We start from the raw sequence: 288,358 nt of genomic DNA, 5'->3' as shown, positions 1-288,358 counted from the left end.
TTAAGGCTCTCACAGAAGAGAGATATACATACCACGATAACGTGTACATTCTCTAACAGGCGAGAGTTACAAATAGCGAGATGATGTGTACATTCTCTCAGAGTAGATAGGTATATTTACCGTGAAGTTGTGTTCAGTCTCTCACAGGAGAGAGTGTTACATACCGAGAAGATGTGTTATGGCTCTCACGCGAGAGGGTTATACATACCGTGATACTGTGTTCAGCCTCTCGAGAAAAGAGTTATATATAGCGAGATGATGTGTTCATACTATCGCAGGAGAGGGATATATATGTATACCATGATGACGTGTTCAGTCTCTCACAGTGGAGAGTTAAAAATATCGAGATGATGTGTTCTTTCTCTAAGAGAAAAGAGATATAAATAGCGAGATGTTCAGTCTCTTACAAGAGAGAGATATACATGCCATGATGATGTGTTCAGCCTCTCACACAAAAGAGGTGTAAATAGCGATGTTGTGTTCATTCTCCAACAGGAGAGAGATATACATGCAATTCTGATGTGTTCAGTCTCTCACAAGAAAGATATATACACTCAGAGATGATGTGTTCAGCCTCTCACAGGAGAGAGATATGCATACAATTATGATGAGTTCAGTCTCTCATAGTGGAGAGACATACAGAACATGATGACGTGTTCAGTCTCTCGCATTAGGTAGTTATAAATACCGATAAGATGTGTATCGTCTCTCATGGAAAAGAGATATATATATAGCGGTATGATGTGTTCAGTCTCTCACACGGGAGATATATACATACCGTGTTAATGTGTTCAGCCTCTCACAGAAAAGAGATATACACACCATGAAGGTGTGTTCAATATCTCACAGGAGAGAGATGTACATACCGAGATGGTGTGTTGAGTCTGTCACAGAAAAGACACATAAATAGCGAGTTGATGTGCTCATTCACTCACAAGAGAGAGATATACATACCATGATGATGTGTTCAGTCTCTCACAAGAGAGAGATATACATACCATGATGATGTGTTCAGTCTCTCACAAGAGAGAGATATACATACCATGATGATGTGTTCAGTCTCTCACAAGAGAGAGATATACATACCATGATGATGTGTTCAGTCTCTCACAAGAGAGAGATATACATACCATGATGATGTGTTCAGTCTCTCACAGAGAAGATATATACATAACATGATGAAATGTTCAGTCTCTCACATAAAAGAGATAGAAATAGCGAGATGATATGTTCAATATCTCACAAGAGAGAGATATGCATACCGTGATGACGTGTTCATTTTCTCACGGAGAAGGATGTACATACCATGATAATGCGTTCAGTCTCTAACAGGAGAGAGATATAAATACCATGATGATTGTTTTAGGCTCTCACAGGAGCGAGATATACATACCATGATGATGTGTTCAGTCTCTCACGGAGAGGGATATACATACCGATATGATGTATTCAGTCTCTCACAGAGAGGGATATACATTCCATGATGATGTGTTCAGTCTCTCACGGAGAGGGATATACATACCATGATGATGTGTTCAGACATTCAGGGAAACGGGATGGCCTAGGGAGCGGTGATAAGGGAACAGGGAACTGGAAATCAAGTAGGGATGACATAAAATTGTTAGTGTTGAACTGTAGAAGTATTGTAAAGAAAGGAATAGAATTAAGTAATTTAATAGATATATATTTACCAGATATTGTAATAGGAGTTGAATCATGGCTGAGAAATGATATAATGGATGCAGAAATTTTCCCACGGCACTGGAGTGTGTATCGTAGAGATAGGATAGGAATGGTGGGAGGGGGAGTGTTCATTCTGGTGAAAGAAGAATTTGTAAGCTACGAAAAAGTTAAAGATGAGACACATGAAATTCTAGGTGTAAAGCTCATTTCTAAAGATAATAGGCAACTTGATATATTTGGAGTGTACAGATCGGGAAAGGGTAGCACTGACGCGGATTCAGAATTATCTGATAGGATAGTCAGCTATGTGGGAAACGACATGGAAAGAAATGTGATTGTAGCGGGAGATCTTAATTTGCCAGATGTAAATTGGGAAGGAAATGCGAACGACAGGAAGCATGACCAACAAATGGCAAATAAGTTAATATGGGAAGGACAGCTGATTCAGAAAGTGATGGAACCAACCAGAGGGAAAAATATCCTGGATGTGGTGCTGATAAAACCAGATGAGCTCTATAGGGAAACTGAAGTAATAGATGGTATTAGTGATCATGAAGCTGTTTTTATGGTAGTTAAAAATAAATGTGATAGAAAGGAAGGAAGGTCTTAAAAGTAGGACTGTTATGCAGTACCATATGGCTGATAAAGCAGGCATGAGGCAGTTTCTAAAAAGTAACTATGATCGGTGGAAAACGGTAAATAAAAATGTAAACAGATTTTGGGATGGGTTTAAAGAAATTGTTGAGGAATGCGAAAACAGGTTTGTACCTTTAAGGGTGGTAAGGAATGGTAAAGACCCCACCTTATTATAATAGAGAAATAAAGAGACTAAGAAGGAGGTGCAGACTGGAAAGAAATAGAGTTAGAAATGGCTGTGGAAGTAAGGAGAAATTGAAGGAACTTACTAGAAAATTGAATCTAGCAAAGAAGGCAGCTAAGGATAACATGATGGCAAGCATAATTGGTAGTCATACAAATTTTAGTGAAAAATGGAAGGGTATGTGTAGGTATTTTAGGCAGAAATGGGTTCCAAGAAGGGCATTCCAGGAATAATTAGTGAACAAGGGGAGTGTGTATGTGAGGATCTTCAAAAGGCAGAAGTATTCAGTCAGCAGTATGTAAAGATTGTTGGTTACAAGGATAATGTCGAGATAGAGGAGGAGATTAAGGGCAAAGAAGTAATAAAATTTTCATATGATAACAATGACATTTACAATAAGATGCAAAAGTTGAAAACTAGAAAAGCGGCTGGAATTGATCAGATTTCTTGGGATATACTAAAGACAATGGGTTGGGATATAGTACCATATCTGAAGTACTTATTTGATTATTGTTTGGTTGGAGGAGCTATACCAGATGAATGGAGAGTTGGTATAGTAGCCCCTGTGTATAAAGGAAAGGGTGATAAACATAAAGCTGAAAATAACAGGCCAGTAATTTTGACATGCATTGTATGTAAGCTTTGGGAAGGCATTCTTTCTGATTATATAAGACATGTTTGTGAAATTAATAACTGGTTCGATAGAAGGCAATTCGGTTTTAGGAAAGGTTATTCCACTGAAGCTCAACTTGTAGGATTCCAGCAAGATATAGCAAAAAATGAGTGCAATTGGACTAGACAAAAGAGTGACTGAATGGGTTGCTATATTTCTAGAAAATAGATCTCAGAGAGTTAGAGTAGGTGAAGCTTTGTCTGACCCTGTAATAGTTGAGAGGGGACTTCCTCAGGGCAGTGTTATCGGACCTTTATGTTTTCTTATATATCACGTTGAGTGCCGAGCCGATTGTAGCACACTATTCCACTGGTGCCAGGCATGTTTTTGAATTGCATTCCGCTGGTGCCAAAGCAATTGTACGCGTTGTAGACTGTTTATATAATCTTGGGATGTATTTATATGATGTACTAAGTAAATTTTATCTCACCATACCATGGTCATGCGTGACGCCATATGGTGTCACATCAATTTTTAGGAAAGATAAAATATAGCGTGACGCCATATGGTGTCACAGAATTTTTTGACATGGAATGTTCAATACGAATTTCCAATACGGGATATTTATTTCCTAATTCAAATTAACGCAATATTTATGAAAACCTAGTAAAATGCAAAACAAGTACTTATATTGCATTACATATTGTTGTGAACAGTTTTCTGATAACTCTAAACAATGAAAATATGCGTCTCGGCATGCCCGAGTTCTTGTTACTCGTTGTAATTTTTCAAACATTATTGGCGTCGTTGTTCAAACATCGTCCTTTGTACACTTGTTTCATGTGCTGTTTTCATATTTACGTTTTGCACATCTGATCGGGAAGTTAAGGGAAACGCGCTAACTGTACGCTACCTGGCTGCTGGCGCAGCTCGACGCAGCCCGGTTGGTTCACGTCCGATGCTTCGCTCCTCCCTACCTCTCCGCCACACCCCGATACTCCCGTGGTACTTCTAATTTTATGACTATTTATTTGCTCAATTTTGGCGTTTAAACTTGCGCTGGGTACATGCAGTTTTCACCTTGGCATTCTACTGCCTCCCACGAATATTCCTACCAAATTTCAACCGAATCCGAGTGTAACACATGTATGTGTTCCCTCGTAAGATTATTACCAATATCTTCCATTTTTTTATATTTGTGCACAACTATATAAACTGAGTGATAATACGTACGTAAACGAGGAATAAACAAAGCCTGGCGCGCTTTCACCTGTGACAATGACCACTGGCCAGACAGTGGCTTCGGAAGAATACTGTGGCGCCACATGGTGGCATACAGTAAAAATACATAGCTGGAATAGACCCTGAAGTTCGCCCTTCACGTAGTACCAATTTTACGCGCATAGATGTCACAGCTGATTATCTACGGCGCATCGCCTGAAACTCAACTGTGCCGCCATATGGCGTCACGCCAACTCTGATTTCAAGAACGGTGTGCCGCCATATGGCGTCACGCCATCTCAAATTTGTAGACCACCGTGACGCCGAATGGCGGCACGTGGCACCCAACGTGATATATAAATGATATGAGTAAAAGAGTGGAATCGGAGGTAAGGCTTTTCGCGGATGATGTTATTCTCTATAGAGTGATAAATAAGTTACAAGATTGTGAGCAACTGCAACGTGACCTCGAAAATGTTGTGAGATGGACAGCAGGCAATGGTATGTTCACTGGCGTAGCCAGGGGGGGGCCCAGGGGGGCCGGGCCCCCCCCAAAATATTTCCTGAAACTAGAGCGAGGATTAGCCGTTGTTTTACGTACGGTACGAACAACTTAAAATCGTACGCCGAAATGATAAATTAACGTAGCGACAAGAATCTATTAGTAGGGCTCAATAGGGACATACATAATTCTCCATATTTGTACTACTTGAATGAAAGGAAGACACTTAGGATTGTGATGCGCGAGGATATTTTCCTGTAGAGGCCTCAGTATTGGGAATGAAACCGTGTATTAACAAATGTCAAGACATGAAGAAAGGGCCAGTTAGCAAGGGATTACTCAGTAGGGGGCCGGAACGTGACCACCGAGATAACGGGGGCCACGTCCAGAAACAGCTGCAAGCTTACAACATCGTGTCAGCTTTTGCAGATCGGTTCCAGGAAACAACAATGTCCTAGGGATCCTCGGGTTGTACCGTGGTTGAGAGGTGTGCTGTATTTGAGTTGCAGCGTTGGGAAGACTGTGACAGGATTGTGATCTGCACGTTAGTTCCTCATTTTGTGCCATATAAGTAACATTTTTTGAAGAAGGGACCGTTTTGTCACTGAAAAGCCAACACTATGTGCATCCTCGGTAAGTTATGAATTTTTTTTTTTTTTAATTCTTACAGTGCCAAGACAATCGCGGATGCGTGCCTAAGTTCGATAGGTAGGCCTATATACTTTGTCAAATGCCCGGGGAATGATTGGAACCTCAAATGGCACCATCAAAAGTGCGGGTAAATACTTTATAATTGGCGGGCATGATAACTCAGTTCCAATGCTTCTATCTTCTCATCAGGACGGCCCAGGCTTGAATCGCAGTCGATACATGAAACACGTTTAAAATGGGAAGTCACGTTCTATTGATACGGATTCTACTTAAAAACTAGATCCCGTCCCTTACCTTTCCTTATACTTTTGAGTCAGAACCGCATCATTTATGGTGATGTATTTTGAGTATCCAACCATTCTTCGGACTTACCTTGTACCTTAAATGGTGAGTGGATGCAGTGGCGTACCCACAAAATAATTTCAGTGGGTGGGGTGTAAGTCCAGGCCAGTAGTGTGGATACAACTTTCCCTTGGAAGGGGTTGTGAAAAGATTTTTTATTTTTTATTTAGAATTTGCTTTACGTCGCGCCGTAGGTCTTCAATGGCGACGATGGGAAAGGAAAGGGCTGAGAGTGGGAAGAAGCGGCCGTGGCCTTAATTAAGGCACAGCCCCAGCATTTTCCTGGTGTGAAAATAGGAAACCACAGAAAACCATATTTAGGGCTGCCGACAGAGGTGTTTGAACCCACTATCTCCCGGATGCAAGCACACAGCTGTGCGCCCCTAACTGCACGGCCAACTCGCCCGGTGAATATGAAAAGAAAGCCGGTCCTACCGAGTGCGGTGACGGATCTTCAGTAGATATTGTTGGTTTTGATTGTTACCATGTACAATCATAGCTTTTGTACTTTTAACATAAACCGGCTGCATTATTGATAATATCGTTCTTCGTTTGTGAGGAAGTAGAATCTTCATTTAATTTGTCTTCTTAAAAAAAAAGGAACCACTTTGGTACTACACCCCGTGAAGGTGACTGCCTTCCAGGCCGTATATATTTCGATTACGAGAGACTCAAGGAAAACTCTACTGCACCCAAAAACAAGGCTGTATCCTCCCCATCCCATGCCTTTCTTAACTCTGTCAGTGCCGGGAATCGAATGCAGGATGTCTTAAGTCAAATTCGAAAATAAGGAGACCTAAAAGTACCAGCCGGCCCCACAGTGTACGGGTAGCGTGCCTGCCTCTTACCGGAGGCCCCGGGTTCTATTCCCAGCCAGGTCAGGGACTTTTACCTGGATCTGAGGGCTGGTTCGAGGTACACTCAGCCCACGTGTTTATAATTGAGGAGCTATCTAACGGTGAGATGGCGGCCCCGGTCTAGAAAGCCAGGAATAACAGCGGAGAGGATTCGTCGTGCTGACCACACAACACCTCGTAATCTGCAGGCCTCCGGGCTGAACAGCCGTCGCTTGGTAGGCGATGGCGCTTCGAGGCTGTTACGTCATGGAGTTTAATTTGTAAAAGTGAACAGAGAAGGAAGCGACACCCCTGCAAGGTTCCTTAGCTTCCAGCTAGTTCTTCTGTCCGGCCTCGTGCGTTTAGGATAGTAAGAAAACGTACGCCTTAATAAATGCTCCTCATAAAACCTTTGTAAAAATACTAGCTGCATCTATTTATAACAATAATCACAAACGCCTCCTTTTCATGTGGCTCAGTTGGTTGAGTCGCTGTCCTTCTGTGTCTGAGTTCGCAGGTTCAAATCCCGGATTGGATCGGTAACCCTTAAAACGGTGTTGAAATGGCAACAGCTCAGTGTCGTTGATTTCTGGCACGTTAATAAAAATTATAGATACGAATATTAGCGTCACGAAACTCTAACCTTATACTACTATATTCTGTATCCCAGACTTGCGTGGAAAAGTAATTAACAATTTACTTTACGTCACACAGACACAGATAGGTCTTATGGCGACGTCGGGATAGGAAATGCCTAGGAGTGGGAAGGAAGCGGCCGTGGCCTTAATTAAGGTACGGCCCCAGCATTTGCTTGGTGTGAAAATGGGGAACCACGGGAAAACATTTTCAGGGCAGCCGACAGTGGGGTTCGAATCCACTATCTCCCGGATGCAAGCTCACAGCTGCGTGGCCCTAACCGCGTTGGAAACTAACAGGACAAGGTAAACCCTACATAGCATTTGTTGTAAATTGTAGTTTTCTTTACCAACTAAACAAAATATCTATACCCATACGCTTTACATTATTTATTTATTTATTTATTTATTTATTTATTTATTTATTTATTTATTTATTTATTTATTTGTCTGTTTATTAGTGCCTTCAGTACAGTGGCGAAGTTAGGGCTCCAGGCCCTCTTGTACACTTAACCACACACTAATCAAAATCTTAAATAATTCTTAAAATCGTTAAAACTACATAAGAATTTAAAATAAATTTAAATAAATTACTTACTAAATATTCGGTGGTGGGGTCATGTGAGCCGAATGGAGGAGGATAGGTTACCTAGGAGAATAATGGACTCTGCTATGGAGGGTAAAAGAAGAAGAGGTAGACCAAGACGACGATGGTTAGACTCGGTTTCTAACGATTTAAAGATAAGAGGTATAGAACTAAATGAGGCCACAACACTAGTTGCAAATCGAGGATTGTGGCGACGTTTAGTAAATTCTCAGAGGCTTGCAGACTGAACGCTGAAAGGCATAACAGTCTATAATGATAATGTATGTATGTATGTAAATTAATATTAGAACTAATTAATATTAAAAACTCTTAAACATGGCTATTCCTCAGGAACGCACACATTCATATTTCAACCATTCAGTCAGCTGTCCTCAGCAGGTAGTCTCGGCAGGTGACCTTAAATCGTGATTTTAAAAAGCTAGTTTCTCTGACCTGAACTGGCAGGGAATTCCATAATCTGGCGACAGTCACCACAAATGATCTAATAATTTTATTTGTGCGGTGCAGTGGAATAGAAAGAATGGATCTAGAACGTGTATTAATGTTGTGAAATGATGATAAAAAGACGAATTTAGAAGAAATATACATTGGCTGACTTTCAGCTACCACTCTGATCACCATCGTTAAAGTGTGCAGCTGCCGACGTTTATCAGACATCAGCCATGAGACAGCCTGATAGTATGGGGTGATATGAAAATCGTACGGTACTCGATATTGTAAATAAATCGCAGGCAGGAATTCAGTGCTCGTTGAAGTTTAAGTGTTTCTTCTCTCGTCATATCAACTAAAACAACGTCACAATAATCAAGGATAGGGAGAATGAGTGTCTGTATTAGTTTGGCCTGTAGCTCAAATGGAAATGCATTCCTCTATCGTTTAAGAGGGTGAAGTACTCCAAAAATCTTTTTACGTATTTCTTTCGTTTGATCAGACCAATCAACTGTTACATTCATCATTACGCCGGGATTTTTAACCGTTTTACTGTAGGGAATAATGTTACCATTCAGTACGATAGGCGGGATTGCGACATTGTTTGAGAAGCTCAGTAATTTTCGTGATACAATTATAATTGTCTGAGTTTTTTTGCAGTTTAGTATAAGATAGCTTCGTTGTGCATATACACTGAGTCGTCGGAGGTCCCTGTTAATATCTTGTCTTGCAGTGTCGATATAGCCTATTTAAAGATCGTCAGCACAGAGGTCATGTGTGTTATTTCCTGTCACAGATGGTATGTCATTGATATAAATACAGAAACTTAGGGGCCGTAGAATACTGCCCTGTGGGGCAACACTAAGTTTCATTTTCCATTTAGAGGCCTTGTCGTTTACTGTTACACGCTGTTGACGGTTACTCATAATGTTATGTATAAAAGTAATAGGAATATCATATACACGTGTAGTCTTTGATTTAATCGAGTACAAAGCCTTTTAACCTGATTTTCTGTGACACTGTGAAATGTGAATGGCGGATTGGCTGGAGGGGAGGGCGGTGAGTCGGTGCAGTTAATTTGGGTAGGTTGAATATTTATTCTACTAAAGTAATCGTTCAGTTCGTCAAGTGGAATGCCAGGAGTTGTCTATCTCTGTTGATGTTTTCCTATTCCCAGAGCTCTAAGTTGGTCCCATGCGCGATTAGAATTTAAGTTGTTAGCTGAAATCCGAAAATATATGCATTTTTTAAATTTCTGATTAACTGCTTTGTGCGATTTCTTAAGATGCGATTAGATTCGAAGTCTGTGTCATCTAGGGTTTGTTTATAATGTCGAAATAACGAGTCACGGTGGGCCATCATTCTCTTGCCTTCATCATCTAGCCATGGACAAGAAGGACGAGAAACCTGTATTCGACGCGCGCGCAAGCGCGCGCGTGTGTGTTTGTGTGTGTATCTTTGCCGCATTATTTGTATAAAATGTCACTTCTTTATTGCTTACCACATGACCATTATTATTATAACATTACCGTATTTGTTCTAAACCAGAATATTGCATCCTTACTCAAAGTGTTTATTCTTGCATTCATTTCACTTCTACGCGGAATATATGAAATGCTGCAGTTATGTTGGGATGGGAGTAACGGAGGTAGCCGGGGGACGGGGTTGTCGTCCAAGGAGTCCAGACACCCCAGGAGTTTTAACGAAAGTTCTTTTATTGAGCATTTTATATATAATGTGCATTAATATTAGTTTCCGGAGTCCGACTCCTTGGCTGAATTATCAGTGTTGAGGCCTTCGGTTCAGACGGTTCCGGGTTCGATTCCCGGCTGGGTCGGGGATTTTAATCGCGTCTGAATAATTCTTCTGGCTTGGGACTGGGTGTTTGTCCCAACATATTCATATTCAGACAACATACTACATTACCAACCACCAAATAAACACACAACACTGATTACATCCCTCTATATGGGGTTGGCGTCGGGAAGGACATCCGGCCGTAAAACAGGGCCAAATCACATGTGCGACACATTTCGCACCCGCGACCCCACAGATGTGGGAAAAGTGGGGAAGAAGAAGAAGGAAATTACTATTAGCTTCCGGAATCCGCACGAATCCACCACTCTTACTTGGATCCAAGGACACTCATTTCCTTTTTCGGTATTCTACACCACCTAAACTATGGAAGTTTGGACACCTATCAAAATAAAATTCTGGATGAACGGGCCCCCCCCAAACTGAAATCCTGGCTACGCTACTGGGTATGTTGATAAACGGGGTTAAAAGTCAGGTTGTGAGTTTCACAAATAGGAAAAGTCCCCTGAGTTTTAATTACTGCGTTGATGGGGTGAAAGTTCCTTTTGGGGATCATTGTAAGTATCTAGGTGTTAATATAAGGAAAGATCTTCATTGGGGTAATCACATAAATGGGTTTGTAAATAAAGGGTACCGATCTCTGCACATGGTTATGAGGGTGATTAGGGGTTGTAGTAAGGATGTAAAGGACAGTGCATATAAGTCTCTGGTAAGACCCCAACTAGAGTATGGTTCCAGTGTATGGGACCCTCACCAGGATTACCTGATTCAAGAACTGGAAAAAATCCAAAGAAAAGCAGCTCGATTTGTTCTGAGTGATTTCCGACAAAAGAGTAGCGTTACAAAAATGTTGCAATGTTTGGGTTGGGAAGAATTGAGAGAAAGAAGAAGAGCTGCTCGACTAAGTGGTATGTTCCGAGCTGTCAGCGGAGAAATGGCGTGGAATGACATTAGTAGACGAATAAGTTTGAATGGCGTTTATAAAAGTAGGAAAGATCACAATATGAAGATAAAGTTGGAATTCAAGAGGACAAACTGGGGTAAATATTCATTTATAGGAAGGGGAGTTAGGGATTGGAATAACTTACCAAGGGATATGTTCTTAAATTTCCAATTTCTTTGAAATCATTTAGGAAAAGGCTAGGAAAGCAACAGATAGGGAATCTGCCACCTGGGCGACTGATTGATATAACTCTGACAGAGAGGGATATACATACCATGATGCTGTGTTCAGTCTCTCACGGAGAGGGATATACATACCACGATGATGTGTTCAGTCTCTCACGGAGAGGGATATACATTCCATGATGATGTGTTCAGTCACTCGCACAGAGGGATATACATTCCATGATGATGGGTTCAGTATCTCGCAGAAAAGAGATATAAGTATCGAGGTGATGTGTTCATTCACTCACAGGATGGAGATATACATACCATGATGATGTGTTCTGTCTGTAAGAGGAGAGAGATATAAGTACCATGATGATGTGTTCAGTCTCTCACAGGAGAGAGGTATTCACACGATGATGACGTGTTCAGCCTCTGACGGAAAAGAGATGTAAATAGCGAGATGAACGGTTGCTTCTCTCACAGGGGAGAGATATACAAACCATGATGATGCGTTCCTTCTCTCAAAGGAGAGAGTTATACGTACCGAGATGATGTGCTCAATCTCTGACAGAAAGAGATGTACGAACCGAGATTATATGTTCAGTCTCCACAGAAGTGAGATATACATTCCGAGTTCCGGTGTACATTCTCGCACAGAAAATAGATATACTTATCATGATGATGTGTTCAGTCTCTCACAGAAAAGAAATATAAATAGCTAGATGATGTGTTCTACCTCTCACAGGAGAGAAATATACATACCATTTTGATGTGTTCAGTCTCTCACAGAAGAGAGATATTCATACCATGATGATGTTTCAGTTTCTCACAGGAGAAGGTTATGCACACCGAGATGATGTGTTCACACTCACAGGAGATAGATATACATATCGCGGTGATGCGTTCAGTTTCACATAAAAATGAGTCATAAATAGCGGATGACGTGTTCAGTCTCTCACAAAAACGAGATGTACACACCATGATGATGTGTGCAGTCTTCCTCAGGAACGAGATATAAATAGCGAGATGAGGTGTTCAATTTCTCACAAGAGATAGATATACATACCATAATGATGTGTTCTGCCTCTCACAGAAAAGGCATATAAATAGCGAGATGTTATGTTCAGTCGCTCACAGGGGAGATATACATACCACGATAAAGTGTTCAGCCTCTCACGGAAAATAGATTTACATACCATGATGATTTGTTCTGTCTCTCACAGGAGAGAGAGATGCATACCGATATTGTGTGTTCAGTCTCTCACGGCAGAGAGAAATAAATAGCGAGATGATATATTCAGTCTCTCACAGGAGAGAGATATGCATACCATGATTATGTGTTCAGCCTCTCACAGAAAAGATATATATATATATACCATGATGATGTGTTCAGTCTGTCACAGGAGAGAGATATACATACCGAGATGATATGTTCTGCCTCTCACAGAAAAGATGTAATTGCTGGATGATTTGTTCATTCTCTCACAGGTGAGAGTTGAACGTACCATGATGATGCGGAATTCAAAACTGGTTTCAGTGACATTCCCTCATAGTCTAACTGAATGAATTCAACACTGGTTACAGTGACATACTCTCATGGAATCTTATTGAATGAATTCAACATTGGATTCAGTAACACACTCTCATGGAATTTTGCTGAATGTATCAACACTGGTTTTAGTGACAATCTCATGAAGTCTAGCTGAGTACATTCAAGACTGTTTCAGTGACATACTCTCCGAGGGGGGATAATACTCAACATGGCTTAGCTATGTTGGTACTGCTACACGGCTGAAAGCAACGGGAAACTACAGCCGTAACCAACTCCTGAGGACGTGCAGCTCTCTCTGTATGGATGATGTACTGATGATGGCTTCCTCCCGGGTAAAATATTCCGGATGAAATTTAGTCCCCCGGTTCGGATCTCTGGGTGGGGACTACACGAGAGGCTGCGATCATGAGGAAGATGGATACTGACATTCTGCGAGTCGGAGCGTGGAATGTTAGAAGTTTGAATCGTTGTGGTAGGTTAGAGAATCTGAAAAGGGAGATGAACAGACCAAGGTTAGATGTAGTTGGAATAAGTGATATACGTTGGAAGGCAGAAGGGTATTTTTGGTCAGGCGGCTACCGAATAATCAACACAAAATCAAACTAGAGGAAATGCAGAAGTTGGTTTAATAATGACTATGAAAATAGGTCAGCGGTTAAGCTACTACGACCAGCATAGTGAAAGAAATATTGTCGTCAACATAGACACCAGACCAATGCCTACTAACTCAGCGGATGGTGAGGAAATAGAAAGAACGTATGAAGAGATAGAAGATTTAATACAATATGAAATAGGTGATGAGAATCTAATTGTGATCGGAGACTGGAATGCAGTGGTAGGCCAAGGAAGAGAAGATAATACAGTAGGAGAATTCGGATTGGTACAAAGGAAAGATAGAGGAAGTCGGTTGGTTGAATTCTGCACTGATCATAATTTAGTCCTTGTCAATACTTCGCTCAAACACCACAAACGACGGCTGTATTCGTGGACGAAACCTGGAGACACTATAAGGTATCAAACAGACTTCATTATGATTAGGCAGAGATTCAGAAACCAGGTGTTGGATAGCAAAACTTTCACAGAATGAGACGTGGACTCCGACCACAACTTGTTTGTCATGAAATGCCATCTGACGCTACAGAAATTGAAGAAGGGAAAGAATGCAAAAGATGGGATCTAGAAAAGTTGAAAGAAAAGTGCGAGAGAGATTGTTTCAAGGAACATGTTGGACAAGGACTAAATGAAAAGGCTGAAGGAAACACAATAGAGGAAGAGTGGATAGTCATGAAAAATGAAGTCAGCAAAGCTGCTGAAGAAATGTTAGGAAGGAAGAAAAGATCAACTAAGGGTCAGTGGATAACTCAGGAGATACTAGACCTGATTGATGAACGACGAAAATACAAGAATGCTAGAAATGAAGAGGGAAGAAAGGAATACAGGCGATTAAAGAATTAAGTGGATAGAAAGTGCAAGGTGGCTAAGGAAGACTGGATGAAGGAGAAGTGCAAGGAAGTCGAATGTTGTATGTTCCTAGGAAAGGTCGATGCTGCATACAGGAAAATCAAGGAAACCTTCGTAGAAAGGAAATCTAGGTGTATAAATATTAATAGCTCAGATGGAAAGCCACTTCTAGGGAAAGAAGACAAAGCAGAGAGATGGCAGGAACATATCCAACAGTTGTATCAAGGTGAAGATGTAGATAATTTGGTTTGGAACAAGAAGAGGCTGTTGATGCTGAAGAAATGGAAGACCCAATTTTGAGGTCAGAGTTTGACAGAGCTGTGAGTGACCTAAACAAGAAGAAGGCACCTGGAATTGATCACATTCCCTCTGAATTACTGACTGCCTTAGGACAAACCAGCATGGCAAGGCTATTCCATTTAGTGTGTAAGATGTATGGGACAGGAGAAGTCCCATACGATGTTCTGAAGAATGTTGTTATACCTGTTCCCAAGAAAGCCGGTGCTGACAGGTGTGAAAACTATCGCACCATTAGTTCAGTGTCTCATGTCTGCAAAACTCTAACACGTATTATTTACAGAAGAATGGAAAAATAAGTTGAAGCTGTGTTGGGAGAAGATAAATTTAGCTTCAGAAGAAATGTATTAACACTTGAAGCAATCCTGACTTTACGTCTGATCTTAGAGGATCGAATCAAGGAGGACAATCCCACGTACATGGCATTCGTAGATCTAGAAAAGGCATTCGATAATGTTGATTGGACCAGGCTATTTAAGATTATGAAGGTGATTGGGATCAGATACTGAGAACGAAGAATTATCCACAATCTGTATAAAAATCAGTCCGCAGTGATAAGAATCGAGGGCTTCGAAAAAGAAGCAGGAATCCAGAAAGGAGTGACGCAAGACTGCAGTTTGTCGCCCTCCCTTTCAATGTTTACATAGAACAAGCAGTAAAGAAATCAAAGAGAAATTTGGAAAGGGAATCACAATCCAAGGAGAAGAAATCAAAACCTTGAGATTTGCCGATGACATTGTTATTTTATCTGAGCCTGCAGAAGATCTCGAGCAGCTGCTGAATGGTATGGACGAAGTATTGGGTAAGAAGTACAAGATGAAAATAAATAAGTCCAAAACAAAAGTAATGGAGTGCAGTCGAACGAAGGCAAGTGATGCAGGATATTTAAATTACGAAATGAAGTCATAAAGGAAGTAGATGAATATTGTTACTTGGGTAGTAAAATAACTAAGGATGGCAGAAGTAAGGAGGACATAAAATGCAGATTAGCAGAGGCAAGGAAGAGCTTTCTTAAGAAAAGAAATTTGGTCACTTCAAACATTGATATAGGAATTAGAAAACTGTTTTTGAAGACTTTCGTGTGGAACGTGGCATTGTATGGAAGTGAAACATGGACGATAACTAGCTCAGAAAGAAAGAGAATAGAAGCTTTCGAAATGTGCTGTTACAGAAGAATGCTGATGGTGAGATGGATAGATCGAATCACAAATGAAGAGATACCGTACTGAATCATAACGGCGAGAGGAGATCGATTTGGCTAAATTTGACGAGAAGAAAAGATAGAATGATAGGACACATCTTAAGATACCCAGGACTTGTTCAGTTGGTTTTTGAAGGAAGTGCAGTTTGTAAGAACGCTAAGGGTAGATCAAGGTATGAACATGACAAGCAGATTAGAGCACATGTAGGAAGCAGTAGTTGCGTTGTAATGAAAAGGTTAGCACAGGATTGGGTGGCTTGCAGATCTGCATCAAACCAGTCTATGGACTGATGACTCAAACAACACAACTCTCCTTGTCTAACTGAATGTCTTCAACACTGGTTTTAGTGACATACTCTCCTAGACTAACTGAATGAATTAAATACTGGTTTCAGAGACATAATCTCATAGTCTAACTGAACGAATTCAACACAGGTTTCAATGACATACTCTCCTAGTCTAACGGAAAAAATTCAACACTGGTTTCAATGATATAATCTCATAGTCTAACTGAATGAATTCAACACTGGTTTCAGAGACATACTCTCATAGTCTAATGGAATGTATTCAACACTGCTTTCAGTGACATACTCTCATAGTCTAACTGAATGAATTCAACACTGGTCTCAGTGACATACTCTCATAGTCTAACTGAATGAATTCAACACTGGTCTCAGTGACATATTTTCATGGAGTCTAACTGAATGAGTTCAACACTGCTTTCAGTGACATACTCTATAGTCTAACTGAATGAGTTCAACACTGGTTTCAGTGACATACTCTATAGTCTAGCTTAATGAGTTCAACAGTGGTTTCAGTGACATACTCTATAGTCTAACTGAATGAGTTCAACACTGGTTTCAGTGACATACTCTATAGTCTAGCTTAATGAGTTCAACAGTGGTTTCAGTGACATACTCTATAGTCTAACTGAATGAGTTCAACACTGGTTTCAGTGACATACTCTATAGTCTAGCTTAATGAGTTCAACAGTGGTTTCAGTGACATACTCTCATAGTCTAACTGAATGAGTTCATCACTGGTTTTAGTGACATACTCTGATAGTCTAGCGTAATGAGTTCAACAGTGGTTTCAGTGACATACTCTATAGTCTAACTGAATGAGTTCAACAGTGGTTTCAGTGACATACTCTATAGTCTAGCTTAATGAGTTCAACAGTGGTTTCAGTGACATACTCTATAGTCTAACTGAATGAGTTCAACACTGGTTTCAGTGACATACTCTATAGTCTAGCTTAATGAGTTCAACAGTGGTTTCAGTGACATACTCTCATAGTCTAACTGAATGAGTTCATCACTGGTTTTAGTGACATACTCTGATAGTCTAGCTTAATGAGTTCAACAGTGGTTTCAGTGACATACTCTCATAGTTTAACTGAATGAGTTCATCACTGGTTTTAGTGACATACTCTGATAGTCTAGCGTAATGAGTTCAACAGTGGTTTCAGTGACATACTCTGATAGTCTAGCTTAATGAGTTCAACAGTGGTTTCAGTGACTTACTCTATAGTCTAGCTTAATGAGTTCAACAGTGGTTTCAGTGACATACTCTGATAGTCTAGCTTAATGAGTTCAACAGTGGTTTCAGTGACATACTCTCATAGTCTAACTGAATGAGTTCAACAGTGGTTTCAGTGACTTACTCTATAGTCTAGCTTAATGAGTTCAACAGTGGTTTCAGTGACATACTCTCATAGTCTAACTGAATGAGTTCATCACTGGTTTTAGTGACATACTCTGATAGTCTAGCGTAATGAGTTCAACAGTGGTTTCAGTGACATACTCTCATAGTCTAACTGAATGAGTTCATCACTGGTTTTAGTGACATACTCTGATAATCTAGCGTAATGAGTTCAACAGTGGTTTCAGTGACATACTCTGATAGTCTAGCTTAATGAGTTCAACAGTGGTTTCAGTGACATACTCTGATAGTCTAGCTTAATGAGTTCAACAGTGGTTTCAGTGACATACTCTCATAGTCTAACTGAATGAGTTCAACAGTGGTTTCAGTGACTTACTCTATAGTCTAGCTTAATGAGTTCAACAGTGGTTTCAGTGACATACTCTCATAGTCTAACTGAATGAGTTCATCACTGGTTTTAGTGACATACTCTGATAGTCTAGCGTAATGAGTTCAACAGTGGTTTCAGTGACATACTCTCATAGTCTAACTGAATGAGTTCATCACTGGTTTCAGTGACATACTCTGATAGTCTAGCGTAATGAGTTCAACAGTGGTTTCAGTGACATACTCTATAGTCTAGCTTAATGAGTTCAACACTGGTTTCAGTGAAGGGAAAGGACTGTTGTCGAATTCCAGGCAGCGCAGAGTTTGCAATTTCCGGGATGACCCCTTCACTGTCAATTGATTGCATAAGAGAGTTGACACCTTGCACAGCAAAAGATAGAGAGAAAGAGAGAGAGATCTCGACGAAGTTAGGAGGTGCCGCGACCTTGTCTCGACCAACCGTTTTTGTGGCTGAGTCAATTTTAATAAGAGCAATGGAGCGCTGCTACCTGCGGGAATGCAGTACATGAGACATATGGCTGGTTTTGAGCAGTAATTGGTACGGTAACCCAGTCGCCCTCCGCCGGAAATTGCGGTTTGGCTTCACCTGGCAACGTTTCCACCTAAATATTGACTCAAGACGGAGTGAGGACCAAACAAACAAAGGCTGGTCAGGTTATTACAGAATTAAGAAGTGAGAGAAGGAAGGAAGGAAGCCATCTCGTCATCGTCACCGCCAAAAGCTGTACTACATGCTGAGGGTGGCTATTAATTCGGCAAGTGTGCAGTGGCATGGTGCGCGCGGAATGGGTTGGGGGACGGTATACACGGACCAATGGGTGTTGGCTGTGCTCCTCCCCTGCTCCTCTCCGCTACGCAAGGCGGGCTGGTCGACTGACAAGCGGCACTCACTGTTCTGCTCACGGGATGGACTCGCGAACACGGACGTGGCTCTTGTGCGCCCTCATAGGCCTGCTGGCCTCCAACACGACTCCTGTGCTCGCGGTCGCGCCGGCCTGGTGGTAAGTCTCAAACTCAAACTTTAAATACCTTTAACATTTGCACTTAAAGAAAATTATTATTATTATTATTATTATTATTATTATTATTATTATTATTATTATTATTATTATTATTATTATTATTTGTCTCTATTGATTAAAAACAGAGACCCACCTGGAGGCAGGGGATTAAACCATTCTCAAAGGCTCATTCTTCCCCTAAAACAGGAGACAAAGGCTGTGGTACTTAAGGGTCACAGTGATGCAGTTCCTGGGTGACTACCCATCTCCTCGTAGGCAGTTCCTGCACCAGTTCTCACGACACTTTTCCATGTCATTCCACAGATCAGGAAGGAGTGAAAATGGTGCATTCTATAACTGTAGTTTTGTTCAGATGTGCTTTTGCGAGCTCGTACACTTCCTCAGAAACCAAACTGATCTTCTTCCAACTTAAACTTGTCTTCTGTAAATAGTTTGTGTTCAAATTTTACACGCGTGAGATATTAAACAGATGGTGCAGTAGTTCAAACGTACCGACAAGTGTTGGACCAGATGAATTTCAATGGAACTTGGTTCAAGGATCAGCTAGCAAATCCTAAATTGAAAGTGAACTGCTGAAAACTAGGAGCTGGCTCAGCCTAAAATGTGACATACCGTATCAAAACACGTAACGCACTTCCCGCCAGCTTTCTGCATTCTATTTAAAATAAATAAATAGCTGTGACTGAGGTGTACACTTGAGTGTGACACTGAGAAATGTTAAAGTAGACTTCATTAACGCTAAACAAAATAGGACAAGTTTAGAGCAGATGGAACATTAGTTGAATATTGAAAGTACCTCTTTGTCAAATGAGATCTACCACCCTGAGTCATCATCCTTGGGTTTTTAGAACTGATCCGATCAGCTTGGAGTGTACTTTTATTATTATTATTATTATTATTATTATTATTATTATTATTATTATTATTATTGCCATCACTTAACTGTCCATTAAGGGGATCTCACGACCATAAATAACTGCTCTCTGTGTTATCCTTTGTGAGAGAAAGTGCCTGATTCCCAAAATACTCAGAGGATTTTACAAACAACGATTAAACTATTTCTTTTGATTTAGCCACATTGGAACCGTGTCTCTATTTTATTGACCGTTTTTAAATATTTGAATGGGATGCTGCATGAAAATATGAATAGACTTGTAAATATTGAAGGGAAACTTTCGGGATTGTGTTAAAAATAAACAACTTAATATTCTAAATAGTATGGAGATAGTGCAGCCTGATCGTTAGTTGCCGACAACTTGAAAAGATCTATCTTCCTGTAAAACTGTTGTAATCCCGAGCACCTCAGTCAAACATTATCAGATAATGAGGTGTCTAGTTATTTGAGAGGAAAGCACAAACTAAATATTTCTTCCCTTACATTTTTGCATGAAATCATTCAGATTATCTCGGAAGTTCTTTTCTAAGCTGTAACGAAAATGAAAATCCACAGCCTGTTTGTGACCGGGTCAGGAATGGAATGAAAGAAGCCCCCATCTAGCGGCGAGGATAGGAATTGTGCCTGTCGCCCTCCTTTGGGGAAATGATTAATGAATGATAGGTGGAGAGTGTTGCTGGAATGAAATGCGACAGGGAGAACCGCAGTACCCGGAGAAAAACCTGTCTTGCCTCCGCTTGGTCTAGCAAAAATCTCACATGGAGTGACCGGGATTTGAACCACGGAACCCAGCGGTGAGAGGCCTGAGCCACGGAGGCTATTCTAAGATGTAATATTCAGTAGAAATTATTCGATGACGACCCTTAGGAAGTTTTAATTGAATTCAGCAGAAGCACTTGTTAACATGAGAAACACAGTGCCACAGCCTATTCATGCATAACTGTCGTATTTTCAGTTAAACAGTTTTTCCACTTAATAATGAAATATTTCTTAGGTTCTTAGGTTTAAACTGTCTTTTGTGAACCCCGAATCGTATGCGTGTACTTCATCAATCAAAAAATCACTACTGATCTGCATATAGGCCTGTTGCCCAAGTGGCAGCTTTCATATCTGTTGTTTTCATAGCCTTTCGTTAAATGGCTGCAATTCAACATCTCCCTAGGTTATTTCAATCCCTAACTCCCCTTCCCATAAACGAATATTTCGTCCAATTCGTCCTCTCGATTTCCAACTTTATCTTCAAATTGTGATCTTTCCTACTTTTAAAGACACCACTCAAACTTATTTGTCTACTGATGTCATTCCACGTCATCCCTCCACTGACAGCTCGGAACATACCACTTAATCGATCAGCTCATCTCCTTTCTCCCAAGCCTTTCCAGCCCAAACTTCGCAACATTTTTGTAACACTACTCTTTTGTCGGAAATCACGCAGAACAAATCGAGCTACTTTTCTTTGGATTCTTTCCAGTTTTTAATCGAGTAATCCTGGTGAAGTTCCCATGCAATGGAACTACTTATACTAACACCTAGGTACTTAAGTAGCGGTGTTGGAAGCACTTCTCGTGTTACGGCACTTGTATTGTCTCATTCCACAGCTTTCTGGAATACTCCAAGGAGCTTCTTGCTCCGGTAGGTCGTAGAGATCTAGTCCAATAGATTTCCGAGGCCTTCACTATTTGCAGTAATTTTCCTAAGAGCTTAGTTCGGTGGTAATTGTAGTGTGGCGACTTTTAATTATTATCGTACGCCAGTTGTTACTGTAAGTTGTGTGAATGGAATAGCACATTAAATGTAGATATTATCGAACAACTTGGAAGTAAGTTTTAATTCTTTCATTAACAATTAGTTGCTTGGTATCTAATATAAGGTCGTTTTTAGCAGGCGGGACCTATTGATGTTCACGCGACGGGCCTGGTCTTCTTCAAATAAATGGTGTTAGTGGTCAATTTAAAAATAATCAGGCAGAAGAACCAAAATCACTTATCATTTTGTGGGTTCGAGCCCCACTGTCGGCAGCCCTGAAGATGGTTTTCCGTGGTTTCCCATTTTCACACCAGGCAAATGCCGGGGCTGTACCTTAATTAAGGCCACGGCCGCTTCCTTCCACTTCCTAGGCCTTTCCTGTACCATCGTCAGTGCGACGTAAAGCAAATAGCAAAGTATCCTTTCAGTATTCTAAACAGTTCTTTGTTGACCGATAAGTCCGTGTCTCTCACGTGCTAGGAGGCTTAACTACGTTTTAATTTAACTAACCAACAATTTTTGGAAACCAATATTGTTACAAACACAAGCATTAAGAATTTTTCATTTTATTTAGCAATTTAATTTATGATATTAAACGACATTTATTGAATATTAGGCGCATTAAATCATATTACTGAATATCTATAGATATAAAATAAGAGTTTTGTCTGTACATTGCTCAGAATTTGCAAAGAATGGTATTTCTGTATCGGTCATGTTCACAGTAACAAGAAAATGCATTTTATACTTTTCCGTAATGTCTGTCTGTCTGTCTGTCTGTCTGTCTGTCTGTCTGTCTGTCTGTCTGTCTGTCTGTCTGTCTGTCTGTACACGCGTCACGAGAAAACGGCTGAAGAGAATTTGATGAAAATGGGAATGTAAAGTCGGGTGATGAACCGCTACAATCTAGGCTGTAAATTATTTTAATCACGCTGAGTGAAATGGTAGTTTAGGGGAAGGCCTGAAATTTAATTCTCAAATATTTATGTTATTAGTGATCGTGTCTTAATGAAAATCGTTAGACAAAGATGGGAAACAAGTCGCTACAATATAGGCTATACACGCTGAGAAAAATGGTAGTTTAGGGGAAGGCATAAAATTGCATTGTCAAATATTTATTTTATTAGTGGTTGTATCTTCACGAAAATTGGTATGCAAAGTCCGGGAATAGGTCGCTATAATCTAGGCTATCAAAAATGTTATTCACACTGAGTGAAATGGTAGTTTAGGGGAAGGCCTGAAATGTAATCTATATATAAAGTAAGTGTTTTGCCTGTATATTGCTCAGAATTTGAAATTAATGGTATTTCTGTATCTGTCATGTCCACAGTAACAAGGAAATGCATTTTTTACTTTTCCGTAATTTCTGTCTGTCTGTCTGTCTGTATGTATGTATGTATGATTGTACACGCATCAATAGAAAACGGCTGAAGGTAATTTAATAATATCGGTATGTAATGACGGGCGATGAACCACTACAAGCTGGGCTATAAATTATTTTATTCACGCTGAGTGAAATGGTAAGTTAGGGGAAGGTCTGAAATGTAATTCTCAAAAAAGTTATTTATGTTCTTAGTGGTCGTATCGATAAATACTACATAACTAAGTTAGCAGTAGTTATTACATTTCCGCATATAATCGGAGATATTCATGAGTTTCGATTTTTGTTACTACGTCCATATCAGCGCCGAGTCACGAGAAAATGGGTAAACAGAATTTAGTGAAAATCGGTTTGTAAAGTCTGAGAATAAGGAACTACAGTCTACGATATAAATAATTTTCTAAGACACCCTAATATCACAGCGTCGAAAGAAAACTAATGTGAAGGCCTGCAATATAGAAAGCTCATAAACTTTATCAACAATAACATTACATTGACCATTGTTTGTTGTGATGTGCTTTTTGTCTACTGTTCTCCCTCATCCCCGATAGATAGGATTACTGCAGCGCACCGAGGTTTTTTTAAAATTTGCTTGACGTCGCACCGACACAGGTATGTCTTATGGCGACGATGGGACAGGAAATGAATAGTGGTGTGAAGGAAGCGGCCGTGGCTTTTATTAAGGTACGGTCCCGGCATTTGCCTGCTGTGAAACCATCGTCAGGGCTGCCGACAGTGGGGCTCGAACCCACTATCTCCCGAATACCATCTTCAGGGTTGCCGGCAGTAGGGTTCGAATCCACTATCTCCCGGATGCAAGCTCACAGCTGCGCGCTCCTAACCACACGGCCAACTCGCCTGGTCGTACCGACTGTAACAGCCTGCCTGTATATTGGTGGGAAGTTTCTCCTTTAGCATGCCATTCCTCTGGTTCATACATTTTCTGATATATCTGGTACGTAACACACTGGTTCATCATAGTATTCGAGCCATTCAAACCCTACTCTGAGCTACTGATTGGAATGAGCAGTGTGCATATTTAACGGAATAATGTCAGAGGAGTGTTGATGGCAGTCTGCGACCTGGTTATTCCAGCTCTGGAACTTTGATCGGCACCGTAGTACTGTTCGTTGAAAGTGAGAAAGTGTGCGGTTTTTCATTTGATCGAGTATTTTATATGATAACATTTCTTTCAATCGCTATATTTCTAGTGACGTTTTTGTGATGACGTATGTTGAATTCAGTTAGGAAAACCACCAAGTCAGTCTTTCTGAGAAGCCCGTAGCGAAGCATGGGTACATCAGCTAGATACAAAATAAAATTGAATAGTACGTTTTAATTAATAAAAACTTTCACGAGTCACGTTAATAAAAATCATGTTAATGAAATATTTCAGGATATCCACAACCTGCCGTAGTCTTCTTCTTCTTCTTCTCTACCGCTTTTCCCACACCTGTGCGAACTATGTTGCACATGTGGATTTGTCCATGTTTTACGGCAGGATGCCCTTCCTGTCGCCAACCCTATTTGGAGGGATGTAATCTCTATTCCGTAGTGTGTTGTCTGAATAAGAAGAGCAAAGTTTTGGGACAGAAACAAACCCCAGTCCCCGGGCCAGAATAATTAATCACAGGCGATTAAAATCCCCGACCCGGTCGGGAATCGAGTCTGGGTCCCACTAAACCGTGACTATTCATCCATTGAGTCGGACCATATCCTGTGTTCTTATCAACTGTTATCGAGGAGGAACAATGTAAGCTGGATTTCCTCCGAGAGGGCCGATCGGTCATGACCGTGTCTAGTGCCTCTCAAATCATTTGTCGAGACGAGCACACCTTTACATTATGCTGCATGGGTCATCAGTCCATTGACTGGTTTGATGCGGCTCTCCACCCTTGCGTACTGAACAAGTCCTGGCTGTTCACTATAAATATTACACAACGAATCAACATCACGTGACTTTGTTTTGACTTGTACTTCTTCCCCAAGACTCCGCCCATACCACTGAGGACTTCTCCAGATCTTCTACAGTCCCAGAGTTTTGATTTCCTCTCCAAATTCCTTTACCGCCTGAAGACTTGCCTCACTCCTTTCTGGATCGGTTCTTATGACTGCAGAATGATTTGTGTACAGATTGTAAATGGCCCTTCTATCTCAGTATCCCTTTCAGAATCTCAAATAGCTTGGTCAAATGAACGTTATCGAATGCCTTTTCTTGTTCTACGAAAGCGATTTACGTGGACTTGTCTTCCTTAATTGGATGGTCAAAGATCAGACGTAAGTCAGGATTGTTTCAATTTGATCTTTTTCCATCTCAGCTTCAACTTGTCTTTCCATTCTTCTGCAAATAATACGTGTTAAAATTTGGATGGTGCGGTAGTTTTCACACTTGTCAGCCCCTGCTTTCTCGGGAATAGGTATAACAACATTTTGTCTAAAATCGGATGGCACTTACACACTAAACAGAACAACCGTTTCTCCTAAGGCAGTCGAAGCTCTGTCTGTCTTCACTGAGCTCGAAGCACACTATCGACAGCCCTCCGTGGTTCCCATTTCCATACCAGGCAAATGCTGGGGCTCTACTTCCCATTCCTGTCACCATAAGACACCTAGCTTTACTTTCTGAAGACAACATCTACCTTTCCTATGACTATGAAATATTAACACTCTCTAATATTTGCTTGGTGTTGCTGAGAGGAGTGACTGGTGTAGTGTGCCCTAATACAACTTATTGGAATCAAACTTGATTTCCCAGCAAAACGACTTACTGAGCTCTAGAGTGAAAAGGTGACTAGAAATACTGCTCGTGTGTGTAGCTGAGGCGATATCATAACAAAAACATTGAGCTAGATGCTCTTCTCATATACCACAAAATAAAATCAATTTTAATGAAAGGCAACATAAAAAATGGAGGAAAAGCAACCATCTTTACATGTCAGTTGGCTCGGGGACTTACATCCGAGCTTTAAGGAGGGAAACACTAAACTTGAAGCGCTTGTTACGGAGAAACTGAAGTTCGCTAATGCTGTGCAGGAAGTACTATAGTCCAGTTTTACGCTGAGTTGAGGAGTTGTAATGCTTACGTCACACTAAAGTTTTAAAACTCTCAAAACCTTGAGCTAGTTAAAACGACTTTCGAAAGCCTTCCTAGTCCTAGCGCACGTACCCACTCGGCAACAATTGTTTCCTTTATGGTTACCTAACTAGCACAAGAGTTAGCAGGAATTTCACTTCTAGGGTTAAAATGTTCGTGTTAGAACCGACAAGTCCTATGACAAATGTTTTATGTTCCTTACTATTTATTTCTCAGACAAGCACAACGTAATGTTATCTATCAATCACTGCTGATCTGCATTTAGGGCAGTCACGCAGGTGACAGATTACCTATCTGTTGTTTCCTAGCCTTTTCTTCAATGATTTCAAAGAAATTGGAAATTTATTGAACATCTCCCTTGATCAGTTATTCCAACCCCTAATTCCCCTTCCTATAAAATAATATTTTCCCCAATTTGTCCTCTTGAATTCCAACTCCATCGTCATATTATACGATTTTTCCTACTTTAGAATACACCACTCCCATCTCTCCGCTGAGAGCTCGGAACATACCACTTAGTCTCCTTTCTCCCAATTCTTCCCACCCCAACCTTCGCAACATTTTTTAAACGCTACTCTTTTGTCGGAAATCACCCAGAACAACTCGAGCTGCTTTTCTTTGGATTTTTTCAACTCTCGAATTAGGTAATCCTGGTGAGGGTCCCATACACTGGAACCACACTCTAGTTGGGGTCTTACCAGAGAATTACATGCCCTCTCCTTTACATCCTTACTACAACCCCCAAATAACGTCATAACCATGTGCAGACATCTGTACCCTTTATTCACAATCATACTTACGTGATTACCTCAAGAAAGATCTTTCCTTATATTAACACCTAGATACCTACAATGATCCTCAAAAGGAACTTTCACCCCATCAACGCAGTAATTAAAACTGAGAGGACTTTTCCTATTTGTGAAACTCACAACCTGACTTTTAACCCCGGTTATCACCAAACCATTGCCTACTGTCCATCTCACAACATTATCGGGGTCATTTTGCAGTTGCTCACAATCTTAACTTATTTATTACTCTGTACAGAATAACATCATCCGCAAAACGCCTTACCTCTGATTTCACTTGTTTACTCATATCATTTTTATATATTTAAGAAAACATAAAGGTCCAATAATACTGCCTTGAGGAATTACCCTCTTAATTATTACAGGGTCAGATAAAACTTCACCTACTCTAATTCTCTGAGATCTATTTTCTAGAAATATAGCAACCCATTCAGTCACTCTTTTGTCTAGTCCAATTACACTCATGTTTGCCAGTAGTCTCCCATGATTTACCCTATCAAATGCTTTAGACAGGTCTATCGCGATATAGTCCATTTGACCTCCTGAACGCAGGATATCTGCTATATCTTGCTGGAATCCCACAAGTTGAGCTTCAGTGGCATAATCTTTTCTAAAACCGAACTGCCTTCTATCGAACCACTTATTAATTTCGCAAACATTTCTAGTATAATAAGAAAGAATGCCTTCCCGAAGCTTACATGCAACTCATGTCAAACTTACTGGCTTCTAATTTTCAGGTTTATGTCTATCGTCCTTTCCTTTATACACAGGGTCTACTATAGAAACTCTCCATTCATTTGGTATAGCTCCTTTATGTAAAAAATAATCAAATAAGTACTTCAGATATGGTACTATATCCTAACCCATTGTCTTAAGTATATCCGCAGAAATCTTATCAATTTCAGCCGCTAATTTAGTTTTCAAATTTTGTATCTTATTGTAAACGTCGTAGTTATCATATGTAAATTTCAATACGTCTTTAGCATCAGTCACCTCCTCTATCTCGACATTTTCCTTGTAACCAACAATCTGTACACACTGCTCACTGAATACTTCAGCCTTTTGAAGATCCTCGCATACACACTCCCCTCGTTCATTACTTATTCCTGGAATGTCCTTCTTGGAACCTGTTTCTGCCTTAAAATACTTATAATTCAACTTCAATTTTTCACTAAAATTTGTATGACTGCTAATTATACTTGCCATCATGTTATCCTTAGCTGCCTTCTTTGCTAGATACAATTTCCTAGGAAGTTCTTTCAATTTCTCCTTACTTCCACAGCCATTTCTAACTTTATTGCTTTCCAATTTGTACCTCTTTCTTAGTCTCTTTATTTCTCTATTATAATAAGGTGGGTCCTTACCATTCCTTACCACCTTTAAAGGTACAAACCTGTTTTCACATTCCTAAACAATTGCTTTAAACCCATGTCGGTTTACATTTTTATTTAAAATTTTCCACCGATCATATCACATTTATTTTTATCTACGACAAAAACAGCTTTGTAATCACTAATACCATCTATTACTTCGGTTTCTCTATAGAGCTCGTCTGGTTTTACCAGCACCACGTCCAGGATATTTTCTCCGGCACCTCGGCGTGTCCTAGAACCGTAAGAATAGTTAGTGGGTCGTAAGGCCAATAACATGATTTAACTTTTTCGTAGCTTACACATTCTTCTTTAACCAGAATGAAAACTCCCCCTCCTACCATTCCTACCCTTCTTCTTTCTTTCTTTCTTCTTTTCCTGCCGCTATTCCCACACCTGTGGGGTCGCGGGTGCGAACTGCGTCGCACATGTGGATTTGGCCCTGTTTTACGGCCGGATGCCGTTCCTGACGCCAACCCTCCATGGAGGGATGTAAGCACTATTGCGTGTTTCTGTGGTGGTTGGTAGCACTGGCGTAGCCAAGGGGGGGGCCCACTGGGGCCGGGCCCCCCCCAAATATTTCCTGAAACTAGAGCGATGATCACCCGTTGTTTTACGTACGGTACGAACAACTTAAAAACGTACGCCGAAATGTTAATTTAACGTAGCGACAAGAATCTACTAGCAGGGCTCAATAGGGCCATACATAAGTCTCCACATTTGTACTGCTTGAATGAAAGGAAGACACTTAGGATTGTGATGCGCGGGGATATTTACCTGTAGAGGCCTCAGTATTGAGAATGTAACAGTGTGTTGACAAATGTCAAGACATGGAGAAAGGGGCAATTAGGAAGGGATTACTCAGTAGGGGGCCGGAACGTGACCACCGAGATAACAACATCGTGTCAGCTTTTGCATATCGGTTCAAGGAAACAACAATGTCCTAGGGATCCTCGGGTTGTACCGTGGTTGAGAGATGTGCTGTGTTTAAGTTGCAGAGCTGGGAAGACTGTGACAGGATTGTGAGCTGCACGTTAGTTCCTCATTTTGTGCCATATAAGTAACTTTTTTTTAAGAGGGACCGCTCTATCACTGAGAAGCCAACACCATGTGCATCCTCGGTTAGTTATGAAAATGTTTTTTTACTTTTAAAATAACAAGACAATCGCGGAGTCGTGCCTAAGTTCGATAGGTAGGCCTATATATTTTATCAAATGCCCGGGGACTGATTGGAACCTCAAATGGCACCATCAAAAGTGCGGGTAACTATTTTGTAATTGGCGGGCGTGATAACTCAGTTCCAATGGTTCTATCTTCTCATCAGGACGGCCCAGGCTTGAATCGCAGTCGATACATGAAACATTTTTAAAATGGGAAGTCACGTTCTATTGATACGGTTTCTACTTAAAACACAGATCCCGTCTCTTACATTTCCTTACACTTTTGAGCCAGAACCGCATCATTTATGGTGGCGTATTTTGTGTGTGGATACAACTTTTCCTTGGAAGGGGGTGTGAAAAGATTTTTTATTTTTTATTTAGAATTTACTTTACGTCGCACCGTAGGTCTTATGTCGACGATGGGAAAGGAAAGGGCTGAGAGTGGGAAGAAGCGGCCGTGGCCTTTATTAAGGTACAGCCCCAGCAATTGCCTGGTATGAAAATGGGAAACCACAGAAAACCATCTTTAGGGCTGCCGATAGTGGTGTTTGAACCCACTATCTTCCGGATGCAAGCACACAGCTGTGCGCCCCTAACCGCACGGCCAACTCGCCCGGTGGATATAAAAAGAAAGCTTGTCCTACCGAGTGCGGTGACGGATCTTCAGTAGACATTGTTGGTTTTGATTGTTACCATGTACAATCATAGCTTCTGTACTCTTAACAGTGGGTGGGGTTACTGTTCGTAAAATTGATAATATCATTCTTCATTTGTGAGGAAGTAGAATCTTTATTTAATTTCTCTTCTTAAAAAAGGAACCACTTTGGTACTACACTCCGTGAAGGTTACTACCGTCCAGGCCGTAGATATTTCGATTTCGGGAGACTCAAGGAAAACTCTACTGCACCCCAAAACAAGGTTGTATCCTCCCGATCCCATGCCTTTCTTAACTCTGTCAGTGCCGGGAATCGAATGCAGAATACTTTAAGTCAAATTCGTAAATAAGGAGACCTAAAAGTAACCAGCCGGCCCCACGGTGTAGGGGTAGCGTGCCTGCCTCTTACCAGAGGCCCCGGGTTAGATTACCGGCCAGGTCAAGGACTTTTACCTGGATCTGAGGGCTGGTTCGAGGTACACTCAGCCCACGTGTTTATAATTGAGGAGCTATCTGACGGTGAGATGGCGGCCCCGGTCTAGATCCCCCTGTGGGTTGGGGCGGTAGAATAACACCCACGGTATTCCCTGCCTGTCGTAAGAGGCGACTAAAAGGGGCCCCAGGGGCTCTGAACTTTGGAGCGTGGGTTGGCGACCACGGGGCCCTCGGCTGAGTCCCTACAATGCTTCCACTTACTTGTGCCAGGCTCCTCACTTTCATTGATCCTATCCGACCTCCCTTGGTCAACTCTTGTTTTTTTTCGACCCCGACGCTATTAGGTTTGCGAGGGCTAGGGAATCTTTCATTTTCACGCCCTCCGTGGCCCTTGTCTTTCTTTGGCCGAAACCTTCATTTTCGAAGTGTCGGACCCCTTCCATATTTTCCCTCTGATTAGTGTTATATAGAGGATGGTTGCCTATTTGTACTTCCCCTTAACACAATAATCACCACCACCACCATCCCGGTCTAGAAAGCCAAGAATAACGGTGGAGAGGATTCGTCGTGCTGACCACACGACACCACGTAATCTGCAGGCCTCCGGGCTGAACAGCCGTCGCTTGGTAGGCGATGGCGCTTCGGGGCTGTTACGTCATGGAGTTTGGTTTGGAAAAGTGAACAGAGAAGGAAGCGACACCCCTGCAAGGCTCCTTAGCTTCCAGCTAGTTCTTCTGCCCGGCCTCGTGCATTTAGGACAGTAAGAAAACGTACGACTTAATAAATGCTACTCATAAAACCTTTGTAAAAATACTAACTACATCTATTTATAACAATAATCACAAACGCCTTTTCATGTGGCTCAGTTGGTTGTGTCTCTGTCCTTCTGAGTCCGAGTTCGCAGGTTCAAATCCCGGCTTGGATCGGTAACCCTTAAAACGGTGTTGAAATGGCAACAGCTCAATGTCGTTTCTGACACGTTAATAAAAATTATACATACGAATATTAACGTCACAAAACTCTAACTTTATACTACTATATTCTGTATCCCAGGCTTGCGAGGAAAGTAATTAACAATTTACTTTACGTCGCACCGACACAGATAGGTCTTATGGTGACGGTGGGATAGGAAATGCTTAGGAGTGGGAAGGAAGCGGCCGTGGCCTTAATTAAGGTACAGCTCCAGCATTTGCCTGGTGTGAAAATTGGAAACCACGGGAAAACATTTTCAGGGCTGCCGACAGTGGGGTTCGAATCCACTATCTCCCGGATGCAAGCTCACAGGTGCGTGGCCCTAACCGCGTTGGAACTAACAGGACAAGGCAAACCCTACATAGCATATGTTGTAACGCGTGTTTTTCTTTACCAACTAACAAAATATCTATACCCACACGCTTTACATTATTTATTTATTTATTTATTTATTTATTTATTTATTAGTGCCTTCAGTACAGTGGCGAAGTTAGGGTTTCAGGCCCTCTCGTACACTTAAGCACATACTAATCAGAATCTTAAATAAAATACTGAGATACTTAAAATAGTTAAAACTACATAAATAAATAGAATTGAAAATACATTTAAATAAATTACTTACTAAATTAATATTAGAACTAATTAATATTTAAAACTCTTAGAAATGGCTAATCCTCAAGAACACACACATTCATACTTCAACCATTCAGTCAGCTGTCCTCAACAGGTAGTCTCGGCAGGTGACCTTAAATCGTGATTTAAAAAAGCTAGTTTTTCTGACCTGAACTGGCAGGGAATTACATAATCTGGCGACAGTCACCACAAATTGTCTATTAATTTTATTTGTGCGGTGCAATGAAATAGAAAGAATGAATCTAGAACGTGTATTTAAGTTGTGAAATTGTGATAAAAAGATGAATTTAGAAGACCTGTACATTGGCTGACTTTCAGCTACCACTCTGATCACCATCGTTAAAGTGTGTAGCTGCCGACGTTTAACAAACATCAGCCATGAGACAGCCTGATAGTATGGGGTGATATGAACATCATACGTGATATTGTAAATAAATCGCAGGCAGGAATTCAGTGCTCGTTGAAGTTTAAGTGTTTCTTCTCTCGTCATGTCAACTAAAACAACGTCACAATAACCAAGAATAGGGAGAATGAGTGTCTGTATTCGTTTGACCTGTAGCTCAAATGGAAATATATCCCTCTGCCGTTTAAGAGGGTGAAAAACTCCAAAAATCTCTTTACGCATTTGTTTCGTCTGATCAGACCAATAAGCTGCTTCATTCATCTATACGCTGGGATTTTAAACCGTTTTACTCTAGGGAATAATTCAGTAGGATTGGCGGGATTGCGACATTGTTTGAGCAGCTCAGTAATTCTCGTGATCCAATTATAATTGTCTGAGTTTTCTTGCAGTTTAGTATAAGAGAGCTTCGTTGTGCATATACAGTACACTGAGTCGTCGGAGGTCCCTGTTAATATCTTGTCCTGCAGTGTCGATATATTTGAAGATCGTCAGCACAGAGGTCATGTGTGTTATTTCCTGTCAGAGAAGGTATGTCACTGATAAAAATACGGAAAATTTGGGGCCGCAGAATACTGCCCTGTGGGGCAACACTAAGTTTCATTTTCCATTTAGAGGCCTTGTCGTTTACTGTTACACGCTGTTGACGGTTACTCAAATAAGAACTAAAAACCTTAAGCGTAGCCAGGTCGAAATTTAGCTGTTCCATTTTCTTTGTAGTCGGAATTACTATAGTATCAAAGGCGCTACTGAAGTCAAGAAGGATACGTATAGTGAGCAGTCGTTTGTCCCTAGTGTTTCTATTGTCTTCAGTAACCTTCAAAAGTGCTGTCGCGGTACTGTGACCTTCTCAAATCCAGACTGTAAAGGGTACAAAAGAGCATTTTATTTAGGTATTCCAGAACTTCCTCGTATACTGAACGTTCAAAGTCTTTAGAAAGCGCAGGGAGTAAGGACATAGGACGATAGTCAGAGGGTGATTGTGGGTCTAAACTCTTAGGTACCGATATAATATTCTCTGTTTTCCAGACAGTAGGGAAAGTTCCGTTTAGTAAACAGTAGTTCAGTATGTGCGTCAGTATAGGCGAGATAGCACCCATAATGTTATGTAAAACGTAATAGGAATATCATCTACACTTGTAGTCTTTGATTTAATCGAATACAAAACCTTTTAACCTGATTTTCTGTGACACTGTGAAATGTGAATGGTGGATTGGTTGGAGGAGAGGGCGGTGAGTCGGTGCAGTTAATTTGGGTAGGTTGATTATTTATTCTACTAAAGTAATCGTTCAGTTTGTCAAGTGGAATGTCAGGAGTTGTCTGTCTCTGTTGATGTTTTCCTATTCCCAGAGCTCTAAGCTGGTCCCGTGCGCGATTAGAATTTAAGTTGTTAGCTAAACTCCGAAAATATATACATTTTTTAAAATTTCTGATTAACTGCTTTGTGCGATTTCTTAAGATGCGGTAAGATTCGAAGTTTGTGTCATCTAGGGTTTGTTTATAATGTCGAAATAACGAGTCACGGTGGGCCATCATTTTCTTGCCTTCATCATCTAGCCATGGACAAGAAGGAGGAGAAACCTGTATTCGACGAGTGTGTGTGTATATCTTTGCCGCATTATTTGTATAAAATGTCACTTCTTTATTGCTTATCACATGGCCATTATTATAATAACATTACCGTATTTATTCTAAACCAGAATATTGCATCCTTACTCAAACTGTTTATTCTTGCATTCATTTCACTTGTACTCGGAATATATGAAATGCTGCAGTTATGTTGGGATGGGAGTAACAAAGGTAGCCGTGGGACGGGGGTGGGGGGGTTGTCGCCCAAGAAGTCCAGACACCCCAGGAGTTTTAACGAATGTACTTTTATTGAGCATTTTATATATAATGTACATTAATATTAGCTTACGGAGTCCGACTCATTGGCTGAATGATCAGTGTTGAGGCCTACGGTTAAGACGGTCCCGGGTTCGATTCTCGGCTCCGTCGGGGATTTCAATCGCGTCTGATTAATTCTTCTGGCTTAGGACTAGGTGTTTGTCCCAACATATTCATATTCAGACAACATACTACACCACCAACCACCAAAGAAACACACAACACTGATTACATCCCTCTATAGAGAGCTGGCGTCGGGAAGGAAATCCGGCCGTAAAACAGGTCCAAATCTACATGTGCGACACAGCACCCGCGACCCCACAGACATGGAAAAAGCTGGGGAAGAAGAAGAATAAGAAGAAGAAGAAGAAAACTACTATTAGCTTTCGGAATCCGCACGAATCCACCACTCTTACATGGATCCAAGCACACCCATTTCCTTTTTCGGTATTCTACACCACCTAAACTATGGAAGTTTGGACACCTATCAAAATAAAATTCTGGATGAACGGGCCCCCCCCAAACTGAAATCCTGGCTACGCTACTGGTTGGTAGTGTAGTATGTTGTCTGAATATGATGAGGAGAGTGTTGGGACGGACATATACACCCAGTCCCCAAGCCAGAAGAATTAATCAGAAGCGATTAAAATCCCCGACCCGGCCGGGAATCGAACCCGGGACCCTCTGAACCGAAGGCCAGTACGCTGACCGTTCAGCCAACGAGTCGGACCCTACCATTCCTACCCTATTTGTACGATACACCCTCCAGTTCCGCGAAAAAATTTCTGCATCCATTATATCATTTCTCAGCCATGATTCAACTCCTATTACAATATATGGCAAGTATAGGGTTATTACAAATGATTGAAGCGACTTCATAAATTCACTGTACCGAGCTCGATAGCTGCAGTTGCTTAAGTGCGGCCAGTATCCAGTATTCGGGAGATAGTAGGTTCGAACCCCACTGTCGGCAGCCCTGAAAATGGTTTTCTGTGGTTTCCCATTTTCACACCAGGCTGTACCTTAATTAAGGCCACGGCCGCTTCCTTCCCACTCCTAGCCCTTCCTTGTCCCATCGTCGCCATAAGATCTATCTGTGTCGGCTTGACGTAAAGCAAATAGAAAAAAAAATTCACTGTAGCTCCGTGGTCACGAAACTCAACAGCCCTGTAGAAAAGCTCAAAAGGTTTTGGTCTGGTGAAGTCGCACTTCAGATTTCTGCCACGAGACAGCAGTAGCAGTGAGACAAGATGGCGACAGGAGACGAGAAAGCGTTTGTTGTGCTTGAAATGCACTCGCAAGTGTGTAACGACACTTCAGCACATCCAACAACTGCTCACTCCATTCGGCGATGGTGTGTACAGTTTACAGCTTCAGGATGACTCTGTAAGGGCCTACAGTGACTGAAGAAACTGTTGATCGCGTACGGACAAGTTTCACGCGTAGCCCACAGAAGTCGACGGAGAGAGCAAGCAGAGAGCTGAACATACCACAGCCGACCGTTTGGAAAATCTTACGGAAACAACTCAAGCAGAAGCCTTACCGCTTATAATTGCTACAAGCCCTGACTCTCGATGACAAAGTCAAACGCCTTGAATTTTCGACGCGGTTGCAACAGTGTATGAAAGAGGATGAGTTTAGTACGAAACTTGTCTTCAGTGATGAAACAAAATATTTTGTTCGTAGTGCAGTGAACAGACACAATGTGGCAGAGAATCCTCACGCTAATGTGCTGCACATTTTAAATTCGCCGAATGTTAATGTGTTCTGTGCAGTCTCACGGTTTAAAGTGTACGGCCACTTTTTCTTCTGCAAAAGATGCGTTACAGGACATGTGTATCTGGACATGCTGGAAAATTGGCTCATGCCGCAACTGTAGGACAGCGTGGACTTCATCTTCCAACAGGATGGTGCTCCACACCACTTCCATGCTGATGTTCGTAAATTTTTAAACAGGAAATTGCCAAACCGATGGATCGGTCGTGGTGGAGCTGATGATCAGCAATTCATGTCATGGCATCCACGCCGCATACGATTGTGGTGTTACGTGAAAGACTCAGTGCTTACACCTCCTCTCCCAAAAACCTGCCAGAACTCTGAGCTCACATCAAACGTGCTTTCGAATCCATTTATAGCGACATGCTGCACCGAGTGTGGGACGAACTTGATTATAGGTTGATGTCTGCAGAATCACTAAATTGGCTCATATCGAACATGTGTAACCGTAAAAAAAAAAAAAGAGTTTCTTCTATGTGTGTGCAAAGACTTGTGACAATATGTCAAATAATAAAATTATTGTAGAGCTCGGAAGTCGCTCAGATCATTTGTAATAACACTGTATATATCTATTTATTCCTTTCTTTACATACTTCTACAATTAAACACTACTACTTGACTTCCAGATCCCTGTACTCTTATCACCGCTCACTAGACCACCCCGTTTCCCTGAATGTACCTCCCTATTAAACTTTTAAATAAATTTCCTAACTTATACGTGCCACTGTGATTTAAATGAAGGCCATCTGAGCGCAGATCCCTATCTCCTTCCTAGCCATTAGTATCTAGAAGTCTCACACCCAGTTTCCCACATACCCACTCCATAGTCTCTTTAGGATCCCCAATCACCTTCCAGTCAGTATGCCTTCTGCACAGTATTCCACTGATAACAGTCTCCGCTTCCTTAAACTTCCCCGTGCTGCATTCACCAGATCTCACACATCCCCAAGTATGTTGGTACTTATACCTGCTTGCCTTACATAGTTGGTAGCAACGTGAAACACTACCACCTTCTCCTTTCCCTCCCCCTTCTCCTCTACATTCTTCAATATCTGCCTCAACCTAATTCCTGGATAACACTCTACCCTGGTTCCTTTTTCTCCACACACTTTCCCCACATGTCTAACAATGGAATACCCAATGACCAGAGCCTCAACCCTACCCACCTCATTTGATCCCTTCCTCTCCAGCTCAGCCCTATCTTTCCTGACAGCTGCAGAAGCTACTTCCTCGTCCCTTTTCTCCCTCCTATGACCCTGTTCCGCCTGTCTTTTCCTTTCCTCTATTCTACATTTCCCTTTCCGAACTTTTCCCTTCCTCCGACTTCCACACTTCTCAGCAACAGTTCCCCATTCCTCATCATCCCTCTGTTGCTCTACCTGCAGTTACTAGAACTGATTTCTCACAGACACTTGTCCTGAATTCTGATCCTGAATACAGGCCTTAGCCTGCAATCTCCTTCCTCGCAGAATGTTAGACCACCTGTCTTCTGCAATCCCTGTTTTACCCCTACTGTAGCCTGTATATTGTTTGAGGGAGGGCTACCTTCTTTCCTGTCTTCTGAGAGAATACTAATTACCTCCCTCAAACTCTCCAACTCCTCCCTCACACTCGTTAATGCCTGGCCACACTCAGAGTTCCTACACTTGCACTCCTTAGCCATTCTTTATGGAAAAATGAAAATAAAATAAAACATGCAATAACTTATTATGTGCAAAAGAATGAAAGGAAAGAAATATTGTCTAGGATGGTGCACAAATGTCACACGACAATAATGTGACTAATATATTGCTACACTACAATACTACTTTGTCGTAACTTATTTTTATCCTACAACACCCGAACAGAACAAAAATTGCTGGCTTGTAAGAATATAACAAAATCTTTCTACTAAGCATTTACTTTTAACTAGCTTCCTGTTGTAATTTGTAATTATAATTAGCATCACGTACTCTAATAAGATACGTATTTCTCAGACTTACTGTATCATAAAGTAATATTTGTCTAGTAGAGTTAAAATCGCTCTTCTGTTGGCGCGATTAAATATCAAATATTTAGTTTAGCAGTTCTTCCAAATTTCAACTTTTAACGCAAATTTTAACTTTTGTTAGCCCTTAGCAGGCCTAATGAATTTTTGTAATTTTGATACGTCTGAAAGCAGTTTAAAATTATTGTAGTGTAGTTATCTGATTACAATTTAGCGTACGGAAAATTTGTGTACTAGGGGAAATATTGCTCTAGAAATTTGGCTCTTACTAAAATTCTGTTTTAATTAGGATAGGCTTAGCAACAGTTTAGAATTGTTACGTAACTTATTAAACAGTAACTTGTTTGCCTTTTCTGTTTGCAAATACTACTACTACTACTACTACTACTAATAATAATAGTAATAATAATCATGATTTGTACATAACTATAGGTATTTAGTGTATTTCTATTTCTATATTTAACATCTTATTCCTAGTATTTTATAATCAGCATACGTTCAACTAGTATTGTTGTTGGTTGTAGACACTTTGATTATAACAACGCTACCTTATGCTCATGCTCATACACACGCGACGCCACCGAATGACGCTAGTTCAAGAAGCTGTACACCCTGATGCAATGTTGTATCCTGCTCAAGGGTGCGTTCTGTATGTGGGGCGAGTTCATTCTTCCCGACGCCGCCACATGTATTTCCTTCGTCTGAAATATAAACTGTTCATAGAATACGCTATTTTTTTCTGTTTATATTTCCATGTTATTACACAATTCTTTTAAGAGGTAAAGGAATGTCTGAGGAGTGGGGAAGAGAGAAGAAGTAGCGAGTTTGAGGAAGATATTTTTACTTGTATTGAGATAGGTCTCTCTCAGTCACTGTAGAGGATAGCGTTGGTAGGCGAGAGGGAGGGGTCTGATGTCTTAAGGTTAAGGGATTTCCTCAGGCCCAGGAGATGTAAGAGTCACTGCAGAGTGAAGATGGTGATCAGGGAAGTGTTAAAGAGGAGGGGCGGGGCAAGAGGAAAGGTAAACGTAGAGTAGAGGCCAGGAAGAGGGAGGTGGAATAGAGTAATGAGAGGGAGGAACTGAGTTCTGCAGGCATCAGGGAGACCAGGAGTGGAGGATACGGTCATGGGTAACTCAATTGTCAGCCGTGTGAGGAAAGTATGCGGAGAAAAAGGAAATTTACGATCACAAAGATGTTTATAAAAATGTACAACATTTGGAAACTAGAGAGGCAACTGGATTTGATAAGATTTCTGGGGATATATTAAAGGCTATGTGTTGCGATATAGTGCCATATCTGAAATACTTATTTTATCACTGTTTGCATGAAGCAGCTATACCAAATGAATGGAGAGGTTCAATAGTAGCCCCACTGCAGAAGGGAAAGGGTGGCAGACAAAAAGTGTATAATTACAGGCCAGTCATTTTGACACGTGTCGTTTGTAAGTTCTGCGAAATAATTCTTTCTGAGTATATTAGATGCGATTGAGGAATTACCAACTGTTTGATAGAAGGCAGTTCGGGTTTAGGAAATGTTATTCAAGTGAAGTTCAACTTATAGGAGTCGAGAAAGTTATGGCAAATAGTTTAGATTTACCCTCGAATGGTCGCGTCCAAAACACTTACGTGATGGGTCGTGCACGGTCATTTTGACCGTGGAGTATAAAATACCAGTTTTGGTAGCAAAAAGCATTCTATTTTTAAGGAAAACAGGCCCACGAAACGAAATACCAGTTCTTACAGCAAAACGCATTGTACTATTAATTAAAACTATACCCATGAAACAAAATACGTTATATTATTAAAGAAAAACATATGCGTGAAACCAAATAACAGTTTTTGTAGAAAACACATTGTATTCTTGAAGAGAAATGTATCCATAAAACACTTCTACACCGACAACAAAGACCGCGTACGGCGGTATTAGTGTTCACGAAGCTGTTTTTGTGGTAGTTAAAAACACATGTGTATTCAGGAGATAGTGGGTTCGAATCCCACTGTCGGCAGCCCTGAAGATGGTTTTCCGTGGTTTCCCATTTCCACATCAGGCAAATGCTGGGGCTGTACCTTAATTAAGGCCACGGACGCTTCCTTCCCAGTCCTAGCACTTTCCGGTCCACCGTCGCCGTAAGACCTATCTGTGTCGGTACGACGTACAGCAAATTGCAAATAATAATAATAATAAGAAGAAGAAGAAGAAGGAGAAGAAGAGAAGAAGAAGAAGAAGAAGAAGAAGAAGAAAGGAACAGATTAAAATTAGAACTGCTAGGCAGTACCATATGGCTGATAAAACAAGCATGAGGGAGTTTTTAAAAAGTAACTATGATCGGAGGAAAACGATAGAAAAAATGCAAACAGAATCTGGGTTGGGTTTAAAGCAATTGTTCAAGAATGTGAAAACAGGTTTGCACCTTTAAAGGTGATAAGGAATGGCAAAGATCCACTATATTATAACTGAAAAGTAATGAGACCAAGAAGGAGGTGCAGTCTGGAAAGAAATAGAGTTAGAAATGGCTGTGGAAGTAAGGGGGAAATTAAAGGAACTCATTATGAAATTGAATCCAGCAAAGAAGAAAGCTATGGATAACATTATGGCAAGCAAAATTGGCGGTCATACAAATTTTAGTGAAAATTGGAAGAGTATGCATAGGTACTTTAAGGCCAAAAGAGGTTCCAAGAAGGATATTCCAGGAATAATTAATGAACAAGGGGAGTGGGTATGTGAGGATCTTCAAAAGGCTGAAGTACTCGCAGTATGTAAAGATTGTTGGTTACAAGAATAATGTCCAGATAGAGAAGGTGACTAATGCTAAAGAAGTATTAAAATTTACCTATGATAAGAATATCATTTACAGTATGATAAAAAAGTTGAGAACTAGAAAAACAACTGGAATTCATAAGGTTTCGGGAATATACTAAAGACAATGGGTTGGGATATAGTACCATATCTGAAGTACTTAATTGATTATTGTTTGCATGAAGGAGTTATACCAAATGAATGGAGAGTTGCTATAGTAGCCCCTGTGTATAAAGGAAAGGGTCATAGATATAAAGCTGAAAATTACAAGCCAGTAAGTTTGACATGCATTGCATGTAATCTTTGCGAAGGTGTTCTTTCTGATTAGACATGTTTGCCAAATTAATAACTGGTTTGATAGAATGCAGTTTGGGTTTAGAAAGGGTTATTCCACTGAACCTCAACTTGTAGGATTCCAGCAAGTTATAGCAGATATCCTGCATTCAGGAGGTCAAATATACTGTATCGCGATTGACCTGTCTAAGCATTTGATAGGGTAGATCATGGGAGACTACTGGCAAAATTGAGTGCAGTTGGGGTATACAAAAGAGTGACTGAATGGGTTGCTATATTTCTAGAAAATAGATCTCAGAGAATTAGAGTAGGTGAAGCTTTATCTGACCCTGTAATAATTCAGAGGAGAATTCTCAATTCAGTTTTCTTATATATATCAGTGATATGTGTAAGGAAGTGGAATCAGAGATAAGGCTTCTTGCAGATGATGTTATTCTGTACAGAGTAACAAATAAGTTACAAGATTGTGAGCAACTGCAAGATGACCTTGATAATGTTGTGAGATGGACAGCAGGCAATGGTATGATGATAAATGGGGATAAAAGTCAGGTTGTGAGTTTCACAAATAGGAAAAGTCCTCTCAGTTTTAATTACTGCGTTGTTGGGATGAAAGTTCCCTTTGGGGATCATTGTAAGTACCTAGGTCTTAATATAAGGAAAGATCTTCATTGTGGTAATCACATAAATATGATTGTAAAAAAAATGTAGAGGTCTCTGCACATGGCATTTAGGGGTTGTAGAAAGGATATAAAGGAGAGGGCATGTAAGAGTCTGGTAAGACCCCATTTAGAGTATGGTTTCAGTGTATGGGACGCTCACCAGGATTACCTGATTCAAGAACTGGAAAAAATCCAAAGAAAAGCAGCTCGATATGATCTGGGTGATTTCCGACAAAAGAGTAGCGTTACAAAAATGTTACAAAGTTTGGGCTGGGAAGACTTGGGAGAAAGGAGACTAAGTGGTATGTTCCAAGCTGTCAGCGGAGAGATGGCGTGGAATGACATTAGTAGAAGAGTAAGTTTGAGTGACGTCTTTAAAAGTTGGAAAGATCACAATATGATGATAAAGTTAGAATTCAAGAGGACAAATTGTGGCAAATATTCATTTATAGGAAGGGGCGTTAGGGTTTGGAATAACTTACCAAGGGAGATGTTCAATAAATTTCCAAATTTTTTGCAATAATTTAAGAAAAGGCTAGGAAAACAACAGATTGGGAATCTGCCACCTGGACGACTGCCCTAAATGCAGATCAGTAGTGATTGATTAATTGAAGGTCAGGAGTCGCACAGTGGAAACGACCAGTCTTTCCAATGGCTGCCTGGTGATGAAAGTGGGCACGTGTAGTGGATGGGATGAAGCTTTATCTTCCACTAGATAAAACAGAGAATTACGGTAGGTGAAGCGTTATGATTATGAGCGGGTCCCTCAGGGCACTATTTTTGGAGCTTTTTCTTAAGTATGGTATGAGCAAAGACTGATTGACAAAGAAAACGGCAAAATGTAGAGATAGCAACAACTATTAACGAGGTTGGTTACACATGTCTCCAGTGTATTGACCGTCACGGGAGTAGTGTTGCGAGAATGTTGCAAACTTTGGGCTGAGAAGACTTAGGGGTAAGGAGACGACATGATATGAGATGGGGCGTGGAATGACGTTAGTTGACGTGTAAGCTTGAGTGGACCTTTTAAATTTAGGTAAGGTCATAATAATGATGATGAAGTTGCAATTCGAGAGGAAAAATTGTGGCAAAAATGCATATACAGGACGAAGAATTAAGGAATGGAATAATTTATCGAGTGAAATGCTCGATAAATGTCGAAGTTCTATGAAAATGTTCAAGAAAATGGTACGCAAGCAAAATTGGTAGCAATCTGCAATCATTGATGATTGATTGATTGATTGATTGATTGATTGATTGATTGATTGATTGATTGATTGATTGATTGATTGATTGATTGATTGATTGATTGATTGATTGATTGATTGAAGATATTTTGCGACTCGTCACGATGCAGCTATATTCTTACTGTTAGTTGACTTTAGGCTTTGCTTTCTTTCATAACATTTTAACTTTCTCGTAATAACGGGGAAATTTTGCATTCAGAATTTATTTTGAGCTCTGTCCGCGTTCCTTTATTAATTCTTTAATGCTCTGCTGGGAATCAGAAAAGTCGCTGCACTGAAGGAAACGTTCGCAAGGAAGTAGATCTTTCACACTTTCGACCACTGCTGTCTCTGTATGTATGTCATTCAAGAAAGAATTTAAATAATATAGGTTTATGTTGGCACGGAGAAGTAATTTTACCAGTTTCTACTATAAACTCTCGAGTTCCCTGAGAAGATTTTCGCATCGATAATATCACTCCTCAGCTATGATTCGAGTCAGAATTCAATCGCTGATTTATACTGAAAGTAATGGGAGGAGCTGCATGTAAGATACTAACTGCTTTCCTTGAAGGTAGGTGAGGCTCAACTTACAGGAGACATTTTAGATTCAATAGGTGAAATGTTGTATCCGAGGATTTTGACGACGTAGATCATTTCTATAACGTAGGGGGTTCCACAAGGCTCGTTTGTTTCTTTGATCTGAATAAAGAGCGGGAAATTTATGGGGATGATTTTACTGCATAGAGTAAAAATAAGTTGGAGAATTGTGAGCAACCGCACAAACACCACGGCAACGTTGTCAGATTGTATGCTTTACGAAGAGTTTTAACTATGCACGGGGATCAATGTAAATACAATGAAATGCCAAGGGATGGGAAGGAACGAAAGATCAACTAAGAAATAATGGATAACTCAAGAGATTCTAGACCTGACTGACGAACGATGAAAGTTCAAGAATGCATAAATTGAGGAGGGCAGAAAAGAATACGTGCAAATAAAGAATGAAGCAGATAGAAACCAGCATGTGGAGGTTGTTCCGTTAAGTGTGTAAGATGTGTGATGCAGAAGAAAGCCGGTGCTGACAAGTGTGAAAACGACCCCACCAATAGTTTAGTATCTCACGCCTGCAAAGTTTTAGGAAGACAAGTTGAAACGTAGATGGGAGAAGATCATTTTGGCTTCACAAGAAATGTAGGAACACGTGAAGCAATGCTGACTTTACGTCTGATCTTAGAGGATGGAACTAAGAAACACAAGCCAACGCAGGTTCAAATCCCGGTCACTCTATGTGAGATTTCTGCGGGAGAAAACGGAGGCGGGACAGGTTTTTCTCCGGGTACTCCGGTTTTGCCTGTCATATTTCATTCCTGCAACACACTCCAATATCGTTGCATATCGTCTGTCATTAATTAACCATTGCCCCAGAGGAGTGCGACAGGCTTCGGCAGCCGGCACAATTCCTCTCCTCTCCGCTAGATGGGGGCTTCATTCATTCCATTCTTGACCCGGTCACAAACAGGCTGTGGATTTTCAAGACAACGCACATGGCGTTCGTAGGTCTAGAAAAGGCATTCGATAATGTTGACTGGAGCAAGCTGTGGGGAGAAAGGAGAATTAACAACAATCAGTCTCCATTGTCCCCTCTCCTGTTTAATGTCTATATAGAACTGGCGATAAAGGAAACCAAAGAGGAATTTGGAAAGGGAATCAAAGTCCAAGGAGAGGAAATCAAAACCTTGAGATTTGCCGATGATATTGTTATTTTATCTGAGACTGGAGAAGATCTCGAGAAGTTGCTGAATGGTATGGACAGAGTCTTGCAGAAGTACAAGATGAAAACATATAAGTCAAAAACGAAAGTAATGGAGTGCAGTCGAACGAAGGCAGGTGATGCAGGAAATATTAGATTAGGAAATGAAGTCTTAAAGGAAGTAGACGAATGTGTTACTTGGGTAGTAAAATAACTAACGATGGCAGAAGTAAGGAGAACATAAAATGCAGACTAGCACAAGCAAGAAGGCCTTTCTTAGGAAAAGAAATTTGCTCACTTCAAACATTCATATAGGAATTAGAAAGATGTTTTTGAAGACTTCCGTGTGGAGCGTGGCATTGTATGGAAGTGAAACATGGACGATAACTGGCTCAGAAAGAAAGAGAATAGAAGCTTTTGAAATGTGGTGTTACAGAAGAATGCTGAAGGTGAGATGGATAGATCGAATCACAAATGAAGAGATACCGTACTGAATCATAACGGCGAGAGGAGATCGATTTGGCTAAATTTGACGAGAAGAAAAGATAGAATGATAGGACATATCTTAAGACACCCAGAAATTGTAGTGTTGGTTTTTGAAGGAATTGTAGGTGGGAAGAACTGTAGGGGCAGACTAAGATACGAATATGACAAGCGGATTAGGACAGATGCAGTATGTAGTAGTTGTGTAGAAATGAAAATGTTAGCCCAGGATAGGGTGGCATGGAGAGCTGTATCAAACCAGTCTATGGACTGATGACTCAAACAACAACACGGCATGAGGAACAGTTAACAGTCATGCTGGGAGCTAATATGACGGGAACCGAAAAACTAAAACTTGTAATGATCGCAAAATCGGCGAAGCCTCGCTCTTTCTCGAGTGTGAATTAAGGAACCCCCGAAGGCTGCGTTAACAGTATCACTATAAGCCTGTAGATACATGCTCGAAACGGTATTCTCTGTATCTCGATATTTCGATAACTCGAAAAAAAATTTGGCTGCCGAGGTGATTCGAGATATCGAGGTTTTGCCTCATTTCGGGCTCGTAACTTGAAGTTATAATTTACCAACTCGGATACAGAATTATGATAACTTCTATGATATTACTAAAACTGTTTAAGTGACTGTAAGATATCAGCATAAATATGAACCTATCACTTCTTTCTAGAAAATATGTAAATAAAAGAAACGTGCGGGAAATTATAAACATAATGCACTCTGCATAATTACATAATCATAATAATACATTTTCAACACATGAGAAGTGCAGTTGTGTGTTTCGCCACGAAACGAGGAACAGAGCCCGATTCTTAATAGACGGAAAACTACAGGCAATCAGCCTTTAATATTTCCGTATTGATTTGGCATTACGGGCTGTTCTCGATTACAGACAGAAAGATAATTTATTAGGGAGCATATGACGAGAACACTTTGTTGGTTCTTATTTGGAAAAACAAGCTCTAAGAATGGGATACGAGGAGTTTGAAAAGAAATGCCGTATCCACGTTAGCCAGGCAGTTTGGAAATAAGAATACTACCTTCTAATTCCACGGAGGTAAAAGAAAGTTCGCAATTACGATCCGTGGTATTCTGTAAAACGGAAGTATCTTTACACTTACCACCATGGCTGTAGGAATGGTTGGACACTGCGAACTCCTTATCTAATCCCTTGAGGTATTGCCTTTCGAATCTACATACAGTATACAGCATATGGAGAGTTAGTTCCAAAACCACACAAGTCCAATAAAATACATTTTCATCAACTGCTTAACCCATAACTAGAGTCGTGCGGTCCCAGGGACCGTACTACTTTTCACGCACCTAATTCTAGGGCCACTATTGGCATTCCAGTAGCTTTCTCGTTCTCACCATGGTAGTCAGTATCGTCTCTGGTATTGTTAAAGGACCGTACGACTGTGAGTGTGTAAGCCTGTGACACACTCAGCATTTCTTTGTCTTTATTTGTTTTCCATACCTGTTGATGACATGCCCATGATTGTGTCCTTCAATAAAGAAACTCGACTTACCAGAAAAACAGTTGATTGAACCTACACTGCGAGAATGAACGATGAACTCTCGGACGAGTTGTGGAAGCCGAAGTGACGAGTGGTGCGAGGAAGACATGTGTCCGTAGTGCGTGTAATGTCACGTTCAGTTTGGTCAATTTGAGTGGTCCAGATATTGTCTGTGTAATTTATTATACAGAACACTTCTTGCCTTCACTTATTTTGATTTGTGTCCATGTGTACAAATTTTGATGCGAATTTCGAGTGTAATATGAACTTTCACAACGGTGAAAATAATTTTTGTAATCCTGGTGTATTTTATGGTTTATTAACGAATAAATATGTAGTACAAAACCCAAAAAGTGGTGTTGCAAGGTGATTTACCCACCTTCCAACTGTGAGGCTGAGACTCGTATGATTGTTTAAAATAATATATTTCTATGAAATAAATATAAAACTTAAGGACTTGCCAAAACTGTTATTATGAAAATACAAGAAGTAAACCTAAGAGTTTGAATGTTAAATAACTTTTCTAGTCCTCACAGCAACATGAGAAATCACAAGAAGTATGTTTTTAGTTCATTCATGACTTTCTGTCTGGCGATGACACCGTAAAATGCACAGATAATGAAAATGACCACCTGCTCCCAACGTTGTTCAGTTGAGCATCGTGTGTGTGCCGAGTAAGACCTGTTTGACACAGTGCGTGTTCTGAACTGCGAACAGGAACATGAACGACTAAAAGATCAATGTAGTTTTGTTTTAAGCTTGGCAAGACATCGAAAGAAACGCATGCTATGCTGGTACGTGTTTATGAAGATCAAGCACTGTCCTTGAAGTGTGTGTACGAGTTGTTCACCCGTTTTCGAGGAGGCCGGGAAAGTGTTTCTGGCAACCCGTCAGTGACGAAAACATCAAGAAGGTGAGGACATTAATCACGAACGATCGGCGATTAACTGTGCGCATGATAGCAGATAAACTGCAGATTAACCGTGAATCCGTGCGACAAATCGTTAGGGAAGAGGAAAACGCGTTCTCGTTTTGTGCCATATCATTTGACTGACGATCAGAAGCAGGCACGTTTAGACGCTTCACATGATTTTTTCGAAACGGCAGGTGCGACACAAAATTTCTTGAACTGTATTGTCACTGAGGATGAAACCTGGTGTCTCAGGTACGTTCCTGAAACCAAACGGCAAAGCATGGAATGGCGTTCTCCGTGATCCCCTCTTCGGAGAAAGGTCAGAGCCGAAAAGTCATGCTTCAAACTCGCTTTGAAAGGAAAGAGATTTGACGATATTCCTGCCATCCAACGAAACGTGACGAGGCTTTTGAACACCATCCCATATGACACCTTCTTGCAAAGTTTCCAGGACTTGTATCGCTGATCTCAGCAGTGCATAGTTATAGGAGGGGACTATTTCGAAGGACAGTAAGGTCACCGTGCTTCATGTTGATAGTACAGGACTATTCACCGAACTTTATTGTCACAGGTTGCATCAAGAAGCATTTTTAAAGAAGCTAAGGACTGATGTTGTAGAATTGGGTACCTTATCTGATGGATACCTCGTGATATATTTCAGAGTATTTACGTCCAAGCTGAAGTTCTGAAAAAGTTAAATTGATGGTGTGCTAAGGAAATTGTCCGATCGATCTAAGTTGAAGCTTATTGGCTGAGGAACGGTAGACGGCTCTCTCTAGCCAGGAACTAACAGAAGTAGCGGTAGACGGCTCTCTCTAGCCAGGAACTAAGTAGCGGTAGACGGCTCTCTCTAGCCAGGAACTAACAGAAGTAGCGGTAGACGGCTCTCTCTAGCCAGGAACTAACAGAAGTAGCGGTAGACGGCTCTCTCTAGCCAGGAACTAACAGAAGTAGCGGTAGACGGCTCTCTCTAGCCAGGAACTAACAGAAGTAGCGGTAGACGGCTCTCTCTAGCCAGGAACTAACAGAAGTAGCGGTAGACGGCTCTCTCTAGCCAGGAACTAAGCAGCGGTAGACGGCTTTATGTAGCCACACTTCTGAAATGTTCATTTCCTTCTTTAACGAGGAGCTATTTATTTCTTCAGAAATCTTTTAAAATGAACTGAAGTTTTTTCATATTCAGAATACAATTGAGAAGTGGGATGGTCTCGAAAATTTCGGAGTGTGGATCGTCGTATTGCAACAGCATGCGAACATTCCATTGGACTACTGGCGTACGCCCATTTGCTTTGTTGTAGGGAATTGAACATGTGGCAGCCAGATTCATGGGGTCCATAACGCAGCGTAGTGATCTAGGGCCGTTGCACTCGTTCGGTAAAAGAATCCAATTAGCTTTGTTAATATTCCATTTATATGTGGGAACATAATTAGTGACTGTGCTAGTAGTGAGCTCTAGACTGATTAGGATTGGAAAATTGTTAGAGCTCATAATCCTTAACTGTAGTCCAATCTGACATCAGAGCTACTGAAGGTTGCTGTACGGCCAAAGTACCAGTGTAGGACAGTGGTCATTCAAAATAATAAGATTGTGTGCTTCTGTGACTTGCAGAAAATCGACTGCGTAATTGAATACAAATATCCCCAGGCTTAGCTGTGAGCGTTCAAATCATCGAATATTAAGTAGGGTGGAGTTAATTTGTTCAGAATGCTGTTTCATACGTCCGGCAGGATACGTGTGCATGGTTCACGGTATATCTACTGTAGAGACACGTGAATTCGAGATTTGGATGACGTATACAGGCACCTATCACTTGCATCGTTGGTGGGGGTTACAGCCGGAAGGAGAGAATAAGAAGAACTACTCCCCCTCTACTACCAGGACGATGAACTTGCGGAAGCATACTTTTTCACTATTGGGTACCGTGTCTTAGAAAGTATCCTTATAGAGCCTTTTTTTACGTGGAGTTGATGTTCGAGATTTTCCTTGTAGGCAATGGCCGATATAGCATTCCACTGTAGAATATTTAACATGTTATTACTAAAAACAAGAAAAAAGAATTAAAATAAAATACAAATTCTCAATTGGTTAACACTGAATTTAGAAACAACCATTAGCTGATGAAGAGTGTGAACATAAAGACGGGTATAACGAATGTTTCTAACATTGTCTATTGCACAGCTCCAGGTTCCGACTAAGAGGATCAAGTTGCAGAGTGCGGACTTCACATATCATATTCAAAACAAGTTGGATGATTTTCTCTGTTGTCCGTCTTGTGATGTAGATAGTTTTATTCTATCACGTGGATGAGCGGGATATGGATTATGGGTTGTCGGACTCACAAGAAGGTGCTTCGGAATGTACTATCGTTGATATGGTGGGAGGTATGAGGCTGGTGGAGGGCGAAAACTGAGCATTGGTATAGGTCTGGTGGAAATAGTTCCCCAGCAATTATTATACAAGATTTCTGGAGATGGGAGATTCATCTCATATACCTGCTGGTTGTCCTGGAATAATACCTCATCTTCCACAGTAATACGGCAGTAGAAGCCTGTTCGTGCCGTCTATTGGAGAGAAAGGTCGATTGCGCTCGTATCCTGAACTGTATTAAAGTAGACTGCTACATGTATACTGGACATGACAACAGGCTGCACCCCGGGTGCCGAGTGTCACCACATGGGACGGTAAACGCAGCGATCGAAAGGAATTGATATTCTATCTCGGTTGCTGTCACTCAGTGAAGTGTTCCACGAAGACGACTGGAAAATCACTCCGAATTTCAGTCCGTATTTCGTAGTGTCGTATCAAAGTTGCGAATGACACCATGTCTGTGAATCAGGAAATTAGGGATGTACTCTTCTACGTTCTTGTCCTTAAAACAGCTGACGTCACCAAAACATTAGCAGATGCCGCTGTATTATTTTAAATTGTTAGTCTGTAGCGGCCTATAGATGTAGTACATATATATAGTATAAGCTGGATTGTTGACGTAAACCCTTCTACCTATTGCCATAGGATGAATGTTTCCAACTCTAAGTTCTCCACAAGTACATAATAAGTGACCTCATCGGTATGTCTACATCTGTTGAGTTTACTGTTTTCTGGACCCCAGGAGTATTGGGAGCAGCCTTTTTGCAGATGTTGTTATTCTGTACAGAGTAATAAATAAATTACAAGATTGTGAACAAGCGCAAAATGTCCTCGATAATGTAACGAGACGGACAGCAGGCAATGTTATGATGATAAACAGGGTTAAAAGTCAGGTTGTGAGTTTCACAAGTAGGAAAAGTCCTCTCAGTTTTAATTACTACGTTGATGGGGTGAACGTTTCTTACGGGGTTCACTGTAACTACCTAGGTGTTAATATAAGGAAAGATCTTCATTGGGGTAATCACATAAATATGATTGTAAATAAAGGGTACATACCTATGCACATGGTTATGAGGATACATAGGGGTTGTAGTAATAATGTAAAAGAGAGGGCATAAAAGGCCCTGGTAAGTCCCCAACTAGAGTACGGTTCATGTATATGGGACCCTCACTTGATTCAAGAACTGGAAAAATTTCAAAGAAAAGCAGCTCGACTTGTTCTGGGCGATTTCCGACAAAAGAGTAGCGTTAAAAATGTGGCAAAGTTTGGGCTGGGAAGATTTGGGAGAAAGGAGACGACTGCTCGACTAAGTGGTATGTTCCGAGCCGTCAGCGGACAGATCGCGTGGAGTGACATTAGTAGACGAATAAGTTTGAGTGGTGTCTTTAAAAGTAAGGAAAATCGCAATATCAAGATAAAGTTGGAATTCAAGAGGAAAAATTGAGGCAAATACTCGTTTTTAGGAGGGGGAGTTAGGGATTGGAATAACTTACCAAGGGAGATGCGCATATAAATTTCCAATTTCTGCAATCATTTAAGAAACGGCTAGGAAACAACAGCTGGAGAATCTGCCACCTGGGCGACTGCACTTAATGCAGATCAGTATTGATTGATTGATTGATTGATTGATTGATTGATTGATTGATTGATTGATTGATTGATTGATTGATTGATTGATTGATTGATTGAATGACTGATTGAGAGAGAGGCACGTTCTGTGTTTTATATAGAAGCTAACAGCACGCTTACAGTACACCCCAAAACAAGAAAAAATATGCACCGAGGTGAATCGTTGATGAGCTAAGCCTGGGTGGAGAGTTCGTATATAGGATTATGTCTGGAGTGAGACATGAGGTGGCGTGTTCGGACACATGATGGATATTTCAAAGAAATACACTAATGGACATTAGATGTGCCAGGTAAGACTGTAAGCCGTGAACGATATACACTGACTGAGCAAATGTCAAGGGGTAGCGGTGCAACCTGCGCACCACACGCCCCTGTGCCAGCGGCAGTTGTATAGGAGACCTTGTTAGCAGTGGCTGTGCATGTAACAGGTGTAACATGGAACGTCGTCGTGAGCTGGCACCGTTCGAACGGGGTATGGTGGTCGGTGCCCGACGGATGGGAAGTGCGATTTCGGAAGTTGTGCGGGAATTCGGCTTCACACGATCAACCGTGTCCAGGGTGTATCGTGAATGGTTGAATGCGGTTGTCATCGTCCACAACAGACGAACGACCAGCCGCCCAGCCACTCTCGATGACCGTGACCAGCGACATCTGAGACGGATTGTCAATAGTGACAGACGGGCAACCGTGCAACGAATCATGGCTGAATTCAACACAGTCCCAGTGGACAGTCTGTAGGAACATGGGTTCTATGGGGTATGGGAGCCGGCGCCGCACACGGGTGCCACTGTTAACCCAACGTCATCGGGCACAAACACGCGCATTTGTGGCCATTCACCAGGGATGGGCACTGGAACAATGGCGTAACGTGATATAGTCGGATGAATCACGATTTCAACTGCACCATGCCGATGGGAGGCACCGTCTATGGCGCAGACCACGTGAAGCGATGGATCCCGCCTGCCTCGAAGTTGTGCTCCAGGGCACTGGTGTCCCTGTTATGGTCTGGGGTGCATTTTCTTGGTATGGAATGGGCCCCCTAGTTGTTCTGGAAGAGACTTTGAATGGTATGCGGTATGTTGAGCTACTGGGAGTCCATCTCCACCCCTTTTTGGGCTTCCAGCGCCCAGACGGTTCTGCGGTGTTTCAAAATGATAACGCGCCACCACATCGCTCCCACGTCGCGTCGCCCGGGAATGGTTGCAGGAACATGCAGCGGACGTCCAACGACTACCATGGGCAAGCAGGAGCCCCGATTTGAATCCTATCGAGCATAACTGGGATGTCCTGGAACGCAGGCTCCGTGCCATGGATCCTGCACCCATGAACAGACCAGCATTGGCGGCCACTCTGCATACGATTTGGAGTCAGCTACGTACAGAGAATTACCAGGGACTAGTCGACTCACTTCCACTACGTCTCACTACAGTTCGCAGGGCCAGAGGAGGCCCCACACGTTATTAGGTGACTATCCCATGATAATTGCTAAGTCAGTGTATACATCTATCTTGCTGCTGGAATCACAAAAATGTCCAGTGGCAGGCTGCTATGGTTCTTGGAATTCAGCCTTAACTTACACTTTCGTATTTTTGGCTCGAGTGAAAAAGTTCTCTGACGACGTAGAACATTGTGTTTTTGTTCACAGCCACATATTGCGTGACAATGTCGAGCTATTTATAGAAATACATAGCCAAAACAAATGTGACACTGTAGAACACTGTCCTGAGCTACACAGCAACATCTTGTGTAACACTGTAGAACTCTGTCCTGAGCTACACAGCCACAACATATGTGACACTGTAGAACTCCGTCCTGAGCTACACAGCCACAACATATGTGACACTGTAGAACTCTGTCCTGAGGTACACAGCAACAATATATGTAACACTGTAGAGCTGTGTCTTGAGCTACACAGCAACAATATACGTAACACTGTAGAGCTGTGTCTTGAGCTACACAGCGACAAATAATGTGACACTGTAGAGCTGTGTCTTGAGCTACACAGCGACAAATAATGTGACACTATAGAGCTATGTCTTGAGCTACACAGCAACAATATATGTAACACTGTAGAGCTGTGTCTTGAGCTACACAGCAAAAATTTATGTGACACTGTAGAGCTGTGTCTTGAGCTACACAGCGACAAATATTGTGACACTGTAGAGCTGTGTCTTGAGCTACACAGCGACAAATAATGTGACACTGTAGAGCTATGTCTTGAGCTACACAGCGACAAATAATGTGACACTGTAGAGCTGTGTCTTGAGCTACACAGCGACAAATAATGTGACACTGTAGAGCTATGTCTTGAGCTACACAGCGACAAATAATGTGACACTGTAGAGCTGTGTCTTGAGCTACACGGCGACAATATATGTAACACTGTAGAGCTATGTCTTGAGCTACACAGCGACAATATATGCAACACTGTAGAGCTATGTCTTGAGCTACACAGCAATAATATATGTAACACTGTAGAGCTAAGTCTTGAGCTACACAGCAACAATATAAGCAACACTGTAGAGCTATGTCTTGAGCTACACAGCAATAATATATGTAACACTGTAGAGCTGTGTCTTGAGCTACACAGCGACAATATATGTAACACTGTAGAGCTAAGTCTTGAGCTACACAGCAACAATATACGTAACACTGTAGAGCTGTGTCTTGAGCTACACAGCAACAATATACGTAACACTGTAGAGCTGTGTCTTGAGCTACACAGCAACAATATATGTAACACTGTAGAGCTAAGTCTTGAGCTACACAGCGACAAATAATGTGACACTGTAGAGCTATGTCTTGAGCTACACAGCGACAAATAATGTGACACTGTAGAGCTGTGTCTTGAGCTACACAGTGACAAATAATGTGACACTGTAGAGCTATGTCTTGAGCTACACAGCGACAAATAATGTGACACTGTAGAGCTGTGTCTTGAGCTACACGGCGACAATATATGTAACACTGTAGAGCTATGTCTTGAGCTACACAGCGACAATATATGCAACACTGTAGAGCTATGTCTTGAGCTACACAGCAATAATATATGTAACACTGTAGAGCTGTGTCTTGAGCTACACAGCAACAATATACGTAACACTGTAGAGCTGTGTCTTGAGCTACACAGCGACAAATAATGTGACACTGTAGAGCTATGTCTTGAGCTACACGGCGACAATATATGTAACACTGTAGAGCTATGTCTTGAGCTACACAGCAACAATATATGCAACACTGTAGAGCTATGTCTTGAGCTACACAGCAATAATATATGTAACACTGTAGAGCTAAGTCTTGAGCTACACAGCAACAATATAAGCAACACTGTAGAGCTGTGTCTTGAGCTACACAGCAACAATATACGTAACACTGTAGAGCTGTGTCTTGAGCTACACAGCGACAAATAATGTGACACTGTAGAGCTATGTCTTGAGCTACACGGCGACAGTATATGTAACACTGTAGAGCTGTGTATTGAGCTACACAGCGACAATATATGTAACACTGTAGAGCTATGTCTTGAGCTACACAGCAACAATATACGTAACACTGTAGAGCTGTGTCTTGAGCTACACGGCGACAATATACGTAACACTGTAGAGCTGTGTCTTGAGCTACACAGCAAAAATATATGTAACACTGTAGAGCTAAGTCTTGAGCTACACAGCGACAAATTTTTTGACAATGTAGGGCTATGTCTTGAGCTACACAGCGACAATATATGTAACACTGTAGAGTTGTGTCTTGAGCTACACAGCGACAAATAATGTGACACTATAGAGCTATGTCTTGAGCTACACAGCGACAAATAATGTGACACTGTAGAGCTATGTCTTGAGGTACACAGGGTCAATATATGTAACACTGTAGAGCTGTGTCTTGAGCTTCACAGCCGCAGCTTGTGTGACACTGTAGAGCTGTGTCTTGAGATACCCAGCGACATGTTTTTTGACGCGTTAGAGCTATGTCTTGAGCTACCCAGCGACAAATGTTTTGACAATGTAGAGCTATGTCTTGAGCTACACAGCGACAAATTTTGTGACAATGTAGAGCTATGTATTGAGCTACACAGCGAAAATCCTGAAATAATTCTCCGTGATCCTTAAACTTGAAAACCATTATTTACAAGTGAAAATGTTACAAACACTTTCCGAACAAAATCCACCAATTTACAACTTACGAACTACACGCTCCGTGATACACATATCTTAGAAGTTCTTTGATAATGGGCTTCACTACGAGTTTCAAACTTCAAACCAACTATACAACTAGTTACAAATCCAGTAGTACAATGCACGTTAGTAGGATAAAAGCAACGTAAGAACAATTACATTTTACAGTGAAGTGAACGTACTCCACTAAACTCTAGCATACATCAAGAGATACTGAACTGCCAGAGGCAAACCCCAAGGTAAATGTATTAAATTACAATGCACATATTTAATGAAATAAGAAATGGGAATGCCTCGAAAATCAACAGGGAACCCCTGCAGAAAAGCTAAGGCGAGGTAAATAATTAATTTGGCGAATCTAGGTTAGGTTAGGGCAGACTCCTATACGAAAATAGCAACCGAACACTTATCCAACAACTGAATTTGTGACGTACCCACTTGGCCCACAGATGTTTGATAAAATTATAACGTGGCGGGTCACTTTAATATTAAAATAAATAAATGATATGTCATTGTTTTTCCATAACCAGTATCCCAAGGGCGCCAGTCTTCAAGCTTATGGCTTGAAAACGAAAGTTGATAAATAATAATAATAATAATAATAATAATAATAATAATAATAATAATAATAATAATAATAATAATAGTACGTAATGAGACTCGAAAACTCCCAGGGGTGAGATGAACGGAACACAAATCGTTAAGTACACTAACTTGGACTTTAAGGATCATTAATAATCATTTCATAAAATACAAATTAAAACAGCTATTTATTAAGATGAAAAACGTGACGTAACGGTGTTTTAACGACATCTGAACTTACGGAAGCAAAAGAAAAATTGAATGAAATTAATTTTAAAAATGAACTGTTGCGCGAAGACTTGCAGTAACTTATGCCATAAGCTCACCATATGTAGAATCTGTTGTCTTGAAGCTGATGATGTGTGGATCTCGTACCGGCTGCCTTCTCTGTTGTTGGATTCCAGTCTTACTTCTACATTTCCTGTCCTCAACACTTCCTACTGTACTCCTTACATAAAGTCGTAATGAGTAGTAATTTTAAATGCAAAACCACCATGGGTTATGTTCATGGAGAGAATACACTTGTATTCTTCCGTATTACGGAACAGTAGCGTAGCTAAATTCATAATAAAAGCTCTCCTCCCCTATACTAGTCAGAACCGGTCTCCCGTTGACTACCTCTCTTCATTGAGATAACAATTCCCAATGAGAGGAACTTTTGAGTAGAATATACTCAGATGCGAAGTGAACTAAGTTAAAATCTTTTCCGACGTGCAGACGTAGAATCGTAGTAAGAATCTCTTCCAAGAGTGAGAATCAGAAACAGAATGTCCGAATACAAGTGACAATCTGCTCACGAGTAAGAATAAGAGTATGAATGTGAATCTCAATCTGAATAAGAATGCTAATGAGAATGCTAATGATCTCTCCAGCTCTTGTCGGTGGTATGTATCGGTTCAAAAGTCTCCTTCCATCAGCCATATCACATGGTCCAGTAAGATTCGAGGTCTCATCCCTTCTCCGATGTATTGCTGTGAATCCATCACGTTGCTTCATTACGTTCATTCACATTTCCCGCTGAAATAAAGCGTCCCGAAGCGGAGTTTGAAAAGTGGGTGTTAATAATGTATCAACTGTCTCTTCATGGAGTAGAGAGGGTAAGGTCTCTCGTAACCTAGATGACGTACTTTTCCTCGAATTGGGCTGAAATTAGCCTGCTGACTCTGGTCACCTCACAACGGCTATTGGAAAATTTACTGCAAGTTATAAATATGCATGATGTTGAAATACTTTACCCAATAATTTGTTCGTTCGGAATACGTTATAGCCGCGATACAAAGAAATGAAATGATGATTGAACTGGATGATAAAAACCCTATATATATATATATATATATATATATATATATATATATACATATACAGGGTGAAGCGTAATTCGCGCACTCGGGCGTCGCAGCGCGACTCCTCACATGCCAGCAATAAAAAAATGTCTCTTACAAAATTTCGTCTTGCGAGTATATCCGGTAGAAAACGGACGTTGAAGAGTAGCAAGCTGGCAACACTGTAACCATATGTAGGGTAACTACCGCTGTCAGCACGTGCTCGTCGTGCTGTACAGTTGGTGCAGTGGGTAGAGTTTTTGGTTGGCATGCAGGAGGTTGATGGTTCGATCCTGGGTTGAGGCGCATTTTTTATTTGCTAATTTCCATCTGACATTACCTACTGTAATACAGTAAGACACCGTTTCTGAGGTGACATGTATCCTACATTTACAACATTTTGTAACGCTTAAACAACAAATACCTGGTTAGACTAATAAGAAATAGACAGCTGAAACAAACAGGTTTCACATCTAGTAGATGAAGTGGTGCGAATAAATTCACCCTCACGACGTGGAAAGTGCGCCTTTGAAAGCTGACCAATGAAAACGATTGTTCGTCCTATTCTAGGATCGTAGTATGTAAGTGTAAATGGTTTCTAGAGGACCCGCTGCAATCGCTGTTGACGATTAAGATGCCAGATACCATACCACCTGTACTACATTTACGAAAGAAAAACATACGCCTGAACCCAGGATCGACCACTCGACCTCCTGCATGGTAACCCAAAACTCTATCCACTGCGCCAACTGTACAGTACGAGTAACTCCTGTTGACAGAGGTAGTTACCATACATGTGGTTACAGTGTTGCCAGATTGCTACTCTTCAACGTCATTTTTCTGCCGGATATACTCGCAAGACGAAATTTTGTAAGAGACATTCGAGACGACAACTTTTAGTAACAAATGTTACACGTTTTATTCGTAGTATTGACGGTCTCACTACACTCCTCAGCATAATGTTTTATTTAACAGCCAGCAAGATCTATTAGACGAGAGGACTTTGCACCTCAATGTGTTTTTAACTCACTTATCATGATCACTGTCACTTCACATCATTACGTTTTTTAATTTGTTTGTATATTATGTAATAATTGTTTTACTGCTGAAGATGGCCTTGAGATTAGGCTGAAACATGTATAGACTTTGCTTCATCTAACAGATGACTTGAATTGTATTGATAGGAGGATTTTATAAATATTTTCTTTTGTAAAGTGATAACCGTCAATACGGAATGAGATTCATAACTTGCAACTGTACATTCATTCATTACTGTATACAACATAACACTATTTTACAAAATTACAACTTGATGATTCCACCTACAACTTAATAACAAATAATATATAAAACTTCAAAATTTCCATTAAAACACAATATTACAACTTAGCGAGTTTCTGATGTCTCACTTTCTCAAATGTTCGTCATCTCTTGCTGATTTCATGAATCCAGTCTTTGCAACACTTGACAATTCAATTTATATCTGTACAAAATTTACACAAACAAAATGCAGCGTATTACTCTTTCAAGTGTTTATACGTTCTTGCTGTATGACTCCTTCACACACGCCAACACATTCACGTGGTTTTAGCCCAGGGTAAAATTATTGCAAGTCTTTATGATGACTTCTTATAGTCTACGGGGAATTTACAAATCTTAAACTGCAATATTAATGATCCTCGTTATATTAATCAAATACTATATTACCCATACATGGCATTACGTAAAGAGAACAGACGTAACCTTAGTAATGAACTCGTGTCAATCGTATACACATACATCGTGTAGCAAGCAAAAGAAAACTCGGGAAACTCCACCTACCAGAGAGCAGTCACTCCACGCTGCGACAGGTGTATATTATATAAGAGATAAGCGTGGCCTGGCTCACTGACCTATATATGAGCTCTACGGGAAGTCCACCGGACTCGTAATATATTTACGTAAACTCCGAATGTTGTATCCCTTTCAGACCTGGAAGAAAACTGGAGGTGTGAATTTTTGTTTGTACGTCAAGAACTGACTAAAATGCTCCTCAATACACATATTAATAGTTTATTTTACAAAATAAAAACTAACATCCGAAAAACAGGACCCACACAATTGTGCGTATCAAAATTCAAAACCTCGTTGTATCACGTACGATGGTGTAGCTTCAAATTTTACGTTCACTAACCAATGTACACACTTCATTGAATATATTCCAGTATTCAGTAAAGCTTCTAGATTAATATAAACGCAGTAAATAAATACTTACTTTCGGCACTACTGCTTCGTGCCATCTCGCCGATCAACTGTGCTTTTTAAACTCTTCTTCCTTCGCCCTGGCGGTCAAGCGCATACTAAAATCAATTGAAATACACGCCACGTGTCCTGCTCAATCACTGCAGTCCGGTGTAGCGCCGAAAAAACATGAAATACGGTCAGGGATAACTAAAATACGAACCCGCACAATTGTGCGTACTCGGTCTGAAAGGGATATGAACCCAATAAAATGCAATCACCGTCAGATAATTTATAAGCACAAGGTCCTAGTTTCTTATGTATACGATAAGGTCCTTGATATAAAAGGAAACACTTTTTTGTGACTCTATCTTCGCTGTTAGATAACATGGGAGCTCTCAAAAGAACAAGGTCACCTACCTCAAATTCATCCAGTATCTTACGTTTTTGCTGCTTCTTTCGAAGGTTGCCAGCTTTTACTAGGTTTTCTCTGGCCAATCTAACATAAAATTCAGCATTACGCTGCGGCACCTCAGTAATACCCAATACTCTCACCAATTCATTTTGTGACTTAGTACCGAAATGAACTTGCAAAGGTGTCAATCTAGTACTTTCGTGCTGTACGGCATTGATCCATGTCTCAATAAGGGATAATTTCGCTACCCAAGCGGAATACCTCTCGTGAACTAGCGACCTAAACATGCGCGCTAGTTCCTTCATCACCCGTTCACACATGTTCCCCTGAGGATTTCTGATGGATGAATGGACCTGAGTAATACCTAATTCACTAATTACGGCTTTCCACTTCTTCGATGTAACTTGTGGTCCACTGTCTGACTATATTCTCTGAGGAGTACCTAATTCAGGGACATACTTCTCTTGGATTATACGACTACAGGATTTTCCTGTTGCTTTCCTCATAGGGTATAATCTGACCAATTTAGAAAAAGCGTCTATCAAAACAAAAATATATTTAAAACCGTATTGGCCTTTTACAATAGGACCGAAAAGGTCGATACACACCAAGACACCAGATTTTTCTGCAATTACTGCCTAACGAGGTCCCTCTAAATAACGGTTCGGTATCTTGCTTCTCTGACATAGATCACAAGTGGCAAGAACCTTTCTGATTTCTCTTCCCATCTTGTCCCAGATAAAATTCTGTTAGATTTCAAACAGAACCTTATTAGCACCATAATGCCCTAATTCCCTGTGGATGAACCAAATTAACTCCACACGTAGCGATTTGGGTACACATAGAGCCCATTAATGTTCGCTACATTTTCTAGCTAAAAATCCGTCTAACAATTTAAAAACGTGTCTACCGCGAGTCACAGTAACCTGCTCACCTCCCTGAAGTACAGACAAAGGTTCCCTACATTCTTCGTCCACAGACTGTTCCACCAACAGGTTGCGTAATCTGTTTAGAGCAGGATTATTGTCCTTACAAAGGCATGCACAAATTAAAATGCCTTCCTGTGTTTTCAGGAAACTTCCTTCATCACACAATTTCTGATCTCTGGACAACAGATCAGCAAGGACATTATCTTTTCCTTTTATATGCACTACAGAAAAATCGTACTCCTGTAAGGCCAGTATCCACCTACTAACCCTATTGGATGATAGCTTACATGTAGGTATAAATGGTGATCAGTCCTAATCTCAAATTTTACACCTAAAACATACATCCTAAATTTACTTAAGGAATACACAATAGCTAAGAATTCAAGCTCCGTAATGGAATACCGTTTCTCCGGCCCACTTAAACCTCTAGACGCTAATGACACAATTCCTAAGTCTCCGTTGTCATCCTCTTGACATAATACTCCAGCCAGACCATAGTGAGATGCGTCAGTGAGTAACACATACTTTTTATTTGCCACGGGGTACTTAAGAACAACTGCTTGCCTGAAACCTTCCTTTAAATCATTAAAAGCTTTGTGGTGACCTTCTGTCCATTTCCACTTACTGCCGGCTTTTAACAAGTCTCTAAACGGCTCAAGTAAGTTTGCAAATCTTAGTACAAAGCGTCTAAAGAAATTGCATACTCCAATATAAGACCTTAATTCCTTGATATTTCTAGCTGTACTGGTATTCAATATTTTCTCAATCCTTGTACTCTCAGGCGTAACCCCTATCGCAGATACACGGTGTCCCAAAAATGTAACCTCCTGTCTACCAAAAACACACTTATCTAACTTCAAAGTAAAACCAGCCCGCTCTAACTTAGTAAACACCTTCTCTAAGTGACACAAGTGCTCTTCAAAGGTCCTAGACGCAATCACCAGATCATCAATATAAACCGTGGCGAAATCACCTGTATCATCACCTAATGCAATATTTAATGCTCTAATTAAGGCTGCAGAACTAGTCTTCGTCCCGTAGGGAACGCGCTGAAACTGATACAAGCTGTACTTATGACTAAATGCTGTCAGAGGCCGGTCCTCTACTCTCAAAGGAATCTGCCAAAAACTACTTCTTAAATCAACAGATGAAAACCATTTTTTACCCTCAAAGCCCTGAATTAACTCTTCAATAGTCTGTGATTTTAACTGGTCAGCACAAATACGTCTATTCATATCTCTCCCATCAATACAAATTCTGACGCTCCCATCACTCTTAGGCACAACGATTAAAGAATTTACATACTGGCTATTAGACACTTCAATTATCCCTTCAGCTAACATAGCTTGTATCTGATCGTCAACTGCCTTGGCATATTTGTGTGGGATAGCATACCGTGGCCCGCTGAAAGGACTGTCATCCAGCACTGTAAAAGAATGTTCATAAACATGTGTTTTACCGGGTTTCTTAGAAAAAATCTCAGCGTGTTCACATAACACGGCCAACAATTCGTCCCTCTGGACTTCCTCTAATTTACTGTTACTCGCAGCTCGGATCCTCTTTCAACCACAACTGGCATAAATTAAACCCCTCACTGGGTTTCTCCTTATATCTAGAAACCTCAATAACATTCCACATAGCACAAACATTCGTTTTCCTCTGAATTTCATTTCTCAGTTCGAGTTTGACATACTTATTATCCCACTTCAGATTTACTGTAGCATCATCGTAATCTAACTGAGCCGATTTTAAAGTCAGCCAGTCACATCCCAAGATGAGATCAAATACATGGTGAGGAATAACCAAACATACCTGTACTGAAATAAAACCCTCTATACAAATCGGCACCGCAACCTGCTTGCATATTTGTTTCGACTTTTTATCAACAGCTGTAATAATGAATGTAGACTTAACAGGCATCTCTTCTATCATAATACCCTGTTTAACTAAAGAGTCATACCGTTCTGAACTAATACATGATATCTGACTTCCAGTATCAATTAACGCGTTAACATACGCCCCCCAAACTTCTAATTGAACCACAGGATTAATCACTTCATCACCCGAATCTAAATAATTATTATCTGGTTCACACATAAGATCTTCCTTAACATCTAGGTCATATGGCAATAGTTTCATAACACAGTTCCTAACTACTTCCTGGTAAGGCTGGAATTCTGACCCATCATTACAGCCTGCATTTAGTTTAAAGGTTGCGATCGTGTACCTACACTTGGCTCGTTAGTAACTTGTCCTCTGACTTGTTGGGCATTTCCCGTTCTATTTTCAGGTGCGCCACCCCTACCGTTATGCCTTGGCTGAAACTGATTACGATTCTCGTAGTTTGGCTGTCTCCTATAGTCCCTTGGTTCACTATGAGGAACAAAATTATGTGAGTTTCCTGTTCTTTGCCCAATGTTTCCTAGTGCATCAAAACTCCCTAATAACTGCTCCATTTCCTGAATAGTTTTAATACTTTGCATACACGCTGCTTCGCGTACCCTGTCTGGAAAATGTCGTAACAGTAATCTGACTACATCTGAATCAGCCGTGATTCCGTCTAAATTCTGGCAAATCATAACATGTGACAAAAATACTCAGTCATAGAGACGCTTTCATTATGTTTGAACTTCCCAAATACTACCCTTTCTCTTTCACGGCATTGAACGTTTTCGTTCCAGTATTTGTCCGTGAACTTCGTCTTAAATTCCTTCAGACTTTTCATGTTACTTTTATAGACTGAAAACCAGGAACGCGTCTCTCCCACAAAAGCATGATCAATAATGTCGATCGCCTCTTCCCAGTCCATAAACCCTTCCTCAATCCGTCTCCCAAACCGTTTTTCTACTATTTTCAGAAATTCTAGTGGGTTAGTTTGTTTCCCATTGAACTTCAGTAATTCGATTTCCTTACTGTAAATCCCTCCATGACTTTGCCTCTCAGTGTTACCTTGCCTTTCTCTTACTTCTCGTCGTATGCGTGCTTCTGCCATCGCTATGCGGTTCTCTACGTCTTTATCTCTTCTTTCAATTTCATTCACTACAGTGTTCTGTTTTTCTTTCAATGTCTTAATTTCCACTGTATTGCCTTCTACCATCGCAAACTTTTCTTTTTGTTCCCTAGTGTTGTCTTCTATTATACACTTAACCGTATCTATATTGCTTTGTACCTGATCTTTAAATTCTTTTATTTCTTCCGTTTGGGTATCAACTTTATTATTAATACTTGTCACCTGTGTCTCTAACTCCTTTCTGGTGTTGTTGCTTTCTTTTTCAATTAATCCCAACAATATTCATTTATAGGAAGGGGAGTTAGGAATTGGAATAACTTACCAAGGGAGATGTTCAATAAATTTCCAATTTCTTTGAAATCATTTCGGAAAAGGCTAGGAAAGCAACAGATAGGGAATCTGCCACCTGGGCGACTGCCATAAATGCAGATCAGTATTGATTGATTGATTGTTGATTGATTGATTCACTCTTTTGTTCTACAAATTCCTTTTCTACCTCTTGTTTGTTTTGCTTAGTTGTCTCTTTCTGTTCCTCTATCTGCTTGTTAAAACTTTCATTTTGTTTAAATAATTCTTGTAACTGTTTGCTATGTTCGTCCATCCTTTTATTAGCTTCGACCTTGTGTTCATTCAATGCCTTACTTAATTCTCGTTTAGTTTGTTCTATTTCATTTTTAATTTCAGATTTAATTTGTTCCAATTCCTTTTTTATTTCAGATTTATTTTGTTCCATTTCATATTTTATTTCAGATTTACTATCCTCTATTTTACTTAACATTAACTGCATCATTTCAAGTAACTGATTATTATTACCCTCACTGTTAGGGCTAACCTCCGCCTCGCCCCCCATCGTACTATCGTCTGAATCTAACGCAACTTCGTCATTCCTACACTTATTCCCTTCGCTATCTTCGCTTCTAATATCAGTTTCTTCCTCTACACATTTATCTAACTCTTCCTTAGAATAACTTAAAGTACTACCCTTCAGCACGTGTCCACTACGCAGCGTCATATCTTTCTCCTCTTTCTCAGCCATGTTACCCCCAAAATCAAACACACAAGAAAACTATACTGTGGATACACAACAGTTACCCCCAAACTACTGGTTTTATCCTTCTATACCAGTACTTAATGATTTACGAGCCCCTCAGTTGTGGCGACAATATGTGGCGTACCCACTTGGCCCACAGATGTTTGATAAAATTATAACGTGGCGGGTCACTTTAATATTAAAATAAATAAATGATATGTCATTGTTTTTCCATAACCAGTATCCCAAGGGCGCCAGTCTTCAAGCTTACGGCTTGAAAACGAAAGTTGATAAATAATAATAATAATAATAATAATAATAATAATAATAATAATAATAATAATAATAATAATAATAATAATACGTAATGAGACTCGAAAACTCCCAGGGGTGAGGTGAACGGAACACAAATCGTTAAGTACACTAACTTGGACTTTAAGGATCATTAATAATCATTTCATAAAATACAAATTAAAACAGCTATTTATTAAGATGAAAAACGTGACGTAACGGTGTTTTAACGACATCTGAACTTACGGAAGCAAAAGAAAAATTGAATGAAATTAATTTTAAAAATGAACTGTTGCGCGAAGACTTGCAGTAACTTATGCCATAAGCTCACCATATGTAGACTCTGTTGTCTTGAAGCTGATGATGTGTGGATCTCGTACCGGCTGCCTTCTCTGTTGTTGGATTCCAGTCTTACTTCTACATTTCCTGTCCTCAACACTTCCTACTGTACTCCTTACATAAAGTCGTAATGAGTAGTAATTTTAAATGCAAAACCACCATGGGTTATGTTCATGGAGAGAATACACTTGTATTCTTCCGTATTACGGAACAGTAGCGTAGCTAAATTCATAATAAAAGCTCTTCTCCCCTATACTAGTCAGAACGGGTCTCCCGTTGACTACCTCTCTTCATTGAGTTAATAATTCCCAATGAGAGGAACTTTTGAGTAGAATATACTCAGATGCGAAGTGAACTAAGTTAAAATCTTCTCCGACGTGCAGACGTAGAATCGTAGTAAGAATCTCTTCCAAGAGTGAGAATCAGAAACAGAATGTCCGAATACAAGTGACAATCTGCTCACGAGTAAGAATAAGAGTATGAATGTGAATCTCAATCTGAATAAGAATGCTAATGAGAATGCTAATGATCTCTCCAGCTCTTGTCGGTGGTATGTATCGGTTCAAAAGTCTCCTTCCATCAGCCATATCACATGGTCCAGTAAGATTCGAGGTCTCATCCCTTCTCCGATGTATTGCTGTGAATCCATCACGTTGCTTCATTACGTTCATTCACATTTCCCGCTGAAATAAAGCGTCCCGAAGCGGAGTTTGAAAAGTGGGTGTTAATAATGTATCAACTGTCTCTTCATGGAGTAGAGAGGGTAAGGTCTCTCGTAACCTAGATGACGTACTTTTCCTCGAATTGGGCTGAAATTAGCCTGCTGACTCTAGTCACCACACAACGGCTATTGGAAAATTTACTGCAAGTTATAAATATGCATGATGTTGAAATACTTTACCCAATAATTTGTTCGTTCAGAATACGTTATAGCCGCGATACAAAGAAATGAAATGATGATTGAACTGGATGATAAAAACCCTATATATATATACATACATATTAATTTAAACATGACTCATCAGTGATTAAATATACACATCTTATCAATTAATTTCATAGTTCAATAATTAAAAACATGCAGTGATGTCCCAAACATAACAAATGGTGATTTAAAGTAACTCCCAAATTCATCAACTTTAGTTTTTCTGTATAATTTATTGTCTTGTGTGACCCTTTTATTGAGCATTTTTGGTACAATTCCTACATCCATTATTACAGCCTTATGGTCACCTATTCCTTCAATTACCTCAGTTTTATCAAGAATTTCCCATGGTAAACCAAGAATACATCTGGCAAGTTGTTGAGACGGGTCGGTTCTTGTACTACTTGTGTAAATCCTCCCTCCCAAATTAACTTATTTACACGTTTCTGTTCATGGGCTTCACTTGCAACTCCATTTCATTCAACTTCAGACATGTTTAGATCTCCCCCAATTATTACCATATCATTATTATTGTTTTTATGAGTATAATCTATTATTTTATCAAATATTTCCATGTCCCTTTCCTCCCTTCCAGGCCTATTTGTTCCTATAATTCCCGCCTCCTTCATATTATCACAACCTAATTTCATCCCTATACTTCATCCCTTTCATTGGTAAACCATTCATGTGAACAATAAGTTTCCTTCACCAGAATAAGAGCCCCCCCACACTTTTTACCTCCTCGGTCTCTACGATAGACTGTATACCCTTCTGGAAATACTTTTCTATTACCCATCCCTTCTCTCAACCATGATTCTACTCCTATCACCACATCAGTCTCATAAGTTTCCATCAATGTACTGAATTTTAATCGTTATTTACTACACTCTGACAGTTTACCAAGAGCAATCTCAGACCCCCTTCCTCCCTAAAACTTGACTCTTGTAATTGGGTAACATTTGACTGTGTCTTGAGATACACAGCGAAAAAATTTGTAACACAGTAGAGATGTGTCCTGAGCTGCACAGCGGCAGGTTTCGTGACACTGTAGAGCTATGTCTTGAACTACAAAGCGACAATATATGTAACAATGTAGATCTATGTCTTGAGCTACACAGCGACAATATATGTAACAATGTAGATCTATGTCTTGAGCTGTACTGCGACGAATTGTGTGACACTGTTGAGCTGTGTCATGAGCTACACAGCGAAAAAATATGTAACACTGTAGAGATGTGTCTTGAGCTATACTGCGACAACATGTGTAACACTGTAGAGCTGTGCCCTTAGCTACACAGCGACAAATTGTGTGACACTGTAGAGCTGTGTCTTGAGCTATACAGCGACAAATTGTGTGACACTGTAGAGGTGTGTCTTGAGCTACACAGCGACAAATTGTGTGACACTGTAGAGCTGTGTCTTGAGCTACACAGCCACATATTGTGTAACACTGTAGAGCTGTGACTTGAGCTACACAGCGACAAATTGTATGACACTGTAGAGCTGTGTCTTGAGCTACACAGCCACATATTGTGTGACACTGTAGAGATGTGTCTTGAGCTACACAGCCACATATTGTGTAACACTGTAGAGCTGTGTCTTGAGCTACACAGCGACAAATTGTGTGACATTGTAGAGCTGTGCCTTGAGCTACACAGCCACATATTGTGTAACACTGTAGAGCTGTGTCTTGAGTTACACAGCCACATATTGTGTACCGCTGTAGAGCTGTGTCTTGAGCTACACAGCCACATATTGTGTAACACTGTAGAGCTGTGTCTTGAGCTACACAGCCACATATTGTGTAACACTGTAGAGCTATGTCCTTAGCTACACAGCCACATATTGTGTAACAGTGTAGAGCTGTGTCTTGAGCTTCACAGCCACATATTGTGTAACACTGTAGAGCTGTGTCTTGAGTTACACAGCCACATATTGTGTAACACTGTAGAGCTGTGTCTTCAGCTGCACAGCCACATATTGTGTAACACTGTAGAGCTGTGTCTTGAGCTACACAGCCACATAATGTGTAACACTGTAGAGCTGTGTCTTGAGCTACACAGCCACATATTGTGTAACACTGTAGAGCTGTGTCTTGAGCTACACAGCCACATATTGTGTAACACTGTAGAGCTGTGTCTTGAGGTACACAGCCACATATTGTGTAACACTGTAGAGCTGTGTCTTGAGCTACACAGCCACAAATTTTGTAACACTGTAGAGCCGTGTCTTGAGCTACGCAGCCACATATTGTGTAACACTGTAGAGCTGTGTCTTGAGCTACACAGCCACATATTTTGTAACACTGTAGAGCCGTGTCTTGAGCTACACAGCCACATATTGTGTAACACTGTAGAGCTGTGTCTTGAGCTACACAGCCACATATTCTGTAAAACTGTAGAGCTGTGTCTTGAGCTACACAGCCACATATTGTGTAACACTGTAGAGCCCTGTCTTGAGTTACACAGCCACATATTGTGTAACACTGTAGAGCTGTGTCTTGAGCTACACAGCCACATATTCTGTTACACTGTAGAGCTGTGTCTTGAGCTACACAGCCACATATTGTGTAACACTGTAGAGCTGTGTCTTGAGCTGCACAGCCACATATTGTGTAACACTGTAGAGCTGTGTCTTGAGCTACACAGCCACATATTGTGTAACACTGTAGAGCTGTGTCTTGAGGTACACAGCCACATATTGTGTAACACTGTAGAGCTGTGTCTTGAGCTACACAGCCACAAATTTTGTAACACTGTAGAGCCGTGTCTTGAGCTACGCAGCCACATATTGTGTAACACTGTAGAGCTGTGTCTTGAGCTACACAGCCACATATTTTTTAACACTGTAGAGCTGTGTCTTGAGTTACACAGCCACATATTGTGTAACACTGTAGAGCTGTGTCTTGAGCTACGCAGCCACATATTGTGTAACACTGTAGAGCTGTGTCTTGAGCTACACAGCCACATATTTTTTAACACTGTAGAGCTGTATCTTGAGTTACACAGCCACATATTGTGTAACACTGTAGAGCTGTGTCTTGAGCTACACAGCCACATATTGTGTAACACTGTAGAGCTGTGTCTTGAGCTACACAGCCACATATTTTGTAACACTGTAGAGCCATGTCTTGAGCTACACAGCCACATATTGTGTAACACTGTAGAGCTGTGTCTTGAGCTACACAGCCACATATTGTGTAACACTGTAGAGCTGTGTCTTGAGCTACACAGCCACATATTGTGTAACACTGTAGAGCTGTGTCTTGAGCTTCACAGCCACATATTGTGTAACACTGTAGAGCTCTGTCTTGAGTTACACAGCCACATATTGTGTAACACTGTACAGCTGTGTCTTGAGCTAAACAGCCACATACTGTGTAACACTGTAGAGCTGTACCCTCCGAGATAAGTTAGGTTACAAGTAATAGGAATAATAAAAATAATATTAATGTTTGCTGCCGTTACACCCTAACACGAGACATGATAATATATACGAAATTAGAATCATAAGCACATTAAGCGCAGGAAATAATAGCAACAGGATAACCAACATGGGGCTTAAGAAAGGATGACAGGGAAGCGGCTGGGAACCATATCAAGGCGGAGAAGGTATTGGCAATGCTGAAGAAGCGAAGAACGGCACAGACGTGAGAGTGACAGCGACTGTACAGCGTAGCGGCACAGACTTGAGTTTGACAGTGACTGTACAGCGTAGCGGCACAGACTTGAGGGTGACAGTGACTGTACAGCGTAGCGGCACAGACTTGAGGGTGACAGTGTCTGTACAGCGTAGCGGCACAGACTTGAGGGTGACAGTGACTGTACAGCGTGGCGGCACAGACTTTCGACACAACGGGGATGACACTGATTATTATTATGAGGAAAGTGTGTTCTAAAACAATGGGTGCTGAGTAAACATTTCCCCACGCCAATTCAGCACAGGTTTTTCCTAGCAGTAAGAGTGGGGGGTTTCTAGGTCAATGACTTAGTAAGGGCAACGGCGGTTCAATAACCTCTAGGTGAGGTTGGACGTAAAATAACGTCATAACCTTACGTATGAGAGAAATCCTAAGCTCACATCCTCCCTTGGCGATGCCTAGTCGGCCAGGGCAACGACCTGGGGTGTTTCATACCCCTAAGTAAGGTTAAGACGTCATAAACCTACGTACTAGGGTCATGCTAACCTTTCGGGCCCGTTTGGAGGAGTCGAATATATCGGGCTTCCGTATAGTACCTGAATCAGTCACGAGACCTGAGGATAAGGTCAAGAAGTCATTATGACGAGTTAACCTAACCTAACCTCACACAGGCTCTTTAACGTCTCTCCTTGGAGGAGTGACGGAGCTGTGTCGTCACAGTGCGCGCGATTTCAAGTGCGGAATGTTGGCTGAGAGTGCATGCTTAACTTTACCTTACCTTGGCTACGTGTGTTGGTGTAACCATACAGGCGTCGGCTTCGATCCCTAAGAGCACAAGTAGACAGTAGACTAGGCAGTATTATTGGAACTTTATTGATTTCTTATGTATAACTATGATATGTGGAAGGAAGTGGGATCAGAGATAACGCTTTTGGAGGTGATGTTATTCCGTACAGAGTAATAAATAAGTTACAAGATTGTGAGCAACTGCAAAATGACCTCAATAATGTTGTGAGATGGACAGCAGGCAATTGTATGATGATAAACGGGGTTAAAAGTCAGGTTGTGAGTTTCACAAATAGGAAAAGTCCTCTCAGTTTTAATTACTGCGTTGATGGGGTGAAAGTTCCTTTTGGGGATCATTGTAAGTATCTAGGTGTTAATATAAGGATAGATCCGCATTGGGGTAATCACATAATTCTTAGTGTAGATAAAGGGTACAGATTACTGCACATGTTATGAGGGTATTTAGGAGTTGTAGAAAGAATGTAAATGAGAGGGCATATGAGACCCTTCTAAGACCCCAACTAGAGTATGGTTCCAGTGTATGGGACCCACACAAGGATTACCTGATTCATGAACTGGAAGAAAACCAAAGAAAAGCTGCTCGACTTGATCCGGGTGATTTCCGACTAAGGAGTAGCGTTACAAAAATGTTGCAAAGTTTGGGCTGGGAAGATTTGGAAGGAAGGAGACGAGCTGCTTGACTAAGTGGCATGTTCCGAGCTGTCAGTGGAGAGATGGCGTGGAATGGCATCAGTAGATGCATATATTTGAGTGGTGTCTTTAAAAAACCGAAAGATCACAATATGAATATAAAGTTGGAATTCAAGAGGACTAATTGGGGCAAATATTCGTTTATAGGAAGGGGAGTTAGGGATTGGAATAACTTACCAAGGGAGATGTTCAGTAAAGTTCCAATTTCTTTGCATTCATTTAAGGAATGTCTAGGAAAACAACAGATAGGGAATCTGCCACCTTAATGCAGATCAGTAGTGATATGGTGACTTTCGAGAGGTACCTTAGGTTGACGCTACCATTTGAGCCTATTTCAGTGTCTGGAACACGCAATTTTGGATTTTAATTTTAGAGCCTATAGTTCTGAAATCTACAGGTTTCTAGTAGCCTACAGAATTGTTTACATCACTCAGAGAGCAAACCCGAAACTTTAATTTAGTACGTCAGCTATGTCTAAATCCTGGGACAGCCTGGCGGGTCTGAGGATGTGCCGTATTAAGGTCGCGCTGCGTTGATAAACAGTGATCACGTGGACATGGTTATGCATGTATAGACTTGTTCGTCGACAGAATCTCTCTCCTACCTTGTGCAACGTTTCTTCTGCTGTGTTTGAAGAAATAAATTATTCGCTTCCTGGTTCGGGATTCGAAACTTACGCAGCATGCATGAAGTGACTAATGTTGTTACCTCTACTACAGTGGTAACACCAAACAAGGCACAAACGCAGTTAAAAGGGGAAGGTAAGAGTACAATACACAATACAAGAAAACACTACACACTCAGAAAAACAGTAGCTAGCATTAGGCGGATCTCCAACAAAACAAGTACGTAACTGTCAGTAGGGCCAACTAGTGAACGACAAAACGGGAAGATGGAAGGGCTAGGAACCTACCAAAGGCATGGACATGGCTTAGATAGCGGATTCCGAAATGAATCACCGTGATCCTTAGTTTTTAAAAATATTATTTACAAGTTAATTCTACAAATACATTCCAAGTTATGAGCTATAAGTTCAGTGATATACATAGGTTATTCGTAGCAGTGTAAATTCAAATTACAAACCAACTGTACATCTAGTTACCAATGCAGTAGTACAATGCAATTTACAGGTTATCCAAAATCTAGCGTACCTAAAGTGATACAGAACTATCAGAGGCAAACCCCAAGGGAAATACTATTAAACTACAATATACATATTTTAGTGAAACAAAACGGGAATGCCTCGGAAACGAACAGGTAAGTCTAACTGAAAAACTAAGGCGTGAAAAGTAACTAATTTGGTGAATCTAGGCGAAGTTAGGGCAGACTCCTGTATGAAAACCAAATCGGAACATTACGGAATTTTTAGCAGGAACGGAATTCAAGAGTGCTTACCCGAGGAGTGTGCCATCCAGAAAACCGGAGGGACGTCATCCAGATAGGCTGCTCACAGACAGATAGACCAAGACCGACAGATATCAGGATACAGAATTCATTCGAACACTGCCTCGCTCACTATATATAGGAATTACTGGCCTTGGAGGCAACCAATCAGCGTGCACGTGTTCCCTATCGCCATCTAGACTCACCAATCACAATCTTACTTTCGATCGAGAACATTGACTAACATTCTAGAATACGCATGATCGCGAAAGTCATATTTTTCCAGAATAGACAGAACACACTTTCTAGAACACATACCAACAAAGTAACACACCCTGTACAAAAGTTATGTAACTTTCTGGATCTTTCCAGGAACTATAGACAGAATTCTACTATTTACAAATGCCTATGTTACAACATTATACAGTACAGGTTAGGTCAATAAAAATAAAACATCATATCGTATTTTTCAAACAAGGTCTTCAAAAAAATACATTCCACTCACATTACATAGTTCACCTGTAACAAGTGTGACTACCGCTTCGTATTCAATTGAGCCAAGGAGGCGAACGACGGATAGGTGAAGAGGAGAGTGCAAGAAGCTCTTTAGGATGCGGTTACTGCTAGGAAAACATGTGATATGTGAGGAAGTGAGGGAAATGAATAAAGTACAACATTTTCAGTTTAACGAAGTATTTATTGTGTATTACCGGGTTTACGACAATGTCGTGGACAAGAGAAAACATGCCCGAAAAATGGTGAAGTCCCGGCAACATTGAAATTTAATGAAATATTTATTGTTTACGAAATTAATATTTAAAGATATCTTGTAGTATGCTCGTTAGGCTTTGCGATGAAGCTGTTCCTGTTCTTACAACGCATCCTACTTCTCTTCAGTCATCAACTACAGCAAGTATTGGGGCGCCGTGCCGTCCGACCCACCTCGGTGCTTGTAATGTCTGCATGCAGCATGACCCAGCGTACGCAGACAAAAATCCCCATCGTATATACCAAAGCAGGTGTATGTATGTATGTTAGGTCATCAGCCCAGAGGCTCAAATAGCACCACCAAGGGTTATGCGGTTATCAGGAAACCACAAAAACCAATGGTAGCACCAAAATGAGGCGTACTAGGCAAGATGAGGAGTGAGGTAGTTTGCCATTGCTTTCCTCACTGGGCCAGAAAGTACTATTGCAGCATGACTGACCCTATGAGCAACACCTTTCATAACATTCAGACGCACTAGTCGTGCTCTGAATGTCAGTACTTAGCACTACCCATACCCCAGCAGCTTCCATATTGTCACAGCCATGGATGTTGACTGGGACTTCGGTGGAAGCTACACTTGAATGTGGCCTGTGCCAAGAGATGGATGAAAAAGTACTGTATCCATCAAGAAATAACAGCAGGGAGAAAGCAGATGTAAGGTATTGAATTTAGAGTACATCTTAATACCCACATTTACTGACAGGGGTAAATAAGACGTAGCAAATCAGTCCCGCTTCCAGGCAAACAGGGTTCACATCCACAGTTTTGTTAAAAAGACGATAGTTTGTAACTGTACAGTCATTTCCTTCTTTCTGCTCCATAAACTCCGGTGTAGAAACACACACGGATAATAACGATGTTGACATATAGTCCTGTAACATTATTCCATAATAGATGGGAAGTATCATCAGTCATGTGTATAAAACCCAATAAATTGTAGGAACATTTTCAGACGAACGAAATTCTAAACGAATATCAACAGGATATTCTTTTATAGAATTTTCACGATAAGACAACACTATAACTACAATCGGTGCTTTACTTTTAAATTCTTCAGGAGAAAATAGCGGGTCATATACTTTCTGGAATACCACGATTGACATTTACAAACCATGTACTAGACAAAGCCAAATATAATCACAAAATAAATGTCCAAGTTTTCGTAGTTATTGGAAGGTCAATTGAGGTATAGTCCAACACTCCGTAACTGATTATCTACACAAGTAGCAATAGTCTGTGTGCTGCTATAAGCTACCAGTACGTACCCCAGTAGCAATAGTCTGTGTGCTGCTATAAGCTACCAGTACGTACCGCAGTAGCAATAGTCTGTGTGCTGCTATAAGCTACCAGTACGTACCCCAGTAGCAATAGTCTGTGTGCTGCTATAAGCTACCAGTACGTACCCCAGTAGCAATAGTCTGTGTGCTGCTATAAGCTACCAGTACGTACCGCAGTAGCAATAGTCTGTGTGCTGCTATAAGCTACCAGTACGTGCCCCAGTAGCAATAGTCTGTGTGCTGCTATAAGCTACCAGTACGTGCCCCAGTAGCAATAGTCTGTGTGCTGCTATAAGCTACCAGTACGTACCCCAGTAGCAATAGTCTGTGAGCAGCTAAAGCTACCAGTATCTACACCAGTAGCAATAGTCTGTGTGCTGCTATAAGCTACCAGTACGTACCCCAGTAGCAATAGTCTGTGTGCTGCTATAAGCTACCAGTACGTACCGCAGTAGCAATAGTCTGTGTGCTGCTATAAGCTACCAGTACGTAACCCAGTAGCAATAGTCTGTGTGCTGCTATAAGCTACCAGTACGTGCCCCAGTAGCAATAGTCTGTGTGCTGCTATAAGCTACCAGTACGTACCCCAGTAGCAATAGTCTGTGTGCTGCTATAAGCTACCAGTACGTACCCCAGTAGCAATAGTCTGTGTGCTGCTATAAGCTACCAGTACGTACCCCAGTAGCAATAGTCTGTGTGCTGCTATAAGCTACCAGTACGTACCCCAGTAGCAATAGTCTGTGTGCTGCTATCAGCTACCAGTACGTACCCCAGTAGCAATAGTCTGTGTGCTGCTATAAGCTACCAGTACGTACCCCAGTAGCAATAGTCTGTGAGCAGCTAAAGCTACCAGTATCTACACCAGTAGCAATAGTCTGTGTGCTGCTATAAGCTACCAGTACGTACCCCAGTAGCAATAGTCTGTGTGCTGCTATAAGCTACCAGTACGTACCGCAGTAGCAATAGTCTGTGAGCAGCTAAAGCTACCAGTACGTACCCCAGTAGCAATAGTCTGTGTGCTGCTATAAGCTACCAGTACGTACCCCAGTAGCAATAGTCTGTGTGCTGCTATAAGCTACCAGTACGTACCGCAGTAGCAATAGACTGTGTGCTGCTATAAGCTACCAGTACGTACCGCAGTAGCAATAGTCTGTGTGCTGCTATAAGCTACCAGTACGTACCGCAGTAGCAATGGTCTGTGTGCTGCTATAAGCTACCAGTATCTACACCAGTAGTAATAGTCTGTGTGCTGCTATAAGCTACCAGTTCGTACCCGAGTAGCAATAGTCTGTGTGCTCCTATAAGCTACCAGTACGTACCGCAGTAGCAATAGTCTGTGTGCTGCTATAAGCTACCAGTACGTACCGCAGTAGCAATAGTCTGTGTGCTGCTATAAGCTACCAGTACGTACCGCAGTAGCAATAGTCTGTGTGCTGCTATAAGCTACCAGTACGTACCGCAGTAGCAATAGTCTGTGTGCTGCTATAAGCTACCAGTACGTACCGCAGTAGCAATAGTCTGTGTGCTGCTATAAGCTACCAGTACGTACCCCAGTAGCAATAGTCTGTGTGCTGCTATAAGCTACCAGTACGTGCCCCAGTAGCAATAGTCTGTGTGCTGCTATAAGCTACCAGTACGTACCCCAGTAGTAATAGTCTGTGTGCTGCTATAAGCTACCAGTACGTACCGCAGTAGCAATAGTCTGTGAGCAGCTAAAGCTACCAGTACGTACCGCAGTAGCAATAGTCTGTGTGCTGCTATAAGCTACCAGTACGTACCGCAGTAGCAATAGTCTGTGTGCTGCTATAAGCTACCAGTACGTACCGCAGTAGCAATAGTCTGTGTGCTGCTATAAGCTACCAGTACGTACCCCAGTAGCACTATTCTGTGTGCTGCTATAAGCTACCAGTGCGTACCGCAGTAGCAATAGTCTGTGAGCAGCTATAAGCTACCAGTACGTACCGCAGTAGTAATAGTCTGTGTGCTGCTATAAGCTACCAGTGCGTACCGCAGTAGCAATAGTCTGTGTGCTGCTATAAGCTACCAGTGCGTACCGCAGTAGCAATAGTCTGTGTGCTGCTATAAGCTACCAGTACGTACCGCAGTAGCAATAGTCTGTGTGCTGCTATAAGCTACCAGTGCGTACCGCAGTAGCAATAGTCTGTGTGCTGCTATAAGCTACCAGTACGTACCGCAGTAGCAATAGTCTGTGTGCTGCTATAAGCTACCAGTGCGTACCGCAGTAGCAATAGTCTGTGTGCTGCTATAAGCTACCAGTACGTACCGCAGTAGTAATAGTCTGTGAGCAGCTATAAGCTACCAGTACGTACCCCAGTAGCAATATTCTGTGTGCTGCTATAAGCTACCAGTGCGTACCGCAGTAGCAATAGTCTGTGTGCTGCTATAAGCTACCAGTACGTACCCCAGTAGCAATAGTCTGTGTGCTGCTATAAGCTACCAGTACGTACCGCAGTAGTAATATTCTGTGTGCTGCTATAAGCTACCAGTACGTACCGCAGTAGCAATAGTCTGTGTGCTGCTATAAGCTACCAGTACGTACCCCAGTAGCAATAGTCTGTGTGCTGCTATAAGCTACCAGTACGTACCGCAGTAGCAATAGTCTGTGTGCTGCTATAAGCTACCAGTACGTACCGCAGTAGCAATAGTCTGTGTGCTGCTATAAGCTACCAGTGCGTACCGCAGTAGCAATAGTCTGTGTGCTGCTATAAGCTACCAGTACGTACCCCAGTAGCAATAGTCTGTGTGCTGCTATAAGCTACCAGTATCTACACCAGTAGTAATATTCTGTGTGCTGCTATAAGCTACCAGTACGTACCCCAGTAGCAATAGTCTGTGAGCAGCTATAAGCTACCATCACGTACCCCAGTAGCAATAGTCTGTGTGCTGCTATAAGCTACCAGTACGTACCGCAGTAGCAATTGTCTGTGTGCTGCTATAAGCTACCAGTACGTACCCCAGTAGCAATAGTCTGTGTGCTGCTATAAGCTACCAGTACGTACACCAGTAGCAATAGTCTGTGTGCTGCTATAAGCTACCAGTACGTACCCCAGTAGCAATAGTCTGTGTGCTGCTATAAGCTACCAGTACGTACCGCAGTAGCAATAGTCTGTGTGCTGCTATAAGCTACCAGTACGTACCCCAGTAGCAATAGTCTGTGTGCTGCTATAAGCTACCAGTGCGTACCGCAGTAGCAATAGTCTGTGTGCTGCTATAAGCTACCAGTATCTACACCAGTAGCAATAGTCTGTGTGCTGCTATAAGCTACCAGTACGTACCCCAGTAGCAATAGTCTGTGTGCTGCTATAAGCTACCAGTACGTACCGCAGTAGCAATAGTCTGTGTGCTGATATAAGCTACCAGTATCTACACCAGTAGTAATATTCTGTGTGCTGCTATAAGCTACCAGTACGTACCCCAGTAGCAATAGTCTGTGAGCAGCTATAAGCTACCAGTACGTACCCCAGTAGCAATAGTCTGTGAGCAGCTATAAGCTACCAGTACGTACCCCAGTAGCAATAGTCTGTGAGCAGCTATAAGCTACCAGTACGTACCCCAGTAGCAATAGTCTGTGTGCTGCTATAAGCTACCAGTACGTACCGCAGTAGCAATAGTCTGTGAGCAGCTATAAGCTACCAGTACGTACCGCAGTAGCAATAGTCTGTGTGCTGCTATAAGCTACCAGTACGTACCCCAGTAGCAATAGTCTGTGTGCTGCTATAAGCTACCAGTGCGTACCGCAGTAGCAATAGTCTGTGTGCTGCTATAAGCTACCAGTATCTACACCAGTAGCAATAGTCTGTGTGCTGCTATAAGCTACCAGTACGTACCGCAGTAGCAATAGTCTGTGTGCTGCTATAAGCTACCAGTACGTACCGCAGTAGCAATAGTCTGTGTGCTGCTATAAGCTACCAGTATCTACACCAGTAGCAATAGTCTGTGTGCTGCTATAAGCTACCAGTACGTACCCCAGTAGCAATAGTCTGTGTGCTGCTATAAGCTACCAGTATCTACACCAGTAGCAATAGTCTGTGTGCTGCTATAAGCTACCAGTACGTACCGCAGTAGCAATAGTCTGTGTGCTGCTATAAGCTACCAGTGCGTACCGCAGTAGCAATAGTCTGTGTGCTGCTATAAGCTACCAGTACGTACCCCAGTAGTAATAGTCTGTGTGCTGCTATAAGCTACCAGTACGTACCCCAGTAGCAATAGTCTGTGTGCTGCTATAAGCTACCAGTACGTACCCCAGTAGTAATAGTCTGTGTGCTGCTATAAGCTACCAGTACGTACCGCAGTAGCAATAGTCTGTGTGCTGCTATAAGCTACCAGTACGTACCCCAGTAGTAATAGTCTGTGTGCTGCTATAAGCTACCAGTACGTACCGCAGTAGCAATAGTCTGTGTGCTGCTATAAGCTACCAGTACGTACCGCAGTAGCAATAGTCTGTGTGCTGCTATAAGCTACCAGTACGTACCCCAGTAGCAATAGTCTGTGTGCTGCTATAAGCTACCAGTACGTACCGCAGTAGCAATAGTCTGTGTGCTGCTATAAGCTATCAGTACGTACCCCAGTAGCAATAGTCTGTGTGCTGCTATAAGCTACCAGTACGTACCCCAGTAGCAATAGTCTGTGAGCAGCTAAAGCTACCAGTACGTACCGCAGTAGCAATAGTCTGTGTGCTGCTATAAGCTACCAGTACGTACCGCAGTAGCAATAGTCTTTGTGCTGCTATAAGCTACCAGTACGTACCCCAGTAGCAATAGTCTGTGTGCTGCTATAAGCTACCAGTATCTATACCATTAACAATAATCTGTGTGCTGCCATAACCTACCAGTACCTACAACTAGTAGTAATAGTTTGTGTGCTGGTATAATCTACCAGTATCTACACCAGTAATAATAGTTTGTTTGCCTCTATAAGCTACCAGTATCTACACCAGTATCAATAATCTATGTGCTGCTATAAGCTACCAGTACGTACCCCAGTAGCAATAGTCTGTGTGCTGCTATAAGCTACCAGTACGTACCGCAGTAGCAATAGTCTGTGTGCTTCTAAAACCTATCAGTATCTACACCAGCAGTAATAGTCTGTGTGCTTCTAAAACCTACCAGTATCTACACCATTAACAATAATCTGTGTGCTGCCATAACCTACCAGTACCTACAACTAGTAGTAATAGTTTGTGTGCTGGTATAATCTACCAGTATCTACACCAGTAATAATAGTTTGTTTGCCTCTATAAGCTACCAGTATCTACACCAGTATCAATAATCTCTGTGCTGCTATAAGCTACCAGTATCTACACCACTGGCAATAGTTTGTGTTCTACGATAATATACCAGTATCTACACCACTAGCAATAGTCTGTGTGCTACTATAATGTACCAGTATCTACACCACTAGCAATAGTCTATGTGCTACTATAATATACCAGTATCTACACCACTAGCAATAGTCTCTGTGCTGCTATAAGCTACCAGTATCTACACCAGTAGCAATGGTCTGTGTGCTGCTGTAAGCTACCAGTGTCTATACCAGTAGCAATTGTCTGTGTGCTGCTATCATCTACCTGTTAGATGAGTGTCTGAACTAGTAGTACTTACGCTGATACAGGAGATACCATACTGCATGACAGCTGAAGTTTTTCTGATATATCATTGTGGCACGAATAACAAATAACTCTTTGGGAAGTTGGAGCTTTATATGGTGACTTAATGGCTTGGAATATTGGTATGTGACGCCCATTTAATAAAAGTTTCACGTTGTTTCAACACCACTTGACACGAGTCCTGGATACATTATATATGGGTCTGAGTAAGATAGCTTGTAGGATATGATAAATCTTGTTATTGCCTGACTTCGTCGCTTGACGGAGCTCATCCAATTAAATCTTGCAGAATGTGGAGGGAGGCGGGGTGCCGACCAGGAGGCCAGTGTTTCCTTGTCCACATGCCTCATACCCCGATGTGGGGGTAGCACGCACCAGGACCCTGGATTGGTTTGACGGCGCTGAATTCGATGATAACTCAAACCTAGAGTATTGTTGTTTGTATATCAATCACCAGTGTTCTGCGTTTAGGGCAAATCTCCTCTCTTTTGTTTAAATAGAAAGTCTTTGAAAATTTATTGAACATCTCCCTCGGTAAGTTGTTCCAATCCCCAAGTCGTCTACCTATAACGGAATATTTGCCTAAATTTTTCCTCTTGAAATCTAACTCCTACTTTCAAACACCTCTCGATCTTATACGTCTACTAATGACACTCGAAGTCATTTATCCACTGACAGCTCGGAACATACCACTTAGTCGAGCAGCTCGTCTCCTTTCTCCCAAGTCTTCTGAGCCCCAACTTTGCAACATTTTTGTAACGCTACTGTTCTGTTGCAAATCACCCAGAATAAATCGAGCTGCTTTTCTTTGTTTTTTTCCAGTTCTTGAATCAAGTAATCCTGGTGAGGGTGCCATACACTGGAAACATACTCTAGTTGGGGTCGTACTACGGACTTACATGTCCGCTCTTTACATCCTTACTACAACCCCTAAATGCCCTCATAACCATCTGCTGTACGCTTTATTTACAATCCCATTTATATAATTACCCAAGTGAAGTTCTTCCTCATATTAACAGTTAGGTGCCTACAGTGATCCCCATAAGGAGCTTCCACCCCATCAACGCAGTCATCCTGTAACGTATATATTACAGTATAACATCAACACAAGGAGCCTTGCTAGTTCTTTACTGATATCATTTAGCTATTGTACCCGCTCAAACCCTGAGTCCCAACCAGCATTTATCTCAGGGAGTGTTACGGTCCGAATCTATCGCAACTAATAAATAATAAAAAAATATATTTTGAGATATAAGATCTCAAACTAAATGTAAGGGCGCCATCCAATCAGTACTACAGGGTTGAACGGGACACTCTAATCTTTAACTTTAAGGCTCATCATAAAACACACAAATTATATATCTATTCAGATCAAAGGGAAATTATGAAGGCTCCGTCCTAGGAATGGGGACGGATATTTAAACGGTCGCCAAGGGTTTACTATTCTACAAGAACAAGAACCTGGAACTGTTTCCTTGCAAATGCTAAAGGAGCATTTTATTTAAGTAAACAAAATAATTTTTACACACAATCAAAATCTGTTGACCCTTGATTTGCCAGTAATTTGGCAAATTATTCCTGAAAATGATTACATAATATTTATTACTTTTGACCACCCTTCCATTTGGGTGGTGGAACCGTTGATATCTTAAGGTATCAGATATACCTTCGTTACCACCATGACCATATTTAGTCGTGGACCAATTACCTGTTGGCTAAGTAGGCGCGATCACATGGACCATGTTATCGCCTCCACTTTGATTGAGATGAGACCAACCCAGGAAACTACAAACTCTCCCCGGGTTCCAAACCAAGATATGCTAATCGTTAGTTGAAGGAAACGACAAAGAGACTATAACCTAATGGTCCAGATGTAGTGATTTGCCTTCATTTTACAACTATCAACTTATTATTCACAACACTTGACATTATTACGTTAATTCGCCAGCTGACTTCCCTAGTATCATTCATCATCAGCATCCGAAATAATAAAATAAAATAAAAATATTAAAAATATTATTATTATTATTATTATTATTATTATTATTATTATTATTATTATTATTATTATTATTATTATTATTATTATTATCAACATTATTATTAACAGTGGAAATCGTGATTATCGTAACCCGTAATCATCCTCGCTATAATACTTCAACTTCTCGCTCTTATTATTCTCATAAAAAAGTAGCTTCCTTTTTATACTTCTTCTTCTTCAAATATTCTCATTATTATTATTATTAGTTAAAAATCTAAAATTTTTCATTTCAACTCCCAACATCATTATTATGTCCAAAATATAAAAAAGTAAATTCTTCTTCTTCAAATATTTTTTATTTTTATTATTAATGAAAAAAAATTAATTTCGCTTGTTACACGGTAATCCACTCTTAATATGTTTAACGCATAACCCCTTTTACAATTCCGATTTATTTTGGCACTAATCAATCCAGACATGATTTACTTGGAATATTATTATTAATATTCTTATGCTTTCGAGAATCTTTATTTTTATTCCCCATCTTTATAATTTAGTCACATACGTTCTCTCCCAAACAGAAATCACCAAGATCCGAATTCACATCGGTCGGAACGTAATAGTGTTCGAACCCGCAACCTTATTTTCGTACTGTCGTTAATTCATGGAGACCATATGCTCCTAAGACAAGTCTCAAATCCCATAACACCTCGCAGTTGGGCAAATACCTCCAATCTCTGCAAGTGTTAAATTATTCCTTCCTTTTCCATTTTGAAGTCCATTTATCCATCGGAACTCTTCAAAACATTTTCATTAATTAACCCTCGGTGTGTGGACTCTCTTCTGCCACTCATATCACCGGTATAGAAATACAACCTCTATGTAGGCCTTAAGATCCATCTATTTCTTCATCAACATCAGTACAATTCACTTTTATTTCGGGCCGGATTTCTGTCCCACAAAACTCCAAATCTCAACTTTTGGCTCAAATCACTCTGGGCCTCAAACATAGCGTGACCATATTATCAAAATGCCTATCTCGTTTCTACCAAAATTATTTATTATTATTATGGAGTCCAAAAACGTTAAATCAACAATTAGTGTTAAAATCGGATTGAATGCCCAAATTAATTATTCATGCCACATAATATCTCCACATTTAAATTACTTTAATTTGCAATCGTTCTATCCAACTAGGCCCGTGCCTTTATTCTCAAAGATTATTATTAAACACGCCTTTACACATTACCCAATATTAATGTAATACTTCGACACTTCTACTGATTATTATTTTGTCCACTGGCGAACTTCGCGATATTTAGAAACAAATCAATGGACTTCATTCCGTCCCACAACAATTTAAATCACTTGGCAACCCTACCTCTGGATTATCTTAACAACATGCCTTAATATCTATAAACGTTCCGATAACGGAAAAACACTTTGGAAGCACTTCTAAATGAATATTAACATTATCTTTACGTGAAACGTGCTCCATATCATATCAAACAACTCAAGCATTTGAATGAACAAATAAACACTACTCTACTCTATTTAATAATCAAAATTATGATGAGTGCTTGATCTAATTATGACATATTAATTTGTCCCTTTGTCTATCTATCTTTGAATTTATACGAGCCGGAAACGGCTCGTTTCACAATTAAGTTACATGATAAATTTATATGATTTCCTCCCCCTAACGATAGCAATCTACAAATATTTTAAAAGGTTACCCATCTCTGTCCTTGTAGTCTGCTAAAACCGGACAAGGAGCCTAGCCCCTCCGGTTTTTAGCACTGCATTCCACTGGTATTCATGCCAGCTTGAAGAATTAATCCTTGACCCTTTTCAACTTTACACATTTTGAATAAAAACAAATAAAATAACTGTTGCACTCTGGAATAATTTCCACCCTAAATTCTACTCACAAATTTTACACTCTCGGCCGTGTATCTAGTCCACTTAATGTAGATATACATTCTTCATTCCTTTCTCGGACACTAGGAACATGGGATACCTCGGGATCCCCTTTACAACGGCCCGTGCGCGCACTTGAATTTCCCGTCTCACGTTCGTGGAGCTGACCAGGTATCAGTTTAGAATCGACTGTTTACTAGGTGACATAAACACTCGTGACCGTTCTCACGTAACGCACTTCCTAATCTGTTGGTAGAATCTCACACTCCGTAAGTTATGCTTTACTGAGTCCTGTCTATTTGAAACACTTCATACTAGTATACTGCTCAAGACTGTAATATGAGCTACATCACGTCATGAATCACTGTACTATGTAACAATATAATACTTCGAACCGTACTCCACGAGTAAGTACACACACGCACCCCTGGCGTAATCACGGCTCGAACAAAATATCAGAAGTTGTCACGCACCCCAGGCGTGGTATCAGCTCCGACCGCTTTGTCAAAAGTAGTTGTCAGTCCTTGTCCACGACCTCATATTTATACTCGTATCCCCTCTCTTCCGAGTTCAAGGGAGGTTATCTTAGGACGCGCAGTCCCGATATCCTCATATGACTATTTGCGCCTTTGCCAGTGGCTTAAATATGATATCCAATGATGTAATTATGTTCTCAAATGCTCTATACCAATTCTCAACTATTATCGTTCGCTGGTAATGGATATATTTGCGAATTTAGCTGCCGTATCCCGGCCTGGGATTTCGCGCTCTTTTGTGGCGTCCTTTGCCTCCAGCCAATCAACGAATAGAGTCCATGGATTCTCAGAATTACACCATGCAATCTCCCGCAATTATTAACTTTTTATAAGTTTTATAATATAGTAAGGCTCGTAAATTCCACATTATTCTGAATTGATAACTCACTCCCTTCTATCAGTTTAATCCGCGGAGTTAGCCTCGCTAGTGCTTCTTACAATACGAAGTTGGCGTACCTGCGACTAGTCGATGAAATTTTCTATTGGTTCACATAAACCACGGGATCGGGAAGGCTCATATTTTTTTCTTCCAGTTCCAACCCCGCGTTCAACTCCCGCTAGTACATGGAGATACCCTGCCATCATTTCTCAGAAATTTGCACCCGGCTCCCTGCGCTGTTGCTACTACCTATTCTGCCCGGGGCTATGAAAACTTTCCGCAACTTGTCAACAACTCGTGCCTTTCTCTTTCCCCCTTCGTCACAATTTCTGAGAATTCTAATTCTGCCATTCATTGTGTTTGTTAATCTCAGTGGAGACAATAGTCTGTGCATGTTTCACCATACCATCTCGGCCTGGCCTGCTCTTACTGTGTGTACAGTAAGATATTCTTTATTCTGAAAATGAAATATATATTCCTCAATAAATAATTACAATTGCATGACGCTTATCACACCCCCACCAGGGCGCACTATGCATAAGAAAACTTAAATGTCCAATAATACTTCCTTGAGGAATTCCCCTCTTAACTGTTACACGATCAAATCATGTTTCACCTACTCGGATTATCTTAGTTCCGTTATCTAGAAATGCAGTCACCCATTCAGTCACTCTATTGTCTAGTCCAATTGCGCTCTTTTTAGCCAGTAGTCTCCCGTGATCCACCCTATCAGATGGCTTAGGCTTGTCAATCGCGATACAGTCCATTTGATCTTCCGAATCCAGGATATCTGATATAACTTGCTGGAATCTTACAAGTTTGGCTTCAGTGGAATAACCTTCCCTAAACCCGAACTGCCTTTTATCAAACCAGTTTATAATTTTGCAAACATGTCTAATATAATCAGAAAGCATGCTTTCCCGAACATGCAATGCAAGTCACGCTGACTGGCTTGTATATGTTCGTAGTTTGAACCTTCTTCTGATTTGTGGCCAGTAAGTAAGCCGTAAGCTGTGCTACCCAACCCCTCAGGGCTGGAGCATGTGTCTTTCGTGTAGAAGGACGAGAGTTCGAACCGTATTCCCTCCTTTAATAGTTTTAATAGTTAATACTTTATTATTCAGTAACGAAATATTTGCCTGTTCTAGGTCATGATTGTGAAATAGTAGATTCTTGTATCTCAGGAGGTGTTAATGGCGCTTACATGGCTATCGGGTTTCTACTTGAAATTACAGCCTTATACACTGTAATCGTATTTTTTTATTAGCTCAAAAAACAATTAAACGAAATATGAAGAGGCTGGACGATTCCAGGATGAGCTTTATGTTTACTGCAAGAAAATGTCTCAAGGGCTAATTAAAAGAAAACCGCCTTAACGATTTCACGAGGACAACAACATCGCTAATTGGAAGTATATGTTCGATTCCATCTGTTAACTGTGGGTTGGGTCTCCGATTTGTGGAACTGATCTCCGGACCTTCTCTGTCCACTAACAGACAATCAACGTGTTGAATCCGAGTAACTTCTAATTCTCATTGAAGTTTAAGTTAAGATTAAGTAAACGTAGCTGATGGCCAAAGTGTTCCTTCACTGAAGTTAATGTTAAGTTTAAGTAAACGTGGCTGATGTCCTACGTAACCCTTCAAAGCAAGAGTGAGATAATGTAAGCTTACTGATCCTCAAGTGCCAATGTTCAAAGCTCAACTCTGCGTTTACAAACACTAAATGATCAAAGTCAAATAGTATTATTTAAATTAAATGAATGAAGTTAATTCACAAACCAAAAACTACATAGCTTTCAGGTTAACTTTAAGTTTAATACTTGGCTTTAACTGAATATCCCCACGTTGATTCTAATTTAATGAATAAATGATGAATAAATATAGCTGATGGGTAGGGAAATACTCAGCTCAGGATATTGGTTGACGTAACCTTATTCTGTCCTCATACATGTTGTTTGATTGAAACACGAAGACCTGTGAAGATAAATCCTGTGCACGACTACAGTTTTAACCATTCCATCATTCTGTTATAGCGTTAAATAAAACCCTAAAATACAATACTAAACTCATGAGTAGCCCTAAATTACAACCAAGTCACAGATTTCAATTACATCCACTTAAATAACCTTACTGAAACACTAAACATGAAAATCACACACACATTAGGTACAACGTGGTCATAAATCGTTGGTATCCCGTGAACTAATGGTAGAGTACTACAACCACTCATCGACATTCCTTAACATATAGCTGCATTATAAAACCTCATAAACCTCAAGAAGAACTCTACCTTGAAACTTGAGAAAGTGCACCTTTTATTCATATCATTTGTTGAAGTATTTGATGTTTTTATTACCTTGTTCAAATTTTGTAAAACACAGTAAATATTTCCTCAATCTTACGTAGTAGTCTGTCTACTGTAATTTATAGCTATAGGTTTTCTTGTCTTGTCAATAGTAATAACTGTGTGTTCCCCATCACAAATCCAGGGTGTAGTTTACGTTTTTGAAGCTTGAACTGAGCATGCCTGTTTACTGTAAACGTCATTTAAAGTAACCTCCACGACTTTATTAACGTGCGAAGTCTATTTTTCCCCAAAACTTTTAAAAGAAGCAGTTTGGGGTGAGTTTATATATATCACCGTTCAGAGGATAATATTTGATACATTTTATGCTAAAATCAGTTTTCTAGGACGTTTGTTTAAGGAGATATCGAATTTTTAAGTTAAGGGTTGATTTCACTTTAAGATATTTTTTACTCTTAATGTTATTTAAAGTAACATTCGACACCTTTTTGATGTTAAAAGTAATTTTTACCTCAAAACGTTGAAAAGAAAAAGTTGATATACCGCATATCACTAGTTAGGGGATAATTTTGGACAAATTTTAAAATAAAAATGAGATGTATACAGCCATCGGTTGAGGAGATATTGAATTTTTAATTTAAAGGGTACTTCATCCCCTCCCTGACACTACTACAGTAACACAGGTTATTAATAAATTCGACATACCTGGAAGTATACTCGGCAGATGCCCATGATGTTCCAAGCTAGTAATACATCAATAACAACAACATAAAAGACCGGTTCAGCATACAACTTTCCATATATGTCATGTATAGCAGCCCTTGCATCATAAGCCTACGAACTAGTATAGTGATAGGCAGCCGGTTAAGAGGAAGAGGAATAAGAAGAAGATACCGAACTGCCACAACTTGTCCCGATTTGTAGCAGCCGTCTTGCCTAGTAGGACAGTTAAGCCTGGAGTCTTATTGGTATCGAGCTTGGGTCTATAAGGTTGGCAATTCCTCTGTCAGGTTGGCACACTTGCACCTGTAGCTACCTCGCCCGCCAGAGCGCATCATATTCCCCCACGTGGCGTGACAGCTGTCACACAGAGCCATGCCCACGATTCAAAATTCCCGCGCTTGAGACGTCATCAAACACGTGATCGACAACAGCCAAACAGCGCTTGGTCTAGACACCAACTGTAATTCAGCCTAACTTTCCGATAAGGAGTGCCTCTATCCACTGATGACCTCTTCAAAGCTCTTCGGTTCCTCAATATCCGCCAACACTGCTTCACGAAAGTGCTTCTTTCCTTTCATAGTTCATCATTAACGGTACATGACTTTTTGAATAAATTCAATAGGATCATCTAACTTATCTTCGAATAGCCGTAAACCCTATCTTCTTTGTTATTATGTAAGGATGTATGTTCGTCAACAACATATTCAAGCTGGCCGCTTCTTTCGTAGAAAACAACATCAGCACCATCAGAGTTCATCAACATCCTGCTCACCCTTCGCGTTTCATTTACTTCTTTCTGTGGGAACATGAACAATATACGCTCGAACTGATTGAGTTTCTGCTCAAAGTGGAAGGTGTGCTACACTTCTATTTGCATTGTGATGTACGGATTTAACATCATTTTACATTAAGATGGCCTTGACATTAGACCGATCATTATTGAGCTCCAAACCGGGCGAGTCGGCCGTGCGGTTAGAGGCGCGCAGCTGAGAGCTTGCATCCGGGAGACAGTAGGTGCAAACCCCATTCTCGGCAGCCCTGAAGATGGTGTTCCGTGGTTTCCCATTTCCATACCAGGCAAATGCTAGGGCTGTACCTTAACTAAGGCCACAGCCGTTTCCTTCCCACTCCTAGGCCTTTCCTATCCCATCGTTTCCATAAGACCTACCTGTGTCCATGGGACCTAATGCAAATCAAGAAAACCTCCAAACCTCCATCAGAATGAAAAATTTGCATTCACAAACCAAATCTCGGAAATATTATCTGCAGCTTCTTTGAGAAAATACAGAATGAGGAAGCGCTGTAACCACTAGAACTAATCCCTACTGACTGATATCCTTTAACCATACTCTTCAATCTAATTGTGAAAACAGAGACATTCCCCGACTTGTGGAAACGTACGGTACCAAGGTTACTCGTGTATACAAATCCGGAGGTTTTTTTTTTTTGCTAGTTGCTTTACGTCGCACCGACACAGTAAGGTCTTATGGCGACGATGGGACAGGAAAGGGCTAGGAGTGGGAAGGAAGCGGCCGTGGCCTTAATTAAGGTACAGCCTCAGCATTTGCCTGGTGTGAAAATGGGAAACCACGGAAAACCATCTTCAGGGCTGCCGACAGTGGGGTTCGAACCTACTATCTCCCGAATACTGGATACTGGCCGCACTTAAGCGACTGGAGCTATCGAGCTCGGTGGTATAACATTGTTCAATAATTATAGAACTGTTACTATTGTTTGTGCCCCAGCTAAAATTGATGAAATTATATTGTACGAAAAGATTATGGTTGCCAGAAACAGGTTCATGGCGAGGAGATCCACCAGTTTAGATGAATATGTGCCGGTTGATGCTTTATAAATAAATTATGTTCGTTTGGATTTTAAACTGCATCACAAGAACGTATTTAAATAACAGTGAAGTTTGGCGATGTTTTATTTCTCTTAATGACGTACCGAAGCATCATCTCAAATTCTTACTTTTGCTGATTGTATTAAAATATACAAACCTATTAAAACAGTATCTGATTATCATCAACTTCAAAATATTGTTTAGATTCTCTTGTAGACTGGAGCAAAGAAAATAAGTTAAATTTTAATATAGATAATTGTGTAGCCATGGCATTTTTCGTAAGAAACGGAAGATTTACTTTAACTGTGCAATGGACACTCGTGTCAAGACGGAAATGGATTTAGAAATAGCATTCAATGAAGATTTAAGGAAAATACGAAAATTCCTCTGGAAGTATTTCGTTTAACTCATTTGTATGGTCCAGACTTGAGTATGGATGAAATATTTGGAACCCAATGAGCACAAGGAATACCAAACTTATCAAGAGTTCTCAAGAGAAATGTTTTAAATTCATGACTTACTAAATCACAGAAAATAACCCTAACTTCATAAAAGTATGCTGAAGGAACGTTCCTGCATAAAATAAATAATTTTGTAATTTATGACTCAAATGTCCATAACAAGTCTTCTTTCAATCAAAGGGTAGGACTCCCCAATTAACAGAGCAATGAGATTCTACAATAAAATTCATCACTAAGCTATCGAAGCTGCATTCACTGCGTCATGTAATACTGTACGCCTTGGTCTGGCGTTCAAAAACAGTTTCTCGTTATATATATATGTATTGATCATTACCGCCTTATGCAACATATTTATACATTTTTCACCGATTTTCCTTACAAATGACAAAAATATTAGAAATGTATTTCATGCCCGGGGACAGGCATGTGTAATCGTTCCTACAACACGACTGACAGTTGGCTACCGTGTATTATTGTTTTGTTCTCATCAACGATTTTCCTACATATTCTGCACTGGTATAGCATTCATCACTTCATGTTAAATTTAAATCTAATTATGTTCCAGTTCAAAGATAAGGGAAATTAATTTTACATTTTTACATCCAACAAAAATCTCTCGTAAATATTTCATCACGTCATGTTTTAGAATTAAATTTTATTTTTAAGTGCTAAACCACCGTTACGGTGACGGACTGCTTCGAATACTGTGCGACTCTCGGCTATAGCTTGTCCGCGCAGTGACGTCACTGGCTACGCGCTCGGTTGTCCCGAAAACGATCTTCCTTACTTTTCCATTCTCCTTACTAAGGCGAATGGATTTAGCCTAAGAATTACGTGATGGCCCAAATAATTGGCAGTCATACGAATTTTATCGAAAAAATGGAAGGGTATGTAGGTATTTTAATCGAGAAACAGGTTCTAAGGAGGACATTCCAGGTATCATTATGAACAAGGGGAACTTGAATTCAGCAGTATGTCCACAGGCGAAACACTGACAGAGAGATACAAAGTACTTGGGGTTGATGAGATTTCTGGGGATATAGTAACACGTCTGAAATATTTATTTGATTAATGTTTGCATGAAAGAACTAAAGCAAATGAATCGAGAGTAGCCTCAGTGAAATGTTGATAAGTACGGGCCCGTCAGCTTGGCATGTAACGGATATAGAAATAACCTGTTTAATTATATTCAACAGATTTGCGAAATTACCTTTTTTGCAATTGGCATTACGTCTCACCGACACAGATAGGCCTAATGGCGGCGAAGGGATAGGGAAGTCCTAGGATTGGGAAGGAAGAGGCCAGCGCCTTAATTAAGGTACAGCCCAAGCATTTGCCTGGTGTGAAAATGGGAAACCACGGAAAACCATCTTCACGGCTGCCGACAGCGGGGTTCGAACCCACTATCTCCCGGATGCAAGCTCACAGCTGCGCGCCTCTAACCGCCCGGCCAACTTGCCCGGTTGCGAAATTACTAACTGCTTTAATGGAAGGCATTTCGGATTTAGGAAGGATTATTCCAGTGCGGCTCAACATGTAGGATTTCAGCAAGTTATTGTGGCTATTGACCTCATGTCATGGGAAACTATTGGACTAGGTAAAAGAGTGTCTGAAGGGAGGCTACCTTTCTAGAAAGTAGAACTCAGAGAATTACAGTAAATAAAGCACTACCTGATCGTGGAACGAATGAGGGGTGGGATCTTTATGATCTGTCGATGTTGATGGGGAACACACATGGTCAGAAGGGTATTTAGGGGTTGTAGTAAGGATGTAAAGGAGAGGGCATATACGTCTCTGGTAAGACCCCAGTGTATGGGACCCTCACCAGGATTATTTGATACGAGAACTGGAAAAAGCAGCTCGAGTTGTGGACGTGCTGTCAGCGGAGGGATGGAAGCTTCACTTAGGTATGAAGAAAAAGTTGGAATTCAAAATGACAATTTGGGGCAAGTATTCTTTTATAGGAAGAGGAATTATGGAATGGAAAAACTTACCATATGGAATGCTCGATAAATTTCCAATTTCTTTGAAATCCTTTCAGAAAAGGCCAGGTGTACAATTGATACGGAATCTGCAACAAATCTCCTGGCCCAAGGGAGGGTGTCAGCAGTAGTAGTATGAGGTCGGCGTATTGTACTTTGAATTCTTGAAGCAAGGCCAAAATAGAGAACCTTTGACGATGCACGTCCCTTGCCGCGATAACAGCACGTCTTGCCATAAAGTTGTTGACAGAGCTGAGTCACAAGCTGATAATGAAATCTTCGACTAGGGTCTCAGCTTCCCTCCCCATCCCTGCACCTGCTCCATAACAGGTCGTGAGTACAATGTTCACGTTTTAATGTTACTTAGACGTAAAAAAATATAGCTGGGATAATCTTAAGATTATAAGCATGAAGCATAATATAACCAATAGTGCATTGGGGTGTCAGGTTAGAAGAACGAGGTTAATCGTGACACTTTTCAAATTTAGGCATTTAAAGTGAAGTTGAGGCTTCGAGGATATAATTGGAAAATCAAACACCTGTTATTCATTTTCATGAAGCAACGGCGGGCAAAGTTACGAATTCTTTATTTTGTTACTGATAACGATAATTTATTCATTGAACTATTCCTTTTATATGTCACTCGTTTAGGTGTCAAAGCATGTCGGAGGTCGACCATCAGTTCAGATACGTCACACCGACATAGACATGTCTTATGGCGTCGATGCAGCAGGAAAGGCCTCAGAGTGGTCCAAGCATTTGCCAGGGAAACAACGGAAAGCCATCTTCAGGACTGCCGACAGTGGGGTTCGAACCCAGTATCTCCCGAATACATGCTCACAGCTGCGCTCCCCAAACCGCACGGCCAGCTTGCTCGGTGATGTCAATGAGGACGTAAATCAATCAATCAATCAATCAATCAATCAATCAATCAATCAATCAATCAATCAATCAATCAATCAATCAATCAATCAATCAATCAATCAATCAATCAATCAATCAATCAATCAATCAATCAATCAATCAATCAATCAATCAATCAATCAATCAATCAATCAATCAATCAATCAATCAATCATGTGCGACAGATTTCCTATGATAAACAGTTTCAAGAACACTCCACTCGGGCTTATTCGTCTTCCGACTGACAGGTAGAAACATATCGCTTAGACGAGCAGCTCGTCTCCTTATTGCCACGTCTTCCTAGCCCAAAAGTTGCAACTACCCAGAGCAAATGGTGCTGCTTTCTTTGGATCTTGGTGAAGGTCCCAAGCCGTGATCACCCTTCTCTAACTGGCGGAGAACATCTAAGTTTTGAACTTCTTTTTCTCATCATTTACTACACACACAAACAGTCCCCTAGGCAGTGGAAATAAGCATTTAAGGTTAACATCCCCGACCCGGTCGGGAATCGAATCCCGGGCCCCTTGAACCAAGGGCCAGCCGCATGGAGCCGGACGGACTTAGCATTCACATACACCCTAGCAAAAATCATGTTACATTTAACGGCTGTTTGGTTAAATGTCATATCTCCCAACGAAACAACTACGAGGACGTGGAATTTCGCTTAAAACGTTCCTCCTGAACAGAAAAATGCAGCAGAGAGTTCATTAACTTACTCAATCCATAGAGGAACTCTTCGTCCCAGTGCTCATAGTACTGAGTGCAGCAGTTCCACGATTAAACGCGTCAATGGTTTCCTACAACAATTTAGTCAATATGAAGGTAAATTTGAGTCCTTTTGCGGAGGTGGTGGAAGTGAGTCACGTAGCCGTTGAGGAGTCTCCTATCACCGTTCATCGCCAGTTCCAGTTGGGTGCAGAGCACTTCCACTAAACCAACGAACATTTGCCTTGCCGAGCCGCGAATGTGGTGGTGGTGGTAGATCCTCCTTGGCTGTATGAGCACATGGTATAGTGCGCCGTGCAGTAACGCTATGTCTAGATGTTAAATGGCCGCCATTTTCCTGGTCCATTGGTTTCCCGATGTGACCGCCCCTGACTTCTTCTTGCGGAGATAATTAAAGTCAAGTGGCTGAACTGAAGGAAAGATGCGTACAGCCGTGGAGGGATGTCGGGTGTTATATTCAAAAGCAAGGAAATAGCATATAATGTTCTTTATTTCCAACGTGTGTTTCAAGAAATAATTCTGTTGTATTCATTCCGCCAGACCAAGTACACATACTAGCACCAATCCGAATCCCCAAGGTCGAGCAGACAATTAGGTCATTAGAAGGTTTGGAGTATTGAAGCTAGCAGTAAACGCGATGGGAAGCATAAAACGAAATCGAAAGGGGCCGGTGAAACATACTGCCCTGTAGAACATCTCTAATTGTCTGAGTTCCACTCTAGGTATTAGTTGACTCACATATACTCTCGCCTTGTTCATTAATGATCACAACCCGTTTCTATCCAAGTACCGATATGACGTCCTTTCCTTCCATCTGCTTACTTCTTTCTTTCTTAATTTGTCTTCCGTCTAGGTTTAGATTTCCCTCGGACTCAGCGAGTGAATCCACCTCAAGCACGTGAGACATTCCGTTGGGAATACAACAGCGACGAAGGACTAGTACCTTAACATCCCGGCATTTGTTTGGAGGAGAAATGCAAAACCACTTCGAGGATGGCTGAGGTGGGAATCGAACCACCCTTGCACTCAGTTGAGTGTACCCCGTTCCAGTCCTCGTATCACTTATCAAATGTCGTGGCAGAGCCGGGATTAGAACCCCGGCCTGCAGGAATGACAGAGGCGGACCACTTCCTGCTTAATATATATGTTTCCTTGTTCTAATTTAATGAGTCCTAAGCACGCTGTTCAATACATTGCTTTTCACCCATCGCACAGGCTATTTCTATTTTTATTTACCATATTCCACTGATCATAACAGCTTTTTTTAACTCCTTCATTCTTAATAGTCCTACTTTCACGACATTTCTAACTACAACAAAGAGAGCTTCATGATCACTTAGGCTATACGATAACGTACAACGGGTGATAGTTTGGTCCGCCCTGTCAATATTTGAATAATTTAAACGTACATGTTTCGGGAGCCTTAACTCCCTTCGTCAGCGTATTTACATCAAGTCTCAAGCTATAACATCTTATCACATTCACATTAAGCATTGTCGATTCTAACCTCAACTCTAGATACTATATGTACACTTTGCATTTTTGTATAATAATGCCTGTTGTAACCCGACACGTAAGGCATGGAGCATTTTAATAACACTCTTGGATCGTCCACTCATTCCTCCTGTCCTTTCCACTCATACGACGTGTATCATCACCCTGGATGGATCCACTAGCTGTGAAATGTTACTTGTCACTGCTTGCATGAAGCTACTAGCTAGTGGATCCAGGAGGAATGAGTGGACGATCCAAGAGTGTTATTATAATGTTCCTTGCCTTACGTGTCGGGTTACAACAGGCATTATTATACAAAAATGCAAAGTGTACATATAGTATCTAGAGTTGAGGTTAGAATCGACAATGCTTAATGTGAATGTGATAAGATGTTATAGCTTGAGACTTGATGTAAATACCCTGACGAAGGGAGTTAAGACTCCCGAAACATGTATGTATAAATTATTCAAATACTAATAATATATTGACAGGGCGGACCAAACAATCACCCGTTGTACGTTATTGTTATTACGAGTCAATACGGACCAATTAAGGACCGATATGGTTAAGTTTGTCGACTCACATATACGATCCCTCAGTTGAGTTTCTCTTACCTGGTTTTATCAACACCACGTCTAGAATATTATTCCCTCCGCAGTTAACATTAAGTAAATTGAGATCAGCCACGACAATAACGTTCTTTTCTGCGTCGTTCTAGTCAAACCTGATTATCTTATCAAATAATTCGGCATCGGCATAACGGAATGGTGTGTTTCAGTAATAGGAAATATCCGGTCAGAGTTCCTCGCGGTAAGAACGCAGACCCTCACGAGGATTACTTGGAAATATTCCAAGGAAACTCAGCTCGATTTGTTCTGTGTGATTTCCGAATAAAGAGTAGCGTTACGAAAATGTTGCAAAGTTTGGGCTGAGAATACCTTGGAGGAAAGTGATGAGCTGCTTGACTAAGTGGTATGTTCCGAGCTGTCACTGGAGAGATGGCGAGGAATGACATTAGTAGACGAATAAGTTTGAGTGTTCTTTTTAAAACTAGGAAAGATCACAATATGAAGATAAAGTTCGAATTCAAAACGACAAATTGAGCCAAGTATTCGTTTATAGAAAGGGGAGTTAGGGACTGGAATAATTTACCAAGGGAGATGTTCAATAAACTTCGGAATTGCTTGCATTCAAGGATAGGAATCTGCCACCTGGGCCACTGCCCAGTAGTGATTGTGCATCATCACCATTCTTGCCGGGTCTCACACGTTGACAAGATTTCTGGGAATTTAATATAGGCAATGGGATAAGATATACCGCCATATCTTCAATACTAATTTGATTATGGTTCGCATGAAGGAGCAATACCAGATGAATCGAGAGTTACAATAGTAGCACCAGTGTATATGGGGAAGTGTAAGAAATGTCAAGCGGATAATTACAGGCCAGTCAGTTGGACATGCGTTGTCTGTAAGCTCTGAGTATATAAGCCATGTTTGCAAAAATACTTACTGGTTTGATAGAAGGCACATCGGGTTTTGGAGCGATTATTCCAGAGAGGCTCAACTTGTACAACTCCAGCAATGTTAAATTGTCTTTATAGCTAATAACTTATCTAAGGCTTTTGATAGAGTAAATCATCGGAGATTACTGGGGGAAATGTGGGTTATTTGTCTACACAAAAGAAGTGTTCAATAGGTGGTTACATTTCTAGAAAATATGAATCACAGAATTAGAATAGAAATAGAAATAGAAATATATTTATTTAAAGTTAATTACAAGTAGGACCAGAGGTCCCTTTGGCTGTAACTAACTGCCACTTTAACTTAAATGTATCACCTAACATACAAAATCTAATGAAAGAATACATAATAAGCGTAAGATACATTTTCCTACAGAGGATATAAGAATAAGATTAAAAACTAAACATCTAGGAGGTTACAATAATACTTTAACATTTCATAAACATACACTATACTAACAAGGAACAGAAGACGAAACAGAAGCCTAAGAATTTTAAAGCCGAGGATGAATTAAGAGTAAGACTGAGCATCTAAAATGTATCTAGGGGATTATGATATTTCGTACTATTTAATTAATTTGGTGAAAATTCATTTACATGGCTTAATAAGTGGAAAGGTAGCGGTATTTAAGATATTTTTTCTGAGTTCCAACACTACTTTGCTGAATTTCATATAGTTTAAGATCGTTGTATAATTGAGAGGCAGTGACAATGAACGACTTACTGCACTTTACCGTACGATGCTGTGGAACCTGAAGGGTGTTAGCTGTAAACCTATTGTCCCGGTCGTGCACTTGACTCATCTGAACAAAGGACTTGGTCAAATATGAGGGAGCATTAGATTTTAAAATTCTCAGAAGTAAACAAGCAGCTGAGTATGATCGTCTATCCCTGAGTTTCAACCACTCTGCGGCTTTGTAGTAAGATGTTACGTGACAGTCTTTACGAATATTGAAGACGAATCGAACACAGGCATTCTGAATACGTTGGAGTGTGCTATTATATTTCTCAGAGATATCGCTGTAAATTACAGCGCCGTAATCTAAAATAGGAAATACCATAGTTTGGATCAGCATCTTTCTCACCGAGAAAGGAAGATACGGCAAGTTTCGTCGAAACTGATGCAATATGCCAGACACTTTCTTGACCAAGTGCTTGGCATGAAAGGTCCAGGACAGAGTGTTATCCATTAGAATACCTAAATTCTTAACACATTCCTGATACTTGACTACAGAACCGTTTACAATTACTGGAGGAATGTCCCTGTTGAAAAGATTTGATAAGTTTCTTCGATATCCTAGAAAAATAGCTAAAGTTTTGTTTTCATTTAATAGTAAATTATGACTTAGTGTATATTGATGTAGTCTGTCTAGGGTCCGACTCGATGGCTGAATGGTCAGCGTACTGGCCTTCGGTTGGAGAGTCCCTGGTTCGATTCCCAGCCGGGTCCCACAGGACAGTGGGACCGAGTGGTTCACCAGCCCCTTGAGACAGGCAACCCAAATAACGCGTATAATCTAAAGATCCTTATAATTTAGTTTTATTAAGGCTCTCCCCTATCAGAGAGTAATGGACCTAGCAAAGGAAAAGCAAAATTCCGCGCCAAACACCATTCTGCACAAAACACAGTTAAAAGGAAGGGAAATACTACACTACACACACTATAAACATCTGATGAATTGCGCAGAAAACAACGCAAGTAAATATCAGTGAGGGCAACTTGACGATGATAAACAAGGAGACTGGGAAACCTTACAAAAGGCCGTGGAGATACGAAGATTACGGTTTCTCGAAAAATGAACGGTGATCTCTTGTTTTCAAAAACATTATTTTAAAAATTCGACAATACAGAGTGACTTCCGAACAAATTCAGCTGTACACAAAATCTAGATGCACACGACATACCAATTAGATGTTCCTTGACAAGAGCTTTGCCTTACGTCCAAAGAGTTCAGCAAATCAAATTCTACAAGTACAATCTTGAAGGTAAGAGGAAACACAATAGGCTATTACAATTTGAAGTGAAAGTAAACGTGCTGACCCTAAGGCAGCTCATGCTGGTAGCAAGGAATCGCCGACGACGTCAAAACTTCGGCAAGCGAGATACCCAAAGACAGACCACAGACAGACTAAGGGGGAGGCTGGCATTACAGTAGCCAATCACAACGCAGGAGCTTGCATATCCCCAGCCAGATTCACCAATCACAACTCTTACTCCGTTCGCGATATTTAACCAACATTCTCGAACACATATACATACACCAATCGCGAACCTTCCATTTCCCAGAATAGAAAGGACATATTTTCAAACCCTAACTGACAAAGGCCGACACATCCATGTACAACCTTTCTGGACTGTTCCAGCAAATATAGAACAATAATCTGCTAGTTACAAGTAAAATCAGATCATACAGAAAGCATTACTTAAAAAGATTTACAAATAAAAAAACTTCTACAAACACTTTCCACCTCCAAGAGATTCTACACATGTCTCATGATTTATTGCGCCTTGAAATAACCCAGGTACCCGTAATACGTAATGGGTTATGCCAAGTGCTCTGTAACTTAAGGAAGTTAAACGAACACTGTAAATCTTCACTGAAGACTTTGATACATATTTTAACTTTCGATGTGAAACGGCCGTACTAGTACTAAACCTCTAGCAAGCATCATGTATGTCGGCTTCGTGGCAGAATCGGTTAAGGGTTGGTGCACGAGGCGTGTGAGTATCGGTAGCATAATGGTTCGAATCCAACATGTGGTACGTTTCATGAACGACACAGGTGCTCCATTTTTTTTGCTAGTGGCTTTACGTCGCACCGACACAGACAGGTCTTATGGCGACGATGGAATAAGAAAAGCCTGGGAGTTGGAAGGAAGCGGCCGTGGCCTTAATTAATGTACATCCGGGAGATAGTGGGTTCGAATCCCACTGTCGACAACCCTGAGGATGGTTTTGCGTGGTTTCCCATTTTCACACGAAGCTGTACCTTAATTAAGGCCACGGCCGCTTCCTTCGAACTCCTAGGCCTTTCATATCCCATCGCCACCATAAGATCTATCTGTGTCGGTGCGACGTAAAGCCACTAGCCAAAAAGTGCTTCCTTCCCTCTTCCTTGTCTATCCCTTCCAATCTTCCCATCCTCCTCAATACCCCTGTTCAGCATAGCAGATGAGGCCGCCTGGGTGAGGTACTGGTCATCTTCCTCAGTTGTACCCCCGACCCAGAGTCGGAAGCTCCAGAACACTGCCCTTGAGGCTGTAGAGTTGGGATCCCTCGCTGAGTCCGAAGGAAAAACCGACCTTGGAGGGTAAACAGATAGAGAAGAAGAAATGCCTCCTTTATAAACCTCCAAGCGAGCATTATGTTAGCTGTGCCTTTCGCTATGTCTTAAATATTAAAATCAGAATTTGTTTGAGGATCCACTCAGCCTTTGGGAGGAATATTTAACAACCACGCTCTCCTCTTCTTTCTAGCCTGGCGCAGGACTTTGTATGGACTTAGCCTAGTTTTGCGGCCGGATGCCTTTCCTAACAGCAATCATGTGGTTGTTCCTCGTGTGATGTGTTGCATATATTTGAAGATGCGTATGAATAACACAAATGCGTAGCCCCCGATCTACAGGAATTAACAGACGCGATTAAAATATCCGACTCAGCCGGGAATCGTAATAGGGCCCTCTGACCCGAAAGCTGTACGCTGGTCATTCCGTGGTGGTTATTGTTACCTCTACTACAGTGGTAACACCAAACAAGGCACAAACACAGTTAAAAGGGGAAGGTAAGAGCACAATACACAATATAAGAAATCACTACACACTCGGAAAAACAGTAGCTGGCATTACGCGGATCTCCACCAAAACATGTACGTAAATATCAGTAGGGCCAACTAGTGAACAACAAACCGGGAAGGTGAAAAGGGCTAGGAACTTACCAAAGGCATGGACATGGTTTAGACAGCGGATTCCGAAAATATATCGCCGTGATCCTCGGATTTGAAAAATATTATTTACAAAATAATTTTACAAATACATTCGAAATACAATTCCAAGTTACGAGCTATAAGTTCAGTGATATACATAGCTTATTTCGTAGCAGTGTACATTCAAGTTTCAAATCAACTATACATTTAGTTACCAATGCAGTTGTACAATGCAATTTACAGTGATGTGAAAAGGGTTATCCAAAATCTAGCGTACCTAAAGTGATACATAACTACCGGAGGCAAACCCCAAGTGAAATAATATTAAACTACAGTTTACATATTTTAGTGAAACAAGAAATGGAATGCCTCGGAAACGAAAAGGTAAGCCCAGCTGAAAAACTAAGGCGTCATAAATAACTAATTTGGTGAATCTAGGCGATGTTAGGGCAGACTCCTGTATGAAAAGCAAATCGGAACACTACGGAAATTTTAGCAGGAACGGAATTCAAGAGTGCTTACCCGAGGAGAGTGCCATTCCGGAAATCGGGGGACGTCAACCAGCTAGGCTGCTCGCAGACAGATAGACCAAGACCGACAGAATTCAGGATACCGAATTAATTCGAACACTGCCTCGCTCACTATATATAGGAAATTCCGGCCTTGGAGGCAGCCAATCAGCGTGTATGAGTTCCCTATCGCCACCTAGACTCACCAATCACAACCTTACTTTCGATCGCGAACTTTGACTAACATTCTAGAATACGCCTGATCGCGAATGTCGTATTTCCAGAACAGACAAAAATATTTTCTAGAATACATTACCCACAAAACAATACACCCTGTTCCATAATTCATATAACTTTCTGGATCCTTCCAGGAAATACAGAACAGAATTCTACTATTTACAAATGCACAAGTCACCAATCTTACACAGTACAGGTTAGGTCATAATAAATAAAACATCATATTGTACTTCACAAATAAAGTCTAAAAAAACACATTCCACTTGCACTACATAGTTCACTTGTGACAGTTATTATTGTTTTAAGAGGAAATACAACTGGTCAACCATCCACTATTAACACTAATCAGAAGGGAAATGGAAGAGTTCGAACACTCAGAAGAATGATGGTTTCATCAAAAGAAAGGAGAAGGGCCACGAAGCGCCAGAACGGGCAGATAACTTAACAGCATCCAGGATTTATTGGGATTTCGCGAAAGAGAAGCTGTAATTAAGAAACAGGAGTTTCGGTCCATTATTTTAACTTCTTCTTCGGTACGGCTGGTCTTCCCAACTCACCTCACGCTGCTATCTCGATTTTGCTGTACTTTGAATTTTCTGTTTTACCTCTGAAGACAGAAATACGTTATCCCTATACATATTGTACCGGGAAATAGTTGTTGGGCAAGAGGGATCTCAGCTTGTGTACGCTGGCTGTTGGAGCAGGCACAGGGAAGGATGATTTCGCAGGGCGAATAATAGATGGTAATAACATTTTGACAAGATTTTATTAATAATTTCAAGAAAATAACCCTGCTTTCCATTCATCAAAAATTAAATATTCCATTGATCTCTTCAAACTGAAATTAAATGACTGAATTGTATACGCTGTTACGATTGAACAAAGTAGAGTCTTTGTCCTACACATCCACTGGATGTTTACATGATGTTCAAAATGAATACCAGCTTTCAATAATTTCAGCACACTCTGCAGTTCATCTAAGATTTCATACATAGATTCGAATTAAAAAATAAAAACTTTGATGATAAACCTTCATTCAGTCACTTTGTCATTTGACCAAGATTTTTAGAAGTAAATCAATCACTTTTGGTGCAAGGCTAAAGTCTGTTTAAAACCATTAAACATAATATCAAATTGCACTTGCTTTCTGAATCCTACAGTCCAATGAATAATTTTCAGTCACTTGTTTCAGACATCCTACAGTCCAGATTAATAAATTTATAAATTGTGCACTTGTCGTAGAACAAGCCCTACAGTTCAATTAGGTTGTTATGAAATGACTTCAGATTACATTGACTTCAAAAAGAACATTCTAAAATTCATTTCAAAATTGATCTCCAGTTATACTTTTTTTGGAGAGAAACCTAAGGTTCATTTAAATATGACCTAAAGTCTTGTTAAATGACCTCCTACAATTTCTACAAGTAGTAGGATTGGAATTCACACGATCAAAAATAATTTTGTTAGACCAGACACTTTTCAGTTAATATGCGTAGCACTGTTGAATATTGGGAAAGATTGAGTGTCTAAGTAATAAGTCAGTTAATGTTTAAAGGTAATTACTCACTCAAGAAAGCGTAAAGTACACTTATATCTCCTGCTTATAAGAGTAGTTGAAGTACGGCTCTGCAGCTTGATGACTGGAACTTATGCAGTTTTTTTCGCAGTGTTCAAATGGAGATTTTTTATTTATTTCATCTGATTTATTTACATGTAATAGGTAATACATAAAATGATTTCAACTGTTTAACAAATGAACACACAATTAGAGAGAGAAAAACACAACAGGAAACGTCGTTACAACTTCGTATTGCCTAATGTTCGTTGATTAGTTGAAGTCTCATATCACAATAATGCACATCTGTACTTGACAAGAATTAACAAATATCAAACGAATGAATCACACAAACGTATATCACATTTTATACAGTGCATCTTAGTTTGTTTCTAAATTTAGTTTAATTTACTCTTGGCACTTCCAGCACTTCACACTTACAGAACACTACTTAGCTGCTCGACATATTCTCCCAACCATCGCTTCCTTTGCGGACACTGAATGCACATTATCTCGGACATTCTGTCGAGGGCACTGTAAGGCTCAGAAGGTTTCAGCACACAGTCTACATAACCTAACAGTAACACGACAGCACTGTTCAGTTGCGGTGGTTGTAAACTAAATACAGGGCGGATCACCCATTCAGGTGCGATGTATGTATTCGGACGTCCGATGATACAATTTAGCGTCTGTTTCAGTTTATTCCATGTCAGTCGAATCTGCGTACAAGTTGTAAGTCGGTGTTGGATTGTATCTGTATGTTGACAGAAGTTGCACAAGTCCGTCTCCAGCATATGAATGTGATGAAGTCTGCTGTTTGTCGGTATAATGTCATGGATTACTTTATACCAGCTTTCTTTTAATGCGTCTGGAAGGATGCGATGGGAGATATTCCTCCATACTCTATTCCAGTTGATTACCATAGCTGCTTTCGTTATGTGTGGGGCTAAATACTGTTGAGGTAGTGTACAGCGATAAACGTTTTTCGTTGAGACATCTGGAGATGTGACGACGTCTTTTGGCATATAACTCAGCTCGACTCTCAGATATCTTGCGTGAGGTGCATGATGATGGATGTCATAATACGCTGGTGGGTTAATGCATTGTGGAAAACTGCACCATCTCATGAGGAAGTTCTTCGATTTATGATTCCCTGCTTTGTGAAAGAGCTTTAAGTGTCTTGTTAGAAACAAGGTTTTTGCTTTCTCTTTGACGTCAATTAGTCCCAGCCCACCCTGGGATTTAGGTAAGGTGAGTGTACTTCTGGCAAGTCGTATTAGTGATCCTTGCCAAATGAACCAACTAACAACCGAAATTAGACGTTTACCAATCATCCGTGGCATGGGAAGAATTTGGCTCAGATACCATATTTTGCTTAAACAGTACATATTCACATACATTATTCTTTGTTGCAAGTGGAAAGATCGATACCTAACCTGTTGCAATATACCCCTGACTGAATGCAAAGCATCGGTCCAGTTCTTTTTGATCATCTTGTACATACTGTTAAAGCAGGTTATTCCCAGAATTTTAATTTCTTGATTTAATGTTACACACTCTGGAAGTGCCGATTGGACTCGGCCCAGTTTCCCAATCCACATCGCCTTTGTCTTCCTTGGGTTCAGCTGAGCCCCGGAATATCTCCCATAATCCTCGATTAACTTGAACAAATGCTGGATATCAATGGTTTGATCGAATATTATAGTAACGTCATCTGCGAATTCGACAATATCCAAATTGCTAGGACTGAACGTTTGCTGTAGGTTGCTAAGAAGGGGTCCTAGAAATAGAACGAAGAACAACATAGACAGCGGACACCCTTGCCGTACTCCTCTGTGGATGTGGATTGGCCTTGTTAAATAACCATTTATGTTAATCTTTGAAGAGCCACCATTAAGAATTTTGCCCACGAGAGTCGCGAATTGAGCGTCAAAGCCAAGGGCATGGAGTGTTTCAATTATATATTTGTGGTTTACCCTGTCAAATGCGTTGTCAAAATCTAGTGATATTAGCAGTTTCTTTTTATTGTTGACCAATGACTCGCTTATAATATCCCGAATGACACATAGAGAATTTATTACACACCTTCCCGGTATCGCACCAGACTGGTGTTTGGATGTGGCGTCCTCCATAAACGCAGTTAGTCTCTTTTTCACACATTTAGTTAATAGCTTATAGTCAAAATTTAAGAGCGTTATGGGCCGAAAGTCAGATAACTTGGTTGGATTTGTCATCTTGGGAAGAAGGACCACAAGGCCTTCTTTCATCTTGTCCATGTTCCTTTCTGGATTATAGGCATCATTCATTGCTGCAACAAGTTCGTCGCTAATGATGGACCAGTATGTCATATAAAAAGCTCTTCCTAGACCATCGGGACTAGGAGATTTATTCGGTGCGCTTTGCAATATTGCCTGCTGGATTTCTGCTAAGGTGATGTCTTGGGTCAAACTTTCTTGTTCCCTATGCTGAATTCTTCCTCTTATACCATCAAATAAGGGGTGTTGGTGATTTATGATGGTGGGCGGCTCTTCGTTATACAGGGACTGAAAAAAGCTTTCCGCCATTTCTTTTATTATTTCGGGGCTATTCGTTATTTGTACATTAGTTGTTTCGATGTCATGGATGTATTTTTGACGTCCTTTCCTGCAATTTCTTATAAGGTGGTAACTGGAAGGAGACTCGTTGCCTAGAACTTGACGATCTTGCGCTTGAATTTTCAAACCTTCTATTTCTCGTCGCTGTATCGTTAGTAGCTGAGCTCTTGTTTTCTTTATTCTTCGATAGGTGTCAGGGTTGGTAGGATCCTCCTTATATAGCTGTCTTAAGCATTTATAGTAGAATTCTGTCGTGTGGTTTAAGTGCCTTCTCCTCTCAGCACTGTATGACGTCAATAGCCAGATTGTGCGAGGTTTAGCGTATGAAATCCACCAATCAAGAGTATCTCTATGTCGGGGTATGTATGTTTTCCATTTTTGCCATTCAGCGAAAAATCTTTCTCTTAAGTCCATGTTCTTCAAAATAGATTCATTTAACCTCCAAATTCCTCGTCCGCGTCTAGGCCCCCACTCAGGTTGTCGGATCTTACAGATAAACGCACAATGGTTTGAAAATTCCACTGGGCGGACATCTGTTTCCCTCACGTGTTCCTTCAGTCCCCCGCTGACATATATTCTATCTAGACGAGAAGCGCCACCTGGGTAATAATACGTATATCCAGCTGACCTCTGTTGCTTCACTTCCCATGTATCTTTTAGACGTAGCCCTCTTATTAAATTAGATAGCGCGGGACATCCCTGGAACTGTCCTGTTTGGTCTTTGGGTGATAATACTGCGTTAAAATCACCTCCAAGGATCATATTGTCTCTATGTCTGTAAATAAGTGGAAGGATGTCTGTGGTATAGAACAGCAGTCTTTGCGACCTTGCTTGTGAGCCGGATGGGGCATAGATGTTTACAATTAGTAAGTCCTGAATACGCATGCTGATACCTCGAGTATGGTATATGGCTCTACCGCCTTTGTGCTCGTTAACATTAATAATTTTATCGTATCCAGGAATGGGAGCAAGATCTTCGGTTGCCACTTCTTGCAACATAACGATATCCACGTCCTGGTCACGAATAATCTGTTTAAGGAGCGACCTTTTACTTGCAGTTTGAATACAATTTATATTTAGTGTCATCAATGTGTATGTTAACAGCATAATCGTGAATATATACATGTTTCTTCTCCTAATAAATTCAACGGGGTTGGGGGGAGGGACTCTATCGTCTATCTCCTACTCTACTCCCCTGTAGCCGCGGGTCTCTGCTGTTGTATGGCTTTTGTGTTTCCTCCCTCGAGGGTCTATGTGTTTTTACCTTTGTTTTGCTTTTCGAAAGTGCAACTTCTTGGGTTGATGTTTCGTTTGTCTTCAAGCTGTCTTGATTCCCTGACCTCGTCTCTTCTATTTCCATAAGCTTCGAGGTTTCTGCTTCGATCTTATCAGCCCATTGCATGCTATTAGTCGTAGTGTCTAGAATAACGCTCTTGTTCAGTGGTTGAATACCTATGTCCCTCTCTCCTGGTTTCCTAGTTTCTCTATTGTATTCTCCGCTTCAGTGTTGACAAGTGTGTTTACAATTTCCTGTTCGTGGTTGTGTATGAGAGCAAGTTCTGTTCCGACATGACCTTCATTCTTGTGTTGACTACTATCGGATATTTGCTGCTGCTCTTGTTCGTCTTGTGCTGATAGCTGTATTTGTTGCGGTGTGGATATGTCGTCCGGTGAGGCTGTCTGGCTGACTTGTGTTGGCGATAAGGCATTGGAGTGAGTAAGTGATTCATCAACTGCGTCCTGCGTTTGTACTGGGACAGGTTTGTCCGTGGGAGGTATGCTTGTGGGTATAGTATCCACCTCTAACACAGCGGGTGAATCAGTGTGATGTTCCCTTTCCGCAACGAGTAACCTTGGCCCTGTTTTGTTGTTGTTCCCACCCCGCCGTATAGGGCAATCTTGTCTAAAGTGATCCGTAGCGTTGCAGTAAAAGCAAGATTTAGGTTGCCCTTCATATATTACCTGCGCTTTATATCCCTCTATGGCCACGATGGGTGGTATGGCAGTTTTAGGTTCTATTCGCATAGCTCTGATACCACTGTAAATGTTATAGATGTAAGTTGAAGACCATCTTTCATTTCTAATTTCCCTGACTTTCCCATACTTGTTAAAAATGGCATTATTTTCTCGTTCGGCATTTCTATTGGTAGGTTTATTATTCGGACCAACTTACTATCATCTGCACATGTAATAACAACATCAGAGAAGGAACCATAAAATTTTCGTACCTGTGATTTTCCGTTTGTAGTGAGTAATATCTTCTCCATCAGTAGTTTGCTGGTTAGCTTGATGTAAACAGCGGTTTCCAGATTATCGAGTTGAATGACTTCCAGTTGATCCACGGTAAGTTTTAAGGTTTGCTGAATCCACTCATGAATTTCTGCTAGCCCCGGTTTATTTGTCTTGTCGGTAAATGCTATTGGTTGTCATTGTCACTGTACTGTATTTTACTGCAAAATATTAACGCACCAACTTCACACGCAAGGAAGGCAGAGTACAGCGATCCGCTCTCTGCCACAGCTCACACCGGATTGAGGTATGCAGTGAACGGCCTGGAGTCGAACTTAGCACCAGCAGTGAGCCACGTCTTAATCCCATGACGTCGCTTGTCCTACGCTGGATACGACGTTCAAAGTAGTGTGAGATTACGATACTTCGCCAAGATTTCCGGTATTTTAAAACCAAACGCGGGAAAGTCGAACTGCAGGACGTAGTACTACGCAGAGATAAGTTTAAATGCACCGTTTGTACTTGCACTTTTATAATATGGCAGTGAATATGTGACTTGAAATAGCACAGTCTATGTCACAGTTCAAACTACACGTCAATTTTCTGTGGTAATAAAATGAGGTCACTTTTGAAGTCGAAAACACACTCTTTCACTACACAGTTGGTATAACATGAAATTAGACATTAGCACAGTTCATAGTATCCACAAATTATGTCGTAAATTCAGTATTAGAACGAGTGTCACAGCCCATTAAATTCACTAGTACATGCAATTAACACAATTTTGTACAACAGTCTCTAGAATTCTGGCATTCACTGCTTAAGTGGATTTTATTTGTGAGTTTCCATGATAAGGGTTCGTATTACCTAATATCACCATAAAATATCGTTAATATTCAGTCCTTTTCTCACGACACTGGTCGAACGTTCAAGATAATACGTGAAAATTGACTACACTCAGCCTTTGCAAGTTATGAATCTCATTCCGTATTGACGGTTATCACTTTACAAAAGAAAATATTTATAAAATCCTCCTATCAATACAAGTCAAGTCATCTGTTAGATGAAGCAAAGTCTATACATGTTTCAGCCTAATCTTAAGGTCATCTTCAGTAGTAAAACAATGATTACATGGTATACAAACAAATTAAAAATCGTAATGATGTGAAGTGACAGTGATCATGATCACAGTTTTGGGCTTCAAGCTCCAAATGTACAAGTTTACAACGACACTGGTGTAGCACTTTTCTCCAATCCTTACAAATTACGGCCTTCCAAAGGCACCACTCAGTATTACACAAAAGGCATAAAGAGTTTACAAGCTCTCCGAATTCAACAAAGTATTGCTTACAGCCTACTCAAGGCAACTTTACAAGCTCTGGCCTCTCTAGGCACAACCTACAATTTCCAATACCTTTACACAGGGGTATCTATTACCCATACTACTGGGCCTTCGTTAAAAAACAGATCAGGTTAATATTGTTTGCCCAAACTCAAAATGTATGGAGGCGTACACTTGCGTCCCTTGAAAATTCAGTTTTAAAACCCTACTTGGGCTTGTGGCCCGATGATGCAGAAGCTAATCCCACAATACTGAGGTGACTAGAAGAACAAGTTACTTGGTAATTTACAGGAGAAAAACGGTTACAAAATGATAGTCATCTCAAAATAAATGAAGGGGAACTCGAGAGGGTAACGCACTCTCGATCCCCGATTTACAATATAAATCTCTTATGAAATTTTGCATTAGCCTAAAGAAAGTTTACATTTTAGAAAACAGGTGGTTACGTAGTCAAAGATGAGAACCTTCCCCTCGGCTAAGTTTGCGGAGATAGCTACAGAGGTAGAAAACTGGTGGCCATTACCTGGGCTGATGTTCTGCCTGCCGAAGAATGAGCCACCCCGCCTCCTGTCTTGACACAAATACTCAGAACTCCGACGATCATTAAGACAAGGTAATTACGAAAAGCGGCAGCTTATAAACCTGAGGGGAGGGTTCGAGAAGTCACTGAACTAAATCCGGACACACCCTATAATTTTATTGGATAAACCAAACACCTACAAGAAGCCAGTGATTGGCTGAAAAATAACTACAGAAAATTGTTATTGGCCAGATTCAAAAGCTGGAGGAAAGAGAAGGAATTGTTGCAAACCTTGAAGTACCAAAATAAATGAAAGTCAATTCTGTTGAGAAAACCTATGAACAAAAATTTCTTCCAATCCCTAGTTATTCCACCTTGCAGCAGCGTGCACGACCTCAGTTTATTGTAGAGACATCTATGCAGAAAAGTTCAAACTTCTTGATATACACCAAAACAAAACAAATAAATTCAATCAGTATAGGAAAATTCAAAATAACATATTACTCAGTTATTCAGTAGCATTTTCAGCTGTTTCAATAGTTGTTCGAGAGATGGTGTTTCTTAAGGCGCTTCATTTAAATGTGTGGGGATGAGGTGTACCTTCCGGTACAATAATATTTAAGAAAAATCTAGGTAAACGATTGTTAGGGAATCAGCTACCTGGGCAACCGCCGTAAATGCAGATCATTGATTAATTTCATATTTCTCCTCTTTAAATTATTCGTAGCTTGCGAAGTTTTCTTGAGCCATTATGAATACACCCTACCCTACCGTTCCTCTCCTATGTTCACTATAAACACCGTATTTCCATGAGTACATTTCCGCATCCGTACTATAAGTGGACAGTTCGGCCGACTCCTCCTCCTCCGGCTCTCGAGAGAGGCCTCCTCCTCCTCCTCCTCCTCAGGCCCTAGGAAGAGGCCTCCTCTTCCTCCTCCTCCTCCTCCTCCTCCTCAGGCTCTCGGAAGAGGCCTCCTCCTCCTCCGGCTCTCGGGAGAGGCCTCTTACTCACCGACTTCGCTGCCTAAGAGCGCGACCCAAACCGCACATCCGCCATCTTGGAGGGCCTTAACCTAACTTTTTATGAGTAAGAGAGCTAGCCTAACCTCAGTTTTACGCCCGGATTCCCTTCCTGACGCCCAAGAGCGCGAACCTAACCTTACATCCGCCATCTTGGAGGGGCTTAACCTAACTTTTAACGAACAAAACAGCAAGCTCAACTGCATGGGGGCCTAACCTATGTTTTAAGGCCGGATGCCCTTCCTGCCGCGAGCTTTACATCACATCCGCTATCTTGGAGGGGCATAACCTAACTTTTGACGCCCAAGACAGCGATCCTAATCTCACAGAAGAGCCTAACCTCAGTTTTACGACAGGATGCCTTTCCTGATGCCAATTACACAAGATGGCGGCCATACATGGCTCCTTATGATACGCCTTAAGGGTGCTTGCGCAAGATGGTGGCTGAAAGATGGCTGCTATGCATAGGCTATTATGAGACACCCTAGGGATGCTTGCGCAAGATGGCAGACACAAGATGGCGGTTATACACGGCTCCTTATGAGACGCCTTACGGGTGCTTGCTCAAGATGGCTGCTGCTCTTATCAAGAAAGCTAGCTTAGAGGCTAACGTGCTGTGCTAGAAACACCGGTTCGATTAATTAAATTTGGGGCTTAAATGAAAAATGTTACATATCTCGAAACCGGTGCGTTGTAGAGCTAAACGGACAAAATTTTTCTGCCTAATACCGAGGTTCGCAGTAACAGGACCATGATAGCAGAGGAAAAAAAGTAGTCTAATGATGAGATCAACGGTTCGCTTCCTACTTAGGTCCTTTGGCATTTGGTCTGTTTTAGCTTGTTATGTCGTGCCTTGCAGCAAGTTTTAGTAACTTGATCAGCTCTTGCTATGGTAGAGAGTATAACGTACCGTGCTAGAAACAACAGTTCGATTCATTAAATTTGGGGCTTAGATGCAAAATGTTAAATATATCGAAAACGGTGCGTCGTAGAGCAAAACGGACAAAAAAATTTCTGCCTATTATGTAGGTTCGCAGTATCAGGAACATGATAGCATAAGAAAAAGTAGTCTAATGATCAGATCAACAGTTTGGTTCCTACTTAGGCCCTTTGGCATTGGCGGCTATCTAATTCTACAAGATGGCGGCTATACATAGCTTCTTATGAGACGGCGTAAGGGCGCTTGCACAAGTTGACTGATATACATAGGCTCTTATGAGACTCCCTAGGGATACTTGCGCAAGATGGCAGCGACAAGATGGTGGCTATACACAGATCCTTATGAGACGGCCTAGGCTTGCGCACACAAGATGGTGGCGACTCTTATGCAGAAAGCTAGCTTAGAGGCTACTGCGCAAGATGGCGGCTGCTGTTATGCATGTGGTGGAGGGCAATGTGAAATTGCACGTGCTCTTGTTTGTAAACAAAGCTATGTTCTTTTTGACAGCGACCACCTTTATTCAACAGAGCACCGTGCTGCCATCTTTAGCTACTACCTTAGGTACGTGGTAGCGGGTAATTTGAAAAATACCATGTGCTTTTTTGACAGCGGCCATCTTTAATCAACAAAGCATTATGCTGCCATGTTTGGCTACTACCTTTGGAATGTGGTGGCAGGCAATTTGAAAAAAAAACTCTACGTGGTTTTGTGAGCTGTTAGCCGCCATCGTTAAACAACAACGCATCGTGCTGCTATCCTTACTGCACTAAACCTCATCGTGGTGGAGGGTAATTTAAAAAATTCTACATGCTTGTTTTGCCAGCTCTCGTCTTTAATCAACAGAGCATCGTGCTGCTATCTTTACAGCACTAAACCTTATACCTTTGAAATGTGGTGGCGGGTAATTTGAAAAATTCTACGTGTTTTTTTGACAGCAGTCAGCGACCATCTTTAAACAATAGCTTCTATACATAGGCTGTTAATGACCCCTCCGCCTCCTCCTATGTCAAAGCATAGCTGTATCGAACAATTTTAAACCTGCATCGCGAAGGCAAAAGTGTGCAGCGATAACATCATTATGCGTGTTTAGACTTGCAGATCACAAAAGAAGTGGTTGAAACATAACAAGACTAGACTTAAACGCTGTACTGGATGTCGTTAACTTCAACGTGCGTTCAGAACATTGTTTGATGTGTGCAGATCACTAAATAAGTGATTAAGACTAGAATCGAACGCTGTACTCGATACAACATGTGTTCAGAACATGTCAGGGGATACATTTGTTCTTAGAAGATTAGATTACAAAAGAAGTGATTGAAACATAACACGACTAGAATCGAACACTGTACTCGATGTCGTTAACTTCAACATGTGATTACAACATTGATCGACGTGTTCAGAACTCTAAATAAGTGATCAATACTAGAATAGAACACGATACACGATGACGTTACTTACCACATGCGTTCAGAACATGTCAGGGGTACCTGTGTTCTAAGAAGATGGATTCGAACAGAGAAAAACAAAGTCTAGAATTCTGAACAGCGTGTGCAAGGTAGCGGCTGTTTTAACGTCCTCCTTCTCTCCCCGCTCGGTTAAGGCATAGCTTTATCGAACATACAACGCGATATTATGCATAAGGCAGTGCACATACTGCGTAGCCAACGATAATATGAATACAACAAAAGTACAACTTGAAATGATTTGCCTTCTATCATTTGTCTTGTGCGAAAAGCAGTCGAACAAGTTATCGCATAAACATGTAACGTGAAATATCGGTTCGGAAACATGTTATTTTAATCTGTTGGCATGGATTACAAGCATGTAGCTTGTGCAGGTGAAGGCAATAAGTAATCGTGCTACACACATGATAGGGAATGGAACCCAGACGTTACGTCTTAACAGAAGGGCAAAAGGACGTCCTGACCGCGCCCTCCTCTTCCTCCTAGGGCTAATAGGCTAAGAGCTAATGGTCTAAAGGGCTAATGGGCTAAGGGGCTAAAGGGCAAAAGGGCTCCTTCACCGCCTCACCACGCCCTCCTCCTAGAAGGAATTAGCTGAAGTCGGTACATCTTTAACAGCAGCAACACCCTCATCGATTGTTATTTGCAAGAACGCATATTTTTTGTTAAGTGTAGCAAATTAATCTCTATTAGTAAATGATTTTGCGTTCAGAACCGAAGAAATTCATTTTACACATAACAGGGAATGGAACCCAGGGGTCACGTCTTATCAGAATTACCTAATAAAGAATAAAATCCCCGACCTATTAGTGATGCAAATAGTTGCGTTTTTCTAACAGAAATCAGTATGTGATTGATAGATTTTAGTGTTTGGAACACTGAACATTTCAAGAAGACAGCAGCGAGGTTAACGATGTTCTGTTGTCGGATTTTAAATTCCGCGCTACGACATGCATAAGGTGGCAGCCTTGAGTTTCAGCACCATGAAGATGGCAGCAGTGAGGTTAGCAATACTCTATTGTCCTTAAAAAAGAGATTAGTGTCCGTCAATGTGACAGCCCTCGAAGAAGCACGTAGCTTTGTTTACAAACAAGAGCACGTGGTCGTGACGTCACGGTCACCTGGTATGCTACGTCAGCACGCGATGTTGAAAATCCACGCCTACGTGGTTAAAACTCTATGTTCACAAGTTTTTTACACATAGCTATTCTTTATACTTTAAGTTCGTGCACACAGGTCATGTTAAGATAGCAGCACACAGAAGCGATTGTCGCACGCTCTAGTGGAAGAAGTTTAGTACGATAGTTGATGCATGCATCATCAATAGGTGATATGTACACGCTTTTAAACGTAGCTATTCTTTGTGCTTTAAGTTCGTGCACATAGGTCATGCTGAAATATCAGTACACACATGCGAACGTTGTACATTCTAGCGGAATATGTTTAGTACGATAGTCGATACATGCATCATCGATAGGTGATGTGTACACGCTTTTAAATAATTCTATTCTTACTGTTGATATGTTCACCAGATTTTTAAACATAGCTATATTTTTGCTTTAAGTTCGCGCACATAGATCATGCTACGATATCAATACACACATGCGATTGCCGCATGCTCTAATAGAAGGAGTTTTGTACGATATTCGATGCATGCATCATCGATAGGTGATATTACACGCTTTTAAACATAGCTATTCTTTGTGCTTTAAGTTCGTGCACATAGGTTATCCTAAGATAGCGGCACACAATTGCAATCGTTGTACACTCCAGCGCACATAAGTCATGCTAAGATAGCAGTATACACACATGCGATTTTTGCACACTCTAGCGGAAGTCGTTTAGTATCATAGTCGAGGGTGTTGCTGCTGTTAAAAATGTACAAACTTCAGCTAAATCCTTCTAGGAGGAGGGCGTGGTGAGGCGGTGGAGAAGCCCTTTTGCCCTTTAGCCCTTTACCCCACTAGCCCTAGGAGAAAGAGTAGGACGCGGTCAGGCGGAGGAGGTGGAGTCCTTTCATCCTTTTGCCCTTCTGATAAGACGTAACCACTGGGTTGCATTCCCTATCATGTGTGTAGCACGATTATCTTTTCGGTTTAACATTTTGCATAGTAGTCCTCACCTGCACAAGCTACATGCTTGTAAACCATGCCAACAGATTAAAATAATATGTTTCCGAACCGATATTTCATGTTACATGTTTATGCGATAACTTGTTCAGCTGCTAGGATTTAAATGTAAGCAGTGTAATTCTTATAGCACTAGGCGTTCTGTTTAAGTTTACTTTCCGAATGAGCTACATGCTTGTCACCCATGTCAACAGATTGAAACAATATGTTTCCGAACCGACATTTCATGTTACATGTTAAATACGATAAGTTGTTCGACTGCGTTTCGCACAAGACAAATGATAGAAGGCAAATCATTTGAAGTTGTACTTTTGTTGTATTCATATTATCGTTTATCGAGCGAGTTGGCTACGCAGTATGTGCACTGCTTTATACATAAGATAGCGTTGTATGCTCGATAGAGATATGCCTTAACCGAGCGGGAATAGGAGGATTACGTTATAACAGCCGCTATATTGCACAAGCTGTTCAAAATTCTAGTCTTATTATTTTCTTCTCTGTTCTAATCCATCTTCTTAGAGTTCTGAACACATCAATCAATGTTATAATCATATGTTGAAGTTAACGACATCGAGTACAGTGTTCGATTCTAGTCTTGTTATGTTTCAATCACTTCTTTTGTAATCTAATCTTCTTAGAACAAAGGTATCCCCTGACAAGTTCTGAACACATGTTGTATCGTGTTCGATTCTGGTCTTGATCACTTATTTAGTGATCTGAACACATCATTCAATGTTATGATCACATGCTGAAGTTAACGACATCGAGTACAGTGTTCGATTCTAGTCGTGTTATGTTTCAATCACTTCTTTTGTAATCTAATCTTCTAATAACAAATGTATCCCCTGACATGTTCTGAACACATGTTGTATCGTGTTCGATTCTAGTCTTAATCACTTATTTAGTGATCTGCACACATCAAACAATGTTCTGAACGCACGTTGAAGTTAACGACATCCAGTACAGCGTTTAAGTCTAGTCTTGTTATGTTTCAACCACTTCTTTTGTGATCTGCAAGTCTAAACACGCATAATGATGTTATCGCTGCACACTTTCGCCTTCGCGATGCAGGTTTAAACTTGTTCGATAGAGCTATGCCTTGACATAGGAGGAGGCGGAGGGGGCCGTAACAGCCTATATATAGCCGCTATTGTTTAAAGATGGCCGCTGACAGCTGTCAAAAAAGCACGTAGAATTTTTCAAATTACACGGCAGCACATTTCAAAGGTAAGGTTCAGTGCTGTAAAGATAGCAGCACGATGCTCTGTTGATTAAAGATGAGAGCTGTCAAAAAAGGCATGTAGATTTTTTAAATTACCCTCCACCACGATGAGGTTTAGTGCAGTAAAGATAGCAGCACGATGCGTTGTTGTTTAACGATGGCGGCTAACAGCTCACAAAACCACGTAGAATTTTTTTCAAATTGCCTGCCACCACATTCCAAAGGTAGTAGCCAAACATGGCATCATAATGCTTTGTTGATTAAAGATGGCCGCTGTCAAAAAAGCACATGGTATTTTTCAAATTACCCGCTACCACGTACCTAAGGTAGTAGCTAAAGATGGCAGCACGGTGCTCTGTTGAATAAAGGTGGCCGCTGTCAAAAAGAACATAGCTTTGTTTACAAACAAGAGCACGTGCAATTTCATATTGCCCTCCACCACATGCATAACAGCAGCCGCCATCTTGCGCAGTAGCCTCTAAGCTAGCTTTCTGCATAAGAGTCGCCACCATCTTGTGTGCGCAAGCCTAGGCCGTCTCATAAGGATCTGTGTATAGCCACCATCTTGTACCTGCCATCTTGAGCAAGCATCGCTAGGGAGTCTCATATGAACCTATGTACAGCAGTCATCTTGTGCAAGCGCCTTTAAGCAGTCTCATAAGAAGCTATGTATAGCCGACATCTTTCGACTGCCATCTTGCGTAAGCATTCCTAGGGTGTCTCATAAGAGCAGCAGCCATAAGCACCCTTAAGCCGTCTCATAAGAAGCTATGCATAGCCGTCATCTTGTAGAATTAGATAGCCGCCAAAGGGCCTTAGAAGGAACCAAACCGTTGATCTCATCATTAGACTACATTTTTCTTATGCTATTATGTCCCTGATACTGCGAACCTGCTTATTAGGCAGAAAAATTTTGTCCGTTTTGCTCTACGATGCACCGTTTCCGATATATTTATTATTCTGCATTTAAGCCCCACGTTTCATGAATCGAACCGTTGTTTCTAGCACGGTACGTTACACTCTCTACCATAGCAAGACCTGATCGAGTTACGAAAACTTGCTTCAAGGCTCTACATAACAAGCTAAAACAGACCAAATGCCAAAGGGCCTAAGTAGGAACTAAACCATTGATCTCAACATTAGACTACTTTTTTCTTATGCTATCATGTTCCTGATACTGCGAACATGGGTATTAGGCAGAAATTTGTTTTCCGTTTGCTGTACGAAGCACTGTTTTCGAGATATTTAACATTTTGCATTTAAGCCCCAAATTTAATAAAATCGAACCGTTGTTTCTAGCACGGCACGTTAGCCTCTAAGCTAGCTTTCTTGAAAAGAGCAGCAGCCATCTTGCGCAAGCACCCTCATAAGGAGCAATGTATAGCCGCCATCTTGTGTAATTGGCGTCGGGAGAGGCATCCGGCCGTAAAACTGAGGTTAAGCTCTTCTATGAGGTTAGGCTTGCTGTCCTGGGCGTCAAAAGTTAGGTTATACCCCTCCAAGGTATAGGATGTGTTGTTAAGCCTGTGTCAGGAAGGGCATCCGGCCGTAAAACTTAGGTTAGGCCCTGCCATGAGTTTAGGCTTGCTGTCTTGTGCGTTAAAAGTTAGGTTAATCCCCTCCAAATGGCGAATGTGGGGTTAGGTTCGAGCTCTTAGGCGTCAGGAGGGCATCCGGGCGTAAAACTGAGGTTAGGCTCCTCCATGAGGTTAGGCTAGCTCTCTTACACTTAAAAAGTTATGTTAAGCCCCTCGAAGATGGCGGATGTGAGGTTAGGGTCTCGCTTTTAGCCAGCGAGGTCGGTGAGGAGACCTCTCCCTAGAGCCGGAGGAGAATGAGTAGGACTCTGCCAAGAGCCTGAGGAGGAGGAGGTGGCCTGTGAGGAGGGTCCGAGGAGGAGGAGGTGGCCGAACTGTCCACTAATTCTACTCGCATCGATAATACAACTTCTCAGCCATGATTAAACTCGTTACAAAATCTGGTAAATAATTATTTATTTACTGACTTAATTCTATTCTTTTCCTCACAACGCATCTACAGTTTAACACTAACAATTTTATGTCGTCCTTACTTGATCTTCTTCTCCCTACACGGTACTCTTATGATCACCCCGTAAACCCGTTTTCCTCAATGTACCTCCGTACAAATCTTTTAAACAAACCCCGTAACTTATACGTACAATTTCGGTTCATGTGAACGTAGGTCCGTCTCTCATACCCACCCATTACGTGCATGATGTACCTCTCTACCGCTCTCTAGTCCGGACTATAAATGCAGCGCGCGTGGCAACGGGCTGGAGCCTCGTGGGAGAGGGCCGATGCTCATTGGCCTCGAGGGGTACAGATATGACGTGGCCGGCAATCGACAGCCTTCCATATCTGGAGATATCCACGGGGTTCCAGTGACCGGCTCAGTGCGATAGCTACTGTCACGGTGTCAGTGTCAGCCATCGTGACAGTTGGGCGGTGTGTGGAGTGTCAGTCTGTCGAATTGCGGACTCGTTCTGTAGGTCTGTCGTCGTCGTCGTGATTTGTGTCTCTTTGGACAACTGTTGGAACATTGCGTGTTCTGGTACAGCGTGGAACATCGGTTTTTGGCATAGGGCTGTGAACTTAGTTCTATCGGAGTGGGACGGCGAAATGCGGACAGTGGGATCTGAGTGAAACCGGAGTCCCTGTTTGAATGTATGTCCTGAACTATGAGTGTATGCTGTGATCTCGGAATGCCTTTGTATGTAAATGTGTAGACTAGTAATTAGATAATAAATCTTAGAAATAGAAAGCTACCAGTTTTGAACTCATTTATTTTCCCCGCTAAAGCTTTACAACACTTATTACAGAAACTGGATACCGTTAAGCAACGTGGTATAAGATTATGTCATGATGCTGACACACTGTAATGCTCTCCTAACGGAATGAAATACCTCTTTCCATACATCGTAAGCAGCTTAAATAAGTTTTCGCAATCTTTCTCCATAGTGGATCACCCTTTGCATACCAATCTTCAGAATAAATCCTAATAAAGACATTCATTCTCAAGGATTATCGCAAAATTGAAGAACCTCGCCATTAATAAACAGTGTCTGAGACATTAATCATATTCTAAGAAGCCCGTCTCCAACGTTTTACCTTCCACATGTCATCGCCCAGAATGAAGCACTGAATGCAGCTGTTGCATAATTTCTGGGAAACACGTAGGAGTTGGATATGCCTTTTATCGCCCTAATACAGAAGATTTTGCCTTCAGAAATTTCAAGCAGCCCTCGCACATGGACTTAAACATCATTCCTTCAACATCATGGTGCTTACAGATGCTGAACGTGTGCTCCAGTGCTTACAAAATCCAAAACGTTTCAACACTGAACATCAGTACTTCTTCGAAGTACTGAGTATGGTGAATGGACCACGTAAGAAATGAATTCAGGTCCATTTTCTATGGATTAAACATAAAGAGAAGGCCAAACATGGAATCATGGAAGGAACCTCCGAAGGCATCCTGCTGCCAAACACGAATTTGTCATTTCATGAGGGCCAATAAAGGAAAAAGAATCACTGCTTGGGCGCAATGACCTTCACTGCCGGTAGCATACTGTGCATGGTTAGATACCGTCCCAGAGGCTTGTGATCTTGTCGCACTTTACCTGGGTTTTAAAGAATCATACGACAATTTTCCCATAGAGTGGTGCTTGCCCCTATGGTACGAGAAAGGCCAGACCAGACCTCCTCGTCACATAGCACTGGATCATCTGTACGCTACAAAATTAATGTCAACTCTTACAGCTAAGATTCGTATCTCGGCGTGAAGGATTCATAAGTTACCGAACGAATACACCGTGATGACGTCAGGAAACTAACGTCGCTCTATTCTGATATGGCACATTATTCACGCATGTCAAGAGAGCACCACAACAATTTTATGATTTGTGATACCGCTCTTCTCCTGGGGCTGCTCAGAGATTGATACATCAGTAGCGGGTGTCTACAAGGCACGTTTCAGCTCAGAGATCGTGACAGCAGTAGCGGGTGACTACTGGGCTCGTTTCTGCCAGGGCTGTTGAGAGAAGGTGACAGCAGTAGCGGGTGACTTCTGGGCGTGTTTATCCTAGGGCTGCACAGAGATTGTTACAGCAGTAGCGGGTGTCTACTGGACACGTTTCTGATGGGGAATAAGACAAGATCTCATGCAGGCGACCAGATGTGAGGAGCGGGATGATGGAGTTCAATACACCACCTTCTGTGACGAGATGTGCGGCGAAAGTTCATGTGTTCACGCACTGGGTATGGATACCTTCTGATGGCTTACCAAGGCTTAACCTGTCCACCGACCCGAGTGGTCGTGTTCAGGACTCCATTGAACATGTGTGGACATGGTGGAAACAATGGTGCGTTATATTGGGCGCCCTCCAAGAGGAAATAGTTTGCTTTCAAGACAAACATAATTAAAAACCCAATGTCACATTTCGCAATGAACGGAAATACACATAAGTTGCGTTAAGACAACGCTGTTTAAGTTATAAATAGTAAGGTAATGCGTACAGCAGTATTTGAGTCCTGGTTCTCACCTCGATATACGGAACTAACTGGCACACACATGAACACGCTTTATAATCTAAGGCTATTTCATTGATTGATACCGAGCATGGCCATTAGCAAATGACACATCAGACTAGCGGATTCCAGTTGCTGATGGGAGTTGATAACCAGCCCACTTGGTTCAGTTCGGTCAGCCTCGTGTTGGTAGAACCCCTGAGGGACAAAATTCCAGCATCTCAGGTCGTGAGCAGCGTGTTGACTTTACTTATCGCATGGCTTTTAGTGGTTGGAGTGTTGGGTTCACCTCTTGCAGGTCGTTCTATTTGACGTCCACCTGGATGCGAGATGATGATGATGATGATGATGATGAAGATGCACGGAGCCTAACACCAAGTGTTAACGTCTCCATCCGACGGACGAATCATAATCAACAACGGAGAACTGTACACCACCAGCTATACTAATTCTGGTGGTGAAGGGACTCGAACACAACACGTCCTGTGCTTCTCTTACGAATTAAAATTTCAGTGTGAATTAAATCGTGCCATACACCCTCTGTCCCGAGAAGCATGTCTTCATGAAGTGCCTTTCAGTTGTATGTCATTTTCTATCTCCTCTTTTGGTAAAGTGTCAGTATGTACATCCCACCCTCTAGTGTCGTACTTTCGAAACTTGTATGCCCCGAACGCCTGAAGATTATGAGCACGAAGACCGGGAGAGAGTGCACACAGTTGTTTTATTTAAGATTTGAACCTTGTGAAGTTTATTTTCCACTGCTCTATTTCACAATGCTGGATAGAGTAGAATAGTTTCCTGTAAGATATACACATTCCCTATCTGACATAGCAGTAATCCAAAGAAATTGATGGATTTCAAAAGTGTACTAAGATTCTTCCCGCCAGCCCATCAACACTTTTATGCGGGGGCAAGGGTCAGTGACTGTACAGAATATAATTCTGTAATACTATAAAATGTTGTAGGATCAGTAATTGCTTGCGTCATTTCTTTAACACAAGAACTATAATTATGATCATTTCATGATGCCGCATCGCTTGAAGTTCAATAACATAAATCATTAATAAAAAAATAAAACTGCAACATTATTTTCTTCTTTTTAGAGAAATGCTCACCTGCAACACAGTGCTTAGTTGCGCACACTGGAAGCTGAGATACTGTGACCGGTCTGGTATCACATCATCACATCAGTTGCTGAGATTAGCTTGTAATGAATAATGGAGATGGAAATATTAGAAGGGACGCAGAGCACAATTTATTCCAAACTCTCCTGGCACGACCTGACGTATTTTGGTATCACCGCTCAGGTGAAACATTGCCTAATCATTTATTGAATGATTGCAAAGAAATTGGAAATTTCTCGAAACACTCGCCAAGGTGGCATAAGGCTGAATGCAGTGCGAATAAGGCACTAAATGTACGAAACTACTCAATTGTAAAGCAGGTCTTTCACTTCTAAACATATTTCTATCTAAGTAAGAAGTTGTTAACTTATAAGAATTCACTATTTATATTACAAGTGAGAGATAGACCAGTTGATAGTTTGCCAATGGTTTCCTCAGTAGAGAGTGTGGGACACTTGAAGGAACTAAATCGTCCGAGATTTAATTAATTTATACAAGCTTTGTTTTGCTATTCCCAATCAATCAACCAATCAATCAATCAATCAATTAATCAATCAATCAATCAATCAATCAATCAATCAATCAATCAATCAATCAATCAATCAATCAATCAATCAATCAATCAATCGATCAATCAATCAATCAATCAATCAATCAATCAATCAATCAATCAATCAATCAATCAATCAATCACTGCTGATCTGCATTTAGGGCGGTCGTCCAGGTGGCAGATTCCGTACCTGTTGTTTTCCTAGACTCTTCTTAGATAATCCTCCCTTGGTAAGTTATTCTAATCCCTAACTCCCCTTCCTACAAACGTCCTCTTGAATTCCAAACTAATCTTCATATTGTGATCTTTCCTACTTTTAAATACACCACTCAAACTTATTCGTCTACTGATGTCCTCCCACGCCATCTCTCCGCTGACAGCTCGGAACATACCACTTAATCAAGCAGCTCGTCTCCTTTCTACCAGTTCTTCCAAGCCCAAACTTTGTAACATTTTTGTAACGCTACTCTTTTGTCGGAAATCACCCAGAACAAATCGAGTTGCTTTTCTTTGGATTTCTCTCTTGAATCAAGTAATCCTGCTGAGGGTCCCATACACTGGAACCATAATCTAGTTGGGGTCTTACCAGAGACTTATATGCCCTCCCCTTTACATCCTTACTACAACCCCTAAATACCCTCATAAACATGTGCAGAGATCTGTACCCTTTATTAACAATCATATTTACGTGATTATCCCAATGGAGGCCTTTTCTTGTGTTAACACCTAGGTACTTACAATGATCCACAAAAGGAACTTTCACCGCACCAACACAGTAATTAAAACTGAGAGAACATTTCCTATTTTATTTTCCTGACTTTTAAACGCGTTTATCATCCTACCATTGTCCACCGTACATCTCACAGCAGTATCGAGGTCGCCCTGCATTACTCTGTACAAAATAACATCATCTGCGAAAAGCCTTATCTCTGATTCCACTTCTTTACACATATCATTGATATATATAAGAAAACATAAAGGTCCAATAATACTGCCTTGAGGAATTCCCCTGTTAATTATTACAGGGTCAGATATAGCTTCGCCTACTCTAATTATCTGATTTCTATTTTCTAGAAATATAGCCACCCATTCAGTCACTGTTTTGTCTAGTCCAATAGCACTCATTATTGCTAGTAGTCTTCCATGACCTACCCTATCAAATGCCTTAGATAGGTCAATCGCAATACAGTCCATTAGGCCTCCTGAATCCAGGATATCTGCTATATATTGCTGAAATCCTACAAGCAGAGTTTCAGCGGTATAACCTTTCTTAAACCCAAACTGCCTTCTGTCAAACCAGTTATTACTATCGCAAACATGTCTAATATAATCAGATAGGATGCTTCCCAAAGCTTGCATGCAATGCATGTCAAACTGACTGGCAAGTAATTTTCAGCTTTATGTTTATCGTCCTTTCCTTTATACACAGGGGCTACTATAGCAACTCTCCATTCATTTGGTATAGCTCCTTCAACCAAACAATAATCAAATAAGTCTTTCAGATGTGGTACTATATCCTAACCCATTCTCTTTAATATATCCCCAGAAATCTTATCATAGATAGATTTTAAAACTTCTTTAGTATTACTCACATCCACTATCTGGATATTATCCTTGTAAACAACAATCCCTACATACTGCTGACTGAATACTTCTGCCTTTTGATGATCTTCGCATACACACTCCCCTTGTTCATTAATGATTCCTGGAATGTCCTTCTTTGAATCTGTTTCTGCCTTAAAGTTCCTACAAAGTACTTATACTTACCCTTCCATTTTTCACTAAAATTTTTATGACCACCAATTATGGTTGCCATCATGTTATCCTTAACTGACTTCTTTGCTAGATTTAATTTCCTAGTAAGTTCCTTCAGTTTCTCCTTACTTCCATAACCATTGCTAACTCTATTTCGTTCCAACCTGCACCTCCTTCTTAGACTCTTTACTTCTCTGTTATAATATAGTAGATCTTTACCATTCCTTAGCACCTTTAAAGGTACAAACATATCTTCACATTGCTCAACAATTGCTTTAAACCCATCCCAGAGTCTGTTTACCATTTTTCAGCGATCATAGTTACATTTTAAGAACTATCTCATGCCTGTTTCATTAGCCATATGGTACTGCCTAATAGTCGTAATTTTAATACCTTCATTTCTTTCACATTTATTTTTAACTACGACAAAAACAGCTTCATGATCACTAATACCATCTATAACTGCAGTTTCTCTATAGATCTCATCCGGTTGTATCAGCACCACATCCAAAATATTCTTCCCTCTAGTTGGTTCAATCACTTTATGAATAAGGTGCCCTTTCCTTCCTAGGACGAGACCTTGCTTGTCACAGTAACTACCACTGGTGTAATTGGAGCTGCAGTATGTGGATCATCGCCTAGAGGAATCGTTACTAGAGTCAACCAATCCAGTTCATATTTCATCTTCATCCACGATATCCAGGCAATCTATTTTTCTCCTCAAGACACGCTGCTACACCCCAAGAAGCCCACCATTATTTTGCTTAATTTTCTTTCCGGCTGACGTGTGACGGCGAGGACGGGGTGTTCTGGTATTTGTTTCGTAATAAGAATCTGTAACCACTCGTTGATGTGGGGTCGCACATGCCGATTTGGCCCTGTTTCGCGGACGGTTGTCACCGCACTGGGAGCCTCTTCCAGTGCTGTAAACTTAACCTTACCAGCGCGAAATTTGAATTGGTAAACAAAGCCACGTGCTTTTTTGAGAGCCACGTGCTTTTTGACAGACAACAACGCATCGCTAACCTCACTGCTGCCATCTAGAAGCGCCTAAATCTCAGTGGTACCAACGTAACTTAACTAGCGCGAGATTTGAATCGGTAAACAAATCCACGTGCTTTCTTGACAGCTGTCATCCGCCATCTTAAATCAACAGAGCACCGTGCTGCACTCCTTAGTTTAAATGCGGTGGCGGCAAATTCGAAGTGCTTTACAAACTCACGTGCTTTTTTGACAGCAGCCATCTTTAATCAAGAGAGCACCGTGCTGCTATCTTTATCGTAGTAGCAGACAATTTCTACGTCACAGCAGTCATCCGCCATCTTGAATCGCAAACCTCAGTGCGGCACTCTTTAGCTACTACCTTTGAAATATGGTGGTGATAATTTAAAAATTCAACAGCAACCATCTCTCGACGCTAATTGCACAAGATGGTGGCTATACATGACTCCTTAAGGGTTCTTACGCAAGATGGCTGCTATACATAGGTTGTTATGAGACTTCCTAGGGATGCTTGCTCAGGATGGCGACTGCTCTTATGAGACGGCTTAAGGGTCCTTGCACAAGATGGGTTGAGACGCCCTAAGGATGCTTGTGCAAGATGGCGGCTATACACGTCACCTTATGAGGCTCCTTAAGGGTGCTTGCGTAAGATGGCTGCTGCTCTTATCAAGAAAGGTAGCTTAGAGGCTAACTTGCTGTGCTAGTTCGATTCAGTTTGGGGCTTAAATGCATAATGTTAAATATCTCGAAAACGGTGCATCGTAGAGCAAAACGGACAAAATTGTTCCGCCTCACACGTTGGTTCGCAGTATGAGGAACATGATAGCACAAGAAAAACATAGTCTAATGATGAGATCAACGGTTTGGTTCCTACTTAGGCCCTTTGGCATTTGCAATGTTTTAGCCTGTATTGAAGCAAGTTTTGTAACATGAGTATAACGTGCCGTGCTGGTTCGATTAATTAAATTTGGGGCTTAAATGCATAATGTTAAATATCTCGAAAACGGAGCATCGTAGAGCAAAACGGACAAAATTTTTCCGCCACATACCGAAGTGCGCAGTATCAGGAACATGATAGCATAAGACAACATACTCTAATGATGAGATCAACGGTTCGGTTCCTACTTAGGCCCTTTGGCATTTGCACTGTTTTAGCTTGTATTGAACCAAGTTTTTGTAACATGATCCGGTCTAGCTATGGTAGAGAGTATAACGTGCCGTGCTGGCTCGATTCATTAAATTTGGGGCTTAAATGCAAAATGTTAAATAACTCGAAAACGGTGCATCGTAGAGTACTCAGTTTCGCAGTATGAGGAATATGATAGCATAAGAAAACATAGTCTAATGATGAGATCAACGGTTCGGTTCCTACTTAGGCTCTTTGGTATTTGCTCTGTTTTAGCTTGTATTGAAGCAAGTTTTTGTAACATGATCAGGTCTAGCTATGGTAGTGAGTATAACGTGCTATGCTGGTTCGATTCATTAAATTTGGGGCTTAAATTTAAAATGTTAAATATCTTCAAAATGGTACGTCGTAGAGCAAAACGGACGAAATTTTTCTGCTCAATATCCAGGTTCGGAGTATCAGGAATATGATAGAATAAGGAAAACATAGTTTAATGATGCGATCAATGGTTCGGTTCCTACTTAGGCCCTTTGTCATTAATGGCTATCTAATTCTACAAGATGGCGACTGCTCTTATGAGACAGCTTAAGGGTGCTCGCACAAGATGGCTTGAGACACCCTAGGGATGCTTGCGCAAGATGACGGACACAAGGTGGCGGCTATCCATAGCTCCTTATGAGACGGTTTAAGAGCGCTTGTAGAAGATGGCTGCTGCTCTTATGAGACTCCCTAGGGGTGCTTGCGCAAGATAGCAGCGACAAGATGGCGGCTATACACAGCTCCTAATGAGACAGCCTAGGGGCGCTCGCACAAGATGGCGGCTACTCTTATGAAGAAAGCCAGCTTAGAGGCTACTGCGCAGGATGGCGGCTGCTGTTATGCGTGCGTTGGAGGGCAATTTGTGACAGCTCTCATCTTTAATCAACATAGCATCGTGCTGCTACCTTCAGCTACTACCTTTGAAATGTGGCGGTGGGTAATTAAGAAAATTCTTCGTGCATTTTTGGCAGTCAACAGTGGTCATCATTAAACAATAGCGGTTTTACGTAAGCTGTTAAGAGCTCTTCTTATGTCAAGGCATTACTCCATCGAACACGTTTAAACCTGCATCGCGCAGGGAAGAGTGTGCAGCGATAACATCATCGTGCATGTTTAGACTTGCGAAACATAGCAAGACTAGAATCGATGTCGTTAACCTCAACATGTGATCAGAATATTGATTGACGTGTTCAGAACACTACATAAGTGATTAAGACTAGAATCGAACACTGTACTCGAGACAACATGCGTTTAGAACATGTTCTAAGAAGATTATATTGAAACATAACAAGAATAGAATCGTTGCTGTTAACTTTAACATGTAATCAGAACATTGTTTGATGTGTTCAGAGCAATAGTACAACTTGAATGATTTGCCTAGTGTAAAAATCGAAAACACACTGTGTACATATCGCGTAGCTAACTCGCTCAGTAAACGATATTGCAAAAGTAAAACTTCAATGATTTGCCTAGTGTAAAAATCAGAAAACACACACTGTACACATACTGCGTAGCCAACTTGCTCGGTAAACGGTATAGCAAAAGTACAACTTATGATATTCGTCTTGTGCAAAAATATAAAGCTACAGAAAAAACTATACTGCGTAACCAACTCGCTCGGTAAACAATAATCTGATTTAGTTACAATAGAAAAAACATAGATTCAAACCCAGTTCTATTATCGCAAACACGGAGAGTAAAAGTTAAACAGAACGATTGGTGCTATAAGAAACACATTGGTTACATTTAAGTCCCTAGCAGTCGAACAAGTTATCGCATAAACATGTAACATGAAATATCAGCCAATCTGTTGGCATATGTTACTAGCAGGTAGCTCATGCGGAACGATACAACATGTGTTTAGAACATTGCTTGATGTGTTCAGAACACTAAATAAGTGATCAAGACTAGAATAGAACACTGTACTCGATACAACATGTGTTTAGAAGATATTACGGGATACTTTTGTTCTAAGAAGATCAGATTACAAAAGAAGTGATCAAGACTAGAATTGAACACTGTACTCGATGTCGTTAACTTCAACACATGATTATAACATTGATTGATGTGTTCAGAACAAAAGGACTTTTCCTCCACCTCCTCCTTCTACTCCTGACTACGTCCTCCTCCTACTACTCCTCCTCACCCTCCTAGGGCTAAAGGGCTAATGGGCTAATGGGCTAATGGGCTAAAGTTCTGAAGGGTTATTGGGCTAAAGATCTAATGGGCTGAAAGACTAATGGGCTAAAGGGCAAAAGGGCTCCTCCACTACCTTACTTCGCCCTCCTCCTTCCGGAAGGAGTTAGCTGAAGTTCGATGAGTTGCGTTTCCCTAACAGAAATCAGTATCTGCTTGATTGTTTAAGTGTTTGGAACACTGAACTTTTAAAGAAGGCAGCAGTGAGGTTAGCGATGTTCTGTTGTTCGACTTTAAATTCCGCGCTATAACATTCATTAGGTGGCAGCCTTGAGGTTTAGCGCTGTAAAGATAGCAACAGTGAGGTTAGCGATACTCTATTGTCCTTCAAAGTGAGGTTAGTGTCCGTCAAGATGACAGCTGTCAAGAAAAGCATGTGGCTTTGTTTACCAACAAGAGCGCGTGGTCAGGACGTCACGGTCACGTAATAAATTTTTAGCTCTACGTCGTTAAGAGCAGCTTTAGGTTTAGGTATGTTTAAGAATCTTAGGGACAGGGCAGCGGTAAGAATAGCCATGTTTCAAAGCGTGTACACATTACCTATCGATTCTGCACGCGTGAAATATCGTACTAAACATCTTCCGCTAGATTGTGCTGCTATCTTAGCATAACTTATACGTATGGACTTAATGTACAAGGAATAGTCATGTTTCAAAGCGTGTACACATCACTTATCGATTTTACGTGCATCGATTCTCGTTCTAAACTTCTTCTGCTAGATTGTGCTGCTATCTTAGCATAACTTATACGCATGAAATTAAAGTACAAAGAATAGCCATGTTTCAAAGCGTGTACACATTACCTATCGATTTTGCATGCATAGGCTCTCGTAGTAAACATCTTCCGCTAGATTGTGCTGCTATCTTCGCATAACCTATACGTATGAACTTAAAGTACAAAGAATAGCCATGTTTCAAAGCGTGTACACATCACCTATAGATTTTGCATGCATCGACTCTCGTACTAAACTTCTTCCGCTAGATTGTGCTGCTATCTTAGCATAACCCATACGCATGAACTTAAAGTGCAAAGAATAGCCATGTTTCAAAGCGAGTACCCATCACCTATCGATTTTGTGCATGCATCAACTATCGCACTAAACTTCTTCCACTAGATTGTGCTGCTATCTTAGCATACATAACCTATACGCATGAACTTAAAGTACAAAGAATAGCCATGTTTCAAAGCGTGTACACATCACCTATCGATTTTGCATGCATCAACTATCATACTAAACTTCTTCAGCTAGTTTGTGCTGCTATCTTAGCATATACTATACGCATAAACTTAAAGTGCAAAGAATAGCTATAGCGTGTACACATCACCTATCGATTTTGCACGCATCGACTATCATACTAAACTTTTTCCACTAGATTGTGCTGCTAGCTTAGCATAACTTATTCGCATGAACTTAAAGTACAAAGAATAGCTATAGCGTGTACACATCACCTATCAATTTTGCATGCATCGACTATCGTACTAAACTTTTTCCACTAGATTGTGCTAAAATCGTATAAGTATGCTGCTATCTTAGCATAACCTATACGTACAAACTTAAACCACAAAGAATAACGATGTTTAACAGCGTGTACGTATCACCTATCGATTTTGCATGCATCGACTATTTTTTCCGCTAGAGTGTACAACAATCGCAAGTGTGTGCTACTAACCTATGTGCATAAACGTAAAGCACAAAAAATAACCATGTTTCAAAGCGTGTACACATCACCTATCGATTTTGCATGCATCAACTATTTCTCCCGCTAGAGTGTGCTGCTATCTTAGCATAACCTATATGCATGAACTTAAAGCACTAAGAATAGCGATATATAAGAAATCTTGTGAACATAGCAGCAGCAGTAAGAATAGCTATGTTTAAAAGCGTGTACGCATGACCTATTGTAACCGTACAACAGGGTTACAGATTCCATTCAGTATTTATTATTTTTTTAAAAATTATTATTATTATTATTAACCCGATTCATTAGATTTTATATTCTGTTTCTCATCACTTAGACTGTAATAATTAGGTATCACGTATATTATTGTATTTAATCATAGGTTAAGTGAAATTTGTTTGTAATTATTCTGTATTGTAGTAAGTGAGATTTGTTGGTTTCATATAGTCAGGCTGTGGCTTGTAACTCTGGCTAGATGAGATGGCATAGTATTTTGCAATCGAGGCTATGTTTAACTGAGAATGTTATGTGCATGTAGATTTCCCGGTGACGCATGAAACTTAGTCATCTGCAATCCGCTTGGGCACGCTTAGACAACACTTGACTGATGACATCAGTGCGTGGGCACGTGATTGCGACCAAGTGTCAGTATTCGCCAGCTACTGTATGTTGAAGTGGAAGGGATGAACAGAGAGTAGGGAGATGAGTCGTCATCGCGAGGTTATAAAAGTCGATGCAACGGTGGTGAGAGGTATTCAGATCATATCGTTCAGATCATATCCTTCAGATCATATCGTTCAGATCATATGTAACAGTCAGATGTATCAAATGGAAGAAGTGGTCTTAGAGTGATGGTCAGAGCTAAGAGTTGTGTTTTCAAGAGGTCTTGTAATAATCGAGGAGGTCTACAAGTGGTGGTTGTATCCGAGCAGAGACGGGTACTATGCTGATAAAGAAACATCATCTTCTTGTCAGGATGGACTTCACAAGATGTTTCAATAATATTGTCAATTACTTATAATATATTGAGTGGACGTAATTACATTGGAGCTCCCTACACGCGTACATGGTATGTAGGCCAACTCCTTGTTATATAAGAAGATAACAGCAGACGGCTCCCGACTTCAGCTCATAGGTTTTCCCAAGAATTTCAAGTTCAACAGCGGTGTATGCAGACATCAGGTAATTAAAGCATCAGACATGTTATGCATTCATAACATGAAGAAGAATGTAATCAGCGGCGATATCACATCTCACTCAAGTTCATGCCAATAGCTTTTTTTTGTTTAGATTAAATTTTCCTTTTATTAGTACCGCAAATATCACTATATATATATATATTTTTTGTTAAATTAAAAGACGTCAATGATTGTTAATTGTGACGTAAATTATAGTCATAAACTCAGTTTCATTTTAATTATAATAAGTGATTCCAGTTCCAAGTACAATCCTCAATTGTAGAAATGCAACAGTAATTTAATATTGTCCTGATACATATCCCTGTATATTGCCAGATATGTGAGTTTATCACCTCACGCCTTGAGATCATTGATATAAGAGGTATGCTCTACCAAATTTTGTTGTTTTTATTTAAAAAGCAACTGGCGCTCAAACAAATGTTATGTATATTGTGTGAAGGAGATGAAGGTATAAGAGTAGTGGTTGGAGTAGCAACACTATCGATAATAAATGCATCGACTATAATACTAAATTTATTCTACTAGAATGTACAACGATCGTATAACTGTAGGTAGTATAATTGGATGGTTCGGGCGCCACCACCTCCTCCGTCTCCCAGAGGCCACCTCCACCTCCACCAAAGCCAGAGGCCTCCCAGAGGCCACCTCCACCACCACCACAGCCAGAGGCCTCCCAGATGCCTCCACCACCACCACCACAGCCAGAGGCCTCCAGAGGTCTCCTCCGCCACCCGCGGGAAATTTGAATTTGTAAACAAAGCCACGTGCTTTTTGACAGCTGTCATCGACAACAACGCATCGCTAACCTCAGTACTGCCATCTTGACGGGTCTAAACCTCAGTAGTACCAACTTAACCTAACTAGCGCGAGGTAAACAAAGCCACGTGTTTTTTGACAGCCACGTGCTTTTTGACAGACAACAACGCATCGCTAACCTCAGTACTGCCATCTTGACGGGCCTAAACCTCAGTAGTACCAACTGAACCTAACTAGCGCGTGGTAAACAAAGCCACGTGCTTTTTGACAACCACGTGCTTTTTTGACAGCTGTCATCCGCCATCTTTAAACCACAGAGCACTGTGCTGCCCTCTTTATCGTAGTAGATGTAAATTCGTCACCTGTCATCGGCAGTGCTGCCATCTTGGCGGGCCTAAACCTTAGTGCTACCAACTTAACCTAACTAGCGCGTGGTAAACATAGCCACGTGCTTTTTGACAGCCACGTGCTTTTTTGACAGCTGTCATCCGCTATCTTTAAAACACAGAGCACTGTGCTGCCCTCTTTATCGTAGTAGATGTAAATTCGTCACCTGTCATCGGCAGTGCTGCCATCTTGGCGGGCCTAAACCTTAGTGCTACCAACTTAACCTCACTAGCGTGAGATAAACAAATCCACGTGCAGCTGACATCCGCCATCTTTAATCAACAGAGCACAGTGCTGCACTCTTTAGCTAGATACCTTTGAAATGTGGTGGCGGCAATTTGAAAAATTCTATGTGCTCTTGTTTGGAAACAAAGCCACGTGCTCTTTTGACTGCTGTCATCCGCCATCTTTAATCAATAGAGCACTGTGCTGCTATCATGCGGACAATTTCGTCAGCTGTCATCCGCAATCTTTAATCCACAGAACACCGTGCTGCCCTCTGTAGTAGCGGGCAATTTGAAATGTTCTGTTAGCTGTCATCCGCCATCTTTAATCAAGAGTGCACCGTGCTGCCATCTTTAGCTAGATACCTTTGAAATGTGGTGGCGGCAAATTGAAAAATTCCACGTGCTCCTGTTTAGTAAACAAACTCACGCGCTTTTTTGTCAGCTGTCATCCGCCATCTTACATCGCAAACCTCAGTGCTACACTCTTTAGGTACATACCTTTGAAATATGGTGGCGGATAATTTAAAAAAGAAAAAATCTACAGCAGCCATCTCTCGACGCTAATTGCACAAGATGGTGGCTATACATGACTCCTTAAAGGTGCTTATGCACGATGGCCGCTATACATAGGTTCTTATGAGACGCCCTTGGGATGCTTGCGCAAGATGGCGGTTATACATGGCTCCGTATGAGATGCCCTAGGGATGCTTGCGCAAGATGGCGGTTGCTCTTATGAGGCGGCTTAAGGGTCTTTGCACAAGATGGCTAGAGACGCCCTAAGGATGCTTGCGCAAGATGGCGGACACAAGATGGCGGCTATACACGTCTCCTTATGAGACGCCTTAAGGGTGCTTGCGCAAGATGGCTGCTGCTCTTATGAAGAAAGCTAGCTTTGAGGCTAACGCGTCGTGCTAGTTCGATTCATTAAATTTGGGGCTTAAATGCAAAATGTTAAATATCTCGAAAGCGGTGCATCGTAGAGCAAAACGGACAAAAAATTTCTGCCCAGTACCTCGGTTCGCAGTACGAGGAACAAGAAAAACATAGTCTAATGATGAGATCAACGGTTCGGTTCCTACTTAGGCCCTTTGGCATTCGCTCTGTTTTAGCTTGTATTGAAGCAAGTCTTCGTAACATGATCAGGTTTAGCTATGGTAGAGAGTATTATGTGCTGTGCAGGTTCGATTCATTAAATTTGGGGCTTAAATGCAAAATGTTAAATATCTCGAAAACTGTGCATCGTAGAGCAAAACCTGACACCTAGGTTTTCAGTATCAGGAACAAGAAAAAACATAGTCTAATGATGAGATCGACGGTTCGATCCCTACTTAGGAACTTTGGCATTGGCAGCTATCTAATTCTACAAGATGGGGGCTATACATAGCTTCTTATGAGGCAGCTTAAGAGCGCTTGCACAAGATGGCTGCTGCTCCTATGAGACGACCTAGGGGTGCTTGCGCAAGGTAGCAGCGACAAGACGGTGACTATACACAGCTCCTTATGATACGGTCTAGAGGTGCTCACACAAGATGGTGGCTGCTCTGATGAAGAAAGCTAGCTTTGCATCGTGCAGGTATCTTTACAGCACTAAACCCCATACCTTTGAAATGTGGTGGGGGGTAATTTGAAAAATTCTACGTGCTTTTTCTTAACAGCAGCTATCTTTAAACAATAGCGGCTATACATAAGCTGTTAAGGCCTCCTCTTATGTCAAGGCATAGCTCTATCGAACAAGTTTAAACCTGCATCGGGATAGCTAGAGTAAGCACGTGCTGCAGTGATCACGTCATTATGCATGTTTAGACTTGCAAATCACTAAAGAAACATAACAAGACTAGAATCGAACACTGCACTCTATGCCGTTAACTTTATCACGTGATCGGAAAATCGATTGAAGTGTTTAGAACACTAAATAAGTAGAACCGAACACTGTACTCGATACAACATGTGTTTAGAACATGTCAGGGGATACCTGTGTTCTAAGAAGATTAGATTACCGCACATTCCTTGTAGGGCTAATAGGCTAAAGGGCTAATGGGCTAAAGGGCTAAAGGGCTAATGGGCTAAAGGGCTAAAGGGCTAATGGGCTAAAGGGCTAAAGGGCTAGGGTGCCTCTCCCCTCTTTATCCGGGCTTGAGACCGGCTCTACAACTAGAGGCTGAGTTAACACCCTAAGGAAGGGAGAATGTTGGGAAATAATCTATACGAATATAGCTACTCGATCGACTATATACTACAGATAGATGACTTAGGTGAGGGTAAGCGCTTACTTAATAATACCTACACGACGTAATTCATACTCTATTTCAAAAATATCTTCTTCGTACTGTGTGCAACCAGCATCATGATAGGCTCTTAGCAGTTATAAACGTTTTACGAGTACGTTGGGGTGTTTACAGTAGCTTATATCTACATAGGGTAACAGAGGCTTGTTGTGAACTTTGAGTCTATATGCAGACAGTTGATGTGCAGGGACTTGTTTTGATGTAATACGTGCTTCAGCAGTAGCGTTTCTAGGTACAAGCTTAACTTGTTTCGATAGCGATGAAGCGTTGAAATTTCCTTCTTCTTTACCTTGCATCTCTTCTTGAGATGTTTGCACTTCGACAGAACGTGTAGTAGGCTTAGGAAATGAAGTAAAATCATCAAGCTGTAATGGCAATGAAACATTAAGATTTTCTTCTTCTTCTACTACTTTCCCTTTACTACTGTTTTGATCAACATCATTATCCTTATTATCATAATCATGATCTTGCCTCTCTTTATCTTGAAGTTTGTGCTTAGTAAGAGAACTTGCAGCAGGCCTAGACAACAAGGGAGAATTAAAAATCTCTCGCAGAGGTGTACTTTTTAAACATAAAACAGTGTTCGCTGGAATATGGTTGAGCTCCTTGTATTTTGTTCCCGATGAAGCTACATTACACGCGGTTTCATGACGTTGAGCGTTGTATGCGTTCTTGAACTCTCCTCTACAATGTTTGCATTGAAAAATTGTCCTACATGATATCTCATGATGTCTCCTGTGATAGCTTCGGGAAAATGCTTTTCCACACTCTTCGCAAATATACCTAGACATAGGTTTTTCCATGACGGACTTTTATCTTCTGCTAACAGATTCTTCTTTAAATCGACTCGACATTTGTTACTCTCTACTTCGATGATGCGAACAGCTTAGCGATTAACAGTAAACTAACACAAAAGCGTATAACCAAGGTAGCAACAGTAAGGTTTAAGTCTATCAAGATGGCAAGAGTGAGGTTAGCGACGTTCTGCTGTTGGATTTTAAATTCCGCGCTATAACATGCATAAGGTGGCACCCTTGAGGTGTACTGCCGTAAAAATGGCAGCAGTGAGGTTAGCGACGCTCTATTGTCCTTCAAAGTGAGGTTAGGGTTCGTCAAGAAGACAGCTGTCCAAAAAGCACGTGGCTATGTTTACCAAACAAGAGCACGTGGTCACGCAGTATGCTGCTTCAGCATGCAAAGTTCAATGTCTTCACCTACGTAGTAAACACTCTGCTAGGTTCACAAAATTTTTACTCATAACTATTTTTTATGCTTTAAGTTCGTGCACATAGGTTATGTTAAGATAGCAGCACACGTACAAGCGATGGTCACACGCTTGCGTAGAAGTTGTTTAGTACGATAGTTGGTGTATGCATTATCCAAAGGTGATATGTACACGCTTTTAAACCTTGCTATTCTTACTGCTACTATGTTCGCAAGATTTTCAAAGATCGCTATTCTTTGTGCTATAAGTTCGTTCGCATAGGTCATGCTAAAGTAGCAGACCAAACACATGCGAACGTTGTACATTCTAGCGGGATGTGTTTAGTACGATAGTTGATGCATGCAGAATCGATAGGTGTTGTGTACACACTTTGAAACTTAACTATTCTTCGTGCTTTAAATCCGTGCACATAGGTTATGCTAAGATAGCAGCACACTCTAGCGGGGGAAGTTTTGTACTCTAGTTGATGCATGTATAATCGATAGGCAATGTGTACACGCTTTTAAAACATAGCTATTCTTACTGCTGCTGCTGCTATGTTCACAAGATTTTTATACATCGCTATTCTTTATGCTTAATGTTCATGCGTATAAGTTATACTAAGTTAGCAGCATACTTACAAAGTTGTTGCACGCTCTAGTGGAAAAAGTTTAGTAAGAAAGACGATGCGTGCAAAATCGATAGGTGATGTGTACACGCTTTGAACTTGGCTATTCTTTGTGCTTTAACTTTATACACATAAGTTAGCAATACACATATGCGATCGTTGTACACTCTGGCGGTAAAAAATAGTCGATGCATGCAAAATCAATAGGAATGTGTACACGCTGTTAAACATAGTTATTTTTTGTGCTTTAAGTTCGTGCGTATAGGCTATGCTAAGATAGGAGTACAAGCTAGCGGAAGAAGTTCAGGGTGATGTGTACACGCTTTGAAACATGGTTATTCTTTGTACTTTGAGTTCATGCACATAGGTTATGCTAAGATAGCTGCGCAATCTAGAGGAAGAAGTTTAGTACGAGAGTCGATGCTTGCAAAATCGATAAGTAATATGTACACGTTTTGAAACATGGCTATTCTTTGTACTTTAAGTTCGTGCGTATAGGTTATGCTAAGGTAGCAGCACAATCTAGAGGAAGAATTTTAGTACGATAGCTGATGCATGCAAAATTGATAGATGATGTGTACACGCTGTGAAACATGGCTGTTCTTTGTACTTTAGTTCGTGCGTATAGGTTATGCTAAGATAGCAGTATAATCTAGCGGAAGAAGTTTAGTACGATAGCTGATGCATGCAAATCGATAGGTAATGTGTACACGCTGTGAAACATGGCTATTCTTTGTACTTTAAGTTCGTGCGTATAGGTTATGCTAAGATAGCAGCACAATCTAGTAGAAGAAGTTTAGTGTGATAGTTGATGTATGCAAAATCGATAGGTGATGTGTACACGCTGTGAAACATGACTATTCTTTGTACTTTAAGTTCATGCGTATAGGTTACGCTAAGGTAGCAGCACAATCTAACGGAAGAAGTTTAGTATGATAGTCGATTCATGTAAAATCAATAGGTAATGTGTGCACGCTTTGAAACATGGCTATTCTTTGTACTTTAATTTCATGCGTATAGGTTATGCTAAGAGAGCGGAAGAAGTTTAGTGTGATATTTGATGCATGCAAAATCGATAGATAATGTGTACACGCTTTGATACATGGCTATTCTCTGTACCTTAAGTTCATGTGTATAAATTATGCTAAGATAGCAGCATAATCTAGCGGAAGAAGTTTAGTATGATGGTCGATGCATGCAAAATCGATAGGTGATGTATACACGCTTTGAAACATAGCTATTCATTGTACTTTAAGGTCATGCATATAGGTTATGCTAAGATAGCAGCACAATCTAGCGGAAGAAGTTTAGTACGAGAGTCGATGCATGCAAAATGGATAGGTAATGTGTACACGCTTTGAAACATGGCTATTCTTTATACTTTAAGTTCATACGTATAGGTTATGCTAAGATAGCAGCACGATCTAGCGGAAGAAGATTAGTGCGATATTTGATGCATGTAAAATTGATAGGTGATGTCTACACGCTTTAAAACATGGCTATTCATACTGCTGCTCTGTTCGTAAGATTTTTAAACATAGCCAATCCTAATGCTGCTCTTAACGACGTAGAGATAAGGATTGATTACGTGACCGTAAAGTCACGAAAACGTGCTTTGGTTTGGTAAACATAGCCACGTGCTTTTTTGACAGCTGTCTTCTTGACGAACCCTAACCTCACTTTGAAGGACAATAGAGCGTCGCTAACCTCACTGCTGCCATCTTTACGGCGGTAAACCTCAAGGCTGCCACCTTATGCATGTTGTAGCGCGGAATTTAAAATCCAACAGCAGAACGTCGCTAACCTCACTCTTGCCATCTTGATGGGCTTAAACCTTACTGTTGCTACCTTGGTTATACGCTTTTGTGTTAGTTTACTGTTAATCGCTAAGCTGTTCGCATCATCGAAGTAGAGAGTAACAAATGTCGGGTCGATTTAAAGCAGAATCTGTTAGCAGAAGATAAAAGTCCGTCATGGAAAAACCTATGTCTAGGTATATTTGCGAAGAGTGTGGAAAAGCATTTTCCCGAAGCTATCACAGGAGACGTCATGAGATATCATGTAGGACAATTTTTCAATGCAAACATTGTAGAAGAGAGTTCAAGAACGCATACAACGCTCAACGTCATGAAGCCGCGTGTAATGTAGCTTCATCGGGGACAAAATACAAAGAGCTCAACCATATTCCAGCGAACACTGATTTATGTTTAAAAAGTACACCTCTGCTAGAGATTTTTAATTCTCCCTTGTTGTCTAGGCCTGCTGCAAGTTCTCTTACTAAACACAAACTTCAAGATAAAGAGAGGCAAGATCATGATTATGATAATAAGGATAATGATGTTGATCAAAACAGTAGTAAACGGAAAGTAGAAGAAGAAGAAAATCTTAATGTTTCATTGCCATTACAGCTTGATGATTTTACTTCATTTCCTAAGCCTACTACACGTTCTGTCGAAGTGCAAACATCTCAAGAAGAGATGCAAGGTAAAGAAGAAGGAAATTTCAACGCTTCATCGCTATCGAAACAAGTTAAGTTTGTACCTAGAAACGTTACTGCTGAAGCACGTATTACATCAAAACAAGTCCCTGCACATCAACTGTCTGCATATAGACTCAAAGTTCACAACAAGCCTCTGTTACCCTATGTAGATATAAGCTACTGTAAACACCCCAACGTACTCGTAAAACGTTTATAACTGCTAAGAGCCTATCATGATGCTGGTTACACACAGTACAAAGAAGATATTTTTGAAATAGAGTATGAATTACGTCGTGTAGGAATTATTAAGTAAGCCCTTACCCTCACCTAAGTCATCCATCTGTAGTATATAGTCGATCGAGTAGCTATATTCGTATAGATTATTTCCCAACATTCTCCCTTCCTTAGGGTGTTAACTCAGCCTCTAGTTGTAGAGCCGGTCTCAAGCCCGTATAAAGAGGGGAGAGGCACCCTAGCCCTTTAGCCCTTTAGCCCATTAGCCCTTTAGCCCTTTAGCCCATTAGCCCTTTAGCCCTTTAGCCCATTAGCCCTTTAGCCTATTAGCCCTACAAGGAATGTGCGGTAATCTAATCTTCTTAGAACACAGGTATCCCCTGACATGTTCTAAACACATGTTGTATCGAGTACAGTGTTCGGTTCTACTTATTTAGTGTTCTAAACACTTCAATCGATTTTCCGATCACGTGATAAAGTTAACGGCATAGAGTGCAGTGTTCGATTCTAGTCTTGTTATGTTTCTTTAGTGATTTGCAAGTCTAAACATGCATAATGACGTGATCACTGCAGCACGTGCTTACTCTAGCTATCCCGATGCAGGTTTAAACTTGTTCGATAGAGCTATGCCTTGACATAAGAGGAGGCCTTAACAGCTTATGTATAGCCGCTATTGTTTAAAGATAGCTGCTGTTAAGAAAAAGCACGTAGAATTTTTCAAATTACCCCCCACCACATTTCAAAGGTATGAGGTTTAGTGCTGTAAAGATACCTGCACGATGCAAAGCTAGCTTTCTTCATCAGAGCAGCCACCATCTTGTGTGAGCACCTCTAGACCGTATCATAAGGAGCTGTGTATAGTCACCGTCTTGTCGCTGCTACCTTGCGCAAGCACCCCTAGGTCGTCTCATAGGAGCAGCAGCCATCTTGTGCAAGCGCTCTTAAGCTGCCTCATAAGAAGCTATGTATAGCCCCCATCTTGTAGAATTAGATAGCTGCCAATGCCAAAGTTCCTAAGTAGGGATCGAACCGTCGATCTCATCATTAGACTATGTTTTTTCTTGTTCCTGATACTGAAAACCTAGGTGTCAGGTTTTGCTCTACGATGCACAGTTTTCGAGATATTTAACATTTTGCATTTAAGCCCCAAATTTAATGAATCGAACCTGCACAGCACATAATACTCTCTACCATAGCTAAACCTGATCATGTTACGAAGACTTGCTTCAATACAAGCTAAAACAGAGCGAATGCCAAAGGGCCTAAGTAGGAACCGAACCGTTGATCTCATCATTAGACTATGTTTTTCTTGTTCCTCGTACTGCGAACCGAGGTACTGGGCAGAAATTTTTTGTCCGTTTTGCTCTACGATGCACCGCTTTCGAGATATTTAACATTTTGCATTTAAGCCCCAAATTTAATGAATCGAACTAGCACGACGCGTTAGCCTCTAAGCTAGCTTTCTTCATAAGAGCAGCAGTCATCTTGCGCAAGCACCCTTAAGGCGTCTCATAAGGAGACGTGTATAGCCGCCATCTTGTGTCCACCATCTTGCGCAAGCATCCTTAGGGCGTCTCTAGCCATCTTGTGCAAGGACCCTTAAGCCGCCTCATAAGAGCAACCACCATCTTGCGCAAGCATCCCTAGGGCATCTCATAAGGAGCCATGTATAACCGCCATCTTGCGCAAGCATCCCAAGGGCGTCTCATAAGAACCTATGTATAGCGGCCATCGTGCATAAGCACCTTTAAGGAGTCATGTATAACCACCATCTTGTGCAATTAGCGTCGAGAGATGGCTGCTGTAGATTTTTTCTTTTTTAAATTATCCGCCACCATATTTCAAAGGTATGTACCTAAAGAGTGTAGCACTGAGGTTTGCGATGTAAGATGGCGGATGACAGCTGACAAAAAGCGCGTGAGTTTGTTTACTAAACAGGAGCACGTGGAATTTTTCAATTTGCCGCCACCACATTTCAAAGGTATCTAGCTAAAGATGGCAGCGCGGTGCACTCTTGATTAAAGATGGCGGATGACAGCTAACAGAACATTTCAAATTGTCCGCTACTACAGAGGGCAGCACGGTGTTCTGCGGATTAAAGATGGCGGATGACAGCTGACGAAGTTCTCCGCATGATAGCAGCACAGTGCTCTATTGATTAAAGATGGCGGATGACAGCAGTCAAAAAAGCACGTGGCTTTGTTTCCAAACAAGAGCACATAGAATTTTTCAAATTGCCGCCACCACATTTCAAAGGTATCTAGCTAAAGAGTGCAGCACTGTGCTCTGTTGATTAAAGATGGCGGATGACGGCTGTCAAAAAGGCGCGTGAGATTGTTTCCAAACAAGTGCATGTAGAATTTGCCGCCACCACATAGAGGGCAGCACGGTGCTCTCTTGATCAAAGATGGCTGTTGTCATGTGGAATTGCCTGCCACCACAGGTATCTAGTTAAAGAGGGCAGCACGGTGCACAAAGATGGCTGCTGTCAAAAAGCATTTCTCAAATTATCCGCCACCACATTTCAAAGGTAAGTAGCTAAAGAGGGCAGCACTGTGCTCTATAGATTAAAGATGGCGGATGTCAGCTGCACGTGGATTTGTTTATCTCACGCTAGTGAGGTTAAGTTGGTAGCACGAAGGTTTAGGCCCGCCAAGATGGCAGCACTGCCGATGACAGGTGACGAATTTACATCTACTACGATAAAGAGGGCAGCACAGTGCTCTGTGTTTTAAAGATAGCGGATGACAGCTGTCAAAAAAGCACGTGGCTGTCAAAAAGCACGTGGCTTTGTTTACCACGCGCTAGTTAGGTTAAGTTGGTACTACTGAGGTTTAGGCCCGTCGAGATGGCAGTACTGAGGTTAGCGATGCGTTGTTGTCTGTCAAAAAGCACGTGGCTGTCAAAAAAAACGTGGCTTTGTTTACCTCGCGCTAGTGAGGTTAAGTTGGTACTACTGAGGTTTAGGCCCGTCAAGATGGCAGTACTGAGGTTAGCGATGCGTTGTTGTCGATGACAGCTGTCAAAAAGCACGTGGCTTTGTTTACAAATTCAAATTTCCCGCGGGTGGTGGAGAAGACCCTTGGGAGGCCTCTGGCTGTGGTGGTGGTGGAGGAGGCATCTGGGAGGCCTCTGGCTGTGGTGGTGGTGGAGGTGGCCTCTGGACGGCCTCTGGCTGTGGTGGTGGTGGAGGTGGCCTCTGGGAGCCGGAGGAGGTGGTGGCGCCCGAACCATCCAATTATACTACTACTGTACTGCTATCTTACCACAACTAATGTAAGCGAACTTAAAGCACAAAGAATAGCTATGTTTAGCAAATCTTGTAAACAAAGCAGCAGTAAGAATAGCAAGTACACATCACCTACCAATGATGCATGCATCGACTATCGTACTAAACTTATTCCGCTAGAATGTACAAAGTTCACATGTGTTTGTGCTCCTATCTTAGCACGACCTATGTGCACGAACTTAAAGCACAAAGAATAGTTATATTTAAAAGTCTTGTGAACATGGCAGCGGTAAGAATAGCAAGGCTTAACAGCGTTTACACAACACCTATCAATGATTTATGCATCTTCTACTTGAGCGCGTGATTTTCGCTTGTATCTGCTGTTATCTTAACATAACCTATGTGCACGAACTTAAAGCATTGAGAATAGTTATGTGTAAAAAATGTGTGAACATAGCAGAATGTTAACTATGTAGGTGTAGACACTGAACTTCGCATGCTGACGTAGCACACAGCGTAACCGTGATGTCACGATCACGTGCTCTTGTTGGTAAACAAAGCCACGTGCTTTTTTTGACAGCCCTTGATGGACCCTAACCTCACTTTGAAGGACAATAGAGCATCGCTAACCTCACTGTTGCTATCTTTACAGCGCTAAACATCAAGGCTGCCACCTTATGCATGTTGTAGCGCGGAATTTAAAATCCAACAACAGAGCATCGCTAACCTCACTGCTGTCATCTTTACGGCGGTAAACCTCAAGCCTGCCACCTTATACATGTCGTAGCGCGGAATTTAAAATCCAACAACAGAACATAGCTAACCTCACTGCTGCCTTCTTGAAAAGTTCAGTGTTCCAAACACTTAAAACAATTAAGCAGATAATGATTTCTGTTAGAAAAACGCAACTCATCACACCTCGGGGATTTTATTAGGTAATTCTGAAAAGCCGTGACCCCTAGGTTCCATTCCTTGTTCTGAACATAAAACCATTCACCAATAAAAATTAATTTTCTACACATAACAAAGTAGAAGCGTTCTTGCGGATAGCAATCGATGAGGGCGTTAAAAATGTACCTACTTCAGCTAACTCCTTCCGGAAGGAGGAGAGCGTAGTAAGGTAGTGGAGGAGCCCTTTTGCCCTTTAGCCCATTAGCCCTTCAGCCCATTAGCCCTTCAGCCCTTTAGCCCTGGGAGAATGAGGAGGAGTAGTAGGAGGAGGACGTAGTCAGGAGTAGAAGGAGGAGGTGGATGAAAAGTCCTTTTGTTCTGAACACATCAATCAATGTTCTAATCATGTGCTGAAGTTAACGACATCGAGTACAGTGTTCAATTCTAGTCTTAATCACTTCTTTTGTAATCTGATCTTCTTAGAACAAAAGTATCCCATAATATGTTCTAAACATATGTTGTATCGAGTACAGTGTTCTATTCTAGTCTTGATCACTTATTTAGTGTTCTGAACACATCAAGCAATGTTCTAAACACATGTTGTATCGTTCCGCATGAGCTACCTGCTAATAACCTATGCCGACAGATTGGCTGATATTTCATGTTACATGTTTATGCGATAACTTGTTCGACTGCTAGGGACTTAAATGTAACCAATGTGTTTCTTATAGCACCAATCGTTCTGTTTAACTTTTACTCTCCGTGTTTGCGATAATAGAACTGGGTTTGAATCTATGTTTTTTCTATTGTAACTAAATCAGATTATTGTTTACCGAGCGAGTTGGTTACGCAGTATAGTTTTTCTGTAGCTTTATATTTTCGCACAAGACGAATATCGTAAGTTGTACTTTTGCTATACCGTTTACCGAGCAAGTTGGCTACGCAGTATGTGTACAGTGTGTGTTTTCTGATTTTTACACTAGGCAAATCATTGAAGTTTTACTTTTGCAATATCGTTTACTGAGCGAGTTAGCTACGCGATATGTACACAGTGTGTTTTCGATTTTTACACTAGGCAAATCATTCAAGTTGTACTATTGCTCTGAACACATCAAACAATGTTCTGATTACATGTTAAAGTTAACAGCAACGATTCTATTCTTGTTATGTTTCAATATAATCTTCTTAGAACAAAGGTATCTCCTAACATGTTCTAAACGCATGTTGTCTCGAGTACAGTGTTCGATTCTAGTCTTAATCACTTATGTAGTGTTCTGAACACGTCAATCAATATTCTGATCACATGTTGAGGTTAACGACATCGATTCTAGTCTTGCTATGTTTCGCAAGTCTAAACATGCACGATGATGTTATCGCTGCACACTCTTCCCTGCGCGATGCAGGTTTAAACGTGTTCGATGGAGTAATGCCTTGACATAAGAAGAGCCCTTAACAGCTTACGTATAACCGCTATTGTTTAATGATGACCACTGTTGACTGCCAAAAATGCACGAAGAATTTTCTTAATTACCCACCACCACATTTCAAAGGTAGTAGCTGAAGGTAGCAGCACGATGCTCTGTTGATTAAAGATGAGAGCTGTCACAAATTGCCCTCCAACGCACGCATAACAGCAGCCGCCATCCTGCGCAGTAGCCTCTAAGCTGGCTTTCTTCATAAGAGTAGCCGCCATCTTGTGCGAGCACCCCTAGGCTGTCTCATTAGGAGCTATGTATAGTCACCATCTTGTCGCTGCTATCTTGCGCAAGCACCCCTAGGGAGTCTCATAAGAGCAGCTGCCATCTTGTACAAGCGCTCTTAAGCCGTCTCATAAGGAGCTATTTATAGCCGCCATCTTGTGTCCGTCATCTTGCGCAAGTATCCCTAGGGAGTCTCAAGCCATCTTGTGCGAGCACCCTTAAGCTGTCTCATAAGAGCAGCCGCCATCTTGTAGAATTAGATAGCCGTTAATGCCAAAGGGCCTAAGTAGGATCCGAACCGTTGATCTCATCATTAAACTATGTTTTCCTTATGCTATCATATTCCTGATACTGCGAACTTGGATATTGAGCAGAACAATTTTGTCCGTTTTGCTCTACGACGTACCATTTTGAAGATATTTAACATTTTGCATTTAAGCCCCAAATTTAATGAATCGAACCAGCATAGCACGTTATACTCACTACCATAGCCAGACCTGATCATGTTACAAAAACTTGCTTCAATACAAGGTAAAACAGAGCAAATATCAAAGGACCTAAGTGGGAACCGAACCGTTGATCTCATCATTGGACTATGTTTTTCATATGCTATCATGTTCCTCATACTGCGAACCCGAGTAGTAGGCAGAAAAAGTTTGTCCGTTTTGCTCTACGATGCACCGTTTTCGAGATATTTAACATTTTGCATTTAAGCCCCAAATTTAATGAATCGAACCAGCACGGCACGTTATACTCTCTAACATAGCTAGACCTGATCATGCTACAAAACTTGCTTCAATACAGGCTAAAACAGTGCAAATGCCAAAGGTCCTAATTAGGAACCAATCCGTTGATCTCATCATTAGACTATGTTTTTCTTATGCTATCATGTTCCTGATACTGCGAACTTCGGTATGAGGCGGAAAAAATTTGTCCGTTTTGCTCTACGATGCACTGTTTTCGAGATATTTAACACTATGCATTTAAGCCCCAAATTTAATGAATCGAACTAGCACAGCACGTTAGCCTCTAAGCTAGCTTTCTTGGTAAGAGCAGCAGCCATGTTGCGCAAGCACCCTTAAGGTGTCTCATAAGGAGTCGTGTATAGCCGCCATCGTGTGTCCGCTATCTTGCACAAGTATCCTTAGGGCGTCTCAAATCATCTTGTGCAAGGACCCTTAAGTTGTCTCATAAGAACAGTCGCCGTCCTGAGCAAGCATCTCTGGGGCGTCTCATAAGGAGCCATGTATAGCCGCCAACTTGCGCAAGCGTCCCAAGGGAGTCTCTAAAGAACCTATGTATAGCAGCCATCTTACGTAAGCACCCTTAAAGAGTCATGTATAGCCACCATCTTGTTCAATTATGCACCACCATATTTCAAAGGTAGTAGCTAAAGAGTGCAGCACTGAGGTTTGCGATGCAAGATGGCGGATGAGAGCTCTGACGTAGAAATTGTCTACTACTACGATACAGATAGCAGCACGGAGCTCTGTTGATTAAAGGTGGCTGCTGTCAAAAAGAATTTTTCAAATTGTCCGCCACCACATGTTAAAGGTTTGTAGCTAATGAGAGCAGCACGGTGCTCTGTTGATTATCTGTCAACAAAGCATATGGCATTGTTTCCAAACAGGAGCACGTGGAATTTTTCAAATTGCCGGCACCACATTTCAACTAAATAGTGCAGCACGGTGCTTCCTTAATTAAAGATGGCGGACGGTAGCTGTCAAAAAAGCACGTGGCTTTGTTTCCAAACAAGAACACGTAGAAGTTTTCAATTTGCCGCCACCACATTTCAACTAAAGAGTGCAGTACTGTGCTCTACTGATTAAAGATGGCTGCTCTCACGTGGAATTGCCTGCCACCACATTTCAACTAAAGAGTGCAGTACGGTGCTCTGTCGATTAAAGATGGCTGCTATCAAAAAGCATTTTTCTAATTATCCGTCACCACATTTCAAAGATATGTAGCTGAAGAGGGCAGCACGGTGCTCTCTTGATTAAAGATGGCGGATGACAGCTCTCAAAAAAGCACGTGGATTTGTTTACCGATTTAAATCTCGCGCTAGTGAGGTTATGTTGGCACCACTAAGGTTCAGGCCCGTCAAGATGGTAGCGCTGAAGTTAGCGATGCGTTGTTGTCGATAATAGCTGTCAAAAAGCACGTGGATTTGTTTACCGATTCAAATCTCGCGCTAGTTAGGTTAGGTTGGTAGCACTGAGGTTTAGGCCCGTCAAGATGGCAGCAGTGAGGTTAGCGATGCGTTGTTGTCTGTCAAAAAGCACGTGGCTGTCAAAAACGCACGTGGCTTTTTTTACCAATTCAAATTTCGCGCTAGTAAGGTTAAGTTTACAGCACTGGAAGAGGCCCTGGCTGCGTTTTAGGAGGCTCCTGGGAGGCTCCCAGTGCGGTGGCTGTGGAGGAGGCCCCTGGGAGCACTCCAGCGGTGGTGGCGGCCCAATCCCCGTATTATACTACTGTTGTCCTTCCCGAAGCCAGCCGTACGTGGAGGGACGTAATCACTGTTGCATGTTTCTGTGATCATTCGTAGCACGATGTGCTGCTGCGACATACACAAATACCCAGTTCCCGACCTAGACGAATTAATCAAACGCGATTACACTCCCCGACCCGAACACTAAACGAATACGGGTCCCTCTGATCCAAAGGCCACAATGCAGACCATTCAGTCAATTAGTCAGACGTATGCCCTCTATGATGTATACATTCCCACTGTTGGCAGGACTGGCTTTACATCGAGCCGTCTTGAGTAGCCTAAACGTACACCCTCGGCATTTGCCTGCTGCGAAAATGGGGAACCACGGGAAACCATCCTCAGGCATCCTGAATGCGAGCTCCTAGCTGCGCGACCCTAACCGCACGGTAAACTCACTCGGTGAAGGTGGATTTGTGGTTTCCCATTAACTGTCACATAGAACTACAAGTCTCGTGGTATATCAACAGTCACGTAGAAATCTCGTGGTACATAAAGAGTCGTGTAGAAGTCTCGCGGTATATCAACAGCCAGGTAGAACTAGAAGTCTCGTGGTATATCAACAGTCATGTAGAAGTCTCGTGGTACATAAAGAGTCGTGTAGAAGTCTCGCGGTATATCAACAGCCAGGTAGAACTAGAAGTCTCGCGGTATATCAACAGTCATGTAGAAGTCTCGTGGTACATAAAGAGTCGTGTAGAAGTCTCGCGGTATATCAACAGTCATGTAGAAGTCTCGTGGTATATCAACAGTCACGTAGAAGTCTCGTGGTTTATAAACTCCTCCATGACCGGAATTGTAGCGCAGGCACTGTGCACTGCTTCTTTTGATCTCTTTGACCTTGTAGTTCCAAAAGTCGAAGCGCATCTTCCTCAGGTATATGCAAGAATAACACTACACTTGTAAAAACGTCCTTCCATTGTCTACAATTGAAGACTAGAAATTCCAAACGAGGTGGTTTCCACAATCTACATTCCGAGATCGTATTTAATGTATATATTCTGCAATGATGTATACGTTACAAGTCAGATAAAGAGCCCTGTCTTTGTTTTTACAATAAATAGTCTATCTTCCTGAATAACGTGCTGGTTTTTATTTCACGTACACTTTGAGAATTAGTCAATATTGACAGCAATATGAACCATATGGTCACAACCATAGTGTTATGGTTAGCGCTCTTGCCCGATAACGGCAGTAAGGAAAGTTCGTATGTGGTGAAAATATTCATGAAACTCACTTCGACTGTGGATGTGCCCTCTCGGGATGACGACACGAATTTTCTTTTAAGTTAATAAAAAAAAATAAATAAATAAATAAATAAATAAATAAATAAATAAATAAATAAATAAATAAATAAATAAATAAATAAATAAAAAATAAATAAATAAATAAATAAAAATAAATAAATAAATAAATAAATAAATAAATAAATAAATACGGAAAAGATAGTTCCTTTCAATTATCTTCTCTGATCTCTGTTGAACTTTGTGAGAAGTAGTTAAAACACGGAACTGATGAACTTCACGGGAACAAATTATAACTGTGTTCAAGGGAATAAAATACAATACTTAGGAATCTCTCTTGAGCTTCACGAAAATAAATGTTGACTTTATCCACGTGATTATTCACAAAAATAAATGTAGACTTTCTGCACGTGAATACAAGTGAAGCCCCACGTGGAGCAATGTGGCTCTCTGGCTAATTGGGTGGTGTGCAGCGGGCGGCACGGTGCAGTTTCATTAAGAAAGGAACTAATTGTCATGTTAAGTGGACCAGAACGTCTGACCGCTAGACTGTGCACCTTCACTCCTTGTCTTAATCATACCGTCTCTGATAATTATTATCAATTGTATCTTATACACCATATTCCAAAAGTGTTTCTCTCTTGTTGGAAAGGGAGGTATGTTCTCTTTTTCTTCTAGTATTCTGCACTCAAAATGCTGAATAACATGACTTGATATAAACCGATAACAGGCAGTACAGGGGTGGGTGGTGCTCGTTCCTTCTGCCGCGACGAGATTAGCGCTCGTTTGTCGTTAGTTCACGGGACTGCCGATAGGTTGTGGTTTAATTCCTTCCCACAATAATTTCCATATTTCCTCCATGTTCTGGCTAGCTTCGTGTCAGCTCTCCTGGATATTGAAGAAAGAACGGAGGAGTTTCCGTACGTTCTGGCTGAGCATTCGCTAGGGTAACACCAGCGCATTCTACATTCCAGAGTGGTGGAAAGCGTAATTAATGAAGTACGCTGAACACTTTTCATAGTTAAATTTTCTTGTTCCGTATTCCACATTGTTTCCTAAATTTTTTTGTTTACTTGATTGTTTATTCTTCGTGGGTTTATCTGTGAGTGTTGATTTCTGGGAATGACGTCGTTTTCCAGTGATATCAGCCAATGGTAGAGCTCGTTGGGTGCGAACACTTGCTCCTCGAGACAAGACGACTATCGCTTGTTTACTTCTCGCGGCCTTATCTGGAAGGATGTTGTCATGCGGTGCACAATGCTGCCAACCTCTCTACTTAGGAACTAGGTGGTGTTTGTGATTATTGTTACACCATTGGTCTGGACGCTTAGGATAGGACGGGGACAAGACAAGTGATATAGGGACAAACAAAGACGGTCTGGAGCCATATTGCTGTCGAGTACCGTACATTGTTTCCTTAATATGTTACATTCACTTGTGATTTTATTGTGCCGGGGTTGGTAAGGGAATACTGCGATTTACTTTACAAATACATGTAACTATATTAGAGTGAGAATCTTGAATATCTCTAGGATGTGAGGTAATAAGCTTACTTTGCCAACATAACATATAGGTTCTGGGAAAAGGACATTAAAGTATGGTTTCTCCGTTAAAAGCATGGCTTGAAATTATATCTACACTTCACAATAAAATGTATAAGTAATTCACTGATAAATGTTAGTCTGCATTACGACGACTCAATATTCGGCTGTCACGGAACTGACACAAGAACACACGAAACACACTCCGAACATATAATCAGTCTGGTCACTGACGACTACGTATCCATGGGACTGCTTCTTTGAGTGTTAATACGATGTATTCCTTTCAGTTGGTATCTCATTGAAATAAAATCATAAATTATATTTGATACTCAACAAAATATATTTTTTAAATTGATCATTAAATGGCAAGACTTGTTGCGATAATGTAGATACGATATACAATTCTGAGTTTACAAGTGAAGGCATTGAATTTTAAATCCTCTTGACTGGGCATTTAACAGTTGTACAAGAAATTTACGCCTCACTGGTTCACGTTAGGGTACCTTCAACACTTTGAGTGTTAATACGATGTATTCCTTTCAGTTGGTATCTCAAACCTAATTCGGTGACGTATCCTTTTAGTTTCACAAACGAGATACAGCATGGCTTGAAATTATATCTACACTTCACAATAAAATGTATAAGTAATTCACTGATAACTGTTAGTCTGCATTACGACGACTCAATATTCGGCTGTCACGGAACTGACACAAGAACACACGAAACACACTCCGAACATATAATCAGTCTGGTCACTGACGACAACGTATCCATGGGACTGCTTCTTCTTCATCTCACTGACCATCTGTGGCCTCCAACTGATTAGCTGCTATAGGATAGAGCCCTATACATAGACACAAGTTGTCACACCTACGTCATCTATCAAAGAGAACATGATCTCACCATAAATATTACATATTGTTAATAAATAGCTTCAGACAAAGTAGAAACACCCTGAAATTATCTCATAGTCTAAATGCATACAATGACTCGTCAGTTACGGTAACAGTATTACACCATAACCTATCCATATGTGATATTAGATAGCAACTCTCACTCTACATATACACACACATATGTACACACAATAAATTAACTACAATAAAGCAAGCGATAATTAACTAATACATAGCGACATCAGATTACAGGATTGAATCAAACAATAATAATAGTTACAATAATAGTAATAATACGAATACAAATATAATAATAATAATAATAATAATAATAATAATAATAATAATAATAATAATAATAATAATAATAATAATAATAATAATAATAATACAGATATATGCTTGTTACAGTACGACTATGAGGTGACGTGCCACCTTACGTTGGCCAATAGGAATGCAAGTAACTACTTCAGCGATGATAAAACCGTGTAATACTCTTCATTGGGTTATACAAGTAAATGTAGTTCTGGGGACAGGATGGTGGGTTCCTCCTCTGACACTCATTAAAAGTAAGATTTCATTAATTTCCACCTACTTATAACGTTAGAAATATCTTGTCTCGAAGTGTCCATTTTTACCTTTAAGGTGGCGAAGTTAGTTTCGGTGTTTCTTGACTGCTGTTCTCATTTCCACCGCTGATGTCAGTGTACCGTTCCTATTGCAGAGGCCTGGCGACCTGAGGACGGCACAGGTACCCAGCCCCGAAGCGAAACGAATTAGAACATTAAGGTTAAAATCCCCGATCCGGCCGAGAATCGAACCTGGGAGACCAATATGCTTGGGGCGGGCATGGTCTGCTTGTGTGCTTCAGGTTGTGGGATCAAGCCCTGCCGCAGTCCCCTGACCTTTCCGTTGGAGAAAATAGAGTCACCAACACATAGTACACCTTTTCAGGGCTTGTGTGCCTCGAAGTGGATGGAATAATAATAGAAATATATTAATTATTTTATTAATTGTCACGTCAGTTAGACCACCACCCTGATAATGTCTAGTCGCAGCTCGAATTTTCGTTTAGATGTCGTGATGTGGCAAGATGGCGCCCCGTGGACCTCCAGCAGCCCACTGTCGTCTACTTAGGTATGATATTCAGACTTCGTTTGCTCTTGGCTTACCACTCGTATCCAAAGTGTCTTTTCCGCAGCCTTTTGGCATCAAGTAGCGAGGTTACAATGTGGAGCGACACAATGTATGTTCCCTCCAACGTCTGACATACATTAAAATAAAGACAAATAAATTAAAATTGTGACGACATGGACAGATAGAATCTCCTACTCACATCGTCACATCGTGTTTCTCTATACTCTTCCAAATAGCTTGTTGGTGTCCGTGAAACCAGGAAGTCACTGCGGGATGACACACAGTAAATCCTACACGCAACTCCTTCCCCGCTTGGTGCTTTGTCGTAGTTAAAAATAAATGTGGTAGAGAGGAAGGACTTAAACGTAGGACTATTCGGCAGAACCATACGGCTGATAAAGCAGATATGATTCAGTTTCTAAAAAGTAACTATGGCCGGTTGAAAACGGTAAATAAAAATGTAAAGAGACACTGGGATGGGTTATTTTTTTTTTTTTGCTATGGGCTTTACGTCGCACCGACACAGATAGGTCTTATGGCGACGATAGGGGGGATAGGGGGGGGGGAATGGGTTTGGTTGAGGAATGTCAAAACACGTTTGTAACCTTTAAAGGAGGTAAGGAATGGTAAAGACACACCTTATGATAACAGAGAAATAAAGAGACTAAGAAGGCGGTGCAGATTGGAAAGAAATAGAGTTAGAGATGGCTATGGAAGTAGGGAGAAATAGAAGGAACTTACTAGGAAATTGAATCTAGAAAAAAGGCAGCTAAGGATGACATGACGGAAAGCATAATTGGTTATCATACAAATGTTAGTAAAAAATGGAAGGGTATGTATAGGTATTTTAGGGCAGAAACAGGTTCCAAGAAGGACATTCCAGGAATAATTAATGAACAAGGGTCAGATATCTTGGATTCAGGAGGGCAAATGGACTGCATCGCGATTGACCTGTCTAAAGCATTTGATAGGGTGGATCATGGGACACTGATGGCAAAAATGAGTGCAATTGGACTAGACAAAAGAGTGACTAAATTGGTTGCTATATGTCTAGAACTTAGATCTTAGGGAATTAGAGTAGGCGAAGCTTTATCTGATCTTGTAATAATGAAGAGGGGAATTCCTCAAGGCAGTACTTTTCGACCTTTATGTTTTCTTATATATATAAATGATACCAGTAAACAAGTGGAATCAGAGTTAAGTTTCTTTGCGGATGATGTTATTCTGTGTACAGTAATAAATAAGCCACAAGATTGTGAGCAACTGCAACGTGACCTCGATAATGTTGTGAGATGAACAGCAGGCAATGGTATGTTGATAAATGGGGTTAAAAGTCAGGTTGTGAATTTAACGAATAGAAAAAATCCCCTCACATTTAATTACTGCGTTGATGGGGTGAACGTTCCTTTTGGGGATCGTTGTAAGTATCTAGGTGTTAATATAAGGAAAGATCTTCATTGGGGTAATCACATAAATGGGATTGTAAATAAAGGGTACAGATCTCTGCACATGGTTATGAGGGTGTTTAGGGGTTGTAGTAAGGATGTAAAGGAGAGTGCATATAAGTCTCTGGTAAGACCCGAACTAGAGTATGGTTCCAGTGTATGGGACCCTCACCAGGACTACCTGACACAAGAACTGGAAAAAAATCCTAAGAAAAGCAGCTCGATTTCTTCTGGGTGATATCCGACGAAAGAGTAGCGTTACAAAAATGTTGCAATGTTTGGGTTGGGAAGAATTGAGAGAAAGAAGAAGAGCTGATCGACTAAGTGGTATGTTCCGAGCTGTCAGCGGAGAGATGGCGTGGAATGACATTTGTAGACGAATACATTTGAGTAGCATCTTTAAAAGTAGGAAAGATCACAATATGAAGATAAAGTTTGAATTCAAGGGGACAAAATGGGGCAAATATTCATTTATAGGAAGGGGAGTTAGGGATTGCAATAACTTGCCAAGGGAGACGTTCAATAAATTTCCAATTTATTTGAAATCGTTTAGGAATGTCTAGGAAAACAACAGATAGGAAATCTGCCACCTGGGCGACTTCCCTAAATGCAGATCAGTATTGATTGATTGATTGATTCAATGATTGATTGATTGATTGATTGATTGATTGATTGATTGATTGATTGATTGATTGATTGATTGATTGATTGACTGCGTACTTACCGGCTTAACTGAACTTCATAAAATGAACCCAACAGGATGACTTCCTAGAATTGCGCAGTTTTGTTTACATTTTCCACCGAAAATTTAGCCGGCCAGTCGGCACACCATTACGCACTTCGTGAACTTGTCTTACTTTAGTTCGTTCAGCAGTCTGACCGAAGCTTATGAATGTTTACGTGTTTTGTGTCATAATCTCATGTTGACTCAGGGTAAGTAAGGGAAGGTATGTGTTTCCACCATCTTGACTGAACAGAGAAGTTTTGCGAAAACGAATCAATACATGTAGGGAAACGGGTCTGATTCTCGATACGAAGGGCGCGTGCAAAGAAAGTAGCCGATTACTTGATTCCAGGGTACAAGTTTCCAGTGTATGGGACCCTCACCAGGATTACTTGATTCCAGGGCACAAGTTTCCAGTGTATGGGACCCTGACCAGGATTACATGATTCCAGGGCACAAGTTTCCAGTGTATGGGACCCTCACCAGGATTACTTGATTCCAGGGTACAAGTTTCCAGTGTATGGGACCCTGACCAGGATTACATGATTCCAGGGTACAAGTTTCCAGTGTATGGGACCCTCACCAGGATTACATGATTCCAGGGTACAAGTTTCCAGTGTATGGGACCCTCACCAGGATTACTTGATTCCAGGGTACAAGTTTCCAGTGTATGGGACCCTCACCAGGATTACATGATTCCAGGGTACAAGTTTCCAGTGTATGGGACACTCACCAGGATTACCTGATTCAAGAACTGGAAAAAATCCAAAGAAAAGCAGCTCGATTTGTTCTGAGTGATTTCCGACAAAAGAGTAGTGTTACAAAAATGTTGCGAAGTTTGGACTGGGAAGAACTGGGAGAAAGAAGAAGAGCTGCTCGACTAAGTGGTATGTTCCGAGCTGTCAGCGGAGAGATGGCGTGGAATTACTTCAATAGATGAATAAGTTTGAGTGGCGTCTTTAAAAATGGGGAAGATCATAATATAAAGATAAAGTTGGAATTTAAGAGGACAAATTGTTGCAAATATTCATTTATAGGAAGGGGATTTAGGGATTGGATTAACTTAAAAATGGAGATGTTCAATAAATTTGCAAATTATTTGAAATCATTTAAGAAAGGGCTAGGAAAACAACAGATAGGGAATCTGCCACCTGGGCGGCTGCCGTAAATACAGATCAGTATTTCTTGATATTGATTCTCCTAAAACATTTCCCTTGGTAAGTTATTCCAATACCTAACTCCCCTTCCTATAAATGAATATATGACCCTATTTGTCCTCTTGAATTGCAACTTTACCTTCATACTGTGATCTTTCCTACTTTCAAAGACGCCAGTCAAACGTATTCGTCTATTAATGTCATTCCACGCCACTACATCATTTAAGAAAAAGCTAGGGAAACAACAGATAAGGAATCCGCCACCTGGGCGACTGCCCTAAGTGCAGATCCGTATTGACTGATTGACTGATCTCTCCGCTGACAGCTCGGAACACACTTTGTCGAGCAGCTCGTCTTCTCTCCCCCAGTTCTTCCCAGTCCAAATTTCGCAACATTTTTGTAACGCTATTCTTTTGTCGGAAATCACCCAGAACAAATCGAGCTGTTTTTCTTCGGATTTTTTCCAGTTGTTGAATCAGGTAGTCCTTGTGATGGTCCCATACACTGGGACCATACTCTAGTTGGGATCTTACCAGAGACTTATATGCCCTCTCCTTTACATCCTTACTACAATCCCTAAACACCCTCATAACCATGTGCAGAGATCTGTACCCTTTATTTACAATCCCATTTATGTGATTACCCCAATGTAGATCTTTCCTTATATTAACACCTAGATACTTTAATGATCTCAAAAAGGAACCTTTACCCCATCAACGCACTATCAAAAACTGAGAGGACTTTTCCTATTTGTGAAACTCACAACCTGACTTTTAACCCCATTTATCAACATACCATTGCCTGCTGTCCATCTCACAACATTATCGAGGTCATGTTGCAGTTGCTTGCAACCTTGTAACTTATATGTAACTCTATAGAGAATGACATCATCCGCAAAAAGCCTTACCTCTGATTCCACTTGTTTACTCCTATCATTTATATATATAAGAAAATATAAAAGTCCAATAATACTGCCTTGTGGAATTCCCCTCTTAATTATTACAGGGTCAGATAGCTATCCACTCAGTCACTATTTTGCCAAGCCCAATTGCACTCACTTTTGCCAGTAGTCTCCCATGATCCACCCTATCAAATGCTTCAGACAAATCAATCGTGGTACAGTCCATTTGACCTCCTGAATCCAAGATATCTGCTATATCTTGCTGGAATCCTACAAGTTGAGCTTTAGTGGAATTACCTTTCCTAAAACCGAACTGCCACCTATCAAACGAGTTATTAATTTTGCGAACATGTCCAATATAATAATAAGAAATAAAGCCTTGCCAAAGGTTACATGCAACGCATGTCAAACTTACTGGCTTGTAATTTTCAACTTTATGTCTACTTCCCTTTCCTTCATACACAGGGGCTACTACAGCAACTCTCCATTCATTTGGCATAGCTCCTTCAACCAAACAATATTCAAATAAGTACTTCAGATATGGCTCTATAGATTATATCCCCAGAAATCTTGTCAATTCCAGTCCGCTTTTCTAGTTTTCAATTTTGCTATATTATTGTAAATATCATTGTTATCATATGTAAATTTTAATACTTGTTGGCATTAGTCACCTCCTCTATCTGGACATTATCCTTGTAAGCAACAATCTTTATATACTACTGACTTAATACTTGTGCCTTTAAGATCCTCATATACACACTCCCCTTGTTCATTAATTATTTCTGGAATGTCCTTCTTCGAACGTCTTTTTGAAAGTACCTATACATACTGTGCCGTGTATTTACTTCTTCCCCTGATTATTATCCGCCTCTTGTAGCGGTCTGCTGATATCCATATTTTGGTGCCATACTCGGTATATTTAAGACATGTAACTTAGCTGTGTTTATTAATATATTGCTTGTTAATTATGCAGGGAATAATCTCTCGCACATCCCCTATGAAAGCGATTTGAACGATATAGCTGTTTTTGCAGCGCTTGTTTATTCTCCTTGCCTCCATGCTAACGTGCCACGCCCCTTTTCGGACATTCCCTCCTCCTCGCCTTGCGGAGCGCTTGTCGTGTAGAGTGCTTTGACTTGACTTGGGAACAGCGAGCTGACTGGTTGCTAGCGGGCCGGACCTGCTCGGGTCTCGAACTTTCACTTAGCTAGGGGATGACGGGAGGATGTTAAATACTTCCCGGTGAAGTGGATTGTAATATCCTTAAAATTATTTCCGATTGCTCGTTACCTTTTGATAGGTAAAAAAGCACAATTTAATTGTAATACGGCCCTGTTGCTGTTGATCTGGCCTTTCGCCAAGTGGGTCTTATGTACTCTGTAATCTTATATTGTAGCAGTTTCGTGATATATGGGTGTTTTTTTTTTTTGCTAGGGGCTTTACGTCGCACCGACACATATAGGTCTTATGGCGACGATGGGATAGGAAAGGCTTAGGAGTTGGAAGGAAGCGGCCGTGGCTTTAATTAAGGTACAGCCCCAGCATTTGCCTGGTGTGAAAATGGGAAACCACGGAAAACCATTTTCAGGGCTGCCGATAGTGGGATTCGAACCTACTATCTCCCGGATGCAAGCTCACAGCCGCGCGCCTCTACGCGCACGGCCAACTTGCCCGGTATATATGGGTGTTAAAATGGATTTGTATATAGAACTATTATCCTCTTTATTGATGTAAATGTCGCTAGATGTTGAGTCTAGCCTGTGCTAGCTCTCATATGGTTAAAATCCCAGCATTATTCTGGGCTTATCTCGAACGAAATTGAAATTTTGTATGGTTTGGGCCTTCTTGGGGCCAAGGTTATTGATCTTGCTAACCACTTCGTGTTATGAATCATACGCATGGGTCATGTTGCTGCAATCTTAGAGGCCCGTCTCATGAAATGCAAATTATTATTATTATTAACTTCAATGTAAAGTTTTAGGCTGGCTTCGCTTGCGCACAAGCCCTTGCTTTATGTAAACTTTTCTTACTGCCGAAGGCTGTTGAAGGTTTTGTAGAACGTTCTCTCCACCAATATTGTATATCCTATAAAGAAAAAGAAATCACAAGAAGGGATTCAGAGTTAAAACGATATGTTGTATCTCTTTGGTTATGTGCTTTCATTGACCAGGTCCGGAGTCGTACGCTTTTCTTCCTCGTCCGGTTGGGTAGCGGGGCATGCATTGGTACCTAGTGGTCTACATACCCTTCCATTTTTCACTAAAATTTGTATGACTACCAATTATGCTTCCCATCATGTCATCCATAGCTGGCTTTGCTAGATTCAATTTCGTAGTAAGTTCCTTAAATTTCTCCTTACTTCCACGGCCATTTCTAACTCTGAACCGCAGTCTTAGTTCTTGTTTTACTCTATTATAAAAAGGTGGGTCTTTACCATCCCTTACCACCTTTAAAGGTACAAACCTGTTGTCACATTCCTCGACAAGTGCTTTAAACCCATCCCAGAGTCTGTTTACATTCTTATTTACCGTTTTCCAACGATCATATTTACTTTTTAAAAACTGCCTCATGCCTGCTTTATAAGCGATATGTTACTGCCCAATAGTCCTACTTTGAAAACCTTCCTTTCTATCATACTTATTTTTTACTACGACAGAAATAGCTTCACGATCACTAATACAATCTATTATTTCGGTTTCTCTACAGAGCTCGTCTAGTTTTATTTCACCACGTCCAGGATATTTTTTGCTCTAGTTGGTTCGTACCGAGCTCGATAGCTGCAGTCGCTTAACTGCGGCCAGTATCCAGTAATCAGGAGGTAGTGGGTTCGAGCCCCACTGTCGGCAGCCTTGAAGATGGTTTTCCGTGGTTTCCCATTTTCACACCACGCAAATACTGGGGCTGTATATTAATTAAGGCCAGACCCGCTTCCTTCACATTCCCAGGCCTTTCCTATCCCATCGTCGCCATAAGACCTATCTGTGTCGGTGCGACGTGTATCAAATAGCAGTAGTAGTAGCTGGTTCGTTCGCTTTCTGAATCAACTGTCCTTTCCAAATTAAGTTATTTGCCATTTGTTCGTCCTCCCGCTACAATCACATCCCTTTCCATCATAGCTGATTTTCTTATCAAATAATTCTGAATCTATGTCAGCGCTACCCTTTCCGGGTCTGTACACTCCAAAGACATCAAATTGCCTGTTATCTTTAGAAATGAGCCTTACAAATAGAGGTTCATGTTTCTCATCTTTAACCTTTTCGTAGCTTACAAATTCTTCCTTCACCAGAATGAATACTCCCTCTCCTACCATTCCTATCCTATCTCTACAATACACACACTCCAGTTCCGTGAGAACATTTCTGCATCCATTATATCATTTCTCAGCCGTGATCCAACTCATATTACAATATCTGGTAAGTAGCCTATATATCTATTGAGTTACTTAATTCTTTTCCTTTCTTTAAAATACTTTTACAGCTCAAGATTAACACTTTTATGTCATCCCTAATTGACTTCCAGATATCTGTACCTTTATAACCACTCCCTACTGCACCCTTTCATGATGACCTGGTCGATGATTTCTTCATCCTGGGTTCTGTCTCGGCTGCACTGAAATAAAAATACTCACCGTTGATGATCGTCTTCCTCAGGGGTGGTGACGTTCTCTGGACGGTCGGGGTGCTCTAGCGATAGGGATATAAGGTTACGAGGCTAAACTATATTATTGAAATAACTAAACGATTGGCTCAGACTGAGGTTAAAATATGCATAATTTATTATAAAAGAGAAAAAAGGTGATTATCATTTTATGACATAAATACAAAAAAATATTAATTAAGTAAAGTGTGTGTGATGTAACGAGTGTACGTAACAGAGAAACCAACCACTAATATAAACAAAGGCGAGTGATTCCATACTAGATGAATTCAATGTAGGATAACGATAGCTAAAATGACTTATCTCACTAATTAAATACACTCAAAAGTAATTACTCAAATAGAAATATTCTCCATATAATCACGTCATTTATAAATGAATGACGCACACCAATCGTCCCTGTACGGTAACTTTAACTCAATGGGTACTCGTTCATCTGAATCTTGCCTGAGAACTCATAATGAGATTGTACACTTAAAAACAACATTATTCTTTACCATTTTACTACGTATTAATAGGGTTACACGTATTCTATAACTCAGAACATTCAATAATTCCTGGGATTAAATATACCGCCTTACCAACCTCATGTAAAAGAAAATTAGATCAAATGGCTGAATGTCTCCATCTGACATTTCAAAGTTACTCAGAACAAAATGGTCAATAAATGGCTATGTTAAGTTTACAAATTTAATGTGGACATCACTGTGTAAAATCATAAGATGGGAGGTCAATTACCTCAAGTTAAATTTAAGTATCTAATCAACTGAACAGCTATTGCATTTAAAACATTTCTACCTGACAAGTGCCGAGCATGGATCAAAATTTAGCGTATCTAGATATTGTAAAATATCTTTCACATATTCACTATTTCTGGATAAACTCTACTTACTCAACACATAATTTAAAAAAGAATTATCATACGGTGCCCTGTCCAGTGATGTCACACTTATTATGTGTGCCATTACGTGTATCTAATCAAAAAGTTATTCTGAGATGTTGTTCAGTTATGTGGACGCGAGCTCTCATTACCCTAACCTTAAATTAAACACAGAGAAAATTATTCCGTCTTAATCACAGAAAAGCTATCTACAACTGAAATCACAGTCAGTCACCACCTATGCTAAATAAAAAAACATACATCAGAAATAAAGGACAAGAATATGCAAATATTCTACACTAATTTATACAAACACCGATTCACGCACATAGTCGAAACCAAGACAAGATTTAAGTAGACATTAATTTACATAATTCTACACCGCGTGTTGATTTCAATGTCCAATGATACTTTCATTGAAATCTGCGGCGACCATGACCCAGATTTATGTTATTCATGGCTGTCGGCTGCTCTATAAATCTCAAATATCATCCCGTGCCAAACTGAAGGGTAATATGCAAAATCAAACATGGCGCAATAGAAATCACTCGAATGACGTTAACACAACCTCAATTATAGTGGATCTCGGGCACATCCCAATCTATGTAAAATTTCAAAAATAAAAATAAAATAAAATGGAAACCATTTGATATTATAAAACATGGTGTCTGAATGCCTTATTTATCCGTCACGCAATTAAATGTTCGGTAATTAGTTGTGCTGGCTGATCATTCAAACTGATGCCTTGCATCATAGTATTGGGCATTCTCTTAACTTCCTAATTATCCACTTATTCTTCTTTATCCTTAATCATGTCGTCAAAGACATCAAATTACACTCATTACCTCGAGAACATAGACAACAGCGCTACTTCAACATATTCAGAGTTCCGCGCATTTCCTATACCTTCATTCGTATTATCGCGTATCTCACAGCTTGACCGCTGGTGTACACATAGTTTCCTTCTTTACTCTCATTTTATATCACGTATTTCTCAGCTACACCGCTGACCTAGAAACATCTTTTATTTCTCTCAGGATAATAAGGTCGCGACGAATGCTCATAACTCTTCCTCATAACGGGCAAATATAACTTTCAACCATCCACAACAAATTAATCAACTTGGATGAAGCAGCAATAGCTCCTTTACCTTAATTCTTGTTAAAAGGAAAACAAACAATCTCAATTGGTTTCCACGCCTACCCTGATCATTGGAGATCGCGTAAAATATGCTAGTCTGACTATCACAATCGCAAGTAGCGGGATTGCCTAACACAAAAATAAATTTACAAAAACATCTCCCTGCGCGAAATCACCACCATTTACCACATTACACCAAGAGAATGAAAATCTCATTACACCACGATAATCAAAGTTCCTACAACTTACCATATTTGAATGTACCATCCAATGGAAAAGTCATCATAATGAAATATACGTTACTCGTAGTGCAAAATCAGAGTTAAGTACAATATAACCATGATTACACTTGTGCGTGAACGGTAGACAAAGCTAGATACAAGGTGACGACTGCTACATGAATAACCTTAAGTGACCATTAAATTACAGATCTAAAATCTTTAGACAACTCGCGCCCTAAACTAATTGTATTTACATGATTGAAATAAACAACATCTTAGATTGGTATTTTCACTTACTGGTTGTAGATATGCCAGTCGTTTCTCCCATCGTCCCAGTGGCTATTCCAGCTTAAGCTATGGCTGAAGAGAAGTAGGATGCCCTTATAATCTTGCTGTATCCAGACTTAATTGAAATACACACTTATTTTTCACACACACGGCACTGGATCTTGGTGCTTATACACTAATTACAAATTTTTGATTAACACTATAATTGGCATTATTGGGTTTCGCGTACAATTTCCCTAACACACTGACCATGAAGACAGTACATGTCGCCGTTCTGGTTACCTACCCCTTCACGAGGTTCCTGCTTGTTTGTTTATATCTTGAGGTCGACCACCTCACAATTCCCGAAATTCTGCTAGCCTGAACGAACTGTCTGAAAATTACACATTCCTTTCCTGGCAGCTACCTGACTTGACGAGACAATAATAGTTAGCAAGTCTCTCCTTCCGTATTTTGTTGCTCGTCCACCGTCCTAGTATTGGATATGTTTATATTTCTACAGGAGTACTGGCTACATGAAGTGCTGTCGCATTTGTGAATAAAGTTAATGCTTCCATCATTGTCTAGGTGTTGTCACAGCAAATTAGAAATTAATGCTTCCATCACAGTTTATGTTATAGCACAGCCACATTTAATGTTTATAAGTAATTTACTCAACAGTTGAAAAGATTTTGAGTTGGCGAATTACAATACATTGATACAACACACTCTGCGCAGAGAAGTACCACTGAGAGTCTTGAAAGATACTGAGGTTCTGAGAGAGAATGCGGTAGGCGGGTCTATTTTATTTGTTCTGGGCCACCACGGGGCTCCGCTTCCTGCCCTCAGGGGTTTTACATACTAGTATCAGTCCGCATTTGCGCGTGGCTTTCATCAGCAGAAGTAATATTTCTCATACATGTCGTACACCTATTTTTACAAGTATTTCTGAAGACACAATATTACTGAAAACACTCTGACGGACATTACATTAACCAACGATCGTAGAGTTTTTAATTGACTTGTAAGCGTGCGTGGCACTATTTTCTCTTGACGATGCACTGTAGTTGAGCGTAAAATGATAACACGCGATCCAGGGCGCGGGATCTGCTTTTCACCAACGAACTTTCATAATTAAACTTATTATACAAGTACAGTAATTAATTACAAAAATATAATGGAAAATCCGCTATCTTCTTCTGCTGTCGGGATCACCCTGCTCTTGCTTTTAAATTGTTCAGATATCCAAGATTGACTAAATTATTTGAGGTGTTGGTTCAAAATGTGTATTTTTAAGCGTTCCCTTTGGCTGAATATTTCCTGACGGTATGTGACATACTTCTGGATGGACTCAACAACTTGTTGTCAAGGGGTGTTTGGTAACGTTATATCCTTGTTCCTCACTCTGTTTTGTCTGTCTCCATCCCCGACTCCTTTGTCAGTTCGAGGGTGCGGTTTATGACCACGGACTTCCTGGTTCCCGTGAGAAAGTGACAACAGAAGTATGCAGTCGTCGGTTTCCTCAGTTTATTAGAGGGCTGTTCGCAAGTGCAATTACTCTGCTGTGTCCCAGAACGTGCCTTAAGACTCATGTTGGAGCTCAATTTTCGGTCCTCAAAATTATATTGGACCTCACATACCACCTGAGTGAAACCCCTGCAATAGTAGCTGTCTTATCTACCAAATGCTGGATAAAAATGCTTTTGTATTTATAAATTAATTCGGGATATGGGTGCATTAAACAATCCCGTTTCCCTGAATGTACCTTCTTTATTACCCTTCCAAACTACTTTCCTAACTTATACGCACCACTGCGCTTTAAGAGAAAGCCACTCACCCTCCTACACAGTGTCCGCTTCCTTAAACTTCACCCGCGCTGCATTTGACAGGTCCCACACATCCTCAACTTATACCAGCTTGCCTTACTTTGTTGGTACCAACTTGAAACACCTCCTCCTTCTCTTCTACTTTTCTCATCATCTGCCTCAAACTAATTCCTAAATATCACTCTGCCCTGTTTCCCTATCTTCCACACACTTTCCCCAGATGTCTAACGATGGAATCCCCCATGACCAGTGTCGCAACCCTACCCACCTCATTTGATCCCGCCCCTCCTCGTCAAGTCTATATTTCCTGATAGCTGCAGGAGCTACTTCCTCCTCCCTTTTCTATCTCCCATGACCCTGTTCCACCTATCTTTTCATATCCTCTGGTCTACAGTTTACTTTCTTACCTTTTCTCCTACTTCCACACATCTCATCAACAGTTCCCTGTTCCTCATCTTCACTCTGTTGTTCTACCTGGAGTGGTTCGTACCGATTTCTCACAGACACCTGTCCTGAATTCTGATCCTGTATGGAGCCCTTAGTCTGCAATCACCTTCCCCTTAGAACATTAGACCACCTGTCTTCTACAATCACCCCTTTCCTTCCCATCCCCCTTTTGCACCTGCTGTAACCTGTACATTTTTTGAGGGAGACCTACCTTCCTTGAAGTCTTCAGTGAGAATCCAAATTATCTCCCTCAAACTCTCCAACTCCTCCCTCATACCCCTCAATGCCAGGCCACACCCACAATTCCTACAGTTGCACTGTTTATCCGTTCTCTACGGAAAAAATGAAAAGAGAATTTAAAATAAAATAACTTGTTTTGTGCAAAAGAAATGGACGGAAAGAAATATTGCCTAGGATAGTACTCAAAGATCACATGAAAATAATTTAATTAATATATTACTACACTACAATACTACTTAGTCGTACTCTATGTTTAACCTACATCACCCTAACAGATATAACCTGCTGTAAATTACTGAATACCGAAAGGAATACACAAGAATTAAACACATCTAAACTGCAATAAATTAAGCCTATCCTAATTACATCAACAATTTTTGTAAGATAGTTTCTACGGATACCTCTACTATACCAGTACTACACAAATATTTTACTATAATAAAATAAGCACGCTAAATTCTAATATGATATTACTCGTATATTAGTTTACAGTACACTACAATAATTTTAAACTTCGTTCAGACGTATCCTAATTACAATACCGGCACCGTATGTCACTAGTAAGCACAAACAGACATTGAAATTGCAAGTTTGGAATTTGCACGAACTACTGTACTCAAAGATTACCGACAATGCTAAATGCTTAGACAGATTATTATTAGTATTATGCTCTAATAGATACACACGAAAGATAAACACACAAAGATACACACGAATATAGCAGGTAAGATACTGTACTATCTACATATACCGTATCTACACTACAATTCTCAACTAAAATGTGGTTATATGATTTTTACCGGTTGTGTATTACAATTATTTTCCCTACTACGCGGGGCGGAGAATAAAAGTGTCCTTAAATGCTGTAAAATAAGAGGTTGTCTGTCAAAACTACGCCGGGGGCTTGCACTACAATATTATTGGGGTAGGCCCTATGGAACTCTTACTCGATGTATGTGCAAAATACAGTACAAAGTATGCCGGGACCTAAGACTACAAATTATCGGAATAAAGTAATCAGCTGATTTTGTATTTGTTCACACAACTACCAGGTGCATGTAGCACCGAACGTCAACAATCCAAAAACTGTTAAGTACCGTAATTATCCTGACGACTGTTGTCCACGATTTGCCACCGTGTTTGAGGAGAATCAGGCACACTTCCTCTATTGGACGCTGAAGAATATTAATGATTGAACAACTGATCAAATTCGACAATCTTCTCTCTATTTACACGAACATTTTCCGACGTAGAGCTCAGACAAACCCGATTAAAAGCAGGAAACCTCATTAAATGGTGGGCAGTAAACGTGAAGTCAACTCACCGATACTGAATATCGGTCTGGATATTTCCACCACGCATACAGCTGCTCAGTCGTTACATCCTGGGTGATAAGTATAGGGTTATGGTCCACATGACCCACGTATCTCACATCATGCGATTTTCATATATGCGGAAACTTGAAAATTTAAGTTTATAGGTCAAAACCCCACATATTAGAAAAACTGAAAATATATCAGGCGGAAATTATATTTCGGAAGCCGAACTGACGCTCGTGGAAGAAAATTTGTTAAAAATGGTACCAGAATCGTGTCAATGCAGGAGGAGGACATTTCCAACATCTCCTGTGATGAGGCAACTCTAATTGTAATGGCTGTGCGTTCTCCATTTTCACTCGGAGCCTGTATCAGTGCGAATTGAAGAAAACAACTTGCGTTCACTCCGCCGTGCTGCTGACCCACCAGCAGTAACCGCTTTATGAAGAGCCACAGATGTAGTGGCTGTACAGACAAAGAGCAACCTTCCAGCTGTTCGGACCATTGTCAGTCTTAAACTGTATCAGTGTTTCCAGTTGTCTCAGATGTTTTAACTTCGCTTTGGTCACATTTTTTCTCCTGACCCGGTTTCTTCACCTTTCTAATTTGACCTTCGTACCTCATGGCCGTGCCGGTAATGAGCCGTACGTCAATATAGTAATGATTTTAACTCTACTGTTCCAGGCTTTCAACAATTTATGCATGCTATTTTCAGAGTAATGTGTCGTTCGAATGCAGTTTTGCTTGGAGAAGCGTGTTTTTCTAACTGATCCAATTTCACACATTCAAGTGTTTTTCTATGATATTAATAAAATGGAAATAATCTGATACTGAAAATTCTCAATGATCTGTTCTCTGGCACCACCATTCTCGTCTCCGCTACTTCTGTTTGTTACGTGATGAGCGAATAGTGCTGGGTACAAGGCAAGATAAAGCTGTTCAAAGAAACAAATGCTTGAAAACCCGTGGATTAAGACTATCAATCAATCAATCAATCAATCAATCAATCAATCAATCAATCAATCAATCAATCAATCAATCAATCAATCAATCAATCAATCAATCAATCAATCAATCAATCAATCAATCAATCAATCAATCAATCAATCCTGATCTACATTTAGGGCAGTCGCCCAGGTGGCGGATTCCCTATCTGTTGTTTTTCTACCCTATCTTAAATGATTTAAAAAATGGGAAATCATTCGAATATCTCCCCTGGTAGGTCATTCCAATCCCTTCCACTAAACAAATATTTGCCCCAATTCATCTTGAATATCGAACTTTATCTTCACATAGTGATCATTCTTACCTTTATTCGTCTACTAATGTCGTTCCACTGACAGCTCTGAACATATCGCCTAGTCACAAGTCTTCCAGCCAAAACTTTGCAACATCTTTGAAACGCCACTCTTTTGTCGGAAATTGCACAGAACAAGTCTGGCTGCGTTTCTTTGGATTTCTCCCAGTTCTCGAATCAAGTAATCGTGGTGAAGGCCCCATACACTGGAACCATACTCTATTTGGGGTCTTACCGGAGACCTGTTTGCCCTCTCCTTTATATTCTTACTACAACCCCTAAACAGCGTCATAACCATGTGCAGAGATCTGTACCCTTTATTTGCAATGCCACTCATGTGATTACCCCAACGAAGATCTTTCCTTATTGTTCCGAGGTATCTGTGGAACAGCAGATGTGAAAGAAGGTACGAGCTGGAATGGGTCTAACTACAAGTCCGAAAGATGAATTAAAAATTTAAATAAAAGTTATATTCTCAATAGACAATAAAATTTAACAAATTTTTACATAGAATTTGAAAACTGAACGAGTACAACAAGTCAGCAGCTATGCAATAATCAGGTACAAGACCAGAAAAGCAAGGATTTAGAGACAAATTAATGATCTAGGCTTCAAGCCCCACCTTTTACAATCTCTGAGCTCTCAGCTCACAACCACAAATTACCAAAGGGCAGAAAACCCCTCATTACATGGAGCACTTGCTCCCATCTAGTAATGTCAAGCCTCCTAGAGGCACCTTTCAAAACACCATAAAGAGCTGACCCGCTCTCAGTCTTTCAAGCCTATGAAAGGCCACAACAATTTTCGCATTGCCTGCCTCTCAAGGCACACTTACAAATGAACAGGGGTACCTTGTACCCATTCTACTGGACCTAAAATTTAAAAAAAGGTTAATCTACACGGCCCAAAATACAAAAGGAATGGAGGCGAGAACTTGCATTCCTACATGAAACGAGTTAAAACCTAAGTGGCGCTAGGCCAATTTAACAGGGGCTATTCCCACACCAGGGAGGTGACTCGTATAAGAAAATTTTAATACATTAGGAAAGAGAAGAAAATCGGTTATAAAAACGTAGTCACCTCAAATCAAAATGAAGGGGAGCTCAAGAGGGTAAGGCACTCTCTATCCCCGATTTAGAGTTAAAGTAACATGAAAGTTTTATATCGAAATGGTATAGGTTACATCAAAAACGGTTTCGGACCTTCCCCGAGAAATTAAAGATGTTAAACGGCCATTACCTTTTTGAAGGGCTGCTGACTGATGAAAGAGGCGCTTCCCGCCTCCTGCTATTCTTCCATACACTAAGCTAGATGTTGTACGAGTGGCCGAGAGACCAGAAAATCAGCAGCTTTTATACCCTCGCGGAAAATTCGAGACCTTTTATGAATAATTAAGACACACCCACACGCGTTTATTGGTCGGCTAAAAGCTACAAGTCAAAAATGAAGAAGAAACCTGTGATTGGAGGGAAATTAATTACAGAAATTACTGATTGGGTAAATTCAAAACAGGCGGAAAGAAAGGATTAATATTGCCAACCCACCAACGAAAGAACGAATTTTAGTAAAGACAACAACTTATGAATACAAAGTATCTTCAAGGAAAGTTCCTTCACTTCGCACCAGTGTGCATGATCATAGTTTTTGGTAGAGACATCTGTGGGAGAATGTCCACATTTCTTGATAATTAGTAAACAAAAACAATTCGAAATTAGCACAGTGACATCTTCAGATTAACGGTTGAATTAATTCAGTTTTAAAGTTCAGAGTTTCAGCTGTAGAGGAGTACTTTAAGGCGGAAAATTCAGATGTGCGGCGTATAGGTGTACCAACCGGTACAGACCTCCCCCCCAAAAGACCTTTGAAGTTGTGACAGAGAAGAATGTTGAATAAAATTATTTTTCCAAAAAAAAATTTCCAAGTTTTGTTTAACCCAACGTGAAGAAAATTTTTGCTTCCCTGGTGATAGATTTGTTGAAGTACATGGAAGAAACATTAATAGATGAAATAGTTAGTTAATGTTGAATAGAAGAATAATTTTGAAGAAAGAAAACAATTTTTTAAAGTCCTTTTGGTGGACGACTAGATCAATTCCAGACTTAGAGTGTCTTTCTTGTTGTATGCTGTCAAATACATGTTGCTAATTTTGACAGCCAGACCAGTCGCAGCTGCCAATGTCCAGTCGAGGTCGCCCGGACCCCTCAAGCACCCTGAGATACCTCTCTCTCGCACTATGAGAGGGGTAGTCGTGGTGAAGGACGCCGCAGATGTGAAGTTTGTTTAGAGTCTCCAGAAAAACTTGCGGTTGGTGCGCCGCACTTCAGCCTGTGCCAGGAGATAGTCTCCGGCGCGCCGTACACAGAAGGTCAGCACGGTAGTGGAGTGGGCCCTTACCCCACCACTGTGGCGGTAAGGTGCCGAACGGCTGCGGGGCGCTGAAACAATGAAATCTCGGCGGCAGAATTGTTGTTGGAACTAGTGCTTTAGGGTACTATCTTGGAGGAGAGGCTGAGGGGCCAGCGCGTAGAAAATTTATTTATTTTACTTTTTTTATTTTTACAGCCACTGGTATGGTTTAGCAGGAGACGAGAGCATGGTAATGGCCGCAAGGAAGAGACAGCAGAGTGACCCTAGGAGAACGTTTTACATATTTATACAGAGCAGATGAGAAAACAAAGGGCAGGAGGCCTAACATTAATAGAAGATACAGATGGCAAGTTAACAATTACATTACACCGGTTTCACCTGAGACAGGTGAACCCTAATGATCCTCTCGGTGGCTGGATTGCTCACTAATAATGACACTGGGGTTAAGAAATCCAAAACGGTGCACGGCCCATGAAATCTGGGGGCAAGCTTGCCCGCGGGAACAAAGTTTTTGACCATAACTTGGTCTTCTACCTTTAAATTGGTGGGCCTCCGTCCACGATCATACCTTTCCCTAACCTTTTCATGAGAAATTTTAAGTTTGGCCTTAGCCTTCTTCCAAAGATCTCTAATATTATCTGGATCTATTGTCTCAGGTAGAATATCACTAAAAGACCACAGGTTAGAGAGCGGCGTGTTGGGTACAAACTTAAACATCAAGGAAGCTGGAGTAAACTTATGAGATTCATGAACCGCCGAATTCAGAGCGAAAGCTAACCAATGCAAGGACGTGTCCCACCTAGAATGATCATCGTGATGATAGGCAATAAGAGCCGACCTCAGATTACGATTGACCCGTTCAGCAAGAGAGGGTTGAGGATAACACGCCGATGTAGTCACATGAGAGATGGACAGATCGAAACAGAATTTCAGAAAGAGATTAGAGGTAAACTCTTTAGCATTATCAGAAACGATATATTGACACGGACCCAACGAAGCGAATATGGAATTCAAACACGAAATGGTGGACTGAGCGGTAGCCAGCGTAGTCGGAAATAACCAGGAAAATCTTGTGAAACGATCTACACACACAAGAATAAATTTGTTGGCGTTCCCCTTAGATTGGGGAAGGGTCCTACGTAGTCGATGTAAAGACGTTCCATGGGGCGCGACGCTTGGTGAGAAGACAATAAACCTAGCTTAGTGGACATGGTAGGTTTACTCAGCCAACAAGTTTTACAAGCTTTTACCAATTCACGAATTTCACCGTCCATACCTTTCCAAAAGAACATTTCTCGGATTTTTTCTCGAGTTTTGAAGATACATAAATGCCCCCTAATGGGGTCTCGTGGTAGTACGTGAAGATCATAGGTACAGGAACAGCTGGAACCACAACTTTCATCTTCTTATCATGCCTCAACGGACAACATAAGACACCATTCCTCAGCACATAAGGGACTACATGTTCCCCAAAAGACAGGGTTTTCATGATCGGGGCCAGCGTCGGATCTTCACGTTGATATTTTTCAATATCCCTAAATAACATGGGAGCATCCGTTAGAATGGCATTTACACCAGGATGTATGGACTCGGGAAGTGAAGAACTGACTTCTTGTTCACAGGGCTCGACATCATTAGAAAACATACGGCTTAGTCCTTCCGCCACGACATTTTCAGAGCCTCTTATATGCCTAACATCGAATTGCAACGCAGAAATTCTGATGGCCCAGCGGGCTATGCGAGCTACATAAGACCCAACTTAAGGCTTGGTTATCTGTCTCCAAGTCGAACTTGACATGTTCCAGATAGAGGCGGAACTTTTCTAGAGCAAATAAGACTGCCAAACCTCCAAGTTCATAAATTGAATACTTGGTTTCTTGAGCCGATAAAGTTCTAGACGCATAGGCGATGGGTCGCCTCCCTAGTTCAGTCTCTTGAAGAAGGACTGCAGCCACTGATTGGGTAAATTCAAAACAGGCTGAAAGAAAGGATTAATATTGCCAACCCACCAACGAAAGAACGAATTTTAATAAAGACAACAACTTATAAATACAAAATATCTTCAAGAAAAGTTCCTTCACTTCGCACCAGGGTGCATGATCATAGTTTTTGGTAGAGACATCTGTGAGAGAATGTCCACACTTCTTGATAATTAGTAAACAAAAACAATTCGAAATTAACACAGTGACATCTTCAGATTAATGGTTGAATTAATTCAGTTTTAAAGTTCAGAGTTTCAGCTGTAGAGGAGTACTTTAAGGCGGAAAATTCAAATGTGCGGCGTATAGGTGTACCAACCGGTACAATTATAATAACACCTAGGTACTTATAATGATACCCATAAGGACCTTTCATCCCATCAACGCAGTTATTAAAACTGAGAGGACGAATCCTATTTGTGAAACCCACAAACTGACTTTTGACCCCGTTTATCATCTTACCATTGCCTACTGTCCATCTCACAACATTATCGAGGTCATTTTGCAGTTGCTCACAATCTTGTAACTTATTTATTACTCAATACAGAATAACATCATACGCAAAAATCCTTACCTCTGATTCCACTTCCTTACTCATATCATGTATATTGTACCAGTAAATTAGAGCCCGACTCTACTGTTGATTTTTAAAGCGCACAAGACATTTCTCAGGGCAATCCTAGGTCAAAGTCAGCTAGGGCTAGGTACAGGAGGTTCTATCTACAAGAAAATTGAGATTTCTTTAAAGAAATTAGTGTATTCAAATTAAATGCAGTTTGAATTGCATATCACCTTGTTCGTCGTCGTCAGAATCGCCTCGTACTTCCAGGTCACCTCATCACCATGGAATGGAGCTGGAACACCCAGGTTCGTCCAATATGGGGGTCAAACTCGTATCTCGTACCTGAAGCTCTAGACGATCTCGAAGCTCTCCTGCGATCTTGCTGCGTGGTAATCACTCGTGACTTACTCATACGAGCGTCCAGATTCACACAGTCCCCCGACACATTTATTCGGCACCAACGATTGACTTTAGTGTTGACGTAATACGAAGTTTGAAGTAGTCAGAACTTTACTTGTCACTTGTAGACATCAGCACTTAAATGTTATTTAAGAAGTTGAAGATGCGGGTAGTATCGAATTAAGGAAGAAAAACATCACAGTTCATGTGTATTGGCTTCTGGAAATACTGAAACTAAAGCTCCTTCACGTATTGTGTACTGTTCGTGGTGGCTTTCCACAGTAAATAATGTTGCACTTGACACAAAACGTATATGTGCTCAGGGGTTTGTCCATTGGACACTGCTATTAACTACGAACTGAAAAATTGTTAATCACCCTTATGAAATAATAAAGTTTGGAAATTATTATGTACAGTTATAAATTCAATCCAGTTTGAATTGATTACCGTTCACTTTAACACAGAATCATTCATCTGTATCGGGGCACTCGGGTATTGAATTGCGCAATAGGCAAACACTTGTTTTATTATAGCGAAGCAGTAGCACTTTCAAGATCACCCTTGCGTAGGAAATGGAATAAATTTGAACTGAGATTCAACCTACAGACTTTCTAAGAAAAACACCAGAGTTAATGTTGCAGTGTCACTTTGAAGTAATTAGCACATGTATAACAATGGATGATGAGAAATGTAAGTACCACAATCCATTGCAAAATTTTAAAGACTTGACAAATATCAAGGTTCCTACTTGTACACAAATTCTAAGTCGGATTTACTAGTAGAACCTAAGTTCATTTCACTCGCAGAGTTTGAGATAGATTTTGAACAGTAGGCTACTATGTTACGACCAACAGAATTACGACGTAGCATGGCGAGTCTGACACATCAGAACTCCCAGCAGTGACTGGTATCTACGACTTAGCTGGCTCGTTTTATATCCGATTGGAGCTCATATGTCATCAGATGTCGTGATTGTTAAGAAGTGGAATAACCTAAAAATCCCATAATTCCCAAAAAATGTCGTATTTCTCGAGCTGGAAAGTCTGACGTTTTTTCTGGAACGCTAGTCCATGTCGTGTGTCAAGTACCTGAGCGAGCGGGTAGCGTATCTTGCTCCTGCTCCTACGCCACTCGCAGCTGTTTGCGCTTCATGCTGGCTGGCTCTGCTGAACGTAGACACATCAAGCTTGCAGTAAGTGGCGCGCGTGGCAATTAAATAATATGGTAAAATATGTATGAGAAAACATAAAGGTTCAATAATGCTGCCTTGAGGAATTCCCCTATTAATTATTACAGGGCCAGATAAGGGAACAAAAGGGGAAGGTACGTTCACAAACACGAACTTTGGGACATCAGGCAGAATGTAACATACTTAGGACAAGGAAAATGATGGGAAACCAAAGAAAGAAAAGTACAGGGCATGAGCCTACTGCAGCAATGAAACATCAACAAAATGATGAAAGAACTCACTAGCCAATACCGTAGCGTATGTTGTTAGGCGTTCGCCCAGCATCGACATGATGTTTGAATACGTAAACAGTAGAACGACGCTGTAATACGTTCACATGCTCCTCTTATACGCGTGCGAGCCAGACAGGTGACACCCGGCTGCTACGTTACATCGGGTGAAAGAGAAGGGCGATTGCACGAAAGGTTAACACCAGCCATCCATCCGTCTCGCAAATACTGCATGAACATAAATTTCACTCATACCATATTGAGCTACACTAAGAGCTCTATGGGTGGAATTTCGAAGCTCGAATGGAGTTCTGCCGGTGGCTATTAGGCAGGCTGAACAATGATGCAGCATCTTGTTCTCGGACAAATCGTGCTTCTACAATAAAGGGAACGTCAATCGCCACAACATGCGCTATTGGAGTGTGGACAATCCTCACTGGGTGCTACAAGTGCGATAAAGAGTGAATGTTTGGTGTGGAATATTGGGGGATCACCTGGTTGGACCTTATTTCTTTGAGGGCCATTGGACTGGCCCACGCTACCAGCACTTTCTGCGTCAGGAACTCCCACTGCTGCTGGATGACGTGCCCTTGCACGATGTTGTTGCCACAGGATGGAGCTCCACCACTTTCGACTTTGTCCGTTCGTAATCATCTGATAGGACGAGGAGGCCCTGTTTCTTGGCCCGCCAGATCACCGAATTTAACGCCGTTAGACTTCTTCTTGTGCGGACATTTGAAGAATGTCGTTTACACTCAGCCACCGGAAATACCCGAGCAGCTCCGGCAACTCATCACGGACGCCTGCCGAGCAATTACACCTGGAATGCTTCAGCGCGCAAAACTATCTATTGGACACCGGGCCCGAATGTGCATAAACTAAAACGGTCATCATATCGAGCATTGTGAGGGCAGATGTGTTCTGTATACGTCCGGCCTGCCATTCCCAGGGCCACAAACACATTTATTAGCACACAATTTCCATTAAAGCGGGTATTGAACTTACGTTGCGTGCGGTACGTCCACTTGACATGCAAGCCCGCTCCTCCACAAATTACACTACGGCTCCGTACGGCACTCTGCGCAGCTTATAGCAAGTATTAGGTTTACTGCGGTCACAATATCAATTTAGTGTTTCGCTGGCTTGTCAGGTTCATATGATAAGAGAAGGCACACGCTTGTCTTCCAGTTTTTAATATATTACGGCGTCCTGTCATGGTTAGGCGTTAAGTACCAAGATATCCGGTTGTGTTGTCTGAGCATACCGGCCGGGCAGATGTTTTCAGGACGGAATGAATATTGTGGGTTGCATAAAACTACATCAGAAGGGGCGGCTGAATCACGCTCTAGGTATACCACGAAGAGCATCTCTGATTCTGATACACCGTTAGTGATAGAAAGTATTGTTTTCATCTTCCTTCCCGCGAGGATCGTCTACTTCGTTCACAGACTTGTAGATACCTGTGTACTGGGTGAATATCGGAGTGCTGGATCATTCCTCCAGTATGCAACTCGACCACATGTTCATCTGCTCTATTAGAAACCTATGTTCTGGATAAATATCATAGTGTATGGTCATTCCTGTTTATCTGCTCTATTAGAAACCTCTATTCTGGGTAAATGCTGTAGAGTATGGTCATTTCTCCTGCTGGTAACACGACCACCTGTTCATCTGTTCTATTAGAAACCTGTGTTCTGGGCAAAAACCGGGGTGTATGGTCATTTCTCCTGCAGGCAACTCGACCACCTGCTCATATGTTCTACGTACCCTTACGTTTCAAGTGAAGGTCATTTGAGAGCATATCCCTATCTCCGTCTCACCCATTTACATCTCTAAATCTCTCCCCTAGCTTGCCTCAGACCCACTGTTTAGTCGCATTTAAATCCCCGATCGCGCTCTGATGAGCATTACGATCTTGTAGTCAAATCCCACACATATCCAGCTACGCTGCGCTGTTGGAACGAACGTGAAACTTAACATCTCGTCCGTATCTTACACTTTCATGAACATCTGTCTTATACTAATTCCTGGATAAAATCTATCCCGGTTCCCTTGCCTCACGTACCTAACGATAGAGCACCCCATTCTATCCTCTCCCACCTGGTCTCTCTTATCTTCCCTGACGTCTAGAGTACCTGCTCGGTCTTCCTTCCTCTCATGGCCCTGTTCCTTCTCCCATTTTCTATCCTGTACCCTAATTTTCTTGTTGCCCTGCCCATCCTCTGGTGTTCTCGTGAACTCTGCCCGGCCCCCTCTCTTGTGTACCAACCACACCCTTCATGACTCTCTTTAAATGAAGCCTAGTGGTCTCCTCTTTGTAATTTTTTTAAAACATAGAAATCGCTACGTTAGCACGCGTGCCCTTTATTTATGTGGCTTTCGTAATAATTTTAACTTCGGTAGGGATAATCGTGGCCTATTGAACTATTACGGAAACTGTTACGTTTCCACTGTTACATGATTCTGGCCAGTACCAGAAGGATAGAAACACCTGCTGCGAATCACGATACATGCCTTCACTTTTAACTCAATATACAATTCACATTGAAATATATTTGAATGTAAAACGTTGATAGTAAATATCCACCGAGCTCGATAGCTGCAGTCGGGAGATAGTGGGTTCGAGTCCCACTGTCGACAGCCCTGAAGATGGTTTTCCGTGGTTTCCGATCTTCACACCAGGAAAATGCTGGGGCTGCACCTTAATTAAGGCCACGGCCGTTTTCTTCCCACTCCTAGGCCTTTCCTATCCCATCGTCGCCATAAGACCTATCTGTGTCGGTGCGACGTAAAGAAAATTATTTAAAAAATGGTAAAAATAAGTAAATATCCTTTTTGCATACATGACTTGTTTCTCAAAATAATCGAGACTGCATATAAATAAGAGAGGTAAGGAAGTGCAACGTAGTTATTTTATGTAACATATATTCGTAAGAAAATATTTGGAATTTAGTAAAGTCTGTCTTAATAAGAAATTAATAATAAATGACATTCAGTCATCACAAGTAAACAACATTTTACTTTTATTTAGGGTCATGTAATAGAAAACGCAGGCAAATAGGGATTGCTGAAGGGACCTTCTAATACGAATATATAATTCTATGTAATATTTATAAATTTAACATAAATATTGTGATATTATTCAACTCCTTTCTACTGAATTGGGTCCACAACTTGCTTTCTAATATTTGGTTTCATATCGATTTAAATAGAGAATTCTTCCCCCACCTCTGGTGGTCATGTAGTTCATGGTGTGTGCATTAAGGGGCTAGTACCGTTCATTCTTCAGTACGTGAGTCATCCTGCCTTTCCCCTCTGCACCCCTCCTTTATTGCCCTGTTGCTATAAATACACCCTCTGTTTTACTACGAGTCTCCCTACCCTCGGAGTTATGTCACAACATATCTATAAACGTTGGAAAATTACTTAGGGTCTTCGAGATTGCTCTGAGAACTGTCGAGGTCTCCTTAGCAATTTGGACATACTGTGCTGCAGTATAAGAAGCAGGGCCACGTCAGCCAGGTTAGTTTCCTCTAAAGCGCTACGTTCCTATACCCAAAAGTAAGAAAACATCGAAATTTGATTTGTTGGCATTTGTGTAAAATAAAACAGATAATTTACATCCTTCTTCTTCATCGTGGGCCTTTTTCAATTCTCGAATCAAGTCATAAGAAGTGAGCATTTACGATCACCCCACAAACTGAGAGGACTTACTACCTGTCATGCCATTGTCCGCTGTCCATCTCACAACATTTTCCAGGTCTTTTTGCAATTGCACACAATCCTGCATTTTACGTATTTTCTATAGAGTAAACAGACTTATTTGTGGTGTTTAGTTTCCGGGGAAACCCCTCTTATAAGTTGGTGCCTCCTCTGAGTGTTTTTACACCCATTCACTCACTCTTTTGTCTCAATTTTATGAGCCTTTGCTGGCGAGGCCGAGTGTTTACAGTGCACTAGCTCTTCTGGTGTGCGCTCTCTCAGGGTTATCCTTGGCATCGACTGAGGTATAAGCGATGCTAGTAATACCATTCCTTATGCAGTCCTTCATTTAACTGGTACGCTTCTTCGGTCACGCCTAGGCGGAGCTTTTGGCGGAGCTGTTGAGGATCAAGCCAGCCTTCGGGCTGAATACTCAACATACATATTTTCGCATGACCCGTGTGCATGTCAGTAGCGATAGAATGCACTTGTCCTGCTGGAACGAAACTGTCTGGCATCCTGCGAGATTAGCCTCACTGGAATATTATCTCATACTGCCTTCTATCCAATAAATACGTAATTTCACAAACATATCTGATACAATTGAAGCCATAAAATCGAATATGTATGCAGAGTTCAGGAAATAATATCATCATTTTTAAAGTAATGACAAAATGTTCAAAATCATTGTAAGAAAGTGAATATGTAACGTTTGAAGACCTCATAAATATAAACACATCATCATTAATTTTTGGATTTCATGATTTCATTCAAAATAAACATGAATTACATGACTTTAAAGGCGATAACGTTGTTACATATTTCGGCAAGCAGTGGTAATAATGATTTTGAACCCTTCACTCCCAGTGGCTCATACACACGTAAAGGAATATATCCAGGTTGTAAAGAAACTTAAATCTACTAAGTCAGATCGGCCAGATATTACTCTTTATATAATGAAAGGCTGTTCAAACATTCGAATGCAACCATTATGTTATCGGTACGTATTTAATCTTATATTAGATAGAGGGGTATTTCTGGAAATATGGAAAATAGTCCAGAATACTTTATATACATGCAACCGGACACCAAAGTGATGTACAAAATTACAGGCCGAATTCCGTAAAAGATTTCGAAACTATAATTCACCCTATAAACTAACGTATCATGTCTAGTACAAGATGTGACTAATTCCTAATCCGTTGAGGTGATTTACACGGACTTCACGGTGTATTTCTCAGAAAGGTTTCCGGATTTGGACTTAGCACTCTTATACCTAACCTTATCCCCTTCTATCTACGTAAGCCATGTCAGTTTGTCAACTACCATTAGACCTAATATTTTGTGCTCATTGTTAATTCAGGTGCTCCTCAAAGTTCAAATTTAAGATCACTATTATTCATGTTATTTATAAATAATTTAATAAATGTTGTTATAAATTCCAGGTCGCTCACGTTTTTTGTACAAAGACGTATCACATATTAGTGACTGCATTTCTCTATCACGTTTAATATCAACAAATGCTTCGTGATGACCGGCGAATGATCATTTTGAGTGTATGGACAGAATTTAAAACGATTAGGATCATTAAATGATTTAGTAGTTACAATGAATAATAACATATCATTCGGGTCACGTAAAACGCAGCACTGAAGCAACTAGGTTTTATTTTACAACTTTATGTATTCTCTATAATAGAATATGCATCCGTTATATGGATGTGACGTTCGGGCAAATAATCGTTTATACGAAGAGAAGTTAGGGATTGCAGTAACTTACCAAGGCAGATGTTCAATAAATTTCCAGTTTCTTTGCAAAAGGCTAGGTAAACAACAGAGAGGGAATCTGCCACATGGGTGACTGCCCTAAAGGCAGATCAGTAGTTACTGATTGAAGTAACAAATTATATGTGAGTAAAATCGAAAAGCCGTGTCTGGTTAGCTTGTGTGGGGGTCTGGCTCTGAATTGAGTAGGGGCTAAATGTAACCCCGCATAGGACACCTCAACCCCGACACGGCGTGTCCCAATGACTGATAGGGGAAGGTACCAATCATTTTAGACTTTGGAATGCTATTCCTACTCTTGAAACATACAATTTCAACTGCAGAATGGAAAAGCCGCTGAAAGAAAGCACTACCCCAGGTGGCAGCTCGGAAGAGAAATCCACCATTGACCTAGGGTTCTGGGGAGTCTCCACCTCTTCAATAAGGAAGAGTTGCAGCAAACATGGAATCCATCCAAACTTAAGTTTAAACAGAAGATTTTTGCAGGCACTTTGAATGTAAATTCTTTGCTGAAGTTTGGTAAACAGAAGGAATTAGAACTACATCTAGATAGAAAAAAAATTATAATCTTAGAAATAAAAGAGACGAGATTTTTAGATGAGAATGTGACAGGAACATTAAAAGTAAACCTGCTATTAAAATTATGAAAGTATTGTCACTCTTAGGAAGATTATTAGACAATGTGTTGTTGTTTGAGTCATCAGTCCATAGACTGGTTTAGATCCTAATGGGTGGGTAGGAGATAGGGATCTGCGCTCGGATGGCCTTCATTTAAACTGCAGTGGTACGTATAAGTTAGGAAATTTGTTTGGAAGGGTAATAGGGAGGTACATTCAGGGAAACGGGATGGCCTAGGGAGCGGTGATAAGGGAACAGGGAACTGGAAATCAAGTAGGGATGACATAAAATTGTTAGTGTTGAACTGTAGAAGTATTGTAAAGAAAGGAATAGAATTAAGTAATTTAATAGATATATATTTACCAGATATTGTAATAGGAGTTGAATCATGGCTGAGAAATGATATAATGGATGCAGAAATTTTCTCACGGCAATGAAGTGTGTATCGTAGAGATAGGATAGGAAAGGTGGGAGGGGGAGTTTTCATTCTGGTGAAAGAAGAATTTGTAAGCTACGAAAAAGTTAAAAGATGAGACACATGAAATTCTAGGTGTAAGGCTCATTTCTAAAGATAACAGGCAACTTGATATATTTGGAGTGTACAGATCGGGAAAGGGTAGCACTGATGCGGATTCGGAATTATTTGATAGGATAGTCAGCTATGTGGGAAATGACATGGAAAGAAATGTAATTGTAACGGGAGATCTGAATTTGCCAGATGTCAATTGGGAAGGAAATGCGAACGACAGGAAGCATGACCAACAAATGGCAAATAAGTTAATATGGGAAGGACAGCTGATTCAGAAAGTGATGGAACCAACCAGAGGGAAAAATATTTTGGATGTGGTGCTGATAAAACCAGATGAGCTCTATAGGGAAACTGAAGTAATAGATGGTATTAGTGATCATGAAGCTGTTTTTGTGGTAGTTAAAAATAAATGTGATAGAAAGGAAGGTCTTAAAAGTAGGACTGTTAGGCAGTACCATATGGCTGATAAAGCAGGTATGAGGCAGTTTCTAAAAAGTAACTATGATCGGTGGAAAACGGTAAATAAGAATGTAAACAGACTCTGGGATGGGTTTAAAGAAATTGTTGAGGAATGCGAAAACAGGTTTGTACCTTTAAGGGTGGTAAGGAATGGTAAAGACCCACCTTATTATAATAGAGAAATAAAGAGACTAAGAAGGAGGTGCAGACTGGAAAGAAATAGAGTTAGAAATGGCTGTGGAAGAAAGGAGAAATTGAAGGAACTTACTAGAAAATTGAATCTAGCAAAGAAGGCAGCTAAGGATAACATGATGGCAAGCATAATAGGCAGTCATACAAATTTTAGTGAAAAATGGAAGGGTATGTATAGGTATTTTAAGGCAGAAACAGGTTCCAAGAAGGACATTCCAGGAATAATTAATGAACAAGGGGAGAGTGTATGTGAGGATCTTCAAAAGGCAGAAGTATTCAGTCAGCAGTATGTAAAGATTGTTGGTTACAAGGATAATGTCGAGATAGAGGAAGAGACTAAGGCCAAAGAAGTAATAAAATTTACATATGATAACAATGACATTTACAATAAGATACAAAAGTTGAAAACTAGAAAAGCGGCTGGAATTGATCAGATTTCTGGGGATATACTAAAGACAATGGGTTGGGATATAGTACCATATCTGAAGTACTTATTTGATTATTGTCTGACCGAAGGAGCTATACCAGATGAATGGAGAGTTGCTATAGTAGCTCCTGTGTATAAAGGAAAGGGTGATAGACATAAAGCTGAAAATTACAGGCCAGTAAGTTTGACATGCATTGTATGTAAGCTTTGGGAAGGCATTCTTTCTGATTATATTAGACATGTTTGTGAAATTAATAACTGGTTCGATAGAAGGCAATTCGGTTTTAGGAAAGGTTATTCCACAGAAGCTCAACTTGTAGGATTCCAGCAAGATATAGCAGATATCTTGGATTCTGGAGGTCAAATGGACTGTATCGCGATTGACATGTCTAAAGCATTTGATAGGGTGGATCATGGGAGACTACTGGCAAAAATGAGTGCAATTGGACTAGACAAAAGAGTGACTGAATGGGTTGCTATATTTCTAGAAAATAGATCTCAGAGAGTTAGAGTAGGTGAAGCTTTGTCTGACCCTGTAATAGTTGAGAGGGGAGTTCCTCAGGGCAGTGTTATCGGACCTTTATGTTTTCTTATATATATAAATGATATGAGTAAAGGAGTGGAATCGGAGGTAAGGCTTTTTGCGGATGATGTTATTCTCTATAGAGTGATAAATAAGTTACAAGATTGTGAGCAACTGCAACGTGACCTCGAAAATATTGTGAGATGGACAGCAGGCAATGGTATGTTGATAAACGGGGCTAAAAGTCAGGTTGTGAGTTTCACAAATAGGAAAAGTCCTCTCAGTTTTAATTACTGCGTTGATGGGGTGAAAGTTCCTTTTGGGGATCATTGTAAGTATCTAGGTGTTAATATAAGGAAAGATCTTCACTGGGGTAATCACATAAATGGGATTGTAAATAAAGGGTACCGATCTCTGCACATAGTTATGAGGGTGTTTAGGGGTTGTAGTAAGGATGTAAAGGAGAGTGCATATAAGTCTCTGGTAAGACCCCAACTAGAGTATGGTTCCAGTGTATGGGACCCTCACCAGGATTACCTGATTCAAGAACTGGAAAAAATCCAAAGAAAAGCAGCTCGATTTGTTCTGGGTGATTTCCGACAAAAGAGTAGCGTTACAAAAATGTTGCAATGTTTGGGTTGGGAAGAATTGAGAGAAAGAAGAAGAGCTGCTCGACTAAGTGGTATGTTCCGAGCTGTCAGCGGAGAGATGGCGTGGAATGACATTAGTAGACGAATAAGTTTGAATGGCGTCTATAAAAGTAGGAATGATCACAATATGAAGATAAAGTTGGAATTCAAGAGGACAAACTGGGGCAAATATTCATTTATAGGAAGGGGAGTTAGGGATTGGAATAACTTACCAAGGGAGATGTTCAATAAATTTCCAATTTCTTTGAAATCATTTCGGAAAAGGCTAGGAAAGCAACAGATAGGGAATCTGCCACCTGGGCGACTGCCCTAAATGCAGATCAGTATTGATTGAATGATTGATCCATGCCACCCTATCCTGCGCTAACCTTTTCATTTCGACGTAGCTATTGCATACTACATCTGCTCTAATCTGCTTGTCATATTCATACCTTGGTCTACCCCTACCGTTCTTACAACCTACACTTCCTTCAAAAACCAACTGAACAAGTCCTGGGTGTCTCAAGACGTGTCCTATCATTCTATCTCTTCTTCTCGTCAAATTTAGCCAAATCGATCTCCTCTCACCAATTCGATTCAGTATCTCTTCATTCTTGATTCGATCTATCCATCTCACCTTCAGCATTCTTCTGTAACACCACATTTCAAAAACTCCTATTCTCTTTCTTTCTGAACTAGTTATCGTCCATGTTTCACTTCCATACAATGCCACGCTCCACACGAAAGTCTTCAAAGACATCTTTCTAATTCCTATATCAATGTTTGAAGTGAGCAAATTTCTTTTCTTAAGAAAGCTCTTCCTTGCTTGTGCTAGTCTGCATATTATGTCGTCCTTACTTCTGCCATCGTCAGTTATTTTACTACCCAAGTAACAATATTCATCTACTTCCTTTAAGACTTCATTTCCTAATCTAATATTTCCTACATCACCTGCCTTCGTTCGACTGCAGTCAATTACTTTTGTTTTGGACTTATTTATTTTCATCTTGTACTCCTTACCCAGGACTTCATCCATACCATTCAGCAACTTCTCGAGATCTTCTGCAGTCTCAGATAAACTAACAATATCATCGGCAAATCTCAAGGTTTTGATTTCCTCTCCTTGGACTGTGATTCCCTTTCCAAATTCCTCTTTGATTTCCTTTACTGCCTGTTCTATATCAACATTGAAAAGGAGAGGGGACAAACTGCAGCCTTGCCTCACTCCTTTCTGGATTGCTGCTTCTTTTTCAAAGCCCTCGATTCTTATCACTGCAGACTGATTTTTATACAGATTGTAGATGATTCTTCGTTCTCGGTATCTGATCCCTATCATCTTCAGAATCATAAATAGCTTGGTCCAATCAACATTATCGAATGCCTTTTCTAGATCTACGAATGCCATGTACCTGGGCTTGTACTTCTTGATTCGATCCTCTAAGATCAGACGTAAAGTCAGGATTGCTTCACGTGTTCCTACATTTCTTCTGAAGCCAATTTGATCTTCTCCCAACTCAGTTTCCACTTGTTTTTCCATTCTTCTGTAAATAATACGTGTTAAAATTTTGCAGGCATGAGATACTAAACTAAATGTGCGGTAGTTTTCACACCTGTCAGCACCGGCTTTCTTGGGAATAGGTATAACAACATTCTGCCGAAAATTGGATGGGACTTCACCTGACTCAAACATCTTGCACACTAAATGAAATAACCTTGCCATGCTGGTTTCTCCTAAGGCAGTCAGTAATTCAGAGGGAATGTCATCAATTCCAGGTGCCTTGTACCTATTTAGGTCACTCACAGCTCTGTCAAACTCTGACCTCAAAATTGGGTGTCCCTTTTCATCAGCATCAACAGCCTCTTCATGTTCCAGAACCAAATTATCTACATCTTTACCTTGATACAACTGTTGGATATGTTCCTGCCATCTTTCTGCTTTGTCTTCTTTCCCTAGAAGTGGCTTTCCATTTGAGCTCTTAATTTTCATACACCTAGATGTCTTTCTCCAAAGGTTTCCTTGATTTTCTTGTATGCAGCATCTACCTTTCCCAGGACCATACAGCCTTCGACATCCTTGCACTTCTCCTTCAGCCATTCTTCCTTAGCTACCTTGCACTTTCTATCCACTTGATTCTTTAATCGCCTGTATTCTTTTCTGCCCTCTTCATTTCTAGCATTCTTGTATTTTCGTCGTTCATCAATCAGGTCTAGTATTTCCTGAGTTATCCACTGATTCTTAGTTGATCTTTTCTTCCTTCCTAACATTTCTTCAGCAGTCCTACTGACTTCATTTTTCATGACTATCCACTCTTCCTCTATTGTGTTTCCTTCAGCCTTTTCATTTAGCCCTTGTGCAACATATTCCTTGAAACAATCCATCACACTATTTTCTTTCAACTTGTCTAGATCCCATCTTTTTGCATTCTTTCCTTTCTTCAATTTCTTCAACTTCAGATGGCATTTCATGACCAACAAGTTGTGGTCAGAGTCCATGTCTGCTCGTGGGAAAGTTTTGCAATCCAACACCTCGTTTCTGAATCTCTTCCCAATCATAATGAAGTCCATTTGATACCTTCCAGTGTCTCCAGGTCTCGTCCACGTATACAGCCGTCGTTTGTGGTGTTTGAACCAAGTATTGGCAAGGACTAAATTATTATCAGTGCAGAATTCAACCAGCCGACTTCCTCTTTCGTTCCTTTGTCCCAATCCAAATTCTCCTACTGTACTACCTTCTCTTCCTAGGCCTACTACTGCATTCCAGTCTCCCATCACAATTAGATTCTGGTCACCTTTTACATATTGTATTAAATCTTCTATCTCCTCATATATTCTTTCGATTTCTTCATCATCCGCTGAACTAGTAGGCATATAGATCTGCACTATTGTGGTGGGCATTGGTTTGGTGTCTATTTTGACGACAATAATTCGTTCACTATGCTGGTCGTAGTAGCTTACCCGCTGCCCTATTTTCTTATTCATTATTAAACCAACTCCTGCATTTCCCCTGTTTGATTTTGTGTTGATAATTCTGTAGTTGCCTGACATAAAAATCTCGTTCTTCCTGCCAACGTACTTCACTTATACCAACTACATCTAACTTTAGCCTATCCTCTCCCTTTTCAGATTCTCTAACCTACCACAACGATTCCAACTTCTAACATTCTACGCTCCGACTCGCAGAATGTCAGTATCCATCTTCCTAATGATCGCCCCCTCTCGTGTAGTCCCCACCCGGAGATCCGAATGGGGGACTAGTTTACCTCGAGAATATTTTACCCGGGAGGAAGCCATCATCAGTACATCATTCATACAGAGAGAGCTGCATGTCCTCGGGAGTTCGTTACGGCTGTAGTTTCCCGTTGCTTTCAGCCATGTAGCAGTATCAACACAGCTAAGCCATGTTGAGTATTATTACAAGGCCGTATCAGTCAATCACCTAGACTGCCGCCCTTGCAACTACCGAAAGTCTGCTGTAACTGAATTCAAATCCCGCTCCTTTAACAATGAACTGCAAAAATAAAATAAATATACTTTTACTAACTTTCATGCACCAATAAATGAAGACAACATAAAGAACCCAAATAAAGTAGGGGAATTCTGGACACTCCTGGATGGTGAATTATCTAAAGTTCCAAAATCAAATGTGGTGATATTACTTGGGTATTTCAATGCCCAAGTAGGAAGAGAGAGAATTTATAGACCAATAGTGGGAGAATATGCCGCACACCAAAGAACAAACATCAATGGAATGAGATTAATTACCATCTGTAAACATTTTCAGCTGAAGTTAATGTCAACTTACTTCAAGAAATTGCCAAGGAAAGCTAATCCATGGTTTTTCTCCAAATCCATTACTAGATGAATTTCAACTGGATCATGTGGCTATCTCCATAAGAAACATGAAAGAATTTCTGAATGCCAAGGTAGTAAGAAGCAGAGAATTTGATTCTGATCACTACTTGTCTAAAATCAAACTAAAATTCTTACCCAACAGAAATCACAGAAGGGAAAGAGTGAACAAATATAACACAAATAGACTTCAAATTACACAAGAAACATTGGAAACATTTCAGGAAGGGGGAAGTGGCAAGATTTATATAAAGAAATAACCAATGCAGCCCAGAAAATATTAGGGCTAGTCAAACCAAAAAGAAACCTTGGTGGAATCAAATATGTGAAGATGCGTTACAAGAGAGAATAAAACAATGGAAAAAGTTTAAATCCTCTGGAAAGACTGAGCACTGTGACCAATTCAATCAGCATAGGAAAGACACTGCTAGAATAATAAGGGGAGTTAAAAGAACTTTCGAAAAATTACAACTTATTGACCTGCAAGGTAGTTTTGTTAAAAATAACTCTCGAAACTTCTACCAGACTTTTAAGAGTCAGTTAAAGGAGTATCAAGCGCCTAGCTTATGCTTCAAAGATGAAAATGGTAGACTTGGCCTAAGCAATGCTGAGAATTGTGAAATACTTGCGAAGCACTTTGATCAATTTTAAACTACCCTTAACTCGACCATAGGTTGGAATTCTCTCAAACAACTGAAAATCGGGAAGAAGATATACCATTCACTGCTGAAGAACTTAAGAATTAAAAATCTGAAAAATAACAAAGCTAGTGGAGAAAATTCTATAACAGCTGAACTTTTGAAATGGTCTCAGTGAAAAATCACTGAAGAGCTGCAGTTAATCCTGGAAGATATTTGGAGAACAGAGAGGATTCCAGAAGAATGTAAAGTGGCTCTAATACACCCATTGCATAAAAAAGGGGACAAACAAAAGGTTGATAATTGCAGAGGCAAATTGCATACAAGGTATTCTCCAAAATATTGCTGAATGGAGTAGAAACATCACTTGGGTGAGTATCAAGCTGGATTTCGAAAAGGTAGATCTTGTTCAGAACAAATATTTAACTTAAAATCCGTAATTCGCCATAGGATATTGAATTTAAAAGACATTGTTGTGACTTTTGTAGATTTTAAAAAGGCCTTTGACTCGGTTGATAGAGAAACCATAGATAAAACAATTCGTGAATTTGGAGTGAAAACTAAATTGGCAAACCTAATACATGAAACCCTTACTGACACAATTTCAAAGGAGAAATTTATGAGTGCGATATCCGAACCTATTAAGATAAAAACAGGGGTACGGCAACGTGACGGTCTGTCACCCCTTCTATTCAACTGTGTTCTAGAGGAAATTGTAAGAATTTGGAACATAAACTGAAAGAGCATAACATATTGCCGGTAACTTTGGGGAGAAAAATAAAGGCATTGAAATAAATTGCCTGGCATTTGCAGACGATTTTGCTATATTGTCAGAAAACCTAACAGGTGCAACAACACAAATCAATATCTTGGAAGAAATAGCCAACATGACAGGTTTGAGAATCTCAGTAGAAAATACAAAATTTATTACAAACATCAAGAATTCTCCAAAATTTTTGGCAACAGATATTGGTCCAGTAGAAAGAGTAACAAAATTCAAATATCTGGGAGAAATAATTCAAGAAAATGGTTTAGACAAATCTGCAGTAGAAGAAAGGGTACACAAGATGGAAAGAGCATATGGTATCACAAAGAATTCTTATAACAAAATGTGTCTATCTAAAAATCTTAAAATTAGGCACTACACTCCAGTGGTGAAACCGGAATGCTTATATGCAAGTGAATGCCTGGTACTAAACTATAGATTCGATAAACTTGAGGTACTAGAAAGGAGAATCATGAGAAAAATCTTAGGCCCCTTGGAAACAACAGAAGTATGGAAATAAAGATCTAATGATGGAATATACAGGAACATAGAAAACATAACAGAAAACATAAGAAAAATGAAATTGCAATTTTTTGGACATATTTACAGAATGGATGATTCCAGATTAACAAAAAGGATTTTCAAGTACCTTTGGGACAAAAAGGCAACAACTAGCTGGATTCAAGAAGTAAAGAAAAATTTAGAAAGAAATAATATAAGAAAAGAAGAACTTTGGACAGAGAATTTTTTAAAAAGAGGGAAGTAGGTATGGAAGGAATCCAAGGAAGATTGAACAAGAAGCCTGGTGCGAAGTGGTCCGAGGACAGAAGGAAACAGCATAGTGAAAGGATGAAAGAATATTGAAACGAGCGGAAGAGAAAATAACAAAGTACTGTATAATACTTACATAGACAGATTATCATAAGGAATAGTACCGTAACTTCCGCAGCAACTTTCCCGGTATTTCGTATACATATCCGTTCAAACTATCGCGAAGGTAATAATTTACTAAATTTAAAAACCCAATACGCCTGTAAACTTCGATTTAAAAGAAGTTAAAGGGATTACACGGTAATTTCACTGGATAATTACGTTACTTAACAGTTTTTGGATTGTTGACGATTGTTGATACCGTACATTCCGACGAGGTCAAAGAGTACGAGCTACAGGCACATGGCAGTTGTGTAAGTAAATACAAAATGAGCTGATTATCTTATTCCGATAAATTGTAGCCTATGTTCCCGGCATAGTTTGTACTGTACTTAGCACTTTCGTTAATACATCGATTGAAAGTTAATAATTAAATTCCTATAGGGCCTATCGTAATAATATTGCAGTTAAAGCCCTCGACGTAGTTTTGACAGAAATTATTGTAGACAACCTCTTATTTTTCGGCATTTAAGGACACATATCATATACAGTACAGACAATACGCGACACTTGCGAATTTAGCCATGTTAAAATGGGAGACAATTCGACGGTGGCGCTCCTAGTGACTTGACCTGAAAAGTCGCGCTAAATTCAAATATCAATGGAAATGCATATTCGAAAATGGATAAATAAATTACGTCTAGAAAGAAAGTATTATTGAGATATTATCTTCGAAGTTGCTAAAGCAATTCTGGATAAATGAATGAATAATTATTTAAAAGGTTATTATTTAAAGACTGAAATTAGACATATAAACAAGATGAGAAATGGACGGCTGTGAAATGACTTGAGCTTTCATTTATGAATTACTTCTTTTGCTTTAGCATTCCTGCCTGAACTTTTACGGTTAGATTTGTCTTTTTCCTCATTTAAAAAGCATTGTAACATCACATTAAGACACTTATCAATAAAAATATCGGCACATTCCTTACACACGTGATGCAATGAATTAACATTTAAAAGCTGGACAATTTTCCTCTTAACATGAAGCCTACTAACGGAAAGAAAATCTATAAAATCCAGGCTTTAATCTGAGAACGATAAAAGAAAGAAAAGTATGAAAATGTTGCCGATAGTGATGCTTTGAGGAATATTTACGTACAATTAGAGTAAAAATGTAACATCTGAACAGATTTCGTAATTCTTATTTAAGCATAACGTCCTTCCTTTCTTGTACACCTTATCCAAATCACTTATGTGACATTTCAAAACCCACAGATCACACCTACAACAACACATCGGCATTGAAGGTTAACTGCTGCACTATACAATAAAATATGCGTATTATATCTTAAGCCAGTTAAAATATGGGTCGAGCAGGTCAAAAGATTATGAAGTACTATAAAAATCTCTTTGTCACTGGAAGAATATATATGCAAACACAATATTACTTACAATTTCTTGTCACGAGAGAGGCCAAAGAAAGACCGCGCATTCTTCTCTACTTCACAGTTACTGCAGCCAAACACAGCACATACCTTTCCCTTCATGTTGAGAGGATATATCAAGGAATGACACATGCTACTATTTCATTATGTCAACTCACTGAAAACGCATAAATGACAAAAAAACCGCTTCACACACAAATACACGTGCTCTTATGACAGAATCAGTAGTTCTCAGGTCTACCCGCTAGAGAGAGTTCTAATAGCTGTCCCTCGATATCTCGCTGAGTATCGCGTATTGTCTCTGCTGTATTTGCTTATATTCTTCGTCCCGCATAGTAGGGAAAATAATATAACCACATTTCAGTTCAGAATTGTAGTGCAGATACGGTATATTTAGATAGTACAGTATCTTACCCGCTATATTCGTGTGTATCTTTGTGTGTATATCTATTAGAGAATAGTACTAATAACAATCTGTCTAAGCATTTGTTGGTGATCTTCGAGTACAGTAGTTCGCGCCAATTTCAAATTTGCAATTTCAATTTCTCTTTGTGCTTAATATTGAAATACGGTAAAGGTATTGTAATTAGGATACGTCTGAACGTAGTTTAAAGTTATTGTAGTGTACTGTACGGTAGTATACGAGTAATATCTTATTAGGCATTAGCGTGCTTATTTTATTACTGTAAAGTTTAGTAAAATCATTACAAAATTATTGTAAAATTTTTGTGCAGTATAGTAGAAGTACCTGCAGAAACTCTCTTACTAAAATTCTGCTGTTGTAATTAGGAGAGGCTTAACCGCAGTATAGAATTGTGTAATTTTTGTGCATTCCTTTCGGTATTCAATGATTAACAGTAGGTTATTCTGTTAGGGTGTTGTAGGTTAAAAATAGAATACGTCTAAATAGTATTATAGTGTAGTAGTATATTAATTACCTAATTGTCGTGTGATCTTTGAGTACTATCCTAAATAATATTTCTTTTCGTTGATTACTTTTTGCACAAAGCAAGTTATTTTACTTTTACTTTTCTGTTCATTTTGTCCGTAAAGAATGGCTATACAGTGCAATTGTACGAACTGTGGGTGTGGCGAGGCGTTGAGGGGTATGAGGGAGAAGTTGGAGAGTTTGAGGGAGATAATTAGGTTTCTCACAGAAGACAGGAATAAAGGTAAGCCTCCCTCAAACAACAGGTGTAAAAGAGAATTGGGAAGGAAATGGGGGAATTATAGAAGACAGGTGGTCTGATCAAATCAGTCAATACTGATCTGCATTTCGGGCAGTCGCCCAGGTGGCAGATTCCCTATCAGTTGTTTTCCTAGCCTTTTCCTAAATGATTTCAAAGAAATTCGAAATTTATTGAACATCTGCCTTGGTAAGTTATTCCAATCCCTAACTCCCCTTCCTATAAATGAATATTTGCCCCAATTTGTCCTCTTGAATTCCAACTTTATCTTCATATTGTGATCTTTCCTACTTTTATAAACGCCATTCAAACTTATTCGTCTACTAATGTCATTCCACGCCACCTCTCCGCTGACAGCTCGGAACATACCACTTAGTCGAGCAGCTCTTCTTCTTTCTCTCAATTCTTCCCAACCCAAACATTGCAACATTTTTTGTAACGCTACTCTTTTGTCGGAAATCACCCAGAACAAATCTAGCTGCTATTCTTTGGATTTTTTCCAGTTCTTGAATCAGGTAATCCTGGTGAGGGCCCAATACACTGGAACCATACTCTAGTTGGGGTCTTACCAGAGACTTATATGCCCTCTCCTTTACATCCTTACTACAACCCCTAAACACCCTCATAACCATGTGCAGAGATATGTACCTTTTATTTACAATCCCATTTATGTGATTACCCCAATGAAGATCTTTCCTTTCATTAACACCTAGATTCTTACAATGCTTTAGACAAAAGAGTGACTGAATGGGTTGCTATATTTCTAGAAAATAGATCTCAGAGAATTAGAGTAGGTGAAGCTTTATCTGACCCTGTAATAATTCAGATAGGATTTCCTCAAGGCAGTATTATTGGACCTTTATGTTTTCTTACATACATAAATGATATGTGTAAGGAAGTGGAATCAGAGATAAGGCTTTTTGCAGATTATGTTATTCTCTATAGAGCAATAAATAAGTTACAAGATTGTGAGCAACTGCTGCGTGACCTCGAAAATGTTGTGAGATGGACAGCAGGCAATGGTATGATGATAAACGGGGTTAAAAGTCAGGTTGTGAGTTTCACAAATATGAAAAGTCCTCTCAGTTTTAATTATTGCGTTGATTGGGTGGAAGTTCCTTTTGGGGATCATTGTAAGACAACTTTTGTATCTTATTATAAATATCATTGTTATCATACATAAATTTTAATACTTCTTTGGCCTTAGTCACGTCCTCTATCTGGACATTATCCTTGTAACCAACAATCTTTACATACTGCTGACTGAATACTTCTGCCTTTTGATGATTCTCACACACACACTCTCCTTGTTCATTAATTATTCCTGGAATGTTCTTCTTGGAACCTGTTTCTGCCTTAAAATACCTATACATACCCTTCCATTTTTCACTAAAATTTGTATGACTGCCAATTATGCTTGAGATCATGTTATCCTTAGCTGCCCTCTTTGCTAGATTCAATTTTCTAGTAAGTTCCTTCAATTTCTCCTTACTTCCACAGCCATTTCTAACTCTATTTCTTTCCAGTCTGCACCTCCTTCTTAGTCTCTTGATTTCTCTATTATAATAAGGTGGGTCTTTACCATTCCTTACTCCCCTAAATGTACAAACCTGTTTTCGCATTCCTCGGCAGTTTCTTTAAACCCATCCCAGAGTCTGTTTACATTCTTATTTACCATTTTTCACCGATCATAGTTACTTTTTAGAAACTGCCCCATGCCTGCTTTATCAGCCATATGGTACTGCCTAATAGTCCTACTTTTAAGACCTTCCTTTCTATCACATTTATTTTTAACTACCACAAAAACAGCTTCATGATCACTAATACCATCTATTACTTCAGTTTTCCTATAGAGCTCATCTGGTTTTATCAGCACCACATCCAGGATATTTTTCCCTCTGGTTGGTTCCATCACTTTCTGAATCAGCTGTCCTTCCCATATTAACTTATTTGCCATTTGTTGGTCATGCTTCCTGTCGTTCGCATTTTCTTTCCAATTGACATTTGATGAATTCAGATCTCCTGCAACAATCACATTTATTTCCTTGGCGTTTCCTACATAGCTGATTATCTTACCAAATAATTCTGAATCCGTGTCAGTGCTACCCTTTCCCGGTCTGTACACTCCAAATATATCAAGTTGCCTATTATCTTTAGAAATGAGCCTTACACCTAGAATTTCATGTGTCTCATCTTTAAATTTTTCGTAGCTTACAAATTCTTCTTTCACCAGAATGAATATTCCCCCTCCCACCATCCCTATCCTATCTCTACGATACACACTCCAGTGCAGTGAGAAAATTTCTGCATCCATTATATCATTTCTCAGCCATGGTTCAACTCCTATTACAATATCTGGTATATATCCATATATATCTATTAAATTACTCAATTCTGTTCCTTTCTTTACAATACTTCTACAGTTCAACACTAACAATTTTATGTCATCCCTACTTGATTTCCAGTTCCCTGTTCCCATATCACCGCTCCCTAGGCCACACCATTTCCCTGAATGTACCTCCTATTACCCTTCCAAACAAATTTCGTAACTTATACGTACCACCGTGTTTTAAGTGAAGGCCATCTGAACGCAGATCCCTATCCCCTACCCACCCCTCAGGATCTAGAAATGTCACTCCCAGTTTCCCACATACCCAATCCATAGTCTCATTTAAATCCCCAATCACCCTCCAGTCAGTATCCCTCCTGCACATTATTCCACTAATAACAATCTCCGCTTTCTTAAACTTCACCCATGCTGCATTTACCAGATCCCACACATCTCCAACTTATATCAGTTTGCCTTACGTTGTTGATACCAACGTGAAACACTACCACCTTATCCTTCCCCTCCTCCCTCTCTTCTACTTTCCTCAACATCTGCCTCAACCTAATTCCTGGATAACACTCTACCCTTGTTCCCTTTCCTCCACTCACTTTCCCCACGTGTCTAACGATGGAAACCCCAATGACCAGAGCCTCAACCCTACCCACCTCATTTGATCCCCTCCCCTCCTGATCAGCCCTATCTTTCCTGATAGCTGCAGAAGATACTTCCTCCTCCCTTTTATCCTTCCCATGAACCTGTTCCACCTGTCTTTTCCTATCCTCTACTCTACATTTCCCTTTCCTACCTTTTCCCTTCCTCCTACTTCCACACATCTCAGCAACAGTTCCCTGTCCCTCATCTTCCCTCTGTTCTACCTGGAGTGACTCGTACCGATTTTGCACAGACACCTGTCCTGAATTCTGATCCTGAATAGAGCCATTTGCCTGCAATCTCGTTCCTCTTAGAACATTAGACCACCTGTCTTCTACCACTCCCCCCTTTCCTACCCCTCCCTCTTGTACACCTACTGTAACCTGTACTTTGTTTGAGGGAGTCCTATCTTCCTTCCTGTCTTCTGTGAGAATCATAATAATCTACCTCAAACTCCTCAACTCCTCCCTCATACCCCTCAGTGCCTCGCCACACCCACAGTTCGTACACTCTCGTTCCTTAGCCATGCTTTACGGAAAAAATTAAAATACAAAAAATATCTTCTTTGAAAAAAATAAATGAACGGAGGAATAAACTGTCTGGGATAGTACTCAAAGATCACACAACAATAAGGTAATCAATATACGACTACACTACAGTACTACTCTATTTTTTATCCTACAACCCCTAATGTTCTAAGGGGAAGGAGATTGCAGACTAAGGGCTCTATTCAGGATCAGAATTAAGGACAGGTGTCTGTAAAAAATCGGTACGAGCCACTCCAGGTAGAACAACAGAGAGAAGATGATGAACAGGGAACTGTTGCTGAGATGTGTGGAAGTAGGAAGAAGGGAAAAGGTAGGAAAGGGAAATGTACAGTACAGGATAGGAAAAGACATGTGGAACAGGGTAATGGGAAGGAGAAAAGGTAGGAGGAAGTAGCTCAATCAATCAATACTGATCTGCATTTAGGGCAGTCGCCCGGGTGGCAGATTCCCTATCTGTTGCTTTCCTAGCCTTTTCCTAAATGATTTCAAAGAAATTGGAAATTTATTGAACATCTCCCTTGGTAAGTTATTCCAATCCCTAACTCCCCTTCCTATAAATGAATATTTGCCCCAGTTTGTCCTCTTGAATTCCAACTTTATCTTCATATCGTGATCTTTCCTACTATTATAAACGCCATTCAAACCTATTCGTCTACTAATGTCATTCCACGCCATCTCTCCGCTGACAGCTCGGAACATACCACTTAGTCTAGCAGCTCTTCTTCTTTCTCGCAATTCTTCCCAACCCAAACATTGCAACATTTTTGTAACGCTACTCTTTTGTCGGAAATCACCCAGAACAAATCGAGCTGCTTTTCTTTGGATTTTTTCCAGTTCTTGAATCAGGTAATCCTGGTGAGGGTCCCATACACTGGAACCATACTCTAGTTGGGGTCTTACCAGAGACTTATATGCACTCTCCTTTACATCCTTACTACAACCCCTAAACACCCTCATAACCATGTGTAGAGATCGGTACCCTTTATTTACAATCCCATTTATGTGATTACCCCAGTGAAGATATTTCCTTATATTAACACCTAGATACTTATAATGATCCCCAAAAGGAACTTTCACCCCATCAACACAGTAATTAAAACTCAGAGGACTTTTCCTATTTGTGAAACTCACAACCTGACTTTTAGCCCCGTTTATCAACATACCATTGCCTGCTGTCCATCTCACAACATTTTCGAGGTCACGTTGCAGTTGCTCATAATCTTGTAACTTATTTATCACTCTATAGAGAATAACATCATCCGCAAAAAGCCTTACCTCCGATTCCACTCCTTTACTCATATCATTTATATATATAAGAAAACATAAAGGTCCGATAACACTGCCCTGAGGAACTCCCCTCTCAACTATTACAGGGTCAGACAAAGCTTCACCTACTCTAACTCTCTGAGACCTATTTTCTAGAAATATAGCAACCCATTCAGTCACTCTTTTGTCTAGTCCAATTGCACTCATTTTCGCCAGTAGTCTCCCATGATCCACCCTATCAAATGCTTTAGACATGTCAATCGCGATACAGTCCATTTGACCTCCAGAATCCAAGATATCTGCTATATCTTGCTGGAATCCTACAAGTTGAGCTTCAGTGGAATAACCTTTCCTAAAACCGAATTGCCTTCTATCGAATCAGTTATTAATTTCACAAACATGTCTAATATAATCAGAAAGAATGCCTTCCCAAAGCTTACATACAATGCATGTCAAACTTACTGGCCTGTAATTTTCAGCTTTATGTCTATCACCCTTTGCTTTATACACAGGGGCTACTATAGCAACTCTCCATTCATCTGGTATAGCTCCTTCGACCAAACAATAATCAAATAAGTACTTCAGATATGGTACTACATTCCAACCCATTGTCTTTAGTATATCCCCAGAAATCTGATCAATTCCAGCCGCTTTTCTAGTTTTCAACTTTTGTATCTCATTGTAAATGTCATTGTTATCATATCGTCCCTGCTCTGGCAAACTAGCTAAACTGACAAACTAAGGAATCTGTAGTTCTGAAGTTCTGGTCTAGATTTTGTTATTTATATATTGTCTACCCTCTGACAAAGTCTCACATCTGCAGCTCATTATGTATGCCTAACACATAAAACCAATAATTAAATATAAAAATTGATTTGACATGAGTAATCACAACTTCTTTCAGCTCTCCTAAGCTTTTGACAATTTTCAGATTCGTTAGTTTGCCAGAGCAGGGACGATATGTAAATTTTATTACTTCTTTGGGCTTAGTCTCTTCCTCTATCTCGACATTATCCTTGTAACCAACAATCTTTACATACTGCTGACTGAATACTTCAGCCTTTTGAAGATCCTCACATACACACTCCCCTTGTTCATTAATTATTCCTGGAATGTCCTTCTTGGAACCTGTTTCTGCCTTAAAATACCTATACATACCCTTCCATTTTTCACTAAAATTTGTATGACTGCCTATTATGCTTGCCATCATGTTATCCTTAGCTGCCTTCTTTGCTAGATTCAATTTTCTAGTAAGTTCCTTCAATTTCGCCTTACTTCCACAGCCATTTCTAACTCTATTTCTTTCCAGTCTGCACCTCCTTCTTAGTCTCTTTATTTCTCTATTATAATAAGGTGGGTCTTTACCATTCCTTACCACCCTTAAAGGTACAAACCTGTTTTCGCATTCCTCAACAATTTCTTTAAACCCATCCCAGAGTCTGTTTACATTTTTATTTACCGTTTTCCACCGATCATATTTACTTTTTAGAAACTGCCTCAGACTGTCAGTTTGTAACTAGCACGATGTTGCGGGTTAGGGTTTAATTGAGTTAATGGTGTGTTTCTAACTTCAAAAAAGGATCATTAGTATTCTGGAAAGTTTTCTCTAATTAAGCATTAGTATACTAATGTGAATACATAATACATGTATTTATATGAATTTTAGGGATATCAGATGAAGAAATAGTGAGGTTAACCTATGCATCTGATTATGAGGACTTATTTAGTGAAGATGGTGATGATGATGATGAGTGGGTACCTGAACCTATATCTTCACACGTGGGCAATGATTCTAATGATTCTCATCATGGTGGCAATATTGAAGAAGAGGAAGAACACACAGGAGAGAATGATTCTACTGATAATAATTCCCCTACTACAACTAATCAACTAGCTTCTGCAGCTATCAGGAAAGATAGGGCTGACTGGGAGGGGAGGGGATCAAGGGAGGTGGGTAGGTTTGAGGCTTTTGTCATGGGGGACTCCATCGTTAGACATGTGGGGAAAAGTGTGTGGAGGAAAGGAAAACAGGGTAGAGTGTTATTATGGAATTGATGCTTGTTGTTTTAAGGGGCCTAACATCGAAGGCCATCGGCCCCTATTAAGGAATTAGGTTGAGGCAGATGCTGAGAAAAGTAGAAGAGAAGGAGGAGGGGAAGGAGAAGGTGGTATTGTTTCATGTTGGTACCAACAACGTAAGGCAAGCTGATATAAGTACCAACATAGTCTGGGATGTGGGTGATTTGGTAAATGCAGCACGAGTGAAGTTTAAGAAAACGGAGATTTAATCAGTGGAATACTGTGTAGGAGGGATACTGACTGGAGGGTGATTGGGAATTTAAATGAGAATATGGAGTGGGTATGTGGGAAACTGGGAGTGAAATTTCTAAACCCTAATGGGTGGGTAGGAGGTAGGGATCTGCACTCAGATGGCCTTCACTTAAACCACAGTAGTACGTATAAGTTAGGAAGTTTGTTTAGAGGGGTAATAGGGAGGTACATTCAGGGAAGCAGGGTGGCCTAGAGAGAGGTGATAAGGGAACAGAAAACTGGTAATCAAGTAGGGATCACATAAAAATGTTAGTGTTGAACTGTAGAAGTATTGTAAAGAAAGGAATATAATTAAGTAATTTAATAGATATATATATTTACCAGATATTGTACTAGGAGTTGAACCATGGCTGAGAAATTATATAATGGATGCAGAAATTTTCTTACGGAACTGGAGTGTGTATCGTAGATATAGGATAGGAATGGTGGTAGGGAGAGTATTCATTCTGGTGAAAGAATAATTTGTAAGCTATGAAAAAGTTTAAGATGAGAAACATATAATTATAGGTGTAAGGCTCATTTCTAAAGATAACAGACAACTTGTTGTCTTTTGAGTGTACAGACCGGGAAAGGGTAGCACTCACACGGATTCAGAATTATATGATAAGATAATCAGCAATGTGGGAAGCGATACGGAAAATAATGTGATTGTTGTGAGAGATCTTAATTTACCAAATATCAATTATTGAGGAAACGCAAACGACAGAAGGCATGACCAACAAATGGCAAATATGTTCATATGGTAAGTACAGCTGATTCACAAAGTGACGGAACCAACTAAAGGGAGAAATATCCTGGATGTGGTACTGATAAAACCATCTGATCTCTATAGAGAAACCATGTAATAGATGGTATTAGTGATCACGAAGCCGTTTTTGCCGTAGTTAAAAATAAATGCGATAAAAAGGAAGGTTTTAAAAGTAGGACTATTAGGCAGTACCATATGGCTGATAAGGCAGGCATGAGACAGTTTAAAAAAATTAATCGGTGGAAAACGGTAAATATGAATGTAAACAGAGTCTGGGATTCGTTTAAAGAAATTGTTGAGGAATGTGAAAACATGTTTGTGCCTTGAAAGGTGGTAAGGGATGAAAAAGTCCCACCTTAGTATAATAGAGAAATAAAGAGACTAAGAAGAAGGTGCAGATTGGAAAAAAATAGAGTTAGAAATGGCTGTGGATGCAAGGAGAAATTGCAGGAACTTACTAGGAAATTGAAACTAGCAAAGAAGGCAGCTATGGATAACTTGATGGCAAGCATAATTGGCAGTCATACAAATTTTAGTGAAAAATGGGAAGGTATGTACAGGTACTTTAAGGCAGAAACAGGTTCCAAGAAGGACATTCCGGGAATCATTAATGAACAAGGAGAGTGTGTATGTGAGGATTTTAAAAAGGCGGAAGTATTCAGTCAGCAGCATGTAAAGATTGTTGGTTACAAGGGAAATGTCCAGATAGAGGGGGTGAAGAAGTATTGAAATTTACATTTGATAAGTATGAAATTTACAAAAAGATACAAAGTTGAAAACTAGAAAAGCGGCTGGAATTGATAAGAATTCTGGAGATATACTAAAGACGATGGGTTGGAATATAGTTCCATATCCGAAGTACTTATTTGATTATTGTTTGGTTGAAGGAGCTATACCAAATGAATGGGGAGTGGATATAGTAGCCCGTGTGTATAAAGGAAGAGTTGATGGACATAATGCTGAAGATTACGGGCCAGTAAATATGACATGCATTGCATGTAAGCTTTGGGAAAGCATTCTTTCTGATTATGTTAGGCATGTTTGTGAAATTAATAACTGGTTTGATAGAAGGCAGTTCTATTTTAGGAAAGGATATTCCAGTGAAACTCAACTTGTAGGATTCCAGCAAGATATAGCAGATATCTTGGATTCAGGAGGTCACGATTGACCTCTCTAAAGCATGTCTGGAACATGGAATATTATAAAGAAATTGGAGGGAATAGGACTGGACATTAGTGTTATTCACTGGATAAGAACATTTCTAAATTCAACAGTTCAGAAAGTTAAAGTAGGAAATAATATATAACAGGAAGGGAAAGTTTGGAAGGGAATTTCAGAGGGTAGAATAATCGGTCAGTTACTTTTCTTAATATATGCAAATGATTTAGCGAACAATATATAATAAAAAATAAGGTTGTATGCAGATGAGATAGTTGTTTATAGGGAAATAAATAACATTAAGGATTGTTCGGAATTAAAAAGTGACCTTAAGAGTATCCAACAATGGGTTGAAGAAAATAAATATGAATGTTCTGTCTGTCTGTTAGGTCATCAGCTCAGAGGTTGGTTGGATCCTCAAATAGCATCACCAAAGGCTATGCGGTTATAAGGAAATCACAAAAACCAATGGCAGTACCAAAATGAGGCGTACTAGGCAAGGTGAGGAGTGAAGTAGTTTGCCATTGCTTTCCTCACTGGGCCAGACAGTGCTATTGTAGCACAACTAACCCTATGAGCAACACCTTTCATGACACTCAGACACACTGCTTGTGCTCTGAATGTCATTAATCAGCACCACCCATACCCCAGCAGCTTCCATATTGTCACAGCTGTGGATGAGACTGGGACTTCAGTGGAAGCTACACTTTGCTCTGGCCTGTGCCAAGAGATGGATGCAAAAGTACCTTAACCATCAAGAAATGACAGCAGGCAGATATGAAGGTTAATGGAGGCAAATCAACTGTTACAACTTTTACAAACAGGAGCTTTAAAACTGAATTTGAATATACTTAAAGAGGTATTATCCCAAAAGTGGCAAGTGCAAATACTTAGGTGTGACATTTGAAAGTAATTTGAACAGGAGGGGTCATGTTGATGACATTGTTGGGAAAGCATTCAGATCGTTACAAACAGTGTTTGGGATCATCACCAAGAATACCTAATAAAAGAAATAGATAGTGTGCAGAGGAAAGCAGCAAGATTTGTAACAGGGGATTTCAGGAGAAAGAGTAGTGTATCAAAAATATTACAGAAACTTGGGTGGGAAACTTTAAGTAAGAGAAGGGAGAAAACTAGACTTATAGGATTATATAGAGCCTATACAGGAGAAGAAGCATGGGGAGATATCAGTGAGAGGCTTCAGTTGGAAAATAATTATATCGGCAGGGCTGACCACAAGTATAAAATTAGAAGGAATTTTAGAAGAAGCGATTGGCGTAAATTTTCATTCATTGGGAAGGGCGTGAATGAGTGGAACAGTTTACCAAGGGTAGTGTTTGATCCTTTTCCAAAATCTGTACATATATTCAAGAAGAGAATAAACAGCAACAGAGAAAATAAATGAAGTGTTAGAGGGCATACGACCAGTGCAGGTTTTTGTAAATTAAAGAAATGTGTGTAAATAAATTAATTCCATCCCCTGGTCTAAGAAGTTTGGACAGCCGAAGTAGGGGACTGCCTGTAGGGGTGAAGTATAGTAGGAACTTCGAGGGCCCTGGGACCGCTACGGTAGCTGTGAAGTCCCTTCAGGAACTCTGAAAAGTGGGGCAAAAGGGGCTCTGGTTAAGATGCAGCAGGTCGTTATGGTACTTAGGTTCCAAAATGGGTTAAGAAAATAAATAAATAAATGCAATGTAAATTTTAACCTTATACCCGTTGTATAGTATTATTTGAAGTAATTCCACATACTGTATATGAGTTGGCTATATTTGTAAGTACAGGAGATATTATAAGTACAATTTTGTAGACGATGTAAATTTATTAAGGATGATCTGTGTGTTTAAAAGAAATAATTGTTAGCGTAAATTGCATAATATTGTGTTATAGGAACATTTTCTTCTTCTCTTGTTAATTTAAAATTTAGTGCTTGACAATAATGTACTTTAGTGTACCATTTGCCGCCGAGGTAGACACCTCATTTGCAAATAAAGAGATTTTGATTTGAAAGGATTTGATAGGGTGGATCATGGGAGACTACTGGCAAGAATGAGTGCAGTTGTACTAGACAAAAAGTGACTGAATGGGTGGATATATTTCTATAAAATAGATCTCAGAGAATTAGAGTAGGCGAAGCTTTATCTGACCCTGTAATAATTAAGAGGGGAATTCCTCAAGGCAGTATTTTTGGACCTTTATATTTTCTTATATATATAAATGATATATGTAAAGGAGTGGAATCAGAGGTAAGGCTTTTTGTGGATGATGTTATTCTCTATAGAGTAATAAGTAAGTTACAAGATTGTGAGCAACTGCAAAGTGACATCGAAAATGTTGTGAGATGGGCAGTAGACAACGGTATGATGATAAACGGGGTTAAAAGTCAGGTTGTGAGTTTCACAAATAGGAAAATCCTCTGAGATTGAATTACTGCGTTTATGGTGTGAAAGTTCCTTTTGGTGATCATTGAACATATCTGGGTGTTAATATAAGAAAGATCTTCATTGGGGTAATCACATAAATGGGATTGTAAATAAAGCATAGACAGACCTCTGCACATGGTTGTGAGGGTGTTTAGGGGTTGTAGCAAGGATGTAAAGGAGAGGGCTTATAAGTCTCTGGTAGGACCTCAACTAGAGTATGGATCCAGTGTATGGGACCCTCACAAGGATTACCTGATTCAACAACTGGAAACATCCAAAGAAAGCAGCTGGATTTGTTCTGGGTGATTTCCGACAGAAGAGTAGCGTTACAAAAATATTGCAAAATTTGTGCTGGGAAGAATTGGGAGAAAGGAGACGAGCTGGTCGACTGAGTGGTACGTTCCGAGCTGTCAGCGGAGAAATGGCGTGGAATGACATTAGTAGACGAGTAAGTTTGAGTGGCGTCTTTAAAAGTAAGATTGATCACAGTATGAAGTTAAAGTTGGAATGCAAGAGGACAAATTGCGGCAAATGTTCATTTATAGGAATGGGAGTTAGTGATTTTAATAACTTACCAAGGGTGATGTTCAATAAATTACCAATGTTATTGAAATCATTTGAGAAACGGCTAGGGAACAACAGGTGGGGAATCTGCCACCTGGGCGACTGCCCTAAATGGAGATCAGTATTGATTGATTGATTGATTGATTGATTGATTGATTGATTGATTGATTGATTGATTGATTGATTGATTGATTGATTGTTTGATTGATATGAAGCGAAACATTGAATACCCCCCTGCTACAAACCATGCATGTACACACATAAGAAAAAGATGGATCCAGTTGTCCTATTAGGATAAAAAATTGTGACTTGATCATTTGAGCTGATGGTTAGAAGTAAATGCGGTTTCATTGTTTAGAACACATGTGCATAAGATACTAGTCGCCAGTGTACTAGGAGGACGTAGGAAGTAAATACGAAAACCGGTATATTGTTCTAATGAGATGGGTGGATTTGTTTATCGTCGCACCAAACATCAGATCTTGGGGTAATATTCATTACAGCTACGCCGATCTATTAACGTTGCTTCTATATCCGAATTACGCTACCACAAGAGCTGAAAACCTTGCTTCTCAAAGTTAGGATGTGACAAAAGTGGGGATTACTCCCACAGCTTTCTTACTTGATTCTGGATGCCAACTTACACACTGTTTCAAACCTGTGGTGGGGCCATTAATTATTCCTGCTCGATTCTTAAATCCATGTTCTCCTCTTTCAAAGTGAACATGGAGATTTTGATGGACGTTAAAACATGTCAGATTATAATTCCGCAGTTAATAGCTTCTCGTTCTTTCGTAATTACTTGTTTAATGTAGGAAAACAGTGATATTCACCTGTGTGAGTACTGTTCCGCCACCGAAGCAGTCGCTTTGTTACTACCTGACCTCTTCACAAAAGAGAAGATCATCTTCAATTTAACTGTCATCATGAATGAAACGCAAGCTACGTATTCGTCACCCACTGCGAGGAATACTTCACTCACCTTATATCTGTGAGATTACGACGATTTCAGGCAGTTCACACGTGAATCAGAAATGCAAATAAATGTCATTTGTCCACCATTGTACAACTATCTGCAACATCATTTTTGAAAATTAAAAACGCGTCAATTATAAAGCAACACGCATTTACATGAGGATAATTACGGAATTACGGCAACAGTTGTAACGAGTGAAACTAAACAGCGCGAGCTTGTTGTATCCATTCTTTAAACGACATGTTTCAGCAAGACCAATTTAGATGTAGGATTTTCTAACACCAAGGTATGGACGTATCACACAGAAGTAGTATAATAGGCGGATTCGGCGGCCACCTCCTCCTCCCGCGGGAAATTTGAATTTTGGCGGGAAATTTGAATTTTTCTCGCGAGATTTGAATTTGTAAACAAAGCCACGTGCTTTTTGAGAGCTGTCATCGACAACAACGCATCGCTAACCTCACTGCTGCCACCTTGACGGGCCTAAACCTCAGTGGTATCAACTTAACCTAACTAGCGCGAGATTTGAATTTGTAAATAAAGCCACGTTTTTTTTGACAGCCACGTGCTTTTTGACAGACAACAACGCATCGCTAACCTCACTGTTGCCATCTTCACCGGTCTAAACCTCAGTAGTACCAACTTAACATTACTAGCGCGAGATAAACAAATCCACGTGCTTTTTTGACAGCTGTCATCCGCCATCTTTAAGCTACAGAGCACCGTGCTGCCCTCTTTATCGCAGTAGTTGCAATTTCGTCACCTGTCATCGGCACTGCTGCCATCTTGGTGGGCCTAAACCTTAGTGCTACCAACTTAACCTCACTAGCGTGAGATAAACAAATCCACGTGCTTTTTTTGACAGCTATCACCCGCCATCTTTAATCAAGAGAGCAAAGTGCTGCCCTCCTTAGCTACTTACCTTTGAAATGTGGTGGCGGCAAATTCCACGTTCACTTGTTTGGAAACAAAGCTACGTGCTTTTTTGTCAGCTGTCATCCGCCATCTTTAATCTAGAGAGCACCGTGCTGCCCTCTTCAATCAAGAGAGAACAGTGCTGCACCGTTTAGCTAGATACCTTTGAAATGTGGTGGCGGCAATTTAAAATTGTATCCAGCAGCCATCTTTAATCAATAGAGCACCGTGCTGCCCCCTTTAGCTACATACCTTTGAGGAGGGCAATTCGAACAATTCTATTTGACAAGCTGCCATCTTTAATCTACAGAGCATCGTGCTGCCCTCTTTACCTACTTACCTTTGAAATGTGGTGGCGGCAATTTAAAAATTCTATTTGACAAGTTGTCATCTTTAATCAACAGAGCATCTTTAGGTACATACATTTAACATGTGGTAGTGGATAATTTGAAAAATTCCGTCAGCTGTTATCTGCCATCTTGCATCGCTTACCTCAGTGCTGCTATCTTTACGGTACTAAACCTTATCGTGGTGGCGGCGGTGGGATATTTAAAATCTACATGCTTTTTTGACAGCTGACATCCGCCATCTGTAATCATGAGAGAACCGTGCTGGTATCTTGCAGGTAATTCCGTCTACTGTCACCTGTCATCCTTAATCAACAAAGCATCGTACTGCTATCTTTAGCTACATACATTTAACATGTGGTGGCGGATAATTTGAAAAACTTCCGTTAGCTATCATCCGCCATCTTTATTCAACAGAGCATCGTGCTGATATCTCTAGCTACATACATTTAACATGTGGTGGCGGCAATTTGAAATTCTATCTAGATGCCATCTTTAATCAACAGAGCACCGTGCTGCTATCCCTTTGAATTGTGGTGACGGATAATTTGAAATTCCGTTAGCTATCATCATTAAACATTAGTGCATTCGCTAACCTAACCTCTCATCTACTATCTTGAAGGAGACTATACGACACCTCCTCTACCTCCTGCTCTTCTTCCTCCTCATCCTCTTCCCCTACCACCTCCGCCTCCTGCTCCTCCTCCTCCTCTGTCAAGGCATAGCTTTATCGAACACGCATGGCGAAGGCAAGAGTGTGCAGCAATAACATTATTATGCATGTTTAGACTTGCGGATTACGAAAGAAACATAACAGGACTTGAATCGAACACTGTACTCGATGTAGTTAACTTCAACATGTGATTAAAACATTGTCTGGTGTGTTCAGAACACTACATAAGTGATCAAGACTAGAATCGAACGCTGTACTTAATACAACATGTTAGGGGATACCTTTGTTCTAAGAAGATCAGATTGAAACATAACAAGGTTAGAATTGAACACTGCACTGGACGTCGTTAACCTTAACATGTGATCAGAACATTGATTGATGTGTTCAGATCACTAAACAAATAGAACCGAACACTGTACTCGATACAACATGTTAGGGGATACCTTTGTTCTAAGAAAATTAGATTGAAACATAACAAGACTAGAATCGAACACTGCACTCGATACAACATGTGATCAGGACATTGATTGATGTGTTCAGATCGCTAAACAAGTGATCAAGACTAGAATCGAACACGGTACTCGATACAACACGTCAGGGGATGACTTTGTTCTAAGAAGATCAGATTGAAACATAACAAGACTAGAATCGAACACTGCACTCGATGTTGTTAACCTCAACATGTGATCAGAACATTAATTGATAGGTTCAGATCACTAAACAAGTAGAACCGAACACTGTACTCGATACAACATGTTAGGGGATACCTTTGTTCTAAGAAGATCAGATTGAAATATAACAAGACTTGAATCGAACACTGTACTCGATGTCGTTAACTTCAACATGTGATTAAAACATTGCTTGATGTGTTCAGAACACTACATAAGTGATCAAGACTAGAATCGAACGCTGTACTTAATACAACATGTTAGGGGATACCTTTGCGTAGCTAACTCGTTCACGGCACTGCTAAGGCGCTTAGTAATTATTGCAAATACACTTATATATGTCATGCGAAAATCAAGAAAGCACACTGCGTAGCCAACTCGCTCGGTCACACTGCAGATACATTACGATACGTTAATCTTTTTTTCTCGAAACACACACACACATACGGTTAAGGATGTTGCGAGGTACTGCATACTTACATGTTAAAAAAATAGAGGGGTGAAAAATCATAAATTATATGTACACATGTTGTCTCTTCCAAGTTGTAAGACGAAATAGACGCAGTACTGCGAGTTTCCGCTATAGCTGGCGAACGGAAGTAGCATGATATCTCAGCATGCACGTAAGTCAGACACAATGATGGATACCGCGATTCAAATCCTGGCAACTTATCCTGTCAGGAAGGGCATCCGGATAGATCATGTAATTACACGTTATGACGATCGCGCAGATCCCTCGCCTAGCATTTGCTATTTTTACGGCTTCCGACAGTAGGAGTTCGAACCCGCTATCTCCCGAAGTAGCGAGAATGATTTCAGGTACAAGAGTGTTGAGGGTGATTCATTTGTCGGATGGAGGTGATCCTACTGTTACATATTACATTCTCAGGTAGTTTCGAGGGCGTGCAAAAAGCCAGCATTAAGTAAGGGCCGTTGATGGGGACGTTAAACCTTGTGCAGACTCCTTCGCAAATGATTGTGAGTAAAAGATGTTGATGGTGATTCATCTGTCGGATGGAAGCGATAAGCTGTGTGCATGCTTCATCGGTAGGAGTAGGCTATGTACCGGCACCGGGTTTTACCCTCTCCCTACTGTTGTATATTACATTCCTAGGGAGTTTCGAAAAACCAGAGGGTGTGCAAAAAGCCAGCATTAAGTAAGGGTTGTTGATGGGGACGTTAAACCTTGTGCAGGCTTCCCCGAAACTGATTGCGGGTACAAGATGTTGATGGTGATTCATCTGTCGGATGAAGGGGATAAGCCTTGTGCAGGCTTGATCGGTAGGAGTAGGCTATGTACCGGCACCGGAGCATCTAGTTATAAAACCTGCTACAACAGATTTGTCGCGTATACTGCGATTTAAATCCTAGTCCTTTAACGTCAGGAAGGGTAACCGGTCGTAAAACAATGGTGTATGATGTAAGAGGCTAGATACTAATAGTTTGTGCGTCAAGAAGGGCATCTAGCTATTAAACAATAGTTTGTGGTGTGGGACACAAGATACTGCAATTTAAAATCTTGTTTCTCTCATCAAAAAAAAACACCCGGCTGTAAAATTAATTCTTGCGATTTAAAATCTTAGTTCTCGCGTTAAGAAGGGTATCTAGCAGTAAAACAGATTCTCGCGAGTTAAAATCTTAGTCCTCGCGTCAAGGAGGGTAAATAGCCGTAATACTATGGTGTATGATTTAAGAGGCTAGATACTGTAATTTAAAATCTTATTTCTTGCATCTCGAAGGGTAACTAGTTTTAAAACAAATTCTTGCGATTTAAAATCTTAGTTCCTGCACCAAGAAGAGCATCTGGCTGTAAACCCCGATTCTCGTGTTAGAAAGGGCAACTAGTTGTAAAACAGATTCTTAATCCCAGTTCTTTGACGTCAGGAAGGGCAACCGGTCGAAAACAATAGTGTATGATGTAAGAGGCTAGATACTGCTAGTTTTGTGTCAGGAAGGGCAACCTGTCGTAAAACAGTAGTTCGTGAATTGTAACACTAGATACTGCGATTTAAAATCTAAGAAGAGCATCTAGCTGTAAAACCCCGATTTTCGTGTTAGAAAGGGCAACTAGTTGTAAAACAGATACTTAATCCCAGTTCTTTGACGTCAGGAAGGGCAACCGGTCGAAAACAATAGTGTATGATGTAAGAGGCTAGATACTGCTATTTAAAATCCTAGAAGGGCGTCGAGTTGTAAAACAGATACTTGTGATTTAAAATCTCGTGTCAGGAAGGGCAACCGGCCATAAAACAGATTCTTGCGATTTAAAATCTCATGTTAGGAAGGGGCACTCGCCTGTAAAACATATTTTTTATCCCGGGCCTGTTACGTTAGGAACCGCATCTAGCTGTAAATATGAGCTCCAAACATTTACAGTGTTAAGCTTTAGTAGGAGGCTATGTGCTCACACCGGGTTACATTTTTTTGTTCCAACGCATAGAACACTGTCTTTGAAGTTGTATCGGCGCAGTCAGTCAGAGCGATGTGAGGAATGCATGCGTTGACTGAAATTGTACACTCGGCTTCCGGCTGTAGTAACCTTGAACGAGGACACTGCGTGCTGATAAGCTACTTGTAACTCACGGAACATTTTCTTAATCGTGTAGGTAATTCCTTCTAGTGTAAGTTCCTAACATAAAATATTATGATTGTGCGGAGAGGTTAAAACACAGTGCCAGCACATAGCCTAATCCTATCGAAAGACCTTACACGGCGCCGGTACATAGGCTACTCCTGTTGAAGGAGTCTGTACAAGGTTTAACACCCGCATCAACAGCCCTTACTTAATGCTGGCTTTTTGCACACCCTCTGGTTATTCGAAACTGCCTAAGAATGTAATATACTACTGTAGGGGGAGGGTAAAACCCGGTGCCGGCACATAGCCTACTCCTGCTGAAAGAGCCTGCACAAGGCTTAAAACCTCCATCCGACAGATGAATCACCATCAACATCTTGTACCAGCAATCAGTTTCGGAGAAGCCTGCACAAGGTATAACGCCCCATCAACAGCCCTTACTTAATGCTAGCTTTTTGCACACCCTCTAATATACTACAGTAGGGAGAGGGTAAAACCCGGTGCCGGTACATAGCCTACTCCTACCGATGAAGCCTGCACGAGGCTTATCGCCTCCATCCGACAGATGAATCACCATCAACATCTTGTACCCGCAATCAGTTTCGGGGAAGCCTGCACAAGGTTTAACGTCCCCATCAACAGCCCTTACTTAATGCTGGCTTTTTGCACACCCTCTGGTTTTTCGAAACTCCCTAGGAATGTAATATACAACAGTAGGGAGAGGGTAAAACCCGGTGCCGGTACATAGCCTACTCCTACCGATGAAGCATGCACACAGCTTATCGCCTCCATCCGACAGATGAATCACCATCAACATCTTTTACTCACAATCATTTGCGAAGGAGTCTGCACAAGGTTTAACGTCCCCATCAACAGCCTTTACTTAATGCTGGCTTTTTGCACGCCCTCGAAACTACCTGAGAATGTAATATGTAACAGTAGGATCACCTCCATCCGACAAATGAATCACCCTCAACACTCTTGTACCCGCAATCATTCTCGCTACTTCGGGAGATAGCGGGTTCGAACTCCTACTGTCGGAAGCCGTAAAAATAGCAAATGCTAGGCGAGGGATCTGCGCGATCGTCATAACGTGTAATTACATGATCTATCCGGATGCCCTTCCTGACAGGATAAGTTGCCAGGATTTGAATCGCGGTATCCATCATTGTGTCTGATTTGCGTGCATGCTGAGATATCATGCTACTTCCGTTCGCCAGCTATAGCGGAAACTCGCAGTACTGCGTCTATTTCGTCTTACAACTTGGAGGAGACAACATGTGTACATATAATTTATGATTTTTCACCCCTCTATTTTTTTTAACATGTAAGTATGCAGTACCTCGCAACATTCTTATCCGTGTGTGTGTGTGTTTCGAGGAAAAAAGAGTAACGTATCGTAATGTATTTGCAGTGTGACCGAGGGAGTTGGCTACGCAGTGTGCTTTCTTGATTTTCGCATGACATATATCAGTGTATTTGCAATTACTATGCGTCTTAGCAGTGCGGCGAACGAGTTGGCTACGCGGTATAGATTTTTTATTTTCGTACTAAGCAAATCATTTGAAGTGTTGTCCAGTTAGCTATGCGATATGTGCACAGTGTGTTTTTGATTTTCATACTAGGTAAATCATTAAAGTTGTATCGTTTACTAAGCCAGATAGCTACGCGATATGTGCACAGTGTGTTTTTGATTTTTACACTAGGTACATCATTGAAGTTGTACTTTTGCTCTGAACACATCAAACAATGTTCTAGTCACATGTTGTATCGAGTACAGTGTTCGATTCTAGTCTTGCTATGTTTCAATCTAATGTTCTCAGAACAAAGGTATCCCCTAACATGTTGTATCTGGTCACATGTTAAGGTTAATGACATCGAGTGTAGTGTTCGATTCTAGTCTTGTTATGTTTGAATCTAATTTTCTTAGAACAAAGTATCCCCTAACATGTTGTATCGAGTACAGTGTTCGGTTCTACTTGTTTAGTGATCTGAACACATCAATCAAAGTTCTGATCGCATGTTAAGGTTAACGACATCGAGTGCAGTGTTCAATTCTAGTCTTGTTATGTTTCAATCTGATCTTCTTATAACAAAGGTATTCCCTAACATGTTGTATCGAGTACCGTGTTCGATTCTAGTCTTCATCACTTGTTTAGCGATCTGAACACATCAATCAATGTTCTGATCACATGTTAAGGTTAACGACATCGAGTGCAGTGTTCGATTCTTGTCTTGTTATGTTTCAATTTGATCTTCTTAGAACAAAGTTATCCCCCGACGTGTTGTATTGAGTACAGTGCTCAATTCTAGTATTGTTATGTTTCAATCAGATCTTAGAACAAAGGTATCCCCTAACATGTTGTATTAAGTACAGCGTTCGATTCTAGTCTTGCTCACTTATGTAGTGTTCTGAACACACCAAACAATGTTTTAATCACATGTTGAAGTTAACGACATCGAGTACAGTGTTCGATTCAAGTCTGGTTACGTTTCAATCTGATCTTCTTAGAACAAAGGTATCCCCTAACATGTTGTATCGAGTACAGTGTTCGGTTCTACTTGTTTAGTGATCTGAACACATCAATTAATGTTCTGATCACATGTTGAGGTTAACAACATCGAGTGCAGTGTTCGATTCTAGTCTTGTTATGTTTCAATCTGATCTTCTTAGAACAAAGTCATCCCCTGACGTGTTGTATCGAGTACCGTGTTCGATTCTAGTCTTGATCACTTGTTTAGCGATCTGAACACATCAATCAGTGTTCTGATCACATTTTGTATCGAGTGCAGTGTTCGATTCTAGTCTTGTTATGTTTCAATCTAATTTTCTTAGAACAAAGGTATTCCCTAACATGTTGTATCGAGTACAGTGTTCGGTTCTACTTGTTTAGTGATCTGAACACATCAATCAATGTTCTGATCACATGTTAAGGTTAACGACATCGAGTGCAGTATCAATTCTAGCCTTTTTATGTTTCAATATGATCTTCTTAGAACAAAGGTATCCCCTAACATGTTGTATTAAGTACAGCGTTCGATTCTAGTCTTGATCACTTATGTAGTGTTCTGAACACACCAGACAATGTTTTAATCACATGTTGAAGTTAACGACATCGAGTACAGTGTTCGATTCAATTCTTGTTATGTTTCTTTCGTAATCCGCAAGTCTAAACATGCATAATAATGTTATCGCTGCACACTCTTGCCTTCGAGATGCGTGTTCGATAAAGCTGTGCCTTGACAGAGGAGGTGAAAGCGGAGGTGGTAGGGGAGGAGGAGGAGGAGGAAGAGCAGGAGGTAGAGGAGGTGTCGTATAGTCTCCTTCAAGTTAGTAGATGAGAGGTTAGGTTAGCGAATGCACAAATGTTTAATGATGATAGCTAACGGAATTTCAAATTAGTCGTCACCACAATTCAAAGGGATAGCAGCACGGTGCTCTGTTGATTAAAGATGGCATCTAGATAGAATTTCAAATTGCCGCCACCACATGTTAAATGTATGTAGCTAGAGATAGCAGCACGGTGCTCTGTTGATTAAAGATGGCTGCTGGATACAATTTTAAATTGCCGCCACCACATTTCAAAAGTATCTAGCTAAAGGGTGCAGCACTGTGCTCTCTTGATTGAAGAGGGCAGCACGGTGCTCTCTAAATTAAAGATGGCGGATGACAGCTGTCAAAAAAGCACGTAGCTTTGTTTCCAACAAGAGAACGTGGAATTTGCCGCCACCACATTTCAAAGGTAAGTAGCTAAGGAGGGCAGCACTTTGCTCTCTTGATTAAAGGTGGCCGATGACAGCTGTCAAGAAAGCACATGGGTTTGTTTCCAAACAAGAGCAAGTGGAATTTGCTGCCACCACATTTCAACTAAAGAGTGCAGCACGGTGCTCTCTGGATTTAAGATGGCGGATGATAGCTGTCAAAAAAGCACGTGGATTTGTTTATCTCACGCTAGTGATGTTAAGTTGGTAGCACTAAGGCTTAGGCCCACCAAGATGGCAGCACTGCCGATGACAGGTGACGAATTTGCAGCTACTGCGATAAAGAGGGCAGCACGGTGCTCTGTAGTTTAAAAATGGCGGATGGCAGCTGTCAAAAAAGCACGTGGATTTGTTTATCTCGCGCTAGTGAGGTTAAGTTGGTACTACTGAGGTTTAGACCCGTGAAGATGGCAGCAGTGAGGTTAGCGATGCGTTGTTGTCTGTCAAAAAGCACGTGGCTGTCAAAAACACGTGGCTTTGTTTACAAATTCAAATCTCGCGCTAGTTAGGTTAAGTTGGTACCACTGAGGTTTAGGCCCGTCAAGATGGCAGCAGTGAGCATAGCGATTCGTTGTTGTCGATGACAGCTGTCAATAAGCACGTGGCTTTGTTTACAAATTCAAATCTCGCGCCAAAATTCAAATTTACCGCCAAAATTCAAATTTCCCGCGGGAGGAGGAGGCTGCCAAACTGTCCTATTATACCACTCACAGATGTTTTACATGCCATAAGAAACCAGCGAAGTGATATACTTGTTCCTTAGCTGATATAAAGTGTGATGCTAGTGGGTTTATATCGCTCATTAGATGATGTGAACTCTTAGAGTACAATTCTCCCAAAAATGTATTAATACGTTTATCCTTTTCGTACTGAACTACTGTGCCGTACAATTATTCGACGGACAGACCATTGTGAATCAGTTTGCAGTAAGCTTGACACCTGTTCGTTTTCCCTGTCTCATTCGAGGTTCAACAACCATTCTGCGTTAGCCAAAGTGTAAGAAGGACGTGACATTTTAATTTTTTTTTAAGCGGGAAGTTAATGAGCGAAATGAAAATAGAAGATATTAGTTTTAGGTTCGGACAATTTTTCTAGCAGGTATTTAAGGAGCAAGGTAGGCAATGTAAAACAGGAACGATGCACACAATTTAAGCGTTCAATGTCATAATACATACATACATACATACATACATACATACATACATACATACATACATACATACATACACGCATACATACATACATATATTATCATTATAGACTGTTATACCTTTCAGCGTTCAGTCTGCAAGCCTCTGTGAATTTACTAAACGTCGCCACAATCCTCTATTTGCACTAGTGCTGTGGCCTCATTTAGTTATACTCCTCTTATCTTTAAATCGTTAGAAACCTAGTCTAACCATCGTCGTCTTTGTTTCCCTCTACTTCTCTTACCCTCCATAGCAGAGTCCATTATTCTCCTAGGTAACCTATCCTCCTCCATTTGCCCCACATGACCCCACCACCGAAGCCGGTTTATGCGTAAAGATTCATCCACCGGTTCATTCCTAACTTAGCCTTTATCTCTTCATTCTTAATACACTCTTGCCATTGTTCCCACCTGTTTGTACCAGCAATAATCCTCGCTACTTTCTTGTCTGTCAATTCTAATTTATGAATAAGATATCCTGAGTCCACCCAGCTTTCGCTCCTGTAAAGCAAAGTTGGTGTGAAAACAGACCGATGCAAAGATAGTTTCGTCCGTGAGCTGACTTCCTTCTTACAGAATACTATTGATCGCAACTGCGAGCTCACTGCATTAGCTTTACCACAACCTGATTTAATCTCACTTACGATATTACCATCCTGGGAGAACACACAACCTAAATACTTAAACTTATATACCTGTTCTAGCTTTGTATCACCAATCGGACATTCAATTCTGTTTAAATTCTTACCTACTGATATCAATTTAGTCTTCGAAAGTCTAATTTTCATACCACACACATTGCACCTATCTCCAAGTTCCAAGATATCAGACTGCAGTCTTTCGGCACAATCTGCCATTTAGACCAAGTCGTCAGCATAGGTTAGCGTGCTTACTATATTTACACCTAACTGAATCCCTCCATGCCATATTATACGTTACAGCAGATGATCCATGTAAACTACGAACAAAGGTAAAAGATTACAGCCTTGTCTAACTCCTGTAAGTACCTTGAACCACGAACGCATTCTGCCATCAATTCTCACTGCAGCCCAAATGTCAACATTAATTAGTTTAATTGATTTAAAAAATCTAAAGTTAATTCCATAGTCCCCCTGTATTGCGAACATCTTTTCCGTCGGTACCCTGTCATATGCTTTCTCCAGATCTACGGAACATAAACTCAACTGTCTATTCCTCTCGTAGCATTTTTCAGTTAGCTGGCCCGTACTGAAAATCTGATGCGGTTCCCTCTGTGGTCTGAAACTACATTGGTTTTCATCCAACTTTCTCTCAATCACTGATCTCACCCTCCCTTCCAAGATGCTAGTGAATACTTTGCCTGGTATACTAATCAGTGATATTCCTCGATAGTTGTTGCAATCCTTCCCGTTCCCTTGCTTATAGATAGGTGCAATTTGTCCATTCAGATGGTACCTTACCAACACTCCATGCTAATTTTACTACTCTATGAATCCACTTCATCCCTGCCTTAACTCTACACTGCAATATTTCAGGTCTAATTTCTTCCATTCCTGCTTCTTTATGACAATGGAGTTTATTTACCACCTTTCGACTTCCTCAAGTGTAATTTCACTAACTTCATTTTCCTCCTCCCCATGAGCTCGGTTGTTCGGGACACAACCAGGAAGATTTCCTTTTACGTTGAGAAAATTTTCAAAATATCCCCTTCACTTGTCCAGTGATTCCCTGGGATCTATTGTGAGTTGACTTGAATTACCCAAAACACTGTTCATTTATTTTTTCCCTCCCTTCTATTTTTTTTACTGTTGAAAAATATTTCCCTGCTGATTTGTCTAGCCTTTCCGGGTTATTCGCAAAATCCTCCTACGACTTCTTCTTGGATTCAACAACAACTATTCGTTTCGCTCTGTTTTTTTCATCTACGCACAATTCCCTTTCTCTATCAGCCCTTGTTTGGAGCCATTTCTGATAAGCCTTCTTTTCACGTTTACAAGCTGTTCTCACTTCATCATTCCACCAAGATGTTCGCTCTTTCCCACCTTTACATACAGTAATTCGTAAACAAATTTCACTTTCGCTATTCTAGGCCTAGAGAAAATACACTACAGAACAGATAGTGGTCTGTATCATCGAAAAATCCCCGAAAAACCCGTACATTCCTAAGAGACTTCCTGAATTCGAAGTCGGTTACGATATAGTATATAAAAGCCCTGGTACCCCTACCCTACAGTGTGTAGCGGTGAATAGCCTTATGCTTGAAGAATGTATTCCTAACTGCTAAACCCATACTAGTACAGTAGTCCAGCAAACGCTTCCCATTCCTATTAGCTTCCATACATCCCCACATTTACCAACGGCCCTTTCGTATCCTTAAGATCTTCCAACTCTCGCATTAAAATCGCCCAAGAGCACTATCGTGTCCTTGCTGTTGAACTTGAGTACGATGCCAATATACGCTTCATAAAACGTGTCAATTGCATCCGCCTCTGCAGCCTTACATGGTGAATACACTGAGAAATTTCTCGTCCCAATTCCTCCAACTGCCAAATGTAACCACATCATTCGCCCATTTACGTGCTTAACAGAATAGTATTCCTGGCGAACCGCCCTACCCCATACTCTGCCCTTTCATTTTAACACCCTCGCCAAGTACACATTATAATCTACATTCACTTCCCCGTTATGTCCCCTTTCCATATATCATTTATTCCTAGCTCATCCAGATTCATCCTCTTTGCTGACTCAGCCAGTTCTACATTCTTTCTACCATAATACCTATTAATATTAATAGCTCCCCATCGAATTCCATTTCGTTCGCCAAGTTGTTCCCAAGGAGTTCTTCGCCTCTCAAATGGGAGTGGGACTCCGTTACTCCCGTAGGTCTGAGGCTTGCCTAAAATGTCCTGAGCTCGGTAAATTCGCCAAACAGTATGCTGCGTTACCTACACATTGTCAAAGCGATTAACTCTGCTATAACGGGTTAGGGACCACCGGTGGATTACATAGCCCTAGCCGCCAGAGGAAAAGGAAGCCATGATCCTCTGTGTATCAGCTCTCAACTCGAAGATATGTTGCGGTTCTGAGTTAAAAGAGCTCCTCTGTGGATTAGCTCACAACTCCAAGATTTCTACTATTTCTGAGTGAAAACAGCTCTCCTGTGGATCAGGTCTCAACTCCAAGATATCTAGTGTTTCTGAGTGAAAAGTGCTCCTCTATGTATTAGCTCAAAACTCCACGATGTCTCGTGATTCTGAGTGATAACAGCTCCTCTGTGCATCAGCTCACAACTCCAAGATGTGTCGTGTTTCTGAGTGAAAACAGATCCTCTGTGGATCAGCTAACATCTCCAAGATTTCTCGTGTTCCCGAGTGAAAACAGCTCCTCTGTGAATCAGCTCACAACTCCAAGATGTCCCGCGTTTCTGAGTGAAGACAGATCCTCTGAGCATCAGCTAAAAACTCCAAAATGTCTCGTGTTACTGAGTGAAAACAAATCTTTTGCGGATCAGCTCACAACTCCAATATATTTCGTGTTTCCGAGTCAAAAAAGGTCCTCTGCGAATGAGCTCGCACCTCCAAGATATAACCTGTTTCCGAGTGAAAACAGTTCCTCTGTGTATGAGCTCACAACTCCAAGAATTCTCGCGTAGCTGAGTGAAAACAAATCTTTTGCGGATCAGCTCACAACTCCAAGATGACTCGCGTTTCTGGGTGAAAACAGGTCCTCTGTGTATCAACTCAAATCTCCAAAGTGTCTCGGGCTTCTGAGTGAAAAAAGATCCTCTGTGGATCAGCTCACAAGTGCAAGATATCCAGTGCTTCTGACTCAAAGCAGCTCCTGTGTGGATAGCTCAAAACTCCAAGAATTCTCGCGTTCCTGAGTGAAAACAAATCTTTTGCGGATCAGCTCAGAACTTCAAGATGTCTCGCGTTTCCGAGTGAAAACAGCATCGGTGTATATGAGCTCACAACCTCAAGATACCTCCTGCTTCCGAGTGAAAAGAGATCCCTTGTGTATGGGCTCGCAACTCCAAGATATCTCGTGTTTCCGACTGAAAACAGATAATCTGTGGACCAGCTCACAACTCCAAGATGTGTTGTGTTTCCGAGCGATAACTGATCCTCTGTAGATCAGCTCACAACTCCAAGGTTTCTCGTGTTTCTGAGTGAAAACAGCTCCTCTTTGAGTCACCTCACAAATCCCAGATGTCTCGTGTTTGTGAGTGAATTCAGCTCCTGCGTGGATCAGGTCACATCTCCAAGATATCTCGCGTTTCTGAGTGAAAACAAATCCTGTGTGGTTCAGCCCACAACTCCAAGATATCTCGTGTTTCCGAGTGAAAACTGCGCCGGTGTAGATGAGCTCACAACTCCAAGATGTCTCGTGTTTTCGAGTGAAAACAGATCCTCTGTGGATGAGCTCGTAACCCGAAGATGTCTCGAGGCTCCGAGTGAAAACACATCCTCTGTGGATCAGCTCACAACTCCCAGATATCTCGTGTTACTGAGACAAAACAGATCCTCTGTGGATGAGCTCACAACTCCAAGATGTCTCGTGCTTCCGAGTGAAAACAGATCCACTGTGGATCAGCTCACAACTCCAAGATAGGTTGCGTTTCCTACTGAAAACATCTCCTCTTGTGATCAGCCCTCTATTCCAAGATATCTCTTGTTTATGAGTGAAAACAGATCTTTTGTGGATCAGCTCACAACTAAAATATGTCTCGTGTTTCCGAGTGATAACTGATATTCTGTGGATCAGCTCACAACTCCAAGATGTATCGTGTTTCTGAGTGAAAACAGCTCCTCTGTAAATCAGCTAACAACTCCATGATTTCTTGTGTTTTTGAATGAAAATATAATCAATGTAGATCAGCTCATAACTCCACGACATATCGTGTTTCCACGTGAAAACAGCTCCTCTATGGGTCAGCTTAAAACTACGTGATGTCTCGTCTTTCCGAGCAAAAAGAGATCTTCTGTGGATCAGCACACATCTCCAAGCTGTCTCGTGTTTCCACGTTTAAACAGGTCCTCTCTGTAACAGCTCAAACCTTCGTGATGTCTCGTCTTTCCGAGCAAAAAGAGATCTTTAGTGGATCAGCTCACAACTCCAAGCTGTCTCGTGTTTCAAAGGGAAACTGATCTCTTGTGGATCGGCTAACAACTCCAAGGTGTCTCGTGTTATTCAGTGAAAACACATCTATTGTGGATCTCCTCACAACACCAAGACGTCTTGTGTTTCTGATTGAAAAGACCTCCGGTGTGGATCAGGTAACAACTCAAAGATGTGTCGTGTTTCTGAGTGAAAACAGCTCCTCTGTGGATCAGCTCACAACTCCAAGATGTCTCGTGAATCTGAGTGAGAACAGATCTATAGTGGATGAGCTCACATCTTCAAGATGCCTCGTGTTTTTTAGTGAAAAGAGCTCCTCTGTAGATCAGCTCCCAACTCCATGATGTCTCGTGTTTCTGAGTGAGAACCTATCTTATATAGATCAGCTCACAACTCTAAGATTTCTCGTGTTTCCACTTGAAAAAAGCTCCTCTGTGGGTCAGCTCAAAACTACGTGATGTCTCGTCTTTCCGAGCAAAAAGAGATCTTTAGTGGATCAGCTCACAACTCCAAGATGTCTCGTGTTTCAAATAGAAACTGATCTCTTGTGGATCGGCTCACAACTCCATGGTGTCTCGTGTTTCTGAGTGAAAAGAGCTCCTCTATGGATAAGCCCAAACGCCAAAGTGTCTCGTGTTATTCAGTGAGAACACATCTAATGTGGATCTGCTCACAACTCCAAGATGTGTCGAGTTTATGACTGAAAACAGCTCATCTGTGGATCAGTTCACAACTCCAAGATGTCTCGTGTTTCCGAGTGAAGACATCTCCCCTGTGGATCTGCTCACATCTCCAAGATGTCTCGTGCTTCCGAGTTAAGTATTCTCCTCTGTGGATCAGTTCACAACCCAAGATATATCGTGATTCCGAGTGAAATCAGTACGTCTGTGGATCAGCTCCCAACTCCACGATGTCTTGTGTTTCTGAGTGAAAACAGTTCATCTGTGGATCAGTTCACAACTCCAATATGTCTCCTATTTCTGAGTGAAAGCAGATCTCTTGTGAATCAGCTCACAACTCCAGGATGTCTCGTGTTTCCGAGTTAAAAGGGTTCCTTTTTGGATTAACTCCTAGCCCCAATTTCAAGTGTAGTCGTACAATATCAGCAAGTAAAGCATCTATGTGGTTCACGCTACCCCTGAACATAAAAAGTACCACTGATGATGTCTGCGTGTATGATTCTTCGTCTTCTAATAAGTTCGAACTCAGTCCGTGTGTTTTACACATGTACACTCCTCGGGCTTGGTGTTGTCGTGTTCTGAAAAGAAATCATTCGGGAATTTCTCGTCATACTCCGCCTAGCTACCAATACCAGAGCATGGAATGTACCCCATTACAATCCCAGTTGCTGAAGATGATGGACGATTAGCAGCTTAGAGAAGTCTTGTAAAATTTCTAATTTGGCTTGCTGAACTTTCTTTATGAGCTGTTGCTGACGTAATCATTAGACGCAGAATTTGAGCACATAACACACCTCAGCTGCCGCCAGCATCAAACCTCGTGAGTCCAATGGCCGTCAGAGCAGTCGGTGGGGTGATATTGCTATTGTTGCTGTGTTACTGTATAGCGAGCTTATTTTCTTCTGAGAAGGGTCATGGTCCTTGGTAAAATGTACGTGAATTAGAGAAGGCTTGCCAGAATATGAACATAAAGTACGTACCTCTGTTTCATTATTTTTACTTAGTGGGAGCATATTGAACAGATTTTCAATAATCTTTTTTACTGCCAGTCCGGAGAGAATTCTCAAGTTGTACATCACAGATGAGGTTCTTTCAAACTGATGCGAGAACCGCTCAGAGTAGAGAAACAGGACTTGCTGCGTCTCCATCAGAACATTTCGTTCATTATGAAACTATACATCCAACCTTTTTAACGTGACAATTAATCACTCTTCTGAAATGAGTAAGAATCGCAAGAATGTACATTTTTAAACGCTTTTCTAAACCTCAACGTGAGTAAATCATCACACATATACAGTATACTGGAGACTTTTCAACTCCTGCTTTAGAACTGCTCTGTGCTTGCTCTGGGCGTTGCTTCTGTGTGAACACAAACCCTACTATATTATAATAATTATTGCACAGAAAATTAATTTCTTTTTATAGGTAGCGTGAATTGCCGGTTGAGATAACGTCCTGCTTCTACACTAGAAACGTGAAATGTTACCGCTGAAAGCCATCCTGTCCAATAAAGTCGAGAACATTAACGAAGTTGATGGTCTTGTGGGAGGTTGGTGTTCAGCTGTCATTGGGTGACGTGATATCTACGGCACGTTTATGGCAGAAGGAAGAACGACTTCAATTCTACGTTAAGTCCTTCCCCCAGAAGAGATTAACAGGAAACTGATGGGTGATAAACAAAGAACTTCTACGTAAAAGAGGATGAGGTATTGATTTGCAAGGAGCACTGAATACTAACAGAAAAACTGAAGCTTGGCTTGAGAACAAGTATTTTCATTGTTGTTGAATCACCTTTCATTGCTTTTGTTTCTGCTGAATTTTGGTTAAAAGTAGAAATTAAGTATTCTTAGTGGTCAAACTCTTTCCTTCATTGCTATTTGCTTAACGTGGCACTGACACAGATAGATGTGTGTTGATCTGCAGTAAGTCGAACACTCCAACATCAGTTTGTGGAAGCATCACGCCGAATATTGGCATTGTAAGTTGGTTTTACCACAGGATTCCTAAATACAGAGCACTTGTAAGTGGTTTAGCACATTTTTCTACGGCGTTTATTTTTAGAAGAAATACGTTTGAGAAATGTCGTGGGAGAAGAGTATATTGAACATTTTGATTATACTCTGGTAAGGCATGCCACTAACTCGTTTCCGATAGAGTATTTCTCACATTAAAGAGCAAAAATTTATAATATTAATTAAACGATATGTTCTCTACACTAGATTGGGATCCTCCAGGGCAAAGTTTACGGGTGGCATTGGGCCATAGCGCACGAAAGAAACACCGAACATAGATCGCCAACCGCCAGGAAATGGATGTCGAGGACTACCTGGGACCGACTGGTTCACATGCCGTGACCCGAGCTGCGACACAATGTATATGTTAGAAATCTGGATTGTAAAGTCGTAGATCATAAATTTGAAGAGAAAAATCATATGAACAAGAAACGCAACATTTCAATGCATTGTGAAAAATAATGAACAAATTTAAAGAAATTTGAGTGTATCCTTTAGAAATAATGTACACAACTACACGGAATGTTTTCACTGACGTATTTATGGCTTTGAGATGTCTGGCAAAATTTTTCTCAATGAGTTTCTTGATGTGTTCAGCCACTATCTGCCCTCTAGTTAGTATCAGACAGTTTTTGAGGTGAACAGCCACGAGTCGGAGTACAAATCGTGAACATTGTTTGTCGGATTTGTATAGTTGTTGACCTTGCGGAAAGGTGCTTATTAGTGCCACGTAGAGCTAAATACACAATATCGGTTATACTCTAACTCACAACCTTATCATTTCCAATCAATCAATCAATCAATCAATCAATCAATCAATCAATCAATCAATCAATCAATCAATCAATCAATCAATCAATCAATCAATCAATCAATCAATCAATCAATCAATCAATCAATCAATCAATCAATCAATCAATCAATCAATCAATCAATCAATCAATCAATCAATCAATCAATCAATCAATCAATCAATCACCACAAATGTACATTCACGGCTGTAGTGCACTAGTTAAGTTTGTCGCTTAACAAGTTCGTGGTTAGCTTGTTGGGTTGTTAAGCTAGGTCCTCACAGGTTCTCCACGAGTCTGAGTATATCTTATTCCAAATGAAACGAAGATGTCCAATATTGTATTTATTAATTTACTAACACTTATTACATTTGAAGATTTAAAGTCTATTTACACGTTCTGAGGCCTGACGCCTAACAGCCAACTCAATTAGTTGGTAGTTCTTAACTGACTACATTCCAAGAGACCTTTTCCATTTGGAGTCCAGGGTTTTATATGAATTAGGGCAGTCACGTGTCAATCCCTCTGGGTGGGATACATTGTCTTCGTACTGGTTGATTACCAGGGAAGAGGGGATATGTGTAGCAAAGAGTTAGGAGTTTAGGAAGGGGTTTCTGATGGCACCAGGGAGTGGGGCACATACGTCACGGAAAGGTTTGGGCTGATTCTGCCAAGCCTGAGGATATGTGTCAGGATATGTGTCATCCTGGACTCTGAGTTGTTATTGAAACTTACTCACATCTTGACTCACCAGTATTGGTCACTAGTTTGCCTAAGGTCTGTTGAAACTGCTTGACACTCATACAGTATGCCAGCAGCAGTAATAATAATAATAAAAGTAGCTTTTAGAAGCCGAATACACTAGTATTAATGGGTGAGGGTTCTATTCCCGGTGAGGGTTATAACTCCTCCCCCCTTATTTTCATGTTACTGTCCTCAGTAACATTTACATTTTTCTTATTCCTAATTTTTACAGTTTTACATAATTTATACATTTTCTTTCTGAACATGATTGTAATACTTCCTATTATTAGTAAAACAAGGATGACATTAGTAGACACAAATGTTTTTATGTCAATAGAAGTTGTACGGATGGGTTTTAAGTCTAGTTTCATTTTCTTTACATCTAAATGAGAAACGTAATTTCATTCTTAATTAAAGGTTCCTTCTGGATACCTAGGAAAGGATAAGTATGGATGTAATTAGTAGGTTTTTGTTGTAAAGTTATTCCCATACTGGAGATAGGGCAAGATTCATTGGAATAAATTACCTGTGGTCCAGAAATCTGGATGGATTTCTGGGATTCTGGACATGTTTGTAAGATTACCTCTGGGTTTCTTGTAAAGAACAGAATATGTTCTTTGTTTAGCGGTCTAAATAATTTTACATCATTCTTTACAGAAGCAAATTCACATCCTGCAGTATTTGTTAAGTTGCAGTTTGTGATTCTGGTGTTATAATATAAGCATACGTATGATAGGGTGTTCTTAACACATGGTACGGTAGACCATTTCATAATTGGACCTTGTAGGTAGTATTTTTCAGATGGGACAAGTATAACATTATTAATGGTGGGTACAGGGGTTACATCATATAATTTATATTGATTTCCATCCGTGATTGGCATGGAAAGGATTATTATCATTTCTTCGTCCAGCACAAGGACTTGAGTTTTTGACATTTTTAGGTTTTCATACTGATTATATTGATCGGTATGGATCATACTCTGTGTAGGATAGATTGATAACAAATGTTTGACAATGTTAGTTAAGTCTTTTCTTGATAGCATTTTTACATTTGTCATCTCGTGAAATGAAAGACTAATGGTTTTTTGAAGCACTCGTATGATATTTCGGATTTTGTTAATACACAGTAACAAGTATTGGATGTTTTCTAGTAGATTTATCTTGAAGTCTTCTGTTCGAAGTATACCTTGAATTACCTTCATATTGTCATTAACATGATTCATTTCATCATAAAATTTTTGAGCAATTGAATTTGTAAATGATACTAGTTTATTTATATGCTTGATTTCATTAGAATGACTTTGTTTTAAAGTGTTTAATTGATTTTGTAAATTATCTAAATCGTCCTGGTCTAGATTGCCAGAGATGAACTTAATTACTTTTCCTAGTCCGTTTATTAAACCTCGTTTAGTTCTGTTAGAAGTACTGGGTATTAGCTTATTTAATTCTTTTTTGGTATCTTTGGTTATTTCAGTTAACTCGTATATTAAGTGAGGAAAAGTATTATTGCTTTTCAATACAAGACTAGAGACAGTATCATCAATAATTTTATATGATTCTTTTAAGGTAGTAAGATTGAAATGAACCATGAATTTATGGTACTTATCGATTACCAATACAGATCCCATGGGGTCCGCATAAAATCCTGATGTGGTTATGGGTTTGGTGTAGATGGTGGCATATCCTGGTAGGAATCTGGAACGGGAAGAGATTTCCTTTTAGGTTTAATGTCACGGAAATTTCTGACATAGGTCTTGCCATTTTTCATTTTACAATATACTCGGTTCTTTTCGATTTTGGTTATTGTGCCTTCATTATATAGGTTTTTGGACTTCCTGTTTCTGGTTAGAGGGTCTAGGACATATACCTGTTCACCTATTTGATAGGAGTGTTTGAAAATGGGCTTTGCTGGGTCAGATTTATTCTCATTTAAGATTTTCATCTGGTTTCCTTGTCTCTCAATATATTCATTAATTTTTGGAGACGAGGAGAAGATATGATTTAGTGCTTTGTAATACGGGCCGTATAGAACATTGAATGGTGGCTGTTTGGTTGTGGAGTGAATTGAAGAATTATAATTTGTGATCGCAGTGGTTATTAGCTGTGGGAGTAGAGTGAATTTATCATGATCTCTTGAGATTCTCAGTTTTTCGAGGAGGGTCGAATTCAGTCTTTCTACCGGGGAGTTAGACGATGAATTCAGAGGTGTAGTGGCATGATATTCAATGTTAGTAGCTTTACAGTATTCTGTAATTAAGCTATTCTCAAATTCTCCTCCCTGATCATGGGTAATTCTCTTGGGATATCCATGGTGTGAGAAATACACTTGCAGTTGATTCAGAACTGCCATGGCTGTGCCATTGGATAGTAAATACGCTTGTCCGTATTTAGAGAATACGTCTAGTATAGTTAAAATGCGGTTTTGTTCAAAATGAAAAGTATCTATATGAATCAGAGCGAACGGGTGGTCGGCTGTAATAGGGCCTTGGTTTGGTACTTCGTTAGGGTGTCTTTCATATTTATTTCTCTGACATAAGTTACATTGGTTAATTAGATTTCTAATTTGTTCTTTCAAATGTGGCCAATAGTACTTGGTTCGAAAATGTTCAAATGTTTCAATGATACTATTGTGGTTTATTGAATGGTATTGTAATATCAACTGTTTCTGAGTCTCTGAGCTTTCAATATCTTCTAGAAATTTAGATGTCCTAATGATTATTAATTCTGACGTAAATAATTTCTGACATATCCTGATGAATGAGATTTCGAGTGTTACGTCGTCATAGTAGGCGGCATATCTGTTTGACGTGTTAATAATTTTGAGTAGGTGACTATTCAAATCTTGTTGGAGGTTTTTCTCTGTTACTATCATGATATGGCGGGTATATTTCTTGAATAGTTTTTGTTCAAGGATTTTGGGAAAGTTACCATATTTTATGATAAGTTGGTTACGGTTTTGATTCAAATTTCTCTCTGATGCTTTTAGAGTGAAAATGGGATCTTCTTGATTTGAATGTACAGTTTCATTGTCCATTTCATTCTGGTATGTATCATCTCCGGGGATGGGTACATTAGAAACTGTTTCATCATTTACATTTACTTGTATTCTGGAAAGAGCATCTGCGACATAGTTAGTTTTCCCTTTAACATATTTTATGTCAAAGTCAAACTCTCCTAATTTCATTTTCCAGCGGTAGAGTCTTGAACTGGGATCCTTTAGGGTGAAAAGCCATTGCAGTGGACGGTGGTCACTTTCCACATGAAAGTGTCGTCCCCATAAGTAAGGTTTAAAATGCTTACTACTTTCTACGATGGCAAGCAATTCTCTCTCTATGGTGGAGTAGTTTCTTTCAGCGGGGTTTAGGGTTTTGGAATAATAGGCAATAGGGTGTCCCTTCTGTATGAGAACACTCCCTATGGCAAAGTCTGAACTGTCTGTGGTTAACACGAATGGTTCTTCGAAATCTGGGTAAGCTAAGACTGGAGCATTTATTAGAAGGGTCTTTAGTGTTTCAAATGCAGATTTGTACTCAGGGTTTTCTGCATCGATTTTTGATCCCTTCTTTAGGCAACGGGTCATTGGATATGCTACTTTAGCAAAGTCCTTTATAAATTTCCTATAGAAACCCGCTAGTCCTAAGAATTGTTTGATTTCTTTGGTGGTCTTGGGAATAGGGTAACTTTTGACTGCCTTGATTTTTTCTGGATTAGGTTTTACTCCGTTCTGTGAAACAACATGACCTAGGAAGGCTACTTCCTTGTGGAGAAATTCGGTTTTATCGAGCTGTATTTTCATATTTACTTCTCGTAATTTCTGCATTACAAGGGTCAGGTGTTGTTTATGTTCCTCTAGGGATTTGCTGTATATGATGATGTCATCCATATATACCAGACAGAATTTGAAAAGAAAGGGGCGTAGGACATTGTCCATTACGCGCTGAAAGGTGGCCGGAGCGTTTCTGAGCCCGAATGGCATTCTGCGGTACATTAGATGCCGATTGTCTATAGTAAAAGCAGTTTTTTCTATAGATCTAGGATCCATTTCAATTTGATGGAATCCTTGGGCACAATCTAAAGTCGAGAAATACTGGCAGTGACCTAGGTTGTCTAGAATTTCTTCTATTCTAGGGAGAGGGTATTTGTCTTCAATGGTCTTCTTATTCAGCTGTCTGAAATCTATGACTAATCTCCATTTCTTCTGTCCAGAAGCATCTGGCTTCTTGGGCACGGCCCACACGGGATTACAATATGGAGATTCGCTGTTGGTGACTATTCCCTGGCTAATAAGTTTTTCAACTTCTTCACTTAATACCTTCTTTAGTGCGGGAGGATATCGGTAATTTCTCTGATATACCGGGTCCTCATCAGTAGTTCGAATAAAATGCTTTACGGCGTTAGTGAATGTTAAATCGCACCCGGGATAGTAGAATACATCCGAGAATTCAGAACATATTTCTGATATGACTCTAAACTCTAGATCGTTCATATGTTGTGTGCGGAGATATTCTTGAATATCGTGGTCTGAAATAGAATTTATTTCCAGTGGCTGTATTGTAATATTCTCTAAAGGTTCAACTAACACTGGTTTGTTAAATTCTTGTTTTAACTGTGTTTCAATAGGGTACATGACCTGGTAGTTTTCTGCATGCAAAATTGCATCTGCAAAATATATTCCTTCATGTTCAAACTTTGGAATATATACATCCCCTTGTTCGATATTGACAGGGATAGCAATTTTCTGCATGTCTGGTGAAGGCTGAAAATGTACTTGCTTGTTGTTTGAGTGGAAATAGAATGGTATGTCTTTGTTGTTTAATGTAATTAGGTTTGATTTATAATCTATTTTTGCACCTAGTTTAACAAAATCAGCTGTTCCGATTAGCGCGTCGAAATATTCGTGCCATTTCATGACTCGAAAATCTACGGGCGTGTCAATTTCATATTCTGAAAAAATGGGGAATTGTATGTTTTCTTCACCCATTGTTTCCGAATGAACAGATTGTATGCAGAATGGTTCTCGGAACAAATATTCTGAAAAATATTCATGTGCTATTGATGGGTTCATTATTGAATGACAAGCACCACTGTCTATTAAGATTTTGAATCCAAATAGAGTGATGAACGGCAGTTTGGGAGCGTTTCTTATGTTATTTAGGTCTTCGCTTGAGATGGCGGGACCAAGTGAAAATCCTGACTCTGTTCTTGGTTTTCATAATTATTCTGAGGTAGTGATGAATCGACTGTGTCGTATTCGAACTCGTATTCGTGGGGTTGAGTTTCCTGAGTGTAGTCTGATGACTGTGCCTCCTGAAAATATTCTGGTGGTACATAGTCACATTCGTTAGTCTCCTCTGCGTGTGTATTTACATTCCCTCTGATGGTAGATACCCCTGACATAGGTGTTGGGTACCTTTGAGTATTGGTCGTGAAGCGTCGGGCAAGGTTATTTGGTGTAGGATAAGGTCGGTTCATTGGCTTAAAAGGTTGTTGGTTCTGTGGTCTGGCAGTAGGTGGGTTCGGACCTTGGAAGGGTCTGAAGTTTGGTTGTTGGTTAGGATTTCTGAATTGTTGGTTTGATTGGGTAGCGAAAGGTCGCATTTGAGGAAAGTAATGGTTCTGTGGTCTTGGATACATAAATGGATTGTGAGTGGCATGGTTTAGTGGTTGTGTCGTTTGATTGTTCCTGTTAGGTGGTGTCTGCATGAATGGCTTGTGACTGGCGCTGTTATTGAGAGGATATTTCGGTGTCCCTCTCAATTGGATGCCGTTATGCATCACTAGACCAAGCGCCAAAAGTTGGTTGCGAGATAATCGCGTTTAAATTTGGTTCTATGTGTAAATTCGAGCGAACATAATTTTGCTAAATATGGTATTACTGGTGTTGCAGGATAATAGATTGTACTTTCTCACCAAATTTCAACATTTTTATATTCGCACTACATAGATTTTCTTGAAGAAATGGCGCTTAGTCTACTGATGCAATTTAAGGTTTTTCTCAATTGCGAATAATATATCACGATGCTACACCAATAACCCCAAACTGTTGAGTATCTACTGAGTAAAACTTCAAAAAATATAACGTGGCGGCAGCCATGTTTAAAAACTGAATCTCCTACTGTCTGAAAAGGCCCGCTAAGTGCTTGATCCACCATGAGCCGCGCCACAACTCCGGTACATTATTCAAGTTTTAGATGGAGAAATTCTAGAAGGGAATCTATTCTCTAAATTCGTTGCTATAACGACTTACTGATTTGAGGAATTTCAACTTATCTGAGTCAAATACTTTGGTAAGACATGAGCCATTGTAGTTTGTACAATTTTGAATGGATTTTCCTTCACGATAGGCCTATTATATTCTGAGAGTACAGTATTGACGTGATATTTTTAAGCCTTGTTTCGTTTTGCTTGAGACAGAAAATGTGATTAAAGATATTTTCTGCCATAAATACGCACAAATCACTGGACAGGTAATACGATTGTTGCTCTCAGTTCATTCAGTCTCAAAATCAGGATCTCCATTAAACCTATCTGCGTCATCCACGATGTCAGAATCTGCTTGAAGATTCTGGTAACATTGTTTGGCATCTGCAGGTATTAGGTGCATCAGCGAACCAAAGTCTCTTAGTTTGGCTTCAGAGATAATACGTTTTCCTTTTGGCCAAAAAGGTATTAATGCCTGGTGAAGGGGAACTCTACTTTCCCGTGTTCGTCCCTGTCTTGACTTATGTAGATTTACTTCCTGAGATTCACCATCAAATTCTAGAGAATGATTCTCAGACGCAACCTTCTTAGCAAGCTGCATTAGTAGCATTGTCCTTTTCCTTACTTTTGGAAGTACCGGTATATACTTGATACATCACTGAAGTTCGTCACTTGATAACCCACTCAATGAATCACCACGTAAAAACGTCAGCACTATCGAAAACGCGGGCTCCCTCGCTGTCATCCGCGCGCAATGTGAGGAATGTGGCGCTTGGTCCAATGATGCAAACTGGAACGTCGCATAGTCTACTGATGCAATATACATTTTTACTGATTCCCGCCTTGTCGCTTAGGTTTTCTGTTTACTAACAACTAACGGCCTCTTGTAATGCAGTGGGGAATTTTTCATAAATAGTTCAAGCCTTCATCTACAAGATGGTGCTAAAATCTCAATTTTCGTCAAATGGCGCTTAGTCTACTGATGCATAACGGCATCCAATTGATCCATGTAATTTTCATGCGCTCTGTCATTGTCATAGGTCCTACAGTGTCTTAATGCTTGACTTAAGTCTGTAACTTGAGCATACCGTAGGTACGCTCGGTACGGTTCTAAAATACCTGCTTTAATAGTGTTCAGACTCAGATCATCTAGCTCTCTCAACTTGAGCTCCAAGATCTGGTCTCTGTAGTTCAATTTGCATAAACTTTTACATTGGAGGACTAAAGTGTCCAACCTGTCATGATAATCTGTGTAACTATCATTTCTCTTTTGGAAACAGTTGGAAATTTCCTGTACTAATAATCTCTCATCTTTGACATCACCAAATTTTCTAATTAATTTCTCCTTAAATTTCTCATAACTAGAGTTCGCATCGAGATCCAAAATACTACTAGCTTCTCCTTTTAATTTGGATTTAACGACATTAAATAAAAATTCATTAATAATATTTGCGTTGGGAACTGTAAGGGCTCTCTTGTGAGTATTTATAAAACTATCGCATCTCGCTATGAAATAGTCTAAACTACAAGATGCGCTTCCGTTAAATTCAGGTAGCAACTGAATTTGGGCATATTCAAATTTTGAAAGCATTTCTGTCTCAGTCATTGTAGTGACTTTATTTGACTGATTAGTTGAAATAATTGAAAATTATTATTATTATTATTATTATTATTATTATTATTATTATTATTATTATTATTATTATTGCTCTTGCTCAACTAAAGGAGATGAATGATGTTATTACTGGCAATATTCAGGCATTACAAATAGGTACTTTAAATGTAACTCACAGGCAGGAAATGATGATCAGCATGGACTGCATTCTCCTTGAGCTGTGTAGTCGGTTGGTCTTCCTTCTGCGTTGTCGTGCTATCGAAAGGCCCCTCTGCGGAGTTGTCGGTACGCACGTACAGCGATGGCGGTTGGTTGCTGTCGAAAGGCGCTTCTGGAGCGTTGTCGGCTAGCTTCCTTCCTTCAAGCTGGCGTAGTCGGTTGTGGTCGAAAGGCCTCCAGTGAGGTTGTCAGTTCCACTTCCTTCTAGCTGGCTGGTTCAAATGGAATAGATGACTTCAGTAGTTTGCGGGAAGATACTGGCTTGCCGGACAAGTAGCGAAAGGCGATTCTGGATCGTTGTCCGAATACTTTGTCCAACTAGCACGTAGATCTTGTGGCGATCGTGTATCAAATCCCGGACAGGCCCCCAGTTAAGTTTGTCGCTTAACAAGTTCGTGGTTAGCTTGTTGGGTTGTTAAGCTAGGTCCTCACAGGTTCTCCACGAGTCTGAGTATATCTTATTCCAAATGAAACGAAGATGTCCAATATTGTATTTATTAATTTACTAACACTTATTACATTTGAAGATTTAAAGTCTATTTACACGTTCTGAGGCCTGACGCCTAACAGCCAACTCAATTAGTTGGTAGTTCTTAACTGACTACATTCCAAGAGACCTTTTCCATTTGGAGTCCAGGGTTTTATATGAATTAGGGCAGTCACGTGTCAATCCCTCTGGGTGGGATACATTGTCTTCGTACTGGTTGATTACCAGGGAAGAGGGGATATGTGTAGCAAAGAGTTAGGAGTTTAGGAAGGGGTTTCTGATGGCACCAGGGAGTGGGGCACATACGTCACGGAAAGGTTTGGGCTGATTCTGCCAAGCCTGAGGATATGTGTCAGGATATGTGTCATCCTGGACTCTGAGTTGTTATTGAAACTTACTCACATCTTGACTCACCAGTATTGGTCACTAGTTTGCCTAAGGTCTGTTGAAACTGCTTGACACTCATACAGTATGCCAGCAGCAGTAATAATAATAATAATAAAAGTAGCTTTTAGAAGCCGAATACACTAGTATTAACGGGTGAGGGTTCTATTCCCGGTGAGGGATATAACTCACTTACTAGATTCCCTATCAATGGTATACACCTGGTTCTCTCTTAAAATGCTTTAAAGGGTAAGTTCGAAATTTAGGCGGAGTTTTTAAAGGTGGGGAAAAAAATATTAGAAAATTGAATCTAGCAAAGAAGGCAGCTAAGGATAACATGATGGCAAACATAATTGGCAGTCATACAAATTTTACTGAAAAATGGAAAGGTATGTATAGGTATTTTAAGGCAGAAACCAGTTCCAAGGACATTCCAGGAATAATTAATGAACAAGGAGAGTGTGTATGTCAGGATCTTTAAAAGGCAGAAGTATTCAGTCAGCAGTATGTAAAGATTGTTGGTTACAAGGATAATGTCGAGATAGAGGAGGAGACTAAGGCCAAAGAAGTAATAAAATTTACATATGATAACAATGACATTTACAATAAGATACAAAAGTTAAAAACTAGAAAAGCGGCTGGAATTGATCAGATTTCTGGGGATATACTAAAGACAATGGGTTGGGATATAGTACCATATCCGAAGTACTTATTCGATTATTGTTTGGTCAGAGGAGCTATACCAGATGAATGGAGAGTTGCTATAGTAGCCCCTGTGTATAAAGGAAAGGGTGATAGACATAAAGCTGAAAATTACAGGCCAGTAAGTTTGACATGCATTGTATGTAAGCTTTGGGAAAGCATTCTTTCTGATTATATTAGACATGTTTGTGAAATTAATAACTGGTTCGATAGAAGGCAGTTCGGTTTTAAGAAAGGTTATTCCACTGAAGCTCAACTTGTAGGATTCCAGCAGATATCTTGGATTCTGGAGGTCAAATGGACTGTATCGCAATTGACCTGTCTAAAGCATTTGATAGGGTGGATCATGGGAGAGTACTGGCAAAAATGAGTGCAATTGGACTAGACAAAAGAGTGACTGAATGGGTTGCTATATTTCTAGAAAATAGATCTCAGAGAAGCCTTATCTGACCCTGTAATAATTAAGAGGGGAATTCTTCAAGGCAGTATTATCGGACCTTTTTTTTGCTAGGGACTTTACGTCGCACCGACACAGATAGGTCTTATGGCGACGATGGGATAGGAAAGGCTTAGGAGTGGGAAGGAAGCGGCCGTGGCCTTAATTAAGGTACAGCCCCAGCATTTGCCTGGTGTGAAAATGGGGAACCACGGAAAACCATTTTCAGGGCTGCCGATAGTGGGATTCGAACCTACTATCCCCCGGATGCAAGCTCACAGCCGCGCCTCTACACGCACGGCCAACTCGCTATCGGACCTTTATGTTTTCTTATATATATAAATGATATTATTAAAGGAGTGGAATCGGAGGTAAGGCTTTTTGCGGATGATGTTATTCTCTATAGAGTGATAAATACGTTACAAGATTGTGAGCAACTGCAAAATGACCTCGATAATGTTGTGAGATGGACAGCAGGCAATGGTATGTTGATAAACGGGGTTAAAAGTCAGGTTGTGAGTTTCACAAACAGGAAAAATCCTCTCAGTTTTCATTACTGCGTTGATGGGGTGACAGTTCCTTTTGGGGATCATTGTAAGTATCTAGGTGTTAATATAAGGAAAGATCTTCATTGGGGTAATCGCATAAATGGGATTGTAAATAAAGGGTACAGATCTCTGCACATGGTTACGAGGGTGTTTAGGGGTTGTAGTAAGGATGTAAAGGAGAGGGCATATAAATCTCTGGTAAGGCCCCAACTAGAGTATGGTTCCAGTGTATGGGAGCCTCACCAGGATTACCTGATTCAAGAACTGGAAAAAATCCAAAGAAAAGCAGTTCGATTTGTTCTGGGTGATTTCCGACAAAAGAATAGCGTTACAAAAATGTTGCGAAGTTTGATTTGGAAGGAATTGAGAGAAAGAAGAAGAGCTGCTCGACTAAGTGGTATGTTCCGAGCTGTCAGCGGAGAGAAGGCGTGGAATGACATTAGTAGACGAATAAGTTTGTGTGGCGTTTAAAACAGTAGGAACGATCACAATATGAAGGTAAATTTGGAATTGAAGAGGACAAATTGGGGCAAATATTCATTTATATGAAGGGGAGTTAAGGACTGGAATAAGTTACCAAGGGAGACGTTCAATAAATTTCCAATTCCTTTGAAATCATTTAGGAAAAAGCTAGGGAAGCAACAGATAGGGAAAATGCCACCTGGGCGACTGCCCTAAATGCAGATCAGTATTGATTGATTGATTGATTCCAATCCCTAACTCCCCTTCCTATAAACGAATATTTGACCCCTTGAATTCCAACTTTATCTTCATATTGTGATCTTTCCTACTCTTAAAGACACCACTCAAACTTTCTCCTCTACTAATGTCATTCCACGCCATTTCTGCATTGACAACTAGAAACATAACACTTATTCGAGCAGATCGTCTCCTTCCTCCCAAGTCTTCCCAGCCCAAACTTTCGAACAAGTAATCCTGGTGGGGGTCCCATACTCTAGTTGGAGTCTTGCCAGAGACTTATATGCCCTCTCCTTTACATCCTTACTACAACCCCTAAACTCCATCACAACCATATACCCTTTATTTACGAGCTCGTTAGTATGATTTCCTCTGTGGTAGGAAACTTTCAAGCTGACTTTTCCATCTTACGACATTGTCCGGATCTTTTTTACAGTCGCTCAAAATTCTGCAGCTTATAGCATCTTTAAAAAGCCTTATATGTGACTCAAGTTCTCCTCTGATTATATACAAGAAAACGAAGTTCCAATAATAATACCCTGAGAAAACCCCGCTCATCAGCTACCCACTCAGCTATTCTAATAGCCCTGTTTTTCGTCAGCAGTCTGCCATGATCTACCCTATCAGTAGGATTGGTTAACGATAACGATTGGCTTTGTTCATTGGCGGATGCGAAGGTCACCATAGCGCAATCGGAAGGATGTGGAACCGCGACCTCCGTTTAGAAAGTCCTTGGCCTCTTGTGAACCGGTTGGAGGTGTTTCAAATGTTGATGTATGGCAGAGTGGGTAGAGGTAAGCAGCAAATTGCTGTCAGAAATGCAACTGGTGATTCGACTCGGTACGTAAGATCTCTTACGCCATCAACACGATGACAGTCATTTTCTTTCTTTGCTCCTTGTGTTCTTCGTCAAGTTACTCGCTTTTTTTCCGTAACATTTCTTGAAATTCAAATTTGACTTAAAACATGTTAACCTTGGCAAGGATTCCTGGTTCTGCTGCTGCTCTCTCTCCCCGAGTAGCACTGTAGGTCTCTTTCTTACAACTAAAGACTGCTGTGATTTGTTTAAATTTTATGGGTAAACTCCTAAGTTTCGTGATATAAAATCTCCCAAGTTTGTTTGATGGTCACGTTGGGCTCGAGCTAGTCAACAGGACGATAAGAGTCGACCCATGACGGAATACACTATACATTTGGGAAAACTTCATATTCATAAATGAGATATGTTGGCTGCTTGTGAATATTTTGACATGGAAGTTGTAGAATCGAATGGAATACATCACTTAATACACAGGTGTAGTAATGTTACCAGTTATTTCCTTGCGGCTAAGCTGCGAGTCATAGGCTAAAGAGTTAAAAATTTGCACGACGATCTCTGATTAGATCTTGAACAAAACTGAGAGCTAGACACACTGGCGGAAATAGAAAAATAACACTCTGACAAATATAAGCTGGAGACTCCAGATTATAGTAGTAGGGCCAATTTCATCTCAATATGAAAATATTAAGTAGGGCTGTGCAGTTGGAAGTTCGGACATACCTGTACTCAATAGTAGCGCATTTCTGTATTGATGTCCTACGAGAAGGAGTTTGGTGACATAGACAACTTGCTGGAGATGTTAAAACACTCGTACTGGGGCCGCTGCACCTTAAGACTGCCGAAATTTGGCTGCAGTTGGAATGTAGGTGCTCGGGGTAGATTTGCAATCACCGCTGGTCATTGCAGAGCATGCATGTCTCACGAACGAAGTGGTATTCAGTGATGGAGGTTGAGTATCACTCACGTGTCTTACAATATTCGTACACGTTTTGTAATCATGAGCGGTACAGGGTCAATCCTCGCACTGCAGTGGCCTCTTCGATCTCTAGACCTCTCCCTGATCGAGTTCGTGTGGGACTGTCAAAGCTGAGGTGACGATACTCAACCAGATGGCGCACGGTGGTTGCATCTTCAAAGCATTGCGTAGTTTCATTACCATTACTTCCTCACTAAATTTAAACGTTTTCTCCTCATTCCTTCTGGGCGTTGCTTTTCCATTTCTTCCAATAAAGGTAGACAACGAACTTCTTTAAGATACCAGAGTTTGCACTTTATTGTCATGAGGTACAGGAAGTGAGATGTAAGTATCGTGAGGGAGTTGACCATGTTGTGGAGAGTACAATATAGCAAGACTCACGTGTGTCATGTTTTCTGTCCACGTGAACCCGAGCCTCCGTGATCCTCAATTTGCAGGTTTCAGATGCTCCCACGTCTTGTATCTTGGAAGAAGCGTGTTGCGAGAGAGACTACACCACCCACTCCGTACGTGTTCCTTCCGCGATCAATTCTATCTGTGCCCTGCTACGTAAATCGTTAGATAAAACGGCCTTGAACGTGGATCTTGGGGCCTACGGTAAACATCAACAAACTAGTCTACTTTATAGAAACGGTAAACGATATGATAAAGTCACATATATTTATTAAGGCGCCAATTAAGGAAACACGTAATTGAAAGATTGCGGAGCAAGGCCCGTGAACACTCATTAACAACATGGGCATACACAGGGTAAGGGTTACAAGGCGGGTGATAGGGTTGTGAGATTATAAGAGGGAATTCCTATCATCTGGACTTCTCCTTCTCGAAATCACTCTTGTGATTGATGTCGTTGAACAATATTAATCTAATTTAAGCTTCATCTGCTTGCCTTAATTTCATTGTAGTTCACCACAAAATCAGTTGTTGTTATTATCCGCTTCCAAGGCAACGTACTTTGGAACGGAGCAGATATTGCGCCACAAGGAGTAAAATAAGAGGGCAAAAGTTTTACGTCTACCTGGGGCGCTTCAAGTCACGATAACAAAATGTCCTCCCACAAAACGAAAGGGAAGGTTTATAATGGCATACAAAATCCAAGAATTAAAATTGGAAACAAGGCGAGATTCAATCACACAAGTAGGGAGAATAGCTAGGATTTCGTACGCACTAGAGCACCATTATTGAGTAGCTCCTCGCATATGAGGTAAATGAACGTGTGAACCAACACTCCAGTAAGTCACCGCACAAAACCAAATATCTCGCGTTGTTCAAATCAAGATGCAAGGAACACAAAAGAAAAATAAACGAAAGTAATGACACGGCCACTCGGAATCGGCTGGCTGAATAATGAAACATATATTATCATACCGTTATGCATTTCAGCGTTCAGTCTGCAAGACTCTGTGAATTTACTAAACGTCGCTACAATCCTCTATTTGCAAGTAGTGCTGTGGCCTCATTTAGTTATATACATCCTATCCTTAAATCAGTCGAAACTGAATCTAACCATCATCGTCTTGGTCTCCCTCTACTTCTCTTACCATCCATAACAAAGTCCATTATTTTCCTAGGTAACCTATCCTCCTCCACTCGCCTCACATGACACCACCACCGAAGCCGGTTTATGCGTACAGCTTCATCCATCGAGTTCATTCCTAACGTAGCCTTTATCTTCTCATTCCGAGTACACTCCTGCGATTGTTCCCACCTGCCTGTACCAGCAATCATTCTCGCTACTATCATGTCTGTTACTTCTACGAAGCAATTTCACCCCTGCCTTCCGACGATACTTCACCATTTCAGGTCTAATTCCATCCATTCCTGATGTTTATAGCAATGGAGTTTATTTACCATTCTTTCCATTTCCTCAAGCGTAATTTCACCAACATCATTTTCCTTCTCCCCATGAGCTTGGCTGTTCGCAACACCACCACGACGATTTCCTTTAGCGTTGCGAAGATATACAAAAATATTCCCTCCACCTCTCCAGCGTTCCCCGGGATCTATTATGAGTTCACCTGAATTACCCAAAACACTGTTCATTTCCTTTTCCCCTCCCTTTATTACTGTCCAGAAAGGTTTCCCTGCTGCTTGACCTAGCCTTTCCAGGTTATTACCAAAATCTTCCAATGACTTCCTTTTGGATTCAACAACTATTTGTTTCGCTCTGTTTCTTTCATCTACGTCTGCCTTGTCTGCCTTGGCCCTTGTTTGGAGCCATTTCTGATAAGCCTTCTTTTTACGTCTACAGGCTGCTCTCACTTCATCATTCCACCAAGATGTTCGCCTTTTCCCATCTTTATACACAGTTGTTCCTAGGCATTCCCTCGCTGTTTCTACTACAGCATCCCTGTATGCCACCCATTAACTTTCTATATCATGAACCTGCTTACTGTCTACTGTTCGAAACTTCTCACTAATCATATCCATGTACTTCTGTCTAATTTCCTCGTCCTGGAGATTTTCTACCCTTATTCGTTTGCAGACAGATTTCAGTTCCTCTACCCTAGGTCTAGAGATACTTAGTTCACTACAGATCAGATAGTGGTCTTTATCATCGAAAAATCCGTGAAAAACTCGTACATTCCTAACAGATTTCCTGAATTCAAAGTCTGTTAAGATATAGTCTATTATGGATCCGGTACCCCTAGCCTCTCATGTGTAGCGGTGAATAGCCTTAATGCTTGAAGAATGTATTCGTAACAGCTAACCCCATACTAGCACAGAAGTCCAGCATTCGCTTCCCATTCCCATTTGCTTCCATATCTTCCCTACATTTATCAATCACCGTTTCGTGTCCTTCAGTTCTATTTCCAACTCTCGTATTGAAATCGCCCATTCGCACTATCCTATCCTTGGTGTTGACCCTGACTACAATGTCACTCAATGCTTCATAAAATTTGTCAACTTCATCCTCATCTACACCCTCACATGGTGAACACTGAGACAATTTTCGTCCTATTTCCTCCAGATCTACCCACATCATTCGCTCATTTACGTGCCTATCAGAAACTATGTTGCATGCAGTGGTATTCCTGATGAATAGTCCTATCCCATACTCTGCCCTTCCCTTTCTAACACCCGTCCAGTACACTTTATAACCTCCTATTTCTCGCCCGTTATCTCCCATTACCCGAATATCACTTACTCCTAACATGTCCAGATGTATCCGCTTTGCTGACTCAGCCAGTTCTACTTGAATTATGAAAGAATTAATAAAATTTTACAAGAAGGAATGCACAGCAAAGCCTGGAACTATGTCGTTAGTGCGTCCATCCTTGTACGATTATATATCGTTACGTTTAATATAAGAAACACAATCCTCCCATCGGGAAAATAAAAGACAAACATCAGATTAGGAGACCAAAGATATTCTAACAGAGACAAGAGCGATCGCATTGCTATCTGTAGTGATCACCACATTAGTAGGACAGAACAGAAAGTGAAGGGTCAATGAAATTTTTCTTGGCTGATATCACATCAAGGTTTCTTGGCCTGATATAACATCTCCTCATTTAAGCTACTTGGTGGGAATATCCTCCCCTGCGAATTATGTTGCCTTGCCGCGGTAGGGAGGCTTGCGCGTCCCAATGAAGCAGATAGCCGAACCGTAGGTGCAACCATATCGGATGGGTATGTGTTGAGAGACCAGACTAAGGATTGGTTCATCGAAAGGAGGGTAGTAGGGGGTAGTAGCCTTTCGGTAGTTGCAAGGGCTGCAGTCTAGGTGATTGAATGATATAGCCGTGTAATAGTACTCTGCATGGGTTTTCTGTGTTGATACTGCTACACAGCTGAAAGCAAAGGGAAACTACTGCTGTAACTTAGTCCCGAGGACATGCCGCTCGCTGTGTGTGAACAATGTACTGATGATGGCTTCCTCCCGGGTGAAATATTCCGGAAGTAAACTTGTCCCACATTCGAACCTCCGGGTGGGGACTAAACGACAGGGGGCCATCATCAGGAAGATAGATACTGACATTCTGTGAGTCGGAGCGTGGAATGTTGGAAGTTTGAATCGTTGTGGTAGGTCAGAGAATCTGAAAAGGGAGATGGATAGACTAAAGCTAGATGTAGTTGGTAAAAGTGGAGTACGTTGGCAGGAAGAACAGGATTTTTGGTCAGGTTACTGCAGTATTATCAACACGAAATCAAACAGGAGAAATGCAGGAGTTAGTTTAATAATGAATAAGAAAAAAGGACAACGGGTAACCTAATACGACCAACATAGCGAAAGAATTATTGTGGGCAAGATATACATCAAACCAATACCCACCAGAATAGTGCAGGTCTATATGTCTACTAGTTCAGCGGATGATGAGGAAATCGACAGAATGTATGAAGAGATAGAATATTGCACAAGGACTAAATGAAAAGGCTGAAGGAAACACTATAGAGGAAGAGTGGAGAGTCATGAAAAATGAAGTCAGTAGGGCTGCTGAAGAAATGTTAGGAAAGAAGAAAAGATCAACTAAGAACTCAGGATAACTCAGGAGATACTAGATCTGATTCATGAACGACGAAAATACAAGAATGCTAGAAATGAAGAGGGCAGAAAGGAATACAGGCGATTAAAGAATCAAGTGGATAGAAAGTGCAAGGTAGTTAAGGAAGAATGGCTGAAGGAGAAGTGCAAGAATGTAAAGGCTGTATGTTCCTAGGAAAGGTCGATGCTGCATACAGGAAAATCAAGGAAACCTTTGGAGAAAAGAAATCTAGGTGTATGAATATTATGAGCTCAGATGGAAAGCCACTTTTAGTGAAAGAAGACAACGCAGAAAGATGGCAGGAACATATCCAACAGTTGTATCAAGGTAAAGATGTAGATAATTTGGTTCTGGAACATAAAGAGGCTGTTGATGCTGATGAAATGGAAGACCCAATTTTGTGAGTGACCTAAATAGGAACAAGGCACCTTTAATTGATGACATTCCCTCTGAATTACTGACTGCCTTAGGAGAAACCAGCATGGCAAGGTTATTTCATTTAGTGTGCAAGATGTATGAGACAGGAGAAGTGCCATCCGATTTTCGGCAGAATGTTGTTATACCTATTCCCAAGAAAGCCGGTGCTGACAGGTGTGAAAACTACCGCACCATTAGTTTAGTATCTCATGCCTGCAAAATTTTAACACGTATTGTTTACAGAAGAATGGAAAAACAAGTGGAAGCTGAGTTGGGAGAAGATCAATTTGGCTTCAGAAGAAATGTAGGAACACGTGAAGAAATCCTGACTTTACGTCTGATCTTAGAGGATCGAATCAAGAAGGACAAGCCCACGTAAATGGCATTCGTAGATCTAGAAGAGGCATTCGAGAATGTTGATTGGACCAAGCTATTTATGATTTTGAAGATGATAGAGGTCAGATACGGAGAACGAAGAATTATCTACAATCTGTATAAAAATCAGTCTCCAGTGATAAGAATCGAGGGCTTTGAAAAAGAAGCAGCAATCCAGAAAGGAGTGAGGCAAGGCTGCAGTTTTCCCCCCTCCTTTTCAATGTTTACATAGAACAGGCAGTAAAGGAAATCAAAGAGAAATTTGGAAAGGGAATCACAGTCCAAGGAGAGGAAATCAAAACCTTGAGATTTGCCGATGATATTGTTATTTTATCTGAGACTGCAGAAGATCTCGAGAAGTTGCTGAATGGTATGGATGAAGTCTTGGGTAAGGAGTACCAGATGAAAATAAATAAGTCCAAAACCAAAGTAATGGAGTGCAGTCGAACAAAGGCAGGTGATGCAGGAAAAATTAGATTAGGAAATGAAGTCTTAAAGGAAGTAGATTAATATTGTTATTGGGTAGTAAAATAACTAACGATGGCAGAAGCAAGGAGGACATAAAATGCAGACTAGCACAAGCAAGGAAGAGCTTTCTTAAGAAAAGAAATTTACTCACTTCAAACGTTGATATCGGAATTAGAAAGATGTTTTTGAAGACTTTTGTGTGGAGCGTGGCATTGTATGGAAGTGAAACATGGACGATAACTAGCTCAGAAAGAAAGAGAATAGAAGCTTTTGAAATGTGGTGTTACAGAAGAATGTTGAAGGTGAGATGGATAGATCGAATCACAGATGAAGAGATACTGAATCGAATTGGTGAGAGGAGATCGATTTAGCTAAATTTGACGAGAAGAAGAGATAGAATGATAGGACACATCTTGAGACACCCAGGACTTGTGCAGATGGTTTTTGAAGAAAGTGTAGGCGATGAGATGGTTGGGGTAGACTAATGTAAGAACGTGACAAGCAGATTAGAGCAGATGTAGTATGCAATAGTTACGTAGAAATGAAAAGGTTAGCACAGGACAGGGTGGCGTGGACGGCTGCATCTAACCAGTCTATGAGTCTGATGACTCTAACAAGAACGGTGCGAATATGTAGCGGCGCTGAAGACGTTGTGCGCTCAACTACTAGCACCAGGGAGGGAGACCAATGTACAGAAAGCTGAACAATGAAATAAGGAAAGGAACAGAACAGGGTAGGAAGACAAGGATGAAAGTGAGATGTGATGAAATAGAAAAAATCCTCAGCCTGTTTCCAGTCATTTGACCGGGTCAGGAATGGAATGAATGAAGAACCCATCTAGCGGCGAGGATAGGAATTGTGCCGGCTGCCGAAGCCTGTCGCAGTCCTCTGGGGCAATGATTAATGAATGACAGATGAAATGAAATGATACTGAAGAGTGTTTCTGAAATGAAATTCGACAGGGAAAACTGGAGTACCCGGAGAAACACTTGTCGCGCCTCCGCTTTATCCAGGACAAATCTCACATGGAGTGACCGGGGTTCGTACCACGGAACCCAATGGTGAGAGGCCGGCGTGCTACGGAGACTCTTGATGAAATAGAGAAACTAGAAAAGAGAAGAAAATATGAAATATTGTGTAGGTTAGCTGCTGACCTTGTTTTTGAAGCAAAGAGAAGCAAGACAAACATGGGAAGAGAAAGAAATGATGGTATATTGTTTTATAAACCTGAGGACCGAGCTCTATCGAGCTGCAGTCGCTTAAGTGCGGCCAGTATCCAGTAATCGGGAGATAGTGGGTTCGGGCCCCACTGTCGGCAGCCCTGAAAATGGTTTTCCGTGGTTTCCCATTTTCACACCAGGCAATTGCCGGGGCTGTACCTTAATTAAGGCCACGGCCATTTCCTTCCACTTCCTAGCCATTTTCTGTCCCATCGTAGCAAAAAGACATATCTGTGTCGGTGTGACGTAAAGCAAATAGCAAAATATATATATAAACCTGAGGTAGTATTGAGAAGGCGAAAAGAATATAGAGTGCCTAAATGAGGCAAATCAAATACCAAGGAAATGGGACAAAAATTATAGAAGAGGAAAAGCGGTGCTGCATCCTGAGAGGAGAGGCAGAGGGAGATGAGGAATCATAAAGCAAGTGGAACTGATGGGAATAGTGGTGTGAAAGAGTTAACGTATCTATGCAATAATGACAAAAGTGATATCCTGTCGGCACTAATGAGAAGAAATGTGACGATTTTACAACCATCAGTTTGATTTCTCATGCAGCAAAAGTTTTAGTTTGGGTTGATAAGTAGAGGGCTCTATGGAAGGTTGGACAATTGTATTGCGGACGAACAGTATGGATTCAGAAGACGGGAAACAAGAGATGCAACTTAACTGTTAAGTACTCTAGGTGATAGATACATTGAAAGAGGAAGAGAAATTTATTTTAGTTTCATTGACTTGGAGAAAGCCTTTGACAGAGTATTTTGAAATAAATTAATGGATATTATGAGGAAGAATTGAGTTCACTAGAGGGAAAGAAGGCTGATTAAGAATCTGTACATATAACAAGAAATACTAGTGCAGATTGTGAATGAGTTTACAGAGGAAAGCAAAATTGGTAGGGAAGTAAGGCAAGGTTGTTGTCTCTCCCCAATACTGTTGAACATGTATTTGGAGCATATTATTCAGAGATGTATGGAAGGAAAAAGAGGAGAGCGGGTTGGTGTTATTGGCAGGGAGTGAAAGTAAGGAATTAGGAATAAGGTATGAGAATCGATAAGAAAAACATAAAATATTTGGTGATAAGTGTAAAGTTAAGATAGGAAGATGTAGAACATGTACGTGGGTGCACGGATAGGGACCTGAAGTGCTTTATCTAGAGCTCGGCATTATACTGGAATCGTTTTGCAGAAGGATGGAGTGAGAAATGAGGAGGTGCTGAGCGGTGAAGAAGAGGTGAGAAGATTGCATGGAGAACTGCAGAACACTAATGAATGAATGAATGAGTGTGGCAACCCCTAAAACAAGGAGCACGACGGCCAAACAAAGGAGACATATACACACCGTGGTAATGTAGTAGGGGAAGGTAGTGCTGCAAAATTGATGTCTAGCACATTACGGAACAGAAGTCGTATGTTCTGTGACACACATCGACATGACTACCTGAATGTATATTCCAGAATTCAACTTGAAAATCTTGTCGTGCATGCAAACGGCATTCTCCTCATCATGATGTATTTACGCTTCCACTCAAATAGCGAAACAAATACATGACAACAGGCTAGCGAACTTGGTGGTTTTGTGTGCTAATTGACATCTCTGTGTCTGAAGGTTTTGGTCGCCAGACTTGTGTCAGTTTGACCAGATCAAGAATCCAAGATCCTTTCAGTTCCGGTTCCAGTACTCCAGTACTTCTTTTCACCGGTGCTGCAGTCATCGCTACCAGACTCTTGCTTCCCTCGGTCCTACAGCAAAACGCGAGGTTTGTTATAGGACGAGGAAATTTTCCAAACACGGACCAATCCGTCAGTAATGTTCCTTGTCGTCTCAACAGCAATAAACTTTCGTATTGGCACTACGTCACTATTCTCGGTAAGCTGCCTCTGTGGATCAGTGATAGAGTGTCGGATAGCGGGTTCAAACCCGGCAGAGGTAGTCGGATTTTTGAAGGGTGGCGAAAAGTCCATGTCGTACGATGTCGGCATGTAAAACATCTCTGGTTGTCACATTTGGTGTTTACCCGACAAAATTCATTAAATCTCAGCCATAGACGGCCAGGAGAGTTCCATTTACTCGGTCTCCCATCTAATGGGCCTGGAGTAAAACACAACGTCGAAATTGACGATCAGACAGCAAGATGGTGTCTGCACACGGTAGATGACGCCATTCTCTGTTTAACGAGCATTTCGGTCTGACGACACAGCGCAGCACGCTTCCTGCAGCATCAGGCGGTCTCGTGGTCTTCTGACACTGTCCCTTAAATGTCACGAACATGCACACGTGCTGAAGCCTCAGTAGCTGCAATCTAAACCCTCCATTGCCTGTTCGTGTAGAATATTACGTTTCACAGTTGAGAGCTACACACGGACTGCATGTCATTCACCACAGCACACACGTAATCATTAGCATAGGCCATCAGACTGTTAAGAAACAGATACTTTGGTCTCCTGATTCTTCACTGCACGCCGAAAGTCGTCGGAAACTTCGAGTAATACGCACGTCGCATTATAAATCACTGTCTCACTTGTTGGAGCTTACACGCCACAAGCTACTCGCATTCGGTGCCGGAATCTTGTCACGTGATATGGAATATAGTGACCGTTTTAATTACATTCAAATAGCACACGGCTCAGTGAGATACAACCTGAGAACGCCAGCGCAACTTCCTACTATCTGTAAGTTTCAGTGACATCCTGCCACTGCCTTTGTTAATTAGGATTCCTGGAATACCCTTCCTTGAACCATTTTCCTTTAAACACACTAAAATATATGTCTGTCAGTAATCCTTGCGACCATGTTGTCCGTTCAATAAATTCAATGTTCCGTTCACTTCTTTCAATTTCTACTTACTTCTGCAACCACTCTTAACTCTGCTAGCTTCTAAGCTGCCCCTCATATTATAGTATACAGTATATAGTATTCACACTCCACAATTGCTTCAAACCTACCCCATGGGCTGTTTACATTTTTATTTTCAGTCAATCAATCAATCAATCAATCAATCAATCAATCAATCAATCAATCAATCAATCAATCAATCAATCAATCAATCAATCAATCAATCAATCAATCAATCAATCAATCAATCAATCAATCAATCAATCAATCAATCAATCAATCAATCAATCAATCAATCAATCAATCAATCAATCAATCAATCAATCAATCAATCAATCAATCAATCAATCAGTCAGTCAATCAATCAATCACTCAATCTAGCTACCTATCTGTCTATCCATCGATCGATCAATCTATCAATCAATCAATCAATCAATGATCTGCTGTGCCGCAGGTGGCAAGTTCCTCATTAATTGTTTACAAAGTATATTCTTACATGATTTCAAAAATTTTGGAAATTTATCCAGTCCCTACTTCCACTTCCTATGAATGCATATTTGCCCCAATTGCCTTTCTACGCCTAAAATCCCCTCTCAAACGGTCAGTTCGTCTCCTTACTCCCAGCCCAAAGTAATCCTACTCTTTTGTCGGGAATCTTGCTATTTTCCTTTGGATCTTGTCCAGTGCTAATCCTCCGCTGAATACTCTCATAATGTAATCTGAACTTTACCTCACAAGACTCTTGAGTCCTATGCAGTTCTATACTCATATCATTGAAGTAAGTAAGATCATCACATAATGCCTCACTTCTATTTTATAGAATTAAAGCCACCATTTCACACCGATCCTAATTGAGGCGTTCACATGGCAAAGGTAGTGAGTCACAAAGGATCAAAATTTAGTGTTTTCGTCGAGAAAGTAGTGAAAGTAGTAGCAAGTCAACTGGTAGAGTAGCCTGACGCAAGTCCTCGAGAGAAAGTGCCGGTGGACGTATTAGGTATAACCTTTGTAGCTATTATAGTTAGTCATACTTATATTTCAGTTTCCATAATTCCATTCGAAACGGTAAGCATCCTGACATGATGTTCATACTAGATCTTCGTGTGTCCCAGAATAAGTTACGAAGATGGTAAGCGAGGCCATCATGATGACGTTTGGGGATTTTTTTGAATTCGCCGTGGAAAGCAAGAGATTCGCACTGTGAGCTGGATACGTATTTCCAGAGCTCAACTTTCACAGTTGAAAATTAGAAAAGGGGCTGGAATTGAAAAGATTTTGGTGAATATACCTAAGACAATGGGCTCGGATATAGTACCATATCTGAAGCACTTGTTTGATTACTATTTGCATGAATGAGCTATACCAAATGAATGCACAGTTGCTATGGTAGCCCCAATGCATACAGGAAAGGGTGATAGACCGAAAGCTGAAAATTTCAGGCCAGTCAGTTTGGCATGCATTAAATGTAAGCTTTGGAAGAGCATATTTTTGGATTATATTACACATGTTTATGAAATTAATAACTGGTTCGATAGAAGGCAGTTCGGTTTTAAGAAAGGTTCTTCCACTGAAGCTCAACTTGTAAAATTCCAGCAAGTTATAGCAGATATTTTGTATTCTGGAGGTCAAATGGACTGTATCGCGATTGACCTGTCTAAAGCATTTGATAGGGTGGATCATGGGAGACTAATGGCAAAAATGAGTGCAATTGGACTAGACAAAAGTGTGACTGAATGGGTTGCTATATTTCTAGAAAATAGATCTCAGAGAATTAGAGTAGGTGAAGCTTTATCTGACCATTATTTGTCCTTTGTGTTTTCTTATATATATGAATGATATGAATAAAGAAGTGGAATCAGAGATAAGGCTGTTTGCGATGATGTTATTCTGTACAGAGTAATAAATAAGTTAAAGATTTTGACCAGCAGAAAAATGACCTCGATAATGTTGTGAGATGGACAATAGGCAATGATACGATGATAAATGGGGATAAAAAGTCAGGTGGTGAGTTTCACAAATAGGAAAAGACTCTCAGTTTTAATTACTGCGTTGATCGGATGAAAATTCCTTGTGAGGATCATTGTAAGTACGTTAATCACATAAATGGGTTTGTAAATAAAGGGCAAAGATCTCTGCACATGATTATGAGGGTGTTTAGGGGTTGTAGTAACGATGTAAAGGAGAGGGAATGTAAGTCTCTGGTAGGACCCCTACTACAGTATGATTTCAGTGTACGGGACCGTCACCAAGATTACTTGAATACGAATATTTGCCCCAATTTGTCAGTGGAAGGATGGCGTGGCATGTCATTAGTAGACCAATACGTTTGAGTGGTGTATATAAAAGTAGGAAAGATCACAATATGAAGATAAAGTTGGAATTCAAGAAGACAAATTGGGGCAAATATTCGTTTATAGGAAGGGGAGTTAGGGATTGGAATAACTTATCAAGGGAGATGTTCAATAAATTTTCAATTTCTTTGCAATAATTTGAGAAAAGGCTAGGAAAACAACAGTTAGGGAATCTGCCACCTGGGCGACTGCACTAAATGCAGATCAGTAGTGATTGATTGATTGATTGATTGATTGATTGATTGATTGATTGATTGATTGATTGATTGATTGATTGATTGATTGATTGATTGATTGATTGATTGATTGATTGATTGATTGATTGATTGATTGATTGATTGATTGATTGATTGATTGATTGATTGAATCAAGATAAAGCAATCATTCAAAGAGATAAATCCATGATACGAGCACAACAGGGTACTGACCTTACAACCACTTGGAAGCAGACCAACCATCAGCTATGATGGATTTCTTCGATGACGAGTTTTACTCTGTATTTTGAACTTTGAGGTTATACAGTGATTTTTACTATGTGTTTTATCGCATTATTTGTGCCTGAAACGTAATTAGCCAGACTTTGTGTCTTAAACTGATAAATGGAATATTCCCTGTGCAATATCTGTGCTTCACATTGCTGAAGGAATTGCTTTTCCTGCAAAATGCATGTTTTATAATTTATTACCTCTCCCTTGTCAATGAATTTTTACTGTTTAAAAACTTTCTCGTGCCTGTCTTATGAACCACACGGTTCTGCAAAATGTTCCTAGTTTTATAACCTTCTTTTCTATCACATTTATTTTTAACTGCGGCAAAACCAGCTTCATGATCACTAATACCACGTATCTATAAACCTCAGTTCTCTTTGGCTGGTTCCATCACATTCCCTTCCCAGTTACAGTCATGTTCCTTTCCCACATGGCTGATTGTCTTACCAAATAATTCTGCGTCAGCATCAGAATCACGTCTTCCAGTTCTGTACCATCCAAAAATATCAAGTCATCTGTTATCTTTTGAGTTGAGCCTTACACATAGAATTTCATGTTTCTCAGCCTTAAGTTTGTTGTAGCTTACTCCCCTCATACCGTACTTATCTTGTCGGAACACTAAACACTCCAGATCCGTGAGACTATTTGTGCATCCATTATATCACTTCTTAGCCATGATTCATCTTCTCTTACTATGGGATGTGTTTACATCGTACGCACCGGCACACATAGCTCTTATGGCAACTGTGGGGTAGGAAAAGGTAGGAGTAGGAAGGAAGCGGCTTTACAGCTCCATCATCTGCCTGGTAATGTGGGAGAACACGGGAAACCATCTTCACGGCTGCTGACATTCCGGTTTCGAACCCACTATCTCCCGAAGGCAATCTGACATCTCTCAGACCCTAACAGCACAGCCAACGCTCTCGGTCAGTTAAGTATACTTCCATTTCTATGTTTACAATTCTCTTACAGTTCCAGACTATCAACTCTAGGTCATTATTACTTGATTCTCAGCTCACTGTACTCTATCACCTCTTCCTAGCTTCCTATCTGACCTCTGAATTTATGCCGACGCTATGACATCCGCCCATTAAACACACACTATGATTATTATTAGGCTTATTATTATTGTTAATACTTCATATTATATGTGTACAGTACCATGAGTTTGCCATTTACGTATGAATAATGTGGCTATTCAACCAACAATCAAGGAATGAGTTGGATTATTCCGAATGACCGAATAGACGTAAAGCCGAATTGTGGAAATGTTGCCCATGGACTTTGGTTCACCTGTTACAAACCATTTAGAAACGCTCTGTGTCGAGAAGTAAGCATAAGATATAACGTGGTTGAATTAGTGAAAAAATGATTTTATGAAGTCATGGCTCTTACGCTCATAGGTTCATGATTTGTCTTAACGTTCCTCCACGGGAGATACATTTCCAGGTTGAACCGTGTTTCAGGTACAAGTATTCTTCAACAAAGCGACTACAGTCTCCATTTTCAGTTAAAATCATTTGGTTTATTTCGGGGGATGGGGCCATGACTACAATCTACGTCGCCTCGGTCGCATGTTTCGTCCTGGTAAATTCACATTGTTCGTGTCTCCTATCGAGATCACTTTGGAAGAAGGCTACAAAATCAGGAATTCTTGGATGCGTATTATATACAAGTGACCAGTATGTAGGTTAGACAGGACGAACCGTCATGCTTCGTGTAGTCGGAGAGAGAACAGACTGATTACCTCAAATCGAGTAGGGATGGACTTTGAAACATCACGAAGAACACGTTTCAACCCGAAAATGGAATTTGGTAGAATTTTAAGAGACCATGGAAGCTTCAAATATAAGTTAGCATTTGACTGGATACTGTAGTACGCTTCGGTGCAACATTCTAACTTTTAAAGCCAATGAATTTGTGAGTTGGCCAGGAGCCGTCAAAAATAAAACTAACGGGTGTGAAGACTTGGTCAGGGTCGTGTTCTTCAGTTCTCCAGTTCCTATCCTTAATTTGAAATAATGTCTTTAATATGAAATATTTCCAACAGTTCTATTATTTTAAACAATTTCTGGGTTTATTTCAGTTGAAATAACTGGTTTCGTTGAGTTATATTTGGTCTGTGGTTGTGGACTGGATGAGGACATTTCATGCTGAGGGAAACTCCAGACATTGCTTTAAGTGTAATCAGTCGGCTGACGATAGCACAGATTGAGAATGAAATCCTTGAAAGATTTCTTCATATGGCGGCATTACAACATTGCGTTCGCTAGTACAAGTTCCTACAAAAAGTGGGATCGCCACATAACTAACAATAAGAAAAACGTGTAATTAACTTAATTGCGTTTAAATTGTGTTGTGTTAATATAAATAAAAAAAGGAATACTTTTGCTTTACGTGTTGTTGCTCGGGACATAGAGAACTCATTACAAGACATGTAGGACGCCATGAGAGCAGCGCACGTTAATGAGGGTTGAGAGTCCTTGAATGAGTTACCGAGGTAATTAGAACTCTGCGTGGCTGAAGGGGGGGGGGGATCTGCGTACTTGTCAGTACAGTGTTCATAGGGATCTCGTGGGACCATTTGCATCTTCCTTTCATTGCTACTCATGAAATATTGGTAGAGACGGTCCTGGGATTCAGACGAGATCGAGATTGTTTAATACCTCTGAAGAAGCTATGTTCATCAGAGATTGTCCAATTACTACAGCTTGAATTGAATTTCGATTTTGGGTCGGAGTTTCTTTTACTGTTACAATGAAAATCATTGGTCACAGATTATCAACGACCAAACCGTGAGGAAGTGAACCAATTCCAGTCGCTCGAAAAAATAAGGCGCATAGCCTGAAATACAGCATACACAAGCAGTATTCAAATTTCTACTTGGCAAAACTTCGTACCCCAAAAGCACAAGTATATGGCGATTATATAAGAAATAACTAGGGATTGATGCTGAATGATAAATATTAATAATCACAATTACATAATCAGAATGATAATAACAATATAATCATCCACATCTTGAACAGTTAACCGGCTTATCCCCAATATCGTCGTTGGAAAAGCGAAACTCGTAATCCTTTCGGAACGAGGTTTGCATTGCAAAGAGCGATAATGACAGGACATCTGTACTGTCTATATTGACACATGCAGTTCATAATGACAGGATATCTGTACTCCCTATACGGACACGTGTTCTTCATACTGACAGGTTATCACTACTGTCTATATCGACACATGCTCTTCACTGACAGGTTATCAGAACTGTTTATACCGACACATGCTCTTCATAATGACAGGTTATCAGTACTGTCTATATCGACACATGCTGTTCATAATGACAGGTTATCAGTACAGTCTATATCGACACTTGCTCTTCATACTGACAGGTTACCAGTACTGACTATATCGACACATGCCCTTCATACTGACAGGTTATCAGTACTGTCTATATCGACACATGCTCTTCATACTGGCAGGTTATCAGTACGGTCTATATCGACACATGCTCTTCATACTGGCAGGTAATCAGTACGGTCTATATCGACACATGCTCTTCATAATGACAGGTTATCAGAACTGCTATATCGACACATGCTCTTCATACTGACAGGTTATCAGTACTGTCTATATCGACACATGCTCTTCATACTGACAGGTTATCAGTACTGTCTATATCGACACATGCTCTTCATACTGACAGGTTATCAGTACTGTCTATATCGACACATGCTATTCATACTGACAGGTTACTAGTACTGTCTATATAGACACATGCTCTTCATACTGACAGGTTACTAGTACAGTCTATATCGACACATGCTGTTCATAATGACAGGCTATCAGTACTGCATATATCGACACATGCTCTTCATACTGACAGGTTACTAGTACAGTCTATATCGACACATGCTCTTCATACTGACAGGTTATCAGTATTGTCTATATCGACACATGCTCTTCATACTGACAGGTTATCAGTATTGTCTATATCGACACATGCTCTTCATACTGACAGGTAATCAGTACTGTCTATATCGACACATGCTGTTCATAATGACAGGTTACTAGTACAGTCTATATCGACACATGCTCTTCATACTGACAGGTTATAACTACTGTCTATATCGATACATGCTCTTCATAATGACAGGTTATCAGTACTGTCTATATCGACACACGGTCTTCATACTGACAGGTTATCAGTACTGTCTATATCGACATATGCTCTTCACACTGACAGGTTATAAGTACTGTCTATATCGACACATGCTCTTCATACTGGCAGGTTATAAGTACTGTCTATATCGATACATGCTCTTCATAATGACAGGTTACTAGTACAGTCTATATCGACACATGCTGTTCATAATGACAGGTTACTAGTACAGTCTATATCGACACATGCTCTTCATACTGACAGGTTACTAGTACTGTCTATATCGACACATGCTCTTCATACTGGCAGGTTATAAGTACTGTCTATATCGATACATGCTCTTCATAATGACAGGTTATCAGTACTGTCTATATCGACACACGGTCTTCATACTGACAGATTATCAGTACTGTCTATATCGACACATGCTGTTCATAATGACAGGTTACTAGTACACTCTATATCGACACATGCTCTTCATACTGACAGGTTACTAGTACTGTCTATATCGACACATGCTCTTCATACTGGCAGGTTATAAGTACTGTCTATATCGATACATGCTCTTCATAATGACAGGTTATCAGTACTGTCTATATCGACACACGGTCTTCATACTGACAGATTATCAGTACTGTCTATATCGACACATGCTCTTCATAATGACAGGTTACTAGTACTGTCTATATCGACACATGCCCTTCATACTGGCAGGTTATAAGTACTGTCTATATCGATACATGCTCTTCATACTGACAGGTAATCAGTACTGTCTATATCGACACATGCTGTTCATAATGACAGGTTACTAGTACAGTCTATATCGACACATGCTCTTCATACTGACAGGTTAATAGTACTGTCTATATCGACACATGCTCTTCATACTGGCAGGTTATAAGTACTGTCTATATAGATACATGCTCTTCATACTGACAGGTTACCAGTACTGTCTATATCGACACATGCTCTTCATACTGACAGGATGCTTGTACAGTCTATATCGACACATGCTGTTCATAATGACAGGTTACTAGTGCAGTCTATATCGACACATGCTCTTCATACTGACAGGTTACCAGTACTGTGTATATCGACACATGCTCTTCATACTGACAGGTTACTAGTACAGTCAATATCGACACATGCTCTGCATACTGCCAGGTTACTAGTACCGTCTATATCGACACATGCTCTTCATACTGACAGGTTACTAGTACCGTCTATATCGACACATGCCCTTCATACTGACAGGTTACTAGTACTGTCTATATCGACACATGCTCTTCATACTGACAGGTTACTAGTACAGTCTATATCGACACATGCTCTTCATACTGACAGGTTACCAGTACTGTCTATATCGACACATGCTGTTCATAATGACAGGTTATCAGTACTGTCTATCGACACATGCTCTTCATACTGACAGGTTATCAGTACTGTCTATATCGACATATGCTCTTCACACTGACAGGTTATCAGTACTGTCTATATCGACACATGCTGTTCATAATGACAGGTTACTAGTACAGTCTATATCGACACATGCTCTTCATACTGAGAGGTTTTCAGTACTGTCTATATCGACACATGCTCTTCATACTGACAGGTTACTAGTACAGTCTATATCGACACATGCTGTTCAAAATGACAGGTTACTAGTACAGTCTATAGCGACACATGCTCTTCATACTGACAGGTTACTAGTACTGCCTATATCGACACATGCTCTTCATACTGACAGGTTATCAGTACTGTCTATATCGACACATGCTCTTCATAATGATAGTTTATCAGTACTGTCTATATCGACACATGCTCTTCATACTGACAGGTTATCAGTACTGTCTATATCGACACATGCTCTTCATACAGACAGGTTATCAGTACTGTCTATATCGACACATGCTCTTCATACTGACAGGTTATCAGTACTGTCTATATCGACACATGCTCTTCATACTGACAGGTTACTATTACAGTCTGTATCGACACATGCTCTTCATACTGACAGGTTATCAGTACTGTCTATATCGACACATGCTCTTCATACTGACAGGTTATCAGTACTGCCTATATCGACACATGCTCTTCATACTGACAGGTTATCAGTACTGTCTATATCGACACATGCTCTTCATACTGACAGGTTACCAGTACAGTCTATATAAACACATGCTCTTCATACTGACAGGTTATCAGTACTGTCTATATCGACACATGCTCTTCATACTAACAGGTTACCATTACAGTCTATATCGACACATGCTCTTCATACAGACAGGTTATCAGTACTGTCTATATCGACACATGCTCTTCATAATGACAGGTTATCAGAACTGCTATATCGACACATGCTCTTCATACTGACAGGTTATCAGTACTGTCTATATCGACACATGCTCTTCTTACTGACAGGTTATCAGTACTGTCTATATCGACATATGCTCTTCATACTTACAGGTTACCAGTACAGTCTATATCGACACATGCTCTTCATACTGACAGCTTACTAGTACAGTCTAAATCGACACATGCTCTTCTTACTTACAGGTTACCAGTACTGTCTATATCGACACATGCTCTTCTTACTGACAGGTTACTATTACAGTCTATATCGACACATGCTCTTCATACAGAGTGGTTATCAGTACTGTCTATATCGACACATGCTCTTCTTACTGACAGGTTACTAGTACAGTCTATATCGACACATGCTCTTCATACAGAGAGGTTATCAGTACTGTCTATATCGACACATGCTCTTCTTACTGACAGGTTATCAGTACTGTCTATATCGACACATGCTCTTCATACTGACAGCTTACTAGTACAGTCTAAATCGACACATGCTCTTCATACTGACAGGTTACTAGTACAGTCTATATCGACACATGCTCTTCATACTGACAGGTTACTAGTACTGCCTATATCGACACATGCTCTTCATACTGACAGGTTACCAGTACTGTCTATATCGACACATGCTCTTCATACTGACAGGTTACTAGTACAGTCTATATCGACACATGCTCTTCATACTGACAGGTTACTAGTACAGTCTATATCGACACATGCTCATCTTACTGACGGGTTATCAGTACTGTCTATATCGACACATGCTCTTCATATTGACAGGTTACCAGTACTGTCTATATCGACACATGCTCTTTATACTGACAGGTTATCAGTACTGTCTATATCGACACATGCTCTTCATAATGATAGGTTATCAGTAATGTCTATATCGACACATGCTCTTCATACTGACAGGTTACTAGTACAGTCTATATCGACACATGCTCTTCATACTGACAGGTAACTAGTACAGCCGATATCGACACATTCTCTTCTTACTGACAGGTTACTAGTACAGCCGATATCGACACATGCTTTTCATACTGACAGGTTACTAGTACAGTCTATATCGACACATGCTTTTCATACTGACAGGTTACTAGTACAGCCGATATCGACACATGCTCTTCTTACTGACAGGTTATCTGTACTGTCTATATCGACACATGCTCTTCATACTGACAGGTTACCAGTACTGTGTATATCGACACATGCTCTTCATACTGACAGGTTATCAGTACTTCCCATATCGAAACATGCTCTTCATAATGATAGGTTATCAGTACTGCCTATATCGACACATGCTCTTCATAATGACAAGTTACTAGCAGAGTCTATATCGACACATGCTCTTCATAATGACAGGTTGTCAGTACTGTCTATATCGACACATGCTCTTCATACTGACAGGTTACCAGTAATGTCTATATCGACACATAGTCTTTATACTGACAGGTTATCAGTACTGTCTATATCGACACATGCTCTTCATAATGACAGGTTACTAGTACAGTCTATATCGACACATGCTCATCTTACTGACGGGTTATCAGTACTGTCTATATCGACACATGCTCTTCATATTGACAGGTTACCAGTACTGTCTATATCGACACATGCTCTTTATACTGACAGGTTATCAGTACTGTCTATATCGACACATGCTCTTCATAATGATAGGTTATCAGTAATGTCTATATCGACACATGCTCTTCATACTGACAGGTTACTAGTACAGTCTATATCGACACATGCTCTTCATACTGACAGGTAACTAGTACAGCCGATATCGACACATGCTCTTCTTACTGACAGGTTACTAGTACAGCCGATATCGACACATGCTTTTCATACTGACAGGTTACTAGTACAGTCTATATCGACACATGCTTTTCATACTGACAGGTTACTAGTACAGCCGATATCGACACATGCTCTTCTTACTGACAGGTTATCTGTACTGTCTATATCGACACATGCTCTTCATACTGACAGGTTACCAGTACTGTGTATATCGACACATGCTCTTCATACTGACAGGTTATCAGTACTTCCCATATCGAAACATGCTCTTCATAATGATAGGTTATCAGTACTGCCTATATCGACACATGCTCTTCATAATGACAGGTTACTAGCAGAGTCTATATCGACACATGCTCTTCATAATGACAGGTTGTCAGTACTGTCTATATCGACACATGCTCTTCATACTGACAGGTTACCAGTACTGTCTATATCGACACATAGTCTTTATACTGACAGGTTATCAGTACTGTCTATATCGACACATGCTCTTCATACTGACAGGTTACTAGTACAGTCTATATCGACACATGCTCATCTTACTGACGGGTTATCAGTACTGTCTATATCGACACATGCTCTTCATATTGACAGGTTACCAGTACTGTCTATATCGACACATGCTCTTTATACTGACAGGTTATCAGTACTGTCTATATCGACACATGCTCTTCATAATGATAGGTTATCAGTAATGTCTATATCGACACATGCTCTTCATACTGACAGGTTACTAGTACAGTCTATATCGACACATGCTCTTCATACTGACAGGTAACTAGTACAGCCGATATCGACACATGCTCTTCTTACTGACAGGTTACTAGTACAGCCGATATCGACACATGCTTTTCATACTGACAGGTTACTAGTACAGTCTATATCGACACATGCTTTTCATACTGACAGGTTACTAGTACAGCCGATATCGACACATGCTCTTCTTACTGACAGGTTATCTGTACTGTCTATATCGACACATGCTCTTCATACTGACAGGTTACCAGTACTGTGTATATCGACACATGCTCTTCATACTGACAGGTTATCAGTACTTCCCATATCGAAACATGCTCTTCATAATGATAGGTTATCAGTACTGCCTATATCGACACATGCTCTTCATAATGACAGGTTACTAGCAGAGTCTATATCGACACATGCTCTTCATAATGACAGGTTGTCAGTACTGTCTATATCGACACATGCTCTTCATACTGACAGGTTACCAGTACTGTCTATATCGACACATAGTCTTTATACTGACAGGTTATCAGTACTGTCTATATCGACACATGCTCTTCATAATGACAGGTTACTAGCAGAGTCTATATCGACACATGCTCTTCATACTGACAGGTTACCAGTACTGTCTATATCGACACATGCTCTTCTTACTGACAGGTTATCAGTACTGTCTATTTCGACACATGCTCTTCATACTGACAGGTTATCAGTACAGTCTATATCGATACGCATAATCTTTATACTGACAAGTTATCAGTACTGTCTATATCGACACATGCTCTTCATACTGACAGGTTATCAGTACAGTCTATATCGACACATAGTCTTTATACTGACAGGTTATCAGTACAGTCTATATCGACACATAGTCTTTATACTGACAGGTTATCAGTACTGTCTATATCGACACATGCTCTTCATACTGACAGGTAATCAGTACAGTCTATATCGACACATAGTCTTTATACTGACAGGTTATCAGAACTGCTATATCGACACATGCTCTTCATACTGACAGGTTATCAGTACTGTCTATATCGACACATGCTCTTCATACTGACAGGTTATCAGTACTGTCTATATCGACACATGCTCTTCATACTGACAGGTTATCAGTACTGTCTATATGGACACATGCTCTTCATACTGACAGTTTACTAGTACAGTCTATATCGACACATGCTGTTCATAATGACAGGCTATCAGTACTGCCTATATCGACACATGCTCTTCATACTGACAGGTTACTAGTACAGTCTATATCGACACATGCTCTTCATACTGACAGGATACCAGTACTGTCTATATAGACACATGCTCTTCATACTGACAGGTTACTAGTACAGTCTATATCGACACATGCTGTTCATACTGACAGGTTACTAGTACAGTCTATATCGACACATGCTGTTCATAATGGCAGGTTACTAGTACAGTCTATATCCACACATACTGACAGGTTATCAGTATTGTCTATATCGACACATGCTCCTCATACTGACAGGTTACTAGTACAGTCTATATCGACATATGCTGTTCATAATGACAGGTGACTAGTACAGTCTATATCCACACATGCTCTTCATACTGACAGGTTATCAGTACTGTCTATATCGACACATGCTCTTCATACTGACAGGTTATCAGTACTGTCTATATCGACACATGCTCTTCATACTGACAAGTTACTATTACAGTCTATATCGACAATTGTTCTTCATACTGACAGGTTATCAGTACTGTCTATATCGACACATGCTCTTCATAATGATAGGTTATCTGTACTGTCTGTATCGACACGTGCTCTTCATACTGACAGGTTATCAGTACTGTCTATATCGACACATGCTCTTCATACTGACAGGTTACCAGTACAGTCTATATAAACACATGCTCTTCATACTCACAGGTTATCAGTACTGTCTATATCGACACATGCTCTTCATACTGACAGGTTATCAGTACTGTCTCTATCGACACATGCTCTTTATACTGACAGGTTACTAGTACAGTCTATATCGACACATGCTCTTCAATCTGACAGGTTACTTGTACAGTCTATATCGACACATGCTCTTCATAATGACAGGTTACTAGTACGGTCTATATTGAGCCCTGACAGCACTCCCTGTGACCATTTTGCACATCTCAATTCTGAATCTCGGTGTTGGGTTACGCCACGGCAAAGCACAACAGTCCTTGATCCATGAAGCCTCCACTCTAGGGACGTGCAAGTTCGACGAGTTGGGTCACAGGTTTATATAGTGGACTGGTATCAGTATAGTTTAAGCGTAGAAAGTAATCATCATTTCCTACCCAAAATTACGTAAATAGTCCGTAACAGAATGTCAAGAGATCTAAGATATTGGCATATTCATCAAGATTCATTGATCATTATTTCATTTCATCCTAAATTAAATAACTATCCTAGTATTCCTACACTACATCAAATGAGAACTCGGTGAAATGTTTCATTTATGGAAGGATTTTCCGTTTAATGACTACAAAATGACTTCGAATAACAGCTACCCAATGAGCAAATTAATAGCAACACAAACGGATATAGGAGGGAAAAAATGAATGTTACGTTAATTCGAAATAAACACCTAACTTCTTGCTCTTGTTACAAAAGGAATTACATCATCGTCAATCAAGAGAAATCGAAAACAAAAGAGACAAAGTGTCTCGCTGCTGAAGGCTTACAGTGAAAGATCTATTATCCATCACACATTTTGAAATAAATAATTGGGAATTGTTGAATCATCCACGTCAAAACGCTGTTCCTACTTAAATATTGCATAGTATTCCGTCACTCTCATTTAAATCACCGCATTATTTATTGATAAACTAGCAACTTGAAAACACCGTTATTCTAAATGCATAAATCATCGCACATGCAAGAGAAATGTTTGAAAGACACAGAATTGGAGCATATCATCCATCAATATCATGCACTTAAAAGACAAATTCGATCCTCTCGGTCATTCATCGAAGTCTGCACCTAAATAAAGGACATCAAGAGACACTGCGACATCTACAATAACCTTCACTAACTACGTTGATTCTGCACCACCGGATTCCACTGCGACGTTTGGCCTGAAATAACTACATCAGCACTAGGCATCAACTCAAATGATCTACAAAAAATATCCAACTAGCAAAGAAATGATTTACTTACCGTTGGAGATCGTATTCCCTTTAAGACATGACCCAATATTCTTATATTACTGTTCATTTTGTAAAGATCCTAACATCCCCTTGATACTGTGCGCTCTGGTCTATATTGTATTTAAATAGGGTAAATGTGACGACCATCTATCAGAGTCCACGAGTACGAAATCCTATACCATTATCCCAAATACGGCATCGTGCCTAAATAAATCATTCATCATAACGACATTAAAATTCACGCATGACCAACACAATTCTTAACGTCAAGACCTTCATCAGGACATTCACATTGCATCATCTTAAAATACGTAATCCTAATGACACGTCTATAACCATCCACATTTCATTATCCGTATACATATTTTCAAAGATCCTACCGTATCAAACACCTTATCACGTCACACGAAACGTCATGTACGGTGAATTCGCAATACCTAGGAAAACAACCTATTCAGGCACTTCACGTCAAAGACTACTAAATATGTTGCCGCATTAACACCATATCACCACAATAATATCGCAATTTCGTTATCAAACACCGTATTCTGCACAAGCACATAATATCTGAAGACCATAGAATCGCACGTCGCAAATACTGAGCTCCTCCGAGGTATTTTGAGCCACGAGTTAGGTTAACGTTCATCACAATAACATTATTACGGCACCAGTACCATCGATACCGAAAAATTATTCCGTAAAACCTTGCTAGAAGACACTAAAAGAAAACTCACACGACCCATCGCATACTATCACAACATAGATCGAATCACCGCACTAGATGCAACGATCATAATCAACACAACGCAATGATTTATAAATAACGGTCGCCTTCAAGTTGAAAATTGTACATGTCATAAATCGACATTAAAAATGAATACTACTCTACATCTAAAATAAGCATCTACATGGCGGAATATATAGACGATATTTAAGTACTCATCCTGGGATGTTGCTCCGCGACGGTGTCACCTTCCATGTTCAGCTCTCAATTATTAGTGTCCATCACATTCCTGGCCAGATCCTTCGAGGTCCCTCTATTTTAGTTGTTCATGTTAATACGTGTTGTCATCTCATAATTATATTCAATAAATGTCGGTTCCATGTTACCTGAAACTCAGAGATATCTATTAGGACAGGGTCATACACCTTGATACAATTTCACAGTTCAATTAACACACTTGCCTTTACGTTTCGATAACAAGATACCTTGTTTTACAATATAACATTCGTTTACAATATGCCAATATCACGTTATATATCTCTTCAAAACAATCTTTCTCCCCACGAATTTTACGATTCCGATCCTTCTAAGACACAGATTGAGAGTCAACTTCCACAGAGACAAAAAATTCTACATCAATATAATAATCGCGGACGGTTTGCTTTTTCATAATTCTTCTGTGCTTCCAGCTCCCATGTGTCCTTGGCAATTGAAAACATTTGACACATAATGTGTAACGATCTCGTATAAATCAGCTGTACCGGCAAAGGAACTTGTTTAATAATTTGCTGCCTCGTATTTAGGTTAGTAATCGACAGTTTCATTCTCCATCTCGATCGTCGAATCGTGCGAGACTAGATGCACAAGGTATGGCCCTCTCATATAAACTTTGCTTATTCCAAATCATTCACACATTTCATGGCCCTCAGTAATATTCTGTCACTGACATTTTCTGTCGTTCATACGCATTTCAGTAACTTTACTTGAGGAATGTGTATTATACATTTAATCCTGCCCCATGTTTCACGACGTTTTATTGTCTACTAAAATTTCCGAGGCACCACGGGATTTAGAGCTTGTTATCAATCCGCCGATATCTTCAATTCAGCGATGCTGTTCACATAATTAGACAAGTCAACTGAATTCAAATTCTCCTGGAGGTGTGATGACCGGACATAAGATTTCATTGACATTATTTCTCAACATAAACTTAGAATGTGTTCACCAACCTCATCCTGACATACATTGGAAGGTTATAATATCGACACATGCTCTTCATAATGACAGGTTACTAGCACAGTCTATATCGACACATGCTCTTCATACTGACAGGTTACTAGTACAGTCTATATCGACACATGCTCTTCATACTGACAGGTCACTAGTACAGTCTATATCGACACATGCTCTTCATACTGACAGGTTACTAGTACAGTCTATATCGACAAATGCTCTTCATACAGACAGGTGAATAGTACAGTCTATATCGACACATGCTGTTCATAATGACAGGTTACCAGTACAGACTATATCAACACATGCTCTTCATACTGACAGATTACTAGTACAGTCTATATCGACACATGCTGTTCATAATGACAGGTTACTAGTACAGTCTATATCGACACATGCTCTTCATACTGACAGGTTACTAGTACAGTCTATATCGACACATGCTGTTCATACTGACAGGTTACTAGTACAGTCTATATCGACACTTGCTCTTCATACTGACAGGTTACTAGTACAGTCTATATCGACATATGCTCTTCATAATGACAGGTTATCTGTACTGTCTATATCGACACATGCTCTTCACACTGACAGGTTATCAGTACTGTCTATATCGACACATGCTCTTCATAATGACAGGTTACTAGTACAGTCTAAATCGACACATGCTCTTCATACTGACAGGTTACTAGTACAGTCTAAATCGACACATGCTCTTCATACTGACCGGTTACTAGCACAGTCTATATCGACACATGCTGTTCATAATGAGAGGTTACTAGTACAGTCTAAATCGACACATGCTCTTCATACTGACAGGTTACTAGTACAGTCTATATCGACACATGCTCTTCATAATGACAGGTTACTAGTGCAGTCTATATCGACACACGCTCTTCATACTGACAGGTTACTAGTACAGTCTATATCGACACATGCTCTTCTTACTGACAGATTATCAGTACTGTCTATATCGACACATGCTCTTCATACTGACAGGTTACCAGTACTGTCTATATCGACACATGCTCTTTATACTGACAGGTTATCAGTACTGTCTATATCGACACATGCTCTTCATAATGATAGGTTATCAGTAATGCCTATATCGACACATGCTCTTCATACTGACAGGTTACCAGTACTGTCTATATCGACACATGCTCTTCATACTGACAGGTTACTAGTACAGTCTATATCGACACATGCTCTTCATACTGACAGGTTACTAGTACAGTCGATATCGACACATGCTCTTCTTACTGACAGGTTATCAGTACTGTCTATATCGACACATGCTCTTCATACTGACAGGTTATCAGTACTGTCTATATCGACACATGCTCTTCATACTGACAGGTTATCAGTACTCTCTATATCTACACATGATCTTCATACTGACAGATTTCTAGTACAGACTATATCGACACATGCTGTTCATAATGACAGGTTACTGGTACAGTCTATATCGACACATGCTCTTCACACTGACAGGTTACCAGTACTGTCTATATAAACACATGCTCTTCATAATGACAGGATATCTGTACTGTCTATATTGACACATGCTCTTTACGAGCACAGGATATCTGTACTGTCTCTATTGTCATACGCTCTTTACAAGCACAGGTTATATGTACTGTCTATATTATCACATGCTCTTTACGAGCACAGGATATCTGTACTGTCTCTATTGACACATGCTCTTTACAAGCACAGGTTATATGTACTGTCTATATTGACATATGTTCTTCATAATGATAGGTTATAGGGTACTGTCTATATTGACACATGTTCTTCATAATGATAGGTTATAAGATACTGTCTATATTGACACATGTTCTTCATAATGATAGGTTATAGGGTACTGTCTATATTGACAAATGCTCTTCATAATGATACTTTGTAGGTTTCTGTCTATATTGACACATGTTGTTCATAATGATAGGTTGCAGGGTACTGTCTATATTGACACATGCTCTTCATACTGACAGGTTATCAGTACTGTCTATATCTACACATGATCTTCATACTGACAGATTTCTAGTACAGTCTATATCGACACATGCTGTTCATAATGACAGGTTACTGGTACAGTCTATATCGACACATGCTCTTCACACTGACAGGTTACCAGTACTGTCTATATAAACACATGCTCTTCATAATGACAGGATATCTGTACTGTCTATATTGACACATGCTCTTTACGAGCACAGGATATCTGTACTGTCTCTATTGTCATACGCTCTTTACAAGCACAGGTTATATGTACTGTCTATATTATCACATGCTCTTTACGAGCACAGGATATCTGTACTGTCTCTATTGACACATGCTCTTTACAAGCACAGGTTATATGTACTGTCTATATTGACACATGCTCTTTACGAGCACAGGATATCTGTACTGTGTCTATTGACACATGCTCTTTACAAGCACAGGTTATCAGTACTGTCTATATCGACACATGCTCTTCATACTGACAGGTTATCAGTACTGTCTATATCGACACATGCTCTTCACACTGACAGGTTATCAGTACTGTCTATGTAAACACATGCTCTTTATACTGACAGGTTACTAGTACAGTCTATATCGACACATGCTCTTCATACTGACAGGTTACTAGTACAGTCTATATCGACACGTGCTCTTCACACTGACAGGTTACCAGTACTGTCTATATAAACACATGCTCTTCATATTGACAGGATATCTCTACTGTCTATATTGACACATGCTCTTTACGAGCACAGGATATCTGTACTGTCTCTATTGACACATGCTCTTTACAAGCATAGGATATCTGTACTGTCTCTATTGACACATGCTCTTTACAAGCACAGGTTATATGTACTGTCTATATTGACACATGCTCTTCATATTGACAGGATATCTGTACTGTCTATATTGACACATGCTCTTTACGAGCACAGCATATCTGTACTGTCTCTATTGACACATGCTCTTTACAAGCACAGGTTATATGTACTGTCTATATTGACACATGCTCTTCATATTGACAGGATATCTGTACTGTCTCTATTGACACATGCTCTTTACAAGCACAGGATATCTGTACTGTCTCTATTGACACATGCTCTTTACAAGCACAGATTATATGTACTGTCTATATTGACACATGCTCTTCATATTGACAGGATATCTGTACTGTCTATATTGACACATGATCTTTACGAGCACAGGATATCTGTACTGTCTATATTGACACATGCTCTTTACGAGCACAGCATATCTGTACTGTCTCTATTGACACATGCTCTTTACAAGCACAGGTTATATGTACTGTCTATATTGACACATGCTCTTCATATTGACAGGATATCTGTACTGTCTATATTGACACATGCTCTTTACGAGCACAGCATATCTGTACTGTCTCTATTGACACATGCTCTTTACAAGCACAGGTTATATGTACTGTCTATATTGACACATGCTCTTCATATTGACAGGATATCTGTACTGTCTCTATTGACACATGCTCTTTACAAGCACAGGATATCTGTACTGTCTCTATTGACACATGCTCTTTACAAGCACAGGTTATATGTACTGTCTATATTGACACATGCTCTTCATATTGACAGGATATCTGTACTGTCTATATTGACACATGCTCTTTACGAGCACAGGATATCTGTACTGTCTATATTGACACATGCTCTTTACGAGCACAGCATATCTGTACTGTCTCTATTGACACATGCTCTTTACAAGCACAGGTTATATGTACTGTCTATATTGACACATGCTCTTCATAATGACAGTTTATCTGTGTGACGGTAATTCGAGACTACGCTTACACAATAACAAATAATAAATATAATATCATAGAGTAATAATAATAATAATAATAATAATAATAATAATAATAATAATAATAATAATAATAATAATAATAATAATAATAATAATAATGATAATAGTAATAAAGTAATAAAATATGATTAAGGGAATGCCGGTTGTTAGTAATATAATATAGACACTTAATAATGTTAATAATGAAATAGCAAAATTACGCCGTGGCGGTGAATTCACATCGGAACATGGAAACGTGACGAGCATCTTTCGATGCGCAATGTTAAATCAAATACAAGGGAACATTTACAGGCCTAAAAATGACAAGAGAAGAGAGTGGAAGGTGCTTGGAACCTTATGAGGTCTATGGGAACGTATAACGTTATGGGGAGAAAAGACTTACAAGAAACACCCTCTAGATCAACTATATTAAAATAGCAACCAAAAATTACCAAACAAATTTAAATCACAAAGCAGCTGATACTTAACGCTTTTGACGAACAGATACAATTACGAATCCAAAAACACAAATGAATGAATTGTTGAATTATAAAAAATGGTGAAGGACTTGAAATTATAAACAGCAGGGATCTAGGGCGAACTCGGACACGTTAAATTTAAAACTAAAAAATACCAAAGTAATAAATTAATTTAAACGAAACCATAAAACATTGAGATTAACATTGAAATAACACTTGCGCTCGCTAGGGCGGTCGGGTGCAAATGACGCCGAGCACACGCATGAAAATTCTGAAGCCGGCAGAAAGTCCAAAAATAGCCCGATCAGGACAGACCAATGGGAAGCAATTTCCACTAGATTTCCTATATTTTCGCCAATAGGAAATCTCGTTATTCTAGGGAATGAAATTGCATGACGATATATGGTCATATTAAGATAGTTAGCAACTTCTCGAGATTTCCTATTGCGACACCCACAACCGCGCGTGCGGTACAGGCTGCTACGAATTAAAGCACCTTTACACTTTTTCAAAAGTTACCTAATTACATCATGATATACAGATCACTTAATCACTCTTGCAATGTTACCAATCCAATCTTGAGGTTTTCATAATTACATTTTTACTAGTTACATAAATTTTGAATCAAAATACTTCTTGCATCTTGCGAAGTTCATACAGTTCATTATTTCTAGCCTATTGCCTACAAGAAAAATTATTACACACATATTTAGATTAATATTTCTTGCAGTTACATGCAATAATTCCAGTAGAGTCCAGAGTACCAATAAAAATGAAATCTTTCAGACACTTTAAATAAAAAAATCTTTAACATTATATTTCCATTATTGTAGTTCTCCGTCTCACCACATACAACAATCTGTACTGTCCTTGTTGACACAGGCTCTTCATAATGACAGGTTACCGGTACTGACAATATTGACACAAGCTCTTCAAAAACACAGGTTACCAGTACAGAATATATTGACACATGTTCTGCATAATGACAGGTTATCTGTACTGTCTATATTGACACATTCTCCTTAATATGAGAGGTTACCAGTACTGTCTATAATGACGCATGGTCTTAATAACGACACGTAATCTGTACAGTCTATATTGACACATGCTCTTCATTATGATAGGTTATAGGGAACTGTCTATATTGACACATTCTCCTTAATATGAGAGATTACCAGTACTGTCTATAATGACACATGCTCTTCATAATGATACTTTACAGGGTACTGTCCATATTGACACATGTTCTTCATAATGACAGGTTATAGGGTACTATCTATATTGATATATACTCTTCATAATGATACGTTATAGGGTACTGTCTATTTGACACATGTTACTCATAATGATAGGTTATAGGGTACTGCCTTTATTGACACATGCTCTTCATAGTGATACATTATAGATCACTGCCTTTATTGACACATGTTCTTCATAATGATACTTTATAGGGTACTACCTTTATAGACACATGCTCTTCATAATGATACTTTACAGGGTACTGTCTATATTGACATATGCTCTTCATGATGATACTTTATAGGATACTGCCTACATTGACACATGCTATTCATAATGATACTTTATAGGGTACTGTCTATATTGACACATGCTCTTCATAATGATAGGTTATAGGGTACTGTCTATATTGACATATGCTCTGCATAATGATAGGTTATGGGGTACTGTTTACATTGACATAAGTTCTTCATAATGATAGGTTATAGGGTACTGTCTATATTGACACATGATCTTCATAATGATAGGTTGTAGGGTACTGCCCTTATTGACACATCCTGTTCATAATGATACTTTATATTGTACTGTCTATATTGACACATGCTCTTCATAATGATACTTTATAGGGTAGTGTCTATACTGACACATGTTCTTCATAATGATAGGTTGTAGGGTACTCTCTATATTGACACATGTTCTTCATAATCATAGGTTATAGGGTACTGTCTATATGACACATACTCTTCATAGTTATAGGTTATGGGGTACTGTCTATATTGACACATGCTCTTCATAATGATAGGTTGTAAGGTACTGTCTATATTGACATAATCTCTTCATAATGATAGGTTGTAGGGTACTGTCTAAATTGGCACATGTTCTTCATAATGATAGGTTATAGGGTACTGCCTTTATTGACATATGCTCTTCATAATGATAGGTTATGGGGTACTGTCTATATTGGCACATGCTCTTCATAATGATTCTTTGTAGGGTACTGTCTATATAGACAATTGTTCTTGATTATGATAGGTTTAGGGCACTGCCTTTATTGACATATGCTCTTCATAATGATACTTTATAGGGTACTGTCTACATTGACACATGCTCTTCATAATGATACTTTACAGGGTACTGTCTATATTGAAACATGCTCTTCATAATGATAGGTTATGGGGTATTGTCTATATTCACACATGTCCTTCAAAATGACAGGTTATGAAGTTCTGTCTATATTGACATATGCTCTTCATAATGATAGGTTATAGGGTACTGTCTCTATAGACATATGCTCTGCATAATGATAGGTTATGGGGTACTGTCTACATTGATATATGTTCTTCATAATGATAGGTTATACGGTACTGTCTATATTGACACATGCTCTTCATAATTGTAGGTTGTAGGGTACTGTCTATATTGACACATGCTCTTCATAAAGATACTTTATAGGGTACTGTCTATATTGACACATGCTCTTCACAACGATAGGTTATAGGGTACTGCCTATATTGACATATGATCTTCATAATGATAGGTTATAGGGTACTGCCCTTAATGACACATTTCTCCATAATAATGATACTTTATAGGGTACTGTCTATATTGACACATGCTCTTCATAACGATAGGTTATAGGGAACTGTCTATATTGACACATGCTCTTCATAACGATAGGTTACAGGGTACTGTCTATATTGACACATGCTCTTCATAATGATAGGTTATGGGATACTGTCTACATTGACACATGCTCTTCATAATGATACTTTATACGGTACTGTCTATATTGACACATGCTCTTCATAATGATAGGTTATAGGGTACTGCCTATATTGACATATGCTCTTCATAATGATAGGTTATGTGGTACTCTCTACATTTACACATGCTCTTCATAATGATAATTTATAGGGTACTGTCTATATTGACACATGCTCTTCATAACGATAGGTTATAGGGTACTGTCTATATTGACACATGCTCTTCATAACGATAGGTTATAGGGTACTGCCTATATTGACATATGTTCTTCATAATGATAGGTTATAGGGTACTGTCTATATTGACACATGCTCTTCATAATGATAGGTTATAGGATACTGTCTACATTGACACATGCTCTTCATAATGAAACTTTACAGGGTACTGCCTATATTGACACATGCTCTTCATAATGATAGGTTATGGGGTACTGTCTATATTGACACATGTCCTTCATAATGAGAGGTTATGGGGTACTGTCTATATTGACATGTGCTCTTCATAATGATAAGTTGTGGGGTACTGTATATATTGACACATGCTCTTCATAATGATAGGCTATGGGGTACCGTCTATATTGACACATGCTCTTCGTAATGATAGGTTATGGGGTTCTGTCTATATTGACACATGTCCTTCATAATGATAGGTTATGAAGTACATTCTATATTGACATACGCTCTTCATAATGATAGGTTATAGGGTTCTGCCTACATCGACACATGTTCTTCATAATGATAGGTTATGGGGTACTGTCTACATCGACACATGTTCTTCATAATGATAGGTTATGGGGTACTGTCTACATCGACACATGTTCTTCATAATGATAGGTTATGGGGTACTGTCTACATCGACACATGTTCTTCATAATGATAGGTTATGGGGTACTGTCAACATTGACACATGTTCTTCATAATCATAGGTTATAGGGTACTGTCTATATGACACATACTCTTCATAGTTATAGGTTATGGGGTACTGTCTATATTGACACATGCTCTTCATAATGATAGGTTGTAGGGTACTCTCTATATTGACACATGCTCTTCATAATGATAGGTTGTAGGGTACTGCCCTTATTGACACATCCTCTTCATAATGATACTTTACATTGTACTGTCTATATTGACACATGCTCTTCATTATGATACTTTATAGGGTACTGTCTACATTGACACATGCTCTTCATAATGATAGGTTATAGGTTACTGTCTATATTGACACATGTCCTTCATAATGATAGGTTATGAGGTACTGTCTATATTGACACATGCTTTTCATAATGATAGGTTATAGGGTACTGTCTATATTGACACATGCTCTTCATAATGATAATTAAAGGGGGTACTGTCTACATCGTCATATGTTCCTCATAATGATAGGTTATAGGGTACTGTCTACATTGACACGTGTTCTTCACAATGATAGGTTGTAGGGTAATGTGTATATTGACACATGCTCTTCATAATGATAGGTTGTAGGGTACTGTCTATATTGACATATGTTCTTCATAATTTTAGGTTATAGGGTACTGTCTATATTGACACATGTTCTTCATAATGATAGGTTATAGGGTACTGCCTTTATTGACACAACCTCTTCATAATGATAGGTTGTAGGGTACTGTCCATATAGACGCATGTTCTTCATAATGATAGGTTATGGGGTAACGGCTATATTGACATATGTTCTTCATAATGATTATTATGGGGTTGTGTCTATATTGACACATGTTCTTCCTAATGATACATTATAGGGTACTGAATGCATTGACGCATGATCTTCATAATGATACTTTATAGCGTACTGTCTATGTTGACACAAGCTCTTCATAATGATAGGTTGTAGGGTACTGTCTATATTGACATATGCTCTTAGTAATGGTAGGTTATAGGGTACTGTCTACATTGACACATGCTCTTCATAATGGTACTTTATAGGGTACTGTCTATATTGACACGTGCTCTCATAATGATACTTTATAGGGTACAGTCTATTTGACACATGTTCTTCATAATGATAGGTTATGGGGTACTGTCCATATTGACATATGCTCTTTATAATGATAATTTATAGGGTACTGTCTATTTGACACATGTTCTTCATATTGATAGGATATGGGGTACTGTCTATATTGACACATGTTCTTCATGATGTTAGGTTATAGGGTACTGCCTTTATTGATACGTGCTCTTCATAATGATACTTTATAGGGTACCGCCTTTATTGATATATGTTCTTCATAATGATAGCTTATGGGGTACTGTCTATATTGACACGTGTTCTTCATAATGATAGGTTATGGGGTACTGTCTACATCGACACATGTTCTTCATAATGATAGGTTATGGGGTACTGTCTACATCGACACATGTTCTTCATAATGATAGGTTATGGGGTACTGTCTACATCGACACATGTTCTTCATAATGATAGGTTATGGGGTACTGTCAACATTGACACATGTTCTTCATAATGATAGGTTATAGGGTACTGTCTATATTGACGCATGCTCTTCATAATGATACTTTATAGGGTACTGCCTGTTTGACACATGTTCTTCATAATGATAGGATATGGGTTACTGCCTTTATTGACACATGCTCTTCATAATGATTCTTTATACGGTACTGTCTATGTTGACACATGCTCTACATAATGATAGGTTATAGGGTACTGTCTATATTGACATATGCTCTTCGTAATGGTACTTTATAGGGTACTGTCTATATTGACACGTGCTCTTCATAATGATACTTTATCGTGTACTGTCTATTTGACACATGTTCTTCATAATGATAGGTTATGGGGTACTGTCTACGTCGACACATGTTCTTCATAATGATAGGTTATGGGGTACTGTCTACATCGACACATGTTCTTCATAATGATAGGTTATGTGGTACTGTCTAAATTGGCATATGCTCTTCATAATGATACTTTATAGGGCACTGTCTATATTGACACATGCTCTCCATAATGATAGGTTGTAGGGTACTGTCTATATCGACACGTGCTCTTCATAATGATACTATATAGGGTACTGTCTACATTGACACATGCTCTTCATAATGGTACTTTATAGGGTACTGTCTATATTGACTAATGCTCTTCATAATGGTACTTTATAGGGTACTGTCTATATTGACACATGCTCTTCATAATGATACGTTATAGGGTACTGTTTATATTGACACATGCTCTTCATAATGATAGGTTGTAGGGTACTGTCTATATTGACACGTGCTCTTCATAATGATACTATATAGGGTACTGTCTACATTGACACATGCTCTTCATAATGGTACTTTATAGGGTACTGTCTATATTGACACATGCAATTCATAAGGATAGGTTGTAGGGTACTGTCTATATTGACATATGCTCTTCGTAATGGTACTTTATAGGGTACTGCCTATATTGACACGTGCTCTTCATAAAGATACTTTATAGTGTACTGTCTATTTGACACATGTTCTTCATAATGATAGGTTATGGGGTACTGTCTAAATTGGCATATGCTCTTCATAATGATACTTTATAGGGCACTGTCTATATTGACACATGCTCTTCATAATGATACATTATAGTGTACTGTTTATATTGACACATGCTCTTCATAATGATAGGTTGTAGGGTACTGTCTATATTGACACGTGCTCTTCATAATGATACTATACAGGGTACTGTCTACATTGACACATGCTCTTCATCATGGTACTTTATAGGGTACTGTCTATATTGACACGTGATCTTCATAATGATACTTTATAGTGTACTGTCTATTTGACACATGTTCTTCATAATGATAGGTTATGGGGTACTGTCTATATTGACATATGCTCTTCATAATGATACTTTATAGGGCACTGTCTATATTGACACATGCTCTTCATAATAATACATTATAGGGTACTGTTTATATTGACACATGCTCTTCATAATGATAGGTTGTAGGATACTGTCTATGTTGACACATGCTCTTCGTAATGATAGGTTATAGGGTACTGTCTACATTGACAAATGCTCTTCATAATGGTACTTTATAGGGTACTGTCTATATTGACACATGCTCTTCACAATGATACTTTATAGGGTACTGTCGATTTGACACATGTTCTTCATAATGATAGGTTATGGGGTACTGTCTATATTGACATATGCTCTTCATAATGATACTTTATAGGTTACTGTCTGTATTGACACATGTTCTTCATAATGATAGGTTGCAGGGTACTGTCTATATTGACACATGCTCTTCATAGTGATAATTTATGGGGTACTGTCTACATTGACATATGTTCTTCATAATGATAGGTTATGGTGTACTGTCTATATTGACACATGCTCTTCACAATGATAGGTTGTAGGGTACTGTCTATATTGACAAATGCTCTTCATAATGATACTTTGTAGGTTACTGTCTATATTGACACATGTTCTTCATAATGATAGGTTGCAGGGTACTGTCTATATTGACACATGCTCTTCATAATGATAATTTATGGGGTACTGCCTACATTGACATACGTTCTTCATAGTGATAGGTTATGGTGTACTGTCTATATTGACACATGCTCTTCACAATGATAGGTTGTAGGGTACTGTCTATATTGACATATGCTTTTCGTAATGATAGGTTATAGGTACTGTCTACATTGACAAATGCTCTTCATACAGGTACTTTATAGGGTACTGTCTATATTGACACATGCTCTACATAATGTTAGGTTATAGGGTACTGTCTATATTGACACATGCTCTTCACAATGATAGGTTGTAGGGTACTGCCTATATTGACATATGTTCTTCATAATGATAGGTTGCAGGGTACTGTCTATATTGACACATGCTCTTCATAATGATAGGTTGTAGGGTACAGTCTATATTGACATATGTTCTTCATAATGATAGGTTATAGGGTACTGTCTATATTGACACATGTTCTTCATAATGATAGGTTATAAGATACTGTCTATATTGACACATGTTCTTCATAATGATAGGTTATAGGGTACTGTGTATATTGACAAATGCTCTTCATAATGATACTTTGTAGGTTACTGTCTATATTGACACATGTTGTTCATAATGATAGGTTGCAGGGTACTGTCTATATTGACACATGCTCTTCATAATGATAATTTATGGGGTACTGCCTACATTGACATACGTTCTTCATAATGATAGGTTATGGTGTACTCTCTATATTGACACATGCTCTTCACAATGATAGGTTGTAGGGTACTGCCTATATTGACATATGTTCTTCATAATGATAGGTTGTAGGGTACAGTCTATATTGACACATTTTCTACATAATTATACTTTACAGGGTACTGTCTATACTGACATATGTTCTTCATAATGATAGGTTGTAGGGTACTGTCTATATTGACACATGCTCTTCATAATGATAGGTTGTAGGGTACTGCCTATATTGACATATGTTCTTCATAATGATAGGTTGCAGGGTACTGTCTATATTGACACATGCTCTTCATAATGATAGGTTGTAGGGTACAGTCTATATTGACATATGATCTTCACAATGATAGGTTATAGGGTACTGTCTATATTGACACATGTTCTTCATAATGATAGGTTATAAGATACTGTCTATATTGACACATGTTCTTCATAATGATAGGTTATAGGGTACTGACTATATTGAAACATGCTCTTCATAATGATACTTTATATGGTACTGTCTAAATTGACACATGTTCTTCATAATGATTGGTTGTGGGGTACCGACTATATTGACACATGTTCTTCATAATGATAGGTTATGGGGTACTGTCTATGTTGACACATGTTCTTCATAATGATAGGTTATAGGGTACTGCATTTATTGACAAGTGCTCTTCATAATGATACTTTATAGGGCACCGCATTTATTGATATACTTTTTTCATAGTGATAGCTTATGGGGTACTGTCTATATGGACACGTGTTCTTCATAATGATAGGTTATGGGGTACTGTCTATATTGACACATGTCTTCATAATGATAGGTTGTAGGGTACTGCCTTTATTGACACATGCTCTTCATAATGATAATTTACAGGGTACTGTCTATATTGACACATGTCCTTCATAATGATACATTATAGGGTATGCCTGTTTGACACATTTTCTTCATAATGATAGGTTATAGGGTACTGTCTCTATTGACACATGCTCTTCATAATGATACTTTATGGGGTACTGTCTACGTTGACACATCCTCTTCATAATGATTCTTTATTGGGTACTGTCTATATTGACACATGTTCTTCATAATGATACATGATAGGCTACTGCCTGTTTGACACATGTTCTTCATAATGGTAGGTTATGGGGTACTGTCTATATTCACATATGCTCTTCATAATGACACTTTATAGGGTACTGTCTATTTGACACATGTTCTTCATAATGATAGGTTATAGGGTACTGTCTATATTGACACATGTTCTTCATGATGATAGGATATAGGGTACTGCCTTTATTGACACGTGCTCTTCATAATGATTCTTTATAGGGTACTGTCTATGTTGACACATGCTCTTCATAATGATAGGTTATAGGGTACTGTCTACATTGACACATGCTCTTCATAATGATACTTTAAAGGGTACTGTCTCTATTGACAGATGCTCTTCATAATGATAGGTTGCAGGGTACTGTCTATATTGACATATGCTCTTCATAATGATAGGTTGTAGGGTACTGTCTATATTGACATATGCTCTTCATAATGATAGGTTAAGGGGTACTGTCTCTATTGACACATGCTCTTCATAATGATACTTTATGGGGTACTGTCTACATTGACACATCCTCTTCATAATGATTCTTTATTGGGTACTGTCTATATTGACACATGTTCTTCATAATGATACATGATAGGGTACTGCCTGTTTGACACATGTTCTTCATAATGGTAGGTTATGGGGTACTGTCTATATTGACATATGCTCTTCATAATGACACTTTATAGGGTACTGTCTATTTGACACATGTTCTTCATAATGATAGGTTATAGGGTACTGTCTATATTGACACATGTTCTTCATGATGATATGATATAGGGTACTGCCTTTATTGACACGTGCTCTTCATAATGATTCTTTATCGGGTACTGTCTATGTTGACACATGCTCTTCATAATGATAGGTTATAGTGTACTGTCTATGTTGACACATGCTCTTCATAATGATAATTTATAGGGTACTGTCTACATAGACACATGCTCTTCATAATGATACTTTATAGGGTACTGTCTATATTGACATATGCTCTTCATAAAGATAGGTTATGGGGTACTGTCTATATTGACACATATCCTTCATAAGGATAGGTTATGGGGTACTCTCTAAATTGACACATGTTCTTCATAATTTTACGTTATATGGTACTATCTATATTGACACATGCTCTTCATAATGATAGGTTTTGGGTACTGTCTATATTGACACATGGTCTTCATAATGATAGGTTATGGTGTACTGTCTATATTGACACGTGTTCTTCATAATGATAGGTTATGGGGTACTGCCTACTTTGACACATGTTCTTCATAATGATAGGTTATGGGGTTCTGTCTACATTGACTAATGTTCTTCATAATGGTAGGTAATGGGGTACGGTCTATATTGACATATGCTCTTCATAATGTTAAGTTATGGGGTACTGACTTTGTTGACACATGCTCTTCATAATGATACTTTATAGGGTACTGCCTATATTGACACATGCTCTTCATAAGGATACTTTAGAGGGTACTGTCTATATTGACACATGTCCTTCATAATGATACTTTATAGTGTACTGTCTATGTTGACACAAGCTCTTCATAATGATAGGTTATAGGGTACTGTCTATATTGACACATGCTCTTCATAATGATTCTTTATAGGGTACTGCCTTTATTGACGCATGTTCTTCATAATGATAGGTTATATGGTACTGTCTATATTGACGTATGCTTATCATAATGATAGGTATAGGGTACTGTCTATATTGACACATGTTCTTCATAATGATAATTTATAGGGTACTGCCTTTATTGACGCATGTTCTTCCTAATGATAGTTTATGGGGTACTGCCTTTGTTGACATATGCTCTTCATAATGATAGGTTATAGGGTACTTTCGATATTGGCATATGCTCTTCATAATGATAGGTTATGGGGTACTGTCTCTATTGACACATGTTCTTCATTATGATAGGTTATAGGGTACTGCCTATATTGGCATATGCTCTTCATAATGATACTTTATAGTGTATTGTCTATGATGACACAAGCTCTTCATAATGATAGGTTATAGGGTACTGTCTACATTGACACATGCTCTTCATAATGATACTTTATAGGGTACTGTCTATATTGACACATACTCTTCATAATGATAGGTTGTAGGGTACTGTCTATATTGACATATGCTCTTCATAATGATAGGTTATAGGGTACTGTCTACATTGACACATGCTCTTCATAATGGTACTTTATATGGTACTGTCTATATTGACACGTGCTCTTCATAATGATACTTTATAGGGTACTGTCTATTTGACACATGTTCTGCATAATGATAGGTTATCGGGTACTGTCTATATTGACATATGCTCTTCATAATGATACTTTATACTTTACTGTCTGTATTGACACATGTTCTTCATAATGATAGGTTGTAGGGTACTGTCTATATTGACACATGCTCTTCATAATTATAATTTATGGGGTACTGTCTACATTGACATATGTTCTTCATAATGATAGGTTGTAGGGTACTGTCTATATTGACACATACTCTTCATAATGATAGGTTGTAGGGTGCTGTCTATATTGACACATGCTCTTCACAATGATAGGTTGTAGGGTACTGCCTATATTGACTTATGTTCTCCATAATGATAGGTTGTAGGGTACTGTCTATATTGACACATATTCTACATAATGATACATTACAGGTTACTGTCTATACTGACATATGTTCTTCATAATGACAAGTTGTAGGGTACTGTCTATATTGACACATACTCTTCATAATGATAGGTTGTAGGGTACTGTCTATATTGACATATGTTCTTCATAATGATAGGTTATCGGGTACTGTCTACATTGACATATGTTCTTCATAATGATAGGTTATAGGGTGCTGTCTATATTGACACATGCTCTTCACAATGATAGGTTGTAGGGTACTGCCTATATTGACATATGTTCTTCATAATGATAGGTTGTAGGGTACTGTCTATATTGACACATATTCTACATAATGATACTTTACAGGTTACTGTCTATACTGACATATGTTCTTCATAATGATAGGTTGTAGGGTACTGTCTATATTGACACATGCTCTTCATAATGATAGGTTGTAGGGTACTGCCTATATTGACATATGTTATTCATAATGATAGGTTATAGTGTACTGTCTATATTGACACATGCTCTTCATAATGATAGGTTGTAGGGTACTGTCTATATTGACATATGATCTTCATAATGATAGGTTATAGGGTATTGTCTATATTGACACATGTTCTTCATAATAATAGGTTATAGGGTACTGTCTATATTGACACTTGCTCTTCATAATGATACTTTATAGGGTACTGTCTATATTGACACATGTTCTTCATAATGATAGGTTATGGGGTACTGTCCTGTCTATATTGACACATGTTCTTCATAATGATAGGGTATAGGGTACTGCCTTTTTTGACACGTGCTCTTCATAATGATACTTAGTAGGGTACCGCCTTTATTGATATATGTTCTTCATAATGATAGGTTATGGGGTACTGTCTATATTGACACGTGTTCTTCATAATGATAGGTTATGGGGTACTGTCTACATCGACACATGTTCTTCATAATGATAGGTTATGGGGTACTGCCAACATTGACACATGTTCTTCATAATGATGGTTCATGGGGTACTGTCTATATTGACACATGTTCTTCATAATGATAGGTTATGGGGTACTGTCTATATTGACACATGTTCTTCGTAATGATACATTATAGGGTACTGAATACATTGACGCATGTTCTCCATAATGATACTTTATAGGGTACTGTCTATGTTGACACATGCTCTTCATAATGATAGGTTATAGGGTACTGTCTACATTAACACATGCTCCTCATAATGATACTTTATAGGGTACTGTCTATCTTGACACGTGCTCTTCATAATGATACTTTATAGTGTACTGTCTATTTGACACATGTTCTTCATAATGATAGGTTATGGGGTACTGTCTATATTGACATATGCTCTTCATAATTATAATTATGGGGTACTGTCTACATTGACATATGTTCTTCATAATGGTAAGTTATTGGGTACTGCTTATATTGACACATGCTCTTCATAATGATAGGTTTTAGGGTACTGTCTATATTGATATATGCTCTTCGTAATGATAGGTTATAGGGTACTGTCTACATTGACAAATGCTCTTCATAATGGTAATTTAGAGGGTACTGTCTATAATGGCACGTGCTCTTCATAATGATACATTATAGGGTACTGTCTATTTGACACATGTTCTTCATAATGATAGGTTATAGGGTACTGTCTATATTGACACATGTTCTTCATGATGATAGGTGTAGGGTACTGCCTTTATTGGCACGTGCTCTTCATAATGATACTTTATAGGGTACCGCATTTATTGATATATGTTCTTCATAATGATAGCTTATGTGGTACTGTCTATATTGACACGTGCTCTTCATAATGATAGGTTATGGGGTACTGTTTACATCGACACATGTTCTTCATAATGATAGGTTATGGGGTACTGTCAACATTGACACATGTTCTTCATAATGATACATTATAGGGTACTGTCTGTTTGACACATGTTCTTCATAATGATAGGATATGGGGTACTGCCTTTATTGACACATGCTCTTCATAATGATAGTTTATGCGGTACTGTCTAATTGACACGTGTTCTTCATACTGATAGGTTATGGGGTACTGTCTACATTGACACATGTTCTTCATGATGATAGGTTGTGGGGTACTGTATATATTGACACATGCTCTTCATAATGATAGGTTATGGGGTACTGTCTACATTGACGCATGTTCTTCATAATGATAGGTTATGGGGTACTGTCTATATTGACACTTGTTCTTCATAGTGATAGGTTATAGGGTACTGTCTCTATTGACACATGCTCTTCATAATGATACTTTATAGGGTACTGTCTATATTGACATATGCTCTTCATAAAGATAGGTTATGGGGTACTGTCTATATTGACACATGTCCTTCATAAGGATAGGTTATGGGGTACTCTCTAAATTGACACATGTTCTTCATAATTTTAGGTTATAGGGTACTATCTATATTGACACATGCTCTTCATAATGATAGGTTTTGGGTACTGTCTATATTGACACATGCTCTTCATAATGATAGGTTATGGTGTACTGTCTATATTGACACGTGTTCTTCATAATGATAGGTTATGGGGTACTGTCTACATTGACACATGTTCTTCATAATGATAGGTTATGGGGTACTGACTTTGTTGACACATGCTCTTCATAATGATACTTTATAGGGTACTGCCTATATTGACACATGCTCTTCATAATGATACTTTAGAGGGTACTTTCTACATTGACACATTCTCTTCATAATGATAGGTTATGGGGTACTGTCTATATTGACATATGTTCTTCATAATGATAGGTTATGGGGTACTGTTATTATTGACACATGTTCTTCATAATGATACTTTATAGGGTACTGCCTATATTCACACATGCTCGTCATAATGATACTTTAGGGGGTACTGTCTATTTGACACATGCTCTTCATAATGATAGGTTTTGGGTACTGTCTATATTGACACATGCTCTTCATAATGATAGGTTATGGGGTACTGTCTATATTGACATACGTTCTTCATAATGATAGGTTATTGGGTACTGTCTATATTGACACGTGTTCTTCATAATGATAGGTTATAGGGTACTGTCTATATTGACACATGCTCTTCATAATGATAGGTTATGGGGTACTGTCTATGTTGACATTCGTTCTTCATAATGATAGGTTATGGGGTACTGTCTATATTGACATATGTTCTTCATAATGATAGGTTATGGGGTACTGTCTATATTGACACATGTTCTTCATAATGATAGGTTATAGGGTACTGTCTATATTGACACATTTTCTTCACAATGATAGGTTATGGGGTACTGTCTATTTGACACATGCTCTTCATAATGATAGGTTATAGGGTACTGTCTTTATTGACACATGCTCTTCATAATGATACTTTATGGGGTACTGTCTATATTGACATATGCTCTTCATAATGATAGGTTATGCGGTACTGCCTTTATTAACACATGCTCTTCGTAATGATACTTTGTAGGGTACTGTCTACATTGACACATACTCTTCATAATGATACTGTATAGGGTACTGTCTATATTGACACATGTTCTTCATAATGATACGTTATGGGGTACCGACTATATTGACACATGTTGTTCATAATGATACTTTATAGGGTACTGACTACATTGACTCATGTCCTTCATAATGATACTTTATAGTGTACTGTCTATGTTGACACAAGCTCTTCATAATGATAGGTTATAGGGTACTGTCTATATTGACACATGCTCTTCATAATGATTCTTTATAGGGTACTGCCTTTATTGACGCATGTTCTTCATAATGATAGGTTATATGGTACTGTCTATATTGACGTATGCTTATCATAATGATAGGTTATTGGGTACTGTCTATATTGACACATGTTCTTCATAATGATACTTTATAGGGTACTGCCTTTATTGACGCATGTTCTTCATAATGATAGGTTATGGGGTACTGCTTTTGTTGACATATGCTCTTCATAATGATAGGTTATAGGGTACTGTCTATATTGGCATATGCTCTTCATAATGAGAGGTTACGGGGTACTGTCTCTATTGACACATGTTCTTCATAATCATAGGTTATAGGGTACTGCCTATATTGGCATATGCTCTTCATAATGGTACTTTATAGTGTACTGTCTATGTTGACACAAGCTCTTCATAATGATAGGTTATAGGGTACTGTCTATATTGACACATGCTCTTCATAATGTTTCTTTATAGGGTACTACCTTTATTGACGCATGTTCTTCATAATGATAGGTTATATGGTACTGTCTATATTGACGTATGCTTATCATAATGATAGGTTATTGGGTACTGTCTATATTGACACATGTTCTTCATAATGATTCTTTATAGGGTACTGCCTTTATTGACACATGTTCTTCATAATGATAGGTTATGAGGTACTGTCTATATTGACACATGCTCTTCATAAGGACATCTTACCTGTACTGTCTATATTGACATATGCTCTTCATAATGACAGGTTATTTGTACTGACTGTATTGACACACGCACTTCATAATGACAGGTTATTTGTACTGACTGTATTGACACATGCTCTTCATAATGACAAGTTATCAGTACCGTCTATATTGTCACATGCCCTTTAAAATGGCAGGTTGTCAGTACTTTCTGCACTGACACATTCTCTTCATAATGACAGGTTTCCTGTACTGCATTTTTGACAAATGTTCTTCATAATGAAGGGTTACCTGTATTGTCTATATTGTCACATGCCCTTTATAATGACAGGTTACTAGTACTGCCTATATTATCACATGATCTTCATAATGAGAGGTTACCTGTCTGTATATATTTACACCATATGAACTCGACTTTAAATTCAATTAGATCGTATGCTAAAGAGAACTGCCTATTAATTAACCCGAAGAAAGTGCAAGCAATCATTATAGGACAATCTAGACTTTTAAATACGCTAAACATCATACTACAGCCTAACCTCATGCTCTGTGGAGAAGCTATACCTTTTCAGAAGTCTGTAAAAAACCTAGGCGTTGTCATGAATGACACATTAAATTGGAATGACCGTATAACAATTGTCTGCAGAAAAATATATCCATCTCTTTCCCCCCCTAAAAATGAAACAATCCATTCTTCCACACAGCATGAAAATAAAACTTGTTCAGACCCTCATTTTCCCAATAATTCATTACTGTGATGTCGTATTAACCGATGCAACTGCAGAACTAACTATGAAACTTCAAAGGGCAATGAACTCTTGCATACGATTTATATTTTCTTTGAACTTTAGGACACATATTTCCCCTTATTATGAGAAGCTATCCTGGCTGATAATTGATCAACTAAGGGATTTACATACTGCGACACTAATGTTTCGACTTCTGAACGAATCTACACCTGAATACCTGTCCTCACATTTTAACTTCCTCTCATCTTTCCATGGACATAATACCAGATCGACTTCTACCCTTATGATACCGGTTAATCATTCATCTGTATACAGCCACTGGGGCAAGGCTATGGAACACACTCCCTGTCAGTATACGTAATAGCACTTCAACAGTCTCATTTAAACGGTCTTGTCGAGATTTCCTCTTTATACGTGACCAGTTTGTATGAATGTTAGTGTGTATGAGTGCAAGCATGATTTAGAACTATTGTTAGGTAATGTAGATGTAGATAGGCTAGATAATATTAATCATTAAAAATAACAATTGTAATCTG

The sequence above is a fragment of the Anabrus simplex genome, chromosome 2 (genome assembly GCF_040414725.1).
Source record: "Anabrus simplex isolate iqAnaSimp1 chromosome 2, ASM4041472v1, whole genome shotgun sequence".
Taxonomy (NCBI): domain Eukaryota; kingdom Metazoa; phylum Arthropoda; class Insecta; order Orthoptera; family Tettigoniidae; genus Anabrus; species Anabrus simplex.
Note: the sequence above shows the minus strand (reverse complement) of the source record.